This window comes from Tyto alba, unplaced genomic scaffold, assembly GCF_018691265.1.
Source record: "Tyto alba isolate M040663 unplaced genomic scaffold, T.alba_DEE_v4.0 Super-Scaffold_30, whole genome shotgun sequence".
NCBI classification, from domain to species: domain Eukaryota; kingdom Metazoa; phylum Chordata; class Aves; order Strigiformes; family Tytonidae; genus Tyto; species Tyto alba.
Genome location: NW_024881305.1, coordinates 4,683,077 through 4,961,838, shown reverse-complemented (window position 1 = coordinate 4,961,838; position 278,762 = coordinate 4,683,077). Strand labels below are relative to the sequence as shown.

Below are 278,762 nucleotides of genomic sequence, written 5' to 3'. Positions count from 1 at the left end.
CAGCTACCAGTTTGGAAGAATATGAAGACAGCTGAAGTGGAAGAAGAGATACTGATGCTGGAAAATGGGAAGAACCATGCAGAAATAGCACAGGAAGAGAACACTCAAAGTTTCATACCCATGCCTGTGAGGATCGTGATATTTGCCATCTTTGCGTTTGTGATCTTCATACATGTCAGTAACAGGCTCTGCTCGTGAGCCTCATCCTGGGAAGAAAATAAAAGCACTGTCCTGATGACACAAGCAGTGTTTATCAGTGACTACAAAACTGAAGAATGCGCTTTTTTCTCCCTGCTACTTGTGAACAAGCTCTTCAGGAAGTGAATTAAAAGGCTAGTAGGAGGGTGAAAACAGCCTGCGAGTTGTCTTTGCCCAGTGATCACTGTATACAGTAGCTCCTAACTCTTGGAAATGTGACTTGCTATACTGCTTCTCCTTTGCTGAAGCCAAGTTTGCACATTTTATACCCCAGCTATAGAGTTTATTCACTCCGAGGCATTTGGAGTTCTGCATGGCTTGTTTTTTCCTAAGATGTCTGTGGCTGGGATTACTGCATTACAGCTTCTCTGAGCTCTGGTTATCTTGTATTTTGAGTAACACCAGATATAAATTGAGGGAAAAAATTGCTTGCCTATCTGGCAAGACAGGTAATGGCTGTAGCATAGTTACAAGCCATGACGGATCAAGGGAGGAGTTAACTGTATCTTAACCACTTCTGGAAAAATGTTCTTGCACCTTCAAGTCTATAAATGTTACTGAAAAGGGGAGTGAGGGTCTCCCATTGTTGGCCTGCCACTCTGCATCTGAAGAGGACCTAATTTCATGTGCAATGTTCTCATAAATCACGACACTTAAATTTAAATGACTTATGGATTAAGATCGAGCTGAGGCATTTTAGTATCTTTTCATAGGAGAAATACAGAACTTTGAGTCTGGCACATACTCTGAAGAAAAGCACTGCAGCACCCTGAAATTGCTGAAGGCATTTGATTTTAAAACTGCTGTGTTTTTCCTGTTGTCTGTACCAGCTTTGCCAAGAGAGAAAATACCGTGTCCTTAGATTTGACACTGTTTTAAGAGAAGAATCTTCCCTGTGTAAGTCATAACACAGTAAGCTAGTGTCATGAGGTACTGAATGGTTTCTTTAAAACTTGTAAGATCTTTGAGGTGTGTGCTTTTTGTAATCTTTACCTCAAATCTTGGGTATGGTTTTAATGTGAGGTAAGAGGTTACCTCTTTTTCTAAGTTGAATAAATGGTAAATAAATGAAAAAGGGGAGTTTGACTCCTGTAACAGTTTAAGTGGAATTAAGGTAGCTGGTTTTCCACCAAGGTGTGGTGTTAGCTCTCTTCTCAAATTTTCCCTGCTTTGTAAAGCTCATTTTCCAGTTTAGCAAGTGTGATGAAAGCTGGAATGTGCTATGTCTTTGCTTGATGTTGCATTCATAGGAAAATAATTTTTAGCTGCTCCAAATTGCTATGTAAATACCATCGCTTCCCTGTTAAGTAACTGAGAGACCCTGTCAGTTCTGCTTCCCACTTGGAGACTTTGCTCTTTGCTGCTTACATGCCACCACTCTGTCTAGCCATCTTGCACTTCCTCTGCAAAACCTTGCCTTGAATGATCCAGCTGATGCGTGGTAGCTTTGATCTGGTTATTCAAGGTGGTGCAGAAGGGCTGTATATTCATGCCATTCCTCCTGACTAACTTCAGAGCCTTGTTCTTACTGGGAAACAAAGTTATCATTCCTTCCTCTCATTTGAAGGTGTATGAAACAAGGTGGAATTCCTCCTCCTTAGTTAGCATCAGCTATCTCACCTGGAGGGTACTGTGGGGTACCCAACATGCATTTTCCCTTTTTGTTTTTCTATCCTGAATTTAGTGAATTATTCTAGTCCCTCCTTTCAGTTGAGGATGGTAAAGCATTGGCTCCAGCGACAAGGATTTTTAAAATCCTTCTGGCAATGGATAACAAAAACATTAATCTCCTGCTGTTCAACATGCTAGGGGTGTGTGTGCTCATGTTGAAGGGCATGATATGCTATATGAAATGTTGAAGGGCTGTTCTGATATGCTATATGAAATAAGTGTGTTACTGCCCAGTGCTGTTTTGTTGGGTCTTTTCTTTGATCTAAATGCTTAGAGGGGAAATATTCCTAATCACTTATCTTAAAGATGGACAATTAGACCAAGCTCCTGGGCACATTAGGTATTGCAGTTTAAGCCATGCTTGGAAAAGAAAGCACAGGAGGTAGACTTGCTAGGCTTGTTGAAAATGTCAATTATCCCTGGTTTCCTCCCAGCCTGTTACTGCCTGACCTTCTTCAAGAAAATTGTACTAAGCTGTAAGTCTTGTTAATACTGGATTTGGATTAAAAATTCATTCTTCTCCCAACTCAAAATGGGGGAGGAACAGCTTCCTCCACCCTCAGAGAAGTTCAGTTTGCCAAGACTCCTCTAGCTCAGTGGAAATGAATAAAGCAGAGTAGTGATCTTGCCAGAAAGGAGTAGGAACCAATCCACGTTCCCTGGGGAGCGAGCTTAGCACATATTGTGCTTGTTCACTTTATTGAACTGATCATCAAAACAAATAAACATCATGTAGGTATTGTCTGTGCTGGGAGAAGGCAAGTTGTGCCCCATTCCATCCCACCTCACGCCTCTGCTCCCAGTTAGCTGCAATCCCAGCCACTGAAAATTATAGGTCAGGGGAGTATCTACTTTTGGGGGGGATTATCTTTAACATAGATGGTATCTAAACTTGCTTTCTTGGCTAACAGCAGTAGCTAAGATCCGAGGTAAGAAAACAAGGATGCAGTGTTGCTCTGTTCTTGCCTGCTGTGTATAAAAGGGATGTCAAGGACTGTACTGGGGCTAATAGTGATAAAGTCATGGGTTACTATGTCATACAGGGGGACACTTCCAAATACAGCTGTTTTTCCTCAGTAAAACCCTACACAGATAGTGTATTTCACCATCTAGAAAACAGATCAGTTAGTTCATTTGGAAAGGCAGATTTTTGAAAGGACTCTTGTCCTCTTTAGCTGGGTGCTCCTATTTCCTACAGTGTCCTGTATTAGAGCAGCTCTTCCTGCTGGGTTTGGCTCGATTTGCTATTAGCAAGACACAAGGGAGAGGACAGTGCTGCCTCCCCAGAGGTTATGGACTTGGTCTAGTTTTAGTTAGTAAATGGGAGTTCTGGATCCACTTTATTTTGACAGAGGTAATGAGCAGTTATTAACTGTTCTGCTCTAAAACTAGTGTGGGGGCAAGGCATTATGTTATGTGATTGGGTGGTTTGTCTTTTTTTTTTTTTGATGTAACATTACTTTACACTTGCAGCATACCATAATTTAAGAGGTCACAATAAGATCTGCAGTGATAGACCTGACAGGGCACTCAGCTCTGCTGTGTCTGCAGTTTGCACTGGTTTCCCAGTGGCTGGAAGCAAAATGTCACCATCAGTGCTGGCCCTGCTTAATGCCAGGGATCACAGATGTTTGCTCTTGAGCCTGAACTCAGTGCATGAGATCAACTGCTTTGGCGAACAAGTCTGGCTCTCGGCTCTGTGCAATCACAGGTAGGTCTTGCTAGATCTGGGAATTTAGAGAAAGAAAAGAAAGAGGGTGCCAGTTTCCTGGGTTGCTGAAGGCTTCACCCCTCCTTGGGAAGCAACCTCACATGAGGCTGCTGTAGGAACGGACTCGCTGCCTCTTGCAGAAACTGCCGGTAATTGGAAATTCAGACATTACAGTAGGCATAACCATAAAACGTTTGTGTGTAATGAAATGCTAGTGCCTGAGAGCACTGATAGGCTTTTCTTTTAAATCTGCTTGAACGGGGTTGTGAGTCCTTACGATGAATGCAAGGTGTGCTGATGTGTCACGTGCAGGTAGGGACTTGCAGCAGGAGGTTGCTAAACTTGGTGGATGTTGCTTGTGCCCCGTTGGGGTGGGATGGCTCTGTGTCTTAGCCCAGTTCCAGTTGCTGCTATTTAGGATGAAATCTGCGTGTGGCTTCATCTGCAGGGGAAAGATGATGATCCTTAAAACTGAGCAAGAAGATCTTACCTTAACGGAGGGATTTAAGTTAAAAGGTTTGGTCTGGAATTTCCTCTTTATCCAGGAGGGAGAAAACCCATGTGTATTTCCATTCTGCTCCATAAAAGAAAACTCCAGGAGAGTGGCATTCTCATCACTCATGGAGATCTGTGCCCTCCACAGGCAGCATCTCTAGGTCTAAAGGAGAAGAGAAATTGGCACCTGTCTCAGATGGCAGCAGAGAAAAATATTTGTTCTGGATGCTGTTGTGCAGTTTTTCCTCTTCTTGCTTGAACAGTCTCACTTCAGCCTTTGCCCTCCGTACCCTGCTTTGCTAAGTTCCCTTGAAAGCGTGGCTAGGATTACCGATGAGCTGACATCCCATTACCACCCACCTCCTCCGGTTTAACAGCTCCCCCCCTGCCCTGCATCTCGGGCGACCCAGGGCATCTCGCGCCTTCCCTGCCACGCAGGGCGCCCGCGGGTGGCTGCCAGGTTGCTATCAGAAGCTGTCTCCCCCATGTCTCTAATTTTATGCGCTGCAGCCTTCTTCACTAAAGACCTGTCAGCAAGGCTGTATGCTTGGCAGAAACAGCTCTGGGAGGGTAATGACAGCAAAATGGATGCTAAGTAGGGAATAGCAGAAGTGCTGTGGCAGTGAGGTCAATTCTAATCAACTTTCCTGTAATAGATCTCTGTATTCTCAGAGACCCCCCAGGATGGGCAGCAGCTGGGGCTGGGAGATGTCTGGAGAGGGGAAGCTACGGAAGGACAAGCCTTGGCGAGATGGGTGAGACCATCTCATCTTCCTTCTGCGTCTGCCTTGTTCTTTCTGGGGACGGTTTTTCTCTGCTGCTGCAGCGATCTGAGCAGCTCGGGATTTACTCATCGCTTCCTTTGGCTTTACTGGCCTTTAGCTACGTGCAACCACACATAAGATCTCGCAGGCGCAGAAGCAATTTTGCAGCCAGTCTATAAGGAGCAGGGGAACATGTAACGGAGACTCTGGTCAGAGGTGTTAGCGAAGCAGTCGCAGTCCAGCCAAACTGGAAATGAATTACTGCGGATGGGCACATGGAGGGTTTTGGTGACTTGTCACAAAAGTCTCTTGTGACAGCCAAGAATAGAACTTCTTGATCTAGGGAGAAGTGGGCAAAAGTACATTGTTACAGATTAATACGTTTGGCCATGGATTTAGCTTTGAGGATCAGCAAAACAAAAATTCTGAGAAATGGAAGTGTTTCATGATGGCAACCCTTGAAACAAAGCATCTTGACTTCTGAAAGCATTTCATTTCCAAACTGGTCCTTTTTTTTTTTTTTTCTTTTTAAAGCACAAAATGCTTCAACGTTTAACCCCTAAAGGGATGAAACCCAATGTTGTTTGTAGTTAAATGAAAAAAAAAAAAAAAAAGGGCAGATTAGGAGTTAATTCACCAAAATCTATTGGCGTATTATTTCTTTTATAGAAAATCAGAATTACACACTGATGATTTTTACCCACATCCCCCTTTCAAATCCATTCTTTACACAGTCTGCTTTTGTCTCTTATCGCTGCCTGGTCCATGAATGATTAACCCTCGCTTCCTTTGAAGACTAGAGAACAAAACACCGCTGTTCGAAGTCCCTTTTCTTGCTCAGGCATTCAGCTCTTTCTCAGAGCTAGATGAGGTCTGCAGAAAACCCAAGGCACTTTGTACCCTGCACTGGAATATATTGACTCTTACTGGGCTGCTCAGGAAGGCAGATGTGATCTTCCATTATAACAGACACTCTTTTAGAGAACACAGAAGAGATGCAACTTGTGATACCAGCAAACCACCGCTTTACTTCAGTGGTTTATTATTCTGGTAGCCATGAGTGGAGTTCAGCTGTTCCCAGCTCTGCTATGTCTTGCATAAACCCTCTTCCTGGGAATGAACAGCTTTTTTTCGTGTTGTATATAAACATGGATTTATGTTTTGCTTTTATAAAAAGCATGCAAAGCCAGATGCATCCATAGCCTAACTAGTTAGACAGCTTAAAGCTCTTTCATGCTGATGAAATTCTGCTAACTGTAGCTAATTTTGAATGTTACTGTCTACTCGGGTTTGTTTTTTCTGTTGTGTTGTTTTTTGGGGTTTTGGTGTGGTGTGGTTTTTTTGTTTTGTTTTGTTTTTTTCCCAGCAACTATCTTTTCAAAGTGCCTGTCTGTCCTGAAATGATGTCTCTCTGTGTTTGTCAAATGGGCAGGCACAGCTGGTGGACTTCTCCCTGTGGGTTAAATATTCTGATTGAGAGATCCTGAAGCTCTTGGCTCCTGTCTCCACCTATTAAGGTGACTGTCTTCACTGTAACCAGCTCAGGGCCCTGCAGGAGGGAGAATTAATTAATTAACTAGTTAATTAACTGTCAGGTTGCCAAATATCTGGAAGGAATGACAGGGGAGGACTGAATGCTGTCTCTGATCCCCCTGTTCTCCACTGCTTGTGCCAAAGCATGTGGTCAGCAGGGTGTTCCTGCCACTGCTGGCACAGAGAGATGTATGGGCAGATCTTGGTTCTCTTGCATATTTTTCCCCTTTATCTACAAGATCCTGATCTTTTCTAAAATAAAAGCCTTTTACTGGGCTTCTGGGGGTGCTTTTTGCTGCTTTTTTTTTTTTTTTTTTTCCCCTGCAGTTCAGCAGGGCTTTCCCACATACTCGGGAGAAGTGGTCTGGTCAAGAGCACTCATTGGATTGAGATCGCTCAGCCTGAAGTGATGCAGGTAAGAATGAGGAAAATAAAATGTTACTGTTTGGCTTATTTGTGTAATTTGAAGGAATTCCTGCAACTCTCCTGCTGTTCCCATGGAAACAGATGTTGAATTGCAGGAAACTGCTACAGGTTTTCAGGACTTTTTTTTTTTTTTTTTTTTTTTTTTTCAACAATGACACCTATTCCACCATTTCCAAGCAGCCTGGAAAAGGTATTCTTCTTTTCAAGGCATAAATCTGCAGTGTTTCTGGGCCTTCTTTGTCTTACAAGTTCTACAAGGTATCCCAAGAGGTCTCCTTAGCGGCAAGCAAGACACTGCCAGGAAAAGATGCCATCAGGAGGAAGGTAGACTCCGCTCTCCTCACACCATTAGCTGCCTGGCAAGGGGAGGGTTTCTTTCGCTGGATGTTGGTGGGTAGCGGAGTGTGTCCCTCCTTCCTTCCCAGCACAAGCCCTGTGCCGTGGGAAGGGCTCCCTGGCCACGGGGCCGTAGTGCTGTGCAATTTTCGCTGTTGAAAAAAAGCATCTGCCGAGTGAAGCCAACGCCTGCCTTTGTACGAGGGCTCGGGTCTCTGTAGCGCATTGCGTAAGCTCCATCTTTCCCAGACAGACAGTTATTTTCCAGCCTGTCAGGTCTGACTCATCCGCCGGGCAAGTCAGCAGTCGGGGACCGAACACCTGGGGCTTTATGGCCGAGCTGCTCTACCTGCCTCCATGCTTTTATCCAATTTAAACTCGCCCTCTTCCCCTGCCTTCATCTCTCATTTCTCTTGTCTTTTGCAGGTGTTGACGTGGTGTAGACTGTTCACCGTGGGAAGGTAAGGCTGCATGCATTCATCTAAGAAATTATGCTGGCCAGTGAAATGTCATCAAGGGGGTTTTTTGGGAGTTACTTTGTTTTATTTTTAACTGTGGGAATTAAATGGTTATGAAGATGAAAGAGTATTTGTTCTAATAAGTTATTAACATCAGATATGTGAGACTATGAGGATTATCAAGGCTTCCTGGCAGAACTCTACCAGCGCCCTGGTTTGTGTCACACCATCTCTGCTCCCTCTTTTTATCACAATCCAACATGTTTCTGCTACCAGCCACAGGCCCTGGCCAGCCACAGAACCCCACGCACCAGGCGCTGTACCCCCAGCATGGGGAAACCCAACTGCAGCCACAAAGCACACAAAACAGGTGAAGTGGGCAGACAAAAAGCAGGAAGGAAAATGAAAATGACATTGAAGGGCTTGAGATCAAACAGCAGTGTAAAAAAACTAAACCCAAACAATCAAAAACCTCCCCCGCTACACACACGCAGAAAAAAAAAAATAAAATCAACCAACCACAAAGCTACCTGGGGCCAAACCCAGTGTCCTGTTTGGACCCCAGCCCGCAAAGCAGGAGCCCCAAACTGGTTTGAAACACCAACCTGCTGTTAGGTTTCAGTGGGTTTTGTATCACCGGTTTCAAAATGGAAACCGCTGTGGGATACGATTGCAAGGGCCAGCTGCCAGCTGTCACAGCCCCTTCTCCACCATCAGCCACAAAGGTCGCCCGTGGCCGGGCAGCTTTGAGCTGGTGCCCAGCACAGGAGCCCCGTGGTTTAACGTGGGGATGGAGAGGAACTGCCAACCCCGTGGCTTGAGCACCAGCTCATCTCACCAGCCTGCCCTCGGCCACATCCTGCAGCCCCCCTTTTCCTTCCCTGTGCCTCCCTACCCCCATGAAACTGAGATTTCTGCAGTCAGCTCTTCAGTGGTTTGAGAAGACCTTTTGTGATATTTTTTTTTTTTTATTATTTTTTACCTCCTGGGTTGTAAGCAGGGAGCTTGCAAGCTTGCTAGGAACCTTCATTCAGAGCTGCCTGGACTCATCTGTAAACAGTCTGGTAAATAATAACTTACAAATACTAAGTGTCCAATAATGCCAGGCTGCTAATAGCCCCCCTGTTAAAATCCAGTTTGATGGGGTCTTTTTAAAATTTCTTGAGAGGTGAATGCCTTGGTAATGAACATCTTAATGTTAGATTGGCCCTGTGCTTGAGGTTTTTATTTAAATGCAAATTGAATCCTCCCACCGGAAAGCTAACAGGAGATTAAAATAGCTGGTAGGGGATGAGAATTTGCTTTATGTAGAGTCATTTGACTCAACTTCTCGTTGATTTCCTCATTTTTCTTATTTTATGGCTCAAGCTGCTTTAAAATGGTTTCCTATCTCAGCCAGCATAAGCTAGCAGCAAGAATAAACCTTGTCTGGATCGCTACGGGGCTGAACTTGAGGTCAACACTGAGGGGCTTTTGCAAGCCAGGGCTCAACTTGAAGCCACCTCTGGTGACTGTCACTGGTCCAGGCTGCAGGGAAGTGGCCACCGGAGGAGCGAGTCCCTTCTGACATGAAACCACGAGCCTCTCCAGCTCTGGAAGTTCTGTAGGTTCAAAGGCTGTTGAGTGCTTGAGCACCTGATGCTGATGCTCAGGTACTGGCAGTGACCCAAGTCATTCGTGCTCTCAGCTCCGCATCGGTGCGGAGAACTGGATGAGCACAACGCTGAAAGGAGCAGAAATCCCTGGGGGTGTCAGGGACTTCCAGAGCTCAGGGCGTTCCTGAAGGATTAGAAACATCTGCTGGGCTGAACTGCAAATGCATCTCTGGGGAGAAACGTTGAAGCTCGATGGAAGATGCACTGAAAGGATCTTTCTCGTGGCTTTTGCTTAGAATTTATTTTTCTGCGGTTATTCTGCAGCACTTTTAGGAGAAGGGTAGAGAAGCAGGTCAGGGAAGGGAAAAGCTGGGAACCAGGGGCCCAAAGGGCCCTGCGACCCACCGCAGCCCCGGAGCTGAGCCTGCTCTTTATGGGATGCCCGGAGCCAGAGTTGCAGCGAGCAGAATCTGGGGGGGGTTGCTGCTGCCTGAATTGCCCCTGCTCTGCCCTTGTGTTCCCCACGGTGGGTGCCTGGTGTGTGTGCGTGGGGGGGGTGTGCATGTCCATCAGATGCGCACACCAGTGCCGGATGGGGTCCACCAGCTCCCAGCCACGACTGGGACCCAGCCTGGGGCAGAGCCCCAGCCCTTCCCAGAGCGGGTCCCACCGCGGCAGCACAGTTGGGTCTCAGCCTCAGCTCTTACTCCCCTATTTCGGTCCGTCTATCTCCCTCTTTTAGGAGTTTTGTTTTTGCAGGCAGGGAGGGCGGGCGGGGGGAGAGCCGCCGTTACAGAACATCCTGTGCAAGCGTGGGGAGCCATAAAAGGCTTAAGTATGGGTCTGATAATGCAGTGTGTACACACACACACACACACACACACTCCCCCGGCTGCCGGCAGCGAGGAAAAGACCAGATGGGGAAACACTCTTCCTCTTAATTGTCCTACATCTCCGGGAGGGTGAAGATTAGGGCTGCTGGATTTATGTTGATTTTTTTTTTTTTTTTTTTCATCTCCTCTCCTTGCATCCCTCCCACGCAGCCCTCCCAGCCCCGGCTGCTCCTGTCGCTGCTCCCGTCCCCCCTCGCCAGCGCTGCGGGGTGCAGGGAGGGACAGAGGGTGCAGGAGGGAGCCGGGGAGGACGAGGGGATGCTCTGCGAGCGCCAAGGATTGGGGTGTTGAAGTTGAAGAGCGTTTTGAGCAGAGAGCCATGCTCCACCTGGACTCAGCACGGCTTCCCGGGAGCTGTGAGTACATCCGTGCCTCCCGAGCTCCCCTGGCAGGAGGGAGGGAGTTTCTCACTGGGGGTCAGCGGGTTACTGGGGGGGGATGCTTCAGAGGAGGACGGCTTTCTTGCAGTGTCAGGCCAAGCTTTTAATGAGCAACTAGAAGCAAAGCTTTGAGTTTGTGTTTCCCTCCCCAAAAGTGGGTTAAGGAGGATGTTTCTTCCTTTTTTTTTTTTTTTTTTTTTTTTTTTTTTTTTTTTTTTTTTTTCTTTCTCTTTTTCTACCCCCCTGCTAGTCCCTAAATCCCATATTTTCAGCCTCTTTCCCAGACCAGGCCCTGGCATCTCAGGCTGGAGGCAGCAATGGGTGTGAGCCATGAGCCACCCCCAGCTGAGATCTGACCCAAGCTCTTTACATTCCCTCCGGAGGGATACAGCCTAAATACAGAGTAACAGGAGCTTTATAAACATAACCAGTGAGACTGCAGGGCTTGAAACCGACCTTCTGTATTTGACCTGTGCAAAAGAGAAGCTGTTTGTGCAGAGAGCAGAGGCAGCCTTTCGGGGGCAAGGGGAGGAGATGGAGGATGCTGCTGGGAGTTGGGCTAGGGAGAGGGTACCCTTCAGTCTTGCAGGTGGGTTATCTTTTATCTCGGTGAAATTCTAACTCTCTCTCTCTCTCCAAACTGTGATGTGAATAAATATTTGTTTTGCTGATTCTTCAGCCCACCCAGGAAAACAGGATGGTCCGGGCTCTTTCCCTGCGCTAATAAGTGCCAAAAAATGAAACCTCTTTTCTCCCTGTCCCGTAGCCTGCTAAAGCTCCTGGCATCCTTCTGATGCACAACTGCTGTGCTGTTAGCCGTGGAATATTTCCTCCATGACCTCTCTGCCTTCCTCCTATTAGCAACCTCAGGATATTGCATTTGGCTTGATGAGGCTGGAAATGATCTCGAGGGACTGGTAATGGGGGGAAGGGGTGAAGCTGGGGAGGAGGTCAGATCGGTCACAGCCTGCTGTCTTCGCCTTCAAACTGCACCTACGTATGTCTGCAAAGAGAGATGCTCAGAAACAGAAGGAATGAAACGAGCTGCTTGTGAGTGCTGCTGCTTTTTCTTTGCTTGGTACAATTAATTCTTTTATAATTGCAATGCTTTTTCTCATTCCTTGTAACTAAACAATCTTTTTTGCCAGCTGGGTAATTTGCAGAGAAAGGAAGGGAACTAGTGGATTTTTTTTGTTGTTATTTTTCTGGGTAGCTGTTACTATGGCAAGGAAACTTGATTCAATGTGAAGAGAGGTCAGAAATACCAGACTGAAAATTTCGTGCATGTTCTGTTTAAAGCCTCAGCTGCCAGGGTTTAAGGGAGGGAGAAGTAAAGGCACCGGAGTCCCCAGTTTTCAAAGGCTTTTTTAAAGCATTTTCTGCTTAAAAGTTGGAGTTACTTGAAAACTTAGACTTGGTATTACATGACCTTGTGAGCTAGGACTATATAACAGTCAAAGCTTATAGAAAGGCTGTCTGTATCTTGTTCTGAGTGTGGGTAAGGAATGAGAATGAGTGTTTGGGACAGGAGCTGAGGCCTCTCCTGTGCTGGGGACGTTACAAAGGTGCCAGACTTTTCCAAAGACCCTGATCCCATGAAGAACCTCAAATAAGTAGTGAGGATTTGGAGAGCCCTGTCTGTGGGGGTGCTGAGCTCTCTGGACTACTGTACAAAGGGATTTTGGGGTGCTGGGCTCTGAAAAAGCTGTTGTTCATTGGGCGGCAGAGAAGTGAGCCTTCTCCCTGGAGAAGGAGGGATTTATGGGTCCCTTCTGGGTGCTGAGCAGGGAGAAATGTGGACTTAATGCTTCCTGGAAAAATCTGCCCCCAGGAACATTGCTTCTTGTTGGCTGTATCTGCTGAAATAAGGATGTTTTTTTTTTTTCTTTACAGCAAAGGTTGGTACCTGAGCCCACAGGGACAGGGCCTCATCATGCTGTGCTAATGTTTATCTGACAGTGCAGAGGGTGGTTACACCATGACATTTATATGCTTCTAAGAGGAAAAGCAGCTCACTTCAATTACAGTGATTACTGGGGAGGTTTAGGTACTCCCACATCTGAAACTTTTTCAATATGTTATTTGAGATGCACTGTATCCTGCTAACTTCCAGCGTAGGTGAAAACAGCATAAAGAAAATTATCACCATGTTTACCCTCCTTTCTCATCGCTTGCTGTTTTTTGTTTTGGTAAATCCCTGCCTCTAGCCAATATGGGATGTTTCTGTGATATCAAGAGGCTCTAGCTGATGCCTGTGGGTTTTTGAGGAGGGGCAGATGTGGGGTCCCTGCCTGTTCTGTTCCCAGCTGACCTGGGAGCAAGCGGCTTCCCTGCTTGGGTGAATTGAGCACCCAGCCCTGGGGAGAGCAGGTACGAAGGTCCCAGGAGAGTCTGGCTGTGCGAGGTGTGCCTGGGCCTTGGGCACAGCATCCCGGACCCCGCATCTCTCCCCTTCTCCCTCTCTGCCCCTCGGAGCAGCCGAGCAGTGTTGGGTGGTCTGGGGGTTACACTGGGAGCAGAAGAGCTGGGCCACAGGGGACTGGCACTTCCCAGGGGCTGGTCCCTTCTCCAAACCGTGTGTTGGATCCTGTGCCTGGAACAGCACCAGGAAAGCACCCGAGTGTTGCTGTAATTTGGATTTGCACTGGGAAGGAGAGTCAGGAGCAGGCAGGGGAGAGCTGGGCTGTGCCTGACAACCCTCCTTGGCAGCGGGTGAAATTCCTGGGGATCTCCTCTCTGTGTCCCCCCCTCCTGGCCTCGTACCACGACCGTTCCTTGGGACAGAAACGGGTTCCCTGCACTGAATCATCTCCTTTTAGCTGTCTTCATCGAGTCTGTGCTGTGTCATCTCTCCCTGCTCTTTATTTAATAGAGTGCAGGCAGCCAAGACGGAGCTGAAACAAAGCTGCTTCACTCCTGCCTGGTGCTGAGGAGCAGGAGCTGTGATTTCTTTCTGGTTTTTGTGTGCTATTTCCAGCATATTGTTGCCCCTGTTCCTGCCTCTTCTGTGACGCCTGTCCCCAGAGCAGCAGGAATTGTTAGTGCTCTGGCTAGTGGTGCTGGCTGGATGTCAGGCTGTTTTCAGCTCAGCTTTGCAGACCCTGTTCTCGTGTTGGCTGGCACACGGCAGGACTGCCCTGTGCTTATCTGGCGTGACATTTCGGTGAGTACAAGAGATTTTTCTCTGAAGGCAGTGGTTTATCTAATAGGCTTCTCTGTCAGGCTGGTGGCTGTCTGCATCTCTGTTTTAACCTGCTCCCGGTGACAGGGAGGAACGTGTGGGCAGCTGGCAGTTGGTAGGTGATATGGGGAGCAGCGATGTCCTGGGAGCACAGCTCCTGATGGGGCTGTGACAGGCGTCCTGGCTCTGACCCCCTCCCCAGATCCGGTGATGGAAATCTGGGTTCACACCACTGAAGTCAGCGAAGCGGAGCGTCAGCTGGATATGGCTCAAGTGAAGGCGTGATGGGATGCCAGGAAGAAGCGTGGTGGTCTCCTGGATCTTTGTGGTATCCCTGGAATAAACTGCTCCTGAAGCGAGGGTTTGAGCGGGTGATGCGCTGTGAGGCACAGCAGTGATCTGCTGCTGGGGCTGCAAACGTGCTGGAGACTTTCATGGAACCCTAGAATGCTTTGGGTTGGAAGGGACGTTAAAGATCATCTAGTTCCAACCCCCCAGCCGGGGACACCTTCTATTAGACCAGGTTGACCAAAGCCCCATCCAACCTGGCCATGGGCACTTCCAGGAAGGGGGCAAATGCCCCTGCTTGTATTGATTTTTTTCAGAGCAAGTTGGACAAACACGGTACAGGATCAGTTTGTAGTGAGTTGTATCTGCCTCAGGCTGGGTGAGGATTTAGGGGGGTCTCTTTCTGTTTCTAGCCTGGGGTTCCTCCCAGGAGGGAGTGTGTGTGTGTTATGAGTAAGTGTGGCTGAGGCTGCGTACAGCGATGTCTTGGGGCTGGTTATCATCAGCATGAGCATTAAAAATAGAAGATTTTGGAGTATTTCCATGGCTTTTCATCTTGTGGAACCTTTTTGCACCTCCTTCAATTTGGAGAGGTGTATATGGGACCCCTTTTCACTCTGTGCTCAGGCAGCGGCACTGCAATGCAATATTTAGGGTAGTACCTAAGCTGAAAGAGCACCCTGATACCAGGAGGGTGGAGATTTTGGCTTCAGCTGGGCTGTGTGCTGGCCCTCTGTAGCTGAGGGAATTTCAAACCCGGAGCAGCAACACTTCTAAATCCTGGGGGGAGGCGAGATAGGAAGGAAAGCGAAAGCAGCTGCATTCGTCAGCACCAAGATCTCTCTCCACCGTTCAGCCCATCTCTCACTTTAATACCCACCAGCATCAAATCATTGCAGGTAATAAATGCCACTGTACCAGGAGCTCTCTCAAATGAGCCTGATGTAACCTGCGGGGTTAGGAACGGCCTCTCCTTGGAGGGAGCATCTGGGCATTACAGCGCAGGGAGCTCAGCCCCACGCACCCAGAGGTCCCCTGCACCCCCTTGGTGGGTGCTGTGGGGCTCTCCCTGCCCAGCCGTGCTCCGTAGCTGCTTGGCAAAGACCCTGGGGGAGCTGTTGTGGGGAGGGGTGGGTGCTGTGCTGCTTGCAGAGCTGTTGAAGCAGAGGGTTCTGTCCTGCAAGGGTAAGGGCTGGGCCCTGGAGCGGGCTCAGCACCGTGCCTGCCATCTCCTCTGATGGAAAAGCAATTACCATTCGTTTTGATTTTAATGTGGCCATTTAAGAAAAAAAAAGTTAATGTTTCCAATTTGTTTGGTATAATTAAGTGCTAATTCCCTCTGCCTGGGAGGAGAACATGGCTGCAGCACACGGAGTGTGTGTGGGGGTGGTTTGGTCAGCACATTTTGACAGCTCCCTGTTCCTACGGCGCAGCGCTGGTGTTGCTTTCTAGTGAGATTCAGGTGATGCTGGAGAGACAGAGACAAAGGGTGTGGGTACGGTGTTTCAGACTGACCTTGATTTTCTCTAAAGAGCATGAAAGAGAAGAATAGCAACTTATTTGTATGCCAAGGCAGCTGAATCCAGGCAGAGCTTTGCATTGCTGCTGTAGAGGGGGGTGACTCTCCAGATCTGCTGGTTCCTGCTGTCTGGGGCCACAGCTGGGCTGAATTTGCAGGTCTTTGCCCTGCCTGTTCTCATGAAGGACTTGCCCAGCACTTCACAGAAATACTCAGCCATCTCCAAGTGCTTTGAATCGCACTCTGTGTGTTGGTATGTCAAAAAAGAACTTTTAGGCAATTTTAGACAATGATGCTCAAGCTTTGGATAGCCTTAATGACAGCAGAGAAACTGGCACCAGCCGTGAGATTCTGCTTCTGTCACACACTTGAGTGATGCTGATTGTGTCTCATTCCAGGACTGCACTTTATAGTTGAAGAAATTTAGGCACCGGGCAGGAAAATGTCTTCTCGGAGGTCAGGATGCAAATCTGTCATGTTCCTGGAAATAGGAGCTGGCTCTGCTTTTCTAATTTGCTGGCCCATGCTGAATTTGTCCATGATAATAGATGAAGATTCACCTGGAAAGAAAATAAATTATTCATGAAAGCAATAGTCCAGGGCTGCTCAAACTGCCGAGGCAAAAATCCCGAAGCTGATCCCATTGTGGGCGATGATGCACATCAGGTGACGGGGGATTGGAGGGAGGGGAGAGCAGCAGCTGGTGATCTAGTCTGTTGTTGTTTGCCCTTTTCTCCTCAGCTGCTGGGAAGATGCAGAGCGTGGCTTGACTTGCTGCTGCTTTTTATTGTTGCTTTGTGTTGCTTTGTACTGCGGCCCCCACGGTGCTGGGGATGTGCGCATGTGCCCACGCTGGGTCCTGCTGCTGGAGGGTTACAGCCCAAGGAGTATTTATGGGTTTATTAATGACATTCTTCATGCAATAAATGATGTTTAGCTGACTACTGAAATTTATTTGGGAGAATAAGTTAAAATAAATAGCCCTGCTTGGATAGATTGGTTTTCATGACAGCTCAGACTTGTACATGAAGTGATTTTGATGAATCTCAGTCCAGTTGTCTGAGACCTCTTTCAACGGTGCTTTTCCATCACCCTCCTCTAATACACACATTTGGAGGAGATGCAGGAACTAACGCGATGGTGGAAACTGCTCTCCCCTTGAGCCCCGAGGCAGAGATGAGGAGTTTGTGGGGATGTTTGTACGTGTCTGGGATAACAGCAGACGCCCTGACTGTGGTCTGAGGGCCACCCCTGTCTCCCTGCTTACCCAGTGAACACAACAGGCGTGAATTTAAAGAAGAAATAATCTGGCATCCCCAGTATGCTGCATGCAGGATGAGTCTGGGGTACAGTAACAACAGCCCGTGTGCCTCTGCCCTGTGTGCAGCCGGCTGCACCCCAGGGCTTCTGCATCCAGGGGGATCTGCCGCACCGCTCCACGCTCTGGTCCCCAGAAAGCATCCGGACACCCACTCGGATCATCCGAAGTGACGGGTGGTGAAAGGCAGCTGTAGGTGGCTGTTGCTAAGCTACAGGCTCTGTCTGCTCCGGCTGTCAGAGGGCTCGGGGAGCCCAAGGGCTGTGGTCAGATCTGGGGAGTGAGTGCTGTGGCAGGGCAAGGCGGTGGGGTGCGGGGTGGAGGTGACCTGTTCCTGGATCAGGGAGTTTTGCAGAGCCCACTTGTTTACTCTCTGCTCCAGATGAAGCAGCAGGAAACAAGTCTGGTTCTCCTTTTTGGGAGAAGGGAGTGCATCCCCTAAGAAACCCAAAGGCTGTAACAGTTGGTTGTTTTATTTGTGGTTAGGTATCTTATGCAGGAGAGAGGAAGTTGGCTCTTTGCATCCCGCCCGACATCCACACTGCTGTATTGGAAATAAAAATAACCCCAGGCAGCAGATGGGCTGAGGCACCGGCCCTGGGCTGGGTGTCAGCCAGGAGGCAGAGAGGTGGGTCCAGGACCGAACCTTTTCAAACCACGGTGCACAGAAAAGCAGGGCCAGCCAGCCCTGCTCCGCTGCCGGGGAAGCTCTTTCCAGGGGCTCAGTGGGACCCCAGCACTCACGGGGAAAGGTCTCAGGAGTCTGTGCGTGGGGAGGAGAGGGAAGGGCGCTGCCCTGGGCCAGCGCAGTGCTCGGCCAGGAGTGTGTGGCCTTTGGGGATTTTTGGCAACTGCTCACTCTGTTCGACAGCCCTGTCTCCAAATGTTGGTGCAGGCAGTGTTTGCTGGAGGAGGCTGCAGTGCCTGCAAGGGTAAACATAAATCTTACTTTAAGGGCAATTGTGGAACAGCCCCAGTTGCACAGTAAAGGCAGAGATGCTTAGTGCAAAATGTACCTTATTCCATGTTGGGCGAGTGAGCAAACCACTGCCTTTGTTTCTTTCTGTTTGCCCTCTCTCTGTCCTCCTGTACTAATTAATCTCATCTGCACGCTTAACGGCCGTTCTGAGAGAGGAGATGAGAAAAAAACCCATGGGTTTCCAGTGAGAGCTTGTGCCTCTGCTCCCTGGGCTGCTCTCTGGATCCCGTACAGCTCCGGCACAGCCCGTGGGCCGGGGCCGGAGGGGCGAGTGCTGGCTTTCAGAGCAGGTCCTCCCCAGGGTCTGCAGGAGGATGTACAGAAGGATCAGGAGGATTAATCAGGTCAGAGAAGGAGGACACAAGGAAAAGTTCCCCAGCAGGCAGGAAAACAGCCGGGGAAGTGAGCAGACAGCTTGCAGCCTCCTCAGTTTGAATGTCGCTTGGGGGCGGGGATGCTCAGGAAACAGGATAACAAACTGACTCCAACCTCTCTTGCCTTTTTTTTTTTTTTTTTCTTTTTTCTCCTTTTTCTTTCTTTTCTTTTGTTTTATTTTTAGGATCGGTCTCTGCAAGAGCTTCTGAGGCAGATCTGGAACTGCAGGATTAATGGAGACGCAGTGAAAGGTACCGGTGGCTGCTGCTGTGTGCCGGGGGGTGGCCGAGGGGGACTGGGGGGCTGCGGGAGGCTGCCTGGTGTGGATGCTCCCATCCCTGCTCCACTCCTGGCTGCCAGCAGCTCTGCCAGGGGGAGGATACTGTTTGCACTTCGTGTTTCTCTGTTAATTTTTTTTTGTTTGTTCGTTTGTTTCCTCCCTGGCACTTCTCGGCTCTGTTTTGCAGCGTAGCCAGCCCCCTCCCGTGGGCCGGGCCCGATGCTGCCTCGCCGCGCCAGCCACCATGGAGCCAGCGAGTACCAAAGACTTCCAGTGGAAAACCCTCGCCCCACTCCCGAGCTGCAGGGTCTACTCGACCTTGGTGGAAGCTGGCGGGCAGGTGTTTGCCATCGGAGGCTGCGATGACAACGGTGTCCCCATGGACTGCTTCGAGGTCTACTCCCCCGAGGCTGACCAGTGGACCTCGCTGCCCCCCATGCCCACGGCCCGGGCGGGGGTGGCCGTGGCCACCTTGGGCAAGAGGATCATGGTGATAGGAGGGGTCGGAGTGAATCAGATGCCGCTGAAGATAGTGGAGATGTACAACATAGACGAGGGCAAGTGGAAGAAGAGGAACTCGCTGAGAGAGGCAGCCATGGGCATCTCGGTGACGGCGAAAGGCAAGGAGGGTTCAGTCCTTCCAGGACAGGGAGGGATGCCGGCGGGGTGGTGAGCTGGGGAGGGTCAGCATCAGCTAATGCATCAGGCACAAAGGGCAATGGCACAGGGTTATGTTGTTCTCCAAAACCTTTTCTGTGCGTCTAGAAGTTGAGCCCCATGTATTTGTCATACCCCACCTGCTAAAGACAAGCCTTCTGTAAGCAGCCAAAAGCAGATAAACCCAGGGGTTGCTCTGTATCATCAGCCCTGGAGCCACGGGGGCCATGGCTATGCTGGTACCCAGGGGTATTTCAGACAGGTCCAAGCTCCAGGGTCTCAGATCAAACTTCTCCAGAGTTTTGTAGCAAATTCTGGTCCTTGTGTGCTGCAGATGCTGCAAAAATAGAAATGGTGCCACTGGCTGGGTGTGGCCAGGCTGGGAGGACCTGGTTGTGCTCTGGAGCCAGAAGTGAAGATCTCAGAGCCACAGAATGGCTTTGGTTTGAAGAGACATCTCTGCTCCAAACCCAGAACCAGCTGGGAGAGAGTTGGCTTTGTGGTCACGGGCTCAAATCATTGTACAGGGAGGGGAAGCGGCTGGCTTTGTGGGGGGTTCCTGCATAGCTCCCTTCCGAAAGCTGAACCACTGCCTTAAATGGGGCTTGTTAAATGCCTGTGAGGCTCTGCCTTATCAGCCCATCTCATTTTTTAGTTACTAAGCAGAGGTATGGAGCATTGATTTCCTTCAGCCTGCTCTGCCGTGCTTTGAAGAGCCTGAGGATGGGAACTGTGTTCCCAAACAGTGTGCCTGAGGTCAGCCAGCTTCCCGCCGTGCCTGGGATTATGAATCTAATCTCCAGACAGCTTCTTTGAAAGTTGCTTGGTTTGTTTGTTTAAGTGGGTTTAAAAGCTACCGTCAGGGAATGTTTAAAAATAATGTTTACCATCTTGGAGATGATTTTCTCTCTGAGTATAAGCCTGCCTGACTGATACGGCAGGGTCAATTTGGTGTGAGAGGCCAGGAATAGAAATAGTTGCCCAAATCCTTGCAGGCTGGTCTCTGCTTTTTCAGCTGCCTTGTAGGGCTGCCTGCAAGGGCAAGGCTGCTATCACTGCTCTCCTGAATCCTGTCTGTGGAGTGAAGTGTTGTTGAAGGAGATAATGTGGATGCTGTGCGCTCAGGGTTTTGTTTTGGAGAGCCAGGTTTGCCGTTAGCCAGAGATAGATATAGCTGATGCAGATTTGGTGAGGAACAAGTAGCCTCCACGCTTTGTCTCTGCTCTGAGCCCTTCAGTCCGGGTCGCAGAGCCTCTGTCCTGTGCCAGACCTCAGTGGGACAAAGCAGGAGCTGAGCAGAGGAGCAGCAGCCCCCGGGCAGGGGAGCGGGGCTGGGGGAAGAGCATCGGTGTTGCTGCGGGGACCGGGAGGCTGGTGGGTTCCCCTCTGCCCCAGGGATGGGAGCTCGGGACGCACCCGGGGACTCGGGTAGGAGCAAGCAGTTCTGGTCCACATCGAATGACAGCACGTGTGTTTTTGCAGGGGGTTATTTCTGATGCTTGCCTATAATGATTTTGTGGGAATTTTTTTTTTTTTTTTTTTTTTTTTTTTTTGCTTCTTGGCCTTGTCCAGACTACAGAGTCTACGCGGCTGGTGGGATGGGATCTGACCTACGGCCACACAACTACCTGCAGCACTATGACATGCTCAAGGACATCTGGGTGTCGCTGGCAGCCATGCCCACACCCAGGTACGCTGCCACATCCTTCCTGCGAGGCACCAAGATCTACGTGCTGGGTAAGCAGCAGTCCTGCCTCCTCTTCCTCAGGCAGCAGCTCCTTTGATCTAAGCACTGAGAAGCCTCCCTGGAAGAGGCTTTTGGGAATGCTCTCCTCCATCCTGCTTTCTCACCAAGCTTGCAGCTGCAGGCTTTGAGTGGGGCTGGTGTTGGGTTTGGATTCACAGCTCCATAGGAAGCATCCATGAGAGCCCCTGTGCCCTTGAACGCTCCAGGAGCTCGCAGGTCTCGCAGCAGCTCTGTGCCGGGTGAGTGGCCTCCCCTGTCCCAGCCCCATCCGTGGCTGCTGGCAGCTGAGGGTACAGCTGGTCTTTGCCAACTCAATTTGCAGTCCTGCGACTGCGCTGAAAGCCCTTGGACTCAACTAGTGAGTAAAAATGCCTCTGTGCATTTTGTATCATCAAAGTACCACGCAGCTTCACAAAGCGGGGGTCTGCCTTTGGCTGAGGAAGGACCTGCTGTAGCTGGGAAATGCTGGACCAAGCCTTTTGCAGGGGATGATTTTCATTAGTTTTCCCTTACAGAAAGGGAAACTAAGGCAAAAAATGTTGCTGTTAGCTCATGGCCAAATCTCATATCGGGATCAAAACGCAGGGCTCCTGATTGCTCAAACCGCCAGACAGCCTTGGCTTTCTTTAGGGGTTACCAGAAAAGACTCTTTGATCTATTTTGCAGTTTGCTTGCTGCTGGCGAACAGTTTGTGGGCCCAGTAGCGAGCACAGGCTCTGCCTTCAAAGGCACGCTGGGCATCTGAGCTGAGAATAGCTGTATTCATCTGCATCTGATGGATGGAAGAATAATACACATCTTTGGCGGTGGTAGCAGCAGCTGCTCTGGCTCTTCTGCTCCGTCAGGAGCTCAGCAGCAGGGCCGGGGCTTGCTGGATCGCACTGACACTGAACTCATCTGAATTGCAAAGGCTCCCTGAGCGCTGATCCCTGCTCTGCTGTGAATTTGTCTTGATTAAACCGGTGCATACTAAACACCTTCCTGTGCCAGAGACCCGCTGCTGCCAGGGTGGAGGGAAGCGGCGGGTGTAATGCACTGAAAAATGAAGCATTTGCATGTCGTGAACTTGCAGTTAAAGGAGAGGGAGTGCAAGGGTGAGAAGTTACCTGGCTGAGCAGGCCCTCATCCAGGTGACTTGAGACTTGGGGACGTCATATCAGCTGGCAGCTCGCTCTCAGCCTGCCCTAGGAGGTTATTCTGGCTCCTGCTGCCGTCAGCTTGGTACCAATAGCCAAGCTGACTCTTTTCTTTCCATCTCCCCTGCCCCAGGTGGGAGGCAGTCCAAGTACGCTATCAATGCCTTCGAGGTCTTTGACACAGAGACCAGGTCGTGGACCAAGTTTCCCAACATCCCCAACAAAAGGGCCTTCTCCAGCTTCGTGCCCACAGAAGACAAACTCTTCAGTCTCGGGGGCCTGCGGCAGGGACGGCTCTACCGGCAGCCCAAGTTCATGAGGACCATGGACATATTTGACATGGAACAAGGTGGGGGCTGTCCCAGCTCTGTCCTTTCCAGAGGAGCAGGGTGTGCTTTGGGGCTTTGCTGTCCTTGCAGAGCACAGAGCTCTTGTCTGCTCAGTCCTGGGACTGCTGGTGCCTTGAGCCCAACTTAGAGGAAGGCCTGCAGTCCAGATTAACAAGTCAAGGCAGCAGGGGGGGAAAACCATGGTCCCGAGGCGGCTGGGTTCAACAGCTCCCTCCTGACCTGGTGGTGGCAAAGCTGACCCCTGTGTCATGGGGTTTTAGTACCCCAAGGTGCAGCAGCAAAACTACACCCCTACAAGCAAGTAGGAGGTCAGAGAGGCAGAGGGTTTCCCAGGAGTGGATGCTCCTGCAATGCCCGGTCTGTCCTGTCTCTCCCAGGTGGCTGGATGAAGATGGAGCGTTCCTTCTACCTGAAGAAAAGGCGAGCAGATTTTGTGGCTGGCTACCTGAAAGGCAGAGTCATTGTGGCTGGGGGACTAGGTGAGGCACTGGGGATGGTGGTAACGCTTTAAAAGCATATATAAGTTAAGTGTTATTGTTACAGAGGGGAGAGATCCTGGCCCTGGCTGGCCTGAGGGAGCAGGGAAAACAGACCCCATAAGGGGATGGGGTCCTGAGCACAGTCATTCACCCAGAACAGACAATGGATGCTTGCCAGTGCTTCCCAGGTGACCCAGCGCCTCAATTTGTATTCCCAGGAAACCAGCCGACCGTCCTGGAGTCCACAGAGGCCTTCCACCCCAAGAAGAACAAGTGGGAGAGCCTGCCCCCCATGCCCACCCCGCGCTGCGCCTGCTCCAGCATCGTGGTCCGGAACTGCCTGCTGGCTGTCGGCGGGGTGAGCCAGGGCCTGAGCAGTGCCGTGGAGGCCCTGTGCCTCTCCGATTCCTAGCCAGGTCCTGGCTGGCAGAGGCTCCTGCCCCTCCAGCAGCGGTGCTGGTGGTGCTGGTGGTGGTGCTGGGCAGCTCCCAGCAGCGCTGAGGCTGGGGGAGCACAACCCGAGCTGCCCTGGGAGCCTGGTCGCTAAACCCAACCTTGCTCTGAGCCAGGGCTGCTGCTCCTCTCCCTGCTGGGCCCAGCCCCATGGAGCAAAGGAGCACTTTGGCCAGGGGTCCCCTCCCATCCCCTTCAGAGCTCGATGGAGGAAACCCAGATGAAGGAACTGCGCTGGTGTGCCATGTCTCCTGCCAGCAGGAAGGACTCTGGGGCTCAGGGCATGGGCAAGTGTCTCCCTGCAGCCAGCCTGACCCACTTCCAAAGGTGACGGGTTTGGAGGTATTAGGAGTATCCAGACAAGCCGGTGGTGGTTCAGGGAGAACTGTGGTGATGGTGCCCTGTCCGAGCATCCTGGGATCTAGGTGTGCTTCCCTGCACAGATCCCCTTGGCTTGCAACAAGGGAAGCTCCTAATGTGCAGCCAGATTCAGGGGATCATTCTTTTGCCTTCATAGCAAGGCTTTTCCTGCAAACCTGTAGCCGTGGACTGTCACTCTGGCAGAAGCTGCAGCGAGGGGCTGCCAGTGCTCCTGGGAGGGGTTGAATGCCCAAGGGACCATTTTGACTAAAGGGAAGGACCTTACTTTTGGCACAGGTCTTGCCTTTGCTGGGTTTCATGCAGAGGTGGCCTCAACCTACAATGTTCCAAACCGGTTTTTAGCTCCTTTAATGATTTGGGATCATGGGATAGTTTGGGTTGGAAGGGACCTTAGAGACCACTTAGTCCCACCCCCCTGCCCCGGGCAGGGCCCCCTTCCCCCAGCCCAGGGGGCTCCCAGCCCCGTCCAGCCTGGCCTTGAACCCTTCCAGGGAGGGGGCAGCCACAGCTGCTCTGGGCACCCTGGGCCAGCGCCTCACCCCCCGCACAGGGAACAATTTCTGCCTTAGATCTCATCTACATCTGCCCTCTGCCAGTTTAAAACCATCACCCCTCGTCCTATCCCTGCACTCCCTGATCTTCTCTTCAGCCCTGGGAGAAAGCAAAACTGAGCCCTGCCTCGGGGGCTGCACCCAGGGCTCTCACCCTGGGGCTGGGCAGCCACTTTGGCCACAAGCCCCCCAGCCACTGAGCCACCTCCTTGGTTTCGTTCTTCCCAGTCAGTTTGGGGGAGGCCTGTCCCAACCCTCAGGTTACACTTCTAGCTTGTAGCAGTTGCACCATTAAAAGTTGTCTTCAGAAAAGCCCTCAGAGAAGCCGGGTCTGTGCTAAGGGCTGCAGCAGGGTTATGTTTGTATGAAAAGGGGGGGGGGCGGGGGGGGGGGGGGCTTCCCATGCTTTGGGCGCTGCCTCATCACTTGCTCCTTTCCGAGGTGTCCCACCCCTCTTTAGGGAAGGGGAGGGGGTCCCGGTGGCAGCCCCTCCGAGCTGCTCGGGAGGGTGCGGGGGCAGCTGCGGGGCCCCGCCGCCGCGGAGCACCGAGGACACCGTGCGGCGGCCGCGGCAACGGCAGGGCCGGCCCGGGGTGGTGATTACCGGGGGTCCCCCCCTCCCCTTGCCGCTCCGTTTGAAGCTCAGCCCTCTCAGCTCCTCCGAATCCCCTCCGTCTAGCTGGCCAAGGGCGGCGGAGCTCGGCTGAAAGGGGGGAAGCACCGGCCCCGCAGCTCACAACCCGCTCGCTTCCGAGCGCGGAATAAGGCAGAACCGTGCCTGTCCCCATCCCCCGGCGTGTGCCCAACCCCGGCCCTGTTGCTTTGTTCGTTTAGGCACCTTGTTTCGGAAGGTTGTACGAGTGCAAATACCCGACTGCAGCAAGGAGCTCTACCCCCGGTGCAGCTCGGCTGGGGTGGAGGAGCAGCCCCCAGTGATGCTGGCTTGTGCTCCAGGCCCCCGGTGACAGCACCGAGCCCAAGTGAGACAATCTTGACATAGTGCAGCTGGGGAGAGCTCTGGGGGGAGATCTGCTGAGGGGGTGAGGCTGCAGGGGCACCAGGGCCAGGCATTTCTGTCTAACGGGCATCCCTGGATGATTAAAGGTCTTCTGAGTCTATCAGAATTGAGGGAAGGTGCGAAGAGCACCCGTCTCTGCATGTGAAGCCTTGAGGGTGCTGCCTCCTGACCCCAGAAGGCTCATAAAACACCCCTTTGAACTGTAAGAATTGGAGGAGGCTTGGAGGGAGTGGGAGCCTTCTCCTCTTCTAGAACAAGCCCCGTGTCTCCCAGCACAGCAGATCTTCATTTCAGCCGCCCCTGCACAGCTGAGAGTGTCTAGCTATTAATGAAGTGTTTTCCTTTGTCCTCAAGGAACCTTTCCCACACACAGCACAGCCTGATGCTCCTCTGCTCTTGCTTTCTCATTAGCCCTGAGCCCCGTTCATTGCAGCGAGGCCATGCTGGTCGAGGCTCAGGGTTTGGTGCTGCTGCACTGGCTTTGTTAAACTGGAGCAAGGGGAGGAGGAATCCGCTCCCTTTGTCTGGCTGCAGCACAGCTGGAGGCTGATCCTTTGCTTTCTCCCTCCAGAAAGGCTGAAGAGAGTGACAGACAAAGCAGCGTCATGGGAATAAACCTGCTCTAGGGCTTAATGAGGAGATGTCGGGGTCCAGGGACAAGGCGGGGGGGGGACGGGACGGTCAGTAATCAAGGCGGGGGATGTGCCAAGCATTTAGAGAGGGAGAGAAAGAGGAGCTCTGAGTCGCAGCATAGCAAGAAGCAGATGTGGGTCAGCTGCCTTTGTAGTGAAACTCAAGCTCTGGGCACCAAACAGGATCCCTGGTACGTCCCCAGAGTTGCTGTGTCCCCAGCCAGCGGCAGGTCACTGCAGCGCTGGGGGTGCTTTTCCCCATGCTGGTGCTGTGCAGAGCCAAGTTTTTACAAAAGCTTGAAACCTAGATGTTATTTGGACTTTTCCAAGTGTAGTTCTCACCCTGAGCAGCTCTCCCGGGAGTTTGTTTCCATGTGTATCCCAATTTCAGGGCCTGGGGGGCTTCCCGAGCAGCCGTGAGCTTTTGCTGTGACCCCCAGTGTGCTCTGCAGCCTGTCTGCTGGCTTGTCCCCAAAATCTGCCAGGAAAGGCAGCTGCTAAGACTTCAGACACTTCCAGCACGCCTCCGCTGCACCGTGCTTCCAGATAACACCCACTCGGAGACCTCTGTACCTGAAGAATTGAAGCACTTTCCCTAGTAATAATGTTGTTTGCTTTTTACCAGCAGATCATAAACGGCTTAGCGATCACAGAGAGGTAACCAGGCAGCAGGAAAGGTGAGAAGTGTCATACCCATAATTATGTGGTCAGTGGCAAAAGCTAGGATTAGAGGGTAGGTCTGATCCGTCGTGCGCTGGGCTCTGCCTGTGGGAGCCCACCGCCTCGGTACGGCCCCTCTGATTTGGCTTTTGGTGGCTGGAGTTCGGCCTGGTCCCTGCTGGGGCTAAGGGACATCCCAGGCTCTGCCAGTGCCTGATCCCCACTGAAGGAACCTGGCTGTGTTTTCAAACTAATAATCTTTAATTATTTCAAGAAAAAGTTTCAAACTTTTAAGCATGCTTTTGAGGTGTTTTGCTGGGCAGCAGAGTAGCCCAAGGTGGGGCTGGAGGAGCTCTGCTAATTAATCATAGAATAAAAGATTTAATGAGATTACTGCAGAGGCCAGGGAAAATCAACCCATAATTCAAAACACAGAGTATGTTACAGTCTCCTCCCCTGGAACAGGCTATTTGAGTGTTCCCCTCAGCTGTCCACGTACGTAGTATGATGACCCTAAGCAAAAGCAGCCTGATTGCAGGGACTCAGAGGTAAGAATGTGTCCCATCTGCAGCACTTGCACTGCACCCCAAAAATTCTCTTCCTGACCCCCAACCCCTCCTGGGCTTCCTCACTGTTGCTGGCCTTCTCTGGGGGCTCATCCATGGATCCCTTCTGGACCAAGGGCATCTCTCTCATGGGGATGATGGGTGCCCAGCCTGCAGCAGCGAGCTGTTAGGCAGCACCACGTTATTTAAAGTCACTTCCAGGATCTTCAAAGACTGGAAGGGGATAATGTGGGACTCCAGCTACAGTCACCTTGCCGGCCACCCCGTCTCCTTCGAGAACCAGCAGCCCTTCTCTGGCTCCTCTTAGCTCGTGGGAAAACCCTTCTAGTGGGTTAAGATTCCCTGCAGGAGCAGGAGAAATCCTCCAAGTTTTCCCATTACCTCTATGGGTTTGGTGGTGGCAGTCACTAGTCCCAGCATGCTGGCAGACATGAGCTGGAGGACTGAGTGTCTCCATCGATGGTTCTCACAGCTGCACCCTTGAATCCTGCCATTCTCTGTGTTTGTTCCTTCTGCTGTGGGAAATAGCAGACTGCAGGAGATAACCTGCTTTTGTTTGAAACAAAAGGGCTGTGCCTGCCCTCCAGGTGATGGAGATGTGACCGTGAGCCAAGTCTGGGGAGCAGGGAGGTGAATCAGATGCACCCTGACTGTGTGTGGAGGGTTGTTTGTTTTTAAGCAGTGCTGCGCTTGTTTGGGCTGAGCGGTGCTGGATGGGGTCCCATTCTCCTCCCAGTCCTCTGAACGGCACAAGGCACCCCTGGGCTGAGCCCAGGCTGGACCAGCACCTCCCAGCAGGCATCCTGCTGCAGCCGGGGGCCTGCCCTGCCCAGGCAGTGGTGGTGGCCCACGCTCATGGGAGGGCAGGCTGGCTCCAAAATGCCATTTTGGGTTGTGTAGAGATCCTGGCTTAATAGCATAAGGATCCAGCAAATAACTTGATGTGAAAAGGATGTTGTGCATCTCCTCCAGCATTTTGTTCTCATGAACAGGCATCGTCGCTGAGTCCCAATATCGTTCAGTAGCTACGACAGAGTTGAATTCTGCTCTCGGCTCCCCCAGGCAGATAGTCTCTAAGGCTGCTGCACAGTGTCAGACAAGGAAGAGTCTGTGGGGTTGAATCCTGCCCTCGCTCGCACTGCTGCAGCTCCCTGAGCTCCTCAGCGAATCTCTAAGCATTACATAGACGCAGAGTTTCTTTCCCCAGATGCGTATTGCCTGTGCTTTTCAGCAGACGATGCAAAGCGCTTCCATCTTTGAAACTGATACTTGATGGATCTCATTGTGCCTGGAGGGACAAGGCAAAGCCTCAGCAGGGAGGTTGAGCCCAAGGATCAAACCAGCCCCGTGGAATGGGGCCTTTGATGGGAATTGCCAGCCGTGGCGGGTGAGCTTTGGCAGCTGCGTGGGGAGGGCGGCCACTTCTCGGCGTGAGGGGTGGTGACAAACCCCTCTCTTCCCCGGAATGGTTTGGCTGTTCAGCCTCGAGCATGGCACAGGGGTACCCTGAGCTGCAAGGAGAAAGGGGATGTGTGTGCCCGTGGGCATCCACACCCAGATGCCCAGAGGGGAAAGTCATGTGTGTTCGTGTAGCCGGACGTCATGCAGACACCTTGCACCGCCAGTGCACGCGTGAGCTGGCACATATGTCCGTGGGGCCAGGTTCACGTATGACAGCACACGGGGCTGTGTGTACCTCCCCGGTGTAAAGGCTGCAGCTGTGCTGTGCTCCTGGGTGACGTGAGCCAACAAAATTGCCGCCGTGGTGAGCCGGTCAGGGAGCTGGCAGCTTGCAGGCTCACCCCGCGGGCTGGGTTTGTCCCGTGTTATGAGAGCACATACCTGTCAGCCGCTGTCATCCCCGGCAGGTACTGCTGTCTGAGCCCTCTGCGACAAGCAGAGCTGCTTCAGGAGCTCTCGGGGAGGTACTTGCATGAATTCACGCGTTGCCCCAGCTCAGTGGGTGGCAGACACACACCAGGTCCTATTGCACCATCTGGGGTTGCGTCGTTCCTCCCTGCTCTGTTCCAGGGGAGCTGCTGCCGTGGATGGGGTTGTTTCTGCTCAGACAGGAGAGAGTTCATGGCCTCAGCTGGCCGCTGCCGCCCTGGTATGTTGGGCAGAGTTTCCCAAGGCCAACTGAAACCAAACTGTGGTGTTTGTTCTTCAGGCGCAGGGAATTCAGTGAACTGTCCATCTCATCTCACATCGTGAGGATTACTGGTGTCTGGTGTCTGACACTGAAAACTAATCTAGATGCCAGTTCAGTTGTGTATTTAAGGGGCATGATTAGACCTCAGCATAGAGGACCTGTCGATGTCAAAGCGCATTTGCCAAACCTGCCTTTAAGTCGTGCGAAAGACATCTTTCAGAAATAAAGCAAATATAAAATAACTGGGTTTCAATCCAGCTTTCTTTCCAAAATGCGTAGTAAATTTGACCTGCCTTGGAGAATTGTTGCCAGCAGTCTTGAGAACGGATTGGTGATTGTCTGTGGTATCTTTCTTTTTAATATATGTATTAGCTCTCACAGAGACTTGCATTGAAACGGGATCACATTTCAGTACAGCGAGTGCTTTGAACAGTGCATTGTGGCATTCTCTCTTACCGATCTTCAGTAGGTATGTCAGCCAGTTCCTCCTGTCCCTGGGGAGCTGCAAAAAGCTACAGGCTGGTCCTTCTGCCCCAGCCAGACCCTGGGTTCACAGGAGCCCTGCACCCACCAACCTTCCCGGCAGCTCCGTCTGGTCTCTGTGCGCCTTTATCTGAAACCCAGCTGAGCTCTTGTAGTTTTCCAGTTACCTAACGGGGCTCAACAAATCCTGGAGCTGGCTGTGGCCGTGTCCTCGCCTGAACTCCCCATACTCGAAGTTGTGTTTACTGAAAGCCAGTACCAGCTTTTTGGTTCTTGGTTTTGTTTTGTTTTGTTTTGTTTTGTTTTTTTTGTTTGGTTTGGTTTGGCTTGTTTTTTATTTTTGTTGTTGTTGTCTTTGTTGGTTTTGGGTTTTTGTTTGGGTTTTTTTTTTTTTTTTTTTTTTTTCAGTACCAGTACCAGTGGCTACTCCGACCAGCAGCCTCGTAGTCCCGTTGCCAATGTCTGCGCCGGCCCTCCTGCCAAAAAAACATTATTTCTCATTGTCCCCAAGCAGACATTGTCTGCGTAAACAGGAAAGCTCCTTAGAACAACTTCTAACCGAGCTGGTCTTGGAGCAGAAGTGACTCCTGTACCTTGCCGTGGGCCCGTCACACACAGCAACGCCCCATTCTGCTCGGCTGGGGGGGAAGATGCAATTTGGGGTCAGTGCTGCCCTTTGGCCAAACTTTCCCAAAAGGGGACCCGGCGTAGTTTTGTGTGAAGGCTGTCGCACAGCTTCAGTGCTGAATTTCCCTTTGTCTAGGTAGCTGGGAATAGAGCTCCTCCGTGCTGCCGGAGCTGCAGTGGCACTGGGAAACTCTAGGACCCCTCTGTCACCGCTGTCCCCGCAGCTGTACCAGCTGCCCTGGCCCCGTTAGGTCCCCAACCCTGCGGGGACACCAGCTGATGAGTCGCAGCTGAGGCAGCCACGGCACCTCTCATTGCCAACAGACAAACCCTCTCCGTCGGCATCCGCCGGCGCTGCAGCGGATATCGAGTCACTACCCTGAAATACAGGCACTTCCTGCTCTGAAAAGAAAAGCTCCAGCTTTTTTGGGGATGGGAGCTTGCTTATTTTTTTTATAAATGCCTCAGCACCTCTGCAGCCCCATGTGCTGCCGCAGGCTGTAACCTTCCCCGCCGTGACCTTTCTGCGCCTGGGAGCGCGTTGCGGGGTTGTTTGATTTGTACAATCTGTTTGATCTATAGTAGGGAGATCTTGAATGAGATGGTACAGTAGAAGAATAATATATTTAATAATGTATTTTATTTATATAAAATTTTCTCTCCTTAGTGTGAGTAACTTGTGATTGCTGGCCTGTGCACTGAACTCCCATTAACTGCATGTTGGAGTGAGCAGTTTTCTCTTATACTGGTGAGTTTGGGGTAATTCTCTGGGCTTTTCTCTCCCAGATAATTGTCCCAAACTCACCAGTATAAGAGAAAATTTTGTATGACCCCCTGCTCAGCCCTTGCCCCACTCATCTGGGGTGTGCCGGTTTTAAGTGGGGGCTTCAGCCACAGGGGTTAAGGTATGCTGTAGGGGCTGAAGTACAGGGCTTGAGTTGGATGGGGGTTGCCATTTTGGCTTTTATTCAACAAATGTTTAGGTTAAAGTGTAATTCGGACCACTGCACATCTCTCATCTATCTGTAGCAATCTCTAAGGTAAATAACAATGTAATAACACAGATCAGGTTATCACCTGATAACATGAGGATTAAAAATCCAAAGAAGTTGATATTTTGGAGTGGCTTGTTCCGCGGTTCATCGCAGTTTGGACTAAAAAGCTCGTGAATCGAGCAATTAAAGGAGGTGTGTGTTGCTGACCCGGGGTGGCTCGCTCCGTCCTGGCAGCTGGGAGTCGAGGTTCTGGGACTTTCTGTGTCTGGATGAGCTGCAGCGTGAGCAGGATAGCAACCCGGGAGCCTGTCCTTCCCGGCGGGGCCGTGCCCGCACGCTGCGCGCAAACCGGGTCACTCCTAATTACAGTCCTGCTTTGCTCTTGGTGTGCTTCACATTTCTACACTCAAAGCTGCTCAGAAAGTGATGCTTTTTTCTACTCTGTCCAGCTGGATGAGGCAATATTTCTGCTTTCACCAGTTGTGATCCATCCTTGACTGTGGCACATCCCTTATCTCCGTAGCTCCCCTCGCCGTGCCTCTGCGTGCGCTGGCAGCGATAAGGAGGGATGGCAGGACCCGGGTTCACCAGCACCGTGGCACAAATGTTGTCAGGTTAATGGGGGGTTGCAAAATGATCCTTACAAATGACAAGCCTGGACACAAAATCTGCCTGCTGTGTAGTTATCACACTGGAAAAAATTAGCTGGGCTTTATCCAGAGCAGATGTATGTCCTGAGCGGGCAGATGGGTGGATGGGTGGATGGGTGGATGGGTGGATGGGTGGATGGGTGGATGGATGGGTGGATGGGTGGATGGATGGGTGGATGGGTGGATGGTTGGATGGATGGATGGATGGATGGATGGATGGATGGATGGATGGATGGATGGATGGATGGATGGATGGATGGATGGATGGATGGATGGGTGGGTGGATGGATGGGTGGATGGTGGCTGCAGGCTGATGCAATCCACAGCTTCGATGGAAGTGGGGTTTAGAGGTGGCCTCTGCTGTAATCATTAGATGTGATAGGCCATAAATTACTTTTCAAAAGGCTCCTATTGCTGCTAATGTGTTTCCCTTCTTCTGCTGATGGATGGGGCACCCAGTTGGGAGGATCAGAGCAAAACCAGTTTCCTTAGTGTTTTCAGAGGAGGAATGGGTTTCACACCTGCCTGAGCACTACCCAGCAGCAGGTGAGGAATGCTGCCAGCTTGGAAGACCACTAAGGATCATTAAGCTTTTTGTTGTCTTTGGTGTTTTAACGACTAGAGGAGCTCTTCCTTTCCCTCTTGGAGGGCTCACTGCTCTTAGTGTATCTTTTGGGGGAAGTTTATTCCTTTACCAATCTACAAGCAGAGGTGAACAGAACCTGTTGCCACCGAGTCCAAAAGCAGAGCTGTAGGTTTCGACCACGACATGGATGTTTTTAGCACTGAGGTAATGCTGTAGTATATATTTAAAAATAAGAAATAAATAAATACAGAGTTAGGAGCCTGTACACAAATAGAGCTTCCGTTATGACAAAGCATTGAGTTGATTAGGCTAGCTTTGAGCAGGTTTACCTGACATCGAGCCAAATTCCTTGTTGACTTTCATGTTGGTTTTAGCGGACATGCACTGGGGCCTGTGGTACAAAGGGCTGCCGCTGGAGAAACCCTGTTTAGGATTCCTAAGGCTGCAGCTGGGGGAGGCAGGGGGAATTTTAGTGGATTTCCCCACTGCTGAGAAAGCAGTAGCAATACTGTTACAATAGAGGATCCTTATCAGTGGATTCCAGTGGACTTAGATCTGTGTCCCTTGACATTTCCATTAAAATAGGTTTCCTGAGCCAGTCTAGAACAAAAGCATACCTAAGCCTACATATCAGTGACAACATAGAAAATTGCAGAAAATAATTTATCTGGTAGAAATAGAAAGGGAAGCTATCCAAGGCTCCGCTCCCTTTCATCACCAGGAAAGCCTCTGGAAAGCATCCTTATAAATCAATGGGAGTATTAAACATGTGCTTAAAGTTAAATGCGTGCTCAAGTGCTTTCTTGGACCAGTGGGCAAAACCACAAGTGATCCCACAGCTGTGGATAGCTTTACTCTGCGGGCTCGCAGTGTCCGGGAGACACAGATGCTTTCATCTTAGTCAAGTGAAATTGCTTTGTTTATAGCAAGAAGGTAGGTTTGTACCTTCCCCCTTTAATGCTTCTGCAATCTCTGGGCTGTGCCTGAACAGGATCCTATCTGTTTACTTTGACATTGAAATTACAGCAGTTTAGTTAATCTCATCTATGCCTTGTTTATCTTCCTGATGGGCTCCGCTGGCTACTTGCAGATTGAAACACAGCTCCTGTTACTGCACAGTAAATAATTCATTATTGCAGCTCTGCTTCGGTGCAGTATCTGCTTCGGACATACTGGTGGGAGATGACTAATTTTAAAATGGGGAGAGAGATTTGCCCACGGGTGCGTTCAGCCTGGGGGGAGGTTTGAGGGTGGAAGGGACCCAGGAGCAGCCTGAAGCTGCAAATTGTTCATCCCTGACATCTTGTGAGGAACAGAGGTGCCACATGGCCACTGGCAATAAAAATCAGGGACAGTGGCAGTACAAAATACCTATGTCCTAACTGTAGCGAGACGGTATTTAATATGTAGTCCTTCCAGCACCGAGACAGATCACAGCCGTGGATGAGCAGAAATTTGGCGCACGGCTCTCCATGACCCGGGCTCTGGTACCTGGTACAGTCACCCTGCAGTGTGGGTGTCCTCAAAGAGTCATTTTCTAACCTCATTTCTCTGAAACCCGGATTTGAAGACCAGCCAGGGGACTGTGACGCCTACCTGGGTCTCATCCTGACACAGAGACCTGGCACGGCCAAGATACCCTGAGCGTGGGTGCTGGGCAGGTGCACAGCTCCAGCCTGTGCCACCGCTGTGCTCAGGGACACAAACCCCACAGAGAGGGGCTGGTGCTGGATTAAATCATCCCTCACAGACGCTGACGGGCCCCGGCTCTCCCTCACCCTGCCAGGCTGCCCCGAGCTGCTGGAAGTGGTGGGAAAATCCAGGTCTGAGTGTGGGGATGAGTAATGCTGCAGCTATCTCTTTCTTCAATCAATACGGTGTGTCCTCACACATGCCAGAGCTGGGCAAGAGCTTTTGTTTTGGCTGCTTTGGGAAATAATTGCATTCTTTTAATATCTCAAAACAAAGATTTACCACAGGGGCAAAAAGACCACACGGGAAGGTGCTGCAGAGTTAACCAGAAATGTCTGTAAAAAGCCTTTGTGGGGGAGCGTCTGAGCAGCCTGGTGCTGCTCCCTCCCACCAGCCGTGTGTCCAGGAGCACAGAGCACGGTCCTGTGGCTAGCGTGGCCAGGCTGTGCTTGCCCAGGCCTCTCCTCTCTCTGATTTTCCCCTCCTTTTTTTTTTTTTTTTTTTTTTTTCTGAGAGCCCTGAGTGCCTTGTGGCTCCTTGCAGCAAACCACAGCTGTGCGTGTGTGTCCTGGCCGGCTGTACGTCTGTCTCCCTCTGTCCCCACATCTCCCCTGGGGTGAGACACTGGGGTGCTTTGCTCCGCATCCTCCCAGAGCTCTGGTCCTTGGGGGGGGAACCTTCTTCCCTCAAGAAAAAACCTCTTCTCACCCTGTGGGTGCCAGTCTCTCCCTGTATCACCACCTAAAAAGTCCCCACCTCCCCCCAGCCTGCGGCACACCCCTTTACACCCCCAGTGCCCCCCTCACTTTTTACCCTGCCTCTCTCCCTTGTCCCATCGGCTGCTCTGTGTCCCCCCCACCGCCTTGCATCCAGCTTGTGGGTGCCCCCCCTACACCCTGCTCCGCGCCCCCCCCTTTACCCCCGCGGTCTGCGCTCTCCCCTTTCCCCCCACCCCTGCCCGTGGGTGCCCCCCTCCCGGGGGTTCTCCGGATCCCCCCCCCACCCCCCCGCTCCTTCCCCGCACCGGCTCCCGGGCGGGGCGGCCGTTACCGGGCGGCCAATGGGAGCGGGGGGGCGCGGCCGGCGGGGCCCCGCATTTAGCGGCCGGGCCGGGCCGGGCCGGGCCGTTCCGTGCCGGGAAGCGGCGGAGCGGGGATGGAGCGGGCGGCGGGGCCGGGGGTAGCGGCAGCTCTGGCCGAGGGGCTCATCAAATCGCCGCGGCCGCTGATGAGGAAGCAGGCGGTGAAGCGGCACCACCACAAGCACAACCTCAAGCACCGCTACGAGTTCCTGGAGACGCTGGGGAAGGGCACCTACGGGAAGGTGAAGAAAGCCCGGGAGCGCTCCGGCAAGCTGGTAAGGATCCCACCCCCGCACCCCCCGTCCCCGATGTAACCCCCCCCGTGAGCCGGTGCGGGGTCCCTGAGCATCCCCCTGCTCTGAGTGGCATCGCTCCGGTGCATCCTTCTTCTCCCCGGTGCATCCTTCCCATCCCCTCTCTCCTCGCTTCTCCCCGGTGCATCCTTGCCCCCCAACTCTCCTCGCTTCTCCCCGGTGCATCCTTGCCCCCCAACTCTCCTCGCTTCTCCCCGGTGCATCCTTGCCCCCCAACTCTCCTCGCTTCTCCCCGGTGCATCCTTGCCCCCCAACTCTCCTCGCTTCTCCCCGGTGCATCCTTGCCCCCCAACTCTCCTCGCTTCTCCCCGGTGCATCCTTGCCCCCCAACTCTCCTCGCTTCTCCCCGGTGCATCCTTGCCCCCCAACTCTCCTCGCTTCTCCCCGGTGCATCCTTGCCCCCCAACTCTCCTCGCTTCTCCCCGGTGCATCCTTCCCACTCCCCTCCTCGCTTCTCCCCGGTGCATCCTTCCCATCCCCTCTCTCCTCGCTTCTCATCGGTGCATCCTTGCCCCCCAACTCTCCTCGTTTCTCCCCGGTGCATCCTTCCCGCTCCCCTCCTCGCTTCTCCCCGGTGCATCGGGGGGGCCCCGGCTCTCTGCAGCCGGTAGCCGGGAAAGTGCAGCCCCCGCCCGGCCCCGCTCCCGGTGCAGCGTTGGCGGGGAGGCTGCAGCGCTGCCCTCCCCAGCCCCGAGCTGCAGGAGGGAGCAGCGGGGTCGGGGCCAGCCTCGCAACCCCCCCCCTCCCCCCCGGGGTGCGGGGAGGGGGGTTTGCAGCTCCCCTCGCCCACTTGACCGCGTCGGGCTTCCTGGTGAAAGGAGCCTGCAGATATCCGGCAGCGAAGAGCAAATATTGCACTTGAGTCTGAAGGATTTTTCCCTTCCTCTTGCCCTGGCTCTCGGTTGGTTTTGCCTCTTGGCTCTCGGCGGTGGCGTGCAGCATGCAAGCAAAGCCAAGCCCCTCTGAGCCCCAAATCTCTGATTGAAGTCGTGACTTGCTCGCTCGATGCCTCAGCCCCTCTGAAACAAGTGGCTCTGTGTCATGCACCCAGAGCACGGCGATCCAGCGTGCAGGGAGAGGTGGGGGACCCTCACCCCCCAGGGAAGTGGGGTGCTGTGGTCCTGGCAGCCCTGTCCTTTAGGAATCTGCAAAAGGGTTCAAAGGGCAAACCTGGATGTGATTTCCCTGCCCCTGGTCAGTCCCGAGCACCCTGTGGTGTGGGATGGGACTGGAGAAAGGCACTTGGGCACCAGCCCATCTTGAGACCGTGGGTGAGCAATGAGTGTCCACCCGTGAGAGGTGAGACTGGCCCAGCGAGGCTCTGAGGGCAGGGTGTGAGATTGGATCACTAATGTGACACAGAAGCATGTCAAGGAAAACAACTGTAAATCTAAGAGGTTTTCTTGTGTAACGCGACAGCTCTTAAGTCAGATCTGCCATTTCCATTAGCCTATCTGATTCTGAAGAAGCTGCTGTTTTGCTGCATAATCAGGGCCTTGAAATGCAGCTTCCACCCACAGACCTAGAAGGATCCCTCCCCTCGGGATGGGCGAGAAGATTTGGCTTTCCCTGTCTGCACCAAACAAAGCTTGTGCAGGCAATCTGAACTGCCAGAAAACTTACCCATCTGTGGAAGCTCCTTAGGCCAGGGACTCGTTTGTCTAGCAGCATTGGTCTATTATAACACAAATTAAATACCCAGGCCAATGACTCCTCAATAAATGCCAGAGATAGTCAAAGGCTTGACTAACTAGTACCTCAGCAAGCTGGCCATGTAGGAACAGGAGGCTTAACCACAAATCTCTCCTCTTCCCACAAATTCTTTCTTGTAGCACTCAGCATTTCCGGACCTGTTTAATCTTCAGGCTTATCCTGAGCTGGGTTGTTATTTGCTCCTTCTCTAAGTGGCTTTCACTTCCTAAACACCAAGGTGTGAGAGCAGGTAGTGCTGCCTCCACCGGTTACCCCTCGTGGGCTGTGCTGAGCCGACGTTACCGGCTGAGGCTGTAAAGCTGGAGCTGCTCCATGCATGGTTTTGCCTCTGGCTAATCAGAAACTGCCTCTGTCAGATGCACTGAATATTGAACTATCTCATTTTAATGCCTAGCTTTCTTTTCCTCTGAATTTTAACCAACCTATCTGGACTTAGCTCAGAGCAAGGTGTGTATAATCAGTTGGTAAACTGCAGGGAAGTCCAGGCTCCTGCAGCTGAAGGATTTTTGGGGACTTCTATGAACATTCTTTGTCTGAAAAAACTTATTTCTGGTTAGAAACCCTTTAGGTGAAATGATGCTTATGCTTTTTGGTGGGTACTTCTCCTGAGTGCCTTTCCCAGTCCTTGGAAAATTGTGTCCCCAAAACATCAAGCAGGTGAGGAGAGAGTTGCTGATTGTCATTCCTTTCCTTTTTTTCTTTCCTTTTTTTCACTGAATCTTTTTGTTTGGAGATTTGGTAATGCGTGCCATGGTGGTGCAAACTGGATCCTGCACCTGTTTGCATGGCAGCATCTGGCCTTTTTTCCCTCCCAGCCTGGTGTTTCTCCCAGCCTGGTTCCCAAGCCCTGGCCGGCAGCCAAGTCAAATAGAAAGAGGGACCTCCTGTGGGACTCACTTGCAGTGTCAGAAATGTATTTGTGGGCTTGTGTGGTGTCAAGGGGAAGGCAGCACCTGGAATATTCCAAAGCAGCAAAGCCCCTTTTGATCTCCAGTAAGGGGCAAACCCCAGTCTCTTCCGTAGTGGGTTGTAATCCATATTTCATGGAGCATGAAATGCTGCACTTCCAATCTGGAACAACTTCTAAAGTGCTGCCTGGGGTTGTAGCTTAATGCATCTTTCAGCAGCTGATGAAAATACCTGTTCTGCCCCCAAAAAACTTTTAATTAAAGCCTTTTTGACTTGGAAAGTGCTCTCGAGTGCTCTAGGCTCCTGCAGCGGTACTTCTTGGGGCTGTTTCCTGCAGGAGATTCTTCTCATAGCCTTGATGGTGGAGGCAGCTTGTAGGCTGTGGCAGTGTCCGTCCCTGAAGCTGCCGGTCCCCATCTCCAGGGTGGCCGGGCACGGCCTTTTTTGCCTCAAGGGGAGATCCTCTGCTGTCAGTCCTCTTAGGTAGGGGATGTTTTGGAACAAAACTGCTTCTCGGCACCCCTGGGGAAGGATGGGATGGCCAAGCGATTAGATTAGCCTCCCCAGCAGGGCTTGACAGGCTGATAAATCATTCTGCCCCGAGTGGCTGGTTCAGCTTCTGTTGTATGAGAAAAGGGACCCTAAGAGTGCTGTGCCTTTGCTGTGCCCCACCGTTACACAGGCAGCGGGGCCGGCTCAGCAAGGAGAGCCCCGGGGCTCAAAGTGCCCTAAACCTGCTTGCTGCTGCAGCCCTGCCTCCTGCCTGCCCAGGTCTCTAACTGCCGAGGCTGTTCTCTGCTGAGTGCAGCCAGGGGCATCTCCTAAGGCTTCCCACGCTGGCAGCCTGGAGCCACTTTGTCTTTTTATGGACAGTGGATCTTGCTCTGGGCCCTGGCTCAGCGGTGTATATGCGTGAGCGTTGTGGTCAGCAAGCAAACGTGCTGCACGCACCCCAAAATGCTGAGGCTGCGGGGCTGGATGTCGAGCTTTAGCGAGGGGGATGAATAGAGTGAGTCAACAGGAATTTGGGAGGGCAGGAGCAGGCTGACTTGCTGCGTAAAGGCTTTGCTTGCATTCTAGCGGGGGTCACGTAACCAGGGGCTGGAGCAAAAAATTGTTAAACTTTAACCTGTTAACCTAGCACAAAGGTCAGGGAAAAGAATACCTGGCTTTCAAGAAGCTATTAAGCACTTCCAGTATTGCTTTGTGCAGAAACTTGGGCCTGTGTTCCTGAACTTCCCTTGGCCAGAGTTCATTCTGCTTGGTTGCTTCAACCCCTGGGGCTGGTGCGGGCACAATGCTTCTCCAGCGCACAGGAGGCAACCCCTGCCCTGGCCAGTGCTGGCCTGAAGTGGCTCGGTCCATCAGGGATTTGGGGCCAAAGGGACTCCATCAGCCGCCTCTCCCATGCCCACCTGAGCCCTTAAAATTGGCACATCCTTCTCCTGTGAAGACACTGACGTGGCAGCTGAGCTCTCGCTGGTTTAGCGCCTGGTGACGTGCTGTGGGTGCGATGGGCCTTGCTTGGCAAGGGTTGCAAACTCGCCCTGAGGATTTTACTGCTCCGTCGGCTAGGTCTTGGAGCGGGGTTTCTGGCTCCCCTAAATCGGAGGGAGGTGAGGCTGAGCACCCATCCCGCAGAGCCAAAGGTGGAGGAGGGTCCCTGCACAGCACAGCCACGAGCATCGCTGCTCCGCTGGCAGCTGGGGCCGGCGGGTGTCCGTGGCCCCTCTCCCCGTTGCTGGGAGACCGGTGCGGGGGTCCCTTTACAGGATTAATGCTGTTCCGCATTCTTGTCTGATACAAAAAAAGAGGTTCTGCTGGATTCAGTTGTAAATTCAACCCTAGGAGCACATTGTCTCTCCACAGCCCCTTTGAAAGAGGATTAGAAGGCATCTATTCTCCAGCACTTACTCTTCTTTCTCCTCCCCTTTCAATATCCTTGTAGAGGATAACTTGAAAACCCAAGTGAAAGCCTGGAAAGTGGCTTGCATCATCAGTGCTGGGTCTCCTGGCTGGCTGGAACACAGTCCTGTGCCTAGGAGGGATCTGCACTTTAATACCAAACTACTTCTTACCTCTATATAATCAGCTCCTTGAAATAAGTATTTGCAAAGAAAACAAAACCTGTTCTTTTCGGTTTTGTTTTGGGGTGGAGTTTTTTTGGGTTTTTTTGTTTTTTTTTTTTTTTTTTTGGTTGTTGTTTGTTTTTGTTTTTTTTTTTTTTTTTCATTTTCATGACCCCAAGAAGATGATGATGTTGTTGTTGTTGTTATCTTCCAAGTCATGTGTGCAGGTCACATTCCTTTGGCTGGCCGTGGTCCAGCGGCGGCTGTAGCCTGGGACGCAATTCCTCTAAGCCACGGCACATAAATGAGGAGTGGGGCTCCCACCTGCGGGAGGAGGCTTGGGGAGCTCCTCTGGTAGGAGCTGGCAGCAGGTTTCCCTTGGGGGGAGGCGGTGGGAGCTTCTCCCTTGTGCACAGCAATAGGACTTGGAAAGTATAAAAACCTAATTGATAAAGTTCACTTTTATTGGAGCTGCTTCAGTGGAGCTGTGCAGCATGGCTCTCGGATACAGCATGCCTGGGTAGAGAAGCTGGGCCATTGATCTCTTGCTTGTGAGCCCCTTCCCAAAAGAGGGGGGTGGGTTTCTTGCTCTGCAACAGGCTTTGGGAAGCCACAGTGCTCCTGGCCCCGACAGCCGGGTGACCTTCTGTGCATGTGCTCGTCTGCAGGTGGCCATCAAGTCAATCCGGAAAGACAAAATCAAGGATGAGCAGGACCTTGTCCATATCCGGAGGGAGATTGAGATCATGTCCTCCCTCAACCACCCCCACATCATCGCTGTCCATGAAGGTGAGCCTTCTTCTCCCCTCCTCTTCCCAGCAGTGTCCTGGAGCTCTTTGCCATCGCCTGTGCTGTGCTGGTGACTCGGTGCTGGCAGGGAGAGCAGATGCTGCTGGGCTGTGGTTTCCCCACCGGACTCCCCCGCCTGCGTGCAGAGCAGCGGCGAGGGGAAATACCTGCTCCAGAAATAGCCGCTTCCCGTCCCATCGCCTCCTGCCCAGAGAGGGAAGCTGGCTCCAAAAGTTTACGTGGCCTTTTGAGGCTGGAAGCCTCAGCGCTGCTGCCGGCGAGAGGCTGTGCCGTGGGGGGAACCAGTGGCAGGGTCCCCCACAAAGCCCAGTGCCGCGCGTGGCTCCGGTTGTGCTGGATGCTCACCCCGGCCATGGCAAGTGTCGGATGGGTGGGAATCTCTGTGGCTCTGCTCTTAGCCCGAGGCAGGAGCTAATCTCTGTTCTGAAGTCCCTCTCATTCTGTCCCCTGGGGCACAGGGAAACGAAACCACAGGGTGCTGGGAGAGCTCCTGGTGCTGCTGGGCTTGGCTTTACGGCCAGGGCTGGGCTTTGCTCCCAGGGTGTCAGGGCAACACCAACAGAGGGGGAATTTCCCAAGTTCTAGCTACGACAAGACTTAGAGCAAATCTCCTGCTGGATCAGTCTTTGCTTAAACACTGAGTCCTTTGACTGCAAACCTGGTGAGCCCATGATCTTCCTCGGGGCGGGGGTTCACGGTGCTGTGTTATCGCTGCCTCACTGGCCCGTGTGAGGTACCCAGAGTCCTTTTGTCCTCTAAACAAAAGCAAGTGGATTGGCAGTTCATACACAGTGTTTGCAAGGACTGAGTCACGCCGACTGCTGGAATTCAAAAATATTGAGGTAGCTTTCTGCACACAGGAAGAAAATGCTCCATCTCTTGGCTTGAGCCGCAGCCTCGATGGGAGCGACGGGGACACGCAGAAAAGCCGCCCGGCTGGTAGCTCTGTTGCCTTCCCCCTTGGCAGGGCTCTACCTAACAAAGAACCACGCTCTGTGGCTGCAGGGGCTGCTTGGCCAGCATCCCTGAATTCGCTGTGGGATGTGGGGGGGAGCTCTGGCCATCCCCCTTCGCCCTGCAGAAACCCCCAACACCTTCCGTTTTGCAAAACGGACGGAGGGCCGAGGCAATGGGGCGCGGGCGGTCTCAAAGTCAATCAGGGCTCCACCTGCCCGTTAAAAGACACGTGCTAATGAGAAATCCCGTAGCTCCGAGCATCCCTCCTCACACCCTGCGGCTTCCTATCTCCGCGCAGTGTTTGAGAACAGCAGCAAGATCGTCATCGTGATGGAGTACGCCAGCAAGGGGGACCTGTATGACTACATCAGCGAGCGGCAGCGGCTGACGGAGCAGGAGGCACGCCACTTCTTCCGGCAGGTCGTGTCGGCCGTCTACTACTGTCACAAGGTGGGTCGGCACCGCGGTCCCCAGCGCCCGCCCCCGGGGAGAGCAGAGGGATGGGGAGGGCTGGCTCCGGGCAGAGGTGCAGCATCTGGGGCTGGGTGGGGGATCCAGTGCCTGGGCTGGGAGGTGAGGGGAGCTCGTGGCCGTTGGCCTTTCCCAGGAGAGGGGTTAATCCTGCCTCTTATCTGAAGGGTGCGGCAGCCCTCGGGCTTCCCCAGGGGCAGTGCCCAAGCAGCTTTTGGAAAGCCTTTGCCTTGGTTTTCTGCTACTGTGGTGTGGGGCTGACTAACCCTGCCAGGGAGTCATCGACTCCTGTCCCACCGGCCCAGAGGAAGATGCCCAGGGTCACCCCTCTTGTCTCCTCAAAGGATGCAAAGCTATAGGGCTCTGTCTGGGGCTGTGGAAGAGCCATACCTCCTCTAGAAGTCCCCTCAAGCCTGTGGGTCTCCCTGGACGATGCTCTGAGGCCATGTCTGGCCATGCCTCAATCCTGGCTACCTGCATGCCCTTGGCAGGAAGGGGGGGGGGCGTTGCAGGGCACCTCCTGAACCCAAAGCAAACTGGGGTCTCACTTAGCTGGGCAGCAGCAGGAGCTCCCAGCAAAGCAAGGAGCTGTTCCTGGCAGGAGCTGGCACCAGCTGCTCTCATGGCTGGGGAGGGTGCAGGAGCCCAGTGGGGTGCTGGTGTGGGGTGCCGCCCTCCTTGTGCTTCTGAGCAGCACGGGGAGATGGTAACACCCACATCAGGACCTGGTTTACAGCCCGTCCTCATCAACGCGCCCAGGGTTATTTACTTCTCTGATTGCTGTTGCCGTGTCCTGATTGTGTGCCGGTGAACGGCAGTGACCTCCCCGTGCTGCCTGACTTTCCCTTCCTCAAACACGCCGTAAACTAAACCCAGCTCTCCTTTCCCTCGTGCAGAATGGGATCGTTCACCGGGACCTGAAGCTGGAGAACATCCTCCTCGATACAAACGGGAACATCAAGGTGAGAGGCTGGCAGAGCCTGACCGTGCTTTGGTTGTCACCCAGCAAAGGGATCTAAGGGATGCTACCCAGCGTGGACGGACTGGGGGTGGCCACAACACCCGGGTCCCCCCCAGGGCACACAGTTTTCTGCAGCTCTGGGAAGCATCTGTCATCTCTGGGGACCGCTAGCATCGGCCTGTGCGGCTGTTTTCCCAGGCGATGCGGAGCCTGGAGGGTGCTTGTACCTGCCCCCAGCAGCTGAGCGGGACAGGCTGCAGAGGCAGAGCCTCCGTGCTGCCTACTATAAGCCATAAAGTATATCTGACTGCTGATAAGAGGGCAAAGTCTGAACCCTGAGGTCAAAGCACAACCGGCTGGATAAGAAAGGGCCCTCCCAGTGAAAGTCCTGATCCCTGTACATGCCAGCCAGGGAGGTGCGGGGCAGCTCCTGGATCCACTGGCCCCGAGCGATGCTTTCCGCCTCGGCCGGGAACGCTGCAGCCGCTCGGGGAGGAAGGGCACGGCCGCAGCTGGGAATTGGCACGGTCGGTGATAAACAGACTGCGGGGCTTTATCTCTGTAAGGGGTAATTTTGCAATTGGGAGCTTGCTAGCAGGGACTGTACCTCCTGCTCACTGAGAGGTGACGGGTGTAATGAGGATAATGAATGCCTGTGTGCTAGGCGGAGCAGGTAGGGACTGGAGCAGCCTCGTGTGGAGGTGAATAAGCTGGAGGAGAGCCCGGCAGCTCTCCCTCTAACCACACCTTTGCGGCTGCCTCTGCTCCCAGCACGGGGCTGGAGGGGCAGAGCCGCAGGGTAGCTGCTGCGGTGGCTGGGATGAGCTTTCTGGGAGGGGAAGAGGGGCAGGAGCAGCCATGGGGGTGGAAAGCCAGGCTGGTGCTGCTCCCTGAGGATGCTGAGGGCACCCAGGACCAGGGTAGCCCTGGTTTCAGCCAGGCTTGCAGCTGGAGAGCTTCAGGTGGCAATGCTGCTCCGCCTGCCAAGGGAAACTTAGCTGCTTGATAACGGCTCTAAATGTCTCTCTAGATTGCAGACTTTGGCCTGTCCAATGTTTACCAGCAAGACAAACTTCTGCAGACTTACTGCGGCAGCCCTCTCTACGCTTCCCCCGAAATCATCAACGGGAGGCCGTACAAGGGCCCGGAGGTAGGTTGTGCCTCTCACTCCCTGGGTGAGGGAATGTCTTGCTGCTTCTTCCCTTGCACTTAGTGAAAGCGCTGGGTGTTTTCTCAGCAGAGCCCTGTGTGGTTTGGGGGTAACAGGTCCCCTAAAACCAAGCGCCGGGTGGTTGGTGTGGGGTGGACGTGGTGGGATGCAGGTGGCTGGAGCTGGTCCTGCCCCACTCTCTGTCCTCCCCCGTGGCTGCTGCCATCCTGGGAGCTGCTGCTGAGGCTCTGGTGGGGGGTCCTGTCCAGCTGGGCTAGGGGGGCAGGGCAGCCCAGTCCTGCTGCCCCCCTCCAGGCTCGTCTGTCCCTCCGGCAGGTGGACAGCTGGTCCCTGGGCGTTCTCCTCTACATCCTGGTCCACGGCACGATGCCGTTCGATGGCCACGACTACAAGACTCTGGTCAAGCAGATCACGAGCGGGGACTACCGGGAGCCCACGAAGCTGTCAGGTAGGCAGCCCCCCCACCTCCCCATTGTCCCCTGACTCCGCGTGTTCCCTTCGGTGCCTGACCTGGCTCTTCCCCAGATGCCTGCGGGCTGATCCGGTGGATGCTGATGGTGAACCCGGAGCGCCGTGCCACCATCGAGGACATCGCCACGCACTGGTGGGTGAACTGGGGCTACAAAGTGCCCATTGGGGAGCAAGAGCTGCTGCGGGAGAGCGAGTCCCCCCTGGCCACGGTGGCGGAGTGGCTTCGCCGCTCCTCCCGGCCCCTCCTGGAGAACGGCTCCAAGGTGCGATGCTTCTTGAAGCAGCACATCCCCGGCGTGGCCCTGGAGCGGCAGCGCTCCCTCAAGAAGTCCAAGAAGGAGAACGATGTCTCCCATGCGCTGCAGGAGGTGGCCCTGGCCCCGGAGAACCCCTCCAAGTCCATCCTCAAGCGCCCCAAGGGCATCTTGAAGAAGAGAAACTCCTGCGAACAGAAAGTGCCCGGCCCCGGCCCCCTGCCAGCCTCACCCGTGGGAGAGGCGAGGGGGGAGGACGGTGAGGTGGCTGCTGCGGGTCTCACCCGGATCCTGTCCTCCGGAATGCTGCCTTGCAGCACGGGCGTTGGACCGGTGCCCACGGCCGTGCCCAAGAAGGGAATACTGAAAAAGCCCGCGACGAGAGAGTCGGGGTATTACTCATCCCTGGAGTGCTGTGAGTCTGGGGATGTCCTGGACGCAGGGAGCTTGGACCTCAATGGGAACGTGTTTGCTGACAACCCCTCCCCAGAGCAAGGCTCCCAGGGGCTCCCCACCCGCCGGAAAGGCATCCTCAAGCACAACGGCAAGTACTCTTCTAGCAGCACCGAGGCAGAGAGTCCCCCCAGGCAGAGTTTTGGGGGCTTCGGCGAGGTGCCCCTGCCCCAGGCACCCCGCGCCCGCCCGTCCAGCGCTGTGAGCGAGGACAGCATCCTCTCCACGGAGTCTTTTGACCAACTCGACCTGCCCACCCGTGTCCCCCACGGCGGTGGGAGCATGCGGGGCTGCGTCTCCGCTGACAGCCTCCTCCGGCTGGAAGAGGAGGAGGAGGTGGAGGAAGGGCGCAGGCTGCGCCGTTGGACAGTGACCCATTGCCGGAGCCCCCTGGGAGAGAGCAGCTTGTCCCTGGTGGGCTGTGACAATGTCACCGAGGTCTACCAGCGTGCCAAGGCCATCAGCATGAAGCTGAGCTGAGGGTACCTCTCGGCAGCACTCCCCGGGGTGGTGTGTGTTGGGGAGGGGGCTGAGCCCTCCCTGCCCTGGGGCTGCCGGTGCTCCTGAACCGTGTCCCACATATTTATTTTGCAGCCTCGTGGCCCTCGGAGGACTGTGGGTGCAGGAGGGGAGCTGGGGGGCATTGGGGGAGGGATGCCCCAGGGCCAGGACATTAAATGGACCAAAGCCCCCAATGATTCAGCCCCCATGGAGGGGCTGGGGGGGTCTCAGAGGCTCCTCGCTGCCGTCCTCGCCCCACAAACAGGCTCATCTCATCTGGGGGGAAAACCAAGGGTTTGGGGGGGGGATTTTTTTCTTTTCTTTGCACTGTTTTTTGGCTGCACAAGGTAACGGATGGGGCAGGTGATATACCTCAAACAAGCTGGAGATGTAGCAGGGTGCTGGCAAGGGGCTGAAAGGTGCTGCCCTGGCTGCTGCCTGCAGGCTGGGCTCTCGGGCTGTGCTGGAAACAGGGTCCAAACTGCCGAGGCCATGGCTCTTCCCTCTCCTGTGCTGAGAAACCCAACTGGATCTAGCCAAAACCCCAGTCTGAGAACGTGCTCTGATGCCAACCTTTTTTTTTTTTTTTTTTTTTTTCCCTACTGTTGAAAGGAGGAGAAAAAAGTGCCTTTGGTAAGGCACCACTTCTTTATTTATTGCCTTTGTCCAATTTGATGTAAAACTTCAGCAGCACAGGATGTGTTTGGCTCCATAACGGCCGCTCAGATGTTTTTCACGGGGGGGAGGGTGAAGGTGTCTGTGCCGTTGTCTCATGTGCCGCACATCGAAGCTCTGTTGCACTATTGCCACGTGTTCGCAGGCCCTTTCCCTTCTCCAGCATGTGTACGTGTTTTTCCCCTTCTTCCTACAACGTGGTCTTGAGAAAACCGTTAAATTAAAAGCAAATGGTAAATCGGAGTTGTTACTTTGATTGATGTGCCCCTGCAGCGTGGGTGGGCAGGGAGGGGTGACCGGGTGCTGCTGTGTGACCGGGGCTGGTGGCTTCTGCCCTGCTCCAGGCAGGCTGGGGCTGTGCAGGGTGCTGGGTCTCTCTCCTGTACAGCTGAACATGAGTTAGTTCTGGACGTGTGTCCTGCAGGGTGGAACACCTCCATGCAGCATCTGCGCAGCCTCTCCAGGACTCCAGCACATGCCCCTTCTCTGGTGCTGAGGCTGATGTATGGGCTTAAACTGGTGCCTTCCCCCCAGGACTGCGTGGTGCTGAGCTGCGCCTTGGCATTACCCTTCAGTGGGGTTCAGTACCCACTGGGATGGTGACTGGCTGGAGATTTTAAGGCTGAAGCGGGGGCTGGCTGGAGGCAGGACCTGCCGTTGGGGTACCAGGGTGCAGTGAGGCTGCTGGAGCTGTGCCCCTGCCCCAGGGGGGATCTACCGAGCAGAGCTCAAGGTTTGGGGGGAAGCTGTGATGGCAGCAGGTGGCTGCTGAGGAGGATGGACTCATTGCCCCCTCCCCACCACAGCCAGCCCTGCTATCCCAGCTCTGCTCCCAAGCTGCTTTTTCACAATGCTGGTGGGGTTTATATCTGTGAAATATCTGCAGGTTTTGGGGCAGGAGCTGCCTCCTGGGCAGCCACCGTCTCTCACAGCACCTGTGGTGCCTCTGCTGAGTAAGGACCAGGTGAGGCTGAGCCCCAGCACCCGGAGCTCAGCGTGCACCGCGGGGCTGTCTCCTCTCCAGCCCTCGCCCCCCAGCTTCCTTTATCCTCTTCTCCCTCTGCAGCACTGAAACCGCTTTTATTGCTCCACAAAGCACTGTAACGATTTCCCGTTTCCAGTGGGGTTAACAGGAGACATTTCAGGTCTCCTCCACCCCACCGCAGAGAGGCTGAGCTGCAGGGGCAGGGCGGCAGGAATGCCGCCCTTCATCCCACGAGGATGGAGCCGTGGGGGGCCACGCACGCTCTGCCCTCCCCCCGCGCCGCGCATTCCCCGCGTTCTTCCCGCGCCATTAAGAAATGCCAGAGCTCTTAAAGCCGCTCCGAGGGCATCCAGCTTAGGCAGGGCAAAGTCCCGGTGCCCTGTGGGCTGCCGAGGTGGGATGGGGTGAGCCGGGGGCTGCGGCACCCGTGGGTCCAGGGCGCGGAGCATCCCAAGGCGGAGGGCAGGCTGGGCTGAGTTTTTAACAGCCGCTGAGGGACAGAGCCTCCTTTTTGGAAAGTGTCTGTGGGTTTGGTTTCTGGAGTGTCCCGGGTTGCTGCGGTCCTGTTTCATTAATGATTTGCAAGAAAACGTTCTTGCGTGCTGGCTTCAGAGCCCGGTGGAGCTGGGGCAGCTCCGGGTGGGCACCGCAAGGGGTGCGAGGCACCCGCTGAGCATCCCATCATGCGCGTCCCGGATGGCATCAGCTGCTGTCTGCACCAGTTTTGCAGCGGTGTTTTAGTCAGCTCAGCCCAGCCTTGGCTTGGGGCAGCCCCCCACCGGACTGAGGTTGCAAGTGGAGCCCTTGCCCACCCTGTCCCAGGCCACAGCGATGTGCAAGGGTGCAAAATGCTGTCAGAGACTCCCAGGGCTGGATGAGGGGTGAAAGAGGTGGTCTCGGCCCAAAAGCACCTCAGAATCAGTGGGAGGGGGCTGCAGTGACCGTCCCCCGTCCCTGCTAGTATCCCCTTTCCCACACTGTGCCCGTGCTCCTGGCATTCCCCCACCAGCCCTCGGAACCACTCCTTTCATCCCCACCCTGATTTCTGCTGCCTCTGGCCCCTTCATACAGTGTCTGCCCCCCCCGACAGCCAGGGGCTGAGCCCCCCCTTTCAAACCACGACCATTATTAACGGCTCTCTATTCAGCCCTTTCATCCCAAGGATTCTCAAACCCTCTGCCTCCCTCCAGCCTCCCGCGCTCCTGGAAGCCACCTAACACAGCCCCCCGCCCCGTCCCCCCCCTCTCTGTGGGTGTTTGAAAATGACCTCAGTGGCATTTTGCTGAGAAAATGCCATTTTTGGGGGGTGACTTCAGCTGACCTGCTGCAGTGCTGCCTTGGCATGTGGGAGCAGAGCTGTGCTCCTACCAGGCTGGTTTGGGAGAGAAGGAAATGGGGAGAAACACCCAAACATAAATGGTCCTGGATGATGAGGTGATGCTTGGAGCACAACATGTTGCCCTGTGGATTTATACCAACCAGTGCAAGCTTCCCCTGACACAGTCTCGGGAGGTTATTTGGGTGAAGCCAGCAAGCTCTGTGGCTTCTAGGGGACAGCCTGGACCCCCTTCTGCTAGACCCCAGGAACTGGTGCTGCGGACGTGTCCACAGGGCAGGTGAAAGGATTTTCAGGCATGGAAATAGGGCATTTTCAGGGATTTTTTGGGGGGAGAGGTGGATGATGTGGCTGTGGCTTTGGGAGTCTCGCACCCCAGGCACGCTGCACCATGCACCAGCCCAGACCTATAACCCCCACTCATCTGGGGGCTGTTTCAGGAGCCACGTCCCTGTGAGACACCTACAAACAGCCCCAATCCCCGTGCACCCCGAAAAAGGGGAGAAAAGGGTATTTTGGGGCCGGAGAAGCAGCAACAAGCTGGCTGGAGGAGTGGAAGTGAGCGGCTCCACCACCACTCCCAGCAGGTCCTGCCCAGGCCAGGTTGGGTTTCCTGGCAGAGGGGAGCTGTCAGCGCTCCCCTGGCCCCAGGGAGCTGCCGGGGCCCTGAGTCACCCCGCGGCACCCCGCTCCTGTCCGGGCTTGTGCCAGGGAGCCCAGATGCGCCGAGCCCATATTTGGGGCTCAGAGCAGGGCAGGCAGAGCAGGCTCGGCGGGGGACGGGGCGTGGGAAGGAAGACACATGCCTCCCCGGGATGGGGGGGCTGCTTGTGACCCCCCGGGGAGAGCCTGCAGCAAAAGCCATTTGCACGTCACCGTTGAGAAAGCTGCTGCAAGCAGTGCAGGGGTGCAGCTGGCATCCCGGCTGGCGCTTGCAAGAACCGTTCTCATATCAGTTGAAAGGAGATGGTGGCAGGGTCACAGCCCGCTCTCGTTAGTAGTTGGCTCCTAACGATGCCCAGGGCATGGAGTTGAATGCCCAAGGAAATACGGGTGGATGTCCCAGGTGCTCTGGGGTTTTCCCATCAGCTGCCCACTGGCTGTCATCTCTCCGACTGCTGACAGCCACGCTGCTGTTCCTTCCTGTAAAAAACTCCTGTTGTTTTTTTTTTTTTTTTTTTTATTTTCCTCAGGTTTTCTGCTTGAACATTTTTGTGTCTGTCTGACACATCATGGGCCCAGAGCCAACAATATTTCTAAGACATTTTGTCATAACTTTGAGTGCCAGAACAATTAACACAACAAAGTTTAGATGTTTCTTTTGCATGTGATGCTTTCAAAGTGGGGCTTTTTTTTCTTTCTTTTTTAAGGTGTCTCCACTACTACCTGTTTGATTGCTGCATTTCTTTGAAGATCTGAAGCAGAGAAAACCCCACATGAAAGTCCTTCCATCTTCAATGGCACTTTGCTGCAGCCTGGAGCGGCCGAAAAAAAGGGGAGAAAGCAGCACCCGGAAACTTTGATCCTGTTTCCCTGGAGCATGAGGAAAGGCTGCATCACAGCTGAGCCTGAGACTTAAAAATGTGATCCCGGGTCCCACTGGGGACCCAGATAACCGAGCACTGGTAACCACCCTGAACCCTCAGTGTCCTCCCAAAGCTGTGGATGTGCTGCTCGGGCTGCTGGGTCTCTGTTGGAGGAGGCAGCCCACGGGATTTCTCCCAGCAGGATGGCTCTGCCCATCGATCCAGAGCAGCAGCTCTTCAGTGCTGGGGTGCGCAGCGCTGGGGCTCTGGTCTTCTCTGCAGCAGGATGGGGCAGAGGGGACCGGGGAGAGGGTGCTGTGCTCTGCCAGCACTGCTGGAGCGTGGTTTGCATCCAGGGGACCCTCCGCCCATCTCCTGTCCTTTGCTGGGCATCCACCCCATCGTGCCTGCGATGAGGAGCTGGGATGTGGAAGCCGTTGGCCCGAGCATCCTGCCCAGCACAGCCCATCACGGGCTGAGCCCCCACGGGGGCCGGGCAGGGCTGCATGGACAGCTGCCGTATGGCAATAACACCCCCCCCACCCCACCCCCCCTGCTTCTCAAGTGTTTCATATATGTGCAAAGCAGGCACGGGAGGCACAAAGCTGGCGGGGTTCCTCACGGCGAACCAGCCACGCTGGCTCGACCGCCCGGCCGGGCACGCCGTCACCGGCTGCCGTCGCCCGGTGAGAGGAGCAGGGCTGCGAGCGGGCTCTGCAGGGACGTGGCACACCCAGATGCTGTCTCCTTGCCAGGCTGCCGGCTCGGAGCCGGCTGAACCGCTTTCTCCGCATGCAGGCTTGGCTTCTTGCAAAAGTAGGTGAGGCAAGAGAGGAGCCCATTTTTCCCGAGGCAGAGGCTGGGGGGTGGGGGGGCCGGGGCTCAGCGCCGCTCACACGCAGGGCAGTCCTGCTGCAGGAAATTCCCAGCCAGGATGCAAACCCGCTCCTGACATGGCGATGATGTCCCAACCTATGCAAACATGATGAGCAAGAAGCAGGCCTCCTGGCAACTCCGCAGTAGGTCTTGTGGGTAGATAGGTATTGGCGTTCTCATTTTACACCTGAAGAAACTAGAGTTGTGCAGTTACTTGGGTGCCTAGAGATGCAAAGCGTTGCCTCACTGGATTGTCAGGACTGCCTTGGTTGGCTGGGTACCAGCCTCCTGAATTTGGGACCCACCAGGTCCAACCCTTTCAGGAAACCCATCTGGGTGCTTCTTTGCATTCACAGGCAACCAGATACGCTGGGAAAATCACCCTCCCCTGCAGCTCCCAGTAGTCCCACACTCCCTTCCCGTGTGAGACATGGGACAAGCCCCCTCACGGCGCTGGGCTGGGGGATGGAGGCTTCTGGCCGATGCAGAAATGGTTTTTGGCAGAAGCGTTTCAGAGCGTCCTGCTTGCCCCATGCTGGCCTGTGCAGACCTGGCTGGGAGGGTCGTGGTGTTGGGGTGCAGTCTCACTGAGGGTCTGGCTTTCCCCCCCGTGCACCAGCCTCAGCAGAGCCCTGCCCGGCCGGAGCGGTGCTGACCCGGGCACCGCGGAGATGCCATCGTGGTGACACAGCAGCAAGAAAAGGTGTTGCAAACCTCAGTGTCCCTCGGGGCCACCTGAGTCACTGCGGTGTCAGGGCTTCACCCCAGACGGGCCACCCCGGGGACCCGCAGTGCCTGAGGGATGACAGCCAGAGGCTTACACAAACCTCCGGTGCTCCACGGGCGGCTGAAGGGCCAGGATGAGTGTGCCTGTAGTTGGGGAGAGGGTGTCTGTAGTCAGGATGAGGGTGCCTGTAGTCGGGGAGAGGGTGTCTGTAGTCAGGATGAGGGTGCCTGTAGTCGGGGTTGCTGCCCACGGTGCAGCCCCACACCTCTGCACTCTGCCTGCGGCTGCCCACAGCACCCTGCTCTTGGTAGCCGGGAGGGCACCAGCCCACGGGCACGGGGGACAGGGACAGCAGAGCCATCTCAGACCCTTCGGGAAGCCTGGGTGGGGGGTAGCAGGACCTTGAGACTTTGGCCAACGCCTTTGGCCATTTGGTGCCTGGCGTGGGGCACCCTACGTTTAATTTGATTTATGCTGGCACCTGCGCAGCCCCGTGAGGGCGACTGGTGATCGGTACAACCAAGCCCACCCCTCAGCTGGCACCCGACAGGGTCGGTACCTTGAGATAAGGCAGTCTGAAAGGGAGGGACAGTGCTGCCCCTTCCCTCTGCTCCTCTCTGGTGGCTTTTGCCAGGCAGGAGGCAGCCGGGGAGACATCATGGACCACCCCCCCCAGCCTCCGCCACACTGCGATCGACCCTGCGAGTCTGGGCAGCCTTCGGGGAGCTACAAAATCAATTATTTTTCTAATCTTATCTAGCTGTCTCTCTCCTGCTTTCTCTTGTGTGTCTTTCCCTCCCTGCCTTCCCCTCCCTCCCCTGTGCTTTGTAGCCGCCCGACAGCCCTGCTTCCCCCCTCCAGCCCTTCGCTTTGATCCTAGGAAGAAGCAATTGATCCTCCTTATCTTTATTGTGGTAGAGACATTCCCAGCACTGCCCTTAATTAAATTCCTCTTAATTTTCTTCCGTAAGCCTTTCTTTCCCCCAACCCCAGACAAGTATTTATTTTCAAATGTGCAATTAAATTATTAGATTGGCCATGAGTATAACAGGAGCCAGAGCCACTGGGGCCCTGCTCTGCACGGTTTGGGGGGTAACCTCGGGGCTCTCCCTCCCCACAGAGCTGAGATGTGGGCTTACAGGTTCATACGAGCTCAAGGTGCTGCTGTTCGCCCCGTGTGCCCGAGCGTGGGTGCACGGGGCAGGGAGCTCAGACTCGGGGGGGTGGCAGCCCCTGTGCTGCTGCAGGACCTGGGACCAGCCTGTGGCAAAGGAACAGCACGTGTCTAGCAGCCAGCACCCACAGGCATCGGCCTTTCCAAACCCCACTGTCCCCCCAGGAGCCGCTCCACGGCGTGGCTGCTGTGCCGTGGGTGGCTGCAGACAATGTGCATGGGTGACCCCGTCCCCCTGCCACTGGTGGCAGCCCCGGAGAGGGAGAAAGTTGCAGCCCATGGGGTGATGGGCTGAGACTACCCATGCCGACCTACCTGCTCCTGGCTCTGGCTCTGGCCAGGACTTGCCCTCCCCGAGCGGCTGCGGGAGGTTGGACTCATGAGCCGTGGTTTTAATCGCAGTGACTCGGAGGAAAGGGGCTGCTTGGGGTGGTTTTGTCTCCCAGCACTGGCTCCCTCCCCACCTTTCCCTGGCTGCAAGAAAGAAAAGTGATGCTGAACAACGGGGGCAGGCAGACCACCCTTCCCAGCCCCGATGGGGGTGAGGGAAGCGGGACGGGCTCACGGGTGACAGCAGCATCCTCCTGTGCCCTGCTGTGCCCTGGGGGGGGAGGGCACTGGCACTGCCCACAGTGGCATGGACACTGCCCACAGTAGCACAGGCACTGGCCACAGTGGTGCAGGCACTGGCCACGGTGGCATTGGCACTGGCCACGGTGGCACAGGCACTGGCCACCGCCGCTCGCGCCAGGTGAGACCCCAGAGCTGGCTGCTGGCTGGGGCTCTGCACAGCTTTAAGCTTTTCCGCTCGGAAATTTTAACTCCAGACACTTTGACCTCGGGGGCAGTGAGTATTTTTCATGTAGATCAGTAGAAATTCCCCCGGAGACAGCGCAGGAATGCGAAGCATGTTATCCTTGGTACCAGCTCTTTCTTTTTACAGCCTAAGCCTGGCCACGCCGGCGAGGGGGAGGGGATGCCTGGGGTCCCGCCGTCTTTCCCATTGATGATTGCCAACATCCTCCTCCTCAAGCCCCCTTCCTCCTCATCCTCCTCCTCCTTCTTGGGAAAATTCCCCCTCTGCCTCGCACCCCCCACGGTGTGCCACGGTGCCTGGGTGAGGGTCTCCATGCCAGGGTTTGCAGCAGGGTGAGAGGGGGGGTGGGCAAGCCAGGGGTGAGGCAATGCCAGCAGCACCCTAAAAAGGAGGCAAACACCTCTGGGACCCTGCATGAGGGAGCAGCCTCCAGCTCTTAATGTTCCTCTCCTTGGGCATGCAGGGAGATCCCTGGAGCAATGGGGACACTGTGGGGATATTTTGGGAGATCCACCAGCAGAGCAGAGGTCAGCAAATACATTATTTTATCATCCAAGGCTCGTGCAGCTGGAAACCCGATGGCATAATGCTATCAAGATAAATTGCTGCCTTGTTCATCTCCATTAAGTGCAATTACCCCTGAGATACCAAACCAATTTATTATTATTACTTCTTCCAAGCTCGCTGCGGTGACGGACAATCACACATGTGAGGCAGGAGAAGGGGGCCAGCGCTGCCTGGCCACCGCTCGCCCCACGCCATGGGGGAAACCAGGGCAGCGAAGGGAAACCCCACGCGGTGCAGCTTGTAGTGGGTGTGAGCTGCTCCCCAAGCCAGGGAAGGGGTGGCTGAGCCCTGGGGCATTGGCGTGGGGGAGCAGGAGGGTCCCCGTGCCTGGCATCCACCAGCGCTGCCCGCCGCCCCTGTCGCTCTGTCTTATCCCACTCTCAATAGCAGACTGGGAGCCCAGCTGCAGCTATTACATAAAATGCAATTAGCAATGCGGGGTGAAGGAGGCCTGAATGGCATTAAGGAATTCCTCCCAGGCTGACGTCAAAGCTTCACCTCTCCTCCCGCCACTTGCACAAAGGGGGCTGTTATAAGCTACACCCCCCCCGCCCCCGCTGTGCCCAAATTCGAGTCCTCAGGGAGCCCCGGGCTGCACATGCCATGCGGGAATTGTCCCTGCAACCAGCACGAATGTCACCGGCAGCTCCCTGGCTCTCTGCGTAGGAGTTTTTGGCTCCCACCTCCCCCTTGCCGGGCATGGGAAGATGCCGGCAGGTCCCGTCTGCCAGCTGCTTGCCCACAAACGGGGGGCTTGGCTGGGTGCCCAGACCTGGGGAGCGGGAGGATGCCGGGGGGACAGTGAGGATGTTGCTCCTGGCTGGCTGGTATGACCCAGCCCACGGGCTCCACGTCTCCCGGGGGCGGGTTGGAGTGGGAATGGGGACCAGCCCAGGCAACTGGGCAGGGGGGACAGGCAGATCCGGGAACAGGAGGTATCAGAGGTCCTGAAATTCCCGCTGGGATGGCAGTCGCCCAGCAGGCTGGAGGAGCTCTGCTCACTGCCCCAGCACCAGGGTCTCCTCCTCCTCCTCCTCCTGCCAAGGAGGTGGCGGGGGCTGGTCCCTGCCAGGCCATGAGCGTTTTTGATGTGAATGCCCCAAAGTGTTACCGGCTGCTCCGCTGCCCTCAGCCAGCTGCAGCCCTGGCTCTGCTGCGGGGGCTGCCCAGCCTCGCAGGGCTCCAGCCTCCTGAGACAAAGTGCTCGCTGTCTCCTGCAAAAACCCCGCCAGCTCAGGGACACACCAGCCCTCCCCTCTCCGCACCCCTGGGCATCCCCCTCCCGCCCTTCCTCACTGCTCCAGCCCCGCAGGGAAGACGGGGCAGCGCCGGGCTGCGGGCAGGAAGGGGTTAAAGTGCTAATTGGGGTGAGGGACCCCACCCTGCCCCTACACAGCATTTAGGGAGGGTGCTCCGGGGCTGCCGCTCCTTTTCAGGCGGAGGGCGGGGGCCCCCCTGCGGACCCTGCCCGGTGTGAACGCCGTTAGACCGGCAGGAAAAGAAAACTGTTAAACCTTTTCCCAGGACTTTTCCCTGTTTTGTCTCTTCCTGCCTGCGGGCGTGGGGCTGGCAGCAGTGGGGCAGCTCCCCCCCGGGCTCTCAGGGTCTGGGGTCGGGCAGAGCCAAGCGACGAAGGGAGCTGTGGGTTGCAGGAGCTCAGGTTGTGGAATTTAATTATTTGCTGTTTTGTTCTTATAGCTATTTAACGAGGTACAAGCTGACCCGGCGCTGATGCAGGCAGCTCTGGATGTGGCGGGTTCCCCAGCCCTGTGCCTGAAATTCAGCCCAGCTCCGGGCAAGCCCTCGGTGCTCCGATGAAGTCCGTGGAGATGTGACCATTCACTCCGGAGAGGATGTGCCCTGGGTGTCACCCGCAGCAGAGGGACAGGGAGCCCCTGCAGATGTCTGCACCGTCCCTGCCCGCCCAGCCCACCTGGGCACAGCCCCAGCTCCTGCACCATCCTGCTCGCTGGGGCCTGGCTGCCTTGCCTCTGATATCAAACCCACGCCACCTCCTACGTGTCCTTTCCAGTAAGTACAGGGGATGCCTGGGAGTGGGGTCCATCCACGTGTCCCCAGTCCACACCAGTCCCCTCAAAGCCCCCCCGCCTGTTGCCTTGCTTCTCCCCGCCTGCTCAGCTGCCAGCTCAGATCCATTTGCCATATTTCTCCGTCAAAGCAGCTGAAACCCAGCCGGGTGCTGTGCTTCCGAAATAGTGCAGGCTCACTCCCCAGCTGTCCCCCCCGTCCCACCTAGCTCCCTCACAGCCTGCGTGGTTTAACCTGGGTGCAACTGGCCGGGCTGGGACGCAGCTGGTACCCGCTGGTCCCACTGCCAGGGCTCTGCAAGAACAGTGGGGCCACCTCTTGCTGTCGCCACCCTCCGCAAACCATGGCTTTTCTCCAGCCTTGGTCTCCTCCACCGCTTCTCTCCTTGCTGATGCATCAGACCCAGCACCCTGGGGTCGGGGCTCCCCCCCCAGAGCTGTGGCCTCAGGGTACAAGCTGGGGTCTCCAACCCAGTGTACCCCAAACCTCCTCCTTGCAGCCCCCCCCCCCCCCCCCCCATGTTGCCGGGTCCTCTGGCAGAGGGCAGGGCTCCTGCACTGAGCCCCAGCCACTGGGATGCTCTGGGAGTTGTGCCAGTGTGAGAGGTGATGCTCAAGGGGATGCAGGGAGCCCGATGTGGAGCCACTGGCTTGGCTTGGCCCTGGAGGAGATGGGAGAGGGCACGCACCTTCCCCCCGCACACACTGGAACTGCCTCGGCCCCTTCTGCAGGACCCCCCCCCGCCCCAGCACCCTGTGCTCTGCACCAGCTGGGCATGTCGGGCTGGGAAGTGCCACAAAAAATGTTAAGGGCCAAATTCTCAGCTGAGGCAAACTGGTTCAGGGCCTCCGAAGTCAGTGGAGTGGCACCCATTTGCACCAGAGGAGGATCTGACTGTGCATATACTTTTATATATATATTTATATATATGTGTGTGTGTGTATAGATATATTACATAAATATATATGTATGAAATAATTTAAGAAACATCCGAGACAGCATGCTGTGCTCTTGTGTAGGGCCGGGGAGGCTGGGAAGGCAGCTGCTTGCCTCCCCCCGCTCTACCAGCTTTGATTCACAAATGGAAACAGAGTCTTGAATTAAATTAAAAACCGCACGCGCACACACACGCACATACACACGACACGGTGCAGAGGCTGTAAAACTCAGAGGCGTGATGCTGGAAAGTCCAGGTGTCCCTGAAGAGATCAGATCAACTAAAGCTGAAGGAGGGGGAAATAAATAAAGGAAGGGAAACCAGCGGAGGGGATCTCACTTGTGCCGGTGTTTACTCCAGCAGTGGGTCCCCTGTGTCTGCCCAGGTCCCCGGGGGGACACAGGGACAATGTCACAGCCCTGCTCTGTCCTGGCCGGGCTGTGCTGGGGTTGGGAGAGGCTGGTGGGATGTGTGTGTCCTTCTGCATTTGCCTTGGATCCTCTTTCTCCTTCTCCACGTGCTTTGCTTTCGCTCCATCCTGGGACTGAGCTTTTTGCTCTTGGTCTTCAAGGATGAAAGGGAAAACCCAGCCCCAGCTAACCTCTCTCTTCTCTCTGCAGAAAGTTCTCCTGGAGCTGGGTTTGGTCCAGCTCGATCCTTCCCTTCTGAACAGAAGACCTCCTTCCCATGGACTTTCAGAACAGAATGACACTTAAAAAACAACTCAAAACCCCTAGAAAAACCCAACGCCCCATAAATTACCAGTTTCTTCCAAAACTCCTCCTCGTTCCCCATCCCGCCCTCCCCAAACCTCCCAGACTGACGGATCCCGGCTCCGACACGCTGTGCTCCGAGTGATTGCTGTCGGCTGCAGCGAGGATGGAGGGCCAGAAAAGCAACCGAACCGAGCATGTGAAAACAACCCGAAGGCTTTGGACCACCGTCCCCCCACCCCGGCCCTCTCCTCTGTGGGAAATGGAAAGCCCCCGGGGCCGCAGCGGCTGGGCTGCAGATCAGCTGGGGAGCAAGACGTGCTCCAGAAAGTAGCTGATGGAGTCCCAGTGCTTCCAGAGGAAGAAGAGGAAGAGGACGAGCAGGGCGGTGCTGAGGATGCGCATGCGGGTCTTCATGAGCGGGGTGATGAAGTTGGCGATGGTGGAGACGAAGACGAGCAGCACGGCCATCAGGGCCAGGATGACGTTGATGAACTTGCCCAGCAGCGCCCGGGCGTTGGCGTTCTCCACCCCTTCCAGCTGCACGACCTGCTGCTGCTGCTGCTGCAGCTCCAGCTTGGTCACCCGCGTCAGGCAGGACTCCACGGCCTCCTGCCAAGGGACAGCACGTCAGGGCTGGCTGGCGCCTCTGGGGACGCCCCGCCAGGGCTTTTTGGTATTTGCTGCGTGCTCTGAGACCTCGCTGCTGGCCGGTTTTGCTCGCGCAGCTCCGGTGGGTGCACGCCTTTGCTTCCCTCTGCAAACCCTTGGCCCACGCGATGTGCGATGCGTGCCCCCCGTGCTGGGGAAGGTCACGGTGCTGGGAGTACCTACCGCTGCAGGGGAGATGACCCAAACTGGGACAGTGGGGACTATGTGTTGGCCACCCGTGGCTCCTAACAGCCCAACGCTGCAGCCATCCACGCGGAGCCTTGCCCTGCCTTGAGCACCCAGGGACTTTAGCACAGCAGGGACTCGCTGGGGCACAGACAGGGATTCTGGGGATGTGGCTTAGTTACCTGCTTCTTGCTGTGGCAGCATTACAGTGAGGACCTCACCTGGAGGCTGCTAGAGAAAGGGATCCCCCTTGCCCACCCTCTCTCCCAGCCCGGGGTCCCTTCTTTGCCCCATGGATGGAGGGTGCAGTGGGGGGCCGAGCCCTCACGCTCCCCTACCTGGATGTCCCGTGCCCTCTCGTAGGACTGGTAGGCCACCTTTTCCTCCATGCTGGCCAGTTCCTGCTTCAGGTTGGTCATTTCATTCTGATGCAGCTCGGTGAGGTCGTTCAGCTGCTCTTCCAGGCGCTCGTACCTGCACGTGGAGGTGGGGGGGCGGGTTGGAGGGGCGCTGGGGTGGGCAGGTCTCCCCGCAGATCCCCCCCCACCTCCTTCCCCTGACACTGGGGAAAGCACCCAGCCCCTCCACCCCACCCCGCTCCTGTAGCTGGTTATGGCTGCCGAAGGGAAAGCATTGCACGATCCTCCACGGGAGCGGGTCTGGCAGTGGGGATTGCAGCTCCCCATGTTCCCCGGCGTGCAGGGCTTAGCCAGGCAAGCCCAGGTCCCCGAAGAGCCACCCTGGGTGACATGTGCTGCCACCCTGGCACCCACCCATCCCTACCTGTACCGCTCCTCTTGCAAGCACTGCGTCATGTAGGTGTAATCCCGCTGCAGCTGGGCCTTGAGGTCCTCCATGGAGTCCTCCAGGTGCGACTGGCTGTCTTTGATCTCCCGGAGCTCCTCCAGGATGGTGTCGAAGTTATTGTGGTGGCTGTCCAGCGTGTTGGACTTGGGACTCCCCAAGCCGCCGGGTCCTGCCCCTGAGTTGCTGCCACCAGCCGAGCCGGAGGTGGCACTGGAGCACTCGTCGTCACTGCCGTACTTGGGGCTGGAGACCAGGGTGGCACTGCCGCTGAGAGCCCGCGAAGCCTCCTCCGGGTGCCCGTCGTCCAACGTGTCCTTCAGGTGGGCGATGTTGTCCGCGCTGCCAAACTTGTTCCGGATGAGGCTGGCGAACTCGCGGGGCTTGGAGACCACGGCGGTGTGGGTGGCCTGGGACAGACCCGAGAGCCCTCCCTTGACGCCCTCCACCACGCCGCCGCCGAAGCCGCTGATGCTGGAGCGAACGTTGGCGCCCACGTCCTTGAGCCCCTGGTGCATGTCCCGGAAGACATCTTTGGGCTGCCGGGAAGGGCCGTTCTGCTCGATCTCCTTCAGCTTCTTGTGATAGTGCTCCAGCTTCTTGTGCAGCTGCGCGATGGTCTGCGCCGACTTCTGGTTCTTCTTCTCGAAAACCTGCTTGATGCGGGAGGCTTGCTGCTTATCCGCGTTGTTGGCCAGCTTCAGGTACTCGGCCACGTTGTCATCCCGAGCCTCCTGCTCGATTTTGATCTGCTCGGTGATCTTGAGGATCTTCTGATGCAGGTGCTCAATGGCAGCTTTCGTCCTGTGAGGGTCAGGGGTGCCATCGGGGACGTCGAGGCAGACAGTGCCGTCGGCGTCGCCGTGCCCGGCGGTGGAGGGCAGGCTGAGCGCGCCCACGTCCCCCTTGTCCAGCTACGAGCAAAGAGAGAGAAGGGCGACGTTCAGCAGTGGGAGGTAACACCCAGGCAGCCCCCGGGGAGGGGGATGGAGGCGAATGGGAATGGGGGGGGCAGAGGAGGGGGAGGGAGGCAAGAGCTCAGCAGGAGAATGGTTAACCAGAGCAATAGCGAGAAGTTGTTTTGTTTTGTTTTGTTTTTTTTTTCCAGCTGGTTAAGCATTTCCCATACCACTACTGCTGGCATCCTGGGAATAAGCCAGTTAGAGGGCGCAGCAACAAAATAGTTAGGGTTTCAGGGCTGGTTTCAGCCAGTGGTTTTCAGCAAGGAGGATCTGCCACCGGCAGCTCGCCTCTGACTTTCTGCTCTCGCTTTGCAGAGATGGGCACCCGCGTTTCTGGGCTGCTGGGCACCCAGCATCAGCCAGGGCAAAAGGAGCCGGGAGCTAGAACTGGAACCCATCATCAAATCTCCCACCAAACCAGCAGTGAGAGCAGGGATTGAGCAACTCAGAGGTATTTTAGTCTTGTTTTCAGACTTTGACTTTTTGCCTAGATGCACACAGGAGTTTCTCAGCCGAAGAGAAACTCTGCCATAACCCTGGTTTGTGGGTGACTCGGGAGCAGCTCCCGATCCCCAGAGAGCAGCAGGCTGCAGGTGCAGGGACTCCTTTGCTTTCTTTTCTAAGGTTTCTCACCTGGCAATACCAGACTCCTCTTGCAAACACAAGCTGCCACCTAGAAAGTTTGGACACATGCTCATTTCCATTTTACAGATGGAAAAACTGGAGCTTTGGGAGAGAAAATCACTTGCCTGAGGCGGCACTTAAAATCCCTGGGAGAGCCTGGACTGCAACCCAGGGTCCTGCCTCGCACTCTCCAACCTGGGCATGCTGCTTTGCCACTTAAAAAAAAAAAAAAATCACTAAATCTTTCCAGTTTGCTGGGTTTTATATGCAGATTCTTATGCAAATCTCAGTGGTTGTATAAATGGCTCCTGGCTTCTAATTAAGAGCTGCTTGAAAGTTAAATACTGTTGGCAGACCTGAATAATTTCTAATTTCCATCACACTTTCCCCGAATGACCCTTTAATAGGGATAATGCTGCGAGATCATTGCTTAGGAGTGTGTTATCACCAGGAAATGCCTTGTTCCGGAGGGAGGAATGTTCTCAAGATGCTGCTTATAAACGCTCCCGTCTGCAGCAGGTCCTGCGTGGGGCTCTGAAAAGCAGGGGCAAACGCTGCCGTTCTGTTATTTACTTGCACCTCCTTTTCCCTGGGCGCTGCTGTCCTGCTGGGAGCTTGGGGGTGTTGGTGCTTCATGTGGCGGTCTCAGCCTCCTTGGGAAGCAAAAGCAGACAACCACAAGCTCGGTGGGAGCAGCCCCCCCTTCCCAAGGCTTTTCTTCTCCATTCGTTGCAGCAACACCACTGTAATGTGGGGCAGGGGCTGGAGGATGGGAGCAAAGGGGAAAGCCAGCAGCCCCACAGCCCACAGGCGGACGTGGGGCAGAGCTGGGATCTGGCTTCAGTCTGGCTTGAGCAGCACATTTAAAAAAAAAAAAAATAATGCCCAACAAACCTGCAGAATTTTCAGACCCCTCTGCCAGGCTATTCTTAGTTGCTCAAGATGGACTGGACCCTCCAGCCACCCCATGAAGGGTTTCACTTTGGTTTCTTATCAAGAAATTAGAAGCAGCAGGAAACAGACTTTTTGTTCAGATGTGCAGTTTTCGGTACTGTCAGGGACAAACCAGTCGTGGCAAAGGAAAAGGCGGCCCCGGAGATGCTGAAATGGGAAACCCCAGCTGGGCCAGTGAAGGGGAGAAGTCGTTCAAACTTTGTTTCCAAACAGGGAAAGATTTGGGAATCACACAGACCTTTGTCCCTGCACAGCAAATCTTTTGGATTTATTCATGGGAGCGTATTTAGGAGTGCGGGGGGAAGGAAGGGCAGGATGAACGGCACGGATGTGATGCTGCCCATCCATGCTGACATGGCTGGGGTGGAATCCTTTCCCCAAGCCCCACTGAAAGCTCTGCACTCTCTCGGACACAGGGCACATCATAGGAAAGCCACATCAGGTTATTGCTTTGAAAACAACCACCAAAAAAAGACAATACTGATCTCTGCAGTATTAACAGACAGTGCCTACTAAATCCCAGCAAGCCTAAATGACTGTGCGGTGGATTTAACCAGGGGATTAGTAAAAGCCACGTTTTCCCTACATGCAGGAAACCTTCTGGTAGGCACATCAAAATGAAAGTGCTGTTTTCCAGCCCTTGTTTTCTAGGCAGGCTCGAAGGGGAGAGCAGGGGCTGATGTGGGATGCGGGAGGAATGCAGGACGCAGGAAGAAAAATTATTCTTATCAACAGAGTTTAACCCGGGAGAGCTGAGATATGCAAAAGGCTCAAGTAAATAAGCTGAGCACACAGTACTTAGAGGGCCACGGCCGGGCACAATTGTGCAATGCTGTTTTATTTGCTGCTGCAGGTTTGATGGAAGGAAGCCCAGGTGGCAGGTGAGGAGCTTCGGGGGCCAGCAGCTCGGTCGTGGCTGTGTCCCCAGCATGGGGCTGTGGGTGTCCTGGCACACCCATGACTGGAAGGGATTTAAACCCATTCTTAAGCAATTGCACAATTACTGCGAAGTTCAGAACAAAACTCTCAAGGCACTTACTCATGCCCTGAACTATTCTGTTTTCCATACCCTACAGCCTACGAGGAGGTGCAGCGGATGAGCTAACGCCGTGGCTCCTGCTGCGCTGACCCCGAGCGAGGACTTTCACTGGGAAGTGTGACCGTGGTTCCCAGCTGAAATCCAACACGGGGCCAAAACTGCCGTGGAAGGACCAGATGCACCTTCAGGCATGGGAAAAAGAAGTACCACCGAGCTGTCGAGGGATGCTGGCATGCAGGGCAGACCCGAGGAGCTGATGCACTGATCTGGCAGTTCTGCAGCGTGGGTGTCACCGTGCCCCGGGCCCTTGGCTGTGGAAAGCCACGAGGGAGAGGCCACAGCCAGCAGAGGAATACAAGCGGGCAGTGGATGTGGAGAGGTTGATTTTGGGGCAGTCATTAAATGCAGGTGTTTCTGTGGCCCCTCTTCCTCAGAGCACTTTACCAGCATCATTCGGGACAGCAGCCATCCCGTGAGCTGGTGATTGCAATTAGCCCAGCGTTGCAGGGGACGCTCGGGGTGTCCCCAGTCCCTTCCCCGTCCCCACGTGCGTTCGCAGCCCTGTGCCTCCCGGAACGGAGCCGCTATTCCCACCAGACCGCGTTACCCACCCCAGGCATTGAAAATAGAAGCAGGAGCCCTGACTCACACTTCCCACCCTCCTTTCAAGCCTGCAGCGGAGACCAAAGCCGGCGACCCCGTGTCCCCCTCTGTGTCCTGCCTGCTCCTGGCCGGACACAACGGGTCGGCAGCAGCTGCCTCCGCTGATTTATCAGCCTGAGAATAAATTTTCTTACATAATGTAGTGAGGCACACGAAGGGTTTCAGCTCGCAGCTGAGCTTCCCACCCCGTCTTTGCTGCACCGGCACGGATCGTGCCGGTGGGTTTCATTCACCGAGCGCCAGGAACGGAGGTACCGAAAGCCCCTACGGGTCTCCCCGCCCATCGGCATCCTCCCCGTGGTCTTGTTCTAACCCCAGCGGTTACCGGGACCTACCTCCATGGTGGGCAGGGCTCGGGTCCCCCGGGGCTAGTTGGCGAGGGCTGCTCGGCCGTGTCCCCGCCGCGGCACGGAGCCCGGCAGCGATGCGCTGGCTGCCATGGCGGGGGGCCTGGCCGGGGGAGCGCGGCGGCTGACGGCAGCAAAGTTTCGGGGGAGCAGCGGGGAGGGAAGGAGGAGGAGAGCCCTCCTGCAGACCCCCCCGCAGGGCTGGCCCCGTGTGCCCGGGCGCTTCCCGAATGCGCAGGGAGACTGAGCTGACGGGTGCAGCGGGATCGCCGACTCAGGGAATCTGCTGGAGCTGTTTACAGCTCTCAGCGACTGGAGGTTTCAGGGCTGTAACGCAAACCCCACCTCGTTCCTGTGGCGGGATATTCACACGCCTCCAGCTCCATACGCTGCCTCTGCCCTGACGCGGGGGGTCGGGACAGGCTGCTGTCGTTTGCTGTGTCACATACCAGGACATAAAGCCCGGGAGAGGCAGGGGGAGGCATGCACAAAGCACAACCCCGGGTGGGAGCTACATATGGGAAAAATACACTCATTAAGCAAGGAGCTGGGCAGCCCGAGGGAGCTAAAAGCTGGGAACCAGCTGACAAGGTAGTGTCTTGGCCATGCACAGGGAAGGAGCCGGGTCCAGCTGGCCGGTGGAGCGGTGCCGACCTGCTCACGCCACGGAGAGTGATGGGGAAGGTTGCACCAACCCGATTCTGCCACGGGAGAACACACGATGCACAGAAAACACATGCAGCTGACCGACCAGATATAAGGGTTTGACACTTCACGTGCGATTAAAAAGCTATGAAATGGGACATCCGAAAAGCAAACAGGGACAACAGCAGGCTCTGGTTCTGCAGCCGTTTATGCTGGGGTCAGTGAAGCTGGTGAGCGCCGGAGCAAAAGTCCTGGGTGAGAAAGGAGAACCCTGAGCTTGTGCATTTGACTTGGCCCAAACCCGTGGGGTTGCAGAGCGGGGTCGATGTGGCCAGCGCTGCAGGATCAGGCCTGGGTGAGAGTGATTGAGAGAAGCAGAATTCAAGCCCACAGCTGTGCCAGCCCAAAGCCCCCAACGTGCCCTGCTGATGCCAGGGCTGTTTGAAACCTCAGACCAACTGCGGCCGCGGATCAGAGCATCTGTGCAGCCGCAGACAACGGGCTCAAAGAGAAAGGTTCATTTGCAGCGCTCTGGTTTAGTTATTTCTCAAAACAAGCAACAAGACAACAACAGCTTAGGAAGTATTTTCAGCCACACATTGAATTGTACAGGCTGGACCGATGAGCTGATCGTGACCTAGATGCATATTTAATGGGGAAGACCGTGCTGCTCCCACAGCTGAGAGAAGCCGAGCACCGCTCAGCCTTGTGCTTCCCATCATCTCTTGGGCTGTCCCTACGTCCTGTGCCCTGGAAGCGTGACTTGCCGCATCAGAGAGGCTCGGGGTGCAGTGCTGCACCCCTGAGCTACGGTGCACAGCACAGCCAGCACTCGCCCACGCTGGAGCTGGCCCTGCGCGGGTTTAGCAGCTGGGATGGGCAGCGCAAAAATCAACCTGCCCTGGCATGGATGGGTTTAAAAGGTTTGGTTTGACGGCTCCACAAAAGCACCATCCCCCAGGTCTCGGTCACTCCGTATCCTGCAAACGTGAGCTCCCCTAAACCTCACCACTGCTCTTGCAACGTTGGGGAAGCCTCCCCATGGGGACACGTCCCTTCCAGGAGACATCGGCTCTGACAGGTCTGGGGTGCCGTGGGCTGCCGGAGCACACATGGCTGTGGATACACTGCCCAGCGGGACAGGAGGAACCGGGCACCGAAGCAGCAGCCTCCACTCGGGCTGCTCTGAGCCAGGAAAGCATTTCCTTGAATCACCCGCAGCCTTTAGCCCGGCACTGCTGGATCCCCCCTGGACTGGCAGCAGTGCTTGCGCTCGCGGCTCTCCGTGCACCACTGCGGGGAGGAGGCAGAGCTGGAGCCGTCATGGACCGATCCGTGATGTGAAGCTGCCAGAGCACGGTTCGACACCAATAACTAAAATCCTTGGTCCCTTCTAGCCCACTTTCCAGCCACGGTGGCACCGGCACCGTGCGTGGCACCCTGCCCAGTGCGTCCCCAGCCGTGCCTGGACGGCGTTTATATGAGATGGTGCTTGGGAGCAAGGAACAGGCTGAATCCACCACGCAGCAGCACAGCTCACCAGTGCTGTCTTCCAAAACCAGTCTTGGCTGCTGGCCCCACGGTGGGGAAGCAGCTCTGGAGGGACCCGGCTGGTCCCTGCACTCCAGCCTGGGGACCGCACAGCCCTGCGCTGATCTGAGCATCCCCGCAGGCCCCGTAACCCCTGAGGGAGTTGCTTCTACACGCAGAGCTGTCGGCAGCCCCCGTGTTTCTCGGTCTGTCCTCTCAGGAGGACAGCATCTTGCAGGCAAAAGCCTCCCCTCTCCAAACGGCTGCCAGTTTGTACGAGCAACCTCTGTGCGTGCCGGCGCTGAGCCCCTTCCCTGCACACCCACTCGCTGTTTGCAGGCACTGGCGGGGGGGCTGTGGTACCATCCACAGCAAAGGGCACAGAGAAGAGCAGCTTCCCCAGTAAGTTAAACCCACCAGGAGCAGAAACCAGCTGTGCCTACCGTGGGGTGCTCGGCTGTGCCAGAGAAGGGAGAGGAAGGAGCCGAGTTTCCTCCTGGTGCCACACCGATGCTCCAGAGACTTGGGGTACGGCCAGACTCCGTGGGCAATGCCACAACGCTGCCCACGGGGACCGGTGCTGGCAGCACACCCGGCTCCTTGCCAGCGTGGGTAGGAGCAGTGTGTCTCCCGTGGGCAGGCACCGCTCCTCATCCGTCCCTCCGATCCCACCCAGCGAGGGTGGATTTTGCAGCCCGGCCAAGCCCCAGGCTGTGGATGCCTCCGGGCATGACACAGGGCAGATTACGGAGGGACACTCATCTTTAGTTTAACATCTCTTATATCATCACTTCTCATTTTAGCTCAGGAGCCCGAGGTCACTTCCCATCACTCTTCCGCTGTCTCAGCAGGGCAGGAAAAATCCCCAGCTGCACAAGACACTCTGGAAAACACCCTCCCTGCTCCGAGCCTTGCTTTCCATTTCCCTTGTTTAAAGCGCTGGGGCTGCCCCGGAGCCCCCCTGCTCCCCAGCGGCTGCAGGCGGCGGAGGGAAGCGCCTTTCGGGGCTGCCAGGCACAGCCCCGCTTCTGTGCTGCAACTCAGTCCAACCCAGCCTGTTGTTAACTGTAATGCCCCCCCCCCCCCCCCGAACCCCCCCTCACCTCCTGCCAGCTCACAGCCCCCCCCAAACCCTGCCTGACCTGCCTGGCCTCGGGGAAGGATGGAGGAGCACAGATTTCCCCAGAGGAGGCTGAAAAAGCGAGGACTTGATAAACGCCAGGATGCTCAGGATAAGACTTTGCAGGAAGCTTGCTGCAACGAGACCTGGAGAGCATTTTTTTTATTTATTGGGGACCTCAGGCAGCTTGATTCATAGGAAACTGCCTGTTCTCAGCTCCCCAGAGCCAGGGGAAGGTTAGGGTTAGCAAATAATTGCAGAAGCAACAACATCGCCTATTAATGCCCCAGCAAAGCGAGGTGGAGCGGTGGTACAGCATCTCCCCTCCCGAGGGCCTCCCTTCCACACAATGCAAAAATCCTGCCGGCATGGGAAAAGTGGGGGTTTTGCAAGGAAATTACCCGAGAGGTTGGTGGTGGATTCCCCTCCATCCTTAGCACCAGCTCTGCTTTAGGAGATTTAGTCCGCTGCTTAGAAAGCTGCAGCTATGTTTTTCACACCTGTCTGTAAGAGGCAAATTTAAAAATAAATAAATCCCAGCTCCCATGCAAAGGAAAACCTTGGATAGATGTAAAATCACAGCACATTCGGTGTATGCTGGTGCTGTGTGGTGCAGAATCTGGCCCTGAATGCTTACAAAGTCCCGGTCCGAGCATTTCAACCAAGAGACGGGTCACTTAGCGATGAAACACAAACACGTGGCAAATTTTGGACTCAAGCTCTGCCTTTGCTGGCCGGCACAGGAATGCACAGGGCCTGAGCTCAGCATGGAGAAGCAGGTACTGGAAAAAAGGAGGAAGACCAGCTGAGCTGCACTAGAGTGTCCTCAACCAGGCTGGGGAAACTGCGTACAGATTATTGCGAGCCAGGATGCTGATACAGGTGAAGATCTGCAGAGCCCACCGCTCCTCAGCCTCACATTCCCCAGTGCTTTTGGTGTCCAAAGCAAGTGGCTTTTTGGAAAAGGCCTTAATCCTTGCAAGCAGCGGCCACACAGAGCCCAGCAGCAGCCTGACCTTCACCTGAGGACCACCTTGCTCCTCACCCCTGGACATCCCGAGTCTTTGCCTTGCCTAGGGGCAGGAAGGGGAGCGGAGGACGGGTACTTACAAAGACACCCAGCAGAGAATTTAAGAGCAATATCCTTTTCCCGGGACAAGAGTCGGGAGGATGCGGTTCCGGCAGGAGGATGCCCTGGTCACTCCTGCAAAGCGCCTGGCCGGTGCTCCGCGAGGCGGCCGGACCCTCTCCCTCCGTCATGCCTGCGGTTAAGGAGTCCAAGGGGCAGAGGACGGTGCAGCGTGTGTTTGCAGAAGAGGCACTGTGAGGCTCTGAGGGAGCCAAGAACAAGCAGCGCAGGCTGGCGAGCAGGGAGGGAGCCCGGGGGGGGAGCGGGAACAGGCTGGGTGCCACAGGGGCCGGTCCTGCTCCTCCAACTGTGCTGGGAGAACAAACAGCACCGCCAAGCGCTGCCTGGCCGGGCTGCCTTCCCAACGGCGCAGAGAATAGACAAAGGAGCCGCCGCGGTTCCCCAGTCCCCAGTTTGAGCTGGGACGGTGCCACGGGGGGGGGGGAATCAGCGGCAGCAGGCGGGGGGCGTGTTCCTGCACGGCACCCAGCAGAGCCCTGCGTGGAGGGCGGCTGCGTGGGTGCCGGGGGGGCAGAGCCGGGGATCCGTCCCTGCCCTGGGTTTGGGGAGTCCCTGTGCCTCGTTGCCCGTCCATACCATGCGTTTCCTAATTCGACACCAAACCCTCTGGGCTGGGGACTGTCCCTCGTGCCTTGGGCTTGCAGGTCACTGGGAGGGACACCTCTGCAGAGATGACTCAATGACCATCCCTCATGGGTGAAAATATTCAGGGCCCTGCCTATGCTTGGAGAATCTTTGGGAAAATTCCTGCAGTCGTTTTCACGGGAGGGAGTAACCCCGGGAGCTCCCGCAATGGTGCTATTTCTCTTGATGAGTGACACAGCATTAAAAACACCAGCAGCACCCCCAGCCCATGCCGCAGCTGGGTTTTGACACCCAGGGTGCTTGTGCAGCTGGGGAGGGGGGGATTTTTGGCAGCTTTTGTATGAAGGCTTTGAGGGGGAAGGCAGGGAGAGGCAGAGCCGCAGCGAGGCGAAGAGTCACAAGGCAGGACCCTGCTTTGCTCATCCTGACTCAGGAGCCAAATCCTGCTCTCAGCTACAACCCTGTGACAGCAGGGGATGGGCAGGAGAGATGGCGGCATGGATAATGAACCCTTGCTCCCCCAATCCTGTCCTGTCCGTCCTGGGCATCCACCCTGCACACCAGCCGCCCGCTCGACCCAAATCCCCCGGGGGCAGGCGGCAAGACGGCGTTTGCTGCGCCTGCCTGTCGGGGAGCGGGAGCTGCTGGTGGGCTGGAAACAACAGCCATATGTCAACGAAGGCTGAGGAACACGATGTCTTTTGCTAGGAGGTGAATCAGTACGAGAGTCTGATATTCTTCTTCTCCTGAATTAATTAAGCAGCAATCTCGGGTATCTTTGTCTTCACTGCTATTATCTGCTTTTCCCAAACTGCTCCTCGAAGCGCCAGCCCGATGGGAGTGAGGGAGCGAGTTCCCACCACCACCCTTCGTGCACTGACTCTCATTCTCCTGTGACACACCGGGAGATGGAGGTAGAGAGGTGGGAGCTGACCTGTACTCTCGCACGTCTGGTTTGGTGATGCCCAGCGGGGGCTCAGTTTGCAGCTGAGGTCAGCAGCTCCCCCCCAAAAACCCTTGGCACTTGTAGTGTCTCCACACACCCGTGCTCCCCAGCTCACCCTCTCGAGAGCCTGTCCGGGTGGCGGGGGGCTGCAGGGAGGACAGCTTTACACTACTCTTCCCTCTGTTCACTTTTGCAGGCAATCTTGGCCTATTTTAGCTCCTTCCCCTGGGTTTTTAACACCAGAACTCGCTCAGAGTTTGGGTGGGAGGGAAGGATGTGCTTTGCCTGTCAGCAAATCCTCCTAAAGAGATGCAAGACACTTCACCGAACGCCTGGAAGTGTCGGGCCTGGTTCCCAGCTGGGGAAACTGAGGCAGGAGGCGAAGGAAAACCCCTGCCTGGGAATCTCCTGCCTGCGTTAGATGCGGGGACAGCAACTAAAAGCAGTGAAGAGTCAAAGGTCCTGTGCCACCTTAGCTCATGCCAGCTCCTTGGGGACTGTTAGGTGCTCAGCACCTCCAGAAAGCAGGCTGCCAGCTTAGGAGCTCAGCCTCAGGCTTCTGGTTTTAGGATCACTGGCCCCAGTTCCGCAAGCACTCAAATTCCCATTGAAAATGAGTTTTAGGGGCAGCAAAGCATCACCAGCAACTGAGCCACCCTGGTGCACCCGGCTGACCTCCCTTGCTACCGCCACGTCCTCACCCTTTGCAGGGAAGAAGGATACTCAAGAAAAGCCGTGGAGCAAACCCGGCTTCCTACCAGCAAGCCCCCGGCCCCGGGGCATCTCCCGTCCGAGCTGGAGCCGGGCTGGGGCTGCTCAGCACCCCGACAGGCCCTGCTGGCCCTGGGGGGTCATGTCTGGGTTGCGCAGAGTCCCCGTCCCCGTCCTTGTCCTTGTTGTCAGCTGAGACCAGTTCTGGGTAACTGGAGCCGTAAGAGGTGAGAAACCACGTTCCCTGCCCTGAAACCGAAAGCGGTCGGATGCCGGTGGGGCCAGAGGGAGTCAGGGCTGAGCCGGACACGCCGCAGCCAGACAGGGCAGATGAGCTTCGCGTGAAGTCCCCAAGCTGCTGGGGTGACAGCTGAGCCATCCCACAGCCTGCTGGCCACCGCTCCATGCCCGTGGGCCACAGCCACCCCCGGGGGGGGGGATGCTTGGAAACTCCAGGTTTCTCCCTGGCTATAATCCGTCTCGCCCTGATATAGCCACTGACCCGGTGAGCGTCTAAATTTAGCGGGATGAATCTTGCCCTGTGTTTGGTGGCAGCAGGACGGCGGTGATGGGGCCGTAAGGACAGGCTCCCCCTGCGAGGCAGAGCCCCAGGAGGCTGCGGACCACCTCCCGCAGAGCCGGGAGCCGGCAAACGGCACATTCGGGCTACGAGCCCATAAATAAACGTGGCCCGCAAGCCCAAAGCTGAGACATGGCACGAAGCCCCCCTGCTCCCCCCCGGTTCCTCTCCCCTGTCTCACGGGAGAAGCATCCGCACCGGGGGGCCAAGGCGGCTGCAGGAGGGGTCCGGGGGGGCCGCGGGCAGCGGTGGCAGCTGGTGCTGTCACTTGGTGGGGGACACCGAGGGCAGACGGGCAGGGAGCTCGGCCAGGGTCCAGCCCCTCAAGGGGTGCTCCGCGGGTCTGAGCCGCGCTGCCGGCCCGGGCTGAGCACTCGCACTCGTGACGCTTGTGAGCGGATCCCTCTGGGATGCCGGGGAGAAGCCGGCTGGGGGGTGCACACTGACAGACGGATGGGCAGACAGACACCCGTGCACGCCGGTGCTGTAACGCTGCCCTCTAACGGCCACCGGCCCCGGATCCACCCCGCTCCCCCCGCCGCTGCTCCGTGTGGGTTGCAGGGGGGCTCGGAGGGACCCTGAAACCCCGGCGCAATGTGGGGGCTCACCTGGACGTGGACCATCCCGCAGTCCCCGCAGGCGTCCGCGCAGCTCCCCGGCAGCACCAGGCACAAAACCCTGCAGCCACCCCTGTCCAGCTCCGGCCACCCCAACAGGGACGGGGACGAGGGTCCCCCTGGGATGCTCTGCCCCGCCAGCACTGGAGCTCGGTTGACCCCACCACCACGGGGAATTGGGGGTCACGGGGAGACCCCACGGCCGCTGCTGCCGGTGCTGGGGCCTCAGTGGCCGTCCTGGCTGGTAATGCCCGTCTGGCCGCGTCTCCCACAAGGCGCTGGCAGGTCACCAGGAGGAGATTAGGGAGATAAGGAGCAGGCTCTCCAGCACGTTCCCATCGCCATGCGCGGTCCCTGCCCACAGCCTCCCCCCTGCCCCGACTGTGCCTCTGCCACCACCGCTGTCACACACGCTACCCTGTCGGCATGCCAGCACGTCCTCGTGTGAAACTCCGACACCGGCCACGTGCTCCCTCGGACACGCCGCCACCAACGCTCGCCCCAAATATGTCACCGTGCTTTGGCGAAGCGAGCGAGCCACGTGCAACGGGACCCACGGGAGAGGGGCTGCTCGAAACCCAGTGCTGCTCCCGGCTGTGGGTACCCGCAGCCCCGGAGGAGTGGGTCCCCCAGCTCGCCGGCGAAGCAGAGATCCGGGTCACCGCAAACCAGAGCTTTGCAAAGCCTCTGTCCCCACGCTGCGTGCCGTTGCTGGTGGGAGGCAGGGGGCATCCCAGTCCTCCCACCCTCATCGGGAGCTGCTCTTTGCAGGTGCCAAGTGGGCAGAGCGCGGTGTGGAAGGCTGTGTGTGTGTGTGTGGGAAGCCACAAATGTGTGCTCCAGGTGAGCATCACCCTGCAAAGCAAAGCTTTGGCCCCAGAGTGTGGCGCAAGGGACAGCCCTTTGCTGGCCCCCCCAGCCCCAGTTGGGGGGGTTACTGCTCCCCACGATGGGCAGATACCAGGGCACAGGGCAGCTGCAGGTGCAGGCAACGTGCAGGCAGCGCAGGGGCGTGCAAGGCATCTCTGGGGTTCCACCACAAGCCCTGGATGGAACCAGCACCGAATGCCCAGTCTGTGCCATAGCCCCACTCGCCTCCTCCAGTCACCCCAAGTACTCCTCACCGCCGCAGCACCCCGGCAGCTGCCTCTTGCAGGGATTTAGGGGGTGCAGGGGGGAGGAACCGTGTGTGCCCAGCCCCAGGAGGGTGGAGGGTGGCCCAGCATGGGCAACAACCACAGAGCAAGGTGAAGGTAGGGAAGGGAAAATTGCAGGAACCTAATTAAGAAGAAAAAAGGGAAAATAAATTAATAGCTGTTCAAAAAGCACTTGCTGAGCCTGAGCGATCCCACGAGGGATTAATCCAGCGTGTGTTCGGGCCCCTACGCAACGGATGGAAAATTCAGCATGAAATTTCGGGGGGGTGGGGGGGGGTGGGAAACGGCTCTTTCACAGAAGCCCTGCGCACCGCTGGGGCGGCAGCTTCCAAACGGAGGGTGAAATGGGGAGGAGGGGTCTGACCCCGGCAGGACAAGGCAGAGGCGATGTGAAGCGGTGGCTGGCCTGAAGCCCCGGTGCAAACGCGCTGGCCGGGGCTCGGCGGAGCCGTGCCGGGTGTGCCCGAGCCCCGGGCTCGGCAGCACCAGCCGTCCCCGCGGAAGAGGAGCCGCTTTGCTGCGGGCAGGAGACTGGGTTTCCTGCGGGCTATGGAAAAATAATACGGCATGAGAATATCACATAGCTCTTGTTTCTCCAAATAGGTTGTTTTTCCACTGCTTCACAAAGGCCCCAGTATCGTCTCTCTTCTTATTACTCTTTGTGTCATATGCAGTTAATTATTCATCCCCTTTCTGCGCTCAATGTGCTGCTCCCTGAGCGGACGCGACCCGCTCTGCTCTCACCTCCCTCCGGGTGCTTCTGTCCCGGTGCGAACCGCTTCGGCTCAAAACTTCGCCCGTAACCCCAGAGGGCTCAGCGGAACCGGGGCTCCTGGCGAGGCCAATGCCACAGGCCAGATGGAAGAAATTTTGGCTGCAGACACTCAAATTAACGACCTGAATGGCACCTGGCCCTGCTCGGACACTTGGTCTGGGTGCAGCGTGACAGCGGTGAGGAGCTGGGACTGCCAGGGAAGGGTCAGAGTGCCTTGATTCGCACACTGTAAGGGGGGAGAGGACCTGGGCAGCCGTTTCTTGCGAACACAATGATGTGTCTATCTTCTGGGACCGGATTCCCACGTCCTGGCCGTGGCCCCGTCCCTGCACGGCTGTGGCAGGGGAGCAGCGCTGGCACCTGCTGCAAGCTGTGGGCGTCAGCTGCAGCTCGGCGCTGAAACTGCCCAGCGAAAACAGAAAGAAAAAGTATCTGGTTGATCCTCTTTCCATTAGCTCAGAGGGCAGCAGAAGTCTCCAGGTCAGATTTCCCTCTCTGAGACTCAGTGTCAAGGAGAAAGGAGCTGCTGGGTGGGGGGGGGCATGTGAGAAAGATGGGTCCCACTGCTCGGGGGGAGCGTACGGACCTGACACCCTCGTTGCTATCCTGCCCCAGCAGCTCTGCCCAGCCACTGCCACCCTATCGCGCAGATATTCCTGTCAAAGCCACCCAGTCACCCACACAAGAGTCCCTGGACCCTACCTGGCCATCTCCCCACCCCAAGCCACTTCACTGATGGCATTTTCAAGTAAATTAAAAAAAAAAAAAACAAAACCAAAAACAAATAAAAGAGAATGCATCTAGCCCTCAAGGCTGCAGAGAGTGGTTTTAGAGTGTGACACCCCCTGAGCTCCAAAGGCTAAGTTGAGAAGCCGACACAAAGAATCCCACCAGCACCCGGAACACCTCAACTGTGTCCTCAGTGTGCTGTGCCGCCTCGTTAATCTCAGCTGTTTCACAATTAACATGCCTAAACGCTAGATGGAAATACCAGCCTCTCTATCAGCTCTGCACAGAGAGGTTTAAAAATCACTCTGGCCAGGACCAATTTGCAGCCGCCTGGTTAAATCCTTGCAGACACCTGGCGCTGGGCTGCCCGGGATCCCCCCGGCCCCATGCCGGGGGTCCCACCCCACTGGCACAGAGCTTTTGCCAGGTCCTGTTCTCCCTCCCTCAAATCCCGCTCTGGGAATTGGATGGGGGCATTCACCCCCGCCACGAGAGAAGCACCAAGCCCAGCAGCCTCCGGACCCGACTCGCTCCCAGGAAGGGGGCTGCCCTCTGCCACCCTGCACTCCCAGTGCCACCAGTGCTGCCCTGAGCGACGGTCTCCTCCCGACAGCATTTTGGGGTGCTCCTGCACCCAGTCCTTCCCCAATCCCCCCCAACCCCAGCCACCCAGGGATGTCCCCACGGCACAGCCCTACCTTATCAGCCAGGCACTCGGTGTCCTCGGTGAGCAGGTAGACGGCCCCGCTCTCGGCCAGGAGGATGGCAGTGTCGGTGGTGGAGGAGGATCTGGGGCGGCCCTGGTGCTGATGCAGGATGGCGGTGAGGCTGCTGTCCTGGGGGGCCTTGCGGATGAGGTGGGGGCTCCCTTTTTGGGGCTCCAGCGAGCTGCTCTTGGCCCGCCGGCTGCCGCTGTGCAGGCTGGTGCCGCGCTTGATGGAGGGGCGAGAGCGGATCTGCTGCAGCACCCGGTTGAAGGCGGTGGGACGCGCCGGGAGGTCGTGGAGGGACATGGCGTAGGAGACGCGGTGCATCTCCGGGGACCGCTCCTTCTCGTCGGGGGAGTCGTGGTCGGACATGCCGTAGTGCGGCGGCAGTGAGTCCTGCGAGTTCTGGTGCTCCCGCTCCCGCGACCGCCGGCGGCTGTGGAAAAGGTGCTTCAGGCCATGGCCAAACATGGACCCTTCGGAGAGCTGCTGGATTTTCTGCAGGAGAGGAGAGAAAACAATCCGTTACGATGGGGGAGGGACAGCATTGCCCCTCTTCGGCACACTGACGGATGGTGCCCACGCTAGCACCAAACTGAACCACAAAGCTCGAGGGCTTAAAGAGCTTCTGGAGGGCTCTGGGGACCCCAGAGCAGCCCAAAGGGATCTGTGCAAGGGAGCAAGCTCTGCTGCCAGCACTGCACTTTATATCCGTGGAAAAACATTTAACATTAGTGGCCATTTGATGGCACGCAGGGCTGAGCGCGGTGGCTTGGGACAGCTCAGGTATGCAGCTCCAACAGCAGCATTCCCCACGCTGGAGGGAGCTCTCCAATGAGCACTGGCTACCCCTAAAATTAGAAAGAGGAGCAGAAAGACCCTTCAGAGCAGTGGAGGGAGGAGGGTGCCTGCTGCAGCCAACACCACGTGCAGTGCAGAGACCCCGACCCTGTGGGCAGCGGGGATGGGGCAGCCTTCTCCCTGGCTTGAAAATCCAATGTTGCTCCCAGCTTTGGAGCCTTGGCCACCGACACGCTGCCAGGGGCCACCTGCTCTCCGAAACATGCCCCAGGAAGGACCGGGGAGGGCTTTTCCGTGGGGGGATTTTCCATGGCCTCCGAACGCAGCACAGGCCAGGCTGGCCTCGCTTACGGAGGTGAAACCGCAGCTCGTGGCCCAGTGCCACCAAATCCAGTCCCCGCTGGGCAGCAACCGGTTTCCAGCAGGAGATGGGGGGCACGCCGCTCCCCCCCGGGTGCCCCTGGGTCTTCCTCTCCCAGGGGGCTGAGACTCACGTTCCCACAGAGCACACGGCTTTTCGTGTGACGGCTCCTGGGAATCCGGGTGGACGCTAGCTGCGGCAAAGTCATGCAATATGGATGGTGGAACAGATCGTGCTCTTGATTACAGCCGGGTCAGCCCAGCGCGGTTTCCCCGCAGTCACTGGAACGCCCAGATTTGCATCCACGGGAGATTTTGGCTGGGTGCCCTCCGCAATCCCTTGTGTGTGGTCGAACGGGAGCAGCAGCAAGGGCAGCAGCTTCCAGCATCTACAACGGGCTCAGCGGATCCCAGCTCCCTGGTCCATCCTGGCTCCCTGGCAGCAAGGAAATGACCTTGGGACATCGACAGGTCCTCTCGCTTCCTGAAGCAGCCTCGGCTACCAGGAACCCAGCAGATCACAAGGCACGAGTCTGCCCTCTTGCTCTCTGTCTCTATTTTGGAGTTAAACCGAGCACCCTACATTTGAGGACGCCAGTCCTGACCCTGCTGACGTTCAGGGCCATTTCACCACTGATTTACTGCGTCTGGGACTCTCCCCAGGGATGCTGGTTCTCATAACTGCGGCTCTGCCATTAACTCATGCTTGAAAACCAGCATGAAGTGGGCACAGAACTGGGAGCTACTTATAGCCCCAGCAGATGCTTGGCAAAAGCCCCGGCTTTTTAGAAAAGCAGTGATGTTTGAGGCACGACCTCCAAGGAGCGGCAGACTGTGGAGGATTTCGTGGACGCACAGAAAGGACTCCTTCTCCTAAAAATCCCAGACATCAAAGCCACCAAGTCCAAATCCATAACGGCCTAATTCTCATCACACCGGTAATATTGACAAGGAATCAGCAATTAGATTCTGTGTCACTGAGCGCTATGGGCAAGCCCTTTAATCCTTCTGTTATCCATTCATAATGAAAATTTCTGTCCTTTTGGTTTTTCCTAGGAAATATATAATAAATCTATGCTGCTGAATTGCTTCTTCAGGAAATAGTGATTTAAATTTTATTCTATTTATAGAGTCTCTATGGAAACAGAGACAGCATTAGATAGGTAATAACTATAAACCCACAGATTTCTACCATCAAGGGTATGGCATACTCTCAGATGCACAGTTAGCCCTTTAGAAGGTCCAAGTGAAAAGAAATGACCAACTCTCTTCCTTGAGGGTAACGAAAACAAAATAAAAGTGAAGCCAGCAATAAAGGAGAGGATGTTTCTCCAGCACCAGCGTGGAGGTGGAAGCCAGCCGCCCGCAGGGGTTCTTGGCCAAACAGCTCGATCTGATAGAAATTCACCTTTTAAAAGAAATATTCTTCCGGCCCTTTCCAAGTTTGCCTGAAAGAACCTTTCACGGGCTCTGCAGGCAGGGCTCCTGGCGGGACGGTGAGGGATCCGCACGGGAAAAAAGGGGAGGGAAGCAAAAAGAGGAATCCCAGCCCTGCTGTTGTGGGCTTGAATCCCACCGGATTGACGGCTTGCCAAGCTAAAGGCTTGTCTAGGTTATAGACTTGTCAGGAGGGGTCACCATGAACAATTCATTCTGCAAGGGTTATTGCAGAGAATTTGCTGATGTAAAAACTCTGTTTTCTTATGTTACTCTGGAATATCACTGCACTTCCAAAGCAGAGGCATTTTTCTGGCACGACACTACTCGTGGCTCAGAACAGAGCGTCTGCACGGGCTATTTTGGAACAGCCGTTGCTTAATAACTGATGCAATGGATACAGAGACTAATTTCTCAGTGTAGCCAGCTGTAAGACACTAAGATTAATATAAAAATATCTTTATTTCTTTTGTCCTTTTCATTACCACAGCCAGGGGCTCCTGCTCTGTGGCGGGGACTTGTTTCCGTGGGCTCCAAAGGAGCGGCTCCTGCTTCACGTCCCCCGTCAGCGGATCAGCTCTTGCTGGCTGCGGCAGGGTCAAGCCCAAAACACGCGGTTTGGCTGAGCACAGCTCCGGGCTGACCACGGTCGCACCCTCTGCCTCCTTCTTATGTCTTTATCTACTGATGGGAAGTGATTGCTAAAACGTGAGGAGCCAGGAAGGGGGCTGCACAGCCCCCCCCTTGTACCCACCCCACTGCCCTGCCTGCGCCAAGAGCTGAGTCCCAGCTCTGCAGGGACACCGCAGGGACAAGCCACGCCTGGCCAAGAGCTGAAAAAAAAACATTTTAACCCAAACCAACATATTTTGCAGGAAAAAAGTGACTTGGATGACTGTTTTGTCTGGGATGCTGCTCTTTGGCCATGTCCCATGGGAGGGCTGGGTGCTGCCCTTGCTGTGGCAGGGATGCACATCCCTCCCTCCCTCCCTCCCTCCCGCTCGGCCGTGCTGGGCTCCCCGGGGCCGCTGTTCCTGCCGCTGCCAAACGGCCACACAGCCTGAAACCTCCCAGTTTCTCAGTAAATGGTTTTCCAGCTCTGCACCGACATCCAAACCTCTTACTCAGCTTTCAGAGGTGCAAGGAGGGGATCTAGTTGCCACGACCTTTTAGCACAGCCACATGCTGCGAAGTCCTGCTCAATTATTATTATGATTAATTATTTATATCCCTGGCCTCCCCAGAGGCTCCAGCCAAGACTCTGCAGCCCTTTGGAGGCATTGCACAGACACAGTGGAAGACCGTCCCGTCCTGTCCCATTCCATCTCATCCCATCCCACCCCATCCCATCCCACCCCATCCCACATCACTGTGTATTTTAAGGTGTGGGGGAGCCATTCCCCCAGTGGGCACAGACGGGGAAGGCCACGCCACTGAGTCGCTCACAGCCCCACAAACAGCAGCAGGACCCCGGGAATTCCTGCTCACCCCCTCATGGGGTTTCTAGTCCTTCTGCTGTTTTCTCTCGCTGATCCTCCTATAGATCCCCAGCAAAGGGGTCCTACCACCACCCTACACCCCACTGCCAGCAGCCAGGCTGGGGGCTGAGGGCAGAGTTTCCCCCCCAGGGTGGCAGCCAGCCCAGTTGCCCCTCACAGCCCTATCTCACACCAGCATCCCGAGCACCCATCCTGCCGCTCCTCCCGCTGCCACAAACGCCAAAGAAAACGTAAAGATGTTTTAAAATGGAAAATAAAGCACTCCCCCACACACGCTTCTCCTCCCGGGGACAGGATGAGAGAACAAACATGTGACAAACGTTAGTCATGTTACTTAATGCACTACCAAAATGCTATAGTGACACGCAGCTCCTTAAACACTCTACAGAATAAAATCTGCGGGACCAGCACCAACTGCCCAGGCGTGGCTCCAGCCGGGGGGGGCTCTGGACCCCCACGAGCTCCTGACCTCAGGTGACATTTGCAGGGCAAGATCTCTGCTGCCAGTGCCGAGAGGAGCCAGATGTGCTCCCAGGGGAATAACACAGTGAGTGGCAGCTCACGACTGCTTCTCTCACGGCTGTCACCTCTGCATCTCCTGAGTTGACTGCCAGGATGCCGAGAGCTGAAATAGGGTGGGAAGCAAGGGTGGGGACCCCAGGGGGGTCAGATCTGGAGGGGCTAGGACTGTAGGCAGCTGGGCACGGAGTGCTTGGCCTCAGCTGAGTGGCCCACACCAGTATGACCGTGTGTCTGCTGGGAAGCATCGCACAGCTCCTGGGAGGGCAGCGCACCCCGGCCTCGGCTCTCACCCCTCCACTGCGCCTGGCACAATCCCTGGGGAAGCACGCTGTCCTCTCCCTGGCGGGGGGCCGGGGGGTCCCAGCATGCAGCTTCCCCGCCAGGGTCCCTGCCAGCAGCCCGAGAGCTTTTGATGAGCGATGCCCCGGGGAGATGATGGATGCGGCCGCTCCGGGGACCGCGCTGCTGCTGCTCGAGCTGCTTGACAACAGCTCCATCCCACTAACCGCAGGGGAGCCGGCTCACCTTGGCGGTGTCCTTTCAAGACCAAAATATGCCTGGAAAATTGTTCGTGTGTGGGATTAAATATAAATGTACCTGAGGGTTTAGTCTAGGGCCTGGTGACCTTTATGGAGAGGAGGAGTCCTCTGCATCCTCCCTGCAGTGAGCAGCCTGCACAGGTACTGCCATGAGAGGGGGCCCTGAACCTCACCAGGGGGTCTCCACCCCCAGACCCGTCCCCCTGTAGAGAGGGACCTCTGACAAAGCTAAACTAGCTGAGTGGGTTTGACCTGCTATGAGTAAACGGGAGGTTAATGCTTTACCCCGACCCCTCCAGCCAGCCCCGTCCCAACCCCATTGCTCGGGGCAGGACCTGTGCTGGGGACTGCACGTCCCATGGTGGGACCTTCCCTTGTCCTTCTTCTCCCTCCTCCCCAGGAGAGGTTCCCCAGATCCAGGAGAGGCTCTCTAGCTCAAGGAAGCCCGGGGGAAGCTTTTTGCCCATGGATGTGGGGTTTGGATCAGGACCTGGGAAGAAGGAGAGGCTCAGGCCAGTGCCTCTGGACTCCTGCTGGTCTTGGCTTTCGGGTTCAAAGGAGGGAAAGGCTGGAGCCATGAAGACCAAGATCATGAAACTGGAGATGGAAATGATGTCAGGCTTCAACTTTCAGCCCTTGGCCAGATCGGCCTGTTTGGGAAGATAGAGAGAGAGAGCAAAACCCAGGGAAAACACTCAGCCCAGAAATGCTCGGGGAAAGTGGGAGTGGGACCAAGCAGTGAACACCTTGGTGGTGGGACACCCTGGCAGCCGCGAGAGGCTGGATTTCTCCTTCTGTGGTGTTTTGTATGGATCCAGTCACTCTGCTGCAGAAAGCAGAAATCCCTGCCACCCAACATATTTTTGAGCAGAACTATGTGTCATGCATCTGCTTTGCTCCTTGCCAGAACTTATTTTTCTTCTATTTTCCCCTAATGAAGCCCTTGCTCTCGGCAAAGGAGCTGGAGTCGGGGCTGGAAATTGAGAGCTGCCGCGGATCCGCTGGGGTTAGGGGATGGAGATGACACAAGGCAGCCTGTTTTTTCCAGGTTGCCAGCTCAAATCCATCTTCGGCTGGCAGCAAATAAAAGTTTATATCTGATGTTTGTTCAGCGTCCCCGGGGAGAGGAATCTGTGGGTCTTGGTGTGTGGCACCATGCCAGCCTAGGGACAGCAGAGGGGCTGAGGACCAGCTTGTTTGAACCCAGCCCACCGTGGCAAATGCAGTGTGGCTCCAGAGGGTGTTTGGGGCAGGAAAACTTTAAGATTATATTAATGATGCCACTAATTGTAGCAACAGGAGGCGAAGTGGCTGGTTTGGTGGTGTCTGTGGCGGGGCCAGGCAGAGCGCCCAACTCTCCCGCGGAAGCTGTGGGCAGCACCGACACAATTTTTCATGCGTTCTGCCTGGCGAAGCCAGTTTGAGGATTCATTCCACGCAGGCAATTAATTGCTGAGCTACAAGTGTGTTAAAGGTGAGCATCAAACAAAGCAAACCTGCATTAGGGTATCATACTTGCATCGATAAAATCAATGGGCGGCTGGCCACTGCTGTTGCTGCGAGCTGGACCGGGCGGCAGCCCAGGCTGAGCTCCAGCTCAGAGCTGGATGCACTGGCCAAGGAGCACTTGGCCTGGTGGCCGTCCCCATCATAACCTGCGGGTCCTGTTGCCCCACGTTCCAACCCCTTTCTGACTCACGGTGCAGGTGAAAAGGGCCCTGGGTGGGATAGCGAGTGGCTGGGGGATGATGTGGGTGAGAAGCACTGCCTCGGCCACCCCACCAAGCCTTGCGTGGCCCTGAGCACCACATCCCCATGGATGTCCCTTCCCCTGGCACGGGGGGTCTCCCCTCCAGCTGTTTTGAGGGCAGCAGCAGAAGCTGTACATCACATCAGCAAAGCCAAAACGGCCTCAGGAGCAGGAGCTGCTGCTCGGACATCGAGGAAAAGGCACCGTGTGTTGCAACAAGCAGCGTCCTGCAACCACGGTGCTTCCTGTGCTGAAAGCAGCTGAGTTCTCGTACAGGAATGGGGGTTTTTATTTTCTAGCTGCCTTTCTGGGAGGGATGCATGCAGGCATGGCAGTGGCCTGGCAGTCCTGGCTGTGCTTCCCAGCTCCCACATGACCTTGACCGTGCTGGTAAGACCTTCCAGGCCAAGCGGCAGGCTGGGGTGCTCCACAACAAGAGTCTCCGTCCTTGATGCCAGGCTGGGTGACCAGGGACATTTTCCACTTTTGTCCAAGGTCTTTTTGAAACCAAAGAGCGGAAGTGGCACTTCTGTACCACCGCGGCACGACCACCACATCACCCTCGACAGCGCTGCCACGAGCACGCTCTGCCTGTGGCCGCAACATGCCGCAGTGCCTGAAAACACCAAAGTTACAAGCAAGAGGATTCATCTCCGCAACACAAAACCCCACCACATCCACGCCAGCGGGACCCTGTTGAACAGCTGGTGGAGGGGGGGGTTTGGTCAGAGCTTCTCCTCTTCCAAACCCACAGGAAATTTCTGCCCAATTTCACCCGGGACCACCCCGACCTGCCTGCCTGCATCCCTGCCTGCATCCCTGCCTGCATCCCTGCCCCCGGGGACCAGCTCCCTTCCCTCCCGCAGCGCTGCAGTGCCGCGTAACTTGTTTTCCTCATTAACCGGACGGACACAGCCCGAAGGCACAGGAGGAGCAGCCTCGGGGCCATTTATACACCGTCACTTCCCGGCTGCCGCAGCACTAATCCTATCAGCGCGGCTGGCGGTCCCCCGAGCATCTCCCCCACGCTCAGCGCCGGGGTGACTCCGGCAGTTATTTACTGGGGTCTGCTCAGCCCCTCTGCAGGGGAACAGCCCTGTTAACCCCGCAAAAGCCTGCTGGGGTGATGGTAGCCTGCTCCAGACCCGCCTTGGGGTGCGACGCTCGTGCTCGAAGCCCCCTTGCCAAGGGTGGGTGGTGTCACCAGGGTCCTCCCACCTCTCCCACCACCACCCTGTTATTATCGCTGCTCTCGGTGCCACCAGCAGGGCCCCGGCCTCGGCGGTGCCCAGCCCTGTGCGTGCTTGTGCAAGCCTACCACGAGGCATCTCGACTCTGGGAAGTGGCCCACTGTGGGGGCACCCACACCTCAGGGGCATCCCCACCCCTGGGAGCATCCCCATCCTGGGAGCATCCCAACCGGGGACCATCCTCATCCCAGGAGCATCCCCATCCCAGGAGCATCCTCATCCCAGAAGCATCCCGATGCCAGGAGCATCCTCATCCCAAGAGCATCCCCATCCCGGGGCCACCCTGCATCCCTCCAAGGTCACACCTGTAGCAGAGCGGGGGTGTGGGGTTGGTGGGACCCACACCCCACAGGTAACCCCGGCGGGTGCTCACCGCGCCAGTAACACCATAGGGTGCTTGCCCCATCGGCAACTATTGTCTCGAAGGGGTCCACACTCGCCCGGTGACCCCACCGGGATGCTCGCCCCATCGCCAACCCACCGGTACCCGCCGGCCGGTGCCCCTCCGCGGCTCACCTTCAGGTCGGGGGGCTTGGTACGCGGCGGCGGGACAGCGCCGGCCTCGGGGGCCGCCACCGCTTCCCCGGGCTTGGCCTCCATGGCGGGGGTACCGGGGGGCTCCCCCGCGGCTCCGGGGTCCTCCTCGGGCTGCCGCAGCTCGTCCGACCGGCACCGCTTCATACCGGTGCGCCGTGATCCCCGGGAGGCTGGGGGGGACCTACGGCCGCGGCGGCGGCGGCGGCGGCGGCGGCGGGTGTCGCCCGGGCGGTCGCTGCGGGGCCCGCGGGCTCCGCGCCCCCGCCCCGCCCGCCCCTGCCCCGCCGTGCCCGGGCCGGGCGGCGGCTCCGCGCCGCGGCGGCTCCGCGCCCGCCGGTATCGGCATCGCCGCCGCCGCCGCCGCCGCCGGGGCTTGAGCGGCGGCGGCGCCGGCCAATCGCGGATGGGCGATGGGCGGGGCCGGCGGCGGCGATTGGCGGCGGGGGCACGGAGCTGTCGCGGCGCGCGGTGCTGCCGGGGCCCCCCGCCCCGGGCCGCGCGTGGACAGCGCGGCACCGCGCCACGCCGCCTTCTCTTTTTCAACATATATGTTTTTATTCTAATTATTTATTTTATTATTTTTATTTTTTTTTCCCTCGCGTCCCGCGGCCGCTGTCACCCGCCCCATCTCCGCCCCCGCCCCCCCCCCCCCCGTGCTCGGAAGCCCCGGCGAGCGGTTGGCAGCGGCGGGAGGGCGGTGCGGGGGCGCTGGCCCCGGTGCGGGAGCCCCGCCGGTTCCCCCGGGACTACAGTTCCCAGTAGACATCCCCCTTGCCGCGGGACTACAACTCCCGGCATGCCTCGCTCCCGGGGTCCGCCCGGCCTCCTCCCCCTTTGCCCCGCGGCGTCCCGATAAAGGTTCCGTGCAGCGCGCAGCGCGGCTTGCGGAGGCGCTGCCCCGGAGGAGGAAGGCGGCGGTGGGGGTAGGGGAGGTGGGAGGGGTGGGTGGGGGGGGGAAAAGGCGAGGAGAGCCAGGCCGTTTCCCTCCGGGAGGGCGGAGAGACCGGGAGCGGCAGCCTGGCTGGGGCCGAGCGTCCCCCGCGGTGGGGAGGGGATAGCGGAACGGACCCGGAGGACATGGAGGGCGAAGGGGCCCCTTCATGGCGGGGTCCCGGCGGGGTGATCCGCGAGCTGTGCCGCTCCTTCGGCCACTACAACCGGCACCTGGCGCGGCTGCAGCACAACCTGCGCGAGACCAAGAAGTTCTTCCGCGATGTCAAGTACTCCCAGGGCCACCCCTTCGCCTCAGCGGCGGCTGGCGAGGGGCTCCCCACCGGGGCTGGGGATGGAACCCCCCGGGACGGCCCCGCGCCCGGCGGTGAGCAAACCGGGGCTTAGGGGGGGATGTTGGGGGGGAAATGGGGGCGGGTTGTGGGGTTAAACAAGGGGGGGGTCTCTGAGGGTGAAGGGTGCGCGGGGAGATTGGATGGGGGAGGCTGGAATGGGGGTTTCAGTGGGCTGTGGCTTGGGGGGGGTGCATAGGGAGAGCTGGGGTGACTTTGGGGTGCGAGAGGCTTTGTAGGGTGACGTGGGCAGGCCAAGGGGGTTGAGCGGGCGATGGGGGCTGTCGGGGAGATGAACCTCACTGCTCCTCTTCTGAACCTCCACCCTGCGGCTCTGAGCCCCCCACACTGTAGGGTGGGGGGTCAGGGAGATGGGGCACCTGGGAGTGGGTGGGTGGCTTGTGGGGTGCAGTGCGTTTGTCACGGAGCTCCCAGGGAATAGCACTGGGCTTCATTCATCGGTTTGATCCTCATCGGTCGCTGTTGGTAAATATTGCTCCTGGTGGGAGCCCTCCTGCCGTGAGCAGAACTTTGGCTTTCCATAAGACTGTCTTGTGAGAAGTGTTTAGCGTGACATTAAATATTTATAAAGATCTTCTTTATTCATTTCCAAATGACTCATGAGTCATCTCTGTTGGCTACTTGTCCAAGGTACTTGTCCATGCTTGCCTTATGCTTACAATTCTGATTTGAAAATTGAAGTTTTGTTGAGCTCTTCTGTCAGTCTGTGTAAAAAAAAAAAAAAAAAAAAAAAAAGTAGTGTTTCACATAAACTGTCAGAATAGAAGTGAATAGCTTTGTAAAAACATACCTCTGTTTGTTTACGTCTTTCTGTGATTTCTAAGAAGGAACTAGTTGGTTTCACTAATTTTTTGTGGGTCTCAATGCTGTTTACGTGGTAGCACTATTCCAGTGGAGTTGCTCTTCTGTTTGGTTACTTCTTGTAAAACATTGCTAGTCGAAGAGCAATTGCGCCTTTGAAAGCCTGCTTGTAGAGCTTTGTAGATGTGGATGCATCATTAATCAAATATTCCTGACATAGCCTCATCCCCTCCTACCAAAAACCCCACCACTCACTCAAACCCAGGACGTTATTGCACCAAATATCCTGCCTGTTGTTTCTAATACAGAGTGCTTATAACCTTCTCTTTTTTACAAATACCTGCCTTGACCCTGTTTGACTTCACTGATGAATGTGTTACCAACTGGCCCTTAAGTATCAGGGCTTCAAGGAAAGGCTGACTGCTTGAGAGCTTGTTCATACAAACAGTAATAGCAGTGTAGGCTCTTAGTTCAGGATTGCAGACTGCAGAGGTTGTATACATTTACTGTTCTTAAAAATAAAATGTAAATAAGTAGAAATCAGTAGTTTTCAAATTGGTGAAGTGGTGACCTGTGGGATACAGACCATGTTACGAAAAGGTGGGAAGTCGTGGTGGCAGTCTTGAAGGGGGGTGTGGAAAGAGGAGGGGAGAGGATGAAGAGCAGGACTTGTTAAAATAATGGAGGCTGGCAGTTTTCTTATGTGAGTCAACAGTAAGAGCTGTGGACCCAATGATTTTTTTTTTAAGATACGGGAAGACACAAGCCTTTACCCACAGCCTTGGTATTGCTTCTTCCCTTTGTACCTGAATAACCACCTTTGCACAGCACTTGTTTCTGTAAAATTTTAGTTGTACTGTATGTTTCCAGTACTCTCTGAAACTTAGGGGCTGGTAATAAAGCTTTTTTTCCCCTGTCTAATACGGGGAGATTATTTTAAGTGTCAGAGGGTTTAAGGAGCACAGTTCTCACTGATTTCAGAACCACCTTTTCCTAGAGTCTGCCCTACAGGTGGTGTCAAAGTGAGAGGAATTTTGACCGAACGGTTCTGCAGACTTTTTGCAGTGCTCTGCAGTGTGCCAAGGCGTGAATGCTAATGTTTTGTGAAATACGAAGGAACTGGGAAGTGAAATGGACAGGACACTTAACTGCCTGTGGCTGAAGTGGAAAAATAAACGGTGAAAGTAGATTTAGATGTCTTGGAAACGAAACAAATGTGAAGGGGTTTGCTTTTGAGACACCTGTGAAGCTAGTATAACAACATAGAAAGGTAACTGCCCTTCGAATCAACACAGCTCAAGCACCCTAAAGCACAGCCTGGGTTACTCTGTCCAAAACCAGACCTAAGTATCTGCTACGCTGAGTAGTAGCCACTGACCTTTCAGGTAAGCTGGGTCAGTCAGGGTTGGGTCCCTGAAGGAGTGAACGTGTACTTGCTTTTACTTCCCACCCTCCTCTGCTTAGGAGGATGACAGGCAATATTCATCAATAAAGGATTGTCATAGACCAGATGTTCCCTCTGTGGCCTTTGTGTTGGGACTTACTCCTCATAGTAAGAGAATTAAAATAAATTCAAGGGAAAAAATAATTGCCTTCTGGCTACTGTTTATGAGGGGAGGGAGAAAGTCTTGTTTGCACTGCCTGCATTTCTGAGGCGTTCAACAAAATACTGTCTGTTCTCTAGGTCTGCTTTGTCATGAATAGGCTTTTAAGTATGTTGTGTTAAAGTACTATGACAATCCTGCAGCATTAGCCTGCACAGGTCTGACATCTTTTAATTCTTGGTGCTGTCAGCTGCTGTGTGTTGTACTGACTTTCTGTAAAAACAAGATTTTAATTAGGGACTCAGCAGCAGATATTACTAAAATATGTAAAGATGCTAAGATAAAACCCCAGAAACCCTGCTTTCTATTAATTGCAGTTGTTTTCTACATTCTGTACTTGAAATATTTTTAAGTCTTTGACCTAGGAGCCTGCGTTTTTTTTTTTACATTTCTTTTACCCTACTTCAGAAATTTCTGTAAACTGAGCTGTAACTCTTGTACAGGTACCTGCAACATCTCCAGAGTTTTGGTCAGCTGCTGTGGTGTTATCTTAATGAGTGTGTGCTGGGGGGAAAGCCCTGGGCTTGGTAGCCTAATGACTCAGTACGTAAATGTATTTTATAGGGGTTAAATGTATTAACCAGAGGGTTTAGAAGAGTTTTCATCCTGATGCTATATTGACCGAGGGGATATATCCTGGTTAAAATGTGTCTGATCTGCCTATATTGCTGTGATCCTCAAAAGGTTAGGACTCCTATTGTGCTGCTAGGTATGTCAACATAAGATTATGAGTTTTAAGACTAGATAATGTGTGGTGAGGTGCTGGGGAGGGTACTTGTGAAGCAACTCCTCGGATAGATGGGAGGAGGCATTTGCTAACAAGCTTCAAGTTAAGCAGAAGATGAAGTTTGGTTCTGCAGACGATGGGAGCTGCTAACGTTATAACAGCTGCTCCTGTAGGAACTGCTTATGTTGGTGTATCGATTTAGTCGCGCATGTTCTCCTGGAATTAACACCCCCAGGCTGATAGATGTGTGATGGGGCGGAACTAAAACTCAGTTTGTATAATTGAGTGTGTTAATGTAAGTCTTGCAGTGGTCAAAGCATGCTGCAAGTCATCGCCAGCACCACAGAAATGTCAGGATTTCTATGAAAAGTGTCAGTATTTGCAATAAGTATGAGGGTATGAGGGTCTGGCCTTATTTAGGCACTGTTGTCTTCATGTGTTACTGAAAATAGAGTAGAAAGACAAGTAAGACTGGCAGCGTAGTTTGTCTGCCTTGAAAAGGGGATGAGTAAATGCTTAGTGCTTCTATAGATTCCATAAATTCAACCTAAGACTCTTCTGCTGCGTGTTTGACTGAATTTTGAGATGAGCCTTGGTGAGAGATGGCCTTGTTCTTGGACAGGCCTCCTTTCATCAAAAGGAGCTTAATAGGATGCACGCGCTTAAGGACTCCCCCTGCAGCCATTTTTTTTTTTAAGTGTTTATCACATGTCTCCAAATGATACAATATTTGGACTCGGTATGTAGCACCAGCTAAAATCTTTGGCAAAAGTCCTGTCACAAACAGGACCTGCTCACATAGATATGGGAATATTGCTACATCTCTTCAGTACTCAAATTCTAAAGCTACTTTTTGTTAGGTGCCACAGGAGGTCATCTTCTCAACTTGAATTCTTCGTGTTCAGATTAGCCCCATCAGCTATGAAGTGTTTTTACCCTGTGTCTTTTGATGTGCAGAAATAGTAATAGACTTTCTGCAGTGCAGAATAGGAGCGATTGCTCCATTGCTGTGCAACTTGCTTCAGGTTTGAGACCTTGAGGTCACTGTAAGGTACCCAGTGATAGAGACACGCAGGGTGGAAACCACTGGCATGACTTGGGTGCCTTGATGGTGCACTGGGTTGGTTGTGACGTAGCTGAATCTTGCTTTTGGTGCTGGTTCTAGGTTTGTACTTCACATACTCAGAATATCGCCGTGTGGCATAATGTTAAATATAATGGCTTCATTACTGATACTGCTTGTAGTAAACTTGTTGAATAAATGCTGATCACAGGGAGGTTGTGTGCATGAAAAGACGGAAGGTGTTTTAAAGATGTAGTATTTATATATCTGTTCTGTGCTTCAATAATTTTAGCTGAACTGTTGTATTTCGATCATTTTGTGCTGGCATAAGTACCTGTAAATACAGAGACTGCCCAGAATGTGGAGAGGGTGCAATCTGCTGTTTCTTTTTTTTTCAAAAGCCTGTGCAGAGAAGGATTCACGGCCTCTACAATGCCTTCTGAATTGCTTTTTTCATGCTTGGTAGCTGAAGAGCGAGCCTGAATTCCAGTGCAAGTTTCAATAGATGTAACCAGATCAAAGAAATTCATTGTCTTTTAGATGAAGGCTTAAATGTGCTATTCGTGGGTATTCAATGATTTTTATCTTTTGTGAGCTGCTAGCCAGATTCTACCCATCAGTCACTTGATGTGGCCACTCTGCTATGGTTGTGGATCTGGAAAGGCTTGTTTGAGAAACAGTTGTGAAGAGTCACACTTCAAGAAGCGATGCCACCCTTAACCTTTTCCAAACTGTTGGTTTATGGGGGCGGGCATCCAGGGCTGTGTGGGGCAGAGGTGCAGGAGAGGGAATTGCTGAGGCTTGGAGAGGGTTTCACGTTAGTGTTGTGTGGGATGGAAGGACTCCTGATGGAGAGTACTCCTCCAGCAGTCCTATTTCCAGACTGCAGATTTGAAGGAAAGGTAAATCTTAGGCAAGATTTTAAAGAAGCCATAAACTGAGTCTGACACGACCAACTACATGTGGTGCTGCTTCCGATTTGAATGATTTTAATTAAAATAGAGGAATGGAATGCTATCAGAATGAGAACTGGAATAGTTGTTCTGTTATCTTTAATTTTGGTTAGTGTTGAGGAATATCTCGGTATATGAGAGTATCTTGTTTTTTGGGGCTTGAGATGCTGAAACAATTTTGGATGCCAGAACATGACTCATTGAAAGAATTTGAGTACCCCTGGTGAAACAGGACCTTCCCCTACAAAAGCCCTGCTAGTGCCTCTCTGTTGTAATGTATCTGAGTCTATCTTTAAACTGTCATTCTTGTCAGCTTGCCTGATATCTGGGCAATTGTACTGGTTTATAGTGTTTGGATTTGGCAGTTCTTTTGGGGACTGGTGTCTCCATTTGCTAATTCATTCTTGGGTGCCATCTGCTTTCAGATCTGGGAACATGGCTTAGCTCTGGCTGTGTTGTAACTCTAGCTGTTTTGTACTCGTGGGGTTTGTGCTGAAGTGCAGCAGATGGGGAATTTGTTTGTATCCATTTTTTTGTACTACCAGAATTATTCTGTTGCTATGCATAAGGTAATGCAAAGCTGCTTAGACTTCAGCTTAGATGACTGAGCGTGGGAAAAGCTGTATTTAGGGCTTGTAAAAGAATACAGAAGCTAAATTCAGTACTGAGACTAAATTAACGTAGTAAGGCAAGGAGATGCAGCATCATGGACCAAGAATTCAAAGGGCCTGGTTAATGGGTTGGTACAACTGATGCCTCAGATGACAGATGCGTAAGGTGAGTGATTACAGGGAGTCCTGCTTCTCTGAAGATACAGATGTTGAGTAATTTCCTTTTGCAGCTTAAATGTTGTTCTTAACAAGAATATCTGGCAAACCGTGCCTGTTTAACTGTATAGGTTAGGAAACGTGCACAGTTAGTGCAGTCAGAGGAGTGAAGCTGTTTCTTGTTGTGTTTTAGACTGCACTAGGAACCCTCTGGCTGCTAGCAGAGTGTCTTTCCTTGGGCTCATCTCTACCCAGGCTGGTGAAAGCATGACAGTTTCTTTAGCTGTTGTGACTGTATTTCCATCATAGGGTACTGCTGACAGAGGCTATTAGTTCTGCTACCATGTTTCAGTAAACTTGGTCTTGTCATCTGCTTCATGCAGAGAAGGAATTTTGCAAGAATTCCTTTCCTTGAGGCTAGAAAGGAGGTTTTGCTGCTTTAATGTCAATGACTCTGGACTTTGGTCAACAAACTTGTGCAGTAATACTCTTGGGATTTGGTAGATGCAAAGTATTTGACATTAAGTGTGTGGGTGGAACTGTCACCAATTCATAGTTGATTTATTTCTGATATGTGACAGGAATGTTCTGTACAACCAAGCCATCAAAACTTGGGAGGAATTATCCTTCGTGACCTATTGGGCCCCCCTGAAATCTTGAGCAAGGCAAAATACTGTTCCAACCCAAGGCAAAATTAGCCCTTTGTTTTGTTCAACCTGGACAACTGTTTCCTCTTAACTTCTAGGGCCTACCATTAGTCTTCCACTAACCTGCTGAACAGTAAAAATTGTCTTAATGGCTTTGAGAATCAACTTGCTGTGGACCTCTGTGTTGGTGCAGTAGAAATGCTGAATTGCTGATGCTAGTTTCAGGATACATAAGCAAATTCTTGGTGCTATGTGGGTTTCTTGGCAGGCTGTGGGGCAGCCTTGTCTGAACTTTTGCATTCAGCTGGCTTAGAGATATGAGACTTATTGTTCAGCCAACCTGTTGTAATGCAGTCTGTTCTCAACTTCAGGGCAGAATTTCATTTCCTTCCCTCTCCATGAGGAAGAGCATCTCCAGCGGACTGTGAGCTGGCACCCTTGCCTTCTGATTCTTGGCCAGAACTGTAATGCCAAATGCCAGTTACTCAACATACTGCTGGGTGAGAAGCTGCTGCCTACCACCAAAATCAGCAATGAAGAGAATTGTAAGAGGCGACGGATCCGTTTCACACACGGGACGCAAACACGGATTAGCCTAGCGCTGCCTGAGCAGTATGAACTGGTCCATATGATGGCAGCCCACCGAGGGCACTGGGACACGATACCAGAGGAGGACTTGGAAATTCACGGGGACAGCGAAGATCCTGCTCACCGGATAGCGGAGCTGGAGGTCATGCTGCCGTACTCGCTACTAAAGGTAACTAGGTGTCCATCTACTATAGTCATAGTGAACTAAAGATGTAACAGTTACAGTGCCTGGTAAAGTTAATGCTGTTAACTCTCAAGCATAGAATTTTTTTTAATTAGAGAAGCTGGAAGTCTGGTGTTAGGGTTTTAATTGAACATCGCTGTCTATGTTTGTGTGCTTTTGTTTCAGTGTTGACTCATAGCATTGTCATTCCTCTGTGTTTCCATCCATCTCCGAAGCCAAGCTTAGATGTAACTCCAAGTGTCTTCTAAAATTTTACTCCAGTTTCAAGGTCATTCAGAGTTACCTTTGCTGTCTGATAGTAGCTCAAAGTTGTCACGCAAGGATATGTACTTTTTATCTCTGTCCTGAAGAGTTTGTTGTCAGAAAAAAAGCTTCTTAATTCCAACATCTGATAAACTGGCTTGACTTCATTTGAGAGGGTGGCTTTTTACATTTCTGTGGTGTCAATGGAAACTGAAGGTGTTAAGAACAAGAAGATGGGAGGCTGTTCTCAGTGCTGCTTCTAATGTTGTTTGTATCTTGTCCATAAAATGCGTTCCTGTCCTGTGAGTGTTGCAGTTTAGTGTTTAGCAAGCATCTTTAAAGGTGTGAGGGTTGTATTTCATAGCTTCTTAGAGCTTCCATAAGCTTTCATTGCATTTCATGTCTTATGTCAAGCCTTGATTGCAGTATAACACTTTTGGAGCATTGTGTTTGTCAGTTGAATATCTGCACTAGATAATTCGTTGTTAAATATAAATCGCTTAAGTGCAAAGAATATGGTCTGTTGTCACAGGAATGAGAGTATGAACTTCATAGTTGAACAATAAAATAGTAAGGTAATTTTTTTCTGGACATATGAATCAAGACAAGACTGTAAATAGGCAGAAAATGAAGACAGTCTATCTTCATCAGTTTGAAATACTTTTTATAAACCCAGTCTGTAGCTAAATTTAAGCCTCTCCTAACGAGATCAGCTGAGTCAATGCTGTGTTGTACGGCGTTTATGGCTTCCAGTAGCCACTGCAAGAGAACAGAAGTGCCATGTTTGTATCAGCTGTATGTGAGGCATCCCCTGCTTTCCCACAGAGGGCCAGAGCAGCTGGTGGTGCTGCAAAGTAAATGCCTGTTCTGGATCTTCTGCTTGTAAAATCCTGCCTTGCTATGTATAAAAGAGTATTTAACTTTACATTTATTTTACTTGGTTACATTTTTATATGGGCCAGTTTAGGCACACTGCAGTTTACAACCCTCTTTCAGATTTCTCATGTGAGTGACAAAGATCTTTCTGTCTGGCTTTGGTTATATTTAGGACACTTAGATGAAAACAGCTACTCAGATTAATTTGAAAAGGGTAATTTAAAAAGCTCTTCCAGTAGAAGGAGAGGCAGGGTGAATCACAGCTAGCTTTGGATTGATTCAGAGGATTCCTTACATGAATTCAAGGGGTAAAAGGAAGAACAATTTTTTCCTAAGACTGATAGGAGAACATAGTGCAATTTAGCAGGTAATTTGGTTAGGGATAGCATCCTGATAAAGTACAGGAATCTGACCTGTGGGGTTTTTTTCCACCCTTCTAGCTAATGTCCATTCTCCAACTCTGTTCAGCATATACCAAGACAACAAAATTTTTAAAGTAAATATCTGCTAGTCACAGACACTACTTCTGTAACTAGTGAAATGTGTATCTGGAGCATCTTTTCTGGACACTATCCAAAGTTGCATATGTGCAGAATGACTCTGAAGGAACTTCTGCTTTTTCTTAACTTGTGAAACAAGACTAGGAGTCTAATAACTGTATGCTTGATGATAACATGATATTCAGTACAGATCTTAAGGATTTAGATTTGATGGGGAACCAAATAATTTGGAGGAGCTCAGCACCTTTTGGGCTCTCCCTTTGGCGGGAATTTTATTTATTACAATCTGAATTTTACTCTACCTGTTATCTGAAATCCCTGTATTTTCATTTGTTTGTTTTTCTCCCAACAGCAGAGTGCTTATTGGTAGTACTGTGTTGCATGCTAACCTTACATTCTAGATATTCACACACCTTGCTAATGTTTGAAGAAACACTTGCGTGTCCTTACTGTGGACTTGAACAGTTGGAGATGAGAATTTATTTTGTGGATTTCTGTTTGAAATCACATCTGTTCCCCATAGTGAGCAGACTTCTTTACCAGTAGGCTGCCTTCAAAGGAGCTGGCAGTGACTTCAGAATCTGGGGAATGTTGTGCAGCTTTTCAGGCCTAAGCATCTCTTACCAAAAGACTTAATTGCACAGGGTGGCTCGGGCACCTAGATTACATGCTGCTGTTTTGTGCAGGTATTTAATGCCGAGTCATACTTCTTGGTGCCAGGTACTTGTTTGCTCAATCTAAACTCATTAGCCATTACTCCAGTAAAAAAGGCAAAGTTATTTTAAAGTTAACAGTATTTAAGTATTAACTAGACTACTTTTTTTACTTGGAGATAGATTCAATACAAGCATAGAATATACTGCTTTTTAATATTGAATTATCAGTGGAGCACCTTGAGTTTTTTTCTTTAGTCTGATAGCAGGATCAGACCATGCTTGCTTTTCTGGGTTACTGAAGGTTGCCTTAAAACTTGTTTCACAGAAAAGAGGGTGAGGAGGAGGGAGCCAAAAATTTCATTTGCATGGTTTTACTGCTGTGAGAACATTACCTTGTGCTAATAGGTATGTGGATTTAGTTATTTTTAAATGTAAAATATCAGGGAAGGAAAAACTTTGGCAAAGCTGTTCTATTCCTTAGGGATCACTGTGCACAGGAATGCATCTAGGTCATGGGGAATAATCCATCTAGCCACACAGATTATTAGATTTATAGTGGGAGTAAACAGTTGGCTCTTTCCCTAAATCTTATCAGTTGTGCCTGGAAGCTGAAATTAACTTCTCTGAAGTATTGGTTTTCCTCTGGATGGTACACCTGAATGGGAGGAGGGTAACAGGGCTGAAAGCTTCCTTTTTCATGCCTTTGTCTTGCTTTTGTACTTCATGAGACTTCGAGTCTCGGGCTGAAAAGTTTTAGTCGGACATTGTAGGGAAAGAAAAATTTTCAGCTGCTCTGGCAAAGCTGGAAAATGAATGAAGAAATACAACTTGTTCTATGAGCTCTGACAGAATAATTTAATTAATTTGGGTTTACTGTTGCATTTCTTCAGGTACTAGAGCAGTGATTCAGGTCGTATGAATTAGTAGTTGTTATAAGTAGCAAAGGATGTGGTTAAGTACCTATTGGGTGGTTATTTTAATGTATGTCCTGCGTAAAACTTGGAAGCATGTGGTCTGATCTTCTTGAGAGTATTTTTAACGTGTTTAGTTGTTGCATTAATACAGAAAACCGAAAAGCTTTAACCTTGGCAGAGATGCTCTTCCTTACATGTAGCATCAGTTTACTTTGGGGAATGCTGAGGTGCTCCTGCCACGTAGCAGCATCAGATACCTGAAGTCATCTTCATCTGTCCCTTTACGCTGGCATAACTGAGGGTAGAAGATGCTGAAAATGCCAGCACCATGACATTCTTCCACCCATGCGAAACCTGTTCTCTGTGTCTAGTTTTGCTTGCTTAGTGATGCATGTTCTTCAGGGGAAGAGTTCACGGTCAGAAAAAGAGCATTGCTTCGCAGACTGTTTCGTGAGTGTGTACACCTCACAGGCTTTCTTGGGCTGGCCCTTCCAGTGAAGGTAAAACAAAATTGGGACTGGTACTATAGAACATCTTTGGCATGGACAGTGAGATTGATGCACCCTCAGCAAGTTCGGAGATGACACTGAGGTGTGCAGGGATATGCTGGGGGGCAGGGATGGCATCCAGAGGGACCTGGACAGGCTGGAGAGGGGGGCCCGGGCAAACCTCATGGAGTTCAACAAGGCCAAGGGCAAGGTCCTGCCCGTGGGTCGGGGCAATCCCCAGCACAAACCCAGGCTGGGCGAGGAGTGGCTGGAGAGCAGCCCTGAGGAGAGGGACTGGGGGGGGGAAAACTGCCCGTGAGCCAGCACCGTGAGCTCGCAGCCCAGAACCCACCCGTGCCCTGGGCTGCAGCCAGAGCAGGGGGGGCAGCAGGGCCAGGGAGGGGATTGTCCCCCTCTGCTCCGCTCTGGGGAGACCCCCCTGCAGTGCTGGGGCCAGCTCGGGGGCCCCCAACAGCAGAAGGACACGGAGCTGCTCGAGCGGGGCCAGAGGAGGCCACGGAGATGCTGGGGGGGCTGGAGCAGCTCCCCTGGGAGGCCGGGCTGAGAGAGTTGGGGGGGGTCAGCCTGGAGAAGAGAAGGCTCCGGGGGGACCTTCGAGTGGCCTCCCAGGGCTTAAAGGGGGGACAGGAGAGGTGGGGAGGGACTCTGGGTCAGGGGGTGTGGGGGTAGGACGAGGGGTAATGGTTTTAAGATGAAAGAAGGGAGGTTCAGATTAGAGATAAGGCAGAAATTCTCCCCTGTGCGGGGGGTGAGGCGCTGGCCCAGGGTGCCCAGAGCAGCTGTGGGTGCCCCCTCCCTGGAAGGGTTCAAGGCCAGGTTGGATGGGGCTGGGAGCACCCTGGGCTGGGGGAAGGGGGCCCTGCCCAGGGCAGGGGGGTGGGACTAAGTGGTCTCTAAGGTCCCTTCCAAGCCAAAACACTTCATAATTCTATGTAATTCCCTGATGAAGTGAGGTTGAGAGTCATTGCACAAAATCAGAGCAATTATGTTCTGTAAAGGGCAGCAGTTTTTGCTGGAGACCAGGGGTGTAGTTCAGTTTTCTTACCTGGGATTCTCTCAAGTTACTGGTCTTCTGACTCAGATTGCCATGGAAACACAAAAGATTGGCAGAATTTCAGAAAATTTGGGGGGAGTGTGTGTATAAAAAAAAGGGAAAAAAAATTTCTGAGTAGAATCTAGGGTTATATATGCACCTCAGATTAATAGTGAGGCAATGAATTTAGCTCACATATGTAATAAGTGCAGTAACTGTCAGACTTCAGTGATTCACAGACTATTTTTGGAAGGCAGAGTATTCAAATTCACTTAGAAAAAGACTGAGGTGGGCCTTCAATCATAATCTGCTTGGTAGGAGTTTGGGTAAAAATCTGATTGAATTGGGTTAATTTCTCAGCACCTCAGTTAACTAAGCAAACAGTGAATAAACTGCCCGAAGCCTAGCAAAATAGGACAAGGTCCTCTTGGGATGTAGCAAATAAATGCTTTTTAACTGATTTGGAAATGAAGAATTATCTGTTGACTTAGTAAAATGGCACACTTCAGTGGTCCCTGAATGCACTTAGTGAGATTCCACTTGTCTTATTGTAGGTCGAGACCTACTTGATCCTTGATTTTAATTTTTGTTCTGGCATGTGGGATGCAGTGGTCATCCTGGCATTGCCAGTCTGAATCCACAGATGAGTATGTAGTGTGTCTGCATGGTGTTCTCTTCAAACTGTCTTTTTTTGTATTGCTCTTGACAGCACTTCTGCATCGGAATTTAAGTGGAAGAGCTGTAACTGATACTTGTGTACCTGATGCTCAGACTGCTAAGTGGGAGGCTTTGATGTTATAAAAAAGGCCTTTTAGTTAAGGAAAACAGGAATGAAGTTACTTGACGGCTATTTCATGCTTACAGCTCTGTCAGTGTTCAGGTGTGTTTACAGCGGTGTGACCTTGTGAGAACCAGCTTAAAAATTTGAGGAATCCAGTGTGAGTCATAGGTATTCCCCATATAGGAAAACTTGATCCCTAATAGTATGAAGCTGCATAAACAGTGCTTAAACTTCTGCAGGACATTTAAAAAAAAAAAAAAAGTGGGCAAGATGTGTTGCTAATGTTCTTTGGAAAAGCCTGAGAGGCCTCTACAGAAACAGGAGGACCAGTTAGTTGCTCATGCTGTGTTCTGTTGTCTGTGCTGGTTTTCTCCTTGTCTCCTAGAGACAGCACTGGCTTCCTCCTTTGTTTACAGTCGCTGGCATGAGTCATCCATCCTGGTGAATATTGCAGCACTGCACATCCCCTTCTGCTCAACCTCCTGTGCATCAGACAGGTTGGGGTTCAGCGCCAGTGTGCCATGGCTGTAATGACTTCCTCTTAGCTCTAAAAGCGGTTGGGAGATATGATCAAGTCTTTCATTTTTCTGGTGGAGAAAAATGATTGAAGAATTCTGAATTACTGCCCCCTGTTACGAGTCGGGAAGACGGCACTTAAATTCTCTCTTCAGTTCAAAGCTCTTGACATTTTATTTTCATATTTTAGTAGTGATATATGCAATTCTAAAGCTGTTCTTGCATATCCAAAGGTGAATCTCTTCTTCCTTGGAATGAAAGCAATCAGGTTTCAGAACTGGCCCTTTTTAGTACGGTTAGTAAGAAGCGATGTCAGCAGGAACATATGACCAAAGAAGTGAAACTCTGCAGTAAGAAAATAAGTAAATAAAATACATCTCTTAGCATTTTGTTGGATTTGAAGAAAGTCATAACTAAGCTTGTCACAACCATCTGTTCCTCCTTGTCTGTCCTTTGGCTGTGAACTCTTTGGAATCAGTTTTTGCGCTGCCTTTATCTTGGCAGTAGTGGCTAGCATAGTGCTTTCTACCATTGGAAGCTACACTGAAAACTGACAGCATGAATATCTCTTCAAAAAGCTACAGATCTGGTAAACATCAGTGGGAGAGGTGGTTGCAAAATGGGGCAGCTATAAGCTGAAGAATGACAGCTATTCTGCGATAGAACAAGTTTCCCAGATAAGTACTCAGTTTTCTTCTGAACTAGGCTAAAACTCAGAGGCACTTGGTACAAAATAAGGGGTTTGGAGTCAGTGGGCACTAACCCACATCTGACTGCATCCCTGTGAGAGGGCTGTCATCAGCCTTGCAGGTAGGCTATATACTAAAGCATGATGCTGTGTGTGAGACTCCATAGCTGTTCTAAAGGGTTTGAATGTTTCTGGGTTTGCACTTTGTGAATACATTAGTGCACTTTTGCATGTATCAGTTTTTAAAAGGATTTGTAAAAACTTTTTTTTTTTTTTTTTACTTCCTTACTTGCTAGGAAGTGGATGTTGTGGTAGCACCATGTCGTGGATTCCAGTCTGCTGAAGCCACCTTGGGAGAGTACGTGAACCAAGTCTTGCCCGTTGTCATCTTTGCCATCAGCGAGGCTGAACTGTCTTCATCAGATGAGGATGAACTGCGTGAAATCAAAGAGAAATTCTCTTTGCCCATTTTCTTCTTTAAAGTGCCAGAGTCGGGGGTTGACCTGATCTCTCCCAAAAAAACTGATCATGAAAAGTCCTCCCTTTACTGCCAGCTGATGGACTTGGAGTACCTGAGTACCAACCACTGCAGCTGCGGGGCACCTGGTCCTGATGCCGATGCCCAAAGCATGCTGGTGGAGCAGTTTGAGAAGCTCCGTCTTCTAAGCACTTTTTCCAGGCAGGTGCTTCAGAAGCACCTCGTGGAAGCAGCTACCAGTTTAAATGAGGTGCACTGCCACTGCCTGAACATCTTCATCAATCAGGCTTTCGACATGCAGCGAGACCTGCAAATCACCCCCAAGAGGCTGGAGTATACCCGCAAGAAGGAGAATGAGCTCTATGAGTCTCTGATGAACATTGCCAACCGCAAACAAGAGGAGATGAAGGACATGATCATAGAGACTCTTAGCAACATGAAAGAGGAGCTCTTGGAGGATGCTGCTAATATGGAATTCAAAGGTAACTACTGGCAGAAGAGTAATGGGAATTAAGGGGTTAGGGGCTTTAAAGAAGAGTGGCGGAATAATCTTGCTATCTGCTAAGGGACAGTTGAATGGCAGTCTAGCCAAGTGACTTTGCAAGCAAATCCAAACTAATGCACAGAGTATTTTTCTGTAGCATCTCCTGAGTAAAAAGCACTGTCCTTAAACTGAGAGGACTGGACATATTAAGTGTTTGTTTCTTATAAATCAGACTCTTTTTTTCCCCCAGAGCTTTCTGCATAGTTCTGGGTTAGGGTATTTTGCTTCTCTGCTTTAATTCCCTATTCTGCTGAAGAAGAGAATAATTCTCAACTTTGCTTCAGTGGATGTGTTGAGACTTGGGAATAAATCTGTCCTAAGAAAAAAAAGCAGTTTTGAGTTTGAGATGAAGGCTTGGTCTGTACTTTCTGCTTTATTTCTTTGTCTGAGAGAGGTTTTTTAAGACTTGGGTATAGAACCTCTTAAAATTAAATCCCTCTGGGTAGGTAAGGTTTTGCTTTTTTTAAAAAAAAAACAACACAGCATGTGCTCCTGAGGCCTATACTTGGCATTTAGTGTGTGTTTTGGGGAAATGTGAGAATTCTCACTACATCTTCTAGTACCAGAACTTCCAAGAACACACAAGCTGGAAGCATACAGAATGATGTGTAAACTGCGAAGGGTGAGAGGCTATCCAAATTTTGTCTGCAGGAATACGTGGTTTGTCATAAACATCAAAGTGAAGATTTGTAGGTTGATACTCCACAGCTTTTCTCCTCTGCTTGCTAAGCAGAGGTTTACCATAACAATCATTTGTTCTAAGGAAATGCAGTTCACTGGGCTGTCGGGGAAAGATTTTCCTATTTGAAATAAAATCAGAAATAACTCTAAGCTGTTGGTTTAGAAGAAAACAGTTTTTGAGTGTTCTTCTGAGGCATGAGAGGCCAAAACTCTAGATAATTTTGTCTTAACACTCCAGTTTGAAATTGGGAGGAAGTATCTCCTGGGACAAGGAGGAGTAATGATGAATTATGTTTAATCCTGCAGGCTAGGATCTGGATCCTTTTGCTTCTGTAGGTGGGAAATGGATAAGATCTTTCCTGTTTCTTGAAATGGTTGCTTTGTAGTGCCCATACAAAATGTGGTTCTTGTAAAGAGCTTGTTTTAATTGCAACATAACCTATTTGTACACTGCAAAAAAACCCAACAAACTGGCATGTGCTCATGGTATAGTGTGTTAATTCTACCTGTTTAGGGCTGCTATTGCCCCATTATCAGGACAGGTAACTGTCATATTCTGTCTGTCCCACTCTCTACAGACTTGGAGCAGTGTAGTGCCTGAGTTCAGAATTCTGTATGTGCAGGAGTGTGCTTAGGGGCAGCACAAGATAAAACACCTGCATAAAATATGTGTATACATTTATTTGCACAATATATACCACTTGGAGTATAGCATCTTGTTGGCTATCAGTATTTGAAATAATATCCTAAAATGAAGGTGTTATTTTGAGGAGGTAATGCCATCTGTCGAACACTGGGTTTGTTTTAAGTAGGCTAGACTGTTGTTGGACAAAATCCAGAGACAAGGTCTTCAGCTCCTGGTAGTAATGTAGTATTGCTCAGAGTGGTTACAGTGCATGAGTAGTGATTGCTCAGTGTTTGAAAATACCAAGTGATAATCAACCTTTTCAAGGTACTTGGAAAAATATTTCATGTAACTAGTGTGGTTGTTATATCACTTTCTTCATAACATTCAGCATCCAGCAGTGCTTATGGATTGCAGTGTGCCCTGGAAGAATTTCCTGATCTGTACTACTTCAGATAAAAAGACAGGTTTGTGCTTCTGCCCTGTAATTTTTGAGGTGGTGGTTCACTTGCCATCACTGTACCACTCTAAACCTGCAGTAGCTTCAGAATGCTTGTATAGGGTCTATTGGGTGTTAGAGTTGAGTATCCTGTGAATTCAAACACCAGTGAATGGAAGCAAACATCAGAGTATTTTCCACCTTGGTCAGATGTGATTCGTAGTTTCTCTGAAACTGGAGTAACCAGGTATACGTTCCTGGAGCTACTGTAATGCTTTAGTACTTTCTATCAGAGAATACCAAATTGCTCAAGATCTGTAGGACTGGGTTTGGGACCTCATATAAAACTGGCACTGTAGCATTAGACATGCAGACTGGCAAAAATTTAATCCTTTGCAATGGTCAGTATGTGTGTTCTTCTGTTGCCCATGAGTGGTTTTTTGTATGACTTAAACTCTGTTGACTTCACTTATACAGTCTGGGTGTAAAGTCATGAATCTCTGAAGGAGCAAAATAGTGAGAGTGTTTGGAGCAGAAGCTGGCTGGACTGGGGCTGTCCTGTAGCTCCTTTGCAAAACACTCAAAGCAGCTCGCAGTAGCCCTTGTTGCAATAATGATATGGTGAAAACGAAAGATGCCTCTCTTTTTTTTCTGCAGATATCATCATTCCTGAGAATGGGGAACCTGTTAGTTCCAAGGACATAAAGTGTTGCATTAAGCAAATTCAGGAACTGATTATTTCTCGGCTAAACCAAGCTGTTGCCAACAAGTTAATTAGTTCAGTGGACTATCTGCGGGAGAGCTTTGTAGGGACTCTGGAGAGATGTCTGAAGAGCCTGGAGGAGTCTTGGGAGGTTTCAGTACATCCTGCAAGGAGTTCGGAGAAGGCAAAGGATGTTTCTGTACACATCACAAGCAATTATCTCAAACAGGTATGGTGGCTTAAATGGCTGTCTAGAATATTCTTTAATAATTGTCTTTATCCTGCTCCAGCAAGGGTGGTAGGAAGCTGAGATGCTCAGTGAAATTAGACAACACAGCTCTGGAGTATGTGTGGGTCTGGTATCATTAAGGGAGGTGCTAAAACTGGGGACCTTAAAGGCCTAGTACTTAGCTTTCCTAAATCTCTATATAGTAATCACATTGAAGCCTAGAAACACACTATGAGCTTAATACAGTGAATGAATTGAACCAAGTGAATTATGGAGTATCCCGTGTAGTGCCCATTTTTTCATTTTTCAGAGGGTCTAGCAGATTTTATAGTGGCTATAGCTTGCAAAGTTCCCATACTTTCATCTTTCTGCTGCTTTCCAGATACTAAATGCAGCCTATCATGTTGAAGTCACTTTCCACTCTGGCTCAACAGTAACCAGGATGCTGTGGGAACAGATCAAACAGGTATGGGCATCTTTATCATTTATTTCTAGTCTGTGTCACTGTATAGTGAAATGTTTTTGCAGCAATGAATAATGTGAATATTCACAGCTGCTCTCTAAATTTTGATTGTGGGTGCATGCATTGGAAGGATGTTGCTTTCCCACTCAGCACCAAGGGGGTGTGTATAATTTATTCTTGGGGATGCTAATATTTAATTTAAGGCAAATACCTCCTTAGTGTTTTCCTTCTGTTCTGAAATGTTCAGCATTTTGAAACTCTGGCTGTTTGTTTTGGGTAACTGGTTGGTTGTTTAGGTTTTGGGGTTTCTTGTGGTTTTTTTGTTTGTTTGGTTTGGTTTGTAATGTATGTTGATTCAGGTTAATTCACTCTTCTCCCTCCAGAGCAGATCAGATTTCCTCAGGTCTTTGTTTTAAATTTCTGTCTGTTAAAGCATTCATCTTTCTGAAGTTCCTGCTCTGAGCTGTTGATGACCTTTGACTGTCTTCTCCCTCTTGAGATTCCTTGTATGGATGGGTGAGAGGAGTATGAGTTTTTCCCAAATAGGCGCAGTGCCAACTGAGTGATGACAAACCTTCAGGTTTCTCCTTCAGCCTGGGATCCAGACTGGGTGTGCAGCAGCTGGATTTCTGTGGCTTCTAATGAAGGGTGGGGCAGGGCATCTTAATCACCCAGCAATTTAAGGGAAGTGGTGCATACCAACACCTAGAATTTCCGCACCTTGCCAGTGTGTCTGTCCAGCAAAAAACTACTCCACTGTAGCTTTCACCAGTTTAGGAACATCTCTCTTCCTGAGTCTCTGGGTTACTGCTCATGCTGCCTGTTCTTGCAGCCTGTGAGCTGCACCACAGCTGGTTTTCCAGGTGGTGGCTGTCTAGCTATGTGTGTTCTTGGTAAGATGTGAAAGGATGGTTGGCTTGTAGGAATGAACTGAACAGATATTCAGAAAAATCAGATCTCTTATTTAGTGTGTGTACAACAATGTTGTGATCAATAGCTCTAAATTGTTAGTAGTTACTGGAAGGTAATTATTTAGCCCAATTCTGTGTGCATTATTACAAGGCATCTCAGCAGTCTGAGTAAATTGACTGACCCTTTGCTTTTTTTGTGCTAGTACCTTAATTCTGTTTTCTATTTTACTAGATAATCCAGCGGATTACATGGGTCAGCCCACCTGCCATCACCAGTGACTGGAAGAGGAAAGTTGCTCAGGATGCTATCGAGAGCCTCAGTGCATCCAAGTTAGCCAAGAGCATTTGCAGCCAGTTCCGGACCAGGCTAAACAGTTCCCATGAGGCTTTTGCAGCTTCTCTGCGACAGGTGAGTGTGTAGAGCTGTTAAGGAGGAGATCTTTTATACATTGCCACTTATGGAACGAGGATTTTTAATTGCAGAGGTAGCTAACATAGCAGATTGTGCAGTTAATGCTGCCAATCTGTAGGTAGAGGTGGTGGAACTGATGCGAGTGCCTTAATACAAGGTCCTGTTTTTAAACTAGGCATGCTTTAAGTAGGATCTCTACTCAGTTGTGCAAGGACACTCAGCCTCATTACACTAGGGCTTCAAACCTTGCAGGATTATAGCGTGTATGTGATCTCTCTTGTAGTTAGAAGATGGCCATTCAGGCAGGCTGGAGAAAACAGAAGATCTGTGGCTGAAGGTGCGGAAGGATCATGCTCCTCGGCTAGCACGACTCTCTCTGGAGAGCAGGTCCCTCCAGGATGTGCTGTTGCATGGTGAGCATTGTGCTTGATGTTCTCTGTATTATCTTCTGCTCCCTCCTGAAGCAGCCAGTGGGTGTAAAGGAGTAGGAGGAGTGTTTTGCTTTTTACTCTACTTCAGCGAGCCTCCATCTGACAGATACCGAGTACCTTGAATTGTGCAGCTGCTGGCCCGTGAAAAGCTCTGGGCTGCTAGCCTGATAGTGTACGGGAAGAGAGAAACATGTTTTAGTGTCTGACTAACTGGATGTTATGCCTTACAGGCAAACCAAAGCTGGGCCGTGAGCTGGGCCGAGGACAGTATGGCGTGGTCTATCTGTGTGACAGCTGGGGAGGGCACTTCCCATGTGCGCTGAAATCTGTTGTTCCTCCAGATGAGAAGCACTGGAATGACCTTGCACTTGAGTTTCACTATATGAGGTGTGTCTCTTAAGTGCTTTTCTTGTTCCACGTGGATCTCCGTAACTTCCCTGCTGCCAACAAATGTGCTATTTGCATGTGCATAGGCAGAACCTTGCTTGCTGTAGTTCTACTCTGCAATCAGTGGCTTGACCTCATGAAATGCTTACCTGCCACTTCTAGCAAAGGCAAGACAGCTTGCTATTGCCACTGCAAAAATGTAACAGGCACGGAGTAGTAGGCAGACATTCTCCTTCCTGTCTTACTCTGATTCTTTGGTGTCTACACTGTTCAAATGCTTGCTATTTTGCAGAGTAAATTAGATTTAATAGAGCATGATAGCAAACAGTTCTTTTCCACTGATTTTTTGGTGTTGAATCATCCCTCCTTTCCCAGTCTGTCTTTGTTCTCTCTGAATTCACAAAAGAAAATGATGGGTCTACACTGCAGAAAACCGAGCTCGTGTTCAGTAAACAGCTGCAGGCAGGTGCTGCAGTACAGACAGCTGAAATAATACAGTATTTCCCTGGTACTATAACCTTTAATAGGCTTTCTTGAGTTTAATTGGATCAGACAGCTGTATATTGTTATGGTCCTCAGAACTGTGGGTGCTGTGAATTTTTACTGTACAGCATATGGTGTAGGTGTATCTTACTATTGTACTAAAGCTGCAGCTACTGGGCTTTTTTCCTTTACAAGGTGAGACTTGGCCTGGGGTGGAAGGAAGGATATAAAAATGACCAGCTTTCTGTGCTGAACCTTCTCTAGGTCTCTGCAGACACATGAGCGGCTTGTACATCTCCATGGTTCTGTGATAGATTATGGCTATGGAGGAGGCTCCAGCATTGCTGTCTTACTGATAATGGAACGGTTGCACAGAGACCTCTATACAGGACTAAAGGTAACAACAACCCGTGTGTATATGTATATATACTTTTTAATATATATACATTTTAAAAATCTACACCTAAATATCTATTAATCTGTAAAACAAAGCTAGAATTGCTTAGTTTTCAGTGTTTTGGCAAGTAAGACTAAGCAAAAGTAACTTCTACTTCAGGAATTCAATTTGTGTTTGTTTATTCTTCAGGCTGGGCTAGAATTAGAAACACGATTACAGATTGCCTTGGATGTAGTTGAAGGAATCCGTTATCTTCACAGTCAGGGACTTGTACACCGGGATATCAAACTTAAAAATGTCTTGGTAAGGAAAACTTTTGTATCTGGCTAATCCTGAAGTCCTACAAGGTCCTTTTAGTGGGAGGGAGAAGCATAATGTAAGTGAAGTAATATCTTTCCTCATACATGATCTTTTATCTTGTGGCATTGTTAGCCACAGCTAGCCTTGCAGTGAGGTTTCCCTAACTGATTTTCAGACAGAGAGCCTTGGGGAAAGGGAGCAGTAGAGTGACTTCTCTTTGAGGCAGAGAGCTTGAGCTACAAGTAGGATTTCCAGTTCCTGGCTCTATTAAATCCTAGCCACGCCCTCTTTGTACAAGACAAGTGGAGGCATGTCTTGTTACTGAGCTTAACTAGGTAAATGTCCAAGAGCAGACAAGTAATCAGAGAAGCTTACCTAAGAACAAATGCCCAACCCTTCAAATGTAAACATAGTTTAAAACCTCAGTATTAAAAAGAAATACTAAAACTGAGAAGTATGGTTATCACCTGCCTGTGTATGGATTCTTCTACAGCTTGACAAAAAGAATCGAGCCAAAATCACTGACTTGGGGTTCTGCAAACCAGAAGCCATGATGTCTGGCAGTATTGTAGGCACACCCATTCATATGGCTCCTGAGCTCTTTACAGGTATGCTCGTTGATTGAATCCACTACTGCCCTGCTCTGGCTTGAATTTTGAAGTCCATTGCTTTGTATGAATATCTCAACTTGCTCATGAGGGAAAAATAATAATTAAAAAACAAGCCAAAGCCAAACCTGCTACCTGCTTACAATGCATGCTATGTATTTTTCCTGTATTTTAAGTGTCAGACTTAAATCTTTGCTTACTTGAAAGAGAACTGTGGGATTCATAAACTTTGCTGAAGTGATTAATACTCTTGTAATTGAAAAGTTAAATTTATTAGTTATTAGGAAGCTAGAAGTATTTGGCTTTCATAGGCAGAAAGGATCCCCTGTAAGGAATTTCCAAGCTGTTACTCATTTGTGGAGCATGTTCAGATTCAGTATGCATTGGGCTTCTGGCAGGTGCTCTCTAAGCTTTTTTTCCTCAGCAAGCATCTTACCATAACATCTTACTGATACTTATCAGAATCCTTTTAGTCTGAGATGCTGCCCCTGCTTTGACAATATTTCAGTCAAACTGAAGCAACCCTATTTGTGTTTAACTCAGAAAATATAACTTGGGTGGTTCTTGCTACTAACAGTGAAATAGTCATGACTAATAAGCTAGACCTTGACCTTGCGCACTTAATGTGATCAATCTTTTCTTATTCAGTGGGTGAACTTGCTATAAATGAGTAATTGCCAAACTGCTAGATCGAGAGGCTGATGTTAGCTCTGACAGACTCCTGGGCTAGCAGCAGAGACGGGCAGAACTGATAGTCTTACAAATGCTGGTGTTTGTCTGAAATACACCTGAGCACCTGTACCTGCAGCGGTCCATGAACCTCAGCTTGGGAACTGCTGCTGCAGGTTAAGTGTATAAATCCTCTGAGAACTGGAATGTCCTAACTTTTATCCCTCCACCTTTGGCAGTGACTCCTGGTGTGTTACTAGGCTTTGCACAAATCCTGCCTTCTGGCAACAAAGTTGTGGTTTTAATTTGAGGATTAAATTAGTTCACTGAAATTAGTTCTCAGACTGCTCAGTTTCCAGCGATGATGTTTGCCCTGCTGATCAAATGTGTTTTTGTCACAGGAAAGTACGATAATTCAGTGGATGTTTACGCATTTGGCATTCTGTTTTGGTACATTTGTTCGGGACATGTGAAGCTACCAGAGGCTTTCGAGAGATGTGCAAGCAAAGATCACCTCTGGAACAATGTTAGAAGAGGTATAATTGGCTTACTTGAACTCTGCTGGTTGATACTTTATGCTTGGGTAACATTTGAGGGGATGAGAAAATCCATTTTTATCCTCTTGTAACTGCAAGGTGAAAATGCATGTTGTATTGCTTCACTGGCTGTCTAAAGCGTAACACTTATCTAGTTAAATTTGAATATATTCTACTGAAAGTCTAACTAAAATAAGCAGGGATAAAAAAAGGCTTTCAGTTAACCACCTCTTTGCTATCATGTCATAGGAGCTGTGCTAATATACTGCTTAACCATGGGAAGTAGTACAACACTTATGATGCAAACCAGACCCCAGAACCAGCCAGGCATGATCCCATAAAGAATGTTTAATCCCTTGCAGGTTCTCGAGGCTGTGGTGATCTGTACGTTCAGATGTTTCACATGCTGCCTGCTGAGGAAGGTGGATGTTGAGTGAAACACACTGTGATAGTTGTTCCCCAGAATACAAATTTATTCTTGTGTAGGTTTAGTGTAGGACTATGTTTTGTGGTAGTTTAATCGTTCACGCTGCATCGTGGTATCAGAATGCTTTACTACATTGTGGCCTGAGTTTCTGACCATGTAATCTCTCCCCTTCTCATGTGAAAAAGATTAACTCAGATGAGTGAGTCTTGTATTTGGTCAGAAGGCTGCACTTGCTGCTTATTCTCATGATGGACTTGTTCCCAAAGGCACCGTTATGAGCAGGTGGGGTGGGGGGAGGTTTTTTCATGTAGGGGAGTATTAATTTTGCTCCCAAGTAGTTGCGAAGAGGAGGCTCCAGTGAAACTAAATGTGTTTGGCCATCCACTGGAAGTGTGCATGATCTCCTGAGCATCTCCAGCAGTGCTCCCAAAGATGTCAGCAGCATTGCTGGAATGTCAGCTTTTGTCAAGAGCATTAGACCCCAGGCAGTCCCGCTTGGTCACTTTAGCCCGCACCAAAGCAGCGAGCAGCACACAAAAGCCCCCCTCAGATTTGAGGTGTACTGATGGTAACCAGGTCCTTCTCCATTTTCCAGGAGTTCGCCCGGAACGTCTCCCGGTGTTTGATGAGGAATGCTGGCAGCTGATGGAAGCCTGCTGGGATGGAGACTCCTCCCAGCGCCCTCTCTTGGGAATTGTTCAGCCTATGCTGCAGGGGATCATGGACAGGCTCTGCAAGTCAAGCTCTGAGCACCCAAATAAAGGGTTGGATGACTCTACTTGAAAAGGAAGCACAGAAGAATTTTTTAATTGTGGGAGAATCCTGAACCCCTAACTCTGCAGATGGCTTCTTCAGATGTAGCTCTTTGTGGCTAACATGAGTGGGACAGGTAATAGCAACCAGAAGATTGCTCATAGAGATCTCGGGGATGTTCCGTCTTGAATAGCGGCCAGAGAAATCTCCCCCAGTACACCCCACTGATGCTAGTTACCCCGCTGCAGCTTTTGTTACGGAGTTGTGCAAGTAAGATAGAAAATCCACGCCCCTGAACTAAAAGGGATTTTTGCCAATCCCACACAAACATCAATCAAAGAAAAGCATCTTGTGTGTTTCAGGCAGCATCTGTGTTGCCGGGAATTAATCGTGACAGTCTTTACTCAGTAAAGTAAAAATTTTTCCCATTAACTGAAGATCCTAGGTGGCCTTTGGTCCACACGTAACTATCCCAATCACTTGTCAATTGGCACCAATTACAGTGTGGTTGGAGAGGAAAGAGAAAGCAGAGGCTCTAGGCTAGAAAGTGTTTAGAAGCTAAGAGCATCTATCTGTGTTAGCTTCTTGCAACACTCAAAATGTTTACATTGAGAGGAGCAAAGCTTCCATGTTTTACCTATGGGGGTTTATCTACTGTTCCACTGCAGTGCAAATACCCTAAGTTATAAGCTATTTATCTCTTATGTACCCTTCACCTCTTCTGTAAACAAGCTCTTTTTGCTTCATAATAGTTATTGGAATAGCTGAAGAAACCTGACCTTTCTTTTCCAGTCTTCTGGTAAAATGGAAGACTGCTCAGAGATTACATGTTGTAATACCGAAACAAAGTCATTACAACTAATGACTGTCCATGGGGAAAATGCCAATTCATTTTAATTAAATTTGGGTTTTGAATTAGTTGTAAAAGCAATGACAGTTTTAAATTGTGCTAACTATGACAGACATTTTTTTTAAATACGTTTTTTTCAGCTTTTTTAAAGTCACATGCTTGGTGAGAGCATACTCAAGGGAAAACAGGTCATTCATTCTTCTTCAGTAGCTGTGTATTGTGGCTGTGTCTGTTCATCTCATCGTTTCACTCTGGGATCTCTAATTTGGCTATATTGAAAAGCATAAAACTGGGGGGAGGGGAATCCTTTGCAAGGAAGGATTGGGCTGGGGTGGTCCTGCTGCCCTTCCCACGAGGTCTGCTTCTGAAAACAATATCCTTGCCCCCGGCCTTTTGCATTTCTGGGGCAAGATTGGTTGATCTTAATGTAACATACTTACAGGGTGGAGGCTGAAATAGAAAATGCACCTTGTTTACTACATGAGGAAATACTGAGTTGGCAAGTTCTCCCTGGTTTTGCTGTTCCTCCCAGCTGCAGAGGATGAGCACGCAATGGCTTTGTTTCCCAGGAAAGCTAGCATGCTGCATCCAAAGTAGCGTAAGCATGTGGGATTACTGCACCTTCTTGCTGGGATTTATTGGCTAGTATACAGAAAAATTACAACCGATAAGTCTGCCTGTTAAACAGCCTGAACAAAGGAAAGGGACACATAACCCTGCAGTATTAGTTTAGTTTAAATCTTCCTTTGTGCAATAAACAGAATTAATGCGCTTTTTTTATATATATATATATAGAAAAGACTTTTTTACTTATCTGCACGTGTGGGCATTTTTCTGGTCTGTGATGGCATTAACAGTATGGTTCTATACAGCCTCGCTGGCTGCTCCAGCTGAAAGTGCAGCAACCAAGAGCCACATGCGCAGGAGGAGGAATACTCTTCCAAAGTAGAATCGTCAGGCGTTTCACTGCCTTGGTGCACGCCCGTGCCACCAATGACACTAACAGTATTAACTCCGTTCTACTGTGCATGGTGGTTAGTAACCTTATTTAAAACTAGGAGAGTCAAGGTCAGTCTCTGGCAATTAATAGAGGTAGCTTGTGTAAATAATAAATGTATGAATAAAATTTAAATCTCTGTATATGCAATTCCAGAAATGTCTTGTATAGCTTTTCCTATGTAGACATCTCCAGATACTTATCTGATGCCTTTTTATTGTTGTTTGTAGCTATCTTGATGTGTTCTTTCCATTTGGGTTGCCTTTTTGCATGTGCAGCAGTGTAGATCTTCAGGTTTTTCTCAACTTGGTCCAGCTACTTCTCTGCATTTTTTTTTTTCCCGTTGGGTATAAAGTCTGCCTGACTGTACTTGTTTTGAGAGATTTCACACACCCTGTTTATCTTCAGTGTTCTCTCCCCCCTTCATCAGAGCAAGAAAAACAAGGTGAATAATTACTTTATTAAAAGTTTCCACAGACTGTAAATTGAATGTGGTACCGGACTCAAATACCTCTGAGCCTGGTGCAGTGAGACTGAGCTAAGCAGGTACTCTCAGATAAAGCTACCTTTATCGCCTCAATCTACTGTAGATATTTGTTACAACATGTTTTAATGTTATGTTGTAAAAAGGTACTTACAACTTGTGCATTGTACAATGTACCCCGTCTAACCAGGCACTGGACTGGCTTCTGTCGTACACGGACACAAACCATTGCCTGCTGTTCTGGTAATGTGATTGTTGCCACTTCAATCCCGGAGGCTGACTTCTGTGAACAGTGAGGAGTAGACTTTCCCTCTCCCTTCCTCTAAACCTAAAGTGGAAATGATTTGGGGGAAAAAAAAAAAAAGTTTATTTACACAGGTCAGTGGTGTGAGGTGGCTCTGGTAGAAGAGGTGCTAGGTTGGTGCAAGGCTCATGTACAGCCTGAGGAACTTGCTCTGCCCTTCAGCCTCCCCAGCACAGTTTTAAGCCTCTCCTTCACACTACACTTAATAGGATGAGCTAGGGGGAAAAAGCACTGGCAGCACTGGGGCCGAGGAAGGGGCTGGAGGGCTGCGGCAGCCTGGCACCGTGGTGCTGCCTTTGGGTCCCACTGCCAGAGCAGAAGTCTGCAGAGCACTTACTGCATGTCTTGGAGCACCAGACACTTACATTAATTCAGATGATTATTACTTACACTAAATGCCTTGTTTGGGGACTGAAAGGCAGGTGTGGTGTTTACCTGGGAGGGGGCTGGCAGGGCTCTCCCCCCTATGTGAGCCCTGGGCATAGGATTTAGGAGAGTGCAGCACCCTGCTCGTTTTAGCTTAAATAAGTTACCCAAGTAACTCTTTCTTTTTTTTTTTTTTTTTTTTTTTTTTTTTTTTTTCCCCACAAAGCAGAACTGTCCTTTTCAGAAGAAAGCAGCTTTTTAGCTCCTTCCATCTCCCTCGGGGCTTAAAAATGAAATAGCACTAAATGTTCTGACAGCGGCTGGGGGGAGCAGGGCTGTTGCTGGGCCAGGCCTGGTGTGTGTCATGCGTTAAAGGTACTGTGCGCCTACGAGACAGAGCGATAACCGGCACGACCGAGCGCAACCGCTGTATTTTATTATTGTAATTATTATTTTTGTACCCGACCGGCGCGGTACTAACCCATCCCCACACATGCGACGAGACGCGACTGTGAGTTCAGCCTTCGCCCGCCGGGCGCTGCACAATAAAGCTGCTGTGAACGGCCGCTCCCCGCCGCTTCTCGGTGTTGGTTTTTTGTTTTTTGGGGTGTTTTTTTTTTTTTTTGGTCGTTTTTTTGTTTTTTTTTTGTTTTTTTTTTTTTTTTTCCGCCAATTCCCGATGGTTATTTTTTTCCGCCGCGCCCCGGAACCTTGGGCGTGCGGCCGCGGGGCCCGCCCGGAACCCTCCCCGCGCAGGCCCCGGGCTGCCCGCCGCGCTGCCTGAGCCCCGCCGATCCTCAGAGCCCCGTCGCTGCCCGGGGAAGAAGCCGCGCTGAGCTTCGGCGGCCGCGGGTCGGGACGAGCCGCGCTGGGAGGTGCCGGCGGGCCGCGGGGCTGTTGGAGGAAGGCAGCGGGGGGAAGAGGGGGAGTCGTCAGGCGGAACCCGGACCGGCGCAAGCGCAGGGTGCCCAGCGGGGTCCTTCGGCGGCGGGGACGGAGGGAGCGGGACGGCGGCCGCGATGAACCTGGAGCTGCTCGGTGGGTCCGGGGCGGGCGGGGGGCGGCGGGGCCGGGGGCCGTCGGCGGGCGCGCCCTCACTCAAGCGCCGTCTTTGCGTTTCGTTGCAGAATCCTTCGGCCAGAACTACCCCGAGGTAAACACCCCCACCCCCCAAACACCCGCCCCGCCGGGCCCCACCGGCTGCTGGCGGCCTCACCGTGTGTGTGTGTGTGTGTGTCCGTCCGTCCCCACCCCGCTGCCCTCTCCCCGCAGGAGGCCGATGGGACGCTGGACTGCATCAGCATGGCCCTGACCTGCACCTTCAACCGCTGGGGCACGCTGCTCGCCGTGGGCTGCAACGACGGGCGCATCGTCATCTGGGATTTCCTCACCAGGGGCATCGCCAAGATCATTAGCGCCCACATTCACCCCGTCTGCTCGCTGTGGTGAGGGCAGGCGGCGTTTTGTCTCTGGGGGTTCGGTGGGCGGTCGTCGTTGGGCTGGTCGTTTGCGCAGCGGGTGTGAGGGGCCGAGCTGATTTTTGATGGAATTTGTGCTTGCTGAGCCTCAGGTGCTCTGATACCGACGCTTAAGTACGTTTCAGGAGAGCTTCCTTTAAGGCGGTTTCAAAATGCGTTATGCCTGTTAAGATTTTGGATGTTAGGTTATTCTTCACGCTAACAGATTTATACCTGAGTCTGATAATTTGGTCTGATGATTTTAAACTCTGTGTGTGTGTTTTATGCATTTAAGGAGTAACTTTTCCTTGAACTGTCTCTTGTTACTGTAGCTGGAGTCGAGATGGTCACAAACTGGTGAGTGCTTCGACCGATAACATTGTGTCGCAATGGGATGTGCTTTCTGGAGACTGCGACCAGAGATTCCGATTTCCTTCACCCATCTTGAAAGTTCAGTACCACCCTCGAGACCAGTAAGTCCTGTGAAAAAAGGGTAGAAAGCTCTCGTTTTGGTAGAACTAATGATTATGGACATTATTTTTACTGTGGTTTGCAAAGTGTTTTTTTGAAATCTCAGAAATTATTTTGATGTATCGTCTTGTGATTAGGACCTTGACTGGATTTGTTGTGGCACTTTTTATTATGAAAATATCCGGATGGGAGGAGAGTAAGCAAGGGAATGATTCATAGAAGTGTCTTGTTGAGTTTACAAGTTACTGCATAAACTTGGAGGAGCTTCCAGAGAGAGAAGGGAAATGAAAGCAGACACCAGCTTTCTGTAATTCTGTGATTAAAGTAACAAAGTTGAAATAATATAATAAAAATAGCGGTGTTCCATATTTCTTGATATAGAGTTTTTTTTTTCTGCTTCTAAATGTGGAAATTATTTTCCAGAGAAGAAACCACTAACTCTTATTTTTCTGCTTTGCAGAAACAGAGTTTTGGTTTGTCCCATGAAGTCAGCGCCGGTGATGCTGACACTGTCAGACTCCAAACACGTCGTCCTACCTGTGGATGATGATTCTGATCTCAATGTTGTGGCCTCTTTTGACAGGCGAGGGGAATACATTTATACAGGCAATGCCAAGGGGAAGGTGAGACTTCAGCAAGCGGCACTGGATGCAATAGCTTACATTACTTCCCATCTTTATTAAGATGCTTAATGTTTCTGGGTTGTGTTCTTTGATTTAATATACAAATAAGGCTTCCTGAATGTCTCTTGAATAATTGATATTGCATTGATATGATCTTCTGAATAAAGCATCACACTTTTTCTTTGAAGATCTCTAGACTGTAATCGTTGTCTGAGTTAGGTCTTTGTCTTGCTGTTGTCTTTGACCATATTTGTTGGATCCTTTTCCAGTGTAAATAAACCAATGTTTATGTCGCAGAACTGTCGCAGAAACTGTAGTAGACCTACAGTTGCAGAATCCCAACTATTCCTGTGTAGATTGCTGAGGCTTCTGTTGTCAGGGTTAGTAGCTGATGTGAAAGGTACCCAAAGGGGAATGAGTTATAATGAAGATGCTGATTGCCCTCTCTCTCCTTATCTTCAGATCTTGGTCTTAAAAACAGACACTCAGGATCTTGTTGCTTCCTTCAGAGTGACAACTGGAACCAGCAACACCACAGCTATTAAATCGATTGAATTTGCTCGGAAAGGAAGGTGAGTTACTTCATCTATCACAGAGTGGTTTTAAAGATGAATTGAAAACTTACAGGATTGACAGAGCATACAAGGTCTTAAAACTCCCCACAATTCCTTCATGGAACATATTCTGCTGCTTCTTATTTTCTCAGTCTTTTAATTCAATGCATGTTCTGTGCCCTCCTTCCTACAGCTGCTTTTTAATAAATACAGCTGACCGGATAATCAGGGTGTACGATGGCCGTGAAATTCTAACTTGTGGACGAGATGGGGAGCCTGAACCGATGCAGAAGCTGCAGGATTTAGTGAATAGGTAAGAGGCAGCAGAATGGCTGGTCAGCCTCACTTGAAAAAGTGAGGTTTGTGTGTTTGGCACTAATGGGAGTCTCTGGACGAAGGGGAGTAGAGTATCTTTTTCAGTGTAATGGACAGATATTTTCATTTGAAACCTGCCTGTCACAGTTTTATTTGAAGTTTAAACGTTATTTGTGGATGGGAATATGTAAGTTCTCAGTCTGAAGAGCAAGCACGCTCTGCAGTCCTCCCTCCTCTGTGTTGTGCTGTTGTTTAACTGTTCAACTTGTGATACTGTCTTTGCACACAGGACACCGTGGAAGAAATGCTGTTTCTCTGGGGACGGTGAATATATAGTGGCAGGCTCAGCACGGCAGCATGCCCTGTACATTTGGGAGAAGAGTATTGGAAACCTAGTGAAAATCCTCCACGGGACCAGAGGAGAGCTGCTCTTGGATGTAGCAGTAAGAAAATTGTCTGCTGTTATTGTTTCTTGTTATTTTGAAAACTAAGCTTTCTGAATTCCATTTACCAAGTAAGCTCCTCCTTTTTTCTCTTCTGAATAAAACCAGTGGCATCCTGTCCGACCGATCATAGCTTCTATTTCAAGCGGTGTTGTGTCAATATGGGCTCAGAATCAAGTGGTAAGCGTTTCGGATTGTTTCCTTAGGATTCCCCAGTGGTCCCCATCCTAGTAGACTGAATGGTTGCATATTGAAATCCTTTATTAAATCCCCATTCAACAAGTTTTTTAGGTTCACCTGCCTAACTTGACGTATGCTCGCTGTCTTGTTGAATGTGAGGAGGGTACTCGTACTTCAGTTGCTGAACTCGTTAAGCTTTGCATTAAGTTTTAAATATCTTCACAGGGACATTTTATGTGGGAATGGTGTCCTTCTGAATGTGGTGTTTTAAGTACAGGAAATCTGAGTGATCCAGAACTGAAGTGGCTAAATGTGAACATACAGCTTTGTTTTATGACGTGCATTGCAGTATTTAAGGAATATTACAATGTTGTATTTTCAGTAGGAACTGACTTGTGCAGTTCCTAATTTGCCATGTGACTGTGGACCTACGTGAGGGTGGTTTGTTTTTTTTTGTTTTGTTTTGTTTTGTTTTGTTTTTTGGGTTTTTTTTTGTGATCCTGTGTGTGGCTTGGGGGATTTTCATGCAGAATGAGACTGTAATTGCATGAGTCCTCGCAATGGCTGCTGTTCCTTTGCATAAGGTAAAAATTGTTTTGAATTTGTGGTTTAGGAAAACTGGAGTGCCTTTGCCCCTGACTTCAAAGAGCTGGATGAAAATGTAGAATATGAAGAGAGAGAGTCAGAGTTTGATATTGAAGATGAAGATAAGAGCGAACCAGAACAAACGGGTACTGCATAAACTGTGTTCCTATGTAGTAAATAGTTTGTAGTCTGACTATGTGACCATAGTAAAAATTAAAAGTAATGGTCATGGGAATATACATGGGTGTTAAATGACAAAGCAAGAGTGGATAAATGAAGCTGTACGAACTAACATAATCAATACGATTCCTGCCAGTTGACGTGCTACATTTTTTTAGAAATGCCTGCCCTTCCAATAAGCAGTAGCAAATAGACATATATCGTGGTCCAGGCTTGCTTGCAGCAGCAGCAGTGCTGAATTTGTGCAACCTGGCCACTTGGTGGTGCCAGAAAATTGTGTATTGTGAAAGGCTACGGTTAAACTATGGAAAGAAATAAGGATTATTCCCAGCATGTTACCAGGCTTTGCAGCACTTCTCGCACTTAGATTATTTTTTATTTAGCAGCTTTTAATATTCAAGTGTACGTTGGCTTATGGGAATTAAGTATTGAAATAAATTTAATCAGGTTTAGAACTAGTTCAGTGAAAACAACAAAACATTTAGAAGATTTTATATCTTTTAGCTAGCTTTATTACTGGTGTTTTATATCAATAGGTCTGTATTAGAACATAGAAAAATAAAACCCTGATGGATCTAAGAGGAAATACTTTAGGTTTGTTTTCTGCTTTAATTCTCACTTCTGCATGCTTAGACATTGAAGCACAGTCAGTCCCATTCTTTCTAAGTAATTTGGTCTTTTCCTTGCCATCTTTACTTAGTCTTTTTTCCCTGGTTTTCAGGTGCTGATGCTGCAGAAGATGAAGAAGTGGATGTAACTAGTGTGGATCCCATTGCTGCCTTCTGTAGCAGGTGAAGGAATATTTTGTTTAAAGTATGAATACAGAATGTATCATTAATATTCCCTGTATAATATATTCTAATAACCCCTAGTTTGAAGTGAAAGCATTTTTTTTTTCCATCACAGTGATGAAGAACTGGAGGACTCCAAGGCTCTGCTTTACTTACCCATTGCTCCTGAAGTTGAAGATCCAGAAGAAAACCCCTATGGACCTCCCCCAGATGCGGTTCAGAGCTCTTTAACTGATGAGGGAATAGGTTCTGAGAAGAAGAGGCAGTCCTCCTCTGATGGACCTCAGGCACCAAAGAAGAAGCCCAAAACCACCAACATTGAACTACAAGGAGTACCTAATGATGGTGTGTAGCAACTGACATTGTTTTAGTGCCTATTCTGCATCTGAGATGGTTTTTAGCTTTGTCTGAAGACCTAAAGTTCAGAAGGTCACTCCTTAATTTTCTTCTTCTTTGAAGTCAATTATTACAACAGTCATTAATAGCCACCAGCTCTGCAAATTTGCTGGCATTTTGCAAACTAGGAATGAGTAAAGGCATCCTGAAACTGTAATTTTTAATGCTGTTTGTATCTGACACCAAGGGGGCTGTATGTGTTGCTATAAGCATCGTAGGGGATAATTCACTTTGGGAACACATTGTCTCTCCACAGAAGTCCATCCGCTGCTGGGTGTGAAGGGAGATGGTAAATCCAAGAAGAAGCAAGCAGGCAGGCCTAAAGGATCAAAAGGTAAAGACAAAGATTCTCCATTTAAACCGAAACTCTACAAAGGGGACAGAGGTGCTTTACCTCTGGAAGGAGCAGCGAAGGGTAAAGTGCAGGCGGAGCTGGGACAGCCTTTGACAGGTAAGGAACCCAGCGTGAGCGTCGTTGGCTTGCTTGGTGGCCTTGCTTTGTACAGACCCTGACTTAATATAGTCATAGCATTTTATCTTCCCAAATGGCACCTGCTCACTAAATGTTTAGCTGCGGTCAAGGATAGGCAAAATTTTACTTTTTTTTTTTTTTTTTTTAAGTGGAAGTGCTTTCAATCCTTGTAATAAAACTGATAATCTATGCCTGTGTTACTGCGTGTCAAGAGCACGTAGGATTTTTGATAGGGATTGAGCACTACTTCAAAAGGAAAAATATCTTTTGATAACTTTAATTATTTTGATAACTTCTGTCAACTCTTACATAAACAGTAATAGCATTTGGTTTTGGTGGGTCAATTTTTGAGGGGCAAAAACTGTAAATAGTGAAGGAATCTGAAGCTGAAACTAACATTTTGTGCCATCAATACTAGGAAGAGTGATGAAGAACAGAAAAGTTCTGTAAGCAGAACTAGGAAATGGAGCATTGATAATGGTCTGTTTGATGAACCCTGAGATAAAATTCAGGAGCTGAATTTTGTATTCCTAGCTACACAGCAGCCTTAGGTAAATTCCAGACAGTACAGTTGCTGTAAATGAGGATAGGTTTTGGTGGACTTTTCTCCATTTTTTTTTTTGGTCATATTTTGTTGGTTGTATACTCAAACAGGACCGTTGCAGTCCCCTTTGTTGGAGCCCAGACTTAGTCTCAGAGAGACCAAGTGTTTCCCATCTGTTTCATTTGCTACTTCAGCTTCTTATTTGGGAAGAGTTCATTCAAGCGCAGTGAAGAAGGCACATGCATGTTTGGATTAAGTGAGGTGGACTCCACTTTTTTTTTTTTTTTTTGGATTGTAATGAAAAACTCAGGGTTGATACATAGAGAATTCCAAAACCACGGTGTAATGGATATCTCAAATTTTGCACTTCCTTGAACTCAGCAGCTGCTGCTGTGGATTTTAGACTGTACAGAAGTGATTTTATTTCCCCTCCTTCCTTCCCTCACTGCTGGTCCTATGCTACCCACCTTGCTCATTGTCCTTCCTGCTCAGCTCCTGTTACGTTGCTTGTATTAGTACTGATATTTGCTATTTGTGGGTAAAGGGAATGGGATAAAAAAACCTTAGTCTATACATGGAGAAACATGGTGGATATTTTCTGAGCTTCCATATAATCCTTTCACACTGCACCTTGCAAAATCGAACAATTAAACGGATAGCCAGGAATATCCTTAGACCTTGTTTGTAGCCTTGGAGGTACTCAGTTGCTTCTAGTGTGAGATTTACTAGACAGGGTGGTTCTCTTTTGACTTCTCAAGTCATGAGGGGACATCCAGTATGTTTTAAAGTACGATAGTAAGGAATTATTATCTGGATTGTGTGGATCCTCGGGTGTCTTTGCTGGCATCTGTTTCACGTCCTGACTGCTCTGTTGTACCGTGCTGGATGGACAAGACTGGTTTGGAAATCAAATGAGTATAACTGTGAGTTTCATCAGCAGGCCTGTTAATTGCTTTCTTTTATCATGCTGCTAATTAACATGACCATATGCAAAAGGGTATAAATGAGAAGGGATCGTGCACTGGAAACTGAACGGTGTGGCTTCCAAAATGAATTTCAGTCATTATTTGCTTCAGGAGAACAATGCTGGATATTTTGAGTTTTCCATGTTTAAGTAGCTGTGTAAGCAGTCTGTTTTCAGAGAAGTTGTTTTAATAGCAAATATTTTTGTTAAACTTTTTCAAGGTATGTTTATGCAACCTTGTTATCAACTTGTTTTCCTAATTTTCTTGATCTGTGTTTGTAGACAGATCTCAGTGTACTTTCTTCTTGCAGGTTGTGATCACTGTTGCATTGCTCTGTTCTGAGAGCTGGGAAAATAATACTTTCATTTCCTTTAACTAGTTTCAAATGAAGCAACATTCTGGACAGACTCCTGTCTTGTTTTTTTCACGTGTCCTTACAAAGCCGTATTTGGGAGGATTGTGTTGTGGTTTTGCTTGTAACGTTCCCATGCTGTTGTTGTAATATAGTCTGACTTGCTAGAAAGGACAACAGTGGAATTTTACTGCTGCTGAGTTTGGGATGTGCATACCCATGCCAGCACAGTTAGCTTTGGTTTTTGAACACTGTAAAATGGAAATTTTTCTTTTCTTACAAACAAATGGGTTTAGACCTAAGTTCCCTACTTACTTTACCCATCTATTGGAGATGGTAGAGCTTTCTAAAATTTAGTTCTAATCTCTGTTGCCTGCAAGCACTTTAAGGTATTTTTCCATGGTGTTCTTTAGCTTGATGGAGCTATAGGCAAATAATGTTGCTGTGATGGACTTCTGTCTCTCATTAGGACCTGTTACTGTGCTCCCTTCTGCAATACTGTTGGCTTAAGAGGATCTAATAGATCCTTGCGGTAGATCCTGGTGGGCAGTGCTGGAAGTGCCTATATGGGTCATGTTATGAGAACAACAGATTGTTCACTGAAAGAAACTGTCGCTTGGATCTTTCCAAACTCAGAGTAGTCTTCTAGTCCATGAAGTTCATGTCTGTCTTCCTTTGTTCTTTTTATGGCTTGCACTTACAATTCCTACTTTGGGCAGCCGTTTTTTTTCTTGGGGTTGCCGATGTTCCGACGTACAAATACACTCTTCCAAATTCCAAAATGGGCACCTGCCTGGGATCTTGGAGCCAGACTGCCTTTTCTGTTTCTCGTGCATGAAGCTGTTAATTCCGCTAGTTCTTTGTGCTGTTGCTTTCTGAAGTAACTAATCAGTCGCTAAAACAGTCGCCCAAAAGGCATTTCTCCTCTGGAAACTGCTGATATGCCATAATACCGTGTCTCTCTGCAAGCTGCATGGCCGGTGCTTGGAGCCTGGTGCAAGTGCAGCTGTGTCACTGTGCTGTGGAGTCTGGCAGTAAAAGGCTTTTTCTTAAAGCTGCTGTGTTAAAATCAGGTTTCAGTATAAACAAACTGAGAAACTTGATCAATTTTATAGTTTCAGAATAAAATCCTACAGCAATCTGGTTTAACCCAAACGTAGGGGGAACTTATTGCTTTCAGTTATGCTTTTGCTTTGAGATTTTGGGATTGATGAATCCAAAAATTTTACACCAGGTAAGTTTGCTTGCAACTTTGTCAAGTAAAAGCTCAGAGTTCCTTAGCCACCATGTCCATGCCTGTGTATGTGATCTCAAATACAAATGCAGAAACACTGGAGATTTTAATTTGTCATAGATAGTATCTTGCTGATTATATCTCATTGTGAAAATAATGGCTTTATCTAGAAAATCTTGTTTTCTTTCATTTTTTTTCTGGAAATGCTACTGTATTTGGTGGTCTCTGGTTTCTGGTAACATCTGTTTGAGTCTGGATACTTACTTTTCACCTGTCTTTGGTCTCTTTAGCAGGTGGTGCAATCTCAGAATTGTTATGAAGACACTCTTCTTTATCTTCCTGTATTCTTTCCTATATTGGCACCATAATGTGGAAAATAGATGAAATGCTCAGTCAGTGTGGACTGACTAATACAGCAGACTGATTGTTCGTGGATTCAGGGAGTGACTTTTGTAAGAAATGAATATGGAAGAGGAAACGGCCTTCATTCCTCCTTAACTGCCTCTTCATCGAACAGTGTAAGATGCTGACTCTCAGGTCATGAGATTTGCAAAGAGACTAAGTGGACTGCCTTTGTGGTGACATATATAATATTTCTAAAGTGAGCTGGTACCCAACACTCTGCCACTCCAGAGCTTATCGGCCATTGTCTTCAAAATACTTTTTTTCGTTCCTGAATTGAAGAATACCCAAAGTGTGTATTTTTATTTCTGATGCCATATGACTGTGTATCCTGCAAACTTCCCTTTCTTTGCTGTTAATTCTAATTTCAGTGAGTTGTAAGTCCTTCTGTGACAGCTGCATTACCTTATCAGCTTTTCTGTTAGCTCAGTGTGATGTCTTCTGTGCTGACATGCGTAGTGAAACACTGCTGCTGATTATGTGCCAGGTTTGATTTAATCTCAAGTGGATGGAGATCCACTGTGAAGAATCAAGACACCCTCTGAAGTCTGCAAAGAATGAATCTTCATATTGTGAATTTTAGATATGAAGGATGACTCTGCTTATGGGAGAAGGAACAAGTGAAAGTAGCTCTAGATAAAAGATTCAGTTTATATGCTTTCTTCTAGCCTGTGATATGAAGAGCTGTGTTGGCAGTTTCTTTCTGTCCTTGCAAGTCTTTTTATTCTGTCCTTTTTTCCTGTGAGGTGCTCTACCAGAAACAATGGTCTTCCTCCTTAGCTGGTAGGTACTGGCAGTTCGAGAAAAAACAGAATCACTATTTCTCCGAACTGAAACAGTTTTTCAGGGTTTTTTTTCCTCACTTCTGAATCAAGAATGGAAGAAAGATGAATGCTAACAGCTCATTCACAACCATGCTTTAACCGTTTATTCCTCAAAGACAGTTGTAATAGCTTCCTTGTGGGAATGGGAAGAGACACTTTCTCTGTCCAATACCTACAGCCTGACACCTCTCTGTGCTAGACAAACTGCCTGTTAAAAGAAAGTTTTCATTCCTAGTGCCACTCATTTTATAGACTTTTATAGTTCCTATGCTGTTACTTTCTGGTTTTCCCCAGATGTGATAATTGAGATTATCAGTACGTATTTAAATTTTCAAAGTATCCCGCAGACATTAAAAACCAGGAATAGGAGTCGTAAAGAGATTCATTAATTTGCGGTTGGAAATATGCAGTACTTACATGAGATATAAGCACGGGAAGAGAGGAGACATTTTAAATCAGAAGGTTTTTTTAAAACTGGTATTTTCATTTCCGGCTTTGGTACAGTGGCCCGCTTCATTTAATGAAATTCATTCCCATGCGTACAGTATTAGTTTTCTGTGTTCTTTCTGCTTGTAGGATGACTCGCATCTTTCCTGGAACACTGTTATGTGAAATCCACCCGTATGTGGTGTGGTGTGGTGTGGCTGACCCTGCAAGCTTTAAAGGATGTACAGGCAATGGTTCTCTAGATTATTTTAAAGCAGATGATTTGCCACAGACACCAGCCTTCGTTTCTGTTAAAACTCTGTACAGTGTATATGTCCTTGGTTTATTTTCTTCCATCTCTTATTTTATTTTTTGGTATCTGTAGTTTTGTACAATATTTGTCAGATACTGGCTTGATGGTAGTATATATCAGTGATGTTAGTTTTTGTGTTTGTAAATAAAGAGGTATGTTTTATTTCTTAAAGTCAATGGGTAAGTCTCGGCTTTTCCATACAACCATGATTGTTTATGTTGTGACAGTGTTTAGGAACCCTGCAATAGAGCTCCACTACAAGCACAAACATACTGTACCTTCACCACAGCGGGGGTGGTGGTGTTTGGTTGGTTGTTTTTTTTGGGGAGGCATTTAGTGGCTGATCTCTTTCAAGAGAGAGGAGTAAATCTGTAGTCTAATAAAAGCCCAGTACACCTGAGTGCAGCCTTGGCACTTGGAGACAGACATGCAAAAAGAGAGCTGAACACAAAGCCTGCTGCGTGTAGAGAACACCTCCAGGGAAATAGAATATGGAAAATACATATAGTAAATCTTCAGAAGTCTTTTAATAAATTAAGGAGTGCTAGGAAGAGAATTATGGATCTTCATTAGCTGTTGAAGAACATGGCAATCCAAATCTTTTCTGCAGTTGATAATTGGGTTGCTGGTAAGGAGACACTGATTATTGAACTACCTTAACCACAGTTCAGTTACTCCGTCAAAAATAAGTAACTTTGATTTTTTCTTTTTCATGAACAACTTTAGCAGTGCATTATTCTTTTGGGACACTTGAGCACTAAGTGAATTATTCTGGGTGTACGAGTGGTTTCTGTTTCACAGATGCATCAATTGACTGTGGAGATTTTGGCTCAGGTCTCTCTCCGGAGTCGGTGGCTGTGAGTGACGCAGAGCACGGCGCTCCGGCTCGCAGCTCCTCTGAGCGGCGCCGGGGGGCCAGTGCTGCGCAGTCCCTCCCGAGTCTGAGAGTGGGTGTTGAGCCCAATACGATGCTTTTATGCTGAGTCCTCATCGCGGAGGACTCGCTTTGGCTTCAGACTTAGGGGAGTTCTTTGTTGCCCCTTGGAAGGTTTGGGGGGCCAGACTGTGACATCGGCACTGCTTCCTAGGGAACGCCGGCTCGCAGGGCTGCGAGTGACTTCACGGAGCCCAGCATACGGATGGATAGAGTTTGTGACAAAATACTGTTCAGATCGCCTCTGATTTCAGTGCCATCAGACTATCTAGAGGTTGAAATGTTGTTTTCATGACCTGGGTAATTTGCCGAGTACTTTAGATTTTGGGATAGGCGTCTGTAAGATGGAACTGTACAGGTGCTGCACGAGGAATCAGGATTTCTTTATGCTCAGCAGCACTATTTTAAGGGTTCCAGTATTGATTGCTTACATTGTTTTATAATTTAGTGAGAAAATTAAACTGGAACAGTACTACTTTACAGTGGAAATTCATCTAAAATAGTATGTAAAATCTTATGGAGAAGGGAGGACTTAATCTTCTTTAAATTGGCAAATATATTCAAATTACTGGAATATAATGGATTGAAACATACTGCTGTCCTGTTACAACAACTGGCATTCACGATTCACATTCTGACTGATATAGTAATGATTTGCATCTTTTTTTAGTAGTGTTGTACTTCAAGCCTGCCTTGTTGGAGGATTTTACCTAATGGAAGGATTAGGTCTTGAAGATGATGCTGATGGGATTGCGGAAATACTGTTTGAAGATTAACAGAGAATGATTTTGTGGTGTTTCTGACTACTGAATCTGCGCGGCTTTAGAAAGTAGCATGTCTGATTGGTAACCCCAGTATGAAATACTTGGGGAACAGCCACATCCTTGGGATATTACCTTGTGCTTTCTATCTGCCGTTGGTAGTTCCCATTCAAAAATTTACCATCCCAGCCCACCTGAAGTCAGCTGTCGTGAAAATTGTAGTCAACGCCACATCCTGCAGCGTCACCTGTGGGCTGGGCTTCAAAGTGGAGGAGATGTGCGAGGTCACGGCTGACGGAGAGAAGAGGAATTGTACCTTGCGCAGGTCCGACTGCCTGACCACCTGGGTCTGTGGCTTACTCCACTTCACCGTCCCTGTGGGCAAACCCTTCCAGTTCAGCTGCCTGGCCGCGGGCACGATCGGCCTTGGTAGCCGAGCCTATAGCTATACGTGGAGGCTCGCCCAGGGCCTTATCACCGTAAATGATGTCCTGTTCAAACCTTTCGAAAACCCCGATTCCGTCGTCAGATTTTCCCCTACCACCGAGTCTGACGCAGGGACTTACCGATGCGATGTGCAGATGTTGAAGACGTTCAGAATCATCAAGAGGGTCTACTTTGGGGTCACGGTGATCCAAAATGACTTAGTGGATCTGAACTTTCAGAAATTCTTGACTTGGGAACAGAAGTTAGCAGCAGACAGCGAGGAAGGAAGAAGCGCAGAAAACAGCACCGAGGAAGAAGTGCAAACACAGCAGTACTTTTGTCAAGGAGAAATGTTTTACGAATGCTTGATAGGAGCTGGAAGCGGAGTGATAGGGGCTGTCTTGGTGAGCATGGCGTTCTGCTGCTTGCAGAAGATTTTGAGAAGAGCTGCGAAATAACGACCTGAGATTTAATGCAATTTCTTGTCTCTGTCTCTTTATTAGTGTTGATGCAGTATTTCATAGCGGTGCTTGTAAATCTTTTTTTCTGGCTGACACAGTTTATTACCAAATATTTTCTTAAGCTTTGGAGTCTGGTAAGTTAGTACAGGGCTGCAGAACCAGAGCTCGAGTCTTAATGGAGTAGTGCAGAAAGTAGCTCCAGATGGGGCAAGGCAGTTTGCCTCCGCATTGTGTGAAGGGATGGTCTGGAGTGGTCCAGGTGGGAGCTAGAGGACACTGAGCCACAGAAAACCGCCCACTGCTCGCTGCTGACTACCTGGCTGCGCTCCTCTAATAGGCCTTTAATTTACCTCTAGGTGTTTGGGTTTTTTTTTTTTAATTTCTCTAATAATTTGGCAATCCCTATTCCTGTCTTATTTCCTCCAATTTCTTCTGCCTTGCTGAGAACTCTGTGGTGATGCGAGCTGACACAGATCGCTGTTTGGTAGATGGTGTTTCCCCAGCAAGAGGTGTAAAGAAGTGAGGATGTTTTCGAGGTGGGTTTACAAACCAGATTTCCTGGCTGGCTGGTGTCCTTTCCATCGGATCCAGGTGGTCTGGGTTCAGTAGCTGTGGCAATGAGGGGCAGACTACCACTGCCTGCTTCCTCCAGAGAAATTTATCTCCTTTCACTAGAGCCTGGAAAACTTTAAAAAAATCTTCAAGCGACAGCCTGGAGCTTGCCCTCTTCCCTTTGTAGTGCAGAATAGCGAAGCAGGGAGCATTGGGTAGCACAAGCAAATCTTCGGTTTGAGCGCTGCTGCTCAGGAACATAACTGGGTGTTTTTAATCATGACTCAGAGCTGAGCTCATTCTTTAAATCTTTAAAGGGGGAGGAAGGGAAAAGTTCAGTGGGCTTGTGGATCTTTCATTTTTCCTAGTGATTAATAAGTATAAAACATGCAGCGACTCTGTAGGGAGTACTGTTTTCCCCCTTGGTAGCAGAATTCACAGAGGGACCTATTAAATTCCTTCTCTTTTTACTTCCTGTCTCTTACTTTACAGTAAACAACTATACTTACTAAGTCTGTTTCCCTTTTTTTTTTTTTCTTTTTTCTTGTGAACTAAAGCACAGGAATGCACAGCACACCCAATTCTGGGGAAAATAATGATACAACTCTAATAGTAAAGATTGAAACATACTATTATTTTTTCTTTTTACCAGAACAAGAAAAAAGTGTTTTAATATAGAAAGAGTTGGATGTGGAAGTAAGTACCTTATTTGCAGAGAATCCTATACAAAAATATCAGACTGCAAATGTAGTGAGCCAAATCTTCAGGTGCAGGGAAGTAGGTAATGTCTATCACAGTGATCAGACAGTGATCTGTGGACCCTGGGGTTGTCTAGCTGTATCTGAGTGGAGAAGCCTGTTACCACGCTTGAATTCCCAGGGTGTAGTTCTGCTGATCTCCCTGTTTCTGTGGGGAGGCTTTAATAGGCACAGTAACCACCAGAAGTTTGGAAATGTTGTGAAGAACCATTCTGCGGTGCCAGAAGATGCCTTTGGGAAGAGGCACTGTCTCTTCCTGATGCCTGGGGCGACCCTCTGGGAAGGGACAGGAGAGTTGCTAAACCGTTGTGACAGACCACGAAGGACTGTATGTCCTTCTTCCATCTGGTGACCTGCTCCCACAGGTCAGATGCTCCTGAATGGTGACCCACTTGTCCAGGATTTTCTTGCTTCTGTTCTTCATCAGTTTCCCCTGACTCAGCTCCACAGTACTGAAGTTTCTCCTGTGCTCGGTGCTGGCTTTGTCTTCACTCAGCTGTTCCCCCTGGCTCTGCAATCCTTTTCTGTTTTTGTTCCTCGGCTCGGAGCATGTGTTGTTTTCTCTGAGCCTTATTCCAGTATTTCCCAGTCTTTATCTCACTGAGGACATCCTCATCTGCGGTCAGTCCACTTCGTTCTGCAATCCTCAAGGCCTTGTCCTTTAGCAGCCAGTTCTTGTGTCGCTTCTTCAAGGACCGCTTGCTCCTTTCTCATGCCAGCCTCCATCTGTTATCCCCTGCTCTGCCCTCTGGGCTTTCATTGCATCCCTTTGGTTTTGCTGACACACTAACCGGGTCGCTCAGACACTCCGCAGCGGCCCTTCCCTGCAGCAAACTCGTGTAGCTCCTGTAGTGACGTGCGTGGTGAGGAATCATAAACTGTTTTGAGCTGGCAGCAACGTGTGGTGGTGGGCACACGTCTGTGGCCTGTGCCGATGGTTTGTTCTTGCTGGTTTTAGTTCTGTCCCTGCTCGCTGCACTCTGCAGGCAGACTCCAGCCCAGTGCTGCAGCCCTGTCTCTCTCGGGGTGCTATTTTCACCAACCCAAAGGCACTCAGGGAGCCACTGGTTCTGTTTGCTTTGCTCGCAGCCCCCCTCTTGACCCATGAGGCATTTCTTGTGCCCTGGAAATTGGTCTGTATCGGCTGCATCTGCTTCCCATGAGTTCTTGAAATCTTCTGCACTTCTCTGTGCTTATGCTGTAGAAACTGGAATTGCTTAACTCATCACGGCTGGGGGAGTTGTCCGCAAGTTGTCCACTCCATGCAGATGTGCTGGCAGAGGGATCTGCACTGGGACCTTCCTGGCCACGGGCTGATGTTGCTTCTGCATCAGGGCCTGAATTCTCACCTGCCTGAGTGCTGGTGTCAGTAAAGCCCAGGCCACTGTCCCACTTGGGATGGAAAAATGCCTGCTTCTCCTCTGCCTTCACTGCTTTTGCTTTCTGCCTAAAAACAAACACCCACGAGCTGTTAGATATCTTTGGGCTATCCTCCCTGGCTGAGCATGAGTCATCTCTCTAAGCATCCTCCAACCATATGCAATGGCAAGATTTCTCTCTTGCCTTAAGCTTTCCCTGCTACTGCTGTAAGCACCCCGAGATGTGGCCTTACCAAGCTCCCAGAAACACTGGAAAGAGCTGCAGGGATGGAGTAACTGCTGCTGAAACTCAACTGATCTTGATGAACAAGGCCTAATGCCTGAAAGAGAAATATAATAAGAGCAGGAAACATTAAATCTGGTTTAGCAAGCCTGATGATATAAGGCCGATGTGACTGAAAAAGATTTTTGGAAGTTATGGAGGCAAAATAGGATGGGATACCCATAGTTCAACTCTTCCTGTGGCACAGGGTGCAAGAAGTGGGTAATTAGCTTCATTATTGCTTTTGCAATCCTGTGGCAGCAAGTCATCAAAGAAAGCCCTGTGAGGAAAGCAAACAGAAACACAGGTCCCTTCCCAGCCCAGTGAGAAGGACTGGCTCTGTGCTTTGGCATGCTGAGGGCTATATTTTTGTTCTTGCCTGAATGGCCAAACCAAAGGACCAGGGCTGATTTAGCACCTGTGTTAAGGTTAGTGGATGCAGTTGGTTAGAAATCCAGCTTTGAGAGGATGTTGGCTGACCTTGTGCTTGGCGTGCTATGCCATTGCTGCTTTTTAGGAGATGTTTCTTTACTTTGAGCAAAGTATGACGCGTTGTACATACCTGTCTAGGCAGAGATTTAAGTGCGATTTGCTGCAGTTCTCCTCCTTGTAGCGTTGCTCATTCCCTGCTCTAAAGTTGCAGCATTTGATGCTCAGGGAGGCTCACAGGCAGACCTTTGTCTGTGCACTTCCAGTGTAATCTGTTCCCCTGTGCTCCGGAGTATTTCCAGGACCTCCTGTAAGCTGTCTCTGGAGATCTCCTTTCCATTGACCTGGTTAGAAGGGGAGTGGATTGCAAAATAGTCCATTCATACTTACTAATCTCATGTTTTCTTAATTCAGAATTCCTTCGCCTCCCCAAAGATGGTAGCTCCACTACAGAATTAACTGCTCAGAGGCTCAGCAGTATCTCCCCAAATTGGGGAAAGATCCATGTAGGTAGGGCCCTTAATCGCTTCCTCATTCTGCTGCAGAAATGGGAGATGAAATCATATCTTTCTATCTCAAGTGTGCTTATAAGACCAATATGAAAATAAGTTACAGTGAACTCCATGCTTTGCATCAGTTTACTGTTAATCTGCCCTGTTGATACCTCTATTAGGTTATTTGGCTTTTTTTATCTTAAAACCTATTTCTAATCAATTTGAACAAAACCACATTAAGTCACTTCTAAGCAGGGTGAAACATGTTAACTCAGCCTTTTGCCCAGATTTAACCACCACAGTGAGTAAACTCCACATATATGAGCCCTAGATTTCTGTCCTGCAAAACTCTTCTCACCCCCAGGAAACTCTGTGAACTCCCACAGCCTGTGAAAAGCAGCAGCAGCACCACCATGCAGCGTGCACCCACGTTTCAGCCTCCTCGGGAGCCTCCTGCCTGCATTCAGCTGGGCCAGACCTCTCCTGCCCATGGTGTCTTTGTGGCACTGCCTGTAGCGCACATCCCAGTGTGTGCAAAGAGCAGCCACCCTTCTTAATAACACAGAAGCAAAAATACAGACAGCTAGTGAAAACTGAAATAGGCCCTTTCCACAAACCTGATTTACAGAGCTCTTTCTGCATCCTGAACATGAAGAAACGGGCAATCGAACTTTGTAAATGAGAGACACCCATCACAGGAGAGAGGAAGGTGCGTGCTGCTGACTGCTCTCCTGTCCATTTTGGGGACGAGACCTCCTCCGGTTGGGTTTGGGGCAGGCTGTGGGATCCCCTCCGTGCTGGAGAACTCTCTGAATAGCAGGAACAGATATATGCTTGGCTTGGAAGCTAATGGTTAAAATCAACAAAGAGAATCTGTCCCATCTGGAAGAGCCTCTCTGCTCTTTGTAATGTAAATGCAGGGGCTAGCATCCTGAGGGCAGCTGTGTTTTAGAAATGCAGAAAGATTACATGAAAGGTCCAGGACAATCCATTTTCTGACTACTTAGCTGAGGAGGTCAGAGTGGGAACCAAAAGGGTCCTTCATCTTTTTATTGTGTCTTCCCTTTTTTCCAAGGAGAGCCAGATGCCTGGAGAAGGAAAGATTTTTTTTTTTTTAATGCTTATTTCAAGATGAGGGCTGCGATGGACAGTGGGGCTCCAGCCATCGGAAGGGGTGGGACTGGGCCTCTCGTTGGCGTAGTTGCTGTTTGAAATGTCATTCTCCTTACATGCTTTTTGAGTTTTGCAGCAATGTAAAGTATGTTGGCTGCTGTTTACATTAGCGGGTCTGCTGGGGAATGGAGGGGAAGGAAGGGAGAGCAGTCTGAGCTGAGGGTCACAAAAAGGGAACAGGAGAGGTCGGAGGTACAGGCAGGTCAGTGAAAGCTGATGAAGCAAGGACCCTCCCAAACACCATTCTCTCCCCATGCCTTCATTTCTTTGTGCCCTCTTCTAATAGGCGTGTTTCCTTAGCCACTGTCCCTGTACTTCCCACCATAACTGGCCAAATTACAGAAAAAAGGTGACTCTTTCTGTTCTGAATTGATGATACGGTGCCTAAAATTCTTTTTCCCACGCTTGGCCAGTTTGTCTGCCTCGCCTGGAGGAGAGGAGGGCAGGGACTGGGTGCAACCCCTGTGTGCTACCAGTTCCCAGCTAGAGGTTTGTTTGTGGTACAAACTCCTGCTGCCTGCTGATGGTCCTAAGCATTAGGAAACAATTAGTACTGTACCTACTAAAGCCAGACAGATTGTGTGAGGGAGGAAGTCAATTTGCTAATGGCGTTAGCACTTGGAAAGAAAGAGGTAGTAAGGGAATGGTGAGGCATAGGCAGCTGTTTAAATTGCTGTTAGCTACAGAAGCTTTTCTAAATTGAGTAACTAGATTGTCTTAACTGCTGGAACTTGAATGGCAGCAAGGAGGAAAACAAACCCCATGTGCTGCTTTTGTGCCAAGATGGGGCTGTCTGATTCTTCCATACTCTGCACGGTGGTTGGTGTTGGTTCTTGTACCTGCAGTTGCCTGCAGCAGTTCAGGGATCTGCAGGGAACGTTGAACAGTGCAGCTCGCGGGTCTTGTGGTGTTCCCCCTTCCCTACTCGCTGCTGCTTCTCACGTGTTGCTTTTCCTCTCCCTTTGACTCATTTTTTCAGTATGTCATTTACTGCAGACGTTCCCTAAGCCTCACACAGGATAAAGGAAATAACTAGAAATGCAGTGATTTTCTTTAATGACCTTTGGTCTTGTAAAACAGCTTTCCTAGTCAGGTATTTCAGAGCATTTTACAAAATAGCAGGGAATGCACCGGCAGTGCAGCCCCAGTCGGTAGCGTTCAGGCTGACTGCAGGATGGACATTTGCCACAGACCTCCCATAGAGGTTTTTTAGGAGATAAAGAATGAAATACTTTGCTTATGGCTAAGAAACTTGAATGCGTAACTGCTGGCTGTGTAATGCACCTCCCTTCCCAAGGACAGCATCGGATCTCTTCTGCACTGTGCTAGGAACTACTTTGCCAATGAACATTTTCCAAGTCCATGGAATGATCCTTTTGAAAATGAGGGAAATTCAGAGTTCATGCTCCCCTTTCCTTCTGCTGGCTTTCTCCTGTCATTGCACGGCTTTTGATGTTCTGAATGTGTTCTTCTCTGCATTTTTTCCAGGAAACTGCAGCTTTTTGGCAGTTATTTCTGCCACAGAATACTGCATAAATATGCTCATTTACTGCCTACCTCTGGTGATGTTGGCTTAGACCTGTGGAATTCAAAGCAGCATATTTTGCTAAAGCATGCTGAATACTGTGGATTTAGTTCATGCATCATCTTAAGCCAAGTATAGAGAAGCAAATTCACTATTGCAGCACTAATCCTAAACAGGAGTGTTTAGTTAACTCTAAATTAGTGAATGCTGAGTCAGATGTAGACCATAATAAGGGGTTATTTTGTGCTTAGTTCCGATCATAATTAATATGATGCCACGATTTAATTTAATCAAACCTTTAAACCAGAATTACTTAGTAACATATAAAATAACTCCACCTTTTGCTTTGACTGTTTTGAGGTTTCTTCTTTAGCAAAAGTTTTGTCTTTGGCTTCTGTAGGGGTCAATAAAACAGTATTATTGAAAAGCAGCTGAGTGTCAATAAAGGAGAAATTATTTTTAGGCAGCGAAAGAAGATTTTAGACATTTTCAAGCATTACATGCTGAGTTCTTTTGAAAATCTGGCTTTCATGGTAGGTAGTAACCCCCCAAAATCATAGGACAGAAGAATATAATAGGAGGATATTCTTAAACAAAGCCAACTGTAGTATAGATTTGCAGACAGCTTCTAAAATGCTGTCCCTCTGTGTCCCTGACAATATAGGCATTGATTTGTTTTGCACCCTGTTATCCGCAAAGCTAAAAAGATCAACTGCTTATTTTTTGAGTAGAAATGTTATGAAAACACTGGGTATGGAGCATCTTCAGAGTGGTAAGAACCATCTCTTACATATGTTGGCTTTAAAGATTTCCTCACAGAGGTAATTTATTTGTACCTTGATTTGGTCCCAAAAGGAGAGAAGAAAGATCATTTTCTAGCAGTTCCTCTTTCTCTGAGTGCTCTTAGCAGTTTCCCAGAAATGAAGCAGGCTCTGCTGATGCTACAAGCCAAGTCCCACTTCTCTCTGCCCATTTGCCCCGGGCTTCTTGAGTTCATTCCAGCCTGCATGTGAGCATCCCTTGCATTTTTGGTGTCCCCTACATTTAAAAAAGCTGCTTCTGTTTAGCTTTCGGAGGCAGAGGGGTCTTTCATTACTGCCCTGTCACCAATCCCAGGTTTGTTTCTCTAGACTGGTGTGCTTTTTGTGGGAACTGCCTGCTGCTTCCTGATGCGTTTTAATTTCCAGGGAGGGTTCACCTTTATTTGTCTCTTTACGTCTGTTCTGTGAGCGGAGGGCTGGATTGGTGTAAATCCTTTGCTTGCCCTTTTGGTATTTGCAAGTGAAGTGACAGTTGTATAGAAAGCAATTAATGAAACCTCTCTGCAAGTGTCCGGGCTGGGGACCTGGCGAGCAGCACGCAGTGCTGCGTAGGCAGCAAATGTGAGACCCGACAATGTAAGATGTAGAAACAAGAAATCCTTTAAAATGCCTGTGGAGAAGTAATGAGGAGAATGTTTTCTCAGACACAAACCATTGGATCCGGGGTAGATTGCTCTGAATTCTTGAAGTGTTTTGATACCAGTTTTATGGGATGTGCTTGAACTGTTTGTGACTTTAAACAAAAGAGCAGTAAGCCAATTCAGCTGCCCTTCCCCTCCAGGAAAAACCCCAAACAACTCATGAATTAGAACCTATGTGGAAATACTTGAGGTTTTACAGAAAGTTACCTATTTCCCCTTGCTATTATGTGCAGAAAAATAGCTCTCCTGGGACCAGGCCTGCCAAAACACCGCAGCAAAGGCTGTACTTATAGTGGCTGGAGCCTTAATGCCTGAAACCTGTGTAGGAGCCTTTGCTGGAAACACACTGACATTCCTAGGTAAACTGGTTTTTGTTCTTAAATGCAGCTGAGCTCTGGTGGGGTTAGTGGTCAGCTGGTCCTGGCTCTCTCCGCGGGACTGATGGGCACAAGTGATGCCTCAGAGCATCCCTCGCCCGCAGGCCCTGCGGCACGGCTTGCCGGCGGGCTCTCTCTGCGGGGCTGTGTTTGCCTTCCCAGGGGGACCTGCCTGTTTGTCAGCGACGAGGCATTTGTCTCCTTGGTTTATAATGCAGCAGCATTTAATGATGGCTCTTGAGAAAGCAGGAGTGCCCTTGTGGGGGGATGAACTGGGGAGGGATTCAGCTCAGTCTTGACCGCTCCCTGATGGTTTCTTTAATGATGTTGCCCTCACCTTTACAAAGCCCCTTTGCAGCATAAATCCCTGAGCTAATTACGGCCCCGGCGATGAGCGGCCTCGCCTGCAGCTCTGCAGAGCATGGGGCAGAGGGGCAGGAGCCTGCCCCGGGGTCTGAGCACAGCTGAGCCCCACCTCTGTTTGCCATCGGCACCCGGAGGCCAGGGGCTGGGCAGTGTTATATGGCAACCAGATACACTCGTCACCTCAAGCTGTGGGTGGCTGTAGCTTCTGGGAAGCGGAGCAGCTGCTCCCCTCCATCCTTCCCTCTGTCTTTAGGGGCTCAGAGGGGGTCTTGGGGGTACATCTTGCTGCAGCCAGTGCCTGAGCCCCCCTGTGCACCCCATGGTCAAGCATGGTGTTTCTTTTAGGGGCTTTATGAAAGTGAACAGATCCGGGATGGTCTGAGGGGAAGGGTTTGGGTGAGACTCCCCACGACCCAGTACTGCTGAGCCCAGTTTCTCATCTGTCCACCATGGCTGCATCTGGCTTAAATCAGCTTAAATCCGGTGGAGACCCTCAGACCATGTACAGTTGCTCTACCTGATCTCTTGACATCCTTCCCAAAGGCAGAAGGAAGCCAGTAGATTTGTTTTGTTTTTTTTTTTTTAAGGCCAGAGGGAATGACTGTGATAAATTAATCTGACATAACATAGATGAGGTGATTTCACGCAGTGCTTCCTGCAATGAAGGAAATTATTTTCTATAATGTAAGTGAACCTTTACAAGCCTGCTAACTTCTGGCTGATCTAGTCGATATCTTTCCTGGAAGACTTCCAGTCTTGGTTTAAAGGCTGTGATTGATGATGAAGCTTTTTGGCAAGCTATTTTAACGATCAGTTACCCTTTCTGATAATAAGATGCATGAAATTTTTGAGTTTGAGTTTTCTAGCATTACTTCCTAGCCATTGGAATACCAGGCAGAGAGAATGCATCGTATTAACATCTCTAACCAGACCCTCAACACCTGCAATTCCTTGCTCCACAGACACTCTCTTTTCATTAGTTATCACTGTCATGGTGGGATAGAATTTGAGTTTACTATATCTTAATTGATTTAACTTTTGCTGAGGGGTCCAGCTCCACGTGGATGGGGTCTCACTGGGCTCCCTGCTTGTATTAGTAAGTGCAGTTGGCAGACAGGAAAAATACAGTTCTGGGCCAGGGGGGCTCCTGAGCAAGCAAGGTACTAATTGCATTTAAAGCTGGACAGAGGTACTCCAGACTCCAGAAGTTGTCTAAAGTCTCTGAAGATCTTTATTTATGAACTGCGTGCTACTGTAGCCAATAAATAACCATAATTACACTAAGTACAGTATGCTTACAATGTTTGCCATTTGGTTTTCTTAAAAAAATAGTGTACAACAAAGTTACTGAGAAAACTGCCCTGTTTGTGTGTAGTGAAGCTAGATTAAAGTCTTCACAGCAGAGGGTTTCTGTGGATGGGGGATAGCTTTGCAGGTTTAGAGCAGATGGGATTTAGACCCCCCCCAGGCATTAGCTGACTGTGCTACCTGCGTTATCCAGCTGATTCCTTGGGCAAAGGTATGAGTGTCTCCCATCCAGGGCACAACACTTCATTGGTCCTGCTGCGAATGTGAGCTGTTCCTGATTCAAACTCATACAGCTGAGTGCTGAATTTAGCCCAGTCAACTAAATCCAGAAGCGCAATCTTCAGTCTGTAAATTCAGTAGTATCAGGTAGAAGCTTATTTTATGTTAAATATGAATACATCAGAACTGTAAAGCTCCTCTCACTTGGGAGTCTCAAAACATTTCACCCTTGTCGTATACTCCTTACAGCACCCTTGTCAGGCTGGATTTTACTACTGACAAGTAATATGGACCCTGTGAAATGAGATGACTTTCCTTAGTGAGCAGTTAAAGTGCTGAGAACAAAAAACACAGCACTTAACTCATCGCTCTATAAGTTAATCTCTAAAGCAAATGCTCAGAGCAATTAAATGTAGGGGATTCTTAATGAGACAGGAAGTTGATTTGCAACTTAATGCTATAGTGTAAAGCTGGTAAACTCTGTTAAGATGTTGAAATGTCAGTTTTCTCCCCTAGCTCTGAACACCTTTCTTTTTAACCCCTGTGCTGCATTTTAGTAAGCTCTGAGTGGCTTCACAGGTTTCTTCCCCATTTCTTCTCGCGTTGGGGGCTCTCACTAGGCTTTATATGTAGATTTTTTTTTCTAACATAGATAAAGTTTAATTAGGTACAAATGCTATCTCTGCATGTGCAACTCCTTTTCTGTGGGTCACCTAACCCCGTGATAAATAAAATGGCAGAGCGGGCTGCTTAAGACAAGGCAGTCTTTGTGTTAACATGGCTTGTGTCTACATACAGAAACTGAGCAGTTTTGCCTGGGGTGGGGTTTAGCCTGTAACAGTCTGGGCCTGAACTTGGCCTTTCTCATCTACGAGTGCTGCAAGTGGAAAATCTTTTCTGTCCCCTTCCTTTCCAGTGTGTCCTTAACCCAGGGTGTTTCACTGTGCTTTACCTGTAGTGTTTCCTAACATGCCACTATCTTTTCCACTCTGCAACTTTGGAGTATCAACAGATTTCCCCAAAATTTCAGAAAAATCTGTGGGGGATAGACTGCCTGTTTACTTTGTGCTTTTTTCAGAGTTTCTTTATGCTAATACTCAGGAAACATTGATGGCCACTGAGCTGTGGCTGGCTGAGTTAGGTGAGGACTAGGTAGCAGAGGCAGCACAGGTACAAGGACAGGTTTGCCACCAAGGACTCGGGCAGGGACTGATCAGCCTTGCTGCAGCCTGCGCTGCCCTTGGTGCCCAAGCTGGGTGGTTGGAGTCAGCTCTGGTACCCTACGTGAGCTGCAGTGGTGCCTCTGACAGCAGTGCAAATACACAGGGACTTTCAAACTGCTAAGAACTTGCAAATACTTCATGACCTGCTTCTGCCTCACTTTTCGGGAAGGTAAACTGAGGCAGCAAGTGGCGAAATAATTGCTTGGAGCCGTAGATGGAGTCAGTGTCAGAGCTGGGATCAGAGCAAGTGGTTGTAAGGCCATTGTGGTTGTCACTAAATCGTAGCTCTTTGCTTCTTGTGTGTAATCCTTAGAATGTTACAAAAGCTCAGCAGTGTTTTGCTTTAAAATGCATACTGATGAAACTGTATGTACTGATGATTTACCTTCTCAAAAAAGAGGTGTGGCTTGAATTCATATTGAAGACATTTATCTTTCAAGGGGTCTGCTTGTCATTTGAAAGATTTAGAAAGTTCTGTCCTGTCAGCTTTACAAATTAGAATCTATTCAGCCCATTTGCAATGCAGAGCAATGCAAACTGGAACATATGAAATCCAACTCATGTAGTTTTTTCACTTCTTGCATAAAATGTGCCTGTGATCTAGTTTAACAAAGAAATGTATGGAAAATGTATTAACCTTCCCAGGGAAATGTTGCAGGTGGCTACTATTTAAAAACCAGTGTCATTGCAGCATTTAGATCCTGTTTGCACCATACTATAAAGCATCTTGTTTTTCCAGCACTGTAAAGTTCGATAAACCAGACAGAGCCACCAGTGTTGCCAGACACATTTGGAAGCATCTGTTGCGACCAAGTTTCTGCAAGAGACATTGCACAAGCCTGCGTGGTCAGACCTAGACTGGTGCTGAACCTCAGCCCTTGAATTTCAGAGGAGTACCTTGCTTCGCTTTGCTTGTGAGAGTTCATCCAACATGTGGTCCGTCAGAGGACGTGCTTCGGCCCTGGAGGTGTCTGGTGTGCACCTCTGGAAGGGAATTAGCTGTGTCCATGGGCGTGCAGGCACAGCAGCCCCACGGGCTGCCCTGGCTGGGACTGGAGATGCACAATGGGACGAACACAGCTGGCCTCACGCAGGGGCTGTGCCTGAAACCAGCACGGCCCTCGTCACCCCGGCCAGGCTGTGCACCGAATCAGCTCCCTCCCGCCCAGCGAATCCTCCCGAGGAGTGCAGCAGCCTTCTTCAGTAGGAGACATTTCTATTCTGGTCCCTCCCTGCAGAGTGCTGGCTGCTCGACAGGATCAGACCTGGGTGCCTTCAGCGTCTGCATCTCCGTTCGGTGAAGGCTCTTTGGGCACGGCATTTAACCTTCCTGCTTGGGTTTGCTCCTCTCCTGAATCAGGCCCATGCTTCTGCAGGGCTGCAGTGAGCATCATCCAGCAGTGCTCTGAAGCTCCATAGCTCTTATGGTAGTTTATGCCTCCTCAATATGATCATTATGGCTACCACTAGTTCTGCATATCAATCAGGTAACTATTGCCCAAGCCTTAATTTGCTTTGCTTTTGAGCTAACACTGAATTCCTAATTTTCCTTTCATCTCGTCTTTTGTTGAAGGTTCTGTTGAAAGGTTGAAGGCCCAGCAAGATGGAGATGCTAACAAAAATGCTGAATTAACAACATAAAATCTTTTGCTAAACAAAGCTTCCAAACATCAGTAAAATTATTTAAAAATTTTCAAGAGCATAAATCATACAAAAATATAATTTATATTTAGCTGTTGTCTTTCTGAAAGAAGTGTTTCAGCCTGCTTGAGGAACCAAGGGGATAATTTATGGGGAGCTGCAGAGGGATCTGGAGGAAGCTCAGGACAGGCTCCAGGGGTGCTGGTTCCCTGCCTTTGCTGCCTGCCTCAGTCTGCCGTGTATCGGTGGGAGCTGTTGTCTTCTTTTTTGCCGTTAATCCCAGGTGTTACTGGTAATGGAAGCAATGAGGTACCCTTTCTTTCTGCTGCACCTGTGCTCTAAATGTTTAGACTCTCTCATTATTTTCTTTGCCTGTTTCTTAAAACATTTCTGTTGTTTGCTAAACAAGTAGGAGCCCTTCTTCCTCAGCTGGAGCTTTGCTGTTTGCATGGCACAGTGTGAACCTTCTGGTGCATTTACCTTCTTGCTTCCAGGGTGGCCCAGATGCTGAAAAAATTGATGGGGTACTATGGATATATACAGTAGGCATAACTCTGGGAGGCCAGGGATTTATGTATGTAATCTCTCAAATGCTCACTAAGGCCTAGGACACGGTAGTTCTAAAATGATCAGCAAGAGCAAGGAATTGGCCTTTAGTGTAGAAACTGCTTGTCAGTGCCTTGCCATTGCACAGTGCTGCAAGTGTAGCCCTCTGTCAGGTAATTCTGGAGCTGGGGTTGCTCAGGCCAGCAGTGTTTGCTGGGAAGGAGGAGGTACAGGCACGTAAAAGCGCCTAAAAGCACGCTAACCAGCAAGCAGTGTAAATCAGCTTCTTGTTAACTTCGGTCAGTTCGGAGACAGATTTTAATATGCAACATCTATTCCCAACCATTTTAGTTAGTGGTGCACCTCAACATCCCTGTACTTCTTTGGGGTATCAGCCCTCCCAGTTACATTAGCTGTATGAGCCTTGGACCTGCAAACCAGACTGACTTACTAACTGGATCTCCATCTTGCAGTCCCCCGTTGAGACTGGTATTTTGGCTGGATGGAACCGTTTGTGTAGGGTGATGAATCTGACTGAGTCCAGATTTTCCTTGTTGCCCCAGTGATGGCTTCCTTAAGTCTCCAGTTCTTGGTTAAATTATGTAAAACTCCATTTTCTTCCTCTTTTAAGACAGCCTCTCTGTTGAAATTTGGTATGTTGACACCTCTGTTGTTAGGGAGAACTGCCTCTCTGCATTAGCAGATGCTAGAAAAGTATCTCCTTTTCACTTACCCCTTCTCCTCCCCGAACAAAAAGGAAAGAAGCAAACAGTATAACAAAAACACCCCAAAAGCATGTGGGATATGGATAACATTGAACGTTGCACCTCACAGCATGACAATTGATACAAACAATAGGCTGGGGTTGCAAGTTACACCAGTGTCATAAAAAAAGCTTTTCACAATCTAAACTGTGTTCACCGATCTTCAGGACGGGGCAGACACCAGTCTCTCTTGTGGCTTTATCTCCTTGGGCTGGTTGATGCAGAATTTGGCTTTTATTGTTGGGGGGGGTGGGGGGTGGGGAAGGGAATAATCCTGTCCCATAATTCGTTACAGATGGCTGTGACTGGGATTGGCATGGAACATGCTGATCACTGTGAAATCCTCAGTCCCCATCCTCCCCTTACCCCGCCAAGATTCAATGTACATATTTAAAAAAAAAAAAAGTCAAATTGAGCAGTCTGGTCATTTTAGTACATGGCTTCGTAAGGCAGAAAACCTACTGGATACAGTGTGTGGGGCAGTTGGCTGTCAGAATTCATGTAGAATTCTTCTTCATTTTACTTGTTTCTTTAAAAAAATTTTAATCAGTTAAAGACCCATGTCTTGTATGAAAGCTTATATTCTTCCAAAACAAAACAAAACAAAAGCGCTGTTTCTTCCTTCCTCCCTTAAAACAATGTTGTCAGATCCTTTCTCTGAGTGCTGCCGTGATACCAACTTGGAAGTTGCAGCAGCCAAGTATTTAGTTCCCCACTGGCTTGGAGGAAGCATCTGGGAGTCCTCTGCTGCGCTGGCCATCGTCAGAGCTCCAGGTAGCTGATCAGGGCCACCATCACGAGAGAGTTAGTCGTGATAATGGCAGCGTGTGGCACTGGCCTCGTCACAGAGTCTTCCACCATCATACTTGTCCCTGAGAGAAAGGAAACAGGGAAGGAGCAACTGTCTTGTTGCACAGACACAACTGGATGTTTTGAGGAAAGAGTTGGGACGGTTGCTAAAAGGTTAGTTCTGGGGTTCTGCGTGCTCATATTGTGATTGTTACTGATGAACCTCACAGGAACACTTGTATTTGAAACGAGAATTTGGAGGTGGGCCCTGAGTACTTACCCCCTGAATGAAGGGAACCTGCTGCAGTTGGGGTTGGGCCCCCACAAAGAGAGTCAGGATTTCACTCTTAGTGAATGTAAGTTGGGCTTGTGTGGGGCCTCTGGGGCTTTAGCTGCAAGTAATAAAGCTGGGTTCAGACTAGACTGGGAGGTTGCTCAGAGTCTGGGGAGAGGTTAGCTGGTGGAGGGCTGGAGAGGAATACATCAAATGTGCCTCTGAGTGAAGAGCACAAGGGAGCCAAAGACCAATTCCACTTAAAAACACTGGGGGGTAGGATGTTCCCCCGTGTTCCTGGAAGGAATAGTGAGATTTTAAAACATAATAGCATTTATTGTTGTTTTGCTGTGCTATGGCCAGGTAGGGGAGAAGGCATGACTAGGCCATTGCTTATCAAAGAACAGTGGTAACGAATGACAGGCGAGTAGTCCTGCAGATTAACTCCTTTCTCTGAGCTTGCTTTCCAGCAGTCTGTGAAGCGCCCTGTAAATGAGTGTTTGTGCATGGAGTATGTACAGCCAGAGGAGCACACGTACCGCTATTTCGGAGGATGTGAACTTCTGCAGGGATTCCATCCCCGCCGGGGCCTGTCACCCTTATCTGTACAAAGGCGTGAGTGAAATCTTCGGGGACAGGGATGTCAATCCGGCTCTTGCTGGCCAGGTACAGAGTGGGAGCAGAGTGGGAATCCTGCCTGTAAAGCATCTGTTGGAAGAGGCAAGTTTGAGTATATGTTCACTGTGATTTCCTTAGGGTCACCTGTAAGTGAAGGGCAGCTACATGCTGCTTGTACCTTGTACCCCGTAACTGCAGACTCATCTGCCTTCGCCACCACTGGGTCCCACTTGATGCTGACTGTAGACCCAGAGAAAGTCCAGGAGATGTTGCCAGGTGGTCTCGTTGGTGCTAAGGGATACAAAACAAGACAGAGCTTCAGTAAGCCAGGGACTGATGAGAAGCCTGGGCTGGTTACAACTGTCTCCTGAGACTCTCTGACTAGTGGCAGGGCTGATGACACCGCTATGGTTTAAAGGGAAGTATCCCAGCAAACATTACTCTGAGCACAGATCTTCTCAGATAAGCGATACACGGACCACAAGACTCATCTGAGGAAATCCAGAGAACTGTTTTATGGACTACTTAAAATGGTGTTAGAGCGCCAAGATAAAAAGACTCGTCAGCTAGCTGATCACTGGGGATCCTCTGGAGGAAGCAGCAGCCCCCGGGGAGTACAATGTGCAAAACAGAGGTGGTCAGGGCTCACTCACGTGGTTTAGTTGTCGTGACGTTGGTAGAGGGACTGGGGGGGCCCGTTCCAGCCCGGTTGTAAGCTCTGACTGACACGTGGTATTTCGTGTTGGGGTTTAGGCCTGTTACATGAGCCGATGTGACCAGCCCTGCTGTTCTCACTCTGTCAGCTGCTTCCTCTTTATCACCATCCTTCCAGTACCGGATCTGAATAGAACAAGATATGATGGGTTTAGTTAAGGATAGAGGCATCTCCAAGTACCAGACTCGGTCCATCCACAGCCAGCGCTGGAGACCCTTTGGTATTTGTTTCTCTGCATTTTGCTTAGTATGTGCCTGGGAATAAGGCTATGGCTAGTGTGGAAAGGCAAACAGAAAAAAAAAAAGATGTTTTTCTCTTACTAATCTCTCTTGTGAGCCGTAGTACCAGCCCTATTAAAGCCTCATGCTGTCCATTAATTATCCTCCATCTTTGGAAAGAAAACGCTGTTTCTTTTCACCTCACTTAGCCTGGGGGACTTTTCTTTGCTGGGCTCTCTGATCTCAGTTTCAGTGTCTCTCATTCCCATGGCAGACTCATACCTCGTAGCCTAAAAGCACTCCAGTCATGTCTCCCTGCTCAACGGGCTCCCAGGACACATCCATTTCTGAGGACAGAACAGCCTTGGCCATAACTCTGAAAGGAGCGACTTTCGGTTCTGAAAAAGACAACAAGAGGGAATAAAATCCTTTTCTTAGCACTGGGCGGCATAATCACCTCACTGAAAGGAAGGGCTCTCCTGCAGCACCACTGCCGTGCAGCCAGACAGCTGGTATTATGTGTACGGAGCAAAGCAAGAGGAAGGGATTTAGAGACTTAGAAGGACAAGCAGGGCCACAGCTGTGTGCTGTGTGGATCTGTGTCTGCTCTGAAGCTCTGGGTGTACAGTCACGGCTGGGCTTAGGGAAACATCTATCTGTGTATTTGAAGTAGAAGATAAATATTATGCTGAAATCAGTCAGCTGCTCTTTGAGTAAAAGGGATCGCTCCTATTGTTGAGCTCCCAGGCAGACACAGCTCTACAGGGAGCTGGTTGAGGACACGTTGGTTGGACAAAGCACGACGAATTCTGAGACTCTGCAGTCCCTCCTTACCTTCCTCGGCAGAGTACACGATGGCAGTGAGGCTCTCTGGTCCCTCTCCTTTCCTGTTGTACGCTTTGATCTTCACTTCAAAGGGGGTGTAGGGACTGATGCTCTCGTTGCGGTAGACGTAGTGCAGCGATTCCGCGTGCGGCACCCGTGCTGTTAACCACCCCTGGGTGCCTTTCTTGCGAAACGACAAGATGTAGCCAAAGCCATCTCCATTCTGATAGTCCCGCAGCGTCGGCTGTGAGGGGGGTGGAAAGACAGAGGAGCCTTGGTCCGTTCAGATGAGCAAGGCTTCAGACTGAGCACAGCTCAACCGTGTGTCAAAACTGTAATTGCAGCACTGATTTCCCAAAAGAAATGGCACGTGCTCCTCCCCTTGGCTCCCTCCCAGCATCCACGGCTGGTGCCATGCTGCTGACTTACCGTCCAGTTGATGATCAGCTCATTGGGAGCCCCTCCACCTCCGCTGAGCCCAGATGGTGCCACAGTAGGTGCTGTCGGGTCCCCAAACAAAAGCAGACAGCACAGGTTGGGTTAAGGAGACAATAGTGATGAAGATGAGCACCAGATATTGCGCGGTCTGGGTGTAGCCAGGCTTTGACAGCTCGTATGAAAGTGCTTGCCTTTATATTTTCAGCCTGATTTCAGATGTTTGTGAAAATACTGGCTAATGCCTGACAAGCTTATTTGGAGGCAGCACGTCTCTGAGGGGACAAGAATCAAGCTCAAAAGAAGGGATATGGAGGAGAGCTTTTATTGGAAAGGAGTTAGTATGCATTTGGTATATTGAGAGCAGTTCTGCTGTTGTTCTTACATCCCTCCTGCTTTCAGATTCAAGCAGCAGAAGATGGAATGAACATTCACAGCCATTTGCTGGGAAATTCACCTTGTCTTTGCAGAGTTATACTCTGTGATATAATAGGGCACTTTCCCCTTTCTAAGCATTACTGCCCAGAAAGTACAGGATTTGAAGCTAGGATTTATAATGGTTTAATATATTGTATCTAATGCTGGTGAAGTTAGCTGCCAGCTCTGGTACTGCTTAGTCTTTGATGTGTAAATGGGCAAGAAGGCAGAAAAATTTGTGATGGCATCACCTTTAGCAGCACTCAAGGAGGTGACTGATCGTTTGGGCTCTAGGCGTGCTGCGAGCCAGCCTTTCCCCTCCAGCATGTAGGGACAGGTTCCTCTGATTCCCCTTTCTGTCCCTGAGCATGTCTGCACATACCTGCTTCTTTAGTACGGATTTTGCTGGAGGGTAAACTTGGCTCCCCAACTCCAAGAATGTTACTTGCCAAGACCCGGAACTCATAATCCATCCAAGGAATGAGGTGCACCACCTGGGCTGTCTCTGCGTTGCCTTCGATATTTACAGGATCTATATAATCCAATAACACGAGAGGAGAACAAATAGAGCGAGTGGCAGCTGGCGTACGAGTATGGAGCAAGAAGTTGTCAGTGAGCTGGTGCCCCGCAGCCAGCACGGCCGTGCCACCGCCGCTGCCCTCGAGACACTTACTGGTACGCATTTGCTTCCATTTGCTGGAGAGGAGGGTCCGTGCCTCGATGATGTACCTGGCAATAGGGCTGTGGTTATCAAAGCCACGGCTCCAGCTCAGCTGGACGGTGGTGTCACTGATGTCTCTCACCACCACACCCCCGGGGGGGCCTGGGGGGCCTGGGATGATGGGAGACAGACAGACACGTTACTAAGATGAAAGATCTGGAGGCTTATTGTTCTTTGTGTTGTGCAAGTCATAAGAAAATAAATTGAAATCGGGCTTTTCTTCGCTGGAAGCTAGGAGCTTCACCTCTAATTTTAGCCTTCAGAAAAGCTGGTAGGCCTATCACGCCCAGTTCAAATGTTAGGTGGCGAGGTGGTCGCAAGAGAAGAGCGAGCTGAGCCCTTGCAAGGACCACGCTCTTACTTGGGGCTTGTAAGGAGCAGGCGACCTTACGACATAGCAGTTACCTCTGACAGTCAGCGTGGCTGACTCCGAAGCACTGTCCACAACGGTCTGGGCTGTACACGTGTACCGCCCCGAGTGCTTCAGCTGGGTGTTGAAGATGCTGAGGTCCCCAATAGCTTCCTTCTGTGTGGCGAAAAGACAGGAGGGAGAGCATTTGAACACACCTGATCACAATCCAGCATTCAACATGCAAAGAGGCTGGTATCAGTTTTCTGTCCTTCTGGATGGTACATAATTGCCCTTTCTACTCACCACACTGGCTCGCCGGTAGTGCCCCTCAGACTTGTCAAAGTCAATGGGGAAATCATCTAGTGACCAGGTGAAGGTTAGGTCCATAGTTGGATCGTGGGATGCGTGACATTGTAGAGTGAGGTTTTCACCTACATTGATATCAGCACTAGATGGTGCCAATGTGATTTTGGTGGCATCTGCAGAGAAAGAGCAGGGAGGGCTGTTAGCTGCAAATGTCCATGGACCAGATGTTGGTGAATGCTGCAGAACATCCAAGCCAACTAACACTTTCCACCTTGTCATCCCTCTCTAACAGCTGTAGTTTTACAGGAGGAAGATGAGGGACTACAGTGGTTAGAAAATGGAGATGCTTTCCTCTGTTGGTAGGTATGATTTGGTGGGTCAGGTTTGCTGATCCACAGACTGAAATGGCTTTGATTCCTTGAGTATTGCACTGATTTGGGGGAGTACAAGGAGAGGAGAAATATCACATCACAGGGCATTCTTAGACATTTCTTGCTCGATTGACCCCAAATCAAGGCAAACATCTCTACCTCGAACAGAAAGGATTCCAGTACTGTTGGCTTTGCCCATGAAATTCTCAGCAAAGCAGGTATACTTTCCCTCATCAGATTTGCTGATATTCTGGAGGATCAAGGTGCCATCTGTGGTAATAGTCACCCTGGAGAGGAAGAACCATACAAGAGGAAGGTTATAATGTCTGTTCACTGTACACCTGGCAGTTTCCAGCACTTGCTGACTTTAGAGAAATTGGTGATAAAAACAGGACTGCAAAATAATATGTAGAAGTTTTCTAAAGAAGAAACTAGAGGAATAACAAAGTGCCTATGTTCAGGGATGTAGCAGCACACTTGGGTCATCAAGTCCAGTCTTCTGGCAGGAAAAAAAAAAATGCAATTTTAGCTATGGTTTCTAGGTAGAAGCTGACTCTGTGCTGCTACCTGCTACTGTTGATCAGAAGTTCAGTCCCTTTGGTCCAGAGCACAGTGGCTTTTGGTGCTGCTCTTGGTTGGCATGGGATGATGACCTTCCCACTTCGGGCTGCAGGTATCAGTCGCTTCACTGGGTTTAGTCTAAAATCTGGTGCTAAGGCTATAGGGGAAAAGAAGAGGATTAAGGAATGGTTAGAAAACCCTGCTATGTGAGCATTTTAACTGCCATGTAACTAGGTATTGATTTGTTGTTGGATGACTTGGTAACAGAAGCATGGCAATACCTGGTGAGCAAGATGAAGGAGTGATTTCTCTGCTGCTGGGTGGTTTCTAACGCCTGCCGAGGCAGGTGTTATGTGACACGTGTGTACACAGCAATGGGATATGACCCTAACAAGTGCAAGGTCTTTGGGAGACACAAGAACAGCTGCTTTTGAAAATGTAGAGGATATTCTCTTCAATATCCTGACCAAAGTCACCAACACAGACATCCAGCTTGCCTAAAACTCCTCCTGGAATTGCAGAGATAGAATTGCGTTTTATCTGTTGCCCTTATGCATTGCTGTGTGTTAATGTTGAACAGTTGATGCCTAGGGCCTTTAATTTATCTCTGGCATCTACTGACCACGAGGAGATAAGCTTTTTGATTAATGTGGAACAAGCTTGGCATCAGTCCAGTTCCAGTCACCATCCATCAAGGGAGGCTGAAGGGATACTGAACTCTTTTTTGACCTCTTTCCTCCAAAAAAGAGGAGGGCTGTGTAGTGGAAGAGAGCTTGTAGTGCTGCTGCTGTCTGTCCTGTACACTTTCTGTAGCATAACAGATGTCCTTGTTCTCTTTCAGCAATACTGAATTTACACAAGATTTAAATTTTAATGGGTTGTAGAGTGTCTTGTTGAACCAGCAACTATATTTCAATGGTGAGTGAAGCAGTATTTGTCTGCTCTTATCTTACTCTGACATCACAAGCATAGGATATTAGGAAGAGATCTAAAATGCTTCAGTGTCCCATTGAAAGCCAGAGCACTGGGAAATGAGAAATTACCTTGCACTGTTAATTCAGCACTTGCATATACTGTGCCATGCTTGTTCTCAGCCACACACTGATACATGCCAGAGTCCTCCAGGACTAGCTTGGAAAATCTCAGCTCTCCACCGCTCACTTCGATGCGGTTCTGTGCAAACAAGAGGATGAACCCATTAGATGAGAAAAACAAAAATGAAACTCAAGCCTCGTGTGTTCAGGGTTGAGTTTCACTACAGACTCTTATGCCATTTTGAAGCCAGCCTGGTTTTCCATGGGAGAAAACGCAGGACTCTCCTTTTGCGTCTGTCCAGTCACTGCCCCACATCACTGTGCTCTGTTTGCTGAGACTTCTGAGTGCCTGAGCAGCAACGTGCAGGTCATACAGAGACAGGTACAAGGTGCTATTTATCCGCCTTGATAACTGGCTATGAGGTCCTGTAGTTGCATGAAGCAATGGCTGGGATGGCAGTGACGGGAGAAGGAACTTGCTGTCGGCAAGGACTGTGGCATTGCTTTGCAGCCTCATGGCGGCACATGGAATAGGGATGCGGGGGGTGATAAAACGGGGTTGAGATGCATTTGCAGCGAGGCAGTAGAGGGTCTTAAGTCTGGAGTAGCAGGTTCAGTACTGCAAGTTGTGGTGTGCACTGGCTGAGCTGCCCTCGCTGCCAGACCTGCACGGCGGTACCTGGGAGGTCAGCGGCTGCCCGTCCCGAAGCCATCGGACTGCAGGCCTGGGTTTGCCAGCGGCCGCGCAGCCCCAGCGCAGGTCGGACCCGATGTCGGCTTCCGTGTCTGTGATGACCTTCAGCCACTCCGGCTGAGCTGCAAAGGAGCGAGAGAGGTGGCAGAGCCAAGAGGATCAGATGAGAGGGTTGTGGTGCCAGGCTGGCAGAAGGATGCTCATTGTGTCATCTCTGCTGGCGGATTTATTTATCACAGCGTGTTTCACCACAGTAACAGCCCTCGCCTTTTGTGCAGCGACGCAAGGCTGAGTCCTCTATGGGTCTGGCTGCAGCTGTGCACGTGGACTGCACAAAATTACGGCAGAATCCAGATCTGAGGAGGAACATTATGGTTTCTCTTCTCAAGAGTAAATGCAGTCATTCCTGAACTTCAGGAAAGACTGGATTCAGACTGAGGTAACCAGGTTAAGTTTTGTAACTTGACTAGATCTGATTAATAGCTCCAAGCATTAACCACCCTTGGGGGAAGTACCCCAGGCTTTGAGAGGATCTTGGCTGAGAGCCAAGTTCGACTTTCACCGCTATGCTTCCTTCCCTGGTTACCTCATTTTGCTAGAAGTATTTTAGAGCAAGTTAGAAAGTCTCTCTCTACTTGCCATAGCCTAAATGTACCCACTGCGGAGAGGTATCAGTGATCTCTGCAGGCCTTAGGGCTTTGCAATAGGTTTAATTAGGGCTGATATGAGACAGGATCAGAGGTGGCGGTTTCAGTCCCAAAGGCTCAGTCCATTGCCTGGGGCATCTTGCTGTGCTCTGGAAAGGCATGTGTTTAAATGTGTTACCTTGAATGATGATGCGGCCCTGGTAGGTGTCTCTCCCTTTGACATTTTCAGCCTCACACTCATAAGTGCCTTCATCCTCAAAGCCAACATCCTGGATCTGCAAGAGGGGCTCGCTGCCGATCCACTTGGAGGACTGTGAGCCGTCCAGCTTCCTCCACTTTATTCGAGGAACAGGGCTATGTAAAAGTAAATCTGGTGAAGGCCAGCTCTTGGGTACCCCACGCTACGTTACAGCTGTAACTCAGTCCCCATTTAGCCACCCAGGTCCCATCCCAGCTGGGCCTTGGCCAGCAGGACAGATGGTTTAGCCAGTTCCTCCCTCTTGCTATTCCCCCTCCATCTCTGCTCTACAGTAGACCCGTTGGAGAGGGCTTGTGAAAGTTGCAGGTTCTGCGATACCCTCCCCATCCTGAGCCTGAGCGACACAGATGCTGCACTCACTTTCCAAAGGCAAAACACTCCAAAGTCACCATCTGCCCAGCCAGAGCGTAGGTGTCTGCAGGAAACCTGGCTTTTATGCTGGGTGCATACTGCCTGGCATCTGTTAAAAGGAAAGCACTGTTTAGGAGTTCTGGATGACTTCAGAATGGCACATGTGAGGTCTTAAAGGGCAGAGGTACCCGCAAAGTTACACTACTTTCTAAAACCTCTCTGCGTTTGGATAAGGCAGCAGAGGCTAAGTTTCATTTTCTTTTTAAAACGACTCTTACTAAAGTCTCTAAAAATCTCTTTACAACACCTCAGGACTATTTCTCCTTAGTTTCCTACCTGCTTAACTCCCTTTGCCCTGCCCAAGAGGTGTCTTCAGCTGCACCTCTGCAAGGTCACCAAAGGCAGAGGAGAGTAGTTTCAGGGATATGTGAGCCTGCACGGGCTGCACCTTGTGCCGTGTCTCTTTTCCAGCCATAAAGAGAAACCCCACTGGTGGGGTTTGTAGCTGCACAAGCAGTGAAGCCTGGGGAGAGGGCTGCTTCCCCCAGGTTCCAGCCAATTCATATTTTTGTAAGCTCTTAGGCTCCCCTGAGAGGCTGGTGGGTGATTTGTGTACTGCTGGAGTCCTGCGGAGGCCGAGTGCTTTGCGGTGGTTTGTTAATATTGCGTTTTGCCCAGTCCCCTTATGATAATCCAAAAGCACTGACCCTCTGCAGCGAGGCTGAGCCGGGAGAACTTGCTGAAAACACTCTTGGTGATGAAGTCGATGTGGCTGGTGGCAAAGCATGAATAGTTCCCCAGGTCAGAAGCCTCTGTCTTGGCAATGTAAAGGTTCCCCGTGGTCTGAGAGACGAAACGCCTTCCATCGGCTGGGATGAAATTGGGAAACTCATTCAGGAGCCATCGATAGGATAAGCCTGTGGGGAAAAGAAAAAGGAACAAACTAAACGTGTTGCCTGTCACCTCCCAGGTGGGACTAAGCCCAGCAGGCATCTTTCTAGACCAGTCTAAGCTGAAGTTGGTTCTTGGATGGTACGTCTTTTCTCCATGTGCTAAGTCCTACCTCTGTTTTGTTGCATTACAAAGTCTGAATTAAAATCAAATTTGTTTCCCTAAAATTCCCAAAGAAAAGCAAGGAGTGCTTCACGTGTCTGGGAATCCCTTGCTCTGTCGCATCTCTCCACCTGGCACCAGCAGTGCTGCTAATCCGTGCTGGCGGTGCTGCCGAAATGCAAACTCTTACCTGGGTAATGGGGAGGAGGGCTGCAGGCGAACATCACTCCCCAGCCTTCTGTAATCTTCACGGGGTCTCGCTCTTCTGCGGAGAATTCCTGCAAAACTAAATATGCAAAGTGTAACCTGTCCGTGGATGAAAAAAACAGCTGGAGGAATTACTGTGTTTTATCTCCCCCTCCACAGGCCGGTCTTTTCAGGGGTTGTACAGAGGAAGATCCAAAAATATTACTGACTTCCTATGTAGTGCATCAAATTTCTGCCACACCTCCATGTTAATGGAAAGCACCAGGGGATTTCTCAAAGTGATGGTGTTGGGGGCCGTGCACAGGAGAGCTTCTCTCCAACCTTTATTAACGTGAGCAGGGGGGCTCAGTTTACCCCTGGCATAACTGTGGCTGCCTTTCATTTACCTCGTGGAGACGGACTTACAGCCAAAGCGGAGGGAGGCTTCTCTGCTGACCACCGTGCCCCTGGAATTAGATGCCACACACTGGTAGGAGCCAGCATCCTTGGCTTTCACTGGGTTGCTTATCACTAGGTCGCCTGCAACCAGCCTGTAACGGGAATCTGGCTCCATCTTTATCTCTGTGCCATTCATCTTCCACCTGCCAAGAGCAAGTGTAAAGAGTGAGAGGGGTAAATACTCATCGCAACACTGGTGGTGCCTCGGAGGAGGCTGTGCTTTTTTGTTTTTCCAGCTGTGGTGTGTTGGGATTTGAGTTAGATTTATATCTGGTCTGTGACCCGGGAGGGATGGCACAGCGCATGTGGGTGAAGAGGCTGATTTCTTTATATAAAAGTGGAAAACAGAAAGCAAAATTCTTGAGGGCCCTGGTACAGAGAGAGAGCAAGTGAGCTCACCTGTAGGTTGCAGGGGGATTGGCTCTCGCTCGGCAAGCCAGAGTGACTTTCTCTTCTGCTGAGCCTTCGGGGAAGAGGGTGTGGACAGGCTGCTCTTCAAACACTGGCCCGTAGTTCCTTGTGCTACTCTGTGCGTGGCACCAAACTGCAAGGGAGGGAAAACCTGCTCAGCTCAATTTAGCTTTTTCTAAAAGTTCTCATTTTTAGTTTTGTAGGGTGACCCTGGCAGCGTCAGAACTGCACCTAGAATAAAAGAAAGAACAACGTGAAAATCACAACCCATCTGTCACCACCACAGCCCAGCCCCGCCCATGGCTTTGGGCAGATAGAATGCATTTCCCACTGAGCATCTCGCACCATCTCTGCTGTGCCAGAGGGACCAGACCTGCTTAAAGACGTGCAGATGAAGGAGTACTGACACACACCTCTGGGAAAAGCCTGCACAGACAAGACTGGAGCTGGGAACCCCTGGATGCCCTCCTTGTCCCTGGCAGTGAGGACTTGCTGGTTCTTCCCTCTGTCTGTACAAACTTTGGCTTGCTGGTTCTTCCAGGACAAGGGAGGAGAGAGGAGAACCTGGATCTTTGCAGCTCTGCCACTGCCTCCCCGCACACGCCCGGCAGATCCCCTCCATCCCCGCGTCTGCAACATCATCAGCCCTTGATGACTCAAACCTGCTGCTTGCTGGTGTGCAAACCAGTGCTGCAGGTACGAGTTCTGCTATTCAACTAGTGGGACGAGCTCGAAGCTTCCTTTGTAGTGTTCAGACACGGGCTTGATTCCGATCTTGCTGTCAGGAGCATGGCTCAGGCATAGGCACAAGAGGACCATAAGGACCTGCCTGCCTTCTCCTGCGCTGTGTCTGGGCCACTCTTTGGCGTGGTGATGACGTTCCACTGGAAAGTGCCAGCTGCCCGCAGTGAGTGACTCGGTGTCTCAGATAAATGGCAAATGCTAGCAGACCCCCTTCCACACAGGCTTTATGGAAATGGCAGTGCAAATAAGCAAGAACAAAGCAGAAGCTGCCTGGAAATCTCTTAGCTGCAGAAGCAGCTAGTGGGATAATGATCTCCAGCAAGTCTGTTCTCTCCCTGGCACCCTGAGAAATGCCTGTCTCTTAGCAGGGACAGAGACACCTCAAGGCAGAGGGCTCCCAGCACAGTCCCCCCTCTGCCTCTGCAGTGATAAGCTCAGAGATGCTTAGCTAGCCCCAGGATCCTTCCATGCTTTGTAATTGAATTAATAGCTGTCTTAAAACTGCCATGCCAACCAGCAATCTGTTTCCTTCCCTACAGTACACAGCATGGTCACTAGTTAAATTAAGTGACTCCGGTAAGTGTGATGTTTTATGCAAGAGTAACTTCCAGCAGGGAACGGCCAGCTCAGCTCTCCTGGGCTCGGGGGAAGCAGCCCTTTACCTGTAGCTCCTGGGGTTCGTCTCATGTTCCGGCTGCTCTTGCATGTGGAGATGAGGATGAGACGGGAGAGGGGCTCTGCTAATTGGCTCAGTGGGTTCGGAGCAGCTGTCGGCTGCTCCTCGTGCCCGAGCACCAGCCAATTACCGGGCCCCCGGCTCCGGCCGCGGGACGTGCTGCTGCGAGGGAGCCGCGTGCAGGCAGGAGCCGACGGTCCCCGGTGTCACCCAGGGGAGGGGGACTCTAGCCTCTGTCTGATACTTTGGAATAAGAGAAAAGCGGCGTTTTGAGGGTTGCGTTCCCTCCAAATTAGCGTGGGTGCCATTTCCCTTCTGGAGCTGTTACATTCACAAATGAGCAGCTTGTGAATATCTTCTCTCAGTTGGGTCAGCAATGGTTATGCTGAGCAAGTGTCAGCTGGAAATAACTCTGCTGACCAGCAGGTAAAATAATCATGAGTTAATGGAGAAATTAATAAGAAAGTAGTGTATTAATTGTGTTCTGATAGATGGTAGTGAATGGATTAAGGTTCGACAGCTTTACATTTTGAGATTAATAGGTAGCATATGGTAAATAATTTCTATTTATTTACCAAATAAAATATATATTATTAACACTCGCATGCGTGCCTTTTCTGATGGGATGCTCTTTCCCAATCAAGCCAAATAACACTAATCGTCCAGTCTGATTCCACCCAGAGTCTGCTCCCCGTTGCTGTCCGCTGCTGTCCCTTTTTCTCAGCCAAGGTTATGGACTAAACTGCCAGGCATTGATTTTCTCAAATGTAATCAATGCCAGAAGTTCAGATGAGTTTCTGTCTACGGTTCTGCGGTGTCTGGTTGGTGTTGGGGGTGAAATGCCTGGATCTCACTCATTAAGCAAAACAACAGTTGGAATAAAGTAATAATTAAACAGCTACAAGATCGGGATATGGTTAGAACTAAGAATTGAAAACAAAGGAGAGGGGTGAGTCTCAGTATGTCTGAGTCCAATCATCTGGGCTGTTTCTATCACCCCAGAACTCTCATATTTAATGTTACCAAAACAAGTACATTCCTTGGCCTCTATCATTTGGATAGTGGGGAGAAGACAAACACAAAATAAAGGTCTTCAAGCCTGCAAGCAAAATTTGCAAGAAGCAGAGTGACCTGCTCAGAATTGAGCCTGCCTTAGGCAGCCCTGCTTTCTGTGTTAAAAACCAGCTAGGAGAGCAGAAATTATGGTTAATATGCTGCTACACCTCTCTAGAACAACATTCGTTATTAGGAAAAATAAATATTAACACCAAAATAAACAGGAATAGGTGAAGGTGGAACATCTGAAAATTAAGATTTGGTAAAACAGCTGCAGAAACACTTGAAGATTTCACATAGCGCTCCGAGAGTGACTTGTGCTGCTCTTTGGGAGAGAAAAGTACTGTATGATGAAATACACTGCCGAGGACATAGCTGTCTCCGTGCATCTATAAAAATCCAAAACTTTATACCAGGTATTGCTGGAATAGACAGAACTCAAACCTTATCTCCTTTGCCACTGCAGTGAGCAGGGAGGTGACTGCCAGTGCCTCCCTCATGCAGCGGTGCTGGCCTATTTCTGAGAAGGCAGTTTTGCATTATTATGAGTATTTGGAATATGCTGAAAGTCAGACCTGGAAGGCCCAGGTGTCCAGGAGGCTGAACGCTCTCCCTTTGTGCTGAGCCCTGCACTAGCTTTGGAGACGAGGAAATGATAAATGTCTCAGTTGAACGTTTTCCAAGATGTATTCCAATTTATGAGGACATCAGCAGCAATCCTTTTACTGAGCACAGGCAGCATAGCCATAGCTCCGGAGCACCGACCACAGCCTGAAGCCTTGGCACATGAGGGAGCTGGGCAATTAATTGGTTTTATTGGAAATCTGAACAAACACACACACACACACACACACGTGCACAAAATCAAAGTGGTTATTTTTAAAGAGCAGCTCTCTGAGGAACAGAAGGTTATTTTTAACAAGAAGCTTGCTGAGGAACAAAGGGACAGGGCTTTGGCTAACCTTAGATTTCAAGACTTTCCATGGCTTTTACTGAATGAAGAAAGGCCAGACAGATTTTTAGACCTACCTGACAGCCTTGTTCATTAGAGAGCTGTCTGTGTGTTCTTTATGAGCGTTAAACTTTGACGTATTGCTGGGAACTCATCCTTTTGGTGAAGCGGCCAAGGGAGGGGTGACATTGCCAACCCAGCTTCCCGGGGCTGGAGCCGACAGCCAAAGCCCAGGCTTTGGGTCTTCACCCACTCCGGAGCATTTCCTTGAGTCTCATCTCTAGCTGGTGTTACTTTGTCCCTGGTCCCTCAGTCCTGTTCCCGGTGAGGATTGCTCTCTGTCCCAGCTGCCTCCTGAGATCCATTGCATCATCAGCCAAAGGTCAAGAGAAAATAACCCTCACAGGCTTCGCTTTGAGTCATTTTTTGTGGGCTCAGCTTGGGCAGGGAGCAAGCTGCACGAACTCAGCTGGTTAATGGGAGAGTCCAACTCCATCTTGCTGCCTCTACCAGATTTGGGTCAGACCAATTTCCAAACAGGCTAATTGCCTCCCAATCTAGGGCAGCCACCCCTCCCTCTACCTCCTCGGGGATCCAGAGAACATTAAAAGGTAATTAGATATTTATAAGGACAGGCGAGCAGTCTCTGCCTGGGATGATGTATTAGCTTGAAGACATTATCTAATTCTCAGTTGTCTGAAATGAAATGTCTCCCTGCTGAAAAGGGACCTTCAGAGTGCAGCCTGAGACTCCCTGAGATCCAGAAATGGCCCCTGATGAATGGGGAATATTTGTACTCAGGGTAGAGCCAAAAAAACATCCCTAGAAAAAAGGGGCGGTAAAGTGGCTTTGCCATGAGCGAGTCCTGCTGGCAGGAGGAAATTCTTTCCTGTGCCAAGGCCAGGACAAGCACGGGCTGCGGAGCGGCACTGGTCCTGCCAGGGCTTTGCCTGAGGATCTGCATCTCCTGCATTTCACCTAAATTTGAATTTACAAATGGGGTAGACTTGAGTGTCGACCGCTCCTGGCCTATTTCTTGAGCGATAAAAAGGGAAGCTGGGCATAGCACGGACGCGTCCCCCAGCTGCATAAACCACCTGGGAGAACTGGGCTTCGGCGTCGCTGCGGAGCACGGAGAGCTGCGTCTCTGGTGAGCAAAGCAACACGTACGCTGTGTGCCACGTCCCTCCCGTTTGGCACCTCCAACCACCCCGCTCAGCCCTCCCCCGGGAACCTCCAGCCGGAGAGGCGCGGGGCTGCTCTTACCCAGAAAGGTGCCGACAGCCAGGGCCGTGCGGGCAAATCCAGCGACGTTTCCCATCCTGCGCCTCCGGCCGGGCTACGGCCCCCGCGGCCGAGCCTCGACGGGTGAGTGGGGACAGCAGCCCTGCGAGAGACACAGAGAGGGGAGTTATCTGCAGCGTTTCTGTGGCTCTGCTCGAGGGTCCAGCGTCCAGCTGCGCATCCCCGCTGGCCACGGGCCTGGTGTGAGAGTCACTCGGGAGCAAACATCCAGCTGCCCGGAGGAGCACGCAGGGGTTTGAAGGAGCTTTTTCTTTCTGACACGACAGATCTGACTGGGAAATTGTGCCTCTTCCCTTACTATCTGCTACTTTCTCTCCTCCAAAAATAATGCTTCCTTCCCAGTATTTATTAAAAAACACGGAACCAGAAGCACACAGGATATTAGTAAGGAGGGGAGGAGGAAAAAGTAATTTGTTCTTGTTATTTTGTGAAAAATACATCTTTAATTGAATCTTTTCAGGCAGGGAGTGACTGATTTTGGGTGCTGTGCCAGCCCTGAGTCTCTGGTCTGGGTAGGGGCCCAGGTTGTCACCATGCACAGCACCCCAACTTGCAGAGCATCCGTGCAGTGCACTGACGCTTGGAGGGTGGCGTGGAAAGCGAGTGGCGCGAAGCGGCTGCACAAGGCTGGGTAATTTCCTGCTTTGCTTCTAAGTTTAATGCATTTGGATAGTTAATCAAGAGATAACGGAGCGCCAAGGCATTTCCTGATGCCGTGAGACACATTAGTAGGTGGAGCAGTGATTTCCAGTCTCCTCTGCAGACTCCTGTCTTCCAAGAGCTCGCAAAAAGAAAAAACCCAAATAAAACACCAAGCTGTCTGTGCAGACCCCCGTCCCCTGCACTCTCCTGGCTAAACCCACCGTGGGACCGGTTTCAGCCCGTGCATCTCTTTCCTTGTAACTCTGGTGGGCGTGTCGAGCTGGGTTTTTTTTTCCCCCCTTTGTTAACAAACCCTTTTGAAATAAGGCATCGAGGAGCCCCACAGCCCGGCGGAGCCCGGTGTTCCCCGGTGCCCTCCCAGCCGCACACCCCAGTGAGCGGCTGCTGACGGTGCTGCCAAGAGCTGGGCTGCTCGTGGGCTGCGAGTGCTGCTTATCCCTCTGCTCCAGCTGGTGCTGCTTCCACTCCTCTCCCTGCCCATCTGTCTGCCCAGGCAGGCAGTGCTGCTCCTAAGCTCCTCCAAGCAGGGATTAGCTTTCTGCCCCGTGGGATGCAGCCCCCCGTGCCTTGCCGCTTCAAAAAATCCAGTGCCATGCTCATTAAGAGCAGCCCTTGACATGCACCTGAGCAAACAGTGATAGTCCCCGTGTTTGCTTCGTGTCCTGCCTCCAGGAACACTGGCTGGGTGGAAAAACCACCTGGCCTGTGTTCTCCCCCCCCCCCCGAAAGAAGATTTTACTACGAACACTTGAAAGGGAGGAGACCCCACCCCAAATCCTCCTCAATTTCTATCTCGTTTGGGCCGGAGGGCTGGATCCCAGCCTGAGAGCAGAGCCCAGCCTGCCTGCCCTTAGCTAGCTCGTGTCCTGGTTCAATATTTTTTATATGACAGGCCCCTAAATAAAGCTGGTACTTAATTAGTGGGTGGCCAGGGAGGGAGGGACCTGTGCCACACCGAAATGGCAGTGCCCGGCGGGAGAGGGCCGAGCTGGGTTACAGACAAGCAATTTGGGGACAGAGTGGAGAAGGGCGTGAGACGCATTTACATGAAAGCTGCTCCACGCCGTTTGTTCCAGCAGCCCTGAAGTGAGTCAGTCACATGAAATCACTTGATGTCAACGAGAATCATGCCCCAAATGGTGTCCTGAACCCACGGCCTTTCAGCTAACACTGCCCCATTGTTCCCCTGCCTTCACCCCCTGCCTTCTTCTCTCTCATGTGTCTTGTGCTCACATCGTAAGCACTTTGGGACAAGGACCAGCTTTTAGCTCGATCTGTTTTGCAGGCAGCGCTGCGGTGTGGGCTTGCAGGCAATGCCAGCACTGCACTAATTAATAAGTTGACTTTTCCAAGGCTTTGCAGTTTGGTTTCTTCACCAGCGTGTTCCAATGCCCAGGCTTTGTGAAAAGCAGCGAGCATTAAAGCTGTTCCTACACCCAGTAGCAGCAAATTAGAGAGGCTTGCTCCATCCCTGCCAGCCCTGTTTTCTGAGGCTGAGTCCTCTGACTGTGCCCCCGGAGCTGCCTGCAGAGGCACTGCCTGGCTGCAGCTTTGCTCTCTTCTATTAATTTTTCCTCTCACTTTTAAAACAAATAGGAAAGAGTGTGGGAAAGTTGGATTTTATTTTTAATAAGGAGCAGGAAGCATGAGGAGGTCGGGGAGCGCGGTGTTGGCCATCCTCTTTCCTGGGGGGCTGGAGGCTCCTCCGGGCTGCTCCTGCCCCTCTGCCACCTTTCTGGTTTTATCAGCATTTTACACTTGCTGCTGTATGAAACAGAGATTCTGCATTTGAGCGAGAGTGAATTGCATCCCACCTCTCCTGGGTGCTTTCACCTAAACAAGCTGTGGTCCCAAGGGCTGAGCTGAGATCTGGTCAGGAGGGAGAGGAGGGTGAGTTGTGATGCCCTTTTGCAGGAATACTTCTACCAGCTTCCCCCTTTGGCCTCCTTCCCTGCAGCCAAGCAAAGCTGGTATCTTGTAAAAATTAAGGTGATTTGAATTATTTAATTAGTTGTCAATTCATTATTTATGATGTAAACTACAACTTTGATCCCCAGTTCTGCTGCTGGCTCCGGCTCTGCAGCTTCCCTCTTTCCACCCCGACCTCCCCATTTGCTCTGATCCCTAATGTTCACATCATTTTCTCTTCTCACTTCCTTGTGTCCATCCCTCCGTTTCTCCAGAATCCCTCTCACGCACACAGACATGTATTTGCTCCTGAAACACTCGAGACGTGCGGTGCTGCTGCTCTGCAGGCTGAGGTGGGGGCATGGGGAGGCTCTTGCTGAGGGGCTACGGGGAGATGCTCCTGTTTTGCTCTTCTGAATCCAGCCTCAGCCCAACCCGTGCTTTAACTCCTTTGTAAAAAAAAATTAGGAATGTGATAGCCAGGGAGAGCTCCAGGTACGGTCCACATCAAATGAACACGTAAAAGAGTAACAGAGTAATTTCTACAAGTGCTGACTCTGTATTTGTTCTCAATTAGAGACTAGATGAAATAATCCTCTCAGATACTGTTTTGTGTGTTCTAGATTGTCTTATTGCCTAAGTGCCGTGATCAAGTTGTGCCGGAGGGCCTGATGCTGCAAGATCACACCTGGGGCTGCACTGGGACGCTGGGGGCAACTTAAAGCCACAACCCTGAGCTGCGGATGCTGCGTCCGACTCTGAACTTCTCCAAAGCATGGGTGTGTGCTTTGCGTCTGATATTTAGACCTGCTCTCCATCCTTAATTAGAAGGGGGCCCACGGGGACCTGTTCTTTCCCCTCTTCATAGGGTATTTTGACAGTCACTCGAGAGCCTTCTGTTGTACTGAAAGGGGATCTGTCATCCCCGCTAATGGATGCTGTCATTAATACTTCCAGTAGCAAGGGAGGCATGGGCACACTTGAAAACACGTGCATTAGCCCTTTCCTCTGGAGCCCCTGGGACCTGGGAGCGATCCATTATTGTGGAGGCAGAGTTAAAGAGCTACGGAGAGATTTTGAGTCCTCCCGAGCCTCTGGGAGAGGAGATGCTGCCTGGTCCAGCGCCCGCAGCTCCAGTTCTGGCTGTGGAGCAGCATCCCATGGAGGAGGCGATGCCAGCAGGACTCTGGGCTTGGGGGGACCAGAAATGGCTTTTGGTAGGAGCTGGGCATTAAGAAGAGATGACACTGCCAGCACAGGCAAAGTGCTACCTATTACTAGGATAAATGAGTGTAATTCTATCTCCTGTGGTTAGGTGATGAGATGAGCATTTGTGTGTAAGTGGGGCAGCTCCTTTTGCTGCAGCATTCCCCAGGGGAGGATTGCTCCTGAGGGTGGGTGACACGGGAATTGGTCCTGTACTGTGAGTGTCCCTTTTACGAAGGATCATCGCTAAGGCTGGAAAGGGCACACTTTTGATCTTTGCTGGACAAAACCTGTTCAAGTTGAGGTACATTTTGTCCATCTCTAGAACAGCACGTTTCAATGAGTTGCAAATGGTTTTATTGTAATGTATCTGTCCTCTTGCAAAACTGCTCTGCTCAGCATAGGCTGATTTAGATGCAAACTCTGAATTCAGCCTTTCCTGAGCTTCTTTGGGTTTAGATCTGTTGGTGGCTCCAAGACCTGCAGCAGAAATCTTGGGACCACCCGTAAAACATCCTGAGCAGTGAAATCTCCAAGGTCCAAACGAGGATTGGCCAAAGCACCCTCAGAGGGGTTGGGAGCCCTGCGGTGGAGTTCAGCCCTCTCTAGGCTCATCGATCATCCCACAACGGAGACCAAAACCCTGCCTGCAGTCACTGGGGGAACCCCGCTCCCCAGTACGGGTCAGGACCTGATGTAGAGGAGTTGTGCGTGCACTTGTCTTGCTTTGCTACATGCCTCCAACACTTGGCAGAGATGAGCTATGCCCCAGAAACACTTCTGGCAGTAGCTGGGGGGGGGGTCCTGTGTGCCCCCCTCTCCTGCCTGGGTGGGTTTGGATCATTCTTGGCATGTTAGAAAAGTCCCCAAGGCTCTGCCCCTGCACAGCTTTTGAAGGCAGAGCCTTTCTCCTCTGCTGTGCAGGCTGAGGGAGAGGAGCAGCATCAGCTATACCTCGCTGTCCCCGTCCTTGCCCTGTCAGCCACACCCGGAGCAGAGCCCACAGGGTGGCTGCTGTCACCGCTGCGGGGACCGTGCGACGGGCACATTCACCCTGCCTGCACCCCGGCATCGCGCGGAGGAGCCGGGGTGGGACAGAGGGAGGGGACAGAGTGGGGACTTGGAGGAGGAGAGCTCTGACACCCCCCCCCCCCCCCCCAACCTCCACCGGCTGCGCTTGCACAGGAGGAGCTGAGGCTGGTGCAGGATGCTCAGAGCCTCCAGCCCGAGGCTGTGGGAGCAGATGGTGCTCACAGCCTGGGGCTCCTTCCCTGCCGGGCCACGGTGATGCCACCCGCAGCCGGGGCCCTGCTGTCCGGATGCATTTGTTCTTGCCCGATGGGCTGAGGCGTTGGCACAAAGCGGGGGGACACGCTCCGCACGCCGCGGTGCCCAGCACGACACGGCCCGCCCGGCTTTGCCGCGGTGCTGGGCGAAGGGGGGGGGGGGGGGGGGCAGCTGTTCATGGGGAGCTCACGCTCAGCTGGGGTGGGTTAAAGCAGGTGTTTTCAGTCCATCGGTCTGTCTGCCTGGCCTGCCTGCCCCTTGCTGCTGCTGCTGTTGCACCTGGGCCAGGCAGGGGAGGTGCGGAGCTGCGGCGTTCAGCAGCCTCAGGGACAAGGGACACGATCCAGGGGAGAGGGTCTGAGCCCTGGGATGGGTGCAGAGCCACCAAGCAAACGGCTTTCGCAGGCCAGGCAGACTCCGAGCCCCCAGAACCGTTGCCTCTACCCTGGCCTTGCACCCCAGGGTGTGAGCAATTACAATCAGCCCTCGTTAGTATAATTACAGACAGGGCTGGGCTCTGCCCTCCCAGCTCAGTGCAGAGACCAGAGAGCGCGATGGAGAGAGGTAAGGGGGAAAAAGAAGAGAGACAAAGGTTTAAGTTGGAGGCATTTGAGCACCCAGAGGAGTAGGGTGGGGAGCTGTGGTGGGGCAGGACCCTCACGCGAGGGGGTGGGTGCAGGGGTTTACCCCTGTGCGTGGTTGGGAAGGGGTGGCCTGAGCTGCCCCGAGACTGGTGTCGCTGGGTGCTGGTGCTGTGCGTTTGCTCTGGTGCTCTGTAGCCCTGACTGGTTTGTGCTGCCAGTTTGGGGTGCTCTGCCCTGGCTGTGCTGTGGTCTTAACCCCCAGCATGGCCTTTGTGTCCCTGCCCCTTCCCTAGCAAGATCCTCCTGCCTGCCTCTGGGAGCTGTTGGCTGAAATATATCGTACTTTTAGAAATTAAGTCAAGTAGCAAAATACCAATTGAGGGATCGTGCATCATACAAATCTGCGTTGCTTGCTGCTAGATGAAAAGTTAGTTGTGTTTGCGGGGGCACCTCCAAAACTCAGGGGTGGGACTTTTATTTTGGGTGGGTTTTCGGTTTCGCTCTGGTCCTCTTGCTTTCTGTTGGACTGGCTCAGTGCAGGAATGCTTCAGGCCTTTTGACGGTGCACCACAAGCCAGTTTATATCTGAAGCAATTCCGGATCACCATATCCATGGAAACTATCCATGGATCCCTTTGATATGGGGCATCCAGAGCAATGGCATTCCTGCTCCCCATAGGGCTGGGGCCTGAGGTGTGTGCATGGACCCTAATTAATTTTTTTTGGAGAGTGCAGCAGGCTGTAGGATTTGGTGGGTGAACGGGTGGAGGGGCAGAGCCTCCTGCGTGTATGAGGATGCCTAAACCCCCCAGGGCTGTGCAGTCTGCGGGGCGGAATCAGCTGGCTGGGACATGTACCCACACGTGGGCTTGTCGGTGCAGACACGTGTGCGTGGGGTGACACGGCACTGGTGAAGGGTCAGTGGTGACTCCAGTGCTGCTGGGGGTATCGATCGCCGGCTGTGTGCTGCCTGCCCGGGGAGGGAAGGCTCTGGGCATCCCTTTCCCAGGGCTGTGAGACCAACTGGGGAGGGGACAGGCTGGGGCAGGTGCTCTCACCCCGCACCAGCCCCCCTTGACTACACTGCCATGTCTTATCAAACGCTGATTAATTTAATAGTAATGGAACTGGCTTGCTAAGGATCAATATTTGATCAGTGGCTCCTGCTCCTTCCCCCAAAGGTGGGTGATGGGAGGGGAGCGGCTCAGAGCAACTCGAGGGGGTGCAGTGAGGGGAAGCAGCCCAGATTATCCAACATCCCGGAAAAGATGAGAGAAAAATCTCTTTGAGGGGAGAGAAACCCTGCCCATGGGACACAGGAAACTCTGCTTCAGTAACTGCATCACGGGTGTGACTGGGGAGAGCTGTGCTGCCAGGAGGGGACTGAGGCTGCCACGCCTGTACCTTTTGCATCACTTTTTTTATGTTAGACGGACCCGTGTTTGAGCAAAGTGCTGGGAGAAGAGCTGCTGCTCTCGGGCTGCGCTTCTCCGAGTGGATTATACGGGGCATTATGGGGACAAGCTGGTGGCGTGTTGCAGATGGGGCAGTCCTGATGCCAAAGAGCAACTCCTGCTAAGGGCGGGGAGAAGTTTAGCTTCACTTGGGGACAAAATAGGCCTGTCTAGTCCTTCTTGTCCTGGTGCCGGGAGCAGGCAGGGCTCTCTGATGTGATCCCAGCAGGACAGCTGCATTAAGGCACCGGCTTCAAGCGCTCTCTGTTTTCTCTGTGCCTTTTAAGTGCTTTTTTCCTAATAATTGGTTGGCGCATTCATGTACCTCACGGGTCACAGCACCTCATTGTAAGAGGGTCTCAGTGGGAGTTTTCTTTTGGTTCAGTTCTGTCGTGTCCAGCCCCCCCTAGACAGGCAAACCCCCGTGCTTGTGCCCAGCTCAGCACCTCTTTGTGCAGGAGACAAAGCCGGGATCTGCGGCCAGTCCAGAGACATGGGCTTGGGGTGTGCACAGTGCTGGGCACGATGGGTTTGGGACTGGAGTCGCTGTGGTGGTAAAACCTAATAGCAATAAAACAGGTGAGGTTATGAGTGGACATTTACTGCTTTTCTGTTGTGTTGGGCAATTTGAGTTTTAGATCTGAGCTTTGCAGTTAGTGTTTTTGCCTTTTTTTTTTGTTCTTGTTGTTGTTGTTTCCCCCCTTCCCTGCCCTGAACTGACCAGATCTCATCTCTGGCTGCAGTCACCATAGTGCCCTTGGAATAATAGGGAGCCAGCCTGAGCTGCATGATCCTCAGGTCTACTGCAATAAGCCCTTGGTAACTCCCCAGAATTTTGGAGCTGAAGTGCTTGGTGGGACCTGGAGGCTTCCCTGCAGCTGGACCAGGCTTATGCCACCTCTGGGCGAGACCTCGGGGTCCACGGGCAGTGCTGCCAGGGCGGCTGCAGCAGCATCTCAGCCCCGAGGAAACGCCACGGGACCGGCACAGCGTGTTAGAAAGGAAAGCAGACCAACAGAAACAGCCAGGAGACCTTCCTAGGCGGGCTCCGGACCCCCGGGGCAGAGGGGATGGAGGAAGCTTTGCTGGGGAGGGGGTTTTCCCACGAGCCGCCCGCTGCCTCCCTCGCAGGCTGGGCACGAGCGTGGTGTTCGACCGAGGCTGCCGGCGTGCAGCTCCTAAGCTCTCCCTGAAGGCTTGTATTTCAATCGATAGCCTGAGTCGATAGCAGCTGGAAGGATGCTTAAAGTCTTTGAAAACAAGGCCACAAGTGACTCCAGTTTAGCACACGGGTGTTTGAGAGATGATGTCTGCCTGTAATCCTCGTTAATGCCCTGATTACAGTTGCTGAAGTTTCAAATGTTGGGCCTTTCTTAGACACTCCCCTGCAAATTCACTGTATTGCAAACCACTCTCTAAGCATAACTGAGCGCAACCTCTTTGTTTGGGAAATGCAGGTTATTAATCGGGGGTTGTATGGGAGGGGATGCCGAGACGGGCTGAATGTCAGGCAGAGCGCTGGCAGAAGGGACGGGAAGGAGGCCGAGGTCTGGCTGCGCATGCTGGTACCATCTCCCCCAGATAAAACTCCAAAATAAAGCTTCACCTTGCAGGTTTTTCCTTCCCCTCTCGCAGTGCAGCACCACGCGTTGAGCACGCACAGCTGGGCCGTGGGGAGCTCTGCCTAAAACCCCGGGGCACCCACAGTGCTGCCAGCCTCGCAAACCCACCCACTTTCTGCTATTAGTGCGCTACCGTGGCGTCAGCAGCAGCAGCTCTTCGATGTGGCAGCGGTATAAATAGCTCCCTACCTGCGACGGAGCCTGGCTCCCTCCCCTCCCCTGCCCTGCCTAGTAAATCACTTGGCAGGAGCTGGTCCCGGGGAGAGGCTGTAGTGAGGAAAAACAGGGGCAGAGCTCGGGAAACCTTCTGGCTAATTCAGCTCCAGGAAGGTGATGTCTTCTGTGGGGAAGCCCTAACACCCGCCAGCCCCGCTGCGCCGCGGGGTGCTGGTCATGCTGGGGGGGGGTGCTGGGCACTGGGATGCTGGGGGGGGGGGATGCAGTATCCCCAGGCAGAGTGGGCCTTGGTGAAGCAGTGCCAAAATCCTCTCCCTCCTAAGAGAAGGTTAAGGTATCCCCTGCAATGGGGTCATATTTATTTTGCTCCTTGGAAGGCATCGCTGTGTCCAGCTGTCTTTGAATACTAAAAAATGACTTTAACGGGCTCCAAATAGTGCCAAGCTGCTCTCTTCTTTATAAAAACAAGGCAAAAAAAAAAAAAAAAATAGTACAAAGCATACATCCCTCTTCCTTTCTCCAGTGTAAGTTCCTTGGTTTATGGTGCTCTGGTGCAGGACTGACAGCTCTACAGGTTTTACAATAAATAATACATGTGATAATTTAGGATCTAGGCTGCTCGGGGCGGGGAGCTGTGTTCAGTATTTCGCAACCAGCTGTGGGTGGGAATATCTCTCGTGCTCTCTCAGGTCTTGGGACATCTCCCTCATGGTTGTGTTAAACGTCCCTCTAGTAAGATCCTGGACCCTATAACTGTGTTGCGGCAATAGGATCAAGAGTGTTTATCACAGAGAAAAAAAAAAAAATAGTTTGAGTTCAAGGAAGCAGCTTTTGTATAGCTTGAGAGGTGACTTTGTTTCTGAATCTGCTGGGACCTGTTCCTTCTCTACAGCCCTGCAAGCACCCAAAGATGTTTAGTGTTAGGAAAAGACAGAGGGTTTCTACAAAGAGCCTGATACTGCCAATCACAATGGATTTTAATAATGCTTCTTCACTTCTGTCTATTTTTTTTTTTGACTCTTAAGACACTAAGAAAATCTCTCTTACCTCTTTCTATGTACTTTCATTTTAACAGTATCTCTGAAAGCCTCTGGTCAATGCTGGGCTTTCCTGCGTGGCGTAGTTGTTTATGTGGCAGCACTGCAAGCTACCCCAGTGTGAAGGGGGGGTGCGAGGCAACGTAGCCCCACTGCTGCAGAGCCCTGAGCTTACAGGGTTGCCATCAGCCCATCCCCAAATCTTCCCGGGCATCTGTGGTTCCTCATCCCTGGAAAGCAGGGTTGACAGTGCATGACACTGATTTGGGAAAGAGAGGGATGTCCCTCCAGCTGAGCAGGGTTAAGTACAGGCAGGGCTGTGTTAAGCTGGTCCCCACGAGACGGAGCAAACCCCACCTCTGATTTGAGCAGAAGTGCTCTGGGCTGGCCGGTGTGGGTGAGCCCGGTGCTGGGAGCCAGCCCTGCGGCCACCGAGGCTGGGGAGCTGTGGGGAGGCTCCCTCGGGATGTGATGTGTTCTGGGTGACCGTGTGGGTTTGCTCCGTGCCCCGCATCTCCAAGGAAAAATCTCTGAGATTGGGGTGGTGGCACGGTCGTTGCGAGTAGAGGAAGTGCTACGGGAGACCTGGGGGCTTCCAGGGGTTGCTGAAGGGAGGAGGCACTGAGAAACATGGGGGGGGTGCCTGCCTTTTGTTGGGGTCGATGACTTTTCATGGATAATTTGGACTTTGGACATACACAAAGCACGCAGGGTGGCTGAACAGCCAGGCTGTGCTTTAATGCACGAGCTCAGCCTCCACGGGGACTCCCAGCCCCGTGGGCTGGACCCTCCGTGCACCACGTTTAGGGGTGGCTGGGGTGCATGGGGGAAATACCTCTCTAATGGCATGGGTGGCTTTTCTGCCTCTTCTGGTTTGCTTGTGGCAAATTTGCAGAGATAATAATAACACAGGCCATTAAATTCTCTGCAGATATTTTGAGTGACAAAAGTCGTGGTTGCTCTGTTTGATAGTAATTGATCAGGTGATGGAGAAGAGCATTAGCATCCCTTTGTCTCAGTCTACTCGTGCTCTGGGGAGAGCGTGCAGCTGGGCTTGACGTGACCCTCTTGTTTTCTGTTTTCTTTAGTCCTGGGTAATTCTAATCTACCTCTGGAAAGTGCAGTTATTTCTAGAAAGTTTGGGACCTGCCACTTTTCTGCATCAGCAAAGCAAGCTGCTTTTGGGGTGGCTGGTGTTGCTGTCGAGTGTGTTCGGTACCAAACACATGGCCTCGAGAGGTTCATCTGTGGGTGCAAATCTGCTCCTAAATCTCGTGCAAGAGCCTGTGCTTCAGTTTTGCACCCTCAGAGATTGTTGTGGGCATGGCTGGAGGTGGCCTGGGAGGAGCAAGGGTTCTCAGGGTCTGGCTAAAGCGTCGGGCTGGGGTTGCTCCCAGCTCTCAGATGTAGAGGTTGCTGCCTCCCATCCTCAGAGCAACTAGTGTTTCATTGGGGAGCTGACAGATCTCTTATGAATACTCCCCAGTCCAGCCAGAAAAATAATGCTGAGGCTCGTGGGAGTGGTGCAAGCCTGGGGGAGTCAGTGGGTCAGCGTGGGTGAGATGCAGAGGGAGGAGGGAGCTGGGGAAGTTTTCAGACGGGAGTGGAGCCCCGTGAAGCACACCCCAGCCTGCCCTGCCGCCGGCTGCTTCCCCAGCCGAGTGTCCATCCCACTACGAGTGGGAAAGAGCAAAGCTGTGCCTCCCCACGCCCCGCGCTGTGGCCTCGGGTGGGCAAGCTCTTATCTGTGACTTTGTGCTGAGCCCCTCTGGCTCCTCACTGCCATGAGCTTCCCCAACACGCTTCAAACCCCCAACCTGCCTCGGACACAGAAATATTCCTGTATCCACCTCCTGCCCCTCACCCAGGATCTGCCCTCACGGGGGTAGGTAAGGAGGGGACTTGGGACACTGTGGTCTCCCTTATCCTCCCTCCCTGGAGAGGAAACTGGGGTGTCTTGGGCTGCTCTCGGCTCTGCCAGCCCACGCTGGAGATGCTGAAGTAGTTTTGTGCAGCAAAAGCTGTGTGAGCCGCCCCCCACGTTCAAGACGCCTGACCCCACGAGTGGGCTCTCAAAGCGCCCTCAGCCCGAGCGCACCAGGAAAAGCGTAACGGTAATAATTAACAACAACAAAAACATCCCCAGACTTATTCCGTAAGAGATATTTTGCTGACGGCCGTGACGACCTCGGCCGCTCAGCCCCTGCCACAAGTGACACAGCCGTAGCCCCCCCCTCCCTCCCAACTCCACCCCCGGCTCCTCTCCAGCGCAGGCAGAGCCTGTATCGCCTGCAAAGCCGTCGCCTGCCGAAAAAAGCCCAAACCAACCCCCTGCTCTTGCCTCCCCATCCCTGCCGGAGGCGAGCGGGATCTGTCAGGTTCCCTCTCGCCAGAGCAAAGCCAAGCACGCCTGCAAGTTGGCTCTGCTGGGGAATGATGCCCTAAAACCCGGAGCTTCATTCCTCCCTCTCGGATGGAAGAAGGAGGGAGAAGGCGCTTACCTTGCGCGGGGTGGATGGGTGTGCAGGAGCCGGGGGCCCGCGGGGCCCCGCCGGTGCCGGAGGCTTGGCTGCGAGGCAGTGCTTGGCTGGTGCCTGCCCGAGTGTGGATGTGTGTGCCCAAAGCCACTGCAGCATCTCTGCATTAGGATGTGCTCCTCCCTCTCCTCCCTCCTTGCGTGCGCGCTCCCTCGCTCGCTGCCAACCACCACGCCGGTCCCTGGAGAGGGTATTTTTTTTTTTTTTTTTTTTTTTTTCCCCCTCTGCCTTTACCTCACTTGCCACAGTCCAAGGACCAGTCAGGGAGGCAGAGCGACTTGCAGCATCATGCATAATTCATGCCCTTCCTCAGCATCCCTGGCTGCTGCTTCCACCAGTCCCCAGCAGAAACCCCTCGTCTGCACCGATCGCCGCTGGCTCGCCCCGTCCCTGGGGCTGGAGCAGGTGTAGGCCCGGAGGGGAGAAACTGGGGGGGGTCCGAGCACATGTCTGTGGGGTGGAAGCAAGAAAGACATTAGCCCCAGCTGGAGGGGGGGGGGGGGGGGGGTGGGCGTTCTTGACAGGGACACCCCTCCTTCTGTGCAGTGTGTGCATGTTTCTGTATATATGCACACCCCCGTGCCTAAATATATGTATATCCGTATATACACATACATAACCGGGCTTATATGCACGCTGGAGAGATTGCTTTATAGGAAAATTTTGGGGAGCTCCATCGAGCTGAGCGCAGCCGGCGTAGGTGGTACCCGACCTGCGCTGCGCTGGGGAGGATGGAGTTTCCTCGCGGCAGGGTCAGCGGTGTGTGTCCAAGCGGGCAGCTCTGCGCTTGTCTGGGGAGAGGGGGGGGACATAGGAGGGGCAGCTGGGGTCAGCTTTGGGGTTTTTTGGGTGTGTCAGAGCCACTTTTGGTTGTTGCTTGTGGTCCAAGGGGCTTAGGGCTGGGCTTGCCCGTGTTGGCGATCAGTGGCTATGCCCCCCCCCCCCCCCCCCGAGGCTGCACCCAGAGCCCTTCCCGGCGAGTATCTGCAGCCACGAGGTCTTTGTTGTTTCCTGGGGGTGTGTGTGGGGGGGTCTGTCCGGGTGGGGTGACGCTATGAGATGCGACAGGGATGCTCCAGGATCTTCTCCGTGATCCCCTGCAGGCACTGAGGTTTGGGGGAATGAGATGCTGCCGCTCCCCTTGCTGCGGAGCGAGCCGGGGTGCAAAGGACCCCCACGGTGTGGGGTTCTGCTGGTGGGCAGGTTGCTGCCAGGCTGCGGGAAGCAGAGGATTTGTGAGTTTGATGGGGACCACCCTGCACTCTCCATCCCTTCTAGCCCCGACCTGTTAATGATGTAAGGAGATCAATGGGCGCTGGGGCTATCCACAGGTTAATGGCCTGCAATTACAGAGGAGTAATTAAGGCATTAGTATCTCTATTGATTGGCAAAGCTCCAGTGTCCAGCAAATGGGTGCAGGCAGGAGTGCCTGCGATGGAGTGGAGCGCATTGCTGGTCCCATCTCCCTTCTCCTTGCCCCGTTCTCTGCTCCCTGCTGCTGTTTTGGGGTGAGATGGGGAGAAATCAGCCACAGCCCTTCCCACAGACCTCGCCTGCACCAGCAGTTGCTTTTGCCGGACAGAAAGAAAGAATAGGGTTGGATTCTGACCCCCAGCAATAGGACTAACGGAGGGACCATGCAAAGGGAAGCCCAAGAGAGGTTATGAGCCCCCTCCCCCGTGGAGGGAGGGGGGCCTGCCCTCTGCCCCCTCTCCTCTGTGTCTCTGCTGTCAGCAGCTCCCGGAGGGTCTGGGGACAAGGTGACCTCTTGGGTGATCATCCTGGTGCTGATGTGTACCGAGGCCGCAGCGATAGCAGCTGGGGGGAGGAAGCAGCTCTGTAAGGGCTCCCTTGGCTACTCCCAGTGCTGACAGTGGATGGCTCTTAGCTATGGTAATGGGCAATAGGCTGGAGCTGCCTCTCCGAGGAGGAGGAGGAGGGTAATTGGAGGCAGCCTGTCGGCATCGATCCAGTCCTGCCGCCCCACCGGGCGGGCCAGAGGTCAGGGAAGATATGGGTGTCATTATCGTGCCATAAAAAGGACAAGTGCTAATGCGCGCGTGTCTCCCCCGGTATCGATCGCGAGGATGAGGATGGGTCCATTGTCGCTCGCTCCTGGATGATAAAAGCGCCCTGTGGCCCATGGGAATTGATGGAAGCAGCCGCCGCGCGGCCCTTTGCGAGGCGGAGACCTTGGGCCCCGGCGGTTCCCGTGGCTGTGGGCGGTGGGGAATGGTGGCTCTGGGGTGTTGGAGGGGTCTCTGGGTTCCAGGTAGCTTCAATTGCTGCATCAAGGGCCAAATGCAATTCCTCCTTCGTCCTTCTTCGGGGCAGGGACTGAGGGTGGCTGGTGCCTCCATCGCCCCAGTCTGCACTGGAGAGGTCTCCTACGCTGGGCAAAAAGTGTGTTTTGTTTTGTTTTCTTTCTAGCTGCTGTTCAGGTAAGTGGTTGGGGAGGGGGTGGATAAAGCCCCCGCCGCAATGCTGGAGTAGGAAGCACTAATACTTTCATCCTATTAGTGAGGACTGCAGCAATTACATCTTCATTAGCCAAATAGGCTCGGCTGTTTTCCCCCCTTCCTTCAGCCCATTCTCATCAAGGCTTTACACCGGGGAGCCTCTGTTAAGAGCACTTCAGAGCCTCGGGGGCAGGAAGGGCTGGGGAGTGCAGGATTGGCCCAGGACGGAGACATCGCTCCTCTGCCAGGACGTGCTGGGTCAGGAGGGGGGAGTTGGGTTAAACCCTGGTGCTCCCATATGTTTGCTGGGCCATGGCGTGGGATTCTTTCCCCAGCTTACAGCGTGTGCTTCCGTGGGGTGTTCGTGCTGCAGCCAGCACTGGCAAGGGTGCAGAGCTGCTGTTTGCCAGCACAGCGTGTCTCAAACGTGCCGAACCAGCATCATGAGTATGTCCAGGTTACCTGGGCAGCCACTGCTCCTTTGTGCCTCAGTTTCCCCACTTGGAAAGGATACAGTTGCCTGCACTGAGGCCTCACTGGTCTCTGACACAGTCAGTGAGGGCTTTGCAAGGAGTGATGCGCTCCTGCCCAGGTCGTTGGGAGCAGATATTGCTGCTCTTTGAGTGGTTCCCTTAATACTTCTCGTGGGCTGACAGCCCTGTGCAATTATTAAAAACTCTGGTGACCGCTAACAGAGAAGTTAAACTCTCCAGCTTTCACAGCATTCACCTGGCAGACGGACACCAGGCAGGGCATCGGCTGAAATCCTCTTGGAGTTGGGGGGCTGTAGAAACACGAGTGGGGGGGGGGATCTGCCCTGCCTGTGCCAGGTCATCCCCGCAGCTTGCTGGGGAGCAACAGGAGCGAGGACCTGCCGCTCCCCAGCTCTTTTCTGCAACCTCACATGAGCCCCTCGTGCTGTGTTGCAGCAGCAGAAATGCAGCACTGCTGCACTGAGTTTGCAAGGGCTTTGGGAACCGTCCCCTCGGCCCAGAGCCTGTGGAATGGCTTTGCAGAGACAAGCTTGGGGGGTGGAGGGCTGTGCCGGAGGGTTTGCTCCCCATCCTGCCACCCTGGCTGCTGCTTTTGCATCTCAGCTTGGTGCTGAGCCCTGCACCGAGCCGCTTCTGAAAACAGAGCGTCTTGTCGCTGCCGGTCTTGGCCCAGGGCTTGTGCTGCTTTGCCTAAATAAACCAACGGCTGACAAAACGGCCTGGAAGGGGAGCAAAAGGGACGCTGAGGTTCGTAAACCACTCGGTCAAATTTCCTTCAGCAGAAGCAGTGACCCGCTGGAAGGACATCCCCGCGGCGGGGTTCAGGCTGGGCAGCGCTTCCCCTCCGGAGGGTTTGGGGGGGGAACGTCCTTCCGAGCGGCCTCGCCTTGCTGGGGAAGGGCTGGTGAGGAGGGTGCTGCTGGGGCACCGGGGGCCCTGGGGGCCCGGGTGGGTTTTCAGGCTGTGAAGGGCCACGTGTTGGGCGAGCGCTTGCCCTGTGCTGGCTGGGGGTGAGCGGCGGCGGCAGGAGCAGCGCCGGCTTTTTTACCTTTCGAATAGCTGATGGAAATGAATTGCGGGCTTAGCATGAGTTTTGAACAATGTTTTATTATATGTTTAGTGTTCTCTATACAAAAAAAATCCAGTCTTTTCTTTTTACAGTGATTCAAAAAAATGGTATCTGAGTATTTTGGCTTCCTTTCATCTCTCATGCAGTCAGTTTATAAGTCCTTATATTAAACCTTTTTTCTGTAGTCCATAAATCTTCTCACTGTAAACTGTTATTTTTACAGCTTCAGCTATACATTTCTCATTGGAACAAGTGGTTAACACAAAGGTGTTGTTTTTTGCTTTAAAAAAAGGCAAATAAATACATAGAATACTTTAGAACAACCAGGAGGTTGTACAGAAAGGATGGATGGCGATATATTTACAAATTAAAGAAAAACAAAACAGTCCAATACTTTCTTTCTGATATGAGCAGGAGGAACGAACATTTAAACTCTGTACTGCAAAGGAAGGAGTCTGGTCTGTGGGTTTGACACGGGGTTTAGACTGTGTTTGACAACCAAAGCCCGATGCCCGCTTGCGAAGGACATGGAGAGACAGGCGCTACTGGGCAAAGGGGAGCTACTGATGCGGTGGGTTATTTTGTTAGGACCAGAAAATCATCGTTGTTCTCGTTAATAAAACAGGTCTTAGTGCAAGAAATAGAATGTGGTCTTTTTTTTTTTTTTTTTTTTTTTTTTTTTTAATTATTTCTTTTCACAAGGTTTGTTTATTGCTTAACTGAAATTGTTTGCTGCTAGTGCACAATTAAGCCTGGTACGACGGCCGTTGCCTTGCAGGTTGAACTCGCAGCTCTGCTGGCACCGGGGAGAGGAGTCGGGACTTGCCAGGAGGGCTGGAGCGAGCGCTGCGTGCAGGGAAGGGAAGGGGCACGGCTCCGGCCACGGCCGACGCTGCCTTCGCACCCCTCCTGCTCCCCTGGCGCGACGGCGGCGGGAGCTGCGGCTCCTCAGCACCAGGTCGATCTCTCAGCTCAGAAATTACTTTAACACGCACACTCGGGGTCTGTCATCCTCAAGGCAGCCGTGCTGGCAGGGTCATGGCCTTGTGTCCCGACAGGACAGCCAGCTGAGGTTTCTGTGAGCAGGATTTCAGGGCCCATACCAAAACTCAATTTTTTTATTTTATTTTTTTTTTTTTTCCCCCCCTCCCGCTGCTTTTCTGTGTCTTACTGCAACATCACTTCAGGGAGAATGGGAGCAGCCTCAAGATCACATCAACACAGCGAGTGTCCTCTCGTGCCCCGCGTTCCTGCGGTTCGTGTCGGCGGTTGTACACGTGCAGGGCTCCAAATAGCAGCAGGCTGCGCGTCGGGGATGCCCGGCGGTGTCCTTGGGCTCACGTGCAGCTGGCAGAGTCTGGATCCATCTCCAGAACACGGATGAGGTTTTGGCTTGGACCTTTTTATAAACAGGCTCAGATTTGGAAGTTGGGAGTTGGACCCAAACTGCCTTTTCCCCCAGCTTCTGAGAGAACTTGATTTTTAGGTCTGGCTCTTCTTTATTTATTAAGTGTTGGCCCCTAATTTAAACCCTTTGATGAAGATGTATCTTCTGGAAAAGAAAAGGTGAAAATGTGCCCCGTTCCCGAGAGGCTGTGCAGATCCCAAACAGGGACGGTCACCCCTGTGATGGGGTCCTGCCCGGTGGCTGCTATAGGGCCCTCCCGAGCATCAGTGCGGATCCTGGGGGGTTACGCTATAGGTAGCAGGAGATGGGGTGACTGGCCTGTCCCCCCGCCCTCAGAGAGGGACAGCTGTGGGGTGGAGAAGCGAAACAGCTCCCCCGGAGTGACACTGGGGACAGGCAGACACCCAAACAGGCGGAGACGGGTGTGCAACGCCCAGCAGCACCAGCGGTCCTCGTGCGGGGTCTCCATCCAGCTCCTAGCGCTCAGAGGACACGCGCCTGGCAGAAGCGTGGCCACGATGCCCGGGTGGGTGCAGCCGGGCCCTGGCTCTTTCTGGGGAGGGGTGTGTGAATGCGTTTTTGGGGCAGCGTGGGGGTCACCCTGTTACAGCTGTGGCGGTTTCAGTGGTCGCAGCAAGTGAGGGCTTTGCTCCCCGTGACGCAGTTAACTGCACATGCAAACATCTGCTGAACCTTTATTAAAGGGAGTGAAAAATGTTATGCTCAGGATGAGTTTTGAACTTAGCAAGAATCTTCTTTGAGCTCCAAAATTCTAGGGGAAGTTTCAAAGGAATGTTAAATTTTTTACTATACCTTGTAATTTTTGCATAATTTTCACACCAAGCTAATACAAGGCTACAAGTAACTTACACTGAGCCGTTTGTGCACCGGGCCCTCTGCAGACACTGCCTTCCTTTGCTGGTTACCTGAAGTAACGTGGTGGTAGGACTCTAAATGGTTTTTTGCGAGACTTTTTGGGGCAAGGACAGGACTAGCTGGGCTGAGTTCAGCTCCTTCCCTCCCCGCCTGCCGAGGCATGCCACGGGGCACACGCTGCAAAGCTACAGGGTGAAACACTTCTCCAGTTCCAAATGGACGCTAAGAGGTTTGCTCAGTAAAATGGTGGTTAATGCCAGGACAGAAATACAGGCTTTAATGTAAATGGCACGTAATACAGATACATGATACAGACCGCTCTGCTTCCAGTAAATCCTGACCAACTTTCTTGAGGTTTGGAGGTGTTGCGTGGTAGCCAAGGGTCTTGTAGTCCCTCTTAGCGGTTGGTCCACAAAGCAGTGAGGTTTTGGTGTGCTGGGTGTGAATGAAGATGCCCAGCTCTGGCGACAGAAGCTTTTCCGCAGCGAAGGCTGTAGTGTCTTTCTCTCCTCGTTTCTTGCTTGGGCAAGAAGTTACACAAACTCAACACTGTAAGGACAGCTGTAGGCTTGGGAAGCGATTATCCCAGGGACCGAGGGCTGTGTTATATTTGGCCTCGTGTGTTTGCTTAAAAACCGAATGCGTGTCCTGGGAATGGGCTGGGAGATGCTCTCCTTCAACCGGATCAGTGGCGAGTGGCAGCAGTAGAAAACGGGCTTGTTGCACGAATGCATTTACACTGGTGGTAACGGAGCGAGATGTGTGGCTCCTACTCTGTAAGATGACACGGGTGGAGGACCCTGGCAGATGGGTTCTTGTGCAGTGGGGAGGGGACATCCCTGCCCTGGGGATGCTCTGGGAGCTCCCCCAGCTCTAGGAGGGGGCTCTGCTTGTCAACACCAGCCTAAACCCTCCTGGTGAATGTAACTCCTTCGCTGTTTGGTTTGCATCCAGCTCTCTCCTGTTTTCCCTGTGTGATCCAGCAGTAGGTGCTGACCGGGCCCGAGCTCTTCCCCGAAGCACAGGATAGTTGTGCCATTAGCAGCTTAAAGAATGCGGCAAAGTCCATCGCAACAATCCATATTAGTAGAAGTGTTCTTGTTAGCAGTATGTCTTCATAGCAAACCAGCTTGAAAGCTAAAAGAATAATTGCATTAATCCTATTGCATTTAATCCATTATGCCGAACAAAAACATCCTCCTTGGAAAAAGAAACGAAAGAAAAATCCATCCTAACGTCGTTCGCTGTCTGTGAAACGGTCTGAAGAAATCCAATCTCTCTCAGCGAAGGTACCTTTGGTTTCAAAAGTGCAGGAAGTGGGAGAATACACATGGCATCGGCCACTAAGTACGGTCTATTATAAAACTCTACCTTCTACAGTGATCCATGCTGTCTCAGCTGGGAGAGCTGCCCAGGCATCCTACTCCTACTGGTCTGGTGGATCAAAGACCATTGCGTTGGGGCGCGTAAGCGGTGGGGGAATGGAATAGTATCAGTTTATTAAACTTCACGGGAAGTCTGAAGCTGTGTAAGGCATGTGAAGGAGCACTCCTATCCGAGACGCTTTGTTACGGTGTGTTAACGGGTTAACTTAAATCGCGTGTTTGTCTTGATATGTAAATAATAAGACAGCGGAGGGGAAGTCCCACGGTGCAGGCGCTCGCTTGTGGAAGGGTCTCGCTCAGGCTGATTGATGGAGGGGGGGGAAAAGGCCACTGTCAGAAATGAGGAGGGGGGTTTAGTGGGAAACACTGTCAGTCCGGCTCATCCCCAGTGCCTCAGGAAGATGGGGACCTCGGGTCCTGAGCTCCCGCCACGTGCCTTCCTCCCTGTCTCCCGAGGGACACGCGTCCCTGAACCGTTCAAGCTGCAGATCAGGATCCTCCACCCGATCCCAGTGGGTGCTTCTCATCCTGACTGGGTGGCTTTGATATTTTTTTTTTTTTTTTTTTTTTTTTTAATAAGCTATTTCTGGTCCCCTCATCCTACGTTAATACTAATCCTGTTTCCACTCCCTCTTTGCTACATAAGATTTATGGAGTTGCCTTTAAAAGAAAGCAGGAACGGTCTGGGGAGAGTTTACCCCCCCCCCCAAATTCTTACAAAGCAAAGACTAAACCAAAATAGTTTGCCTGCAATTACCCAGGCAAGCAATGCTGTTATCCTGGAGGATGAGCGGCACCTGACCGTCCTTCCACAAATCCCACAAGCTCTTCTGCAACCTCTTGTCCTCTGAGGGTGCTCCGGAGCCCCGTGGGGGTGGCGGGTGACCCCCCCATGGGCTTTGCAGGGAGGACGGACCGTGGAGCCTCAGCCCCGATGCGAGTGACGGTGCCGAGGGAAGCGGTGGGGACCTGCTCTTCCTGCATAGGTGCTGTTGATCTTTTGGGAAGGCGGTTGTGGTGCTGACTAGTTTGGGAGAGGCTGTGGGCAAGGTGCTGCTGTGAGGATGGACATCTCGGTAATACAGTGCCGTGGTGTCGTTACCCAAAGATCCACCACTTTCCTCCTTTCATGCGTTTATGTTGCTCTGCCCAGGCCCCACTCACCCCTCATCCCTCCCTAAACTCTCTTTCTTTTTTTTTTTCTTTCCCCCCACCCCTTCCCCTCTTATCTGGAACCTTCCTGTAAAGATTAAAAAGAAGAATTTTTTTAATTCCCTCCTAAATGAACAAAAAGGGCCTCGGGGAGCCTGGGGGGCCGAGCCCATCGTGTGGCTCCTGCCGGGCTGGCTCTGGGTGCTGGGGCCAGCCCCAAAGCTGGGGTGTAGCTCGAGCATCCCACTCCTCCTCCAGCCTCTCTGGCTCAGCCCAGATTTCAGCTACAGCTACAACCCATCCACGCCCCGGGAGTCCTTGCCATTCGCTTGTTTGCTAAGGATAAGATGGCATCGGCAGCCACCTGGTCTGCCGGTTCGCTTGGATTTTTTTTTTTTTTAAGCTCTTTTTTTTTTTTTTTTTTTTCTCCTTTTTTTGTTTTTTTGTCATTGTTGGTTGGTTTCAATCACACGTTTCTATCGCGGGTAGTGGCGGCGGCGGCTGTTGTTTAACCCCCATCCACTACAAACACCTCAGGCTGTTTGTGGTTTCAGCGCGTTGCACTATGCCAACGAGTAGATCGCATTGACTGGGGAGGTGGCTTCTGAGCTCTCGTTGCCTTCGGTCTCCTCTTTGTCCTTCTTCACCGTGTACTGCCCGATAAAGGAGCCGTCCTCATTAAACTGCCCTTCGCCCCCCTCTCCATAGTCCACCAAGCTATCGTCACTCTCCTGCTGCTTTATCGTGCCGTCCAGGGAGGTCTGGCTGTTTGGCAGGGGTTTGTTGTCTTCATCGCTGGGTAGCAGAAGACAGACAGACACAGTAAAGGTTGAGGATGGGGGTTTACAACCTTCACCCAAGGTCTGGATATTCAAAACTAAATCCAGTGTGCAAACGTACTGCCCAGAGAGGGCAAGTGCGGGGTGCTCGGACTGCAGACAGCCCGTCACGGCGTGGGGAGACCCACAGCTGCCTCTGCACTTGGCGCTGTGGTTGGTCTTTCTGCAAGCCCCACCTTCAGACTTTTCTTTTTAGAAAGCAAATTTTTTTTTTTTTTTTTAAACCTGTATTACATACGATGTTTAGTTCAGTCCAACTGGATGTACGTTATAAATATCCTTTCCTTGTCATTGCTTATATTCTTTCTTTCTTTCTCTTAGCGTTTTAGCCAACCTTGGTGTAACCGGCTTTAGTGAGGTTTGTTTCCAGATTTCCTTGCAAAAAACCACACTTGGCTGTTTAGCTACATGCAATGAGGAGCACTCTCAAAGCACTGCGAGGGGGCATGTATAGGATGCCAAGTTCTGTGCAGCTTCCAAAACACATGGGAATTTACCTTTCTAAGCTTATTTCTGAACATGTAAGCTTGTTTGCTCAATTCTTTATCGTTTTATCTCTTTCACTAGAAAGATTAATCCAGGTTACTGAAATATAAATAGTCTGACCCACAGGAAAAATCCCAACCCTTTAAAGAAACCCTTTTAACAAAAAAACAAGGAAAAGCTGCTTTCTTTTTTGTTTGGAGGGCAAGGGCTGGTATCTCATAAACACAGATAACATTGCATGGAGGATGAGAGTGGACTGCTATATATAAAAATTAATTTTCACATCAACTATTCCTCAGTTCATATTTGATCTTATGTCCAGCATGCAAATTGTGTAATACTCCTAAAGGTATCACATATGTACCTTAAACGTTTGTCTTCCCACCTCCGTTCCTGTCTTTTTATTGTTGTTGTTTTAGCCTGGGACTCCTCAGCCTCACTCCCCAGCATGGCACTCTGTCCCTTTATTTATTTATTTTTTTTAAATCGGTAAAAGTACTGTGCTTTGATTGCAGCCCTTGATAGTCAGTGTCCACACAAAGGTGTTTGCCTCCTGCAAAGCCACAAGAAACACTTTGCTTGGGCCAGGAAGCAAAATGCTCTTCAGCTGGGAAAGGCATTAAATCTCTCTCATGCCATTTAATTAATAGCATCATCTCTCTACAGTGGGAGAGGAATTTGGTATCCCACAGTACAACACACAGCCTTCTAACATAGTTCCTTATATCAGCACTTTGTGAATTAAGTGATAATACAAAAACAATATTTGAGGTCTTGTGTTAACTTGGCATCATAATAAAAAATAACTTGTTAGCTTTGAAAGCAGCTTCTTTCTGCGGGGAGGAGGAAGAAAATTCAGTCTGCAAGCAGGACTGCCAGTTAGAAAGCCTAATAAATGCCAAGTAGAGAGTGGCAAAACCCAGATCCCTTTATTTGCATTATATTTTCCTAAGGTTTGGGGTTCAGTTAAAGCTGATTCTAGAGCCAGATCTTCCTTAATAGGGGGTTTGCAGCACCAAACACCCCAGCAGTGCGTTTCCTGAACCTGCCCCCGGTTTTACCTCTCTCCAGTACTATTTATCCTGTTAGTGCATTAGAAGGGCGAAGCAGATATTCATCAGCATCTTGATGCAATATAACCCTGTTAAAATGGATTTCTATGGGGTTTGCTGATGTGTGCATTAGAGAACCAGAGCACCCAGATGAAAACCATTTGGGAAACGTTATCCTGAGTTGCATAAATCATTGAGAAGAGGGGGGAGGACTTTTCAGGGCTGAGACAAAGAGTGGGCAGGATCTTTAAGATCTAGCGGTTTTCACTCGTGTCCCTTGTCACCATCCCCTGGGTGTCTGACATCAGGGCACTGAATGCACCGAGGGCATCATCCCCAGGTCCTGCTATACCAGGAGGGATCAGCTGCTCGAGCGTGGGGCGGGGGGGGGGCGTCTGGCTGGCACTTGGGGGGGGTGCCCCAAGCTCCCAGAGCATTTCCAAGCAAGATGCAACTCGCTGGACGTGGGGGTACCCTCGATGCTATTGGGAGTTAGAGGGATCTTGTTTAATGTGTTAAGTGGAGGCAGGTACATGGGAATAGGGAGGGGAAGGTATAGTTTCAGCTATAAAGAAATAAATAGCTAGAAGGAAGGAAAATAAAAAAAGCTAAATGTGCCGGACTTCTGGCAGCACGTGGTCCTACCTTTCAAGAGACCTTCATGGTCCATGTGGATAGACCAGGTGAAAAGGAGAAGAAAGAATGGGAATAAAACAGAGAGAAGCAGAAAGAGCCTGATCAGAGAGAGATATGATGAGGTCTGCATTTACAGGGGCAGTGCTAAAAACCAAAAAGAAACGTCTGCATTCCTCATGGAGCTAATTGCCTCGTTATACCAAATGGAGCCAGTATAATTGTTCCGAGCTGGATGAGCCTCATTGGCTTCCCCGAGAAAGCTAATCCAGAGCAGCAGTGGATGGTGCAGGTGGGAAGGGGGCTGTTCGCCGTCAGGCTGCTCTAACAGGGCTCGTGGCTGAAGTCCCTTAGCGAGCGGCTGTAGGGAACCGCGGTCGCTGCTGGGGGCTGACGTGCAGCAGGACAAGGGCCAAGTGAACGGGTCGCTCGGTTTCCCCCTCCGGCTGGGTTTTCACGACAGAGTCATGCACCAGCATCGTGCTCTCTGTTGACGAGCCTACAGCTCCCCAGGCTTCTCGGCCAGACCTCTCCTCCCCTCGCTCGGCTCAGGGGGACGACTCGGTGTCCTCCTGTCCCCATGTCTGCTGGGATGGTCCACTCGGGGCGAGCTGGCACTGCCTGCAGTGTGTAACCTGTGCCACAGGATGCTGTCCTGAATCGGAACTGGAGCCCAGAAGGTAAAACCACTCAACTTTCCCTTCCCAGTGGCCAGGGTTTCCAGCCGACTCCCCCACGTGCAGCTTAAACATTTGGTATAATGAGGCACAGTCACTGGCACAGAACATTGTCCAAGGATAATGGTCTCCTGCTTTGAAAATAAGCTTCTCAGCTTAGCCTCTGCTCAGGAAAACCATTATTCTGTTAGTGGAACAGAAAGATGTGACAGTATCTCTTAATTATAGGCTGCAGAGATTTAAAAGTTGCATGCACAGGGCATTAAGGACGTGAGATATGATGAGAGCATATCAGACATGCTATGTGGAGGTGGGGAGGGAAACCAATGAAGAACTCACGTCAGCTCAATTCCTGGCCTTGCTTGAAATAATAATTGCTACCCTCCTTGAGCCTAACATTGCAATCATTTTGAATATTAATCAGCCAACAGCGTTTCATGTCAATCCTTCAGGTTCACCTTCCTTTCTGCCTCCTTGAGGGAAGCCTCCTATTACTTCTCCCAGGAAACCTGTTGTTCCTGAGAAGGAGGGGGAAAAGTGTATGGGTGGGTGTGTTCTGTTGTTGTTGTTCTTCTTTTTTTTGATTGTTTGTGTTTTGTTTTTTTTTTTTTTTTCCCAATCTAGTCCATGGGACAGTGTGATTGAAAATGCGGGAGCATCTTGGAGCTTGGTTGTTGCCCTTCTACTGACCTCTGCCTTTAGCTTGCCAACTTTTGGGAATGGGGCAGCCAGTAGAAGTTTGAGCTTCAGCTAAGCAGAATCTGCTGAGTAGTAGGATGAAAGATTTACCCCGTTCCTTCCCATTTCCCGGAAGGCAATGCCCTATGGATGGTGCTTGGGCGGTAAATGCCGTATTGCTGACTGTCAATGCTGCCAGCCATGCCAAGAGCTTGGTTTTCCTTCCGTGCAAGGCACGTGGTCCCGGGCAATGCAGTTGCCTTAGGAGCGATGGGGGGTGAGGTGGTCTTGACTGCAACCACCTCAACAGACTCTTGAGAAGGAGATCTCTGAAATCAGCGCGTACTGCCAGAAGCTCGGCTGTGGAGACCTTGTCTGAGATCGGGGTGCTGGAGCTGAGCCCGTGGGGTTGTGTGTGGGCAGCTCCTGGGTGATGAGATGTTTCAGGCTTGCTACGTGGTATTTACGCCATCCACCAAGAGGATCCCTAGCATGACTCGGAGCATTCAGGGGACTTGTTTTGGCCAAAGTATGGCCACTAGCCGTGTAGCATGCAGTTATGGTAATGGCTCGTGTCTGTACAAGGAGTGCTGTCTACACCTGTAAAATCATGCCTGGGAAGAAATGCGTTTGATACGGGGCAAAGCCTGCAGCTGGACCAGGCTGAGCTAATTTTTTCTCTGCTATTCCGTGTCCTGGCCAGGAATGTGAAGGGAACATCATCCCCAGACTGCGATTTGTATGTGGACTTAATGTAATTGCCTCGGCGTGGCTTGCTACCGCTAGAAGTGATAACCAAATCTCGCAGGGAGGTGAGGAAGGTGTTGCCCCCCCGGGGTGTTGTTTAGGGCAATAAAGACTGGCGACTTTTTCCTACAACGTGCCACTTAATTCTAGTTCCTGCTGGGGTGTATTTGTATTCTGTATTTTGCTATCAGAAGACTGGGGAGCTTTGGGCTTACAACATCCTATGGAGAAAAGGAGTCGCTACTGAAATAGAGTTACTGTGCCACTAACAATATAAATGTGATCACATTGAGGGCTGCAGTTGTTCTACTTTCATTTAAGTATTGTGTGCAGGCAGATATATTCATTTTGCTTCCTCTAAAGTCTTTGGCAGAACATGTGTGTCTTGCTACATCCCTTACTGAATCATAAATAAATTCTTCCTATCTTTGCTACCTCAATTTGTAATGGTAGGAGTATTGGTAATGACATGGAGTTTAATTAATCCCATTTTGAAATCAGGAGAAAAATTCCTGATAGCCTAATTGGGCTTTGGATCCAACTCAGATGGAAAAGTGCATTTTAATTGTTTAAAGAAAAGCAAAGCCTGCTGTAGGTGCTCAAAGGGCAAGCTAAGTGTGCTGTCATCTGCAAAGTGTGGGCAATCCAATGAGACCTGACGTCGTTACCTGCTCCTGCTCCTCCTCCTCGGGGGGAACCATGAGCAGTAGCAGAGCTGTGAGTGCCACGGTGCTTGGGAGAGGGCTTGCACCCTTCTGAAATAACCTGGGAGTTTTCTTGGAGTAAAAATGGGCACTGCTGCTCTTCAAAGGATGACATTTTGTGTGAAAGCAGCTGAGCAGAGTTGGGGGGAAATCAGAGTGGGTTTAGCAGAACTGCAGCCCTCAAAGGGTGCTTCTGTGGGGTTTGCCTGGGGTTTACCTTACAGAAAAGCCTTGATTGGAATGCAGGCAGACTCCCAAACCAGTACTCTTGCATGCTTTCAGGGCTGATCCAAACAACTTCTCCCCTGGATACTCTCTCAAGGATAGGAGAGGGACTGAGCTACAGGGTGATATACCTGAAATATCCTTAGGCTGCTTCAAGGTTGGGGGTTTTTTTGTTGGTTTGTGTTGGGTTTTGGAGTTTTTGTTTGTTGTTTGTTTTTGTCTTTTTTTTTTTTTTTTTTTAATGTATTAGGAGTGTCCTTAAGGTTGATCTGCACCTGGCGAGAGCTGTGTCCCAGGTAGCTGATGCCAGAGTCCCAGCTCTCTGCCCGGACTGATCCTCCCAGGCTGACAGGGAAAAGAGACCTTAGCAGCATCCTCACAGCCCGGTTACTCTTCCAGGGTTTTAGGCAGGAAATGTTTCCTTTGGTAGAGGACTTGCAGAGGGAAGGAGGCAGGAGGAGGAAGGTGGAAGAAATAATTTAAGAGGCTGTGTGGCACCGCGGTGCTGCGGTTATGTGGAGGGGTAGCGTGGTGAGATCTGTGATGGCTGGGAGCGGGGCTGATGGGGAGACGGGGTCGCGGGGGTGCACATGCCAATGGAAGCATACCTGTAGTCGAACGACCCGTCTTCTACGTTCTTGTCTTCGGGATTTAGATGCTCATCTTTATTGTCTCGTACTGCAAACAAGCACATCCCCAACATTCACTTTAAAAAACAGTGGAGAAGATAAACCAGACAGTAACAGCAGCTGGCCTTGAGGGTCTTTGTAAAATCCCTGTGGGGTGAAGTACAGGTTTTCACTGACTCGGTAAAAACCCCACACCTGGGAGGGCTTGCAAAAGGCTTAAAAAAGGCCTTGTGAAGGGTGCTGCTGTGATGGCACCAGGGCAAGGGCGCTCCAGAGAGCAAGAGAGGATGTATTAATTGGTGAATTTTCTTAAGCCTTATCTTAGCGTTGCAAACATTTAATGAGATTTTTGCCTGAAAAGATCTTTTTCTAGATGAGGACGAGCAGATTTGCAGACTTGGGTCATGCATAACAGAAGTGTCCAGCTCTGCTGCCTAAAGCCTGCACAGCACAGAGCCCTCACCTGACCTTTAATTAACTGAAATGCTTCCCACTAATAATAGTGTTCCCACTGCAGAGAAAGAAAAGCCCTTGTAATCACAAGCATCTATCTGAGAGCAATACAGCTTGATTAGCCCCCAGAAGCCTGGGTATGTTTAAGCCATGAGCACAAACGATTGCCACGCGCTGCTCATACCTGGGTATTTCCCGCCTCTGCTCCTCTTAATGAAGCAGACGATCAACAGAATAAGGACCAGGAGAGCAATGGCACACATCAGCCCGATGAACCAGCCCTGCGTTGCGATATCGACGTGATTCTTGGTATAAGCTGGGAGGAAAATTGAAAGAAAAAAAAAAAAAAAAAAAAAGGGCAATAAGGAACAGACCAGAACCACAGAGGGAAATAGATGAATAGTAAGACACAGTCCACTGATTTAGGAATTCTCTTTAGCGCTGCATTTGTGTGTCTATGTGTGTATCGACCAGGTTATCTGAGACTGTAGCACAGGGATCTGTGCCTTTTGTTTTTTTTTTTCTTCTATTGTGGTGGTAGGTCAACTCAAAATTTTAGCAGGAGCTACAAACAGTGAAGGATCACAACATAAAGTAAAACCTAGCACACCAGTGAGAAAGGTGCATTGCAAATAATGGCAGAAGAAGCTGGGTAACAGATTTGATCTTTCATTTACTGTGCCTGAAAACCACCCTGGAAGCAGGAAGGGCTGAAAGAAACGTGCCCAAGAGGATCCAGTCCCTGGATCCAGAGGGTTGCTGAGCCCTGACGGGCTTGTCCACAGCCTCGAGCTGGGAGAAACTGGAATCCTGCGAGGCGACGGGCAGTGGCTCTGCTGCCACCTCTGCCAGGGTCCTGCTGCCTTTGGGTGGCCACGGGGGCTTTCCAGGGCTGAGAGGGGACTTGTGGAAGCCCATCAAGACTTGGCCTGTGCCCAGGAGGGGACACAGCAGTGGGAATAGCTCTTTGAGGATGGGCAGCTGGGTCCCAGGTAGTTGAGAGGTGGTCTGACGGCACTGGAAAGTCTTTTCTCCTGGGGCAAGCTCTTTCTATCACTGCTTCCAGCATCCTCAAGACTACTGAATATTATTATGATTAATACCAAGCAAGGAGGTGTCCTGTTCCCCAAACAATGCTCTGGTTCCAAACTGCCATGTCTTCCCTCACACACTCTGACTTCTTGTTTGCAGCTCCCAGACACGGTCAGACAAATCTGTGTCCTATAAATAGCAACAAGCTGCCGTTTTCTGGCTCTCACTGACATGCACTTCGTATTCAGCAAGACAGAGCAGAGGAGAAAATAACCTTCAGCGCAGCAGGGGGGCCTAAATTTAACCAGGCTGCAGTGCAAACAGAGATAGGTATTCCTGGCAGGAGCGCGGGAGATCTGAGCTGGATGGATTGAATTGGGATTTAGCAGGGATTTGCCTGAGATGGGCAGGACGGTGCAGCGAGCATCCTTTTGCGGTGCCCGTGTGACAAAACCCAAGATGGTGCTTACAAAGAAAGCATAAAAGGTAGCCCTCTGCTAATGTATTCTGAATGAAAGGGTCTTGTAAGAGAGACAGAAACTTTAAAAATGGGTTGAATTGGTAAACTTTCCTAACCCACACCATTTCAGGCCTGTAAGTGCGTACTTATTCCTTCAAAATTGAATCCAAGAGAAGAGGTGCCTTGCCTTAGGAGGAAATCTAAGCCACGTTGTCAGTCGGTAATTGCAGCCAAAACGTGACAAAGAAATTCAGATAAAAGAGGAGAACAACAAGAAAGAGTACCGTTTGCTAACGAAATTATGTCGGACCCTGCACACTGTTCTTGTGAGCGGCAACGAGCTCCTGGGGAGGCCGTGTGGAAGCAGCTGCCTAATGATGCCTTGCCTCCCTTTTGCTGCTTTTCCCTCTAATGCTGCCACATTTAATATTTACCTTTAATACAGCCTGAGCTACGTAGTCCTTGAAGATGCACTTTTTATAATGGAGAGAACGGAATTATAACAGAGTGGAGCTGAGAACTGGATTCAATTAGCTGAGTGCTTGGGGAGGAAAGGGAAAGTAAGCTTTGCTGGAGAGCTTTGAAATGGGAAAAGATTGTATTAGCAGTCCTGATGGGATGGGGTTTCTACAGAAACCAATGCGAAGGGGAAAATAAGGGGGTCTTCAAAGTATGAAACGCCAGAGCAGCATGAGAGGTGGGTTTGTGCCACCATGCAGAATGGGGAGTGAGTTTTACAGGGAGGGAGGATTTTGAGCACCAAGTCACCAGGGGATCTTGCAGTAGGATCGTGGCACTGCCTGACGCCAAGGTAGAGGTATAATTGCCATCCTTCCCAAAAAAGCAACACATGACGACAAAATTATACTCACAGCAATCTTGTATTTAGAGTAAACGAGTGACTGTCATTGCAGCATTGAGAAAGAGAAGATTAAGTACATGGCTGTCAGAGAGGATGTTTTGATTTGCTTTAATGTAAGGCCAATGTCAAGGGGAAATAGTGGAAAGCAGCTGTGTAATCAAACAGATATAGATTTGAAATGCAACTGCAGTGACTTTTTTTAAAAATTAATTATAATCTTGTGGCAGAAAACACGTTACCTAACAGTCACAGTTTATATGCCAATAGCAAAGCTGACTGTTTTTCAACAACAGAAGATCAACAAAATTTTTGTCTGTTTTTGTAAAGCAGACTGTTGGATATGTAAAGTCTCACTAGCTCCAGCCTTGCATGACCGTATCTCTTCCCAGTGTTTGTACGGGCTGGGGAATTTTATTTATTTTTTTTAATTTAGAAGACCTCTTTGTACTAAGCTATGTTTGTAGTTTCAAAGTGTCCTTTACTACTGGAAGGAACTCTGGGTTATTGAGCTGTCAGTTAATCAGAGGCAAAGTCGGAGGGCAGTATCCTGCAGCCACAGTGTGGGTGGACTACTTCTTAATTATCTGCCCTCCAACTGAAGAAACGTTTAGAATAGCAATTTGCAAAACATTTAAAAACCAAAACCCACAAAACCCCTGAACAGTGCTTTTTTTTTTTTTTTTTTTTTTTTTTTGTCAGAAGCATTTCTGATGGCATACGATTGTCAGCGGGGGCTGAACACTTGTGTCAGCAGTATCCAGCCAGCAAAGAAATGGATCTGCAGCGTTTTTGCACACAGGGACGGCGATAGCTCTGTGCATCCCACAGGGATAGGGCTCAGGTCACCAATTGGCCCCTATCACAGGACAAAGGTGGCCCCATCCTTTAGTCTCAATGATAATATCAGTAGGAACCCCTCAACTACAGAAAATAGATACGCAAAGACTGCCAGCATCAATCAGCCGAGAATATTGCTTTTTTTTTTTTTTTCTCCCCCCCCCCCCCCCCCCCCCCCTGCATTTTTCTAATGATTCCCTGCCCCTAGCTGTCCCTCGTGCAAGGGGTTGTCCGCTCTCCCCCCCAGATCCCAAAGTGGGTGAAAAGCAGGCAAGACAAAAAAAAAAGAGGCGGGTCCAGATTGGGAAATAATTATCTCTGAAAGACACACAGGGTGGTATGGGTGGGGGCTGTCCAGCTGGTGGTGATTTCTGAGTCAAGAGAGGGTCCAGAAGCAGAAACAAAATTGAGGCTGCAACACGGAAGCTGGAGCGGTTCTGGAGACAGTTGGAGTTGAAAAATCAGCTCTTTTACTATCTGGGGTCAGAATCAACCTCTGCAATGTAGGAACAGACCGGGAGCCCAGGGACCTGAAACCTGCAGACAGTTTTTGTGCCTGCGAGCGGAGTCCTGCCAAAGCAAAGCGGTGAGAAGTCCCCAGGCGCGGCAGCCACGCCACGCAGCACGTACAGCAGCGGAGCGATGGGGGAAAAAACCCAGCAAAAAGAAATCCGTTTTGAAAACACAGCTCTGCAAAGCCAAGCATCTTCCTGGGGCTGCCGTGCTGTGGATTCACCCACGTCCCAGGGTGGTGGGGCACTTTGAGGCGGCACATCAGCCCGCAGGGCAGGGCAGAGGCCGGACAGAGTCAAAGTCAGCGCTGGCTGGTTATTTCTCAGTGTTGGGCAGCATTAGACATGCAAAAAATACCAGCAGTTGCCATCTGTCCCTGTGACATCTTAGCACATCAGAGAATTACTCAGCGGTGTTACGGCTTGCCAGATTTTTGGACACCAAGACGTGCAGAGGGGGTGTGGGGAGAGCTGCTGCTCCCCACCTCCCCCTGCAGCACTCCCTTGCTGTGAATTACCTTTTCCTTTTGCACTTGTCAGCAAAGAGACTGGTAAGTGCTTGAGCTTTCCATTACATGGCTGGATCTGAGCAAAATAATTTCAGTTCTTTGAAAATCACAGCCTCTACCTACTACATCTGTCAGTGTGGGCTGCTCCAGTGTTGCTTGCTCCTTGGTTTTTCAGCTAAGAGTTTAGATCCACGCTTTGACAGGCGTTGTGCACAGATTCCTACGGCAAAACCCCGGGGTGAATACAAAGGAAGTTAAGGCTGTTTTGATTTACTGAGACTCATCAAATGTGAACGGTGAAGTTTTATAAATGCATAAAGCCCGCTTCAGTGCCTGTGGAAGTCAACAAGGGTATTTCTCTGGCGTTTGGTGGGCAGAGTAGGAAGCCCATAATTAGAAAGCTGTAAAAATCACTCAGGTGCTAAGCCTGGAAAATTGCTTGTGCAATTAAACGCAAAGTTGCCAGAGGAAACATACCTGGCGGATGGAAAACCATAGGCATATGCCACATGTGCCTCGCTCTGAGCGATGTCTTCTGCAAACCCTGCGTCCCCCTTCCCGGTCCTGCCCCTCACCTGCACCCCATCCCCAATATCTCCCCGCCTGCCCCTCTGCCATGACCCGAGGCCAGACCACGAGTAGCAACGCGCGTTTGGAAGCGCAGCTGCACCGTGGCGGGGCTTCAAGCAGAGCTGCGTGAGGGTTCTCCACCCTCCTTGAAGACCCTTTCCTTCAAAGGGCTCCCCATCCCTCGTGGGGCTTCCCCTCCTCCGCGCAGTGTGGAGCGACCTCCTGGCAATGCTGGGGGGGGGGTGGCTCGTTAATGGGAGGGAGGTGTGGAGGGGGGGGGGGGTGTGGATGAGGGTTGTTCCATGCAGTCATGGTCAAACCACCTCCCGCCACCACGCGAACGCCGTCGGCGGTGATGGATGTGGCATGCCTCGGACACGCACCCCGCCGCGGGGCTGAAGCCCCTCTCACCTGAGCTGGTGGTAAAGGTTATGTACGAGTGCTCGCTGGGGCTAGACCATATGGGGAACACCCACAGCTTGTACATCATTCCCGGCGTCAGATTCGCCAGCTGCACAGAGGAAGGGGTCTGAGCTTTAACAGGGATAGATTTCTCTGTCTTGTTACCTGAGAAACAGAAACCGCACATCAAACCCAGCCGCAGGAGGCTCGGAGAGATTACTGTGTTGACACTGCAGGCAATGCGCTACGCTATCCCTGGCTGCTGAGCAGAAATAATACAGCTTGATGGTCGGGGAGCTAATAATGGCTTTGTGATTATTACTCACTGAGAATAGAAGTAAGTTGTTGATGCAGGAATACGGTGTGGGTTTTGCTGCATCCCTGCTTGACGTTCTGGAAAAAAATACTGGTGGCTATTCAGATCTCTCCCTGCTTTTAAGACCTGATTAGGTCCTTTATCTGCCAGCCTCAGGTCTGGATATTTGGGTATTTACCATGGAACAGCTGAAACTTGCCTGGTCCCGCTCAGCTGGATAAAGGTGCTACAGGACTCGGTAAATGAGCCAATTCTTGCGCTTTTGGGAGCGGTACCTGCGCACCAGTTTTGCTGGTAGGTTAAGGAGGCTTTGAACGAGCTGGACGTTGCATTAAATGTGCTGTGAGACTGCTCGCCCCAGCTGGCAGGTTGCCGCTTTTGGGAACGAGATGAGTTTAACCCTTCAGCTCAAGGAGGGATGCTTGCGGGCTGGTTGCTCCCAGGCTCTATCCGAGGATGACCTGTTCTTTGCACTGTGCCAGGAATCATTTGCTGCTGAACTTAATGCTGAGCATTAAACCACTGAATTGTAGGCAAGCCTGCAGTGGGGGCTTTGGTTTGTGGCTCTGGAGGTGCGCACCTCCCAGTTCAGCAGTGCTGCGGGGAAGGAGAAATGTGGCTTTGAGGCCAAAAGCATGCAACTTGCTTCAAATGCCACCAGAAAGGAAGGAGAGTCACGGCTGTTCAGGAAGGGCTGAAATCTCCAGGATCTCCTCCCTCTCTGCTAGATCCTGATAAGGATGTCCCAAGGCACTGCTGCTGCTGCAGCTCATCCCGAGTGCAGCCTCAGCATCAACACGTGGGCTCTGGAAGGGCATCGCCTGCGCTTTGTGCTTCCCAGTGATGGGGAAAATCCAGGGCTGGGAGCGGGTGGTTTGGGAGCTGGGATACTTGGCATTTAGGGCTTGGAAAGCTGATGCATATCTTGAATTATGGAAACCAGTTAAAAAGGGGAAGGCTGAGCATAGCCCAGCCCGTGCTGCCTACTGAAGCCCTGCAGGCTGCGGAGCGAGACCAGGCACTGGCTGCACATTAGAAAATCACCTCTTAAGCAATGTTGTAAATGACCAAAAGTGGTTTGCTGTCAATGATTATGCCTAGTTAGTTTATTTTAAATGCCAATTTAAGACTGGCGTACCAGATGATGTGAGGACTGAAATGGCTGGGAAATAAAGTCAGAGATAAGCAGTAGTCACCACTGCCTATCTGTATATTAAAAAAAAAAAACAAACCAAACAAAAAAAAATCCAAAACCCAAACCAACCAACAACATGTAAACATCTTTCTAAACAAGTATTAAAACCAGAGATATTAGCTTTGAGCTTCCAGACTAAGTATGTAGCCTTACAATTTTAAGAGATAACGATATCCGATACAACAGGAGGTTTGGGATCATAGATGATTCTGCCAACTCCAGGTTCAAGAAGCCTGTCTTCAAAGGCATTTAAAACTACTCTCTAATTTATGTAGATCTCATCTGTTTTCCCTTAGTTTTGTCCCCCCTCATACATACAGATATCCATCTATCTCTATTTTTAAGGCTCTTTACATTGTGACCGCATACATCCCAGCTCAATGAACAGCCTCGCTCATCTATGTTTCATAAACATCTTACGGCACTGGGTGCAAGGAGGGGGAATCACTTGTGAATCACCAGGATTAGCTCTGGTGCACTCCGTACAGCCCTGACCGTGACCTGCCTTTTCCCCTTCCCACCCTCCACGTGGCCATAGAGCATCATTCCACACGCACTAATTAAGACCGAGTAATAGGTTGCAACCATGGGAGCTGGCAGGATCTCTAATGGCAGCACCACCCTGTAGATTCCCCACGCGATCTGATGCTTACTGGTGATATACTTAACCACAAAGTCAGTTCCTGCAGAGTAATTGTGGCTCCAGGTGATGTTTGCCCAGTTACTATTAGCCATAGCTCTTATGTCCCATATGGACGATCCATTGGTGGCTGGTGGACAGGTTAGAACAGGAGTTAGTATTTTGGATTATATACGAACGAGACCTCATCTAGCATCTGGTGTCGGTAACAAACCTTACAAAATCATTCCCGAAGTTAATGCTTTGATCTTGTCCTACAAGCATGCCTAAGGATGTATTTGTTCCTTTCAAGATCCTTAACTTTAAACCCTTGGGGGAAGTTTGGTAGCAGAAGCTCATTGCATATTGGTGGTTAAGTCCAACTGCACTCAGCTTATCTTTGGAGTCTGAAGACTTCTGTGGCACATCCCTGAGGATTTCGGTCAGCAGGGAAACCTCCCGACTGAACTCGTGCCCAAAACACGTGGGAGACGCGTGCACGAGTGCACACAGTTTCACTGCCACAACCGAGAAGGAAAGACTGGGAGAGAATATTGTCATGTTACTGGGTCTAGAGACAGCCAGTGGGGCAATGAAGTCACTCGTTTCTAATTTTGAAGTTAAGGGTTGTTGGCGTTGCTTTGGAGAGCGGATGAACTTCTTTTCTAGTGAAGTAGAGCTAATCCACTGGTTTAGTGTGTGTTTAAGCGACATCAGAGAAGTTACACCTTGGGTTTTTTATTATTATTTACTTCAGGGTGTAGCTCAGGTTTTGGGTTGACCAAATACAGATGAATAACTGCAGTCCTCGAGATGAGGCCAGATACATGATTTTTAGGAAGTTGCAAGGACCTGATGCTGTGGTGTCGGGGACGTGACCTAGAATCCCTCGTACAAATACAACCTGTGCTGCCACGGGGTTGCCCTGTCTGCCCGCATTACGGCTCAGCCTCTTCCCTCACATCCCCGGGGTGGTTTGGGACACGTGCCGTTCCTCTTTTCCTCCCATCTCCTCTCAGCTCTCTGGCAGCGCGTGCCTCACCACTTAATTGCCTATTTTCAATTAGCACCGTTTTCCCACATAGTCACTTAACAGTGACTGTGTTGCGGTATCAACCTTCCTTCACTACTGAGACTTCCTATACAGCGATGAAGCTGCATCTGTATTTTCTTGCACCGGTTTTTAAGCTGATTCTGTTTTGGCAGTGCAGCTCCCTCTCTGCTTTCCCTTGACTTGCAGTTAGCAGCTTTGCGCAGCTAAAGGCTTCTCTGCCTGGGGAGGTGTGTGGGGCCACAAGCTGGAACACAAAGTCACATTTTCTTAGTTCAGGTCTGCATCTTTAGTAAGTAAATCAGTGCAGAGAGGGAAATGGGCTGCTGATTTGCAAATCTATTTTACTGTGGGGTATCAGGTGCAGGCAGGTCTTCTCAGCATGTTTTTGGTGGTTTTTTTAACCACCCTGAGCTAATCTTATGCAAAAATATAAACAAAGGGGTCTGAACTGCTTTAATCAAATTCCTTGAGTTAAATGGGTGTCAAATCTGATATTTGTTATTACTACTGTCTCCTTTCCCTCTTTTTGAAGAGTTAACAAAGGTTTCTGCAGCTTTTGCACTCGCATTTTGGAGTGTGTCCTATCCAGCCACGTAACTGAATGATTTTGATTGCATCTCCTTTTGCTACTAGCTTGATTTATTTTTGAACAACCTGAATATAACTATCCAGAATTATTTATTAACTGTAGATACCATTATAGCAGTGTTTTAAAAACAAGACTTAGCAAGATACATCTCTCTGTATCTATCAGTAAAACACACACAGTAGAGAAGATGCCTCCACCAAAACAGAGTTTGATCATCCCATTCTAGCCGATTGCCTGAGAAGTTTATCTTGACCTGATAAACACCTGGCACACACCCGTGTGTTGTAACTTAAACACTTCCCCAGCTCTGCTGTGGGCTATGGCTAGGTTACATGGCAAAGAACAGTAGCATAAACCAACAGACTCATATAAATGATGACAGGTCTCTTAGCTAAGAGTGGATGTGCTAAATTGGAAGCGACATATTCTATAATCGTAACAGAACCCCTTCTCAATGGCAACAAGATACAAGATAGTACTTTTGAGAGCTTTTGTAGGCTCTTCCACCTCCTTCCCAAACACTGATGCTAATTCAGTATCGTGACCCCCCCCCAGGGAGGGCTGCGTTATCCCTGAGACAGACCAGGAGGGTGGCCCAGAGACCCCCAAATTGCCGGGAGCCACTTGTGCACCTCAATCCCTGAGGCCCCTCCGGCTCCTCGCAAAGCCGTTCCCGGAGCGTGGGATGTCTGAACTTTTGCCCGTGCCCCCGTTATTAATCTGAGCAAGGCGTGGGGAAGGTCCCAGTAGGGTTTAGAGGGGTTAGAGGAAAAGGAAAGCGCAGTACCCAACTCCTGCTTTGTGGTGGCTGCCGGAGCCCGCTCTGTAGCTGCTGTAGTGCTGGCGGCGGTGGTGGCGGGTGGAGTGGTGGCGGCTGTACTGGTGGTGGTGGTTGTGTCGGTGGTGGTGGTGGTAGTTGTGGTAGTTGTGTCGGTGGTGGTGGTGGTTGTGTCGGTGGTGGTGGTGGTTGTGTCGGTGGTAGTTGGGGTGGTTGTAGTACTGGTTAGCCCGACCGTAGTTGGAGGCGTCCCAGTTGCAGCTGGGAGAGGGAAACACTGGCTTTTCAGACGAGGCGATGTCTCCCCGGGGCTTGCGCTCGCCAGCCCCGGTGGCTGGGCACGCAGGCACGCGAGAGAAGGCAGAGCAGCGCGGCACAGAGACGGGACGAGACCGGGGAGCAGGGGGGAGGGAGGCAGCAAACAGCACCGGGAAACACGAGGCTGAACCGTTTTTCTTGTCCGCATGCAGGGACGGCCCCGTGCCCAGCCGAGGGGCAGGGAGCGATGCTGGGGGTGAAGAGGGGGGCAGCAAGCGGGGGGCTGCCCCCGACAAGCTGCTCCTGAGCACCCACTGCCTGCGCCCACGGTTTGAGCCCATCCCCGGGGGGCCGAACGACCTGCTTCTCTTTTGCCTTTGCTCTGCTGCTGGTGCCCCCCCGCCACCCGGGGCTTAAATCACACGGAGGGCAGGGGAAGAGGAAAGTGAGGGGTGTTTGGGGGATGCACAGGGCAAGCTGTCCTCACCCCATCATCCCCTCCCCGCTGAACTGCGCCAAGGGCACTCGGGGCTCCCTGAAATAAGAAATAGGATTTATTTCTTAAGAAAACATAATAATCCTATTTGTTGTGGGCCAGGCAAGCCGCAATTACATTAAGTCAGCAGCCTCTAGACTACACCTCCAGCATTTTTGAGCTGCCAGTTCAGCTTGCAGCTTCTCAGCTGCTTCCTTCCTGGCTCGTCTCTGTACTAATACTGCAGTCTGGCGACTGGAGCGGCTTTAGCATTAACATGGATTTTTAGCTCGTCGGTGAGTGATGGATGGTACTTTGCTATCACTGCCCCTCACAATTTACATTTAAATTAGGAAAAAGGGGTTGGCACACCCCAAGCTGTCCAGGGGGAAAGTCTGAGCAATTTGTTTTCTGAATCGCCCCTGTCCGTGTCTCACCTGTGCCGTGTTTCCGGAGCAAATGGGTAAATGTGCACTTTACGCACACATGCCGCAGGGTGGTTGGGAGGGTTCTGAACACCACCGAAGGGGAGTGCATTGGCTTGGCCCTGAAAACCTGCCAGCAGAAAATGCAGCTGAAATGCTGCTTAAACTACCTAAGGTAAATGAGCAGAGAATTACCCTGTGATGCTTGCATTAAATTATATTTACTTACTGTAGATCAAGGGATTACAAATCCCCGTTAGGCAAATGAAACCAGCTATTTTAAATATGACCCACAAACAAGAATAGCTCTAGGAAAGTCCTATAAAAGGTGTCCCAGAACCAAGTCAAGGCACTTTTTCTTCTTTTTTTTTCCACTAAGGAGGGCCAACCCCTAAAACCTCAGCCCTCCCACAGATCCAAAAGCAGAGAAGAGCAGTAGGTCACTCAGTCCAGCTCCCCACCGCCCGCAGCTGCAATAAAACCACAGTTACTGGCGCGTCCCGAAATCACCAGCCCACCCCCGCGGGTGCCCAGAGAGCAGCGCAGCCTCTCCGCCGTGGGCCCCATCGCAGCCAGCCCCATGCAGCAGCGCAGCCACCGAAATAAAGCACCCGCCTTGCTCAGCCCATCGCTGCCCCACGGCCGGGAGAGGGGCTGGGGGCGAGCGGGGGGGGGTCCGGCGGCTGGTGAGAGGTGGTGGGGACAGGGAGGGGACCCAGCCTGGGTGGGAAAGGGCACGGCTTCAGCCTCGGGTGTTTGTAGTGTAGCAAAACCCTCTCGGACCTGACGGGGCCACGGCAGTGGGAGTGCTGGTTTTTTTTTTTTTTTTTGCTGTTCTGCATTTCTTTCACCTGGTTTTTGATCGAGGGCTTCGCTGTGTCTCGAGGCTGTAAGTTACAATAAGCCTTTCTTGGGTTGAGAAGTATTAACATCCATCTTTGCTGATTCATAGCGGTTTTTTGGAAGGTTAAGAGATTAGTGTCACTAGGTTAATGTCACCATTAACCCAATTAAGCTGCAGCTCCTCAACAGGTTTGCAGTGCACAGTCAAACGGCGGCACAGACACTAGTTATTAGCTAACGCAATCTCAGCATTTCCCCTGTGAATCCCTGGCTCCCCTCTAAGGAAAATAGGACTCAACAAGGCACAAAGTAATTTGCTGAAAGGCAGGAGCCGGTGGAAAACCCGGTTACACCCCCCAGCTCCCAGGCCTGTTAAACAACTGTGCATCATGCCTCTCCTGCACAGCACCTTCGAGGACTGTCTGCGTCACCTAGCACTGCTGTGATGGCTTTAGCGGGGGAGCTATCCAGCTTTAATGCTCCTCTAGTCCCTGGATGTGAAGAGATTATCTGGGATAAGTCACAGCTTTGCTATCCCTCGTGTAGGGTATCATCTTTATGTATTACAAGCAGATGCACACACAGGTGAAGCTGCAGTGCCAAGACCTTCCCGGATGACGCGCTGACCGAAGCGATTCAGCACCGGGCTGAGCTGTGCTGCTCAGCTCTGGCTGCTGGTGATGCTGGGCAGGATTTGTCCCCCCTGCTCCGGCGCTGGTGGGAGTGATCCCCCAGAGCAGGGCATTGCATCAGGGTAATGCCAGCTTGCTCCCGAGCAGGTCCATGCGTGAGGTCGAGGAGGGGGTGTTGGCACTGGAGACAAAAATGATCCCGGCAGGACTAGGCACAGGTACAAAAGTGGGATTGGGTGAGTCCAGAAAGCAAGAGGTCAGAGCGGGGAGGATGGGGAGAGCATCTCTGGGCAGCACTGTGCTGCAGGATGGGACCGGGCTGGGGGAAGGCGGCACCGCGGCCGGTCCCGGCTCCCACAGCCATGGTGGGATTTAGTCCTAAACTGCCTTAGGATTCAAAGCTACGGCCTCATTTGTGTTTAAATACGAAATGTATGCAGGAGAAAAGCTCAGCTGGGAGACTGGGGGGAGAGAAGATAAGGGGCATTTTCTAGGCTTTGAAATCCATCCCCTAATGAGAGCTGATTTCAGTTTGGGGGGAGATAAAGGTGGTCTTTGACAGAATTCAGAGCGCTCCGGCAGCCCCCACAAAAAGGGCACCCCCGCTATGGGGATGGGCAGGGAGCAGCCTGCGAGGGGCTGCAGCCCTCCCCGGGGTTCCCCGCTCACTGCCCACCACGTCGGGGCTAATTAAGGAGTGACACATCACTGCTGCTGGCAGCAAAAGTGGGGACAGGGGAGATGGAGGGCCAGGCTGGCATTTCCAGAGCTGTTCATTTTGAAAAACTAGAAATCACAGACAGCCTTCTAAAAATGTGGTTGCAATACTTTTCTGAGCTTTGCAGAGTTACTGAATTTATTTTTTTGCGTTCCCAACGTGAGGTTCGCTCAAGGGCTTTGTCAGCAGTTGCCTCGAGCTTAGGTACCGGACCAAACATTTGGTGTTTGTGTGGCGGGGAAAAAATTCCCACCCCCCAAAAGCAGGAGGGGCTGCAGCTTTCCCGGTTGCAGGGCAGAGCAGCAACCCTGAAAACCAGTTTCAAGCAGGCTTGAAATTGCCCCAGGAAACCCAGACTAAAAGCCAGTAACAGCAATTCTCATTCTCTTGCTCCCACCGTAGCCTACCCCATCTTCCTGGAAATATCTAAACGACCATTCAGCTCATTAATAGGCCCCATCTTTGCAAGGCAGAGATTGCTTTTTCTGTCTGCAAGATGCATTACCCTTTCAGGTAATGGAGACCAAGGGGCACGGCGGGGAGGAGATACGCTGTTATAATGGACAGAGGATGCAGCGGGCTGGCTGTGGCAATTAATAGGCTTAAGTAACGAGAGCTGCTTGCAGCAGGACGGCTGTGCTCTTTGCTGCGGCTTGGCTCCTATGACCATGAATGGACCAGTAAAAAGGAGCCCAAAACGTGCACAAAAAACTGTGTGAGGCTCAGGCTAGAAAAAAAACAGAGAGGAAGAATCATAAAAGCAAAAGGGGGATATTTAAAGAGGGAGCCTCTTAAGAGAGGTTCTTGAGTCCTGCTCCGAGTAGTAGAGCAGTTCAGGAAGTAGTTGCATATTTTTTTTTTTTTTTTTTTTGCAAAATACAGGAAACAATACACATCCATACTGCTCTTTAATTATTTAAAGGTGCTCTTAATGTGTTATTAGGCTGTAGTAACAGCTTTCCCTTGGGTGTGTCTACAAAATAATTAGGCTTGGAGAAATTTGATTAATTTTTCATGAATTTTGATGATTAGCCAAATACATTTTCAGAGATTCTTTTTTTTTTTTTCTTCTTGCCCTCTCCCAGTTTCTTAACAACAGAAGGAAATTGTAAAGTCTTTACCATAAAGTGTTCCAAATCTGATGATAGCTGTAAGAAATTCAAGAATAGAAAGGAGCGATTGAGCAGCCTCTGAAAGAGAGGGGTCAGCAGTTCTCTGTTTTTACTGCTGTCCCTTTCTAAAATGAACAATAGGATCTTTCTCCTCCAATTCCTAATTATGGAGAGACAAGAAGGGAACAGAGAAAAGTCGATGTTTTTTTCCTTAAAGTCTAAGACCAATATGCTTTATGGTCCCTGATTTTTCCATACACGTGGGTAGTATAGGATCCAGTTTGATTTTTTTTCTCATTCATAGCATAAATGCTTTGAGCTTTCCAGCTGTCCTCTCATTTCCCATATCACCTCTGCCTTTGTCCAGGTCTGGCTTAGGAAAGGGTAAAGCCTTTCCTAAGGGAAAGCCCCTGCACTCCACTTTGATTTCATCAAGCTGCTCCAGTTTCTCATACACAAACAAAACAGCTATGTGACCCCCTATATGAAAGGTTACCCCTTAAAAAAAAGACCTTTTCACTTTTTTTCAGTGTCAGCAGCCCATGGCAAAGAGCATTTTACTGCAATTTAAGACAACTTTGTCTGTGAATCCATAAAAATCTACAAAATCTAGGTCACTGAGCAGAGGTGAGTTTTCTGATAAAGGCCAAGCAATATTTCACTCGAACCCCGTACTTGTTAGGAAGAGAAACAGCCTCTCAGGACAAACACCACTCGAATTATGTAACAGCTCCCGCCCCGTGTCCTAACAAGAAACAACATCCAGCTCAAGAGCAAGACACAGATGAGTGTTGGACCTTGCTATGATTTATACTGCCTTGGGTTCTCTTGCTGAAGCCCAGCACGGTGAGGAAGCTGTGAATGCGGCCGAGTTCGCACTTAACAACCTACTACCCCAGTTACTGACTTTAGACTTCTTTCAGCTCTGGCATATCTTTTCTCTTTAGTATTTCTCCTAGCAGAATGTAAAACACAGAAGGGTGAGGGACTAGTGGGCTCTGTTCTTGTCGAATTGTCCTTTGAATGGCAAATAATTCATCTAGGTTCCAGTAGTGTAAGAAATTATGCCTGCAAATTGGATGATGCTGAAAGGAGAGGTCGTGTTGTGTTTTCAAAGTCCTGCAATATCCACTGCAAGTAGGAACATACTTTAGAAAGTGATCCTGATCCACAAAGAAAATCTGGATTCTTGTGGATAAGCTAAACCCTGGCTGAAGTACGAGCTGTAGCAGCAAAACAGCCCTCCTGCACGTGGAGGATAGAGATCCTCTAAGCCAAAAGGTTACATCCATTTTCAGTTTCTCACCACTGAAATCAGACCAATCTGTTACCCTTATTTTTTTTTTTTTTTCTTTTTAGGAAGAGAAAAATAGAGTAAGGAAAGGATTGGCATCTATTCAGAAAGGAAAAAACGCAAAATAATATTGGGTAGAGGGACATCACTGCAATAAAATAAAAGGAGGAGAAACATCTATGAGGTAGGAAAGCAAAACCTACAGGTGCAGAGAGCTGGTCCTGCACTTGCATCACTTGGGAAGAGGCATCCCTAAGAAGCTGTTCTTCCTTGGGGAGCCCCGGGGCTGTGTCCAGCAAAGGCAAAGCACACCCTCTTACAGAGGTGCAGGGCAAACAAGGGCTGTCGCTCCAGCCCAAAAGCTTTTCCCCAGCATTCGGGGTGCGTTTGGGCTGGCTGCACTCCCTAGTGCTGCCGCCAGCCCCCTTCAGAGCTCGGTGATGGGGCTGTCCCCACCGCTGAAATATTGGCTCAAAGGGGGGGGTGGGGGGGGAAAAGTCGCGTCTGCAGCTTTTGTAAGAGGTGGGCATCCTTCTTTGGGCAACCAGATGTTATGCTTATGCTTTGGACTTTGCAGGGTTGACACTGGGTAACTGAGGATTTGGGTTTCCTTGAAAGCAGGAAGAGATGCTGCCCCTCCCGCCCCGCTACAAGAAAAGGTTTCTCTCTGCTTCAACACTGCTGTAGAAATTCGCAATTGAGGGCAAAGCCAGCAATAGCCTCGCATGCAGACATGCACAGCTGGGCACAAACATTGTCCTTAACCCTTTCAATGGGCACCTGGAAAGAAAAGGAATCTCCTGTATGAAAGCCCTGGCAGCCCTACAAGAGCTCTGGGGTGGTGCAGACGTGGCTTGCGGTGCCCATACGCTGCAACACAGACCTGCGGGGCCAAGGGAGGCAGCAGCTTCAGCAGTAATAGTGCAGGCTCCCGCTGTAAAAATGCAGTTTAAATACCACAGGGCAGAGCACAGGTACAGAAGGGGCACCACTGAGTCAGGGCTGGCTGGGAAATTATCTGTATTTTGCAGGGCAGGGATGTTGAGGCTTAAAAAAGGAGAGGGCTTGTGCAGACCTGGGATTAAAAACCTCTTTAATAGGGCAACTTGACTCTCATTTTCACTTGTACAGTCTGTGGCAGCTGCAGTGTTTAGCTATTATTAGGCATCTGTTAAGCCCCGCTCAGAGATATTTTGATCTTTCCAGACCCCCCTGTGGAGCCTGCCCTTGTCCCTTCTCCCTGTGGGGCTTTGTTTTTACCTGCCGTCATTTCATATGCCAATTTTATCCTCCTGACACTTCACTTTCCCATTGAAAGGGTTAATGGAGTGCATGCTTAATTGCCAGCACACACAAGCGAGCGTGGAGTGAGCCTTGCCCCATGCCTGTTACCTCCTCCGGCTGGTACGGTACCTGGGGTTGGCGTGGCTTCAGAGGGCAGCGCCAAGGATAAAGAGGGGAATACGAGGAGAGCATAGAAAAGAAAGGAAGAGAAAACAGAGGAATATATAAAACAACCAGAACACACAAACAAGAGACTTGGGACCACTTGCACACAGTCACCAGAGACTTGAAAGAGAGGAAATAAATGCATTAGCTACAACCTGTCACCCTCCGTGCATCAGAGCAACTTCCAGAGGGCAGAGAGAGCAGGGATGTCCCCTTGGAGATGGAAATTACCAGTTAAACACACACCAGCTCCACAGCAGAGATGCCAGTGGTGTCAATTAAGTAAAGTGCTTAAGCAGGTGCTTATATCTAATCCCAGCAAGGACTGGTTTTGACACTCTGAATTTCACTTCAGCTTTTCTAGTGTAATCCTAACATCGGTGCTCATCCTGCCTTGGGTGGGTTGGAGCCCTTGGCACAGAACAGAGAGATGCGTTTTATTTAAACTTCTCACGTGAATGAACCTGGCAAGCAGAAAACAACCTCTGAGTGTATTAATGGGGGTTAATTTTCTTATTCTGCCTTTTTTGGTTTTTTTTTTGATTCCAAACATCTTCCACATAGCTTTTCAGGGGTGCCTTCTTACCGAAGTGGCCATTTATTGCTGCTAATCGCACTTACACGCCTGTCGTTAACAGAACTCGCCTGTGTCAGGTCGTACCTCAGGGTCTCGTGGTTTGAGGTCAAACTTTGCCAGATTTCTGTAACTTCAGACTGTAATCTACTTTATTTTTTTCTTGGTGCTTAACAGCCAAGGCTTTGTCCTTTTGCCAAGCGGCAGCAGCTCGTCCCTTGGGCAGGGGCAGCCGGGGAGCACTGGGTGCCACCGCATCCCCCGACCCCGCCGGCAGGGACCCTTACCTTGTCACCCCGGCATACACCGTACCTGGTATTTCCTGATACAAATCAATTAAGCAATATAATAAAACAGTTGGTTGATGTCAGGAGAGATAACATGGAAACGAACGCTAGGCCTTGGAGCAGGACCGTGGCTATTATTTAGCTGCTCTCTGCTAACAGGTGCTGTTATCAGTGTATAGAAACAAACCCAGCAAAGCAAATGCATATGAAATAACTAGAACTATTGACTATCAGCACCGACAACTTCAATCCAATCCATGTGCTCAAACAGTCTGTTCAGCAAAGCTCCTTTTTAAAGCAATGACATGCCCCCTCTTGTGTTTTCCAGGGTGTGATTTAGCTGATTTTTTTCCCCATGGCGTATGCAGCCCCATCTCCTGTCTTGTCACATCAATTAGCAATGCTGGAGCCCACCTAAGAGGTGTCAGGAAGCATTTCATTTCCACTGGGTCATCAGTAGGAATTACTTTTCCTACTCAGAGCCATTAGTTAGGGAGGGGGAGATGGAGGAAAGGAGACAAAAACCCCGTTAAATCAGAGTGCTAACCAAATCATAGGTCTTTTAGCAAATTCTAAGGAAAGGAAAGAGCCAGCTTTTGTCTCCCTGAGTTCCCTTAGGGCTCCGGAACTTTCACTTAGTTTGATGAATGTTCCACAATGGGCATTTTATCTTATTATGAATGTGGGAGTTGGGGCTTCACTTTGGAGGGTCAGGTCAGCTGCTGGTTATGGGGTGACAGGGAGGTGGCACCGCAGCCCCTGCCTGGGGTTCACGGCCCAGAGGGTGCAGCTGCCTCACCCCCTTCGAGCCATGTAAAAATCACCCACATCTGCCCCTTATTTAGCTCCGACGGAGATTGCAGAGGGGCAGATTAGAGCTCCACCTTTTGCAAGATGAGAGCAAGATGCTCTCCTGCTCCAGGAACACCTGAGGAACCCTGATTGCTTGGGGGTCAGCAAGATGGTTCCCGAGAGCACGGAACAGTCCCCTCAGTCACCTTGGTAGCATTTCTGCTGCAATATTCAGTCCTGGTCAGTCACCTACCTATCTGTGCAGCAGAAAGTACCTGCACACCAGTTACTGGCTGCTCTGTGGACCACCTGATTCTCTGACCTGCAGTTTTTGGCTCACACATGTACCGTCACCCCCCAGCCCCGCAGCAGAGCCAGAAGCTGTTGCTGCTGCACATACCTTCGTTCAGCAAGGCTGGCGACTCCTCCACTAGGGTTTCTCCTTCTCCCACCTGGGTCCGTGCGCGCAGGAAGAAGCGATAACGTGAGATGGGGTCTGTCCTCTGCAGGGTGAACCTTGTCTGATTGGGAGAGAAGTTCTCTACCAGGGTTCGGCCCATTTTGGATCCATTAACTGGGGAGGAAAGGCAGGTCGTGGTGGCTTCAGCCTTGTTTCAGAGATGTGCTATCTATCTACCTTGTCACTTCGCCCCCAGGACCGGACCCTGCAGTTGGTGTGGAGCCACAGATGCTCAGAGCTCTAGGTGCTGTTAAATATATTTGGGGCAGTTGGTGACTTACTGGCCGGGGGAACCTGCCAGAAGGGACATTCAGGGTCGTAGAGGTGGTCGAGGAAGGACACAGCACAAGTGCCAGGGGCTCGGAGAAGGCTGTACTGCACTGGGCTCTGCAGAACGTGCTGCACTCCAGGCAGCACCTCTTCTACAGCCGGGAGCTTGTGCCTGAGTGAGCACAAACTACTCAGACTGCACTTAAAAGTCTTTTTAAATCTGAGATCAAACTTATTTCCCTTCAATGGTCAAGCCTGGAGAACTGCTGAGCACCCGCCCCCCCTCCCTGGTTAACTGCAGCTGCCCAGCACTGCTCCAGGGCTCCTCTCTCAACGCCAGCACGTCTCATCTTGTGATGAAAAGCTCCAGTTCCTTACCAAGAGCTTTCTGTGCTAGGCGAGTAGGTAACTAGCAGCAAGGAAAATATTTAATGACTTAATTATCATCACTAAGAAGATAACACGTGGAACGTACAGGCTTGATATCTAAGGTTGTATCCTGTGAGGACTCCATTGGGATGCTCTGGGTGATCCCACTCCAGATTGATGCTTTCCATATTTGGCTGTCGGATTCTTAAATACCTGGGGGAGCTGGGCACTTGGGAGGAGGATGGGACCAGGAAGGAGAGGGAAAGAAGAAAAAACATACAAGATAACATACCTTACAATACTGTCTACATTGCAGGCTGACTGATACACTCAAGACATTCACACACACACACACACACACACTAAAGGTCAGAAACTGATCGAACGAGAAATCTGTGCCCGAAACCATGCGCCAGCCCAGGGTTTTCAGCAGCGTGTGTGCAGGGAGCAGAAGCTGGAGCAGCTCCACGTGCAGCCCCAGCCCCGCACTGGCTGGGCACTGCTGCCCTCCGGCGCGTAGCTCGGCGAGACACCCACCAAAGATGCTGCAGCCGTGAAGCGGAGCTGTGGCAGAGTTCAAGTCCCACTTCTGTACGTTGTACACGTACTTTACTGGTCCTTGCTTACAGCCCCCACCCAGCCCAACACTTAACATCTCATCTAGTTATCTGTTGGAACGGGGCAAAATAGGATAGCAGCTTCTCTTATCGCAAAGCATCTTTGTGTTATTAGTGTCTAGAGGTCTGTAACAGGGAGCTGGTGCAAGCATACACTGGTCCTTACCCTGAGGAATGGCTGCTTTTACGACTGCTTATTCAAAGCTAGTAAAGGAAGGAAAGCATTATACATTCTCGAATTAAATTATTCTCCTGGTTTACTCATAATTGCGGTGTCTTGACTGGGGAAAGAACTTGGTGCTCTGATCTGAGAGACTAGTGATTGATTTTTTTTTTTTGAAACAGAAGTTTTGCAGAGTATCATTCAGTCTCCTAAATGTTGATATACAGCCGATAAAATAGCTTAGTGGTATCAGGGGAAAAAAAAAAAAAAAAAATCAACAGTTTCCTTATGACAAGAGTATAATCCACTATAATTGTTTCAATTGGTGCCTCCCACATAGGCATACAGCTACCCCAAATGCTCCGTGCCTCTAACACACATGTAAGTGGCTCAATCAAAATGCACCTGATTGCAAAACCACTTTGCTGGAACAGAGTCCTTTCTTTTTAAACAAGCTTAATTACGGCAAATGAATTGAAAATCCTTAGGAAATGGTGACAGCATCCAAGAAAATGTTAAGGAAGAGAGACAGGACTGAGAGATGCTGTTCTTGTGTAGCAGGAATAAGAGGAAGAGAAAGACCCCATAGGATTTTGTGTTAGTTGAGACAGGATTTGCCTTCAGCCTCTGTTTTCTCCTCTTGCATTTTTGTAACATACTGTGCCAAAAACATCTGTGCTATAGAAAGATTCATTGCCAGCCACTGAAAGTGCAGCTCCAACAAAAACTTACTGGTGTGTCTATAAATAGCTCCTGTGACAGCAAGAAAATTAAAATCTCAAGTTCATCCTTGACACAAGCTCTTTAAACAGCAGAACGAGGCGCTCTTGCCTTAAAAGCCTGATGGGTATTAGTGACATCCTTTCAGAACAAAAGTACTTAGGTCTTACGGAGATTTTACTGCCTTTCACTGAGCAAGATGAATATATACACTCCCATTTCACTGACCCGCAGCATGGGGAGGTGAGGTGACATTTGCAGGTCAGGCAGCAAACCAAGGGCACGGTGCTGTGCCTCTGAAGAAGCTTTGCAAACATTTCTCTTGTTCAGCCTAAGAGCTACTTGCTGATGTGCTCAAAGGACCTGAGGGGGATTTTTAGATTGATGAGACAGCACCGATAGCTAGCTCTAGGTGTAGCTGCGGAGATATCACCTGCCCCGCGGTGACGAAGGCGTACAGCAGTGCCGTGTGACAGTGATGCTGCCCAGAAGATGCTGCCCAGGCTCAGCTAAAAATTGTCCCTAGCACATGTCCCCAGCAGCACCACGGCTCTGCCGCAGAGCGGTGCGGCTCCCGGTCCTCTCTGCAGAGCTGAACCACCCAAACCTCTCCCAGCCCGCGCCTGAGGGGTGGGTGCCTGCACAACCCCCCCGGGAACGTACCTCCTTCTGGTGTGGGGAACTCCTTAACTTCACTGCGTGGCCCATCTCCTCTCCCGTTGGTTACAACCATCTCAAGCTTGTAGTTGCTGTAAGGAAACAGCCGGGACACTATGCCCCGGTTTCGGTCTCCAGGAAAACTCACATACTGCCGTTTTTTGGAGACCCACAGGTTCTTCAGCAAACTACTGTCTCTCCAGAAATAGGCCTTCAAGAAACATGCATGGCAAGTGAAGCTTTTCCCATTTAACTGCAATTGTTCTTTCATTAACAAAGCATAGCAAAATGTTGCCTTTCCAAAGAGCAGCTCTCAGCTGCAGAAACCTTTTTAGAGCAATTAATGAAGCTCTGTGTACCCCCAGCGAGGCAGGTCAGTGGTGTTACCCGAGGAAGAGGCTGAGCACGGGGTTAAGGGTTTACCAGAGGTCAAAGAGCAAAACCACGAAGCTTAGACTACAAAGAGCTGTTTCTGGTTCCCAAGATCATCGAGAGACTCTCCCTTTCTACCCAGAGTAGTACCGTAGCAGTGTACAAGGAAAGGTGGGACGCGTCCAGGCACAAAGGAAAGTCTGAACTGGGAATGTCTCCCATTCAAAGCCCCGACTGTAAATCTTATTTCATACAGAAATAAGATTCATTCGGCAAATAGACCAGAATAACAGAGCAGAGGCAGAAAGAATGAAAGCAGTACCCAGGGAGCTTGCTTTATGCCCAGCGGATTATTGGATTTGAAATGCTGTAACTGTTTGCAGGATACATGCTTTTGGTAACGTCTTAAACTGATCGAAGGGGCTCTGTCCAGACTTTAGCTTGTTTTGAACAGGGTCTGTCCTCTGTACATAAACACTAGTATTTTACCTTAGCAGCAAATATTCAATATTAAAAGAAAAAAAAAAAAAAAAAACCAAACAACAACAACAAACCACAGCAGGATCCATGCTGTCTTTAGTTGCCAGTTAGTACGAACCACAGGGTTTAGGCTTTGCAGGGGTTGGTGTTTATTAAAATATGATGTAGGTACTTTGGGGATGACCCAAAAACTAGCCCGTTTGTACCTGTCTGAGGCCGTTCCCCCCAGAGCCAACCAGCCCATGGTTCTGGGCAGCTCTGGAGCCAAGAGCCACCTTGCTGCATGGGTTGGACCACCCCAAGTCCCTCTCTGGGTGCACAAGGGCAAGCCCCCCCCCAAATCCTGGGGGCAGGCACTGGGAAGGTCCAGCCCAGCACCGAGCCCTGGGGGAGCAACGGGAGATGAGATGTCCCCCCAGCCCCGTCCAGGCACCACAAAGAGCAAACCAAGACCCTTCATTTCTGGTGCTGCTCCAGAGCAGAGCTCAGCCCCCGCGGTCTGCACCCAGCCCTGGCAAAAGGGTCACAATGGCCGGGGGAGAGTTTTTGGTCATCCCCATCACTGGCAGCTCCATCACCGGGGCCACCTCGGCTTGTGAGAGGGTTAGCTGGATTAATTCAGTGCCGAAGAGGTTTGGTTTTGCTCACTCTGTACTCCTTGAGCTGTCCCTGGATGGTGTCCAGGTGCACTCGGGTCCAGGTCAGAGCAATGGCAGTGCTGTTTAAAACTCTTATCCTAACATCCGTAGGCGCAGCCTTGGGATCTGAGCGTTCAGGGATAAAGCAGAGTGTACGTTAGGTACCTCGTGGTACCCCGGAGGTCAGACAGACAGACGGACACCCCTCTGCCCCCCTTGCCATGGTTTTCCCATCGCAGCATTGCCGGGCAAGCAGCGGCCCCGCATGTCAGCTCTGCCATCTGCTGTCTGCCAGCAGTGATTTCATGGGGATAATCACCTCCTTTTCTCCCTCCTTATATTCCATTTCTGAGGGTTTTCAGCCTTGATAAAATAAAACAGCAGCGACAGGCCAATTCTCAGCTTCCTGGCTGCCCTCATTTGTGGTGAGCAGACCCTATGACCACGCAAATACACAGCATGGCATCACTTACCTCCATCCCCCTCAATTTTTCCCTGATCTGTGCATGCTTTAAAAGTTGACTGTTGTTTTTTTAGCAGTGCTTCCACAGGAAAGAGGGGGGAAAAAAAAAAAATCCCCGTATTTCACTCAGCCAGCTATCATGAAAATATCTGTGATCCAGTTAATAGCAGGGCTTCCTACAAGCTGCTGCAAGAGATCACGTTAGCAAGGTCTGGCTCACCTTCCTCTCCAAGTGAAGGGTACCAGCAAACCCAGCCCCCCTCCTGCTGCCAGTGGCTGGCCCCTGTTAGATCCCAGAGTTACAAAAATACCTGTGATTTTCACATCCATTAATCTCAATTTGGCCAGAACCTGCTGTTGATCCGGTTGGGTTTTTTACCTCCCCTTAAGAGGTCACCTGCTTGTATGTAGAAATCTGCAGTTATTTGTGAAGCAATTCAGATACAATAAGGCAGGGACTCTGTTTTTTGTTTGGTTTGGGGTTTTTTAGGGTTTTTTTGGTTGTTTTTTTGTTTTGTTTTGTGGGGTTTTTTTTAACTTGTCCCACCCCTTGGGATACAGGCAGAAAAACATTTGTGTCTGGGGTGTGATACGGCAGCTTGGGGTCTCCCTGGTTTACCTCCATGTAAAGCACACATGTTCAGCCCCATAGTTATCAACTGAAGCAGGAAAAAAACCCCACCCTGGGAGTCCAAAGACTGGTAATGCAGAGATGATGGTGCAGCTGGGCACTTGTAGAGCTTTCCCAGTGACGGCCTCCCAGCCAGGTCCAGCTTTGTTTCCAGTGCTCAGCTCTCACCCTGACTCCCACGGTTTCTGCCCATTTTCCTTCCCATTGCCCTGTCTCCTCTGGGAGAAGATGCCCAGGTGGAGGATGTGTCGTGCATGCTATTTCGGCACCAAGACTGCAAATATGCAAAATTGTTATGCCCTGTTTGTGCCCCTTTGACTTCAAACCTAGCATCATGGCTTATCTGCCTTACTTCTTGGTAATCCTGAAGTCACGCAGCCAGGGACCCCACTGATGCTGCAATGCAAGGAACTGATGATATATATTTCTTTAAAAATAAAGCTGTTGGCAGCAAACCACATTATCCTAACAGAATAAGGATAATTGTAGTTCAGAATCTTGGATGCTGCAGGCACAGAAGGTGGTACCAGTAGCCCAGAAAGAAGGTGAAAAGAGTTAAACAAGCTGGCTGCTGTTCTGCGTGACCAGGTGGAGAGTTTTAAAGAAAGATCAGCTGAGCAAATGGTGTGTTGCAAACAGGAGCCCAAGCTGGGGCCTTATCAAAGAGGCACAAGAATCCAGTCCAGGATGAACCAAGGCCCTTTTGGCCATTCGTAGCACCTCTCATTCAAGATGAATGCAGTGCCCTACAGATGTCAGGGGCAAAATATTTAATGTGGTTTACTGGAGTACAGCCAGAGCTCATCTTAAGTGAAATCTCACTGTCTTCCACACTCAAAGTGTTATCTAGGTATTACAGAGAGCAAGGGAGAGGCTGAGTGACTTGGGTCGTGCAGGCAGCGCCCAGAACAGAATCTCATGGCCAAGCCTCTTTTTCCCAATGCCTGGAACTGGGTTTTTGTGCCAAATCAAGCAGTGCTATGAACGTGTCCCGGGCACAGGTGCCAGCCCACTGACCTTGGGTGGGATCCTGCCCTGAAACACGATCTCTGGCTGAGAAAGTACTCACAATCTTCCCCTGAATAGCCGATGACGGTGTCAGGCTCCGGGGCTCTGCCAAAGTCGTTCTCTGCCTGCACTTTGATCTCGTAGGGTACGTAGATGGGGGTGTTCCAGACAACATGCCTTGGTGTCTTCACTGTCTCGTTGTACCAGCTCCCTCGGGGGTCCCTTCGCCTCCATCTCACGATGTACCTGAGGTTGGGCCCATAAGCTTGAGTTGCGTTCAGAGGCTTAATGGACCCAAACAGAAAAAGAAAGTGAGAAGGAGAAAGAGCAACTGTATTTTTCTGCTATGGAGCTTCCAAAAGTTCTGTTCAGCAGCTGGTTCTTATTTCATGCTCCATCAGCAAATCTCAAAGGAGGTCAATACTTTTGTTCCCAGACACATACCTAGTCCTTGCCCTCCAGGCCCAAGGCAGGACCGAGAACCATATCCTTATATTCCAGTCTATACTCCCACTGCAATTTCTATCCTCCTTACAGATGCTGGCTTATTTGTGAATGACACCTGCTGGTCCACAAAGAAAAGCAGGAGCTGGTCTCTAAGCCCTACATACTGCTTAAGGAGCCAGACTCTCTGAGCATCCTCCCTAACCAGCATCCTAATCCAGCATATTTTCTTTGGTTTACGCAGTTGCAAATTACCATTTTTATCACAAACCTTCTCAAGGCACTAACAATGGCCTCTCCTGTAGATGCAACTTCTGATTTTTATTTCCTTTATGATCATTAAGGTTATGGTATTCTGTGTGGTACATCACCCGTGTTAGTGATGCTGAGTTTTCTGCCTCTTAACATGGTAAGATGCTGGGTGGCTGCCAAGCACCAAAGAACTCACCGTCCAGGTTATCTCCATGTTGTTTTTTTGGGTCCCTGCACCTTGAACTCCTGTTGGGTTAATTTCAGGACCTGAAATTCACATTAGAAAAAAATTAATGCAGTTCATATTCTTGAAAAATGACCATTTGAGTGGTTAAAAACCCTTTACTGTGCAAGCCAGAAGTACTTCCAAGACAGAAGTTAATGGCCTGATTTTTCCAGAAGTTCCCATTCAGGTTAATGGAACATGAGACTCTCGGCACTCTTGAAAACCAGGCCATTTATTTAGGAGCCTTTTTTTTTTACTTTCTTTTTTTTTTTTTTTTTTTCAAAATGTCCTAAATCTCTGAAAGGCAGCCATTGTGAAGCAACCCCGGGAGCAGAGTCTGACACTTTGAAATCTGAAACAAGAGCAGCAATGTCGAAAGCCAACACTAGATGCCAGTAGATGTTGCAGAAGTATATCTGCAATGGTTAAATTAAGAAATGCAGCAAAACTACTAAGCTTCATGTGAATTCCTCATATGAATTTTCCCAAGTATTCTGTAACGTACGAAGCACTGGGCACACAAACTGAAGACCCAAGTCTTGGTCGTGGACTGGAGCACACCTTACTCCTGCATCGATCTGGGCTCCTGGCCAGCTCTAGCAGTGGACAATGAATTAGCAATTTTGGAACAAAATACCTTTTGCTTTTGGCCAGTTCACACTTGAGTCTAATTTTCCAAGAGACTTCTGAGCTTCCTGTGGTCAGGGAGGATGAAAGACTTGCTTTAGAAAGCTCTGTAAGGTGAAACCGGGTTTTCCTTCAACAGATTCTGCTGGAGTGACCTTTGCATCAATCTTTCTGTCTGAGTTTTGCTGCTCTGCAGAATTAAGTCGTGGGCTTAAGGATGTGATATATAAAATTACACCCCAGCACATGACTGCATGGACCAGCTCATTCCCTCGCCTGTGTAAATGTGTTTCTGTTACAGGAGCTGTGATCATACACCACGAGAGATGAGCCTACACCGAGAGCGGTGGCCAGATGCTAAGAACAATGTCCAGTCAAGACCGGGCGGATGGTACTCACGTGCCCCGTTGGTCTGGTACCGTTCGGAGGGCATGCTGGGCAGGCTGCTGCCTACGTCGTTCACCGCAATCACCCGAAACTGGTAGTTGACGTAAGGAGAGAGGCTCAGGACGGCCGAGTTGACGCTCCCGGGGTATCTGGAGTGGTTATGCCACATGCCAGGTTGGAACCGGTCCTCCTCAAACTGGACGATGTAGTCTGGGGGAGAGGTGGAGTTAAGGGTTCAGCTTTTCCCTCCACCGTGCAGAAGTAAGCAGGAGGGACGCAGGGCAGAGGGTCCAGGGGCTGACCTGTGATGGGGCTGTTATTGTCGTCGCCGGGAATCCACGTCAGCCGCACGGTCCTCTCGGCCAGGTCTGTCAGCTCCAAGTCACGGGGCCGGTCGGGTCGTTCTGTTGGCCGAGTAACGAGACAAATCAGTCTGGGATTGTCCCAGGAGCTGGGAGCCCCAGTTCCCATCGCTTCTCCCGGGAGGGGAAGCCTTGGCCATCTTAGCCCAGACCCGCGGGAGGACACGTGCTCTGGAGCACAATTCACGTCCTGCAGCTCTCGGTGGACCAGTGCAATTTTTTAAATACAAATGTGCTCATGTACTAATCGTGCCTTGCCTTGAAACCCTACCTGCTCCCTGTACAACTGATGTTACCTGGTGGTGGATGCACACTATAGTGGCTTAGCAGGGGGATATATGGTCTTACAACAAACTATACACAGCTGTCCAAAAAAACAAATGCAAACAAATAGAATAGAAAGGACACAAAGCCTCAATGAAAATACACACTTCTTAGAAATGCTCTGGGCACAATTCTGATTTCTTTATCTGGTCACAACCCACATGGTCGCACAGAACCAGCTCATGCAATAACAGTCACAGTAATAACTTCTTTCCAGGTGAAGGTCAAGGGATTCAATGTGGTATTTTTTTTTTCCCATCTGGGCTCACCATTTCCCGGTACGGGTAAAGTGACTCTTGCACTCAGGAATTGGCGCTGTGGGACACAAAATTATGTGGCACAGGACCTTTCTACCCGCAGGCATCTGGATGAGTTTTCAAGGACAACTTGGACAGGACTTGGAAGCATCAGCTCCCAGCTTTGTCAGCCGTTACACCTAGATTTTCTGTTGGTGTTATTGGCAAGGCGAAACAAAATCAATTTACAAAATAAAATGAACAAAATGAATTAGTGATGATTACCTTTTGGTAAGTCTCTCAAACGGTTAGCAGGGACAGCTGCAAGGTAAGACATTGGTTGTTAACGGTGTTAGGTTAGTCATTAAGCTTGGGTGGCCAGAGGAGCACCTGGCAAAATATAAAGTTACACACAGAGTTACAGATTTCAGAAGGATCCAGTCCTGGCTGGGGACCAGAATAGGTTCATCCTTCCCCCAGAGACCTCCAGGCAGGCTCCGTGCACCTTTATTCATACGTCTGGTACACAGCAAAAGGGGAAGCATCAGCCTGCTGTAAAGTTAATTAGCTATTAGGGGAAAAGGAAGGGAAATAAATCAAGCCTAGTCACATTATTAGGGATATGGGATTCATATTGCACTCTGACTTTTGTAGGGCACTGTGGGTCTATGCCAGCGGCACTGGGAGGTTGGGGCACTCCTGTGAATGCAGCGCGTCAGCAAGATCTGAGGTGGCCAAGAGCAGGGATTGATAAATCTGTGTTTTGCAAGTACGATTTCACATTGTACATAAATGTGTAGGGGGAACGGGCTTAGGTTTCTCACTACCTGTGATGAGAAGAGGGACCTGCAAGGCAAGGAGTGGCTCATTCACCCCCGGATTTCCAATGCTGCTCAGCACCCGTCATGACATTCAGTTAAATTCACTTGCAAATTTAGGACTGTTCTCACAGAGGTTCAATGTCCACATTTGGATATTTTTAGCTCTATGTAATAGCTACTCTTTTTGTCTCCAATGCAAGTTTTTCTTTGACTCAAATTCAATGCCATTTTCTGAGTCCGAGATTAGACAGCACGTCCTTGCCGAGTCCTGCAGCAATGGAACAATTGCTCTGCCAGCATCTCCCTGAACATCTCTGCTTCAGAGGACAATTCTGTGATCACAGATGACCCTTTCAGCCTGACCTTGAAGTCAGTCTGTTGTATTAAAAACAAACCACTTTGCTCTGTGTCAGTGCCTTGGGAGGACAGCTTTACCCAGCACGGTGAGGTACGCTTTAGCCGAGTCCTTGTCCAGCTCTGTGCTAGCTATGCAGGTATAATCCCCTTGGTCCTTTTCAGCCACGCCATATATTGTCAGACCATCATCTTCTTTCTTCATCCTTAAAGGGATGAAAGCAATAATCACAAAACTGTACCTAGGCACATTAGGCAGCAGGACTGAGGTCTAACTGTTCTCTCATAAAATACATATAAAAGCCCAAACAGAACAGGAGTATGTCTGTGGTCTGATGATTTTATCAGCTAAGGACGTGTTGAGTTATTCTTGGAAACCTCATTTCCTAAGGAATAGGCAAGTATGCTCTGGTATATATCTAGAATAATCCCACTTTTAGGAAAAGAGTCTGACCTCGGACTGTCTCATGTCCTGTGATCTGATCTCACTTCACGAGAAGGGAGTCGGCTACAGAAAGGAAATTACAACCGTAGAACTCACAGCAGATAAATTTTAATTTTGAAGTAGCTTATTATTCATCGACCTGTTTTATCAAGATGTCCCAAAATAACTGTAAAACCTATAGTCAAAGTCTTGATTTACTGACAAGTCAGTCTTAATTGCTAGGTAGTGTCTGTTGGAAGGAGCTACTAACATTAAAAGCATCAAGAACAGCAAATGTTGCCTAGGTGGGAACTTGATGTTTATCCACATTATCCCTGGTGATTCCTGAAACGTAAAAAGTCAGACAATCCTGGGAGAGAAGACCCAGGAAACTTAAACACAGACCTGTTTCCGATGTACAGGGGTGCGTCATCTTTCAGCCAGGTGACTGTGAGTTTCAGTGTAGGGTCGTGTTTTATTCGGCAGTGGAGGCGAGGCATGGAGCCCCTCTTCACCACTTGATCTTCTGGTCCTCTCACAATCCTGGTTGGGTCTGCACAAAGTCAGAAAGAAAGTGTTGGGCACCAAGCTGCTGGCTCTCAGCACAGGAACTCAGTGAAGAGTGGTGTTACTTGGAAAGGACAAGGATGCACATCAAGTGTTTGTCCAGTTTGCTATAGTGCTTGCAAATAAACTGATTTAAGAAGCCATTAATTCAAGCTGGCCCTTTAAAAAACGACCCAGTTTTCTGAGTCAGCAATCAGTTTTGCTGAACAGGGAAAGCCTCAGCGGAAGCTTGATTCAGAAAATATTTTGTCGCCATCAGTTAACCCTAAGGAACACTTTGATATTTCTTTTTGCATTGCTTATGGCATCTCAGAGCTCAATATCCACACCAAGCCCTTCTACAGCTTCAGTATATCCACAGCTTTGATTTTTTCCCAATGTTAAAAGGGAATCTACCATTTTCTGGGTTCCAGCTCCAAATTACGTAGTGCTTGTCTTGCTGACAGACTGCTGGAGCACAAAACCAACCCTCCCTTAACCTAAATTATTATTTCTGCTGCAAGTCTGAGAAGATCCAAGAGACATTTTGACCTAGAGCCCCTCCTGCCCCTACCTTTGACCTCCAGGCGAACCTGGGCCTCCGCTTTACCCAGGATGTTGGTGGCGACGCAGGTGTAGATGCCCTGGTCCTCCTTCCGAGCCATGTTCATCTCCAAGCTCCCGTTCTCGTGGGCCTTGTAGTTTCCTCCATCCAGCGTGTTCCCCTGGCCATTCTTAAACCTCACAACACCACAAAGTGCTATTGTAAGGGAAGAAAGAGCAGGAAACCTCCCCTTCCCACCCCTTTGGACTAGCAGGGGACGTGCTGCAGCTCTTACCATCTCAAGGTGGGGATCGGTGAGCCAAAGAAAGGGCAGTCGAGCTGGGTCCTGTTGTTTTGAATGACCCTGATGAGCTGATTGCGGGGGGCCAGTATCCGTGGAGGCACGTCTGCAAACAGCAAAAATCACAGCCACTGAGAAAGAAAAGAAACCAGTGTGGTTCCTGCCACTCCCTTTCCCGTCTTTTCATCCACCTTCCCCTCTCTTTTGTTCTCTCTTCCTTGTCAGCACTTTCAAGACTCAGTAGAGCTTTTCCATTCCCTCTAATCTCTCCTTCCCTTTCTAGCCTCACTATATGAACATCTTACGTCTTAGCACCAACAGGACTTGCTCAGCCTTGCCTGGCTTTGCAGGTCCATGGCAATAGACTTCTGCTCCAAAGCCCGGTTGCAGAGGTCATGTACCATGTGCGTTAGCCTCAGAGTAGCTAAGAACAAAGAGGAAAGCTAGCAGAGAACTCTTGCAGGGAAAACTTGAGTATAAGGTGTTCATCTTCCACAAGTGCTTACCCAGGACACTGACAAAGGCGTTGGCGAGAAGGTAGCCGTGCTCATTGGACGCGTTGCATTGGTACACGGCACTGCTGCCAATCTGGGTATCTCGAAATACAATGGTGTCTCCAGACACCTCTCGGCTTGGGTTGGGGGGAGAAGCTTCAAAGCAGAGAGCACTCTTTAAATTAAATTTTAAATTAAAATTCACAAGACAATACCATTATGCATCTTTCCCTCCCAGCCCACATAAAATCAGACGATGGTACGTGGCCTCCCCAGTCTACAAAGACAGGGTTCAACTGGCCTTATCTCAGACAAGCAGGTGGTTTATGTGCTGCAATGCTGGAGCCCACACACACTGCTCAGCAGGGTGCCTGGGACCCCGACAGCAGCTCTGGCTCTCTTGGTCAGCCATGAGATCCTTGGCTAGGTTTCTTGTAAAGGAGGCACAGACTCTCCCTTGCTCACCTTCTATAGGCTCGCCGTTCACCAGCCACTGTATCGCAGGCTTGGGGTTCCCGTTGGCTCGACACACCAGCCTGCCATCCTCACCAGGGGCCAGAATGAGGTTTTGGGGTTCATCCAACCAGTATGGAGCAGCTTTAAAACACACCAATGCACCAGTTATTAATGCAGCAGTTACCACCTCATCCAGAATCCCCTCTCTGCTGTTCCCTGTTGAACTAAGACAATGAAAATGCCATCCTCTCGAGTGCAGTGAGGTTGGACAGTCCTCTTCCCCCCTGTCTTCAGCCACATAAAAACACAACCACTTATGTCAGTGAAGCTCCGCCGAGTTACACCAGCTGAGACCACATCTCACACTACTTTTAGGTCAGTTTGGACAAGCAGCAAGTATGGCTGGATACAGCACAGAGACAAACCCCACCAGCCCTTTCAGCTGATCGGAGCATCCCCTCCCACGCACATCCCCTCACAGTTTCTGGTTGTGAGGGTAAAAAAGATGGCAAGGTAAAGATGACGTACCCTTCACTCTCACCGAGATCGTGTGGCGGATGCTGCCCATCTTGTTCGACGCCAAGCAGAAATATTCCCCGGAGTCTTCCTCAGAAACATTGGAGATACGAAGAGCCTTGTTAAAGTTTTCCAGCTTGGTTTTGCCTGCTGGGAGCTCTCCTCCTTTCTTGTACCACATGATGTCTGGTGCTGGTCTAAGGAGAGGGGAGGAGATAAATGCTTTTGCAAGACAAGAAAATTACTCCTAAGAAAACAGTTGATAACCCTGCACTTGAAATGATTCACACCCAGGGAGAAGGACTGATCCAACTGCTGGGCCACCCTCCTTCCTACCACAGCCCCTAAACCAGGACCCTGAGCAGCACCAGTTGGTCAGGAGCAGAGTCCATCTCTTGCCTCATGTTTGGGGATGTAAAGCGCTGGGCTGGCAGCGTGTGCAGGCAGCACCCCCCAGAAGGGCTGCCAAAGCCTGACCCGAGCCCAGGATTACCAATGTCCTTGCCCGCAGTTCATACAATGTGGTGAGGAACACCCAAGAGATTTGCAAATTGCTTCCAGGACAAAACAGTAAGGAATTATCCTTGGACAGCCAGTATCTGAAGACACTGCTTCTCTGAACAGTGCTGCAAAACTCAGCTCCCCTGTTTGCTCTGTGCTCTTATGCTTCGGGTGGGTTGTGAGAGTATTGTTAATAGTAGTTAAAGGGAAGGGAACAATCCCTTTCCCTAGCCAGAATTATTTCCACAGCATCCTGGTCCCAGGCCATCCCACCGGGCACTGTTGGGGACCACCCCGTCCCCATCTCCAGCAGCTGGGAAGCGGTACGTACACTCCTGAAGCAATGCACTCCAGCAAGAGGTCCACCCCTCTGAGCACCATCTGACTGCTTGAGGTCCCGTAGGGATACATGAAGCTGGGAGTTGTTTCTGTAATCCCTCGGGCTGAAATCAGCAGGAGAGAAAAAAAAAAAAAAAACAAACAAAACAAAATACTTTTAAACTCTCCTTTGCTGCAGCAACAGGGAGGGAACATACAGGGCCAGAAATACACGGTGTTTTCAGGGGGAAGCTGTCAAGTTCCTGGCCAAGCCTGGAATACTGAACTCATCTAGAAATGTACCTGGAAATTAGAGAAGAGCTCAAGGTAATTTTAAGTTTTAAAGTTTAAAAAAAAAAAAAAAAAAAAGGGTAGAGAGAGGATGCTTGGGCAGGCAGGGAGGTAATGAGACAGCAGAGGATGGGCAGAGGGAGCTGAGCCACGGGGATGGTGCATCAGAAACATCCCCACACCATCAGCTCCCACCGAGGCAGCACCTTTCCTGCCCACCCCTGCCTCTACTACAAAGAAATGGGCTGAAATTGGATGAGACTTGGAAATACTGATGGACAGAATGTGTAATGAAGGACAAAAGGAGCAAACGGGCACAGGATGGGTGTACTCGGACAACTGAGCTGCTTTGCCATAGACATCTCCAAAATATGGAGGATCTCGGCGCTGTCTGGGGCTTTAGCAGCACCAAGGAGGTTTGCTACCCTTACTAGGAGCTGCAGGACCTCAAGGACCTTTGGAAAGGAACAAATTAGCGACCAAAATGACAAATTTCAGGACTAGACAGGAAAGTTCAACGGGGAAAAAAAACATGGGAAGACATACAAGACAACTCTCTACAGATACACACAGCAAAGGTCTCTTTGTAGGGGAAAAAAAAATATTAATGGAATAAATTCCATTAATAAGTGGAATTGTTAAACTAGATTTAGATCAGTGAGGACAAAACAGGATGAGATGGGCTTGAAAGCAGCAGTAGCAGAGATGAAGGTTATGAGATTAGGAAAAGGGACAGAATGGGCAGGGTTGGCACAGGGTCACTACTAATACCGAGGTGATGCGTGGGGAGGAGCAGGATCTTGGGGTGCAGACCAAGCCCTCTCCTGCTGCCCCAAAAGCTTCGTTCGTTCAGCGAGCAGGAGGCAGCCAGGTGTGCCCAGCGCCACGGGGCTTTTGGGGCTGCCCACGTCTATTTGGGAAGCCTCCACCTGAGCTCTGGAAGGGGAAAAGGGCTGGGAAGGAGGAGAGGAGAGAGGGCAGGGGCTCTTCATGGAGTTCCCATCAGCTGGCCTTAGGGAAAGCTGGGGACCAGGGGAAAAAACAAAAGGGGAAAAAACCCCAAAAAACAACAACAAAACCAAAACAACAACAACAAAAAAACCACACACAAAACCAAACCAAAACAAAACAAAAACACAACAAAAAAAAACAACCCCAGGAGTTAAACCTTGTCCTTGAAATGACTCCACAGCTGCCAGAACACGGCCACACACGCATCCCACCACTCCCCACACCCAAAGGTTACCAGTCCGCATGTGCTCGTCAGCGGGTTAGTCAATTATTTGATTAATGGATTACCAGGGCAGGCAAATCTTGACCTTACCCTGAAGGGCCAGGTCTCTGGGCAGGCGCATGCCGCTGTCTGCTTGCCTGCTTCTGGCGAGGATCTCGTTCCTGGTTAAAACCAGCCCACCCATGCCGGGGCTCTGTGGGGGTGACAGAGCCTGCGGCTGGGTTTAAAGCCAGTAGTTATCAACAGCTCCCACGCCTCCGGCCAGACTCACGGACTTCTCGTGTGATTAGGAGAGTTGGATATTAGTTTATAAGCCAATACTGGCTTTTATTAGCCAACGGTCTGCAGCCTGTCTGAACAGGCTGGCACCTTCATTCTCACAACGAACCCATTTGCTCAGGAGCCCGGGGCGTAACTAGAAGAGATAAGCAGCAGTGCAAGCCAAATTTTACGAGCCATATATTAATGATGAAAATTAAAAATAAGGGAGATAAATTAGTATCCTATCCACTTGTTTAATAAACCTAACAACACCACTGCATAGCTGATAAGCTTTTTGCCTTAGTACAGCACTACTAATAAATATTTTGCTATTTATACTAGGGAGCGGCCAGAAATTCTCTCAGGCAGAGGTACTGCTCCAGCTCTGAACTTGGGGCAGCTACAGCTGGAAGCTCTCAGACAAATAGCGACATCTCACTCATCTCTTTGGATGGAACAGAACTGGAAAAATAAATCCCATGGTTATTTATTTCTGCTCAAAAATAGACTCTGCTTCCAATATACTGCTGCTGTTGTCCCTGCCTCTATGAAACTGGACCTGTTCAGCTGTGAACAGAATATCCCAGGAACAGCCACTTCTCACCCCGGAGCAGCCAAGTGCCCCCTCCCCACAGTTCTGACCTGACGGCATTTGAAAATTGTACATCAACTCGCATTTCTACTGAAAGGCGATAATAGGAATATGCACATCCAGACACATCCCATCTGTTCCCCTCCTGCACAGCTAGCCAGCTTTAAAACATCCAGCAGGTTTGCCAAAAGAAAAGAAAAAAAAAAAAAAGCACAAAACAGACTTTCATTTCCATTTAAAAAAAAAAGGCGAGAAACTTCCGCTAATAAAATATTCAATTAATCCTTTTAGATCATTTTTCCTTCATAATTGCAGAGAGTTTGCTTAGGCAATTGAGCTTTGAAGCAAGGAAATCATTGCACCCGCTACAAGCCGTGGGGAGAAGGGCTTGGTTGCATCCCCCGTGAGTAACCTGGCCCTCGAGTTCAGTTTGAGACAAACGTCCCCCAAACTGCTCGTGCCCCACGGCCACGCCAGCAGGTCCCACGGCCCCGAGGTGAGGCCGGGCACATGTCACCCATCGCAGACCGCCCGGGAAGGGGACTCACAGCCTCCTGCTGCTCCCGTCCTGTCGAGCTGCCCTTTGCCAGCTGGAGCTGGAGCCGAGCCCGTGCCATAGGGACCAGCACCCCAAGGTAGAGGGTCCGAGTGCCCCAAGTCCCAAACACCTAAAATACTTGGGAGACTGATCTCCGTCATCCCCACTCCCCTTCCCCTAAGTCCTTGCTTTGCTGCGGCTGGTTCCAGTGGACAGTACGGCCAGACAGGTCATTCCAGGGAGAAACACGGGGTTGGCAAAAAGAAAAAGGGCCAAGAGTAAGAATTTTTTCACCAGTTCATTAACTATTAAGAAATTGCCGGGTTGGAGCTCAGATTTGCACAGGGGCATGACTGGGTGATCTGAATCCCCTGGATCCAGCGTGTTCCAGAGGAAAAGTGGAATTAGCCCAAACAATGCAAACAGCAGGCAGTTTATCCTACGCACCTACAAATAGAAATCTGGAGAAATCTATAAGACTGTGCAGATAAGGTCTCATTTTCCTAATCAAGTGACTATTAATCATCCCTTTTCCCTGAACAAAGACATGCAGCAGAAGATCAAGAAGCCCACGATCACCACAGTGACTTTCCCTCCTGAACTGGTGAGATCTGTGAACACAGAAGTGGTGCCCAGCCAGTGTGAAGGCTTTCTCTTTGAAATGCCAACATCGTTTATGCTGCTGAGGTGCAAAATATATTTATAGGAGAGCTCACCACTGGTTTTCTCTTTTGTCCCTGGCCCTGCATGCCTGTGAAAGGCAACTCCTCTCACCTGCCTCTCGTTGAGGCATGATGCAGTTTACGCGGTTCCCACTGAAGCAATCCCCTTTCACAGGCATTTCTAAAAACATTTTCAGACTACGCCCAGCCCATTTGCTGCCACCACCACTTCTTCTGAGGTTGGCTCCTCTGCTGAGCCTTCCCCAGCTCTCCAGCATCCTCCGAAAGCTCCTGCTCCTGGTGAGGTGCCAACACCTCGGTTCCCTCGGTGGGGATGGGATGCCCGGGCTGCCCGCTGGGACCAGCAAACCCAGTGCCCTCGCCTGGCACGTCCTCCTCTCCTCGCACTCCACCATCACACCATCACATCCGTGGTGCTTCCAACCTACTCTCAGGGCAGCGGTCACACCCCAGGGAGCCACATGGTTCTGTGTCTGAAGCATAATTTTATGGGTTTGGGATTGGCTTCTCCCAGCGAGGTGATCTCCCTGCCCAGACAAAGGGCAAGAACCTTGCAAAAGCATCCAACAGATGTACAACCTCACCACAAAGAAACAAAGCACCCAGCTTATAAGAAAACCAAACACTCTTGTTTGGTTGGTTGGTTGGTTTTTTTCTTTCCTGTCACTGCCTGTGTTTAGCTGCAAATATAATAGATGCCCTTTCTGAATACAGAGAGAAGAGGGATAGTGGGTCTTATCTTTAAATCATGAGCCTTTGCTGAGGATAAGCCACCTCTTCAGCGAGGCCACAAGCTGGGCTCGCTCAGCCACGCAGACGTTTTCACCTGGGCCAGATCCTGTTAATCCAAATGCCTCTCAAGGTGGGCTCTGCATATCCCGTTAATTCACCTAAAACTCGATAATTTTAAGATGTCAAAACCTCGAGTGGATTTTGACGCTGTCTGGCTCGTTTTGTCCCATCTGTTTTTGCAAAGTTGAGGCCACAACCCACGAAGGGGGACAGGGGCACACACGGGGGTGCGTGGGCACAGACGAAGGGCAGGCGATGCTGCGAACGCGGCAGCTCGCTGCCCGGTTAGCGCGGGAGATAAGTCAGGTTAGGCAGAAAGGGGTTAAATCGTGAAGGTGTCCAGAAGCCAGCGTTGACTCACCACTGTACATGTCAGTGTGATTTCGTAAAGACGTTTCGTTATGGGGTTTCTCTGCAATAAACAAAAGACCATGAGCATACCGAGTGCCACAAAGCGGGCAGGGGGACAGGCGGTGCAGGGGGACAGAAAACAAAATAACTTCCCGAAACACAAGAGCAATGCGGACAGGCAACAGCAGGGATACAAAAGCACTCTGAGCACAGCTGCCTTCCAGGACAAACAACATAACACAGCAATAAAGGAAAACTGGGCTGTTTTTTTCCTACGAGATGGGAAGACAAATAAATGTATGAAAATTGTATCATAAATGTTTCCTTGAAGTGTTTTTCTTTTCACTATAAAGATATTTGTATCTTTGAAAAAAAAAAAAAATCAATTCAATTTGGAGAAGAAAATGTTTTTTCTCTCTGTTTCTTAACTATGAGGGAAATATATTCCAGCAACTTTTTCCCAGCATAAAGCATAGGTTGGACACAGCTAGGCAGCAGTGTAATGATGCAGAAAGGCATGGTGAAGATGAACAAATAAAAAAAAAAAATAATAATTAGGCTCTAAAAGCATAATCTGCTGTAAAATCCCTTTTAATTACAAGGTAATTAAAGTAGATTGTGTTACATGCGAGACGCCAGCTCTTCAACAACACACTGCTCTCGTTTATTGACAACCACCTATACTTGAAGAAGAAAGCTAATTGCCACTCACGCTCTGCGAGGAGGTGGGGGAAGGAGGCACCACCCTGGCCCGCTCACACTGTTACCCAAAATATCATTTTGGGGTCTGAGGACGCCCTGGTTTCCAGCAGGATGTGGCACAGCCCTGTTACGGTATCATCTGCCCAACAGGAGAGGGAGAGGCTCTGTTGGCTACCATATAGTTGTTGCCCTGAGCCGTAAGTCCCCAGCCACACACTGTGTCTCTGTGCAAGGGGGTTGAGAGCCCAGCAGATGCCCAAGAGCTACCTGAACCTGGGTAACACTAGATAAACTCTCTGCAGGGAAAAGCACGGCTGTATCACTCCCCCAAGCCTCTGTATTTTTCTCTTCTTGCATCCAAAGCCATGGCAATCCCATGCAATGATTTTTCAGCAGCTGGTGACTTTTTTTAAGGACAGCCAACACTCATGGCTTAAGGCTGAGATGATTGAACAGCTTGAGACAAATCCAAGCTCGTCCCCTTTGAACACTGTACATGTAAAGAATTTTCTGTATCATGACAGATGAGAAATTAGAGCCACAGTTCTTTAAATTGTAAGGGCCTCTGGGGGGCTCACGGGGTGGCACTGGCATCTGAAAATACAGCAGACATTTCCAAAGGAAAACTTAAAGATGGGGTCTTTAAGTGTAATGGGAAGCCAATTCTGCGTAGCCTGGGAGCAAAACACTGTGGCGGCATCTGAGGGTAGCAGGAGGGAGAGCTTGTATCTATCTGCACAGAAATCTTCCAGGATTTCCTCCACATTTTTTCTAAAGCTTAATTAATATGTCAGGCTGGAGCCTTTAGAGGCTCAAGTGACCACAGATCTCTGCCAGAATTTCTCCAGCTCACACTAATTTAGAACTTAGTCCTTCCCTCACAGGTAAACGTTGACATTGTTTGGCCAGCTCTGTAAACAGACAAATAACAGTGAGAATGAATTACCTACGCACACTCCCCCCGGTTAGCAAAAGCCTATTTATAGTATTTATATTGCCAATTTTCTACTCATGCTTTGCACAGAGGAGAAGCTGTTACAATAAAAGTGCAAAACACTGCAGGCCCTGTCTGCTTCTCACATCACTTTCAGGTTACTTAATAGTGTTACTTCCAGTTTAAGCCCCCGAGAGATCAAATGAAGCTCCTAATGCTGGATTCAGGAGCGCCTCGAGCCTGCTTTGGGTAAGAGCCTGCTCCCCAAAACACAGCCCTGCATCTGCCTGCACGCACTGCCCCTTCCTCCCACTCTGCCCTTACTGGGAACGGGAGATTGGGTGATAATTGGGGTTTGCAAAATGGTTTTGCCATTTCTGTGTCGGTTGCTGATGGTGCCAGTGCTCTGTGCACACATGCCCCCACCAAAAGAGAGCCCATGCTCCGCAGGACCTGCATCAACTCAAGAGCTTCATGTCCTGCAGCGCTCAGCTCGTCCCCTCTGCCAACATGCCCACCAGCCAGCTGCCATGAAATATGTTAGAATCAGGAACTTGCCTTCCTTCAATTAGTCTCGTTTCTGGAGCAGAGGCTGTTCATGGCTGGACCTGCCCGTGGAAAGGCACTTTACCATGCACGTGCTCCTCCTGTCCCCCAAGATGATGCTCGTCACCATGGTGGAACCGAGATCGCTGCCCACCCTGAGCATGTCCCGCATGCACACACTCAGACCCCAAAAGCTCAAGCCCTCCTGTCAGCACGTCCCAGAGCAAAGGAGCGAAACAGCAGCTCCTGGTCAGCAGGTAAATCCTGAATTGTTCAAGGTTAACACACGCTTGATCCCCCTGCGCAGAACCAGCACAGTAAACATAAGCTTGGAGCAAACCAAGGCTACTTCCAGCTTTTCGAACTAGGGAAAGATCGCTTGACATTATACATTTCCCTAAAGGTGGAAGGAATGCCCCGTCTGTGTTGAAATGCTTCCCAGTTCATTCCGGATGCACAGACCCAGTGAGACCTGCACCAAGCTACCTCTGCAGCCCTCGACTCATGAAGCTGCAAAGCTCCGAGGCACTGGAGGGAAACCAGCCACCCCTCCGTGCCGAGTTAGCTGTCTGAGGACCTCCATTCCTCATCCAAACTGGTTCTTGTGCTACCCTAAACAAAACGAAGGAAGCCACTCTTGGTCTCAGTGCTGTCAAGGACAGAAAGATGTCTGGAAGGAAAACCCTGCTGAGAGAGGGCAGGGAAGACCCATCCCGTGCTATCACCATGACACTTACTGGTTTTCACCTTGAGGGTGTAGGGGTTTTTCTGCTGAATGGTGTGGGTGAAGTGGAAGCGCGCGTTGCAGCTGTAGTCGGTCTGGGCGTCCTGCAGCACGACGTTGGAGAAGTACAGGTCACCGTTCTGGCCCTGGGAGACGCGCTTGTCCTGGTGGATGGGCTCCATGGCTGCAGGGGGAAAACAGGATTCAGAGCAGCCCAGCCACCCCCACGGGGGGCTGCGTACAGGAGAAACCCCGGCCCCCGGCCACGTACGGGTGCCTCCAAGCCCTGAACTAGCAGTAACGACCCTAAGCATAGCTGCTTTAAATAAACACTGCAGGTGAGGGAAAGGGTTCCAGGCGGGAAGGGGGGTTCCCCCCCACTCACAGCTGCTCATCCAGAAGATGACGGGAGAGGGCAGGCCGGGCGGCGGGTTGCACTGCAGGCTGAGCGGAGCGCCTTCATCCACCTCTATCACATCCACCTTCTCCTTGGGCCACAGGGGAGACTCTGCCACCAGAAGTAAAGACACCGCGTGAGGAAGGGAGGGTAGTAACTTTGCAGAGCCCTTCCCACTGGACCTGGCCTGGTTTCAACGGAGCAGCCTCAATGCAAACTTCATTTCTACCTGTGCAAGACTCCCTTAAATCTATACTGAGTATTTCCCTGTTAGCTGCAGCTATAACCCCCCATGCTTTCCTCTCTCAGTCCTGTGGCTGGATACGTCCCGACACAGGGAACAGATGAAGCAAGCTGAGATGTTTGAGCACTGGTTATTCTCCATGTCTCTTCTCCAAAATCTCACACGATGCAGATAGTCCCTGCTCTCCTCGGGGCTGCTGGCTGCTCGCTCTGCGCCACTGCTGTTACTCACTAGAAACCTGGAGGTGGATTTTGCTGGAGAGAGCAGTGCCGTAGTCATTCCGGGCGAAGCACTGGTACTCGCCCTCGTAGTCCTCCGGCCGTCCCCCGCTATGGAAGTCGATGACAAGCGTCCCCGACCGCCGTCGCATGGACACCTTGGGGTCCTTCGCCACGTTGAAGAACTTCCCGTTCCGCGTCCAGGAAAAACTGCAAGCACGGGGGAGAGGTTGGGTTTGTAACCATGGACCATAATTACCCAGCGAGATCCTTACCTGCGCCGTGCAAGCCAACGGCTGGATTAGCTGATGGTGCAAACGGCACAGCTCGCCCGGAGAGGAGCTCCCCCAGAGCCAGCTGTAACCAACAGCAGCAGAGCTTCAGTGTTACAAGGGCTGTAGATGCACTTACGTGGGAACGGGGTTCCCTTTGGCTTCACATTCAATGAAGATGTTATCCCTTGGGTCGACGATGTAGTCCTTCACAGACTGCTTGGTGATTGTGGGGGGCTGAGGCACTGCAAAGCAAACGAAAAGCCGTGAGGAGGGTTGCACAAAGAAGGTGAAACCTCTCTCTGCTGTCCTGCAGCAGATCCTGATGGGATTTCAGCTTCTTCCCCGGGCTGGATGTGTGGTTTGTGGTTTAAAGCCCTTCAACACCTGAGGAAATTACCATGAGCATTTGCAGGGAGTGCTGCTCATCACCCCTCAGACCACTGGTGCTGTTCAGACTCCCTTTTGGTACCAGGAAGCCCCCATTTCTCACTTGCTATCGTGGTCTCGTTAAGTAATTTCACAATTACAGCTTTCTGCTACCTCAGGTCATTTGAATCAGACTGAAAGGAATCCTGGCTGTGCACCTCAAAGAGAAAGGGCAGCCAGGGCAGGGAGCCAGAGAGCCACTGGAAGATGTTTACAGGTAGTCCCTGTGCAAGAAAGAGGCTCAAAACCTCCCAGATTTACCCCCAAGGAGCACAGCACTGGTGTTCAGAAGGGCAGAGCTAGCAATGCTGCAAATGTGTCAGTACGTGGAGCTGAGCTTGGCACGTGTGCTCATGCAAGGCCAGGGAGCCTGCTCTCCTCTGAGGTGTGGCGTTAGCAATAACAAGCCTCCGCAGAAACAATATTTGCATTGCGAAGACGCCTAGGCCTGTTCCAAGGGAAGCAGCAGAGCCTGAGCACTCCCTCCCCCAGGCAGCTCCAGCACCTCCCGGGCCTCTCCCAACCAAGCCTGGCTGTGCAGGAGCTTGTCCTGACTCCGGCCAGCCCTGCCACATCCACCCTGTGCCAAGCAACAGCCGCCACCGGCCCCCTGCTCGGTGCGACCCCCTGCTCGGTGCAGACCCCCTCCTGCCCTGTTTCAGCCATGCAGAGGAGATGGACACGTACACACAAAGGGTGAGGGGAACACTTACATTCACTCTGAATATTTGCTGTTATTTCCAAAGTGCAAGCATAATGAAAAAAAGAAAACAGGTTAATTGAAGAACAAACTTATAGGCATCATGTACACAAACGTAAGCATGAATAGTTATTGTAGGGCCTGCAAAAACTACACACAAATCATTTTATGATTCAAACATGTTGTAATCTACCTACTGACTGTCCACATGGGAGAATCTGCTGCTGAATGGTCCTGTTAGCTGTCAGCTGCCTCTGCAGCAGGGGCTTTCGGGGGGACAAAAGAGGACACAGGCATACTTGCACCACTTGCCTGCGGGCACTGGTAGCCCCACAGTCCAGTGGGTTGCCCACAGGAGTTAGTAATGTTCCCCCCTTCCCTTATGGCCAGACCCCCCCGCCCAGTTTCATCCCCCTATGTGAGAGGCTAATACGTGCCTGATAAACCCTTAGCTGGATTTTTAGGTGATGCTCAAACTCAGAGAAAATGCCTGTAATTTAGGGAGATATATACGCCCTTGCCCCAGGACAGGGGCAGGCAGGATTTTATCCAAAGAAGACGACTTGTTAGGGTTGGGGCAGGGAAAAAGCACCTCGGCAAGCTTAAAAGAAAGAGCAAATAGTGCAGCTCCCCCTGACAGGGGGTGAGTGAGGGCTGTTCCCTCTGCCGTGAGGGGACCCTGAGGCTTTGCCCATGCATCTGCCCTCTCCCAAGCTGCTTCTGCCCTTAAAACATAAGGTCTGGGGAGCAAAACACCTCCCTGGGGAGATCTCTGACTCCGGAGCTGTGTCAGCAAGGGCAGGTGGGTGCCCCCCAGCATCTCAGCCCCACCGGGAGTGGTGGGGGGGTTTCCCAGCCCCCTCCTGCAGCTGGGGACCAGGCAGAGCCCACACCCCGGCCCCTGGACGAAGGAGCTGATCTCTGGGGAGTGGGGGGGACATTCACAGCTAGTGGTATGTGGTGACTAGAGCCCGTACATTCACAGAGCCTGGGATTTGCACGTCTGTCAGCCCTTGCACAAAGCCGGAGCAGCTGGGGCTCTTTACACACCACCTGGTCAAACCTGCAGCCGTTCGAGTGCAGGCGATGCTTCCGTTAGCTCAGTCTCACAGAGGAGCTGTGGGTAAGGGAGCCCTGATCGCCAGGTGGCTTAAACAGGAGCTGAAAGCAAACCCCCTGACAGCTCTGAAGGTTGGGGTGGAAGTAGAACGAAGCTGATGCTCCACGTGTCCAAAAGAGCCAAGGGAGGTTGGGAAGAGCTGTTTGGCGGGGACAGACATCAGCAGGATCCCTAACCCTCACCCGGGAATGGGAAATGGTCCTGACCCCCCTGCCCTTGGCTCTGCTGCACACAGCTGCCTCCGTGCACATTATTTACAAGTATCTGTCATGCGGGGGACCCGGTCAGGATAAGATGACGAAAGGATGCTCTTAGTTATGATCCCAGTTTCATACCAGCACTGGAGGGGACGATGCTCTCCTGTGGCTCGGGGCTTTGCAGCAGGGAGGAGGAGGCGGCCAGAGAAACGGTGAGCTGCTGCAGGCTGCCTCCACCAGCTGTCAGCATTTCTCTTACTTTTCTAAGGTCACATTACATTTAAATAGCAAAACTACTCCTTTCCTGAGGCAAAGCACAAAAAATGGCAGAAGGCAGCTGTTTGCAAACCCATTCAGTTTTCCCCAACAGCACTGGCCCCTACTTCCATGCCAGCTGCCCCCATTTCTAGAATATTATAGGTGCTGACAAAGCCAGGCCTGAAGGAACCACTGAGCTGTGTGCACCAAATAAAATTCCCATTGCTGGGAACAAGAGTGACCTGTGTGTGTTACAGTGCTGACTCCAGGGGAATAGATATTTTCATCCACAATCACCTGGAATGGAGCAGAGCAGGCACTCGAGTCTGGGACCCCCTCCCTACGCTTCTAAGCATTTATTCCCCTCCACAAATCAGATCTTTTTCCACCCTTTCTCTTCAGTCAGTTCCAAATTTCAGCCAAAAGCCACTGCCTCAATTTTTTCCTTCCCATTTTGTTGCCCAGAGTCAGGGATCAACTGAGGTACCACGGCTACGGCCGGCACACCCAGGACTCCACAGAGCAACAACCAACAGAGTAGAAATTTCTCTTATCAAGAGGAACCCTGGCACTTCAGCCTGAATTTAGACCCTGGCAAAAAGCTGTGCTTTTTCTATTAATGCACCGCTCGCTGCAGGATTTCTGTGCATTGCACTGTCGGAAGAGATTCCCTGCAGCGACAGGCTGATGGTTATCTACAGCCGCTACAGGAGGAAGCTGGGACGCAAAGAAATTATGAAACTGGTTTCCAGAACAGCGGCTGAGCAGCTCTCAGTACAAACCCCCATCTCAAGTACATTCAAGACAAGTCATGCATTTCCCATACGCTGGCTTGAAGATGCCCATTCAGCAGAAACATCAGCCCATGTCTCCCTTTGTCCTCACTCCATATCCCCCAGCTCTTGTGCTTCTGAATAAAACATAAGACCCATCTTATAATTAACCAAAAAGTCTCAACAGAGAAAGAGAAAAATCACATTGCTCTGCAGGATCTGCCTGGGTGCCCGCTGCCCTCGAGGACCTAGGTGTCAGCTTGTGGCAGCATCTACCAGATAAGACTAGCAATGAGCTCATGTCCTCCACAAAAGAGCTTCCCAAAACCTGCCCTTGCCCCATAGGAACACCAGAAGTCCTGGGATGCTTCACTTAAATCAACAGGCTGAAGACTTGCCAGATTGGCTCAGATGCTCTGTTCCATTTTGATATGTGGTTTCAAGTCCTCTGCTCAGGTTTTGAGCTAGATTGGCTAAATCAGAGAGTAATTTTGGTGACTTTCTGGAGGGCATATGGTTTAAAAAGAAAAACGGCTCCAAACAAACAACAGTAAAGAAAACCTTGGACTGGACCAGGAAAGCAGCCTGGGCTGTGCACATCTTCACTCTGCCTCCTCAACCATTTCAGCGGGAGTTTTTAGAGGGGTAAACTAGAACTTACAATCCAGAGGGACTTCGATGGTGCTGACGAGGTGATGAAGGTAGAGAGCGAATGCTATTCCTGCGCAGGTGAGGGGGTGTCTTTGCATGACCATTTTGGACGCCTGGGCAGCGTTAGGAACTCAGTTGCGTCCCCCAAGGCGAGCAGACCAGTGGCATGCACAGATGGATCCTCAGCTGCAAAACAAACACAAACCCAGCAGTCACTGAGCTGTTCACAGCTCCATTTCTGTCATCTTCCTTTTGGTAACTGTGGAGAGAGAGTGTTTCCAATTCAAAAATATTTGTGTAGAGGGATGGAGGGGTGAATAGTGCCAGAAATAGTTTCCAGGCTCTGGTGACCCAGGTACAAACCCGTGGTCACTGTCCTCCAAACCCCTGGGTTGTTCTGCTGGCAGAAAATCAGCCTTATGGGGTTGATTATTTGGTCTCAAACCCTGGAGAGACCTCCTGGACGGAAGAAGGAGGACCATGCTTTCCCATGGAACCAAGGGAAAGTTACTCAGAGCAACTGAATACAAAAGCAGCAAACAGTCCCAGTAGGATAAAATAAAAAGGATTATTTATTGTTTTCAAAAAATAATTGTATTTTATGCAGAAGAAATACCCAGCAAACATCTGCTCCCTCTGGCGCAGCACCGGGATGGGCCCTGCCTATGCATGCAGCCTGGAAATAGCAGGGAGCTGGCTCTGGAGACCTGCCCTGTGTCCCAAAGAGCCTGTCACCGAGCTGGCACAGCTCTAGCAGGAGTCAGGGCACGGTGGGATCTCTCCCAGTCAGTCTCTAAATAAGCCTGTTTCCAACAGGGCTCCAGCTGTTTTCCTCCCGAGACAGTCCCTGGTGCCAGATGTGCAGAGCACTGCCAGGCTCCCAAAGGCACCCATCCAAACCTCCTGGGGACTGCCAGGTTACCATTTGCATTTTCCACGCACATAACCTTTTATTTTGCTGTTAACAAACTAAATGCGGATTAAAAAAGGAGCAAAAAGGAGGATAAATTATCTCGCCTGCACAACAAAAGCCCCCTTAGAAAGGCTGCTGTGGTGCACAGGTTGCATCACGGCTGAGTTACAAGTCTCTGAAAGAGAGTTATAAAAAGGGCATTGGCTGTGCTGACAGCTCTCTTGGCTAAGAACAAAAATAACGCCAGGGCAGCAAACAGTGGAAAATCCCCAGCCTTGCTTCGTGCTGCTCCTCCCCGGCCCTCGCACAGGCTTTCACCGGGGTGGGATGTCGCCAGGCAGAGAAGCCATTTGGCAAGCAAGGAGAACCCGTCTTCATGAAATATAAATCACGGGCTGCAGCTTTGGATGCTGCTACCCCTTCAGCTGTTCCCGGTACGAAGGAAATGCGGGAGGGAGAGGGGGGGGACCCAGCACAACAGACAAAACCCAGCGAGCGCGGGGCTGCTGGGGGGGGGGCCCGGGTACCGCAGGGAACGCTGCTGGGAGCCAGCGAGGAGCAGATGTCACAGAAAATAAACAGCCCTGACACATGGCCCGGGAAGCTCTCCTGAATCCCAGACAGGCTCAAACCCACTGCAAGATGACTTTTAAGGTCACTTTTCCCCCGCTGCCCTTATGGAAAACAAGATGTGCTTAATGGTTTCTCCATCCAGCCCCCCCTTCACCACCCCGCTCGGGTGCGACTGGGGTCCCCGGGTCTCGCTTTTGGGCTGAAGCCCGAAGGAACTTGTTGTCCCAGTGTGTCCCAGTTACACCAGATGACAGATTGTAGATTGTGAAGGGGCTTGGAGGAGGCGTGTTGCTTTGATCTTTTCTGCTCGTTCTAAGGATTTTCCAATCCAGCTGTTGCAATAAAAATAGTTGAAGGACAGAATAATTATAGGACTGGGCCAGTAATTAAAGTCATGTCCGGGACTTCTGCAGTCCTGTGATCAGGTCATGCTGAACAAAGCTTTTCAAATTACTTCTTTAGCTTTCTGTCTAAGGGAAGACATCATTTTGATCTGTAGCCTTCATTTTTTAAAGCGGTTCATTTTCTCCAGTTACAGCTTAAAATGAGTAATGGATCAGCTGGTTTTATGCCTTTCTGTTACTAAGCACAAGTCTGACTTATGAACTGAATCAGCCAATACTGCAACCAGAGATTTAGCAAGGCTAAGATTTCTAGTGTCCTTACTATGCTCGCATACTGATGCTTCACATCACTACCACAAAAAGCTTTGAACCCCTCTTCATTCACAGATGTAGTATGGGAGGGAAGGTGCAAGACAGCAGGCATTTAAATAGCACATATTGCTACATGCTGCTTGGAGCCTGAATAGCGAAGAATATATTATTTTCTTTAGACTGGGCTACTAGTTAGTGTGAAAGAAGTGGCCGTGACACAAAGGAGTAGGTTCCTGGCACAGATGCTTGGGACATATTTGTACATACATGCATTTTGCATTAAATGGGAGTACAGAAGGTGCTGAGCCCAAACACTGGTATATACACCACACACAGAGGCATCTATGCATCTAATGATGCAGAGGAGTATATCCTACCATCACACGCACTGGGACTGTAAAAGGGAGGGCTGTGCATATCAGGAGGAGGTAAATTTGCAGATAACTGCTGAGCTGCAAAAGGGAGCAGCAGGGACGCAGCGGCTCTGGCCCGAAATCACGGGCAGAGCTACGTGGGAATGACCTGGGTGGTCCCAGTGCCGCGGGACCGGCCAGGGAGGGCAGCCCAGGCGACCACACACGCCACGGACCAGGGGCAAATAATAAAACCCACGACAGGGAACACACGAAATGCGCCCCTGCTTTTAGAAGAGCAAACGCCGGGCTCCTCCAGGGTCCCTTTGTCTCGGGGGGAGATGTGGGTGCGACTCGCCGCGCATCGGGAACGAGCCGCCGCCGCGCCTGCGCGTGTAGGTGGGCGCTGGGGACAGGCAGTGCCACCAGCCCCCGGCCACGCAGAACACAGCCCACATTGTCAGGGCTGCTCCTCGCCCGGGGACAGGGACATCCCCCCCAGCACAGAGGGCTGGAGGTGTGGGAGGGGGGATGCCAACAGTCCTCAAGCTCTGATTTCTTCATCTGCTTCTGAGACTGACTCAACCCAAAACGGCCCATGCAAAGGGGCAGGTGACACCTCTTCCTCCCAGACTTTGCATTTCTTAATCACTGACCTCGCTGTGCAACACAGACAAGATCTGACTCCTGCCCAAAGAGCAGAATGAGTCCATCAACCTCATATCCGCAGCTGCCTAATGGGATGGCTGGAGTGGTGGAGGTGGGATGGATGAGTCTGGGGATGCTCAGGAAGCCTCTGAGCTGGCTGGGCTCAAAACCGATCTGAAATCTGGGCCTGTAATGTTCACTAAAAACACAACGCAGAACAAAATTTCACACACATAGTTGCAAGACTGTGATGCCAACAAATATGAATTTAACTACTTAAATGCATTTCTCATCCAGCGCTGAACCTGCACCGAAGCACTGACAAAAGCCGTGTCCCTGCTCCACTTCCCTCCAGCTACAGGCAAGACAGCAATGAGACAGACTTGGATGCCTTTTTCTCCAAATACTTACCCCGAGTTCAGAAATGTTTTTCAGACTTTTTGGTGCTTTCCATTTCCCCCCGTGACCTACTGCAACATCACTTCTCATAAACCGTTAGTCTGGGTTGAGAAATAGATCCCAGACCTTGGCCCAGGCCATCCTCTAGAGGTATCAGATGCTTTTGCAAATACATTTTTCTGTGGACAAAAGCATGAACAACCCCAGCACAGGGCCTTTAAAACTGCAGACTGCTCCTCTTGGCAAAATCCAACCAAGTATCCACACAACATGGGGAGCATCTGAAATCAAGAGGTGGATGTGCAACCTTAACTCTGCTCTGCTCAGACTCTCCCTACTCTCTCTGAACAGGCACTGGAGGGAAAAAATTAAATGCAAGAGAGATAAAAAAGGGACAGACACCTGGGGATGATGGAAACACCCACGATGGGACAATCAGTCCCAGGGCTGAAAATACAGATGCTGGGATTCAATGGCAGCAGTGCCTGCCCCAGCTGAGGGCTGGGTGACCAGGATGGGAACTGGAAGCTTTGGAGAGGATTTGCGCTTTCTCCAGATTAGCCACAGATTTTATACTTGTGCAGCAGTCAAAACAAATCAGCTTGAAAGAAAAAGAAGTTTCCAGAAGGAAACATCTTGCTGTGCATAGGACATCCTGCATTACAAAACACATGGGCAAAGCATCGTCTCCTGACATCATGGGTTTTCTCTTCTATTTTAAGGACAGAGAGTGATTTTGTGGCACTGTGAAATGTTTTCCAAACAAATCTGGATTTTCAAACGATAGCGCAGCAGGCAAGCAACTGCCCCAACGGTTGGTGGAGTCAAGAGGAGGTACAAAGAGTCAGAGGATGCTCGTGTGGCCTGGCAGAGCCCAGCCTGGCCCCAGGGAGCCCCACGTGTCCCTGCCAGCAGGGACAAGCCCCCCACGACACCCTCTCCCCCCAAGAGGTGCTGATGATCATGGCACCCACCCTGCAAATGTGCCTTGATGATCTGAACAGCCATGTGGTAAATGGGATGTCACTGAAACTATACCTGGCCCGTATGCTGTTACTGGGTCATTGCCCTGCTCTGCTGCAGCTTTCACACTCTCAAGTTTCTCCTTATGTAAAGACACCACTCACATACCAGTAATTAAACCAGAAAACATATCCAAGTGCTTTGTCTGTAAGCCACTCAAAATCTGCACTGGATGGGAAAAAAGAAAATAAAATCAGATTTTAAAATTCTTTCAGGTCCTTCTCCATCTCTTAAGAGCCCCGTTCCAGCATCAGCAGTGCTGTGGATGGTGCCACAAGAGAAGGGTTTCTCTGCAGGCACTGCCTCCTCTCTTCAAAGCTCCTCGGGGACGCCAAGCCAGCACAGCGGGCTGTACACCAGCCTGGCAGAGCTACAAACCTCCACAGCCACACAGAAGAAACTTTCATTCTCTATTTCTCCAGGCACATGTCGATTTAACATGTACATTGCTTCCTCCCTGCCTTGAGATGGGGAAAATCTCTTCTCTTCACAGATGGTGGAGAGCTGTGCTAGCAAATCCTCACATCCCAGCCCTGGAGCATCCCTGCTTCCCCCTACGCTGGCGAGCCAGAGCTCCCATCTGCTCAGCACCAAGTTTCCCACTGGTTTTGGTTGGTATGGGCAGGAGAGGTGGGAGCAAGGAGCAGAATGCGGCGGACGAGGCTGCCCACACGCTCTGCTCCTTAGCAGAACACGAACCACATGCCACGGAATCCTCTCGCTTCTCCTCCAGCTGGGCTCTGGGCTCCTCCTTCAGCGCTCCGCGGCCTCGCAGCACTGGAGGGCAAATGATGTGTGAAAATATCTCCCTCTTGCTGCAGAGATGCAGCCATCAGTGAGAACCTGCTCCAGGCCAGGGCAGCAGAAACCAGAACCCCAATCACCCCCAGGCTGATTTGGTCGAAAGGTGGCTCTTTGTCATAATTCCCCAAACCACATCCCCGCAAACCACAAGACGTGGCATGTCCTTCATCCCGCCCCAGGGAAGCTGGGCACACTGAGCAGAACCTGAGGATTTCCCCCAGAAGCACAAGTAACACCAGGGAAGGGCTGAAATTCATTGCCTTTTCAACAGCTTAATGAAATGAGGCCTCCCGGAATAACGACGGAAACAAATCCCTTCCCTGTAGCCCCGCTCCTGCAAAACCACCTCAGGCATGAACTCTCTGAGGCAGACGGAGACCTGTAGAGCAGACATAGAAATGGTAAGCAAGGGGAATCTCTGGTTGAAGTTAAATAAAATTAAATAAGTCCACAATGAAGGATTGTTTTTAATCAGCTCATTAGGTCCAGCAGGACGCTTTCAGCAGCAATTAGGCATTTATCCTTATTTACGGTTGTGAGAGGAACAGTAAAATTCGAGCAGCTAGTGTTCCCAAGAAGATTCCTGCAGCAACATTTAATGCATTTCAGCTGCTTAACTACCACTGATTGAATAGCAGAGAGCAATGTTTCCACAAAGAGAAAACCCTTTTGTTTTCAGATAATGAAAAAACATTGATTTAAAGGGAATATATCTATGTGATTCCCTAACAGTGACTAAAAGCCTCATTTTGCTCCTGCTCTGGTGCAGGTTCTCCATGGCCTTCCCCCCCCCAACACCTAACACATCAGATGGGTTTCCAGGTTGCTGACATCCAGGCCATAAATAAATACCCCCCTCTTGTTTGGCAGTGGTGGGACTTTGCCACACCTGGTAAAAGCCACCACGCAGGTGCCAGCCGACCCTGACAGCCCATAGAGGAGCATCACCCTGCAACACGAAACCTGTGCAATAACGACAGACATAGCCAAACACCTTTTCATTTCCCTGGTCGTATGCAGACACGCACCAGCAACTGATGTACGTACAGCCGCCTCCCTGCAAACATGCATCAACAGCCCTGCAAAGCAAACGCTGCACTACAGCACAGGAGTCACTGGAGAGAAGGAAAGAAACGATCACGAAGCAGCAAAGAAATGATCACGAAGGCAAGACGTGCTCATTCGGCGTTTCCATCGCGAGGGATGGACTGTGCCCTTTCCTGGGGACAGCCAGCCGTGCGTGGGGAGGGCAGCGCTGCCCGCTTGCCTCTGTTTGGAGGAGAGAGAAGCGCTTTGTGTCTGTTCCTGAGGTTGGGTACGGCTTTCACAATTGTTCTGCGAAACAACTGTCAGAGCAAACACCAGCAAATTCATTTGCATCTTGTCTTCTCCCCCTTAAAAATCATCATTCCTATCCTTTCAGCAACTAACACTTCAGAGCTGCGTACCCTTTAATCACAGGCAAGAAGGAAAGTCAGGCTTGTCGTGGGAAACGGGTCCTAGGCTGAGACTATCGATGGTCCAGGGTCTGTTGACAATCATTTTCCATACCCCCTGTAACCTCAAAGGAGTCCCCAAACACATCTTTGCTCCTGTCCTCTGAACAAAAGGGCATTTTACAAAGCACACCCTGCAGCAGCAAATGCTTGCAGAGACAGGCACTTTTGACACGATCAGTGCCAACCCTCCATAAAAACTCCAGGCAGACCTATTTGTTTGGGATAATTGTCCAGATACCCCTCCCATTACATTTTCAGCACATCTTTAAGAAACACATCTTTAAGGAACACGTGCACAGGCCGTTTCTCGCAGCCCCTGGTTTCTTCCCTCATTCCTCCGCGGGATTTTTGCCGTATGCTGCATTTTCCTTTCACTGCCTGTAACCCTCCTGCCTCGCACGTGGGTGAGTTTTCAATCCCAAGCCCTGCAGGCCGTATGCATTTTAAAAGAACCGAGAAAACAAACAAGCATTGAGAGAAAGCGCTGTGATATCACCAGGAACAAGGATGGCTTCCTAAAGTCACCCACCAGCACATACCGGGAAGAGCCGTGGCAGCATCCCTCCAACTCCGCATACGGCAACACGTGGGAAGTGGGAATGAATTTGTCAATCCCCTGAACTTTAGAGCTGATGCCAGCAGTAAGGATTTATACTTTAGCTTGTCTCCATAGCTTTCAGCCAGCTAGAGCTCACCCGACCTCCCTCCTGCAGCACTCTCGAGTTGGGACCAGCTGCACCCAGGCTCCAATTGCAGAAATATTTTAAAAATGCAGGAGGAAGGGGATAATTGCACTTGCTGCTATTCAGAGCGTTTTGCAGCATTTGAGTACAGACAGTGGTTATGCCTTCAAGAGGCAACTCATTCCCTTGCAGAGCTGCCTGTCACTACTGAGAACATGGGCAACTCCAGGGACAGACTCAATCTATCACAGTCGTATCTCGGCACTACATAAATGTGAACTAATTTATCATCCCATCCTTCTGGTAATGTAAGGAAATATTGTCAATTCTATTACACAGCAGAACTCTAGTCCGGAGAGGTTAAGTGTTACCCCAAGGTCAGACAAAAGATATGGCATGAGTGGGAAATGAGCTGAGATCATCGGAGTAACTCAGTTTAATCAGAAAATACCACTTAACCTTTACAAACCGGTCACAGTCAGGGGGAAAAAAAAAAAAAAAAAAAAAAAAAAATGGACAAACATGAAACTTTCCGTGGAAGACGGTGACGTGGCTGTCGCCAGCCTGCACGTCCCCCACGCGCCTGCACCGTGCCCCCACGGCAGCTGGGAACTGGCCCCACGGCAGCTGATCCGCAGGCTGCGGGGGCCGCCCCGGGACCCGCGGGGCACCGGGTCACACCCGCCCCGCTAAGCAGCTCCCACCCTCCCGGGGAGCCGCTTGTTCCTGCAGCTTTTCCTTTTATTGGCAGGAGCGAGGAAGAAAAAAAAAAAAACAACCAAACAAAACCAAAAAAAAAAAAAAAAAAAAACCCAAACAAAAAAACAAAAAAAAAAACAAAACAAAAAAACAAAAAAAAAAAACCAAAACAAAAAAACAAAACAAAACAAACAAAAACAAAACAAAACAAAAAAACAAAAAAAACAAACAAACAAAAAAAAAAAACAAAAAACCAAAACTAAACAAAAAACCCCCACAGTTCATTGGAGTTATCTTTGGTAGAAAACCAAGGGGCTCCAGAGCATCGTTTCTGCATGGGCTGCACCTTGGGCATGACATAACATTTAAGGAATGTGGGGTGGGTTACAGCTAAGATGAAAAAGCAGTCATTTTTACACGTCCTCTTGGGGGGAGAAACGTGTAACAACTCTCCTGATATTACAACCTATTTGGAGAAATAGACAGTCATTAACTTCATTAGGATGTTGCTCTGTTTAAGGGGGACAAGGAAGGGAACTGGTGTGGAAAATACGGATTAAGAAGGAAAAAATACAGGTGGGAAGGTTTCTCAAGGAGAAGCTTTAAGGGGTAGTTTTAGGGCACACTGACAACACCCATTTTAGCGCTGCGCAGGATCCCACCTGTGAGCGCTTCACCGGGCAGCGGGTGATACTGGGGCTCCTCCAGGAGCTTCTCAATCACCATTTCTATGCCAAAGCAGGAGTCCCAGCAGCCAGACCCCGAAGAGGCTGTCGGGTGGTGCCCCTGAAGAAGACTCTGGGCATCTTGTCTGGCTCCTGATGGAGCAGCACCCACGCTCAAACCCAACCCCCCCGGCAGCCTCAGGAGAGGCCGAGAGCGTGGGGTACCCCCAGGGTCCCTGTCCCCTGCCCTCACAGCAAAGCTCCTTTCCAAGGCCATCCACCCCACGCTGCTCGGGGAAAGCGCGACAGAGGTAAGAGCAAGGGGGGGGCCACTCAGCCTGAGAGCGGTTAATGTGTGCCCCCGCTGTGTCCCTTGGCCACCCCTCCCAGGGACGGCAGCATCTGGCCCCTGGTGATTAACCAACTGCTAATCAGATGGAGCAATAGCTATAAACAGCAACTGGGGGACAGGACAGCTCATGAAGCAATCGCTCTGGAAAAGCTGCCTTTCCCCTTCGGGCTCCCACTCAAGTCTGCTCCACAGAGCACAGCCCCGAGGAGGAACACGCAGACCTGGGGGGGTTGCAGCAGGCTGAGCCTCTTTAGTAAATTTGATGGATGCAACACCCAGAGACAGGCAAGAAGATGAACTTCTCTAATTGCACAGGGCCGGGAGATGGTCTGGCTTGAATTCATTAAGGGCACCAACCCTGCTTCCCGGCTGGTGCACTGGTCATAACCCGCACCTCGTCCACCCCAGTGATGCGCCTTCAGATGCTCAGGGGGGGGTGGTTGGGGCGATGGGCAAAGCCACTTTGGGCAGAGGACCCCAGCGTTGACCTCCCGCTGCCCGAGGAGCCATCGGAGGCAGGAGCGAGCTGCCGCTGCCCCCCCGCGCCCTGCACCGCAGACGCGGCTCCCAAGGCAGCCTGCAGCTCTTGACCCTGCAAAGAGCATCAGGCGCGACTTATCCCAGCAGCAACTTCCTCCTGCGGCTGCTTCTCGTTCATGACAGCAAATGACAGTGACCCAGGCAGGAGCTGTGTCTCAGCTCACGTCTCGGCAGCGCTCCGGACGAGGCCGCAGCGAGGGTTCAATAGCTGTGACACATGCTGCTGGCCACAGTCAATCCCCATGGCCGGAGACGGCAAGACATGGCAGGGAACATGCTGCCCAGGCAAGGTCCCCTCCCTCGGCGCTTTCATTCAGTTAAAAAGCTCAAAAGGTCAGCAAGACGTTGAATCTACATTTGGTCACAAAGAAACAGCTGGAGGAGAAGGGTCCCGCAGGGTCCCACGAGCTCAGAGAGCTGCCCAGCCTCTCCTCTTCCCACGCCAAGGGCTTTCCCAGAGCATCTCTCACACCCTCAAACTGTAAAATAAACGGTGACTTATTCACCTGGTACGTGCCACACGAGCTGCCTACACCGCCCCGCACATGGTGCCAGGCAGGACAAGCCGCATCCACGGGCACGACGCCCATCGTCACAGACACGCACGCCCTGCCCCTGCAGGAAGGGTTTCCCCCTGGCACACAGGGAAAAGGTTAATGAAGCAAAAGGAGCTGACCCGCAGCAAGCGGGTGGCCCAGGGGTTAAACGGCCCTTGGCTGCTCCTGTACCAGGAAGCCACTTTAGTAACTAAATTAATTGGAGTATTTGTGTCTCTATCTCACATTACTGAGGTCCTGGTCACTTGTGAACACTAAAGAGCCTGGGAAAAAGCCCTTTACCCTTCCATTACCCTTTAACTCCCTCCTAGGGACTCTCAGTGCCCTGTTGAATCCTTTAACGGGCAGGAAAGCTTGATTTCAGCCTCAGCAGGGTCCACGCCACAGCCCAGAGCAGTCCCCAGCACTGATGAGAGCTGCTGTGCCCCTGCCCGGAGCCAATGTCCCCAGTGCCCTGGTTTCGGTGACTGCCACCAGTGAACCCGGGGGACAAGGGTGAGCTGCGGGAGCAGCACAGGAGCATCCCCAGGCAAACGCGGTGGCACAGGGACCCGGGAGAGCCCTGGTCCTGCCTGCGCCTCTGCAAACAGAGGCTGTTTATTCCACGGATTTTCATTTCAAAACAATTCACCAAGATTTTTTTATTTAGCAGATGGAAAAGAAAATAATTGCGTTAGTACAGATCATCCTTGATTTTATTAAGCCGAACACTCCCTCCATCAGGGAAATGCAGTTATTTTAGTAGCACAACCAGAAGGAAGGTGAATGCTTCTGGGGTTTCGGGTTGAAAAGCCACTCTAGGGCAGCTGTCCTGAAGCTTGCAGGCAGCAAGGCCAGGCTGGGGGCAGAGCTGGGCGCTTTCAGACCCACTCGCAGTTGTGGGTGCTGTTCAGGGCTGAATGGGTGCAATTATTCAAGTACTGAACATTCCCCACTGGGAATTATAGTATTCAAAGGTGAAAGAGGACTTAAGCATGAAATCTTTCATTTTCATGGGGTGATGTAAGCCCAGAAGAAGAGCTGAGAGAAGAGCTACCAGAAGGAGCAAGGAGGGGTTTGCCCCCGAGAACAGGAGGCAGAAATGGCCCCGAGGGCTGCGACCAGCTCCAAGGAGCCGATGGGCAGCATCGTGGGGCAAGTCCTTCTGTGCCTCCTCAGAGGGCTCGGGGAACAGATCGGGACTGTGCAGCCGCCCGCACAGAAATGCACCCCCGGAGAAGCTGGAAATGTCACCTTACGCTGAGGTCCGTGGGGAACCACCTGCTCCAGCCCCACGGGTGCTTCCCCACGTGTAGAGGTTCTGCTCCCCCTTTACAGTCACCTTCATCCTTCTGGCTGCTTTCAGCAACGCTCCTGATCCGTCCCCTTCAACCACCGCCCCCCCAGCCAAGGTCCCCGGACACCACCTCCCCCCCAGTCTGTAACCAGATCAAACACGCCGGTGTCACCAACCAGGCAGGGACATGCCTGCTGATGATTAATCCCCGTAAGTGAGCTGTATTTACAGACACCAGCTCTCCCCCAGGGCCTGGCCGAGGGCCCTCAAGCTGTTGTATCACCTTACAGCCCGTCATGACGTGCGGGCAGCTGCCAGACACCGTGTCCTCCATCCCTCGCCCTTACACCAGGCAGCCCCCGCAGTGGTTCTCCAAGACCACGTCCTTATGCTGTCAGCCCAAATCCAGAAATAAATCTCCCAAGAAGAGTCAGTGTCGGTAATTAAGCCGCTCTGCTCTTCCCAGACACCACCTTGGAGCACATCTGGTTCCCGTGTTCTGCAAAATGCCTCTGACATTTAATTTCAAACCTCAAGTGCTTCGACAGCAGTGACGGAGCAAAGCAGCAGCCAATCTGACATTTCATCCCTGAGCCATCTGACGTACAACATTCAGATGAGACCACAGCACAGAACAGTTTGGAGAAATGGGAGGGGACCAAGAAAGGTAGGGCAATTCTTCAAAACCTTATATAAAAACACAAACAAGGCTGTCTGGAAGTCTGCCTCTCTCAGCAGCACTGGATTTGCCTTTGCAAAAACACTGTGTGATGGGTTTTCCTTGCCCTGTGCACACTTAGACCCTAATTACACGTGGGGAATCACAGGAAGATCATTACCTCTCTACATTCCCTTAACAAGTCACATTACTATAGTATAATTGCACTCATGCCTGGGAAATCCAATTTCTGATGACTGCCCACCTGCTATAGCTTCACAAATCTTCACAAAAAATAATCTTTTACTGGACTATTCTGTAGGCATAAAGCGTGTCTTGTAATGATTTTCCGAAAAGGGCAAACCAAGTATCACAAATCCACATTTTCAGACAGTTTTCCAAAGGAAAATCCCTCCCTGCACTGCCTGGCTTTCAGCTGGTCACTGCCAGTAACTCCTCAACCTGTTGGCCCATTTCAAATCCCGCTCAGGACCCCTTTGCCTCCGCTAAAGACATTCAATTCCTGCAAACTTTCAACTTATGGGACAGACATTCATCTAGGAGACTTTGATGCACAGACTTTATTAGTTATGCAGTTAAAAAATCAAGCCAGCCCCACGGCTCTGGCTGTGTCCCCCTGCATCCACCCACTGCCCCAACTCGGGCAGGCTGGCTGCCTTCACTCCCCTTTCCTCTCTCAGACCCCACCACCAACATTTTTAAATAATTTATTTCCCAACAGAAGCAGTTGGCGACCCAAAGTTAATAGTCTACGTGTCTCCCACCACCCGCCTGTAATATTTTGGTGGCCCCTTTCTAACTGCCTGTCCTCAGACATGAAAAATTGACAGCCTTTGACGACAGACAGCACGTTTTAGCCTGATATAGCAGAGATGCTGTGAAATCACACGTTATTTATTACCCTGAGCTCAGAACTAGAAGGGAAACACCATTCCCCAGTATTTCTCAGCAATGCCTTCGCAAGTTTGCCAGTATGTTTTCACATTACGCTGCATAAAATTCTCACCCTTTGCAGCATGGGCATTAATATTGCCCGCACAGTCACTCCATCTGCCTTTTGAGCCCCCCTTCAGAACAGTAATAAATTAATTGGTAGAAGCATTTGGCTTGTGCATAATGAAGTTGGCACAAAACCAGCTTTTAACCTTCAGGACCGAGTACAGGATACAGAACAGGGATTACTTGCTTACTGTGTTTAGAAAAAATAAAACGGGATGCGTATGCATATCGAAAGACCAGGGTGGTGCTTCATATTTTAAAAGAGTCAAATTGAAGGCAAAGGCAGCAAGGCTGTGCCCAGCAGCCTCGCGTGGGGTTTCTCCCGTGGGCTTTGCTGCAGAGGAGCTGCCCCGCAAATCTGCCGTCACGGGCACCCACGCCGAACCGGCAGCGTTTCTGGCACTAGCTGTGAAAATGGGAAGGCAAAAGCAACCAGTTGGTGCCCGGAGAAGGTGCAGATGGGCACAGGAACAGCGTAGGTGCCAGCGATAAATGACATGTAAGTAATAGGAGAGGAAAAAAATAAAGCAGCTGCAGGAGCAACCGTTGCTTTGTGATCTCCAGCTGTGCAAGATCAATCCCAAGACTACAAGCAGTATTTAGTTGGGAGGTGTCTGAGCCAGGGAATGCATGAGCTAAGGACCATTATCATTTCCAACATCCCACGGGCTGGAAGATATGAAATACGTGTCCTACAAACCCTTGTAAATGCAAATCTCCTCTTGCTGACAAGGATGAGAAGCAGGGGAAAACTTCACTAGATAAATCATGGAGTTGAAAGACAAGCAGAAAACAAAGGAAAGAAAAACTTCAATATTTAACTACTCCACTGTCTCCCACCTCATCTCAAATTCACCCAGCCGAGCTCTGCATCAAGGGGGTGAACTGCTGCAAATGTTAAATGCAAAATATCTTTCAAAAAGCCATTAAAACATTGTAGCTGCCAGAAACAAGAGGTAATGAGAAGGGATTGGGAACAAAAGCCTGAATCAGCAATTTCCTGGAGTTCTGTATGCCAAAGTTTGAGCTGAAATCTGGCTTTGGTTTTTTAGCAAAATACTTAAACGCTTTTCTCCCCCCGACAGCACTCAGGGAGAGGAGAAAGGATCCCACTGAGTAAACCCGAGATCACCTCTGGCCGGAGCCACGGAGGGAGCGTCGGGGCGGCTGGTGCTCAGCACCGCTCAGCCGAAGCATCCCAACGCTTCCCCACCCGGGGCCGCGGTCCCGCTGTCCCGCTGCCCGAGCCAGCGCTCAGCCAGGCCCCGGCATGGCCGCTCCCAGGGCTTTTCAAAAAAAAAAAACAGTTCCCAACCTCCTTCCCTTGACCTCCCCCAGGACAGAAGATACTATAGGCATGCAGAGCGTGTTCCACGTTGGCTAAAGTGATAGGGAAACCAGTAAATGTTTTTCACATGGGTTTTGAGTGAGTTTCTTTCCTTTTTTTTTTTTTTTTTTTTTTTTTTCTAGCACAAACTGCTGACGTTTGCCAAGCAACACTATTCTTACACTGAGGGAACCATGCAAGCCTGGGTTTTGCGTAGTGGGTTTAAGAGTGGAACAGTATCCAAAAGAAAGCTACACACTAACTTTGATTTTAAAAATAGCGTTATTTTGGGTTTCTTAACTAAAATGCACACACACTACAGTGTGGATCTGGGTCACTGTAAAAGGAAAAAAAAAAAATATGCAATACACTGATTCCAAATTTTCCAGTATTCAGTGTAGTGCTGACTGCAACATCCCCAGTCTGCAGTTCTTGCTTGCTCTCAAGAGCTGGTACCATAATGCACGCACCCATGCCACCGCTTGTGGCTGCCAGGCTTGAAGGTTCAGGCTGGTTTCTTCCATGCTACCACAGAGTTCCACATTTGAATCTCACTGCGAGCTAATGGCACCGAAGAGCCTAACCCATTTAGACATTTCTCCACTTTAAGACTTTGTTAGAAACGTTGATCAGGCAAGCATATGCTTAAGAGAGCTACGTTAAAAAAGTCATCTCTCCCCAGAGGTATTTTCACAGCTCATTTATTAAACCCCCTCAAAGAACTGAGGGGAGGAGCCAGCATCAATTGTTTTTAAGCTATAACAAGTGATGAGAGCGCTCAGTTTTGCCTTCCAGCCTTGCTGCTAGTTTCATTTCTAACAAGCTGCACTTCAAGGCAATGCACTTATCACACGAGCAGCTTTATTTCAAAGTGTGAACAAAGGGAGAGCTAGCCGCAAGCCTGATCACTTCTGGGCTGATCCTGTGTCCGCCCAGATGCATCTTTATACCCAACTCAACCAGGCTCCTGGCTCAAGAGTTACGCTCTAATTTAAGGATGGGATTTTCATGCTCGTTTGCAGACAAGCCCATGCTCAGTACTACAATATGGTAAAGCAACACCATCCCCACCAGAAGGTACCAAGGGGCTTCTGTTAATGAGTTTTGGCTTGGTCCCAAGCAGGACCACTTGTTTTTTCTTGCCTGAATATATATCTATAAAGGCAGCAACGTTTTCCAGGTCAGAGGAAGAGCGTTGCTGCCTGGCTGCAGGAGGTGGGTGGCTGCAAAGGCAACTGCTACCTGGACAGCAGATCCTGAGTGTTTATCACCACCCAAGACAGAAATGCGTTTGTACAAACTTGGTTGGAACATTGCTTTTACAAATGTGGACAGAGGAATTGGGTCTGTACCATTTGGAAGGTGGGAAGATGCTCAAACCCTATTCCCCTGAGGACCTCAGCCTGCTCTCACTTGGCAAGTGCTTCCTGAAGTAACTGGGGAAATGACAAGCTTGTCAGAACCAAGCCCATTGAAGCAGCCTGATAAAGCCAGAAAATTTTTTCACTGCTCATAAAACACTCCTTACAATTACAAACAGCTGTTTATTTTGCTAGTTAGCTCTTTTAAAGCGTTCTTTCCAATGCATAATGAAAAGTGTCAAGCATTTTCCAGGAATTTTCAGAGCAGAGAAAGTTTGGCATTCTGCTATTTGAGAACCACTGAAAGGGTGCAATTAGCTTAAGAACAAGCATCTATTCTGGGTGGCAACCTCAGGATCCTTCCTCTGGCATCCAAACAGGCAGCATGTGACAAGCGGATGCCAAGTAGCCGAGCCTCCCTCCCGCTCAGGCATGCATACAATTCCCATAATATCTGCCTCCCAAGCCTTGCTGGTCAAAACCTACAAGGCATCTGTAACGCTTTGTATGCTTTGCATCGTTTGAGAAAGCTGCAGCTTCAGGAAATACAAGCAAACCCAACGCAAGGTGCAGCTGGGTGCTCCCTGCGCGGCACAGGCAGGGCAGCGGCAGGAACCGGGGCTCTCGCCTCTCCTGCCCGCAGTGCTTTCTACAGCTGGGAGATGAAGATTAAATTACAGTGGCATTAAATCAAATCCGTTCCTCATCCGCCCTAACTAACAGGTTTCCACCATCAAAATCTCAAGGAACACCGGAGAGGTGAGCTTTGAGGTTTGGAAACAGGATTTCCATGGGGGAGGAATGAAGCCTGCAGGATCGAAACCTGCCCGAGAGCACGTGGGGAGGCACGAAAGCCGTTTAGGCTTTGGAGTGTCGCCGAGTCACACGCCAAGATCAGAGGAGGATGGTTTGGAGCAACAGACACCCTCGCAGCATGTCAGACCCCTTCTTTTTGGGGGTTGCGAGCCCCCCCGGCGCTCTCCCCAGCCGCTCACTCGCATGCCCCGGGAGCGCAGCACTTGAGCGTGGCCATAGCAACCCGTGTTCATGCGCAGAAATGCCTGCCAGAGTGAAAAAGGGGGGGAATCCACTCCCCAGCTCAAAAATTATTCATGAGAAATTAGTGAGAGCTACCACAAGCCCTTCGAAGCATGCTTCCCCCCCAGCCCTGCCTGGAAGCAGACAAGCAGAGAACCTTCCTCCCCATTCCCCTTGGCAAAAGTCTGCTAATTTAATATTTAAAAAGGAAAAGAGCCCTTTCTTGTGATGTCAGTTCTGAAGCACCTTTTTCTGAGTGCCTTTTTTTGTTGTTCTTAATTAGAAGAAAGACTTTCTTGAACGGAGTCTCTGAGCAAAGAGGTCTGTCACCCCATCACTGCTTTCAGACCACCTCTCTCCTAATCCTCTAGTTCAGCTCCCATTGCAGCCTAAGCCAGCACAAGTTGCTCACATCAGAGATTTCTGACCCCATTTGGGTGGGGGAGGCTTTTTTTTTTTTTTTTTTTTTTTTTTAATTTTCTCCAAATGCCAAACCTGATCTTGCACCAAAAGTTAATTTGAGGCTGTGGGCAGACTCTCAGGGATACAGCAATGCTATGGGGAGAGGGGCCGCCCTGAGCCACCCCTTTTCCCCATCCCTCTGTCCCCAGACACCCACAGCCTTTTGCTTGCTTACTTTCACCTTAGACTTTTCCTGCACCCATGTGCAGTCTAGAACCAGCAAGGGGCAGAGAAATCCCATTACTGCAGTAAATAGAGTCTGTTTTCCGCACGTCACCGACATGGAAAAGAAAATAACCCATCAGGACATATAAGAAATTGATCCAATTAATGGACTGTGTTCTGCCACAATTACATGCCAGTTGGGAAACCAGAAACCTCCTTACCATTCCCACCCTACCAGAGTTCAATAAGCATTTCCCGTGGGAATCGCAGCCGGTTACCCCCGAGGCTCAGGGACTGCTTCTCCCCTTCCCTCCGGAGCGGGCAGAGGGTTTGCTCCAGCCGTGGCAGGAGGAACGAGCGTGCAGGGGGGCCAGCACTGCCCAGGGTTCCCCCTGCCCACCCCGGCAGTCTATTAACCACCCAACAGCCTCATTTCAGCCATTTTATGCTAATTATTTTCCGTACAGTTCTATGCATAATCCTTCCTACAGAGAGACACGCATGGAAATGTGTTTGTCATAGTCCGAGTGCCGGCAGCGCAGTCAGCTCGTCCCACCAGGCTCGAGACACGGCCGGTCCCGCTCCGTTCGGGGATGCCAATGATACAGGGCCTAGATAGGAACAGGGGATGTAAGGGTTAATATGGGAATAGCAAGAAGGGGATGACGAGAGAAATAGTCCAGATAAGGGTTTGCCTAGCTTGTACGAGGTGTTTGTGTTGCTCGACCACTATCTCCTGTTTAAGTAAAAAGCCTCCTCCACCCCTGAGTAAGTGAAGATTACCCCACAACCGGCACAAACCTGCTCTGTGGGTCCAGGGGGTGACAGGGACTGCGCAGGAATTCGGGGTGAAAAGTTCAGCACTGAGGAAGAGGAGATACTTCCTCCCACGACCCCTGCCCAGGACCAAAGGAACTCACTGCGCAGACTCAACTGGGAGGAGACCATGGAAATGCTAATTTTAATACGAAGCGGGGATAGGTGATGCATATGTATAGGCGTATTGCGAAATATTATGAATATGTAATCATTTGCTCTATAAATCTAAGGCAATGGTGCCACATGGTAGCACACATTAGGAGGAGTGATCCCCTGTGTGCCCAGCGCTGAAGAAACATACCTACTTTACAATCTATCAGATTGTGGAGTCTGTTTTCCGCACGTCACCAACGCCATCCCGTGGGATCACTGCCGCCCTCTCCACCAGTTCCCAGCAAACCAGCTGCTCCCCGTTACGTGGTGACTAAGGGCTCTTGTTGCATCTCCACCACCGCAGCCCGGCGTGGAGCCCGGGGGCGTTAATTTTGACCTGCCTTTCCACGCTGGGACTGCACAGCACAATTATGGGTATGGAAGGAAAGGAGCCAGGACAACAGGAGAAGGAACACGAAAGGCAGCAAAAATGAGCTTATCCAGACGCTTCGGTTTCTGCTTTCCCAAATTCAGGTGCTTCATAAGCAGGAGAGAAACTGAGACTTGATCTACCTGTGGGGAGACTGACTTGCAAGCAACTCTGGGCCCATGAGAGTCCCCCCAACAGATGTCTGATGGAGCGTATTCTGAAAACAAACCAGCAACACTGAAACACAATTGGTGCTATCAGGGCTTTTAGGATAGATTTTCCAGTCAATCTTTTGAGAGGTTTTCATTTTAATCAGATCAAATTACAGCAACAGACAGGTATGACTGATGTCTATAACTCAACACAGCATCTCCAGAGCAACGCTGCTGCAATTACACCCAAACCGTCTGACCATGTGGCTGGTGTGGAAACCTGGAGCAGCTCAGAGAGCAGCCTTGCTCCCCGCAGCACAGGCAGGGCTGGAGGGAAAGGCTGAATTTGTGTGCCGGGATGTGCCAGCATTGCTGGGGGCAACAGAGATGCAATATCCTCCTTGCACCACACAGCTCACAAGTCCGGAGAGAGGAGAGCAGGGAGGCAGATTTCCAGGTCACCAGCTCGTACATGTTTTTTGCATTCCTCCAAAGCACAAAGCCAGCCCAGTGGGCTGCACTCTCCTCTGTGCACGGATCTTTCTAGGGTCTCAAGAGCCAAAGCATCTCAGTACAATGAAGGGTTAGGCAAAGCAGAACAGACAAAGCCTGCCATTAAATAGTAATGAAAATACCCAGCATAGTTTGTGGGAGGAAGACAACACTAATCACCTCCCCAAGGAATTCACCTCCATCAGCTCCATCTCCTCATGCCCAGAGGCTGCAGGGTGCTCCAATGCCTCCTGCCACCGCCTTGGGGCTGCCTGCAGTGCAGGGGTGTGCGGGCAGAGCCTGCCGGGGAACTGGTCTGTTCCCAGTGCTCCACGTCTGCCATTGGGGGGGGGGGGGGCATCTATAGGTGCTCTGGAGTCACCTCCTTCCCACACCAGCTTGGATCCAGACAAACCCATTGCACAGTGCAAAGGAGCAGGAGGCTACAATCATCTTATGCCCAGATTACTGCAAGGCCACCAACTCCTTTTGCAAGGAAAAGCTTTTCAGTAACCCAAGAAGTCAGAATAGCACATTTACATCTTGCTCTAAAGCTCCCTGGACTTAAAGAGAAGCATCCTAATTAAATCAAAAGGTACATATGTTTCTGATGAGTGCTGGTATTTAACACCACCACCTCCCCCTGGCAGAGGAATGGGCTGTTTCCATCCAGGCACGATGGCAGCATTATTCAGCTCTGTCTCAGTGACAAGCAGCCCCGAGAACAGGAATTAAGGGGTTACATGCCCACGTCATCCCTACCTGACTTGGAAAAGCATGGAAAGCAAAGTAGTCAAAAGACACACTGTGATAATAGAGCTCAAAACCCAATTAACCCACCCTGGGCAGCTTCCAGCCACCCACGGCAAAACGAGGCAACCAAGGAGCAAAGCCAGGTCCGGGTGCAGGCGGCCGGTGTCAGCACACCGCTGCCACGGCAGGACAGACGCACACGGATGGAGCCACCGGCAGGTCGGACGGAGCCACCGGCAGGTCTCACCCCCAAGGTGACACACCGTGCCCTTGGGAGGCCCTCGGGACGTGCTGGTCAGCCCTCCAGCAGGACACAGCAACGGACTTTCCTGCCCATCCTATTGCAAATGTCTCAACTCCAAGGCTTTTACAGAAAATCACCTCCACCTCCTCACAAGTTACTCCAGAGGCAGAGCGATGCCTACCTTTGCCTTTCCCACTTAAGACACAGCTTTTCCCCTCCAGAGCTTGGGTTAAGGTTCTCCATCTCCTCTATCCCAAACACAACGTGTCTCCACGTGCCGGGGAGGATGTGCTAAAGCCCCTTGCAGAGCTGTGAGCCCTGCAGCTTCAGCATGGACCGGACCTGCCCGGGGGGGCGAGCCTAGAAATCATCAGGCTACTGCCCAAGACCCTTTCCCCATCCTCCCACCGACATGGGGCTGTGTTATCTCCAGCCCACCCATCCCCACAGGCAGGTGAAGGGGAGCGGGCACAACAGCCATTATTAATAACTCTGACTTTCTCCTCCCTTCTGTCCCTGCTCTTGCTGGATTTTCCTTCATGAATAACGTAGGAGCTGTGGTGCAGGACACTACCCACTCTGTCCCCCACTCGGGAGCAGGGTCGAGTGCCAGCCAGGGCCTGTCCCCACGTCCTGGCTGCCAGCACCACCAGTACAACAGGGTTTTGCTCCCAGATGCAGGTTCCTTTTGTTCCAGCCCGGCTGGCAGCAGCGTCGAGACAGACCCGCACATCATGCAGCAAAGCTGCCGGGGAGGCAGAGCAGAGATCTCACCAGCACCAGAGCCAGCCCATGGATGGAAACTTTTAAGCCAAGGAATTTTAAGTATTTCACCAATGTTTCAGCACAGATTTTCCCCCTCTCCAGCAGCAGCATCTCCATTTTGCAGCTATGGAAACTGAGGCGATAAAGGTGAGGAGTCTCAGGGAGCTTCATCATCTACCACGCTCGTTTGAGTGACTCTCAGATTGCTCAGGTACCGAACTGAAGTGCAGAGAGGTGATTTAATTAAAGCCCCCTTCCCCTTTACCCTGTTGCCACAGTTCTGCTATGCCCCAAGCGCAGATTCTGCCAAGGATGTTATTTATTGCAAGGTACAAGATGAAGCCTGAGAAGTACAAACCCCTCCAGTTCAAGCAAGAGAAGCTGAGGAGGAGGCTGGCCCTTGTTTGAGAGGACAGCCTTTGGACAGCACGGGCTTTTCTGCCCTTCTACCAGCTGGGATGGGGAAAAAAAAAATAATGAAAATTCACTTTGAGCTCTCAGATCCTGGTCTTGCAACGCAGAAAGCACAAAGCACACTGCAGAACCAAGCTCCAAATGTCTCTTAAACCCTGCCTGCTCCCGAACTGTCCTTGAGGCTGTGCCCGGGGTGCAAGGTGTCCTACCTCAAGCACACGGGGAGGTGGGTGGCCTTCCCTCCCACCCCCCAAACCGCCGCGCAGCCATCCTCTACCACCACCACGGGCTAACGACACACGAGCAGGGCCCGAACGCAGCGGAGCACGAGCGAACAGAGCAAAGCAGCTGCCTCCTCCCAACCCCGCGTCGCGCTCCGACCGTTCTGCTGAATCACTTACTGCATTGCCGGCGCCTCTGGTGGGACCTTCCCCAAACCTGGCGAGGCTCACGCCCGAGATGCAGCGCCCAGCAGCATCAGCTGCGGGTTTAACTCCTGGATCGCAGCACACCAAAGGCATTCGGAGCCAAGGAGAGGATAATTACCTCCCAGCAGGTTCCAGCGGAGCCTGGACTGTCCTGCCCTACGTATAATTAACTGCAGCTCTAACAGTTAAATGCTTTTCTGCCAACCAGACTCTAGCTGCCAGGAAAGAAACACCCTCCCCACGAGGGTGGCTGCTGGGGTGCAGGGGTACCCCGGCACAGCTGAGAAGCGGGGTGACTCCCAGCGTGGGGGAGAGGCAGACGCGTCTCAGCTCATTCCCACGCGCCGGCAGCGTGGGCTGAGCAGTCAGACACGAACAGGTTTTCCTCACCGTGTCCCCCCCATGGTGCAGAAAAGCTGACTCAGAGCTCATGGTGGGGGTAAAATAGAGGGTGAGGGGAGAGAGTGGGGGGGACGAAGGGAGCGAAGATGCCGACAGAGTCCCGGAGCCGGAGAGAGCGCAGCCGTTTGCAGCTCTGCAATGAGAGCCAAAGGCTGCAGCAAACCCTGCACCGAGCGGGCATTAGTTCCCATACAGATCCCGAGTGCCCAGTGCAGGGCACTTCTGCTCCCAGTAACACCACTATGGCCCCCCCATCATAACACAGGGCCTTTAATAGCACTGCACTTGCAGGGAGAGCGCGCTGGCACGGCCCGGGCCGTGCACCCCCGGAGCTGGGGCAGGCAGGACAGCCTATACAAGGACAGAGGGACACAGGGATTTTTTTCCTTCTTGATCAGAGAAACAGGAGATTGCTCTCCTCCCCAAAATGCCTCCCTGGTCCAAAGACAGCTTATCCCAGAGCTGCTCTGGGCTGAACAGCAGGTGAGACCTCCGGAGTCCTGGGTCACTCAGCCTTCCCCCCTCCATATGACTCAACACTTTCTGATCCATGAGGAGGACTGAAGTGATTCTGCATTCCAGCTCTGATGTGAAAAAATCCTCAAAAAGCTGAATCTCAGGCCCTCGCTCACTGTCATGGTACATCCTATGTTTTACTATTTTCTCAGTAGTGAGACACAGCTTTTGAAGAGGCAACAGCAAAACCCCAAAGAGAGGTGATTTAATTACAAAATGGGCACAGTCTGCATATGTATCCCAGTTCCACTAGTAATTAGGAAACAGATGGGGGAAGGAAGAGAGAGAGACAGGAATCTTTGTTAGGTTAATTGTTCGAAGTCACTAAATGAAATATAGGTGGCCTGATTTCCCTGGAGGATTGTACAGAAACTTAAGGATAGACTTTTGCAGAGAATGAAGGAGGGAGTTTCCCAGTGAAGGACAGGAGAAGATTATGACTAATCAGCCAAGAACAGAAGTGATAAACCCAAGGAAAAAACAAAGCTCCCCTTTGTAGCTTCAAATGAGGAATCAACCAATCTGATCCACAACTTCGTTACCGTCTTATTAAAATGCTATTTCCATTTTCCTGATTAAACGGGTGGGAGTAGAGAAGACTTTGTGGTATTGGCTGTCTTCCAAGGAGGAGGTACTTCGGTGCCAAGAGGTCTAAGCCCTGGGGACAGGTTGGGTGACACCTTTTTGAGCAAGCACTTCAATTCTCTTGCTTCCCCAGGTGCCCTCCAAGGACACACCTTCCTCCCAGCTCAGATGTCCCCAGAACCTGATATTTCAGAGCAAACACAGCAACATCTCCCTTGTTTTCTGGCTCCTGTCTCCCAAGTGTTTGGTATTAATGTTCACTGGATGTTGTATGCCAAGGGGTATATTCTTATCTCCACCAACAAGAGCACAAAATTCCCTCCCCATAGTGCTGCAAAACTTAGCCTTTAGCAGCAATTACAGTTCTAATAACCTTAAGCTTCAAACAACTGATCAGAAGGTTATTTGTGACAACTAATGTAATCACAAGCACAATGCACCTCAGTCTCCATAAACCCTCAAATCCTTTCTCCCCTATGAAAGGGCATCGTAACCACCACAAACTGATTTCACTTCAACTCTGCTGTCTGCATTTCTCATTAACTCAGAGTAGCTGCCAAGACAATTAGAGAGTCAGCCATGCTGATCCGGATTATTGAGATTGGGCAATGCCCAACAGGCAAACCAGCAAGCCCAAACAGATTTCAAACCACTAGAAAATTAGAGTGGGGCTGAAAGGGAGCAGGATAAGGGGTCCAATGCAATGGGATAATGAGAGCAGAACCAAGCCTCAGGATGAGAAACCACAAACCACATTCCTACCAATTGATTAGTTACTTCTCTCTGTTTTCCCCTGCATTCAGGCAATGTCTTCTTGTTATCCAGTGAAATTAAAACATGATCCAGCCTCTTCAAGAATATATATTAAAGAGATGTAAGATCTGAGTTTAAAAACTTAATTACTTTTAATCTGCAAAGACTGCCTAATGCAGATCCTCAGCTGAACCATCATGACAGCAAAGAGCCTGAACGTGATGCAGGGCTACACTCGAGAAACAGCGACCAGAGCAGAGGGTTGTGGAAACCAGTATCTGGTTGTCTTCAGCTGATCTGGAAATCAGCTCCCGCCGTGCTGAGCAGCCACTTGGGTGGCTCAGCTGTCACTGCAGAGGAAGAGGATGAGGCTGATCAGCCATGCCTGGAGGGGAGGCAACAGCAGCTGCTGCAAAAACCCGGCTACAACAGCACATTCCCACTGCCAGCCGTGCTGCTCGACTCAGACCCTCCACATTTCCCACTGCTTTAAGGGTTCATCATTGCAGAACTGGTCGTCCTGCAAGGATGTCAGACTTAGCAGTGCCCAGACCCACAAAATCTTGCCAGGTGCCCTGAATTGCTAGGTCTGGTCTTGCCATTGTGCCCAGACTGGTGAAGCCACAGCATCTTCCTCTCCCGGCGCAGGAGTGGGGCAGGTTTGGCTCTGTCTGCATCTCTCGGCGGGGCTGCAGCTGCCCAAGGCTGCATATCTGTGTAGCATCTCCTGGTGATGCCCCCAGGGCATTTCCCCAACCCCCCCTCGGAGAGTGAGCCACCAAGCCTTTGCTGATAACCCCCGGATCCTGTACAACACAGCCTATTCCCAGGAGACCAGCTGATGCATAGCGCACGTTAGCATCATCATCCTCACTGTACAAAAGCAGCCCGAGAGATCTGCTCTCCGCACGACTCCAGACAGCAGCAGGACGCTGCCAGCACTGCAGTCTGAAAAATTTCCCATCGTAGTGGATGCTGTCTGCTTCGTGATGGACAGCCCAGACAGTGCCTTACAGAGGTGCGGAGGAAGAGCTGCAAAGCCTGGCAGGAGGAGACGGCCTCAGTCATGCCACAGAAAGCAGCGGCAGGTGGTCAGGAGTGGGGCTGGTTGCCAGCAAAAATTCATTTCTGCTTGAAGATGAATGAAGTCACTGGGGATTAACTCAGTCCGATATCTCTATTGCTTTAAGTTGGGGACAGCACAAGCTGCAGGCCTGGGAGATAGGGAATAATGAGGATGAATAAAGGCTCCCCAGGGAAGATAAGCCATGTTCTCTTTCAGGACCCTTGAAATCCCACCGATTGCTTACAGGCTTACACTGAGCAAGAAGAGTCCACTGGAGCTGGTTCTTCTTTCCCCTCCGAGAGAAGCCCGAAAAGGCTTTTAGAACTGGTCATGTTTCAGGGATAATTAGCTGCTGGGGAGGAGATCAGATGTTTTGCATGGGGCGGAGGTCCACAAGTCAGCAGTGATGGCTGGGAAAATCCTGAGCTCCTTTTGTAGCTCAGGCTTGGTGGTTTATCAGGGACTAAACATGCCCAGGGCAGTGGCTAGGAAACAACTCTAACTTAGCATAAAGCTGTTTAATAAAGAAGATGCACTTCTTGTTCCTTGAAATGGCAGCATGCAAGAGTGAACACAGCACTGCCTTCTGCTTGATGAGCCCTGCAAACCTCCCGCACAGTCACACAGAATAAGTTTGACAATCCTGCAAAGTTTCTGGCCAGAACAAACTAATCATATTTCTCTTCTGCCTTCGTCCTGAAGGAAACTGCAGAGGAAAAGCAGCTGGTTTCTTCTTCTAGTATTTGTACTTGATGCAGTTTCTGAGTACTGCTGTCCTGTTTGCTGCCCCTCTTGACGGGGGGGTGGCAGGACTTCAGACACGCTGTTGCCCATGCAGACAGTAGGACATTTTGCAGTCATACAGGATCACTTCTTCTCACAACCTTACAGACTGCCATAACTCAGAGCGAGAAGGAAGTATGAGGCAGGGGGAGGTATACAGTGTGAAATCCAGGAAATTCACATGCACACAGCAAATCACCGCTCCTGCCTCAGCTGCTCTCCAGGAGGAAGATGTCTTTTATCTTTGCGATTAACACTTGAAGCTGTATTCTAAAAACCCTCCAGAAGTCCCAATTAACATTTCAGTGTGTCTTTAACTTGCACTTAAAACATTGCTACTCTGCTACCAGGATCCCAGCTGTAGCTGTATTCTCATTTCAACCACCTTTTCTAGCTTAGAAACTCATCACAAAGCCTCTGACCACATCCCACATACATCTCCCTCAAGCTCCTGTCCAGAAGCTCAGCTGCCAGGCAGGACTCTCAGGGTCCTTTGCACCCAAAAGGCACCTGAGAATGGGGTTCCAGGCACTGGCCACAGCTCAGATGTGCACAGAGATGCCAAGGATGTGGTCAGAGCAGCAGGATGAAGCCCATGCTATCGTGCTGGGAGGGCTCAGGTCCCCACTGTTCCTTCCCTCCACAGGAGCCACAGCTGCTGGCACAGGGCTATAATTAGCCACAAGCACACACTGATGGCAATGCAACTCCAAAAGCTTTTCTTTTGCCCTCTAGAGCCTCATGCTGAAGACAACTATGGATTTGTCACAGATTGCAATTCAGAAATAGATGGTGGCACACATCGCTCCGAGCGGCACAGGGTCCCTTGGCACCAGGACAATTAGAATTTGAGTCAGGTGTCAGATTCACTTGCCCGAGACCAGGACTGTGTGATCTCCAAGGCACGTCCTCCCCTGCAGCCTCTTCTGTCACAGGCTCGTGGGGAAATCCTGGCCACAGCCCGGGCTGAACCCAAACCCTCACACCCTCACACCCGGGCAGTGCTGCCCACCCCATCGCGGGAGGTAATTGCGCTGTGGGGCTCCATCTGCCTTCCCACAGCTCAGCATCTGTTCAGAATCAATACCAGGAGCATCGCCAACAAACCCCTTTTAACTGGACAACAGGCAGCATCAGGCCGAAACTGCATTTCCATTGTAGAGAAGCATTTTTTTGGCTTTCTGGCACGTAACTTCCATGGCTGCGCGTGTACCACATCCCTGCTGTTTGCCTCCACTATTTTGCAAGAGCTGTTTCTGATTGGGAACCGGGATTTATTGCAAATTGGTTGACATACATTGACTTGAACCAGGCAAAAGCAGTGATTTAATGCATCAGCCTACAGAATAAATATTTGCTTACCCAGGGCCTCAAGGTTTCTTGACATGAGGAGAAAACACATACCAGTCCCTGCAACATGGACAGTCCTCCTTATCTACTTATGGGGAAACTGAGGCAGGATATCTAAATGGCTGGTTCATGGTCACAGCCTCCTTGTATCAGAGCTGGAATTAGAATAAGGACTTCTGGTTTTGTCCTACAGAATATTTTAAATGAATTTCTAGCTGCATTTTAGGGAGCAATCCTGCAATAACAAACAGAGGATGGAACTGGGCCTTAAAATGTGGAGAAAGCAAAGGAAAAACCTTTAAAAATCCTCTTTTCAGTTGTTTTATCCTTAAGACTGTGACCACAAGAAGGTTAAACCAGGCACCTGAGGTTGGCTCAGCACTCTCACCCTGCAGCCCCGTCACTCTGCCCAGGGCTGCTTCATCAACAGGAGCCACGAAGGCAGAATCCTGCCCTACCCTGAGCTGGAGATGATGAGCCTCACGGGGCATCGCTGTCGGGGATGGCTGGGAGGGGGCACAGGTACCCAGGGACCCTGACCTCCATGCCCAGGACCAGCAGCCGCGAGGGTTTCCAGAAACTGAGACTGACTTGAGTCTCTCTTGGAGGTCTGAGCATGGAGCTGGGATTTGTGCTTTACAACCAAGCCCCTTCCCTCCTGTGTCGTGCTGCTCCGAGGCTGTGCCCAGAGCTTGTCGCTGCAGTAAAGCAGGAAGCAGTGCACACAGGAGGTTCGATTTGGAGGGATTAAGAGGAACTGAAAGTTTCGCTGCTCTCCTGACAGCTGATCCACCTCGTGCCTGGCCCTCGTACACCCACAGCCAGCTGCGGGGCAGGGAGGGCAGCGCCCAGCCCCGACAACCCACTCCCAGCAGGATGACACGCATTAATGCAAAGCACTTTCCAGTCTCCAAACCTTAAGGAGGTAGCATTAACTCCACGGATGCTCTCTGCCACCGCCAGCAGTCCCAAAGCTATCCTTAAAGTCAAGCCACACCACCCCTGCCTAAGCACATCAGGGATTAGACACCGAGAAGTTCATTAGTGCCATTTCCCTGCTCAGCACAGACCAAGGCAGGCGTGGGGGGGGCTAGCACTGGTGTGACTCACTGGCCAGCTGTGAAGCCACTGTCCCCAGCTGCGCTGAGTGGAAGTGACACTGCTCACTACACGCGTGGCTGGAGCCGACACCATCTATGTGCTGGCTGCTTCAAACAGGAGGGTGATGCTAAACTCTGCCCGTGACACGGCCACGCCGGTCAGGGCCAACACCCTCCCACGACAGCAACCTGCTGCGTGGCTTCCTGCAGCACGTCCACTGGTGGAAGTCAGAAAAACAGCGAAGCTAGCTCACTGGCACGGGGAGGTGGCTCCTCTCTCTCCCTGGAGTGACTGTGGAGTTGGGATGTCCCTGTGCTCCTTTCCCAGCTCCTGCCTGTGGTCACACATCAGTCTTCTCCACAGAGGCTGAGTTTTGGCTCCCACATCTGGGATCCCTGCACCCACAGATCAAAAACTTACAGGGAACTTCAGAGTTTCTCCTTTCCTTCTTATCCAGTCATTCTGCTGATGAAGGTTTTCTCCAAAGGGTTCCCGCCTGGCTGGTTCAATCCTGGTACACAGCAATGCTCCAACAAAACAGCTCAAAATACCTCATCATCCTTTATCTTAACGCAGCTTTAAAAGCACGTGCTTTTACTCGGAGAACCAGCAGCAGAGCACAGAACTTTTCAGCCACCTACCAGCAGCAAAGTCAACAAGTCACAAGTGTGACACGATTTTCTTCCCAGCCAAGGAATCTCTGTTTGTCCACGTGTTGCCAGGTCCCACCTTGACAGCGGCAAACAGAAACCCATGTCATAAAGCACCCCTAACAGCAGTCCCTACGGAGCCATCTCCATCGGTCGCACCTAGACCCAGCTAGGCTGTGGAGCCCAGGGCAGCTGCACGGACATCTCGCATCGTGAGAATATCTCATCACTTGCAGCAAGGGTCTCGCAGGCAGCTGATGTACTGCAAGCCCTTGCAACTTGCAGGACAGCCTCCGATTGTTTGCGGTGTTATTTTCTACCCCTGCAAAGATTTTTAAAATTTATTTATTTTTAAATGTAACTTGGTGGACTAATATCATGTTCTAGCTGGGCTAGCAGCGATTTGTGAGGACGAGGAAGGAGAAGATCCTTCCACGGTAACAGGAGAGGAAAATGCCATTTAAAACCAGACACTGCTCTGGTAAAGCCCAGACTGAGTGAAGACTAAATAAGAGCTGACAAGATGACATTTGAAAATGCAATTAGCTGCCTTGTAGAGCCACCCTGTTATCTTATTGTTAATTATATGTTTGCTCAGTCTACGAGGCAATACACTTATTTAAAATTCATTCTCAGGCTGTCCTCCTTTGACTGGGCCCTTCAACCAAGAACTCCTGTCCTTCCCCCCTAACCAACCCTACATCACAGGGTTACGGTGAGTTTGATTTCCACAAAAGGACCGTGCTATTGTGTATTATATAAGTGCCATTATAAACCTGCTGTGGGGAAGAATCTAGAGCAGCAAGTGAATTCCCAAGACAAAAGGTGCTTGGGAACAACTGGACGCCAGTGAGAGCGCTGAGACTCACTGCATTAATTTCCCATTTATGCAGTTCCATGAAAGTGCCATCCTGCCCCAGAAGTGACAATCCCAGTCACTCCACTGAATTTAACTAACCCGTTTCTGCCTCACTTGATCCAGGCTCTGCAATAAGAGATGTATTTATTCTTATACAAGTCCCTCACTCCTCTCTTAATTGTGATAAAGTTGTCTTTTAAACTTACTGGCTCGCATCATGGACCAGGGCCATTTTATGGACATAAACATAATTCACATTTGTTTGTCTTGCAGGGCAAGTTAGGGGGAAGGAAGAAGCAGTGCAGCTGAGCAAATGCAGCAATCTCCTGGGTAAAAAGCCTGTCAGGAACATTTAGAAAGCACAGGCTCCCCAGTTCATTTCCTGGCACTCACAGGAACCAGTCCCACCTCCATTTCAAAACCAAGGCTCTCTAGAAAGGTTGATCTATTTGGAGAGGAAGGTTAGAGTAGCAAGGCAGGCAAGGAAACCCGAGTTCATGAAATACAACATTAGCAAGAAGCCTGCTATACTGGGCACAAGCCACACTACCCTCACAGCTGTCACCATGGCCAGGAGAATTCAGACGAGGTCAACCAAAAACACGTAACTGTGGCCCCAGCTGCTGATATTGCTGGAAAATAAAACCCTGTGGGCCTTGGCAACTGGATACCAGAGCTGTCAATAAGAGATGTCAGGCTGTGGTATGCAACACAATATTTTGAAGGACACTTCTAGTGTACACATATTTGTCTTCTAGTAAGTGCAGCTGATGTGTTTTGTATAAACTAATACATTTACGAATTAACCCTGACTTCAGCTTTTCTGGGCATAAGGGAAGGAGCACTTAGTTTTGACAGAAAGTTCAGTCTTAAGACATTTTACATTAGAATACAAATTTACTAGATCTAGCAGCAGGAGAAAATAGGATTATTAATTTATTAAGTTGATTTGATATGGTTATCAAGAGGTTGTTCTCAGGGCATGCTCATGTACATAGCTTCACTGCAGAGGGCATCAAATCCTGCCTAGCTACGCTCTTCTGAATTTGCAATGAGAGAAGTAAAAATAAGCCAAGCTTTAAGTCCCCAGACATGCTGCAAGCCTTGCAGAGTTCAACGACAGACTGTTCAAAATGACAGTGCCAAAACATGGTCTGGGGCATGCCAGATGTACCATAAACGGAGGGCTGGCCTGAGAGGAGCGGCGGGGGTCCCAAGCATGCTGTCACATGTGCATGGCTACAAAGCCTCAGTTCTCTCATTGCCCCCTCCCTCCCACTTGCCTGCACACATCTGTGAACACGTCACAGGGATCTGAACAGAAACCAATGAGCTTGCAACAAGCCGTCTTTGTTGCTGGGTCTGGTAGGAATCTGAAGGCAAGATTTCACGAATCCTGACACCATTTAAGTGACAGCAAGAAAGAGAGCTTTTTCTATGCTCTTAACTCAATAAGGGTACAGCTCAGCATACAGATGTGTCTTTATCAACTGCAGAGCCATGCTGTGCTGTTAGGCACATTAGTAACTCTCCCAGCTATCACAAACAGGGCTCTGTAATTAAAACACGAGGCGGCTGGTGGTACCATACCCTACTGTGGAACTGTTAAGAGCCTGTGGAACAAGATGCAGGCTGGCTCCAAGTACTAATCATCTAAATTGCTCGAGGAAGAGTGACATTTACCACCACTCACACAGCAGAGCACAGGCAGCTCCTCATTAACGGAGCAGACTATGTGTAAAGCTTCCAGAAACAAGTCAAGAGTCAGGGCTGGTCTTCACCTTTTCACTTTGTTGAGTAGGAAGGGAGCGCTGTAATTTCTTTCCCTCCCTCCTACCCCCCAGGCTACTGAATATCCAATAAAAGCTGCTGTGAATATCCAATAAAAACTGCTTCACAGCGATATGAGGATGGGCAGTCAATCTTTGCACATAAGAAAAGGGTCTCAAAGCGATGCAGACAGGGAGTAGGTTATTTTGCTTCCTGCCGGTGAAAACCCTTAAGGTAACAGGATCACAAAACAATTCTGTTTGGAAGGGACCACAGCAGGTCAGCTTGCCAACCATGAGCTGCAAGCAGGATCAGCTATAAGGTCAGACCAGATTGTTCAGGGCTTTATTCAGACGGGTGTTTAAAACACCCACCCAGCAAGGATGGAGACCACCTCAGCCTCTTGGGGTAACCTACGCTACTGCCTGACCGCCACGCAGGAAGCGGGTGGTGGGGGGGGGTGGGTATTTCCCACCCCACCCCCCAATACATCCTTTTGTTCCAACCTCTCCCTACCAAGGACAGAAGGAGCAACAGGGAGATCAACAACGCAGGGACTAAGGCGGGGCCCGAGAGCCCCCGGGCGCGGAGGTTCAGCACCCTGGGGAGCGGCCGGGCGCCCCGCGGGACCGCGGCTCCGCTCGGGTCCTTCTCCCACGCACGGACACCCAGTGCCTCACAACTCCCTGACCCCTGGTGATTTTCATTCTTCCTTGCTACCTCCACCCTTTAAGCGTCTTTCCTCGTTGAAATTTGGGGGTGCGGCACGCTCTCAGGCTCCCACCATCAGCTATGGTTTTGTTCACATCTTTAGTGTAAATATAAAGTCATCGAACCATTGAGGTTGGAAAAGACCTTTAAGATCATCACGTCCAGCCATAAGCCTAACACTGCCAAATCCACTACAAAATAACGTCCCTTAGTCTTACATGGAAAGAAATATCTTCAAAAAGCTGGGAGTGTATGTCCTACTTGTGCACCCAACGTATGCAGGACGCCAAGTAAATTAAATGGAGATCCTGAATGTTTGTTCAGGAGTGCTGCTCTCTGAGTAATCCCTAGAACACAGAAGCCACTTTTCATCCTCGAAGAGCAACTACTTAAATGAAAAACACGAGCAACAGGTCAGTGCCTTGGGTGGTCTCAGTTCTAAAGGCATTGCATTTTCTTTTGACTTGGAGCTTTTTAAGGTTAAGGGGATAACTAGGAAAAGTAAACATTTCCTGCAGATTCAAGGAGAGTCTTATCCACTTCACAGCTCACACGGCAATTGCCAGCCCTGCCCATCTGTGCCAGGGCATTTCAGGAGGAATATATTGTGCAGGCTGACAGCAAGACAGTATCATACTTGCTGTGACTTATCAGGTGTGCAGGAACCCACCAGTCCCCATGCTGGAAGATAGCAAAATATTGTCAAGGAGGCATAAAGCAGTAGAAATCCTGCCAGGAATTCAAAGGAACCGCCAGGTTCACTTTGTACCAAGCCTCTGGGTTATGCTACCTTTAACTAGCCATCTTTAAGGATTGGTGTTTGCTTCCAAAGGTGGGAAAGCAGCATCTAGGACAGCCCGTGCTAGGTATTTATCAGCTATGCCTACCTCATGCTTCGAACACGAGATTATTTGTTGCCTGTGATAAGGAAGAGCAGTGCCCACTGGAGCAGGGCCTGGCAGGAGGTGGGTCCACCCCGGACAGCACAACCTTCATGTATGAAGTTGTCAAACCCTCTCAGGTTCCACTGGAGTCACTGGGACTGGAAGGTGCTCAGTACCATGCTAGAATGAACCTTGACTGTATCAAACACGCTCTTTGCAGTGCTGATGCTCCTCTGGAAGCCTCAGAAGGGAACAGTCCTCAGTTTAGGCTTGAGTAGCAAAGGCAGGGTGGTGTCAGCAAAAGATTTCCAGATGCTTCTGTTTGAAGGAAAATCTCCATTCCCTGTTCCCAAAGCCTGCACCCTGTCTTTTGTCCAGCTCTCCCTGCAGCCAGGGCACGATGCTTTGCTCTCCTGTGCCCTTGGGCTGTTCTCTCTAAGCTGCATTCCTACAGTGAGGATGACAGGACCCAGTTATCACCAGTGGAAAGAGGATGGGATGAGATCCAAAGGGCTCTGAACCGAGGGGAGCTAAAGAGGCAAGGCAAAGACTTGTCCCTGCATAGCATCCTTGGGAACTTCTACCTGGTTTAGCCATGCAAAACCATTACTATTTGTTCAGTTGTTAATCCTTCCCTCTCCTCCTATCTCATTAACTAGGAATGGTGATCCCTATAAGCAGGGCTGAAGTCTAAATCCTCCTCTATTTTAATCCATAATAACACAGCACGGTTTCTTTCAGATCTGGATTAAAAAAAAAAAAAAAGAGGGGATTATTTAGCATAACAACAATGTCAAGCAAATTCTTTCTGATCTGGATATCTAAAATTACACAACAATTATCCTGGACGGCAAAGGTAAAAGAATGAAAGTATGACCTGCTTCAGCAGGAGGAGAAAAAAAAAAAAAAAAAAAAAAAAAAAGACAGAGCAGAAGTCATCCAGCAACATTTAAAATAAAGAAAACTATTTTTGAAAGAAGTTACCCACAGGGCAGGGAGGCAGGCTAGACCTCTCTGACAAGATTTGCTAAAGCCTTTCAAAAACTGCAAGTGAACACACTCCTTGGCTTGAGCTGCCTGCTCAGTTTTAAGATACAAGGGAATATTTTGGTAAGGGAAAACTAAACCCAAGGAACAATAAAGATTCAAAGGGGAAGTACCAGAGTTTAGGTTTCTTTCATGGATTTTTAAAAGTCTCCTCCCAGGTTTTGCTTTTGTTCAAATTCAAGTAAAAACTGATTTTCTGTAACTCAGATATTCAATGTAAACATCTATGTAATGGACTTAACTCCTCACAATTCACCTGTATTCTTATTTCACCTAAACAAGCAGAGCTTCACAACAGTGCGGAAATGAGAGGATTTCACATCTCCCTGAACTCCTGTAACTACACACATGAAGGAGCTCTGCCTTACCATTCAGGTTCATCTACATATAAGGTTAAGTGCTGATGAGATTTGAGAGCCTGGTGCTGCACAGACAACTAAATTAAAACCCCACAGAAGTCAACACACATATGCTACTTCTGTACAGAGAAGGAAGAAATTCAGCAACTCCTGCCAAAGGCTCACGGATAACATCAGAACCGCAGAAGTGTCTTGGGAATTTGGCTGTTTAATTTCTCTAGATTTCTTAAACAATCTCAACTGCAAACCTTTCACTCGTGGGCTCCTCTTTACCAGAGCACACCAAGAACAAGGTGGAGCCAACACACTCTGAAGCTCTGAGTAACCTGCACAAGCCTTCGCCCTGCCCAGGTAGGCTCCATTTCTAGAAACACTGACATTTTTCCAGGCAGTATTTTGTTTGAGACACCCCATAACTACCACATTTCTGCTGAGTGGGGTTAAAGAGATGACAGGAATGGATAAAGGATTCAAGTCTGGCAAGGTACTTGGTACCTATGAATAATTCACCCAGCAAGCCTTCTCCCAAGGATGCTAGGTCACCCACCCAGGCCTGAAACAGCATTGGAAGGAAAAAATCATTTCAGTGAAAAGTTAAACTACCCTAAAAGCCATCTATTTACCCTTTGCCATCAGCCTCGACTGAGCAACAAAGGTCCCTTGGCCTCCTGTCCACGTCCATTCTTCCTTTCCTCACCATCTCAGACAACTCCAACTGCTGCCTGGATCTGTATTTGCAGCTTTTCATTTCTATTCCCACTCAGTCCCAATACACAATATCGAGGCATTACCCCTCATACATGATCTCAACACCTTCCCCGCTCACCTCGTGCGGGCTGCACCCAGCAGCTCAGTGTCCTCCTTCGCAGGAGAGATACAACCATGCTAAGACCTACACACGGGGGTCTCCTGCGAGTAGCCTCCGTGCAGGGTTTCAGGCAGCAGACACGAGCACAGATATGAAGGATAAGACCTCATTTCTTGCTGTTATTATTAAAGGTATTTGATGATCTTTGATACTCGTGCACTGCAGAAAGCCTTTGCGGTGGCACTTTGCCAGCAGCAGCATCGATTTTATACACAAGACCCATGAAGATAAAGACAATTAGATCACAGCAAGGCAAATAATTCATTATGAATTAATACCATTTGAAAGCTTGGGATATTTTCCATTTAATCATTAGTTGGGAGAAGAGATGATTGGATTGACTGACTTAGTTTAAATCAGATCCCTAACCACAGCCAAGGCAACTCAACTCGGGAAACACTGCGGCCTGCAGTAACCCTGGAGAGACACTGGAGATGATGTTGGAGCTTTGTTATTACGACAGCCGGCACTATCATACAGCTCTAGTTCGAGCAAGACAAAGCCAGTCCCCAGGTCTCAACCCCTGTAAACAAAGTCCATTTTCAAATTTAACAACTTGAGCCCATCCTCCGTCAGCTGAGAAGCCCTCCATGCATTATTTATGTTGTACTCGCATTACAGCTACACAAAAAAAAGGAAAGTCAGCAAGGGCCCAGCCTGAAGCTGTTAAATAGAAAGAATGTGATGCTGAATTTGAGCAGTTATCTTTCAAGGTAGGCCATGCAAAGAAGTTTTCTGGAAACAAAGCAGTCATCCTGACGATCAATTTAGCTGTCTGCCAAAAGGTAGATATTTTACAGAAACACGGTCAGCAATAAAGGAGTCGGCATCTCAGTAAAAGTCACTGGATTCTTGCTTTTGTACTCAGCATCTGATAGGAGCACCCCGGAAACACTGACAGCGCCACAGTATCCATCTTAAAACAGTCAGGCGTCTGGTCTGCATTTCAGTATTCCAATTTTTCTGCAATAGGCATGTTCCCCTGCCCCTTTACACTGCCTCTCTTTCAAAAAGCAGACAGAAAACATCCCCGTCCGACTTGCTGAAGTGCTCCATAGCGCACATGTTATTCCAAGGACCTGACCTTGAAAAAGAATCTCAAAGACAGCATTCAAAAGGAAAAAGAAAAACCTATCCAAGCAGGAAGCGCCGGGAGCCTTTCCCAGTTGTCGAAGGGACAGGATTTTCTAGCAAAAACCTCCCTCAACCCCCCGTAGCCCCCCCTGCATCCCCACAGTGCCGTACCCAGGGGCCTCACCAAGATGCAAGCATGCATCTTCCCTGTGCCCTATCCTCCAAGGAGCAACTAAGGCCACAGAAGAAGATACTGCACTGTGCTCAAGCCAAACAGTACCTCTCCCAGGCCCACAGGACTCCCACCTCAGACACGGCCACGCACAGGTAGCAGAGTTTCCTTCAGTCTCTGCAGCCCATTTCTGAGCATCTGCCGGAGATAGGGAGCAGCTGAGCCGCCCGTACAGCCGGGAGCACAAATGATTCAGCACTTTCCCCACCTCCAGAAGCCTGATCGATAGCAGCGAGAGCTGCTCTGCAGGCACAGCCAGAGCATGCAGAACCGAAATAACGGCAGGCACTAACCGCTGCTCCCCTGCAAGGCCCAGCTCTGTCCAACGCAGCATCTCAACCCAGGTGTTTTCAAAGAGGCCTCGCTGATGAGGCCGGCGGATATATTTTGCCAGCCCAGGGTGTTTCAGGGGGAGAACACAAATCCACCCCCAAACATGAGAGAGAAGCAGCAGGGTGCAGCCACCCCGCAGAGCGAGCCTTCCTCCCCAGGAGCTTTCAGGGGCTGAAACATGCCCTGGCACACAAAGGTCTCTACCCGGGCTGCGTTTCCCTTCCCGCACCCCGTCCCCCCGGACTGACACATCAGGATTTTATCGCACGCATAGACACGATGTCATGACGTAAGAGCAAAAATCCCATCACATGCCCAAGCGCCTGGTACTCGGCTCCCCCCACATACAGCTCCAGCCTGGGGATGGAAAAATTGGGGGGAGGGGAAAGGGGGAAAGAAACACCCCACAGGCAGCGGGGTCCCAAACCCGCAATAATGATGCAGAGCCAACACCCCCTCCCCCCCCCCACCCCACCCCGCAGCCCCAGCCGTGCCCCGGCTGGACCGACCCGAGCATCCCTCCGGGAGCCGCCCACAGCCCGGAACCCCCCAATTCCCCCCCCCCCCCCCGAACCCCACTTACCTGCTCGGGGAGCGCCGGGGCTCGCCGCAGCCGGGGCTCGGTGCGCCGCACTGCGCGCTCCCGGGCGCGGCCGCGCCGCACTGCGCGCTCCCGGGCGAGCGCGCCCCGGGAGGAGGCAGGGAGGAAGGCAGGGGCTGGCGGGGTATGTGGCAGGGGGAGGGATTCATTAGCGGTGCTGTTAATTAGCAGCTGCAGCCCCTTAGCGCGCCGCCGGCTCTGCCCTCCCGGCTGCGCAGCTCCCCAAAATTTCCCGCAGGCACTAAAAGCCCGAATCGGGGTTCCAACCCACGCGGGTCTCCGTGGGCTCTAAAGCCCGTCTCAAGCTGGGCAGGAAAGGACGAGTCTTTTTCTGAGTGCTGGGAGCCACCCAGGTGAGGAGCTGCGGAGGAGCAACCCCTTTCATGCCCCCTCCCCCCCCCTCCACACCCATCAGTGGTCACCCGTGGGGGGCTCTTTGCCACGCAGGGTGCTGCTGAAGAGGAGTAGAAGTGTCACTGCTTGGCTCTGGGCAAGGCGGCAGCTGGTGGCTATCTGCAATCGGGCACTGTCCCCCACCGAGTGACCCAGCAGAGGCTTCTGTTAACATCACAGCCCAGACATCTCCTTCAGTGACTTGCTTATCAGAAATGTCAGTTTAATTAAAGCCTCCCTCATCTAGGAAACACTCACAGCAAGATTTGCCCCTTCCCTCGCCATCCATTTTATTACAAGCGTTCTGCTGAGGTTGTGAAACTTAAACTAGCATAGACACTTTCCCTAGAAGCAGCACTCTGATCCTTATTAATTTAGCATATCTTCTAGACAGTATAAATTGAACTTGGTGACACACATCATATATGCAAAGCTCTTTGGGGTTTATCACAAAAGTATTGAGGTCCCTGGCTCAATATCCCAAAAGACATGTTTCCATTTACATGTGTTGCTATCCCATGAAAGTCAGTGAAGAATTCACGTGTCAGAAGTCAGGTGTGTGTCCCGCAGGGTCTACTGGACCACCAGAGAAAACCTCCCTCACAAGATCTGGAAAAGCAGCTGTAGACTGCAATTTTACTATTGAGTAATAGGTGCAGTAACAAAACCGGATTCAGAGAGCAGGTGCTGCAGGACAGCAACAGCCCAGCTATTATAAATGAAGGAAGATAAATCAATTAAGAATAGCTGAGACAGTGCAAAAGCCAGTGCTGAACAGAGCTCCAGCCACCCATCCCCAACTGTCAGGGTGCTGGTGAAAGCAAGGGCAAAAGCCAAACCATACACGGAGCAAAGAGGGATCAGTAGCAAAGTAGAAGGAAAGCAGGTGTGTAAAGCTGGGGCCTTTTAATATTAAAGTCACTAAGGCACAGGCTTACCTCCCTTCCCCTGGAGCTGCTCAGCACCTTTGGAAACATTAGATTTCATCAGGCTTTGCCATTTCTGCAGGGATCCCTTTGTTCAGCTAGATTTAGGGCAGGAGTAAAGTCACTCAAGAGCTCCCTCCTAAACAGTGTTGAGTGCTTCTCCAAGTTGCTGATTGCTGTTAACTCCAGAGGAATCCAAGGGCACAGTGTACTTCACGAGCTGCTCAGTACCTTGCAAAATTCACTTCTTGTTCCCACAAGTGTCTGTCCCTCGTCTCCTTTTAGTGGTGTTGGTTGCAAAACAGCCTGCTGAGATGGAACTGAAATATTCCTTCGTGCTTTTGGAAGTCGCTTTGTAGAGACTCCTGTCTGGAGGACGCTGCCTACCTGCATCACAATGATACTGATTTACAACATACAGTGCTGATCTGTTTGTGCCATGAACAAAAATTTGCTTACTCTTCTTTGTAGCTACTTCTGCGAGATGTACTGGAAAAAACGACAAGCAGAGCTCTGATGCTTGAAGGCTGTTCAAGCGTGTGTACATGGGGGAAATTAAACTTAGTCACGTCTCCTAGCCTGCAACTGTGTCTAGGGATAGCCAAAGCTGGTGCAGCAAGGATCAAAATCACCAGGAGAAATAGTTTGTGGCAAACCATTGGCAACTTCAGATGAAGCATGTATGTGCGATAGAAATTATACCTTGCACTTGCAAGATATGTTTGTGATAGTTAAAATTATCACGAAGCTGAGGCCCAGGTGCTTGGTGTTTCCCAGCAAGAGCGCGCTAGAACTAGGAGGCCATCCCATACCGACAGAGAGGGACATATGTGCGGTGGTTATTGAGCCAGACCCTCCCGCGGGGCAGAGCCCAGGCAGGGGAGGCGAGGAGCTGACTCCCGACACGGCTGTAGTGTGCTCTGATCCCGTGCCAAACCCACTCGGGATATTTGTGCTCACTCAAGAGCTCAAAGAGGGTCCCTTCCTTTCCTTTGTCCCTGGAGATCCGCTGCAATCAAATTAACATGGTTAATCAGGGACTGGGCAATGAGGAGAAATTAGATGAGCTCCTCTCCTCCAACCAATCTCTGTAAAAAGTATTGATTAGCCTTAAAGCATTTACACTTGGAAAGATGGATTTATGGGCACCCTGCTATGACATTTGAGTCTTTCAGGAAAAGCTAGTGATGGATGAGCATCCCAGGCACTTTGTTTTAATGGAGCAGCGGCTTTGCTTGCCCCTAGGACATAAATTATTGTGTTGTTGCAGCCAGTCTGCACTTTCCTAGTTGAGAGCACAGGACACAAAGCCCTTCCCATCTGCAGCTACAGGAGCACTGGCAGAGGTGTCTTACCCCATTAATGCACCTGCAGTTTTATTTACTATTGGTGCAGAGGATTTAAAACCCCGACTGGCATTTAAATACACTCATCCTGTTGTTCACTAAGCCACTACAAGCACGCAATGCAGACCAGACTTCTATTCCTTTGGAGCCAACAATTTAAAAGGGAAAGGAGGAAATCCTTCAGCACATGAGCATCCAACTCCAAAGGCCTCACATCCCCTTGCCAGCAATACCAGACCTCTGCAACTGCAGAAGGATGCAAAAAAACCCCAATTTACGGCTACCAAACCACCCGTAAAGCTGCGGTTGGGGGGGGGGCGGTGCCCAGGACTGACCAGCCAGGCTGGAGCTCTCCCGCCATCCGTTATCCGGTGCTGCCATCTGCTGCTACAGCAAAACGGTGTTTTCTTGCTTAAAGGCGATTTTTTTTTTTAGCGTGCACAAAACCCAACCCTCAAAACACGCAGTCATAGTATCGCTGTTGTAAGTCTCGCCTGCGTGTCTCAGCCGACTGGGAAAATCTGCAGGTGGTTTGCAGCAAACTGAGAACAGCTATTTAATTTCCCTACAAACGCTCACCAAAGAGGATGAGCTCCTTGGTGCTGGGAGTAAAGCCTTCTCTGTGGGCACATTACTGGCACAAAAGTGAAGGAAAAGAATTGCAGTTGGCTAGGTGAGTGCTCTGCAACCCGTAGAGAGATTTACTTGGTGTCAGCCAGGCATGCTCCAGCCGTCATTGCAGGAAAAGTTTCCTTCAACTTTTAGATCTAGAAAAAACCCTTTTATTTGCCTACTTGTGACAATCAAGACTGCAGCCACGGCAAAAGAGAGGTGGTTGAAATCCTGAGATGCACCATCAGGTAAGTCCACAAGGAAATACTGACATTTCTGTTCCTGAACCAGCAGGGACACCAGCTGAACTTGCCCTGAGAATTTTTTACAAAACAGCATCCAAAAGCAGTTGTTGCCCTAAAAATTGCCTCTGATACCCCCATCTTTATCTGGGTCAAATTCCTCTGCACAGTTTGCAGCTCCAGGCTCACAGCTCCAGACCTGGTCTGCAGAACCACCTTGGGGGGGGGGTGGCGTGGCTGTGGGGCGCCTGCTTTGGGGGGCCAGGGGTGCTCCCAGCCCCACCCCGGGGCAGCAAGACCTCTCAGCTCCAGCCATTCCTGGAGACTCCTGCGTCTAACACCAGCTTACCATGAAATATTAAGCAGCTCCATGTGAACAAAGCCCTGCTCTGATACTGCTCTTTCCAGACAGATTCAATGGTCGCAGATACAAGAGTCCAGGCAGCTTTGCCCATCATTTTCCTTCTATTTCTCCTGCAAACGTTACCTTTTGGGGCCAGGCAGGTTTGCATTATATCCCTGTGCTCACCAGCACTTGCCCTCTCAAGTCTCCTATTTTGCATGAGCAGGTGCAAAAAAGATGAAAACAAAGGAGGTGTTTTCAAGGGAAAACTGAATTATGTCATTCCCTTATAGCTCCTCAGTGTCCCAAGGAGGGGTTGAGAGGAAGTGGAGAATGGGAAAAAAAAAACCAACAAACAGAAGACCCCCAAACTCTTTACCTTTCCCTTGCACAACTCCATCATGCTCCTGTCACACCCTGCAAGCATTTCTACAGACTTGAGGAGCACTAAGTGCCTTCATTTACTTATTTACTGCCAGAGGATTCAAAGCTTGCTCAGCTGGAAAAAACTAAGCCAACTTGCCTGTGCTTATATCACCTTGATTTCTAATATGAGTCAGCTGCTCATTATGCAGTAAGTCAGTGACATTGGCCCATCATAAAATCTAAAGATTTCCAGAACTCTCCAGGTGGCAAATTTAAAAGGTCATACTTCCTGAAACAGCTTTCTGCATCATGTATCTTGTGCAGCATCCATCTTCTCTATTGCTTAATTTTAAAGGTTATACTTCCTGAAACACCTTTCTGCATCAGGTATCTTGTGCAGTATCCATTTTATCTATTGCTTAATATGAAGAATAATGTACACTGCTTTTGTTTTCTCTCATTTTCTGAAGGAATTGTTAGTACAGAGCACACATACAGGAGTATCTCAGCTCCTACAGAAGTCAAGCTCTACCCCTTAGAGCCTGGGAAAAGGTGCTTGGGAGCCTATCTTCAGCCTGAAGTCATTACCATGAACTTGTTCCGTGTGCTACACCACTAGATTGCAGCAAAACACCAATTTCTGCTGCCAGCACACTTGCTGGACAGGCAAAAGGAGCAAACAGAGCAGTGTACAGCACTGGAACATCTTGCAATCACTTGAGCAAAGAGAAATCCTGCAGGAGGTGAGCCACAGCAAAGAAAACCTCTGCCTTCAGGATGCACACCACCCACAAGAATATCTTGCCCACTCGGGTGGGCTGAAAGCACATCCCATAGGTGCAGCAGTCAGCATAATGATAATACTCAGCCAATTTGGTATGTAACCATGGAGGTAAACGTTACAAGCCAGTCCCAGTGAAACTGGACCGTTGTTTTCTACTGAGTTTGCACAAGCATCCGGCGAACTTGAACCTTGGTTATGAATCCTAGAAGGAAAAAGTGACGTAGAAGAAACCAATGAGCTGACAAAGACAGCATGTTCCCAGAGCTGGAGGGGCTGACAAGCAATGGTGCCACCAAACTTCTCCCCTGTAGTTCTCTTTGTAGAGCGAAGTCAAGAGGACTGTTACACACTAAGCACTCTTGAACTTCAGCCCCCTGAGTCCTTGAGCTGGGATCAATGTTTTAGAGCTGAACTTCAGGCTCCAAACTTGGACATGTTGGTCTCAAGTTCCAAAGGTCAAGTTCTCCCTTCTGTTGCGCCTTGGCCCCCAGCTCCGGCAGCCCGCACCGCTGCTCCGCGCAGGGGGGATGCCCGCAGCCCCTCGGGTTTGCAGCTCTGTCACTGGGGGTGAGCCAGGCAGCCTCCTACAGACAGCAGGAACAAAAGGGGCTCCCTGCAGTTGCTAGAGCAGGCAGATATAACTGAGTACATCCAAAGAGCAAACCCATTAGCTGCCAGAGGCACCCTCCCCGGTGACAAGTTCGGCCATATATTAGCCAAGATCTGCTGTGTTTCCACTGGAGCCCCAGGACTTCCACCGCTATCACCAGCCTAGCAGATTTCTCACAATTATAGCAAATGATTTTACAGGGTTGTCTGGAAGGAAGACATTTAGATGTGCAAAGCATTCATTAATCATGAATAATTAATAATTAACAATTATTATTTAAAATACCAGGGCAGGAAAAATCCCGGTGTGGATATTTTTGATTTGTAAATGCCACTCTTTTAATTAAAAGAGAGGGAACATAATCATCAGTCAACTGTTTTTAACAACTAGCATTCTGGGTTTTGGCTGCTGGATGCCCTAAAAAGAAAAGGGCAGCAGCTTCACCGGAGCATCGAGAAGTTTCGAGTCTGAAGGCTGTGCCCTGGCAGAAACATCCAGTCCTGGGAGCTGTAAAGGATTTCTCAGTGTTTGAGCCATCACTCAGATAACTGTTGCCTTGTCCCTAATGCCTTTGTGGGGCTTTAGTGCCAAGAGGGGACACGTCCAGCTGGTAGCACTGTGTCTGGCACATGTCAGTCCTAAAGCAATCTCTCTCCTGGGGATCTGTGGGAAACTCTGGGATTGTATAAACCACAGATAAATTAAAGGGTCCAGAGAATGCAGTGGAAGTGAGGGACAACAGAAAAGCCCAGGTTAAATGTCGCACAAATAGTTAATTCCAGAAGAAGCAAGGAAGGAGGGAGGGAAGCATGGTAATTGTGCTGGGTCATACAAAGTATTTGGCTCCCTTGTTTAAAGGGCTGTGTCTGAACAAAAATAAAGCACATGGGACTTGATCAACACTCAGCAATGTTTTTGCTTGGCTTCAAAACACCACTCTTGCTGAACAACCTATTTACATGAAAAAGAAAGAAACAACCAAACTTCTCCCAGCCCTCCTTAGCCAGGCAGTGAGCTGAAAAAGATCCCCCCTGCAGAAAGCCTTTGCTGCCAGAGAGGGTGAAAGTCCTTTCAGAGCCACCCCCTTTAAAGACTGAAGTTCTCACTGAACAACAACAGCAGGAGCATGAAACTGCAGCATCGCAGAGCTGCCATGTCCCAGCATCAGCTCGTGGGGTGGGGAGAAGAGCCCAGAGAAGATGTCGAAGGTCTTTGCACATACTGACACCTTGTTAAGAAATACTAGTCCTTTAGCT

General features: G+C 50.7%; 8 protein-coding genes and 1 long non-coding RNA gene across 48 annotated transcripts; 6 read left to right on the top strand and 3 right to left on the bottom strand.

Moving 5' to 3' along the window:
- Nucleotides 1-6,770: 6,770 nt before the first annotated feature.
- KLHDC8A (kelch domain containing 8A) lies at nucleotides 6,771-23,939 on the top strand. 6 transcript variants are annotated; one of them, XM_042800225.1, is made up of 11 exons: nucleotides 7,029-7,122; nucleotides 7,561-7,595; nucleotides 10,231-10,436; nucleotides 11,322-11,510; nucleotides 13,438-13,623; nucleotides 18,305-18,371; nucleotides 18,588-19,020; nucleotides 20,630-20,794; nucleotides 22,074-22,289; nucleotides 22,668-22,769; nucleotides 22,988-23,939. In XM_042800225.1, the coding sequence occupies exons 7-11, from the start codon at nucleotides 18,645-18,647 to the stop codon at nucleotides 23,179-23,181; spliced, it is 1,053 nt and encodes a 350-aa protein (XP_042656159.1). In that variant the 5' UTR covers nucleotides 7,029-7,122; nucleotides 7,561-7,595; nucleotides 10,231-10,436; nucleotides 11,322-11,510; nucleotides 13,438-13,623; nucleotides 18,305-18,371; nucleotides 18,588-18,644; the 3' UTR covers nucleotides 23,182-23,939. The 6 variants fall into 6 exon arrangements, with proteins under 6 accessions (XP_032865412.2, XP_042656159.1, XP_032865416.2 ...); XM_033009521.2 differs by lacking the exons at nucleotides 7,029-7,122; nucleotides 11,322-11,510; nucleotides 13,438-13,623 and adding an exon at nucleotides 6,771-6,787; XM_033009525.2 differs by lacking the exons at nucleotides 11,322-11,510; nucleotides 13,438-13,623.
- An 11,416-nt stretch (nucleotides 23,940-35,355) lies between these two features.
- NUAK2 (NUAK family kinase 2) lies at nucleotides 35,356-47,268 on the top strand. Its single transcript, XM_033009653.2, has 7 exons — nucleotides 35,356-35,571; nucleotides 40,970-41,090; nucleotides 42,367-42,518; nucleotides 43,436-43,501; nucleotides 44,531-44,650; nucleotides 44,987-45,119; nucleotides 45,197-47,268. The coding sequence occupies exons 1-7, from the start codon at nucleotides 35,371-35,373 to the stop codon at nucleotides 46,327-46,329; spliced, it is 1,926 nt and encodes a 641-aa protein (XP_032865544.2). The 5' UTR covers nucleotides 35,356-35,370; the 3' UTR covers nucleotides 46,330-47,268.
- Nucleotides 47,269-58,071: 10,803 nt separating this feature from the next.
- On the bottom strand, nucleotides 58,072-85,165 carry TMCC2 (transmembrane and coiled-coil domain family 2). 3 transcript variants are annotated; one of them, XM_033009512.2, is made up of 5 exons: nucleotides 84,889-85,165; nucleotides 76,206-76,712; nucleotides 60,353-61,287; nucleotides 59,908-60,043; nucleotides 58,072-59,344 (listed from the first exon to the last, which is right to left on the bottom strand). In XM_033009512.2, the coding sequence occupies exons 1-5, from the start codon at nucleotides 85,051-85,053 to the stop codon at nucleotides 59,033-59,035; spliced, it is 2,055 nt and encodes a 684-aa protein (XP_032865403.2). In that variant the 5' UTR covers nucleotides 85,054-85,165; the 3' UTR covers nucleotides 58,072-59,032. The 3 variants fall into 3 exon arrangements, with proteins under 3 accessions (XP_032865403.2, XP_032865404.1, XP_032865405.1); XM_033009513.2 differs by lacking the exons at nucleotides 76,206-76,712; nucleotides 84,889-85,165 and adding an exon at nucleotides 72,838-73,117; XM_033009514.2 differs by lacking the exons at nucleotides 76,206-76,712; nucleotides 84,889-85,165 and adding an exon at nucleotides 64,951-65,269.
- On the top strand, nucleotides 61,251-64,382 carry LOC116965574. The gene is made up of 3 exons (XR_004409480.2): nucleotides 61,251-61,329; nucleotides 61,651-61,786; nucleotides 63,990-64,382. It is a non-coding gene; the product is annotated as an uncharacterized LOC116965574 (long non-coding RNA).
- A 707-nt stretch (nucleotides 85,166-85,872) lies between the features above and the next one.
- On the top strand, nucleotides 85,873-114,327 carry DSTYK (dual serine/threonine and tyrosine protein kinase). 2 transcript variants are annotated; one of them, XR_006166031.1, is made up of 14 exons: nucleotides 85,873-86,227; nucleotides 93,147-93,532; nucleotides 100,560-101,223; nucleotides 103,688-103,962; nucleotides 104,345-104,428; nucleotides 105,569-105,745; nucleotides 106,032-106,161; nucleotides 106,410-106,566; nucleotides 107,314-107,446; nucleotides 107,636-107,749; nucleotides 108,240-108,354; nucleotides 109,425-109,559; nucleotides 110,582-110,875; nucleotides 113,970-114,327. XR_006166031.1 is itself a non-coding variant. In XM_042800237.1 (13 exons), exons 1-13 carry the CDS (start codon nucleotides 85,987-85,989, stop codon nucleotides 110,767-110,769), a joined length of 2,799 nt encoding a protein of 932 aa, XP_042656171.1. In that variant the 5' UTR covers nucleotides 85,873-85,986; the 3' UTR covers nucleotides 110,770-112,741. The 2 variants fall into 2 exon arrangements, 1 of the variants encoding a protein (XP_042656171.1); XM_042800237.1 differs by lacking the exon at nucleotides 113,970-114,327 and having other exon boundaries at nucleotides 110,582-112,741.
- Nucleotides 114,328-114,634: 307 nt separating this feature from the next.
- On the top strand, nucleotides 114,635-156,040 carry RBBP5 (RB binding protein 5, histone lysine methyltransferase complex subunit). Of its 5 annotated transcripts, none has more exons than XM_042800240.1 (14): nucleotides 114,635-114,778; nucleotides 114,868-114,893; nucleotides 115,013-115,185; nucleotides 115,530-115,670; nucleotides 116,129-116,291; nucleotides 116,754-116,863; nucleotides 117,039-117,158; nucleotides 117,450-117,603; nucleotides 117,712-117,783; nucleotides 118,397-118,514; nucleotides 119,270-119,339; nucleotides 119,455-119,684; nucleotides 119,992-120,186; nucleotides 123,596-125,443. In XM_042800240.1, exons 1-14 carry the CDS (start codon nucleotides 114,760-114,762, stop codon nucleotides 123,619-123,621), a joined length of 1,617 nt encoding a protein of 538 aa, XP_042656174.1. In that variant the 5' UTR covers nucleotides 114,635-114,759; the 3' UTR covers nucleotides 123,622-125,443. The 5 variants fall into 5 exon arrangements, with proteins under 5 accessions (XP_042656174.1, XP_042656176.1, XP_042656177.1 ...); XM_042800242.1 differs by having other exon boundaries at nucleotides 114,636-114,778; nucleotides 119,992-120,069; XM_042800243.1 differs by lacking the exon at nucleotides 123,596-125,443 and adding an exon at nucleotides 154,219-156,040 and having other exon boundaries at nucleotides 114,637-114,778; nucleotides 119,992-120,069.
- TMEM81 (transmembrane protein 81) lies at nucleotides 127,058-127,846 on the top strand. Its single transcript, XM_009973161.3, has one exon. The coding sequence runs from the start codon at nucleotides 127,058-127,060 to the stop codon at nucleotides 127,844-127,846; it is 789 nt and encodes a 262-aa protein (XP_009971463.2).
- Nucleotides 142,360-171,371, bottom strand: CNTN2 (contactin 2). Its single transcript, XM_033009451.2, has 23 exons — nucleotides 171,196-171,371; nucleotides 158,718-158,838; nucleotides 154,012-154,156; nucleotides 153,580-153,755; nucleotides 153,158-153,253; nucleotides 152,622-152,831; nucleotides 151,924-152,023; nucleotides 151,483-151,658; nucleotides 150,643-150,779; nucleotides 149,973-150,102; nucleotides 148,936-149,086; nucleotides 148,528-148,655; nucleotides 147,995-148,170; nucleotides 147,745-147,865; nucleotides 147,292-147,450; nucleotides 147,001-147,150; nucleotides 146,196-146,266; nucleotides 145,776-146,010; nucleotides 145,224-145,339; nucleotides 144,662-144,848; nucleotides 144,187-144,299; nucleotides 143,930-144,098; nucleotides 142,360-143,199 (listed from the first exon to the last, which is right to left on the bottom strand). Exons 2-23 carry the CDS (start codon nucleotides 158,770-158,772, stop codon nucleotides 143,090-143,092), a joined length of 3,111 nt encoding a protein of 1,036 aa, XP_032865342.1. The 5' UTR covers nucleotides 158,773-158,838; nucleotides 171,196-171,371; the 3' UTR covers nucleotides 142,360-143,089.
- Nucleotides 171,372-177,791: 6,420 nt separating this feature from the next.
- Nucleotides 177,792-272,230, bottom strand: NFASC (neurofascin). Of its 28 annotated transcripts, none has more exons than XM_042800171.1 (33): nucleotides 271,867-272,229; nucleotides 233,690-233,865; nucleotides 230,694-230,711; nucleotides 229,691-229,796; nucleotides 229,293-229,489; nucleotides 228,806-228,928; nucleotides 228,434-228,604; nucleotides 225,525-225,575; nucleotides 220,786-220,897; nucleotides 219,966-220,150; nucleotides 219,447-219,578; nucleotides 218,994-219,137; nucleotides 218,482-218,593; nucleotides 218,217-218,383; nucleotides 217,502-217,649; nucleotides 216,754-216,878; nucleotides 215,783-215,818; nucleotides 214,878-214,979; nucleotides 214,588-214,785; nucleotides 213,532-213,602; nucleotides 212,701-212,923; nucleotides 210,548-210,663; nucleotides 209,054-209,258; nucleotides 206,997-207,119; nucleotides 206,192-206,365; nucleotides 204,082-204,117; nucleotides 196,942-197,193; nucleotides 194,546-194,662; nucleotides 192,391-192,546; nucleotides 187,382-187,513; nucleotides 186,724-186,793; nucleotides 183,097-183,108; nucleotides 177,792-180,869 (listed from the first exon to the last, which is right to left on the bottom strand). In XM_042800171.1, the coding sequence occupies exons 2-33, from the start codon at nucleotides 233,781-233,783 to the stop codon at nucleotides 180,638-180,640; spliced, it is 4,140 nt and encodes a 1,379-aa protein (XP_042656105.1). In that variant the 5' UTR covers nucleotides 233,784-233,865; nucleotides 271,867-272,229; the 3' UTR covers nucleotides 177,792-180,637. The 28 variants fall into 28 exon arrangements, 27 of the variants coding, with proteins under 27 accessions (XP_042656105.1, XP_042656108.1, XP_032865315.1 ...); XM_042800174.1 differs by having other exon boundaries at nucleotides 204,103-204,117; nucleotides 271,867-272,227; XM_033009424.2 differs by lacking the exon at nucleotides 271,867-272,229 and adding an exon at nucleotides 271,244-271,538.
- Between the last annotated feature and the right edge of the window lie 6,532 nt (nucleotides 272,231-278,762).

What these genes read in the sequence shown, in the direction of transcription:
- KLHDC8A (XM_033009521.2), top strand. Translation starts at nt 18,645, where the DNA reads ATGGAGCCAGCGAGTACCAAAGACTTCCAGTGGAAAACCCTCGCCCCA. An exon ending in CATCTCGGTGACGGCGAAAG is followed by an intron (nt 19,021 to 20,629) that starts GCAAGGAGGGTT and finishes GGCCTTGTCCAG; the next exon opens with ACTACAGAGTCTACGCGGCT. An exon ending in CATTGTGGCTGGGGGACTAG is followed by an intron (nt 22,770 to 22,987) that starts GTGAGGCACTGG and finishes TTGTATTCCCAG; the next exon opens with GAAACCAGCCGACCGTCCTG.
- NUAK2 (XM_033009653.2), top strand. Translation starts at nt 35,371, where the DNA reads ATGGAGCGGGCGGCGGGGCCGGGGGTAGCGGCAGCTCTGGCCGAGGGG. An exon ending in GGGAGCGCTCCGGCAAGCTG is followed by an intron (nt 35,572 to 40,969) that starts GTAAGGATCCCA and finishes GCTCGTCTGCAG; the next exon opens with GTGGCCATCAAGTCAATCCG. An exon ending in GGAGCCCACGAAGCTGTCAG is followed by an intron (nt 45,120 to 45,196) that starts GTAGGCAGCCCC and finishes GCTCTTCCCCAG; the next exon opens with ATGCCTGCGGGCTGATCCGG.
- TMCC2 (XM_033009512.2), bottom strand. Translation starts at nt 85,053, where the DNA reads ATGAAGCGGTGCCGGTCGGACGAGCTGCGGCAGCCCGAGGAGGACCCC. An exon ending in CCGAGTGCCTGGCTGATAAG is followed by an intron (nt 61,288 to 76,205) that starts GTAGGGCTGTGC and finishes CTTTGCTCGTAG; the next exon opens with CTGGACAAGGGGGACGTGGG. An exon ending in AGAGGGCACGGGACATCCAG is followed by an intron (nt 59,345 to 59,907) that starts GTAGGGGAGCGT and finishes GTCCCTTGGCAG; the next exon opens with GAGGCCGTGGAGTCCTGCCT.
- DSTYK (XM_042800237.1), top strand. Translation starts at nt 85,987, where the DNA reads ATGGAGGGCGAAGGGGCCCCTTCATGGCGGGGTCCCGGCGGGGTGATC. An exon ending in TGTGGGAACAGATCAAACAG is followed by an intron (nt 104,429 to 105,568) that starts GTATGGGCATCT and finishes CTATTTTACTAG; the next exon opens with ATAATCCAGCGGATTACATG. An exon ending in TCAAACTTAAAAATGTCTTG is followed by an intron (nt 107,750 to 108,239) that starts GTAAGGAAAACT and finishes ATTCTTCTACAG; the next exon opens with CTTGACAAAAAGAATCGAGC.
- RBBP5 (XM_042800239.1), top strand. An exon ending in GAATTTGCTCGGAAAGGAAG is followed by an intron (nt 116,864 to 117,038) that starts GTGAGTTACTTC and finishes TCCTTCCTACAG; the next exon opens with CTGCTTTTTAATAAATACAG. An exon ending in ATTGCTGCCTTCTGTAGCAG is followed by an intron (nt 119,340 to 119,454) that starts GTGAAGGAATAT and finishes TTTCCATCACAG; the next exon opens with TGATGAAGAACTGGAGGACT.
- TMEM81 (XM_009973161.3), top strand. Translation starts at nt 127,058, where the DNA reads ATGAAATACTTGGGGAACAGCCACATCCTTGGGATATTACCTTGTGCT.
- CNTN2 (XM_033009451.2), bottom strand. Translation starts at nt 158,772, where the DNA reads ATGGGAAACGTCGCTGGATTTGCCCGCACGGCCCTGGCTGTCGGCACC. An exon ending in CGTGTACTCTGCCGAGGAAG is followed by an intron (nt 145,340 to 145,775) that starts GTAAGGAGGGAC and finishes TGTCTTTTTCAG; the next exon opens with AACCGAAAGTCGCTCCTTTC. An exon ending in CGTCACGACAACTAAACCAC is followed by an intron (nt 144,300 to 144,661) that starts GTGAGTGAGCCC and finishes TGTATCCCTTAG; the next exon opens with CACCAACGAGACCACCTGGC.
- NFASC (XM_042800171.1), bottom strand. Translation starts at nt 233,783, where the DNA reads ATGGTCATGCAAAGACACCCCCTCACCTGCGCAGGAATAGCATTCGCT. An exon ending in GATCTCGGTGAGAGTGAAGG is followed by an intron (nt 219,579 to 219,965) that starts GTACGTCATCTT and finishes TGTGTTTTAAAG; the next exon opens with CTGCTCCATACTGGTTGGAT. An exon ending in AGCGTACCTCACCGTGCTGG is followed by an intron (nt 215,819 to 216,753) that starts GTAAAGCTGTCC and finishes CTTACCTTGCAG; the next exon opens with CTGTCCCTGCTAACCGTTTG.